Here is a 284,518-nt window from a genome sequence, read left to right on the forward strand (position 1 = left end):
TTTTTTTTTTTTTTTTTTTTTAAACACAGTATTTATTTAATATACAGACGTTATCTATATAATTCTATAAAACCGGGTCACCTAACGCATTGGTGACTTTTGCGATATTCTAATAGTAGGTAAAAGGCTTGAAGTAGATAAGATATTATATTCAAGCAAAAATCCTGTGGTAATGTGGTGATATATTGTTTGCATTGTCTTTGATTCAATAAAAGATATTCATACAATTGGTTGACTCGTGTTCAAATCTCTCTCAGATAATGACGACTGTTGTCGTCGTCGAGATTTGATCTTTTTGATGAGTCCGCCAATGTATGAGTTGAGTTTATAAATGTCGATTTTGGAAAGGTATTGGTTCCCAATTATAAATTGAATAGATCTTTCCCTTGTAAAATACTTATCCCATATAGGTTGTGTATCAGTACAGTGGAAAGCGTGATGTATGAGTGTATCGGAGTTGCTGTTTTGACAGAAGCGGCAATTTGAGGGATTAGTATTAGGATAAAACGGATGATGTGAGTAATATCCTAGTGTGAAAAGATGGAGATGTTGTAATGACCCGAGTGGTAATGATTGTGCATTCAGAAGTTTCTTCCAGAATATACGCCAATCCGTCTCTGTTAAGTGGCAAATTGGTTCTATTCTGCTCCAGCCTGTTGGGATGATTGGTGGTGTGTTTTCATGAAATTTTTTTGACCCATGATGAAATGTAGATATATTTAATGGTTTGTCACGCGCATCTACCAAGTCTTCTAGCGCTAGTGGATTTGCTTTTGTAGTCACTTGTAATAGTTCCAGTTCGGAGATTTTGATATCAATTTAAACGCGTACAGGTAAAGCCGCAACAATTACTCAATTAAGTATACACCTGTTCTACTATTCTACTAGTCAGATGTATTATCACGATGTGTTCAAACTGGTTGCCTAGTTATTGTTCATCTATATTGGCTCTCATTTATGAGATAGTGATACTTCACTAACGTTAGGTATGAAGACAGTTGAACTATTCAGATTAAAAGATTTTGATGTTATTGATACAATTTACCTTATTCTATTACCCCCTAAAAATAAGACGGAAAAATTGTAACATAATCTTTAGAACTCCATCTGTTATCATAAAATACTATAATATAATATAGCTGATACTTTACATCCTAGAGCAAGTCAATTCAGAAATTCATAACTATTATGAGAGATGGGAAATAGTCAATCAACTCAACAAAATCATGGTAGTACAATTGAAGAAGAAGAAAATACTCCTTTGTTAAATAATAATAATAATCATGAAGAGGCAAGTCATCCCACAGAATCAGAACCAAATGAATTGACATCAACTCAAACTCAAACTCAAACTCAATCGCAATCTCAATCTACTTCAGCTAACGACATAGAAGCACAAAATAACCAGGAGGAAAATGAATCTACACCATTGTTGAGTAGAACAGAAATACCCCATTATTCAATATTAAAGAAGATATTTAAACCAAATTGGATTCATTTGATTTTACTACTAGTCATTTTAACAGCATCTATTGCTTATTTGACACTAGATAACATCGAAAATGCAATTAATGACTCTATTGATATAAATATTCATAATACAACTTTAGAAAATTTAACATCACTGGGAGTTAATATAAATGTTCAAGGTTCAATAACATTAGATTATAACAAAATTCAAAATAATTATATACAAAAATCAGTTTTAAAACTAGGTTCATTCTTGGTTGGTGGAATCACAATAAAACTGTTAAAACCAATTCAAATACATGTTAAATTAATTGATGTTGATAGTCCATATTTATATTTATTGGATACTATTCCACCACCAATTTATGTAGATATTAAACAATTACATACAACAAATTTAAATATTTCAAGTAATTGTTCATTAGGTCAAACTCAATTTTTTGAGTTTTTAAAATACTACTATAAATTAAATTCAAATGAAATCAATATGGATTTAAAAATATTTGGTGATGAATTTGAAATTAATACTTTGAAATTTATCAGTTTTAATTTAAAAGATATTGAAATTAATGATCAAATAACTATAAAAAAGGAAGATTTAAAATTACCACCACTGATTTTAAAAATTGAAAAACTTGATATAACTTCATCTACTCCAAATGTTATAGATTTAAATATTAATTTATTAATTGCTAATGATTATGGTCTAACATTAGATTTAAATTTTATGTCATGGGATTTATTATTTAATGATTGTAATAATAAATTAATTAAAGTTGGAAATTGGACAACTTTACCAACAAATATAACTCCTGGTAAATTAATATCAATACAAGTTATTGGACAAATTACTGACGTCCCCAATTGTTTAATGGAAGATTGTTTTGATAGAGTAAGTCCAATAAATCAAATGGTTCAAAATTATTTAAATGAAAATCCAATAAATTTTGCAATTCATTTAAATAATTATCAACCTGATAATAAATTAAATTGGTTATTGGAAAATTTAAAAAAATTACCACCAATTGAATTATCTATAAAATTACCAAGGATTAAAATCCCATTAACTAAAATTGAATCAAATTCAACTGATATTTTAATGAATAATGAAAATAATAAAACTTTTGGTAATGAAATTATTTCAACTATTATAAGTAATAATTCAACTTTTCAATTTTTAAATTCTTTAAATTTACCAATTGATTTAAAAAAATTTAAAATAAATTTTAATATTGGGTTGAGTGATGATTTATTATTAAGTGCATCATCAAAAGATTTTGTTTATTCAACCGTAAATCAAGTAAAAGATTTGATTAATATAGGAATGAGTTTATCAGATTTGGATGTTGAAATTATTAACCCAAGCTATGTTGGTAAAGTAATCAATAAATTAATCAATGACCGTAACGACGATCTTTTAATTTGTGAAGATCTACATATGAATATAAGTTTAACAGATATTGAAATGCTGTTACCTTTAATGAAGAAAGCAAATATAAAACAATTAGATTTAACTCAACTTCAAATTCCTTCAAGATTTGATATTACATCAATTGATTCAAATTTGAATATAGACACAATACTTCAACAACTAAATATAACAATAGATCAAATCTATCTATATGAAGTTTCAAAAAATAGTATTGAATTTTTAATAGAATCATCCATATATAATCCATTAAATATAACATTAGATATTCCTCAAATTAATCAACAAATAATAAATTTAGGTTTATTAGTAAATCAAACAAAAATTGGTGTTATAAAATTTAAAGAAATTTATTTACCAAAACATGAAAAAATTGATTTAATATTAAATATAAAATTTCAATTTAATAAATTATCAGAAAAACAAATTTTACAAGATTTTATAAGTGAATATATAAGTTCAAATTCTTCATCATTAGGAGCTAATCAAATATTAAGTATTGGAAATAATTCAGTTTTAAATAATTATGGATTAGAATTATTTTTGAGAGAAATTTCAATAATTCAATTTTCTTTACCTAATATTACATTCACAATTCCAGAATATAAAGCGACTTATAATGAAATAACAGCTAGATCAACTAATAATGAAATAATACCTAAGTCAACTGATAACGAATTAGCAACACAAGATTTAAAAGTATTTGTACTAGATATAATAATTCATATATTAACATCAGAAATTGAAATAAAAATATATAATCCAATAAAAAATTCTGAAATTAAAATTCAAATATTAAGTTCAATAGCAAAATATGATAATATAATCCTTGGTTATTTAAATAAAATTGAATATCTTATAATACCACCAGGTTTTTATACATCACCTAAATTACCAATAAAAATTTATTATGGATCTTCTAGAGATTTATTAAGAAAGAATCTTAATCAAGATTTAGATATTGATATTTTTGTTGAATTTATTTTAAATTTTGATGATTTTAATTTAAGGTTGTTATATAAAGGTAAAAATTTATCTTCAAAAATTAGATTATAAGTTGTTTGAAAAAGGTATTGATTTAGCTTCAGAAATTAGGTATTATAAGTTGGAGAAATTAGGTGAAAGGTAAAATATTTGGGTTAAGGTTAATTAGTGTTTTTAGTTCGTTTGTTGTTTAGACAGTTAATTTTCATAAGAACTTGTGTATGATTATGGGGCGAATGCTTTGAACCATATAAAATTAATCTCCAACTAAGTATTCCAAATCAAATTTGCTGCTAGCTTAATCGGCAGTCATCATACAAAATTCTGGTATTCTTTTTTTCACTGCAGTGATTTTGGTCCTATAACACCAAGATACAGAAAAACAAAGTATATTCTGTTATTTTGCGGCTTTGGTGTTATAGAATCAAAATTATTGCAGTAAAAGGTTGTACTTACGTTGTTCTTTCTCAAACCTGGTTTGCAATATTTTCATGTTAAGTCATAAAATAATTAGCTTTTACATTAACTTCTTGTATTACCTAATATAGCTCCATAATTTTTAGCGAAGCTGATAAACAGTAGCAGATGAATTTTGAAGATAAATTGATTGAAACAGGAAACATCATATATAGTTATTGTATTGAAGTTGGTAAATAAAGACATATAATTCCTTTTAACCACTTAGCATCAAGAAAACCACCATTAGCTTTCCATAGAACTTCCTGATAAGATCAAAAGACTAATACATCATCCGGATCCCGATGAATAAGCTCATCGAAGATTGAAATAAAACAGCCATGGTGCTTCTTTTTCAATGGTAACAAATTTGATAAGATGCCATGGACTACAGCATCTTTAGAATTGAAGGAAAAATTCCCATCATCAATGTTTTCAGTTGATAGGAATTCAATTCTAAACCAAATCTTGGCTTCCCCTTCCTAATATTCTGATCTTCCTTAAGGTCCATTCACTATGATTATAACGATTACCACCACAAACCTTCAATTTCTTCCATAAACTCAATCAAAATCCCAAGATTTTCATTTCATCCTTAATTTTTGTTGGCAGCCTAATTTCAAGTGAGTAGAATCTATTTGAGGTAGTTGATGTAGCAAAAACCTGGAAGTAAGGGAGTAATTAAATCATGTTTCATGAATTTTTCCTTATCTGGTTGCTCTAATTTTTTTAAAGAAGTATCTCCCCCTGACATCAGTGATACAAGCGTATTCGCGTAAAATACTTAAACTTTGGGTCTAAGTATGTTATATGTCGTTTTATTCTTCTCATGTATTCTCATTGGTTCATAATAATGTCTTTATTTATAAACGAAAGAAAATCAAAGGAAAAAACTCAACAATCTCCTGTTCAATAAGGTTTTGAACACTTATGTTGCATGAATGTCCAAAACTTCATTGAACAGGAGAACTTTGATCTAGAATGTACACATATGGTCCCTAAATTGAAAAAAGTCTATTTTTGCTTGTTATATATTACTTTCATTGAGGAAATCTCTTTTATAATAACCTTGTTCTACTCCTTTGAAGTCTTGCCCTAGTATTTGATACTATTATAGAATGAAGGTTTCTTTTCAGGATATTGAACCTATGAAGTTCAAATAGTAAAAATGATAAAGCAATAATATATTTATCGAGGTTTTTTAACGTATTTCAATTCATCAATATTTAACTTATTATAAACTGATGAAATCCCGGAGCCTTCGTTTGGAGTTGACGTTGCTAATTATCATCAATAAAATCAGGTGGTGATATACCTCCCACTGATGAGCTACCGATTCCTGAAAAAGTCACTAACATTCTCTTCAAGATCTGGTTCACTATTCAAAATGTAGCATATTCCAGAAGTTTCATCAATGAACTCACAATTTTGAGTCATGTTTTTGGACAAGTTAGAATTAAATATTGATGGTTTTGTTGTGCTATCCAAAAATCATCTTTCACTTCATCGACAAAGATAATGAAGGGAAAGATGAAATAAAATACACTAAAAAACCTAGGAAAATATATGACTTAGCCAAGTATCAAGATGGAACTCATTTCTTATGGGAATAACAAGTGAATGAGTTTCTTGCCTGATTAATAATGAAACCTTTTTAATTTTTATTATTAATTGATGAAATTCTGAAATCTCATGTGTGGCGTGGTTGTAGTAATTTTTTAAAGTGCTTCCCCATTGATTTTGGTTATACAAATATTGTTTTAAATTATCAATTAATCTTCCATATAAGTTCCTATTTTGTAATTTTTGGTGAAGATTTTTCTCTGGTTTCAACAAAGTATCTCATTTGGTAGTTCTGTTCGTGAACTAAGTTTGTCAATATTGAACCCTTTTGACACAAAAGTCAATGATTAGTTCTAGACTCAAAAATTAAATAGTAAAGATCTTTGGTACTGCATATACTTTTGTTAATAACGTAGTGTACTTTTAGTAAACAATCTTTCAATTCAACAACATTCAAATTATGAAGTAACAAAAGAAGTATCAACTCATAATTTCAAGGGAGGAAAAGGGTGATTGAAAAGTCTGGATTGGTATAGAGACAAAGACCCGACACTGTTCCAGCTGTCTTATGAAGAGGTGCTAATGCTAAACTAATTACTTAGCCTTTAGCAAGCTATTTATAGTAATAGTAAATTCTCGCACTAATAAATACAATTCTAACACAAAACCCATAAATAATAATAAACAAAAAATTTATTACCAAATTTAGACTTTGACTTTATTCAATGAATTTTTTATTGTATGATTTTTGATACTTACTTCTCTTTCTTTCTTTCTTCTTCAACAAATAGTTAACAAACACTTCATTCAATTGAATTATCTTTATTTGTCAATACCATCATTCGTTTATACATATCTTGATACCCTTCAACTAAATAACTAATCTAAGATTTAAAATCTATTACAAATCTCGGCTATATTTAGAAAATTTTTATAATTTTAATTTATCAACAACAACAACAACAATAATATCAACAAACATAGAAATTTCTACACAACTACATAAAAATGGCTTCATTCACTAAATTTACATTCGTTACTTTAATTACTTCATTATTACAATTACAACAAACTTTAGCTACTCCACCTGCTTGTCTTTTAGCTTGTGTTGCTCAAGTTGAAAAAAATGATGATCAATCTTCAGGTTTAAATGATTTAAGTCATATTTGTTCAAATAAATCAAATGACATTAAACAATGTTTAGATGATATTTGTCCAAATGGTGATGCAGATCAAGCTAAAAAAGCATTTGATTCTTCATGTTCTGGATTTGCAAGTCAATCTTCATCATCTTCTTCTGCTTCTGCTTCTTCATCAGCTTCATCATCAAGTGCATCATCATCAGCTTCAAGTTCATCATCAGCTGCTGCTTCATCAAGTGCTGAAACCAGCTCTTCAGAGTCAGCCGCTGCTTCATCCTCTTCATCATCATCAGAAGAAGCATCAGAATCATCTGCTGCTCCATCTTCATCTGCATCAGCTCCAGTTGAATCTTCATCTTCATCATCAGTCATTGTTGAAGAATCAAGTTCAGCTTCAGCTTCAACCTCAGAAGAATCAGAATCATCATCAACTGTAGCTGCTGAATCATCAACTGCTTCGTCTACTTTAGAAACTTCATCAGTCGTTGAATCAAGTGCTGCTGTACCATCAATTTCACAAACTGTAGTTGAAGGTTCAGGTTCAAATAATAAAGTTGGTTTAGGTGCAATTATTGGTTTAGTTGGTGCTGCTTTATTATAAGTTCTTGTAGCTTATAATTAAAGGCAAGACGGTTAGAAGACGAAATTATACAAAATAACACTGATTAACACTTTGTTTACTAATTTTCTCTTCAACGGTTTTATTCGTTGGTTTCGTTTCATTTTATATAGGTCTATTTAAAAAAATTTAAAAATAAAAATTAATTGACTTTCGTTTAAAGACTTGTTCACTTTACTTTTATTGATCTCTTCAATTGCATTGGTCTTGTATAAACAACCTAAGATCTTCGAGATTTTGCTTGTTTTTTATTTTTTATGTGCAGGGCCGATGGAAGGGTATTGATCAACCCGCTCCGATCTTAAGTACTTTCCTCGATTTTGAAAAATCAAAGATTTAAGAAGAAGATTCACAAGATTATTCAGTAGTCAAATTCAATAAACAATTAAGAATTTGAGTAGGTTTTGAAAAATTCTTCTTGAGAATTACCTTGATATTAGGATTAGTATAAATTTGGATGCAAAAATTGAGAAACCTTATAATAATTTTGCATGGGTAAACATTCATCATTGAAATAAATGAATTCTACATACTTTATTGTAATAGAAGGTTGTTTGTATTTATTTCAATGTATAATATGAAGTAAGATTTTTTGACTTAAAATATATATTTCCAAATTTGATGAATAGAATAAATTCATGATTTTAAAGTATTGACATGAAATTTTTCATTATATGGCGAAAATGGTTATCGAGTTCACTTTCAAATCCAGTCTTGACATTCTTAGTGATGGCTTTGAATTACTTTGAAAGCCTGTAAGTATGGATTTTTATTACTTGAATGATACTAAAATTTTGGAAATTAACTAAGCGGAACAACTTATAACTAAATTCATTATAGATTTTGGATTCTTACACAGATTGATGATCGTCAAGTGAATAAAAAATTTACGAGATTTTGACACATCATTTTGTTTTGAGTAAAGTAAGATATTAAGATTCATATTTACTGTACTTCTTCATCAATTCCTAAAAGCAGCTGAATTCTTAAGATGTATTAGTTTCTGTTTATTCTTACTTTCGATTATGAGCCATCAAAAGTATTGGAGTCATGAAATTTAAATTTACCTGGCACGGCTTCAAATACTACCCCTTAACCACTCATAAAAGCGCAAATTAAATTGAGGAAAATAATTTGACATATTTATTGTTTTTAAAAAAATTGTTTTATATTCGTTGGATTGAAGAGCCAACGTATAAACTTTCATCTCAAAAATATAATGACAGATTATAAACCAATAAATCAAGAGGTACAAGATCAATTTGAAGAATTCAATAATAATCCGCAAGATTTCAACAAGAAAGTGGTTGAAAATACCACCAGCCCTTATTTTCAACAAACACCACCACCACCTTTCCCACCTTTTTCAATCCCAATGAATTACATAAATCAAACAGAAGAATCAGGATCATCACAAGCTGGACAAGACTTACAAAATCAAAATCAAAGACAACAACCACAAGAATGTACACCAAGAGGTTTAAAATTTATATTTTGTATGAGTATTGGTTCTTTATTATTTACTCTTTCATTATTTATGGTAACAATTGGAGAAACTAAAACTATAAGAGTATGGGGTTTATTTACTTTAATTATTGGTTTATATTTAATTTTAACTGCTGGGTCCATAGTATTTGAAGTTGATAAATTTATTGGAAATGAAAAATTTTTGAAATATTTTGGTTTAGGATTTCTTGGATCTATTTTATTGCTGTTGGGTGCTATGATATTAGGTTATTTTTTCTTTTAGAAAATATTATAAAAGGTTGGGATAGTTATTGAGGTTACTTCTTTTATAGAAAAAGTTGTTGATAGAATCTTGAAGTACTATTAAATTTTCCAAAAATTGATCTTACCTTTTATGAAACTCTACTTATAAGGTTTAAAGCTCTTAATAAATTCTTCCTAACATTATTTAACTCGATTATTTTTAAAGTCTTACTCCACTTTAAGTTCTGTAATGGCAAATCGCTACAATCTTCAACAATTTATGGCTACACTCTTCAACTAAATATGACGTATTGTTAACATAAGGGTCTCACAGTTTTTTATATCCAAGAAAAATGCCGTATAAAATTTACGAGATTTTGACAAATTTTTTACGACACAAAAAAAATATAAATATTTAGGCTAAGAGTCAAATGTAAATCTTTTATTATTAAAAACCTCACTCTATTCTTTTCAAAATGACCGAATATAAACCCATAAAACAATTTATCGATAACTTAGGAAGCAATCTCACAAATGATATAATTGAGCACACCAACAATGAGGATAACAAAAATAACACCAACAATCCAACTCCTTTTTATTCAAGTCCACCACCTCCATTCCCACCAACATCATCAACTTCATATGAAATGAACAATATGAATAATCAAGGTGCATCATCTTCTACCTCACAAGCAGAACAAGATTTACAGTCTCAAAAAATTCACCCACAACCTCAACCTTGTTCTCCAGAAGCAAGTAAAATTACATTTTGTTTTGGAGTAAGTTGTATATTATTTTTTTTTTCAACAATAATGTTAACAGCTGGAGAAAATAAATATGTTAGAGTATGGGGTTTATTAGGTATAATAATTGGTGTTTTTTTATTATTTATTGCTGGTTGTATTGTATTTGAAGTTCATGATATTTATGGTAATAAAAAATTTTTAAAATTTGTTGGGTTTGGATTTTTAGGAACTATTTTAATACTGATTGGTGTAATGTTGGCATTTTTAAAACTTGTATAATTTAGATTTTTATAGTTAGAGATTACATAAAGTTAATTTTACAAAGTTTAATTGCTTAGCTTACATTGTTAGCTCAGTATAATGTATTCAAACATTTTGTAGACTTGATATAACGTTTGTTTTCCCATCACTCTTAAAATACTTCACAAGCAACGTAATATATCTAAGAACTTTCATTCAACTGATGAGATTTAGGAAGAGCATATGACCAAAATCAATCAATTAAATTAATTAATCAATAAACAATAAGCTGCGGCAAGACATGATAGTCTTCAAAGCATGATAGTTTTCAATCTTTTTACCATGTGGCTCGAAAATCATAATTCACCACAAAGCCTCTTAAGAAATTTACAATAAAGGAGAAAAGCAAATAGATAAGAATTATATTAATTTACGAGAGAACAATTTTATAATATATAAAAGGCACAAAAGAAGCTAAGACTCAAATTAATTAATTCTTATTCTTCTTTTACCCCATACAAGAATGACTAATTATAAACCTTTAAATCAATCAATTGATGATGATAAAAATAAACATTCTACAGAAAATTTAATTGATACTACAACCGATAATACTAATATTAATAATCCAAGTTCTAATCCTTGGAAGTTCCCAATCTCAATTTCCTTCACTTCTGAACCGAGTGAATCAAATAAAGAAAGATCTGAGCTGAATGGAATAGAACAAGAGACATTTGGACTGGATAAATTGAACCAGGAATCATCGAAACAAGTTAAATCAAATCATGAAACATCAAAACTGAAGAAGTTCCCAATTTCAATTTCTTTTACATCTGAACCAAAAAAAAAAAATGAAGAAATATCTGAACCGGACGAAATCAAACAAGAATCAAACCAGGAATCAATGGAACAAGAGAAACCAAATCATGAAACATCCGAACTGGATATACCACACGAAGAAACATCTGAACTGGATAAATTAAATCAAGAAACATCAACAAAAAATTTGGATGATCTTGAAACACAAAGAGAACAACCACAATTACCATTAACAGGTTCAAAAGCTGGAAAAATTGTATTTTCTTTAGTATCAGGATCTATAATTTTTTTTTCTTCAATAATGATGATATCATTTGGAGAAAATAAATTAGTTAAATGTTTTGGAATATTTGGTTTTAATATTTCAATGTATTTATTATTTATTGCTGGTTGTATTATTTTTGAATTAAATAAAATTCATGGTGAACGTCAATTTTCAGATGTTTTGGGAGCTGCTTTAATTGCTACTATTTTATTTCTGATTGGTATTATTTGGTTAGTTCTTAAATATTTATAAGATTTATTGATATTACATTGCATTCTTTTTGAAATATTTAGAATTAAAAAAAAATTATTAAATTAAACTTAACTTTTATCTATAACTAATCTACCATTACACCATACTTTTGTAGTATTACGATCATCACCACTGAAAACCCATTTACCTAATAAATCTTTAATTTTTTTAAAATTTTCTTCTTCATTGTCTTTAAAATTTGGTATATGCCAATTAAAAATATCAATATTTGAATTTTTACTTGATAAATCAATTAATTGAGCATCAAATTTTTTACCAATATCAAAAGAACCAATTTTATCTTGTAAACCAACTGCTTTTGCTCCTCCCATTGTTGCCATATATAAAGCAGTTGATAATGACAACCTAACATCTTCTTCTTCATCGGTTGATTTATTTTTTTTCATTGATAAATGATGACTAACTAGAATTGAAAATTTAATCATTTGTAAAATACTTGAATCAAATCCTCCACTTACATCTGTTCCCAAAGAAACATTAATATTATATTTATTTAAATATTTATATATAGGAGCTTCACCACTTGATATGAATGTATTTGAAGTAGGACAATGAGATATTGAACATTGTTTTTCTGAAATTAAATTTGATTCTTTTTTAGTTAAATGAATTGCATGAGCTAATATTGTTCTATTATTTAATAATCCTGCTTCATTATACACTTCTGCATAACCTTCACTTTCAGGAAATAATTTTTTAACTAGTTTTATTTCTTCTAAATTTTCACTTATATGAGTTTGAATTGGTAAGTTATATTTTTTACTCATTGATCCCAAAGTATTTAATAAACTTGAAGAACAAACTGGTGCAAATCTTGGAGTTATAATTGGTTTTATTAAGTTTTCCAGTTTGGGATTTATTTCATTACAATAATTTATTAATTCATTCATTGATTGAATACAATCTGATTCACTTTCTTCATATTCTTCATATACATCATTATGATCCATACATACTTTTCCAACAAATCCTCTTTGTCCATATGTTAATAATAAATCAGCAAATAATTTAGTTGTATCTAAATCAATTGTAGTAAAATATGAAGCACAAGTTGTACCATTACTCAAGGTTCTGGCTATAACTTTTGAATAAATCAATTTTGCAAATTCAAATTTAGTAACGGGTGATGAAAATTCATTTTCGACTGGATATGTATATTCTTTTAACCAATCTAATAATGGAACTCCTAATCCAACACCTATATTGGGGTATTGTGATGCATGTATATGAGTATCAATAAATCCAGGAAAGAAAAATTTAGATAAATCTTTTGAGTAGTTGATAAATGTTATATCTTGAAGTTCAATTTTGTTATTGTTTGATTCATTTCTTTTTCGTATAAATGTTTTTTTCAATTCATCCTCGTTTGTTATTTGATTATTGTTTTTATAAATAAAATCAATAGTTCCATTTTGATCTATCCCAACTAATGTAAATAAATTAATTTCTAAATTTGATAAAGTTGGAGTATGAATAAAAGTTCCATAAAATATTGTATATTTTATTGGATCTATGGCTTTTGGCGTTATTGGTTCAGTTGATTCTGGCATTTCCATATATGAGTAAAAACTTAGTATCTATGTGGTATAGTGAATTGTTGTAATTATTAATTTAAAATCTGGGGAAATTTGATTGACTTTTTATAGATAGAAAATATTTGTTTGTTTAAAAGTTGTGTTTATTATATTTATCTTTTTCTTCCGTTGGAGATTCCGATTTCAAATTTTGATCTTCAAAAGCGTTTTTGTGTTTCATTAAGTTGAAGAGATGCTTTCTAATTTGCTCTAACATCTCATTACTCAAAGTGAAGTCAACGATCAGTCATCATCAATTGAGGTGCTAGAAACATTGTTATAACTCCATCATTGAAGTGGTTTCTCAAATTTTTTTTTTTAACTCGTCTTCATAATGGATTCGTTCACGGACTTATACCTTTTCGGTGATGGTGATGAACCATATAGTCCATATGATAAAAGAAAAATGATGCTACAATTTTTTAAACAATTGCAACAACCTAATCTTGAACCATTGTGGTTTGTTCATTATTGGGAAGAATTACAAGAATTTTTATCTGATTATCATAAATCAGAACAAGATGCGTTAATATTTATTGCAATGTTAGATTTAGCAAAATCACCAATACCTGATTTATTTTTTAAACAACCTTATTTTGAAATTGATATTGATCAAGTTAAAGAATTTACTGCAAAAAATGATCCAGAATATTGGGAGCAATGAATGTTTTTTCAAGATAACTCGATAATTAAACGATTTTTACATGATTTTTTTTGGTGTAAATTATTTTTACATGAATTTTTTTGGTGTAAATAAAGTCATTTCTAAGTACCCAGAAAGTCCAGTTATGACCTTTTGAAATCTATGAAATGTTAGGTAGCTTACCCGTCAGTTCATTGGGATTGGTATCTTGTCATTGTTTGAGAGCTATAGGTGCCCAATATATATGTTGAAAAAATCTCCAGTCTATAATCAATTATGCAACTATCTTTAATCAATTATGAAAGAATATGAATTCCCTAATCTTTTGTTGTATGTAGTTTAGCATTTCAATCTTTTAACCTCTCGAGTTTCAAACGATCAAGAAGTTATAAATGTACACGAATGGCTAGATGATAAAATAACATACAAATGACGACTTTGTACTTCCAAGGAAATTATAGAATTCATGCATTTTCGTATAAAAGATTTCATGCATGAGTCAAAATCACACAAAACGATTGCAACAGAATTATTTTCGTAAACTGAATGCTCGAATTACTATTCAAGGCAAATTATATTACTCTCCATGAAGACTCTTGTTTAAAATTTTATATAGGCAAGAAAACACTTTACAATGGCATACCTACGAAATATTTTTTTCAGGTTTTCCAACCTTTCACTCTCATTTCCACCATATTCTCATAGTTATCGAAGGTTTGAAAATAAATTTTACAGAACTTATTCCAAGATCTAGCTCTAATATGATTTAGGATTTAAAATTTATTAATTAAATTCTCAATCTATGATACCTGTAAATCTTCTATCCTACCCGTATTAATTCAATAGGATATAGAGTAATCGGTGAAAATTTTAACGGAAGAACGTTATTAAAAATGGGTAGTAATTATAGATCTTCACCTAAATCAGGTCATCAAACAAGTTAAACATAGAACGATTTTGAAGCGTCTCCTCATTATTTTATTTTGGTACTTTATCTTTCTCGGAATATGGAGCTCTACTTAAAATTTGAATATTGACTGTGGTTGATCAGAAAGAAGTAGTTGCAAATTTTAAATTGTCTTAATTGTCTGTCAATTAGATATATTAGTTTGTTTTATTCAACTCTAATTATTCTGGATTGATGAATTTAACAAGAGTTTTGATTGGTGTTCACATTGTTGAACCATAATCAGTTTTCGATTTCAAATTCAAAGAAATTTTGCTCAATAAACATTGAAAGAAACGGAAGCAACCTTAATTGTCGTTATGATACTTACAATTAATTGTGGTTAAAGTATTTAATAGAAATGGTGGCCTTTTGTTTTCTATGTCTCATGTCTCTATCTCATGTTAAAGTCTTACATTCTATGATTTTCTATTGAATTCATCCCCTATATATTTTTATTATGTGAGTTTGTGTCTTCTATTAATTTTCTGAGACAAAATTAAAATATGAAACACAATTCTCGTGTAAATGTTTATCCTTAAATTTGGGGAAACAAAATTACATATACAACACTACTCATAGAATCGCTTCAACTGCTTAAATCAAGACCGAGCCCGCCGTGGGCTATGACATGTTGAGTCGGAGCCTTAATTCATGTTTGTCTGATTTAAAAATAAATGATGTGGGACAGCGGGAACTATGAATTGGTTGAATTTAAATATCCACAAATCACAGTTGGAGACTCACTTTTTTAATTCGTAGTAACATGAAACATTGGTTTGTATCCACATATTTTCTAACCATTGACATAGCGAATAAACTTTCAAGACCAAATTTAATTGAATTGATAGTATGCTTATAATTTGATCTTATGATTACTAACCACAACTTACACAAATTTAATGCTTTAGAGTATTAATAATATTATTACTAAAATTGATTACATAACTAACTATTAGAGTATTATGTAAGCAACAAATATTTATAATCAAATTTAAACCAAAATACTGCATAATGCCACAGCTTAAATCATATCATTACATTTAAACACTTTTAAACAAATATTCAATTGAATTTAGGAGAATGAGTTCAAAAAATTATAAATACACCATTGAATTTCTCAATTTTTAACATCTTCAATTTCAAACATCAATCAATTCAAATTATAAACTAATTAACTCAATTCAATACAATATATAAATAAAATCAAGCTAATTAATAATGTCAAAAGTATCAATTGCCATATTCGGACTTCATGGATTTTTAGGTGAACCAGTATTAGAAGCAATAAATTCAGGAAAATTTGATTCAAAAATTTCATATCCAATAAAAGCAATAACAAGAAAATCAGATTTAAAAAATACTGAAAAAATTGAATATATTTCAATTCCTGAAATTAAATCAACTGAATCAAAATTAATCTCTGAACTTAAGGGAGTTGATGTTTTAATTGAATTAACAGGTCCAAATCCTCAAGTATTTTCAGAAATTGAAAAAATTGTTGAAGCAGTTAAACCAAAATTAGTTATTCCTTCACAATTTGGTACAGATATTGATCAAGTTGATACTTATGCTCCTGGGTTTTTAGCTTTAAAATCAGAACATTCTGCAAATTTAAGAAAAGTTAAAGGAGTTAAAGTTGTTGATATTATAACTTCATTATTTATTGTTCCTGGAAAATTTTTATATGATTGGGTTGGAGCAGTTGGTATAACTGATAATGGAATAAATGTAATTGGAGATTTAAATCAAAAAATTAATGTTTCAACATTGGCCGATATTGGAAATACTGTTTTAGCTGTATCAACTTTTAAACCAGTTGAAGATTTACCAGATGTATTAAGAATTTCATCAGATACTATTACAGTTCAAGATGTAATTAATCAATATTCAAAAAGACATAATAAAGATTTAAAAATTTTAACTACTATTAGTGCAGAAGAAGGTAAAAAACAATTTCAAGATAAATTAAAAGCTGGTTTTAATCCTGATGATTTTTTCTTTTATTTACAAGTTATTATTGCTCAAGGTTTAGATAAGGGGTTATTATTTAGTAAATTAGATAATGAATTAATTAATCCTGGTGAAAGTGTTTGGAAATGGGGTAAATATGAAAAATGACTAGACAGTAAGATTCAGAAATTCAAACTTGCATTTGAATTTTGAGAGGTAAGTCATATGCAAATTGAATAGTATATAAGTTTTATATATTCTTTAGTTATGAATTCAAACAGTGACATAAATTTAAGTGTAATAAATACTAAATAATTTCGAAATAATATGTAATTTTATCAATAAACTATATATATAAATCTACATACTTAGTAAGTTATATGACTTTTTATAAAATAAGCAAAATTGTAATATGTAAAGTAAAATTTATATTCATTAAAGTAAAGTACTTGTTTTTTCTAATTTTAAGAATCTATAATATCAACTAAACTTTTTAAAACTAATTTTTCATTTGAAAGATTCTTTGAATATGAAGATGAATTAAATGATGATGATGATAAATTTTGTTGTTCCTTTTTATTGTTTTCCTCAGTTAATTCTATAGGTGAATTGTTATCGTTATTCTCATTATTTTCTATATCTTGTTTTATTTCTTCTTCTTCTTTTGATTGTTCTTTATTTTGATGTTGTTTTGCTAATTGATGAACTTTTTCAATTTGTTTTTGTTTAGCTTGTTGATCTTGTTGACTTAATGTATTATGTGATTGTTGTTGTTGTTGAGTAGTTGTAGTTGTTTGTGGTGGTGGCTGTTGTTGTTGAGGTTGAAACAATTGTGGATTGAATGACTGTTGTTTGAATTGATTCGTATAAATTTCTGATGATAAAGAATGTTGTTGTTGATAATAATTTTGATTTAAATCGGGATATGGAGTTTGAAGTAATGAATTATTTTTATTTTCATCATTTATGGGAGCTAATGTATTTTGTAAATCTGCCATGTTTTGATTTTGAAATTCATAAGATTGTGGTTGTTGTAAATTTTGAGAATGAGTTGGAGTTAATTGATATTGAGGTCTATAAAATTGTTGTTGTTGATTTATTGAATTTTGTTCTTGTGGCCAAGTTTGATGATGTTGTAAATTTGAATTTATTTGATTTTGAGAAGTTGGTTGTGATTGTAAACTTAATCTTCTATTATTGATAGCACCACCATTGAAAAGTGTTTGTTGTTGTTGTTGATTTTGTTGAGAAATTCCGAATCCTGGTGGTTGTTGTTGTGAGTGTTGTTGTTGTTGTTGAATTAAATTAGGACTTAAATTTTGATTTTTAAAATTTTCAAAAGGTAATCCAATAACAGCACACATCCAAATTCTTGTTTTATAAATTCTAAATAATTCTCTAACTAAATCTCTAAAATCAATTCTTTTTGAAGTTGAATAATAAAAAATTAATTTTTTTCTATCAAATTGATATTCACTATCAATTAATTTCATTTGTAATAAATCTTGAGTTGTTGGTGATATTGGAGCTCCTGATAATAAACAACTACTTGTTGCATTTGCAATTTTTGCTAAACATAATCTACATGCTTTTTCTTCATCTTGTTTTTTATTTAAAATTTGAAAAATTTCATTTGGTTGAGCAATTGATAATACAGATTTTGGAAATTGTAAAGTTGGAGGAGATATTGATGAACTTTGTTGATGATGAGATAATACTGATGGTAAAAATGAATTTATGGAGTCAGTTGTTCCTGGTGATTGTTGTTGTTGTTGTTGTTGAGACATTGTTTTGACTGATAAATCATCTAAAAAATTATTATCAAAATGTTCATTTAATGCAGCTTGTTGTTCTTGAAATTGTAATAATTTTAATAATCTTGCTTCATCAATTGATACATTTAATTTAAAAACTTTACCTAAATCTCTACCTCTATCAGCTTCAACTATAACAAGATCCCCAAGTTTAATTTCTAAATTATTTATATATGATGATGAATTAGTAGTTCCAGGTGAAGTAGGTGATGAAGTAGATGTAAAAGAAGTTGAAGTTTGAGCACTTGAAGGTAAATAAAAAACATCAATTCTACCAGCTTTGAATCCGACCAACACCAACTGGTAATTTCTTAATGATGATTCAATTGGAAATTTTGGTAATTGATAAGCATCACTTAAATATTTTTCTTCATGAAAAAATCTATCATTTAAAATTTGCATTGTAACTTTAACTCTTTCATGAGGATCAGTTTCAAAATACTCATCAACCATCTTCATTATATTTGCATCATTGAGGTTTACTGTTGAATTGGTTTCTTGATATAATTGTTGTTGTTGAACTGGTGCTGTTGCAGTATCATTTGACAAATTATCAGTATATGACCGTCTTCTTATTATATCATACTTAGTTTGTGGTGATAAAGATCCACCATTAACATAATCACCATTAATTCCATTATTAATTTCATCTAATGTTGGAGCAATTTCAGTTATTGAAAAAGTTCTATTATTGGCATTTGTATTACTTGAAGTATAGTTATTATTAATTAATGAAGTATTTAAATTTAAATTGTAATTCGCATTCGCATTATTCAAATTGTTTTGTTGTTGATTATTATTTTGTTGCAAAAATTTTGGACTTGAAATTTTAGGTGGATTACAAGCTGAATTAGTTGAAGGTGGTGACCAAATATTAGTCGAAACTGGTTGCTCTGATATTGAATTCAGTTGTTTTTGAGACCATATATTACTTGAATCTATATATAAACCTCGTTGAGGATGTTGTTGATATTGATTTGAATTTAATGATAAATTATTTGAATTATTCCACATTGATTGATTGATTGAAGTTGGGATTTTTTGATTTAAACTATAATTTCGATTGTTATCTCTAGGACTATTTAAACTTAAATTTTGAAATTGAGATGAAGATAATTGATCTAAGTTTGAAAATTGATTCATTTGTAGTGGTATATCAAGATAATTTGATCTTATATCAGTATTTTCATCATTTGTTGAAATATTAAATTTAGATTTTAGGTCTGAATTTTTAAAATTAATATCTTTAATTTCAGTACTTTTATCTTGATCATTATTGATTTTGTTATTAAGCGATGATGCTAAATAATCAAAAGCCATCATTTGGTATGAAATTAATTAAATTATTTGAACTTCTATGATGATAAATTGATATATAACGCTGAGCTGATTGTAAATGAACTATGAAGTACTCTCTCTATTTTGTCTCTATCCCTCTTATAAACTGTTCAGCTGTTATGTGGTGAATCTTTTCAGTAATAAATTAGTTTGATTTTAAGAAATCTTTTGATATAAAAAAATGTAAATAAAAAAAATAATATGTTTATAATTAAACGTTTTTGTGTAATTATTGAAAACTCCAGTTAAAAAATCTTAAAGCTATTAACAAAATATAAATCTAATGATCAGAATTTTTGTATTAGTGACTGATTAATCAAGTATAAATTTTAATAAGGTGTAAATACTTAATCTTTAATTGCCAAATTGAATAAAATTTGAAAGGAACGTCAGCTTTTATTTGAGATTGGAATAAAATATGTTGAAAAAAAAAAGTGGTGTGGTTTATTTAATGTAGAATGTATTAAATTAGTTGGCTTTTTCCGGTACCTTTTATTGCAATGATTTGGACCAAATTGAAATCGTTGTAATTAGACTAGTTTTGATCAGTTTTGATCACTGTTATTAAGGCTTTGATTTGTGTAAAACTTTATTTTATGAAGTGAGACTTGCTGAGGTAATGAAAGTTTAAGGAAATTCCAATAATTTAAAGTTTCAACTCCAGTAAAAAATCAATTGTTTTTCCTTTTTTGATCAAGATTTTGTGGAGATGCCGAAGTAAAAACTCAAAGTAGATTGAAATCTAAGCTTAATTCTCAAGTATACGGGAACAGCTGAAATCAATGATTGATGAGATCTTAATTTGACTCAAAATAATTTATAATTTGTAATAGGTTTGTTCAATCTCTTTGATTCTCTAATTAGCTCCACTATGAGTGATGAAAAAAAAGTTACTGTCTATTTTATTTTGAAATTAAGGCTATTTAAATCTAATATTAAATTTATAACGGTTGAAGTTTGATTGTGATTTGCTTGACGTTTGATCTAGGACCGTATTAATTGTAAATCTAATTCTGATAATATGTATAAAGTGTTAAACTTAATTTATTGTTTGATTGCAAAAAAAAAAAAGAAAAATCTGAAACTTATATAAAATTGAAATTGAAATTATCAAATTTGATAAAAGATGAAATCAAAAAGTTGGATCTAAGTTGATTTAAATTTATACTTTGATTTTTATTTTTTTTGAAAAAAATTTCCAAAAAGTTCATAAATCAATTAAGTATGAAATCTTTTATTATGAATTTTATGTAAGTATATGCTTTGTTTTTAAAATAATAATATTAATCAATGAATTTAGATTCTTGACTTCAATTGAAATAATTTATTATCTTTTCACTAATATTATAACACTTAAACAAGGGACTTTTTTAAAAAATAAACATCAAGGTTTGAAAAATAAGTATAAGACCACTATATGTCATTAGTGAGACTGGGTTATAACAGTATATGTTTCTTGATTTAATGTACATTGGAAAATGGAATAAAAATGGGGTATCTCCAGTTGCTATTTTATAAACCTACATGGCTATACATTTACGGCCGGCCATCTTTCAAAATATTGAGATAATTCATAAAGAATCAAGATTTAAGACAATGATTTTGATATAAATTTTAACTTTACGATCAATCAATTTTACTATACTCAGCCATTGCCGGTTATTTCAAATATTATTTTAAATGATTTCTTTAAAGTTTTAAAAGTAATTTATTTATTTTTTGGAAATTTAGTTCATAATTTAGTTAATCTGTCAAAATTTATTATTTCATGAAATTGAACAAGAAAGGTTAAACAACCAAAGACATCTATTCATGTGTAGTTAAATTAAATTTCTCTCGAATCTTCAGAAAAATATATAGGCTTCAACCTACTTACTTTGTTTAATAACTTAGATTTACAAAATTGCGTGTAAATGACACACCATAAAAGAAAAGCAATCACGTACAATTATGTATCGACTAACTTTTCAACAATTCAGATATTTTTAATAAAGAAATTGTTTTTAATTTACATGAATAAGCATATTTAAATGTTGTAGAGTTTGACATCAGGTTTAACTTCGGATGCTCATAATTCTGTCAAAAGAATTCAGACGTCATAATTTATCCGAATTATTGATTGAATAAAATCACAAGATGTCTTATTCGAGATAATATTGAGCATTACCTTAGTAGTGCAGGGTTTTTATTACACAGTCCCGAGTTGGAGCTCCAGATTATAGTTGGTGCATACACTAAAGTTACTGTTTAGCAAGCTAGACTACTGATCTAATAAACAATTAATATTGAAAAAAAAAAAAATGTAGTTGTTTTTACTTTAAGTTTTTGCCAGTTTTGCAAAACATCACAAAGTAATTTAATGTTTTATTCTAGTTTTAGATCTTTGTTGGAGAAAGTAAATGTGCCGTAGATTAGAACAAATTTATGAAGGAGGAGAAGCAAACTTGCTAGAATCAGTCGAATTTGATTATATAGGTGGTAGAAGCTATTTTCAAAAAAACTGACAGTTCTAGACTATGAAATTTGCTTTTCAAATTTGCGCTTTCCAATTTGCAATTGAAAACAACAAATTACACCATCAAGTGGAGAACAATCATGAGGAAAGTATATTGATAAATTTTTTGACCTTATTATTTTGCTTTGTTTTTGATGTAATGCTTAATTTTGAGCTCAAAATTACAATGTAATTTTATTCCAATCGTTATTCTGAAAGTAGTAATTGATGATACTTAATTTGGATATTTTTATATCAGCCTCTTTTACAACTGAATAAGGTAAGTCGGTTGCAAAAAAAAAAAAATTACCCTAGACCTGAAACACGATTTGGATAAAAAGAATAAGAATCGACTAAACCCCATTAGCCTACAAAACTTTCAAAGAAATTTCTGCTGTAAAAATAGCGTAATTTATTAATTAACCTATACAAAAACATGAGCTAATCTAAAAATGCAAAACACATTTTTATTGGAACTGAAAATCAAAAATCAAATCACACAAGGCAAACAAATAAAGCAAGCAAAGTATACCAACAAGTCAGCAACTAAAAAACACATAACATTCAAAAATAACGCCTCAAACAAAATGTGCTCATCTTACAAAGCCCCTAAGATTATTGATATTGTTGTTGATTTGGTATATTATTATTTTGCATATTTGAAAAATAAGCATAATCACCATAAGGTACTTGTTGTTGACCACCAGCACCTTGTTGTTGATTATTTTGTTGTTGTTGTTGCTGTTGTGGTTGACCATAATGTGGTGGTAATACATGAGATTGTAATGGTTGTAGTTGAGGATGTTGAGATTGATTTTGATTTTGAGGAACTTGTTGATGTTGTTGTTGTTGTTGTTGTTGAGCATGTTGAGCTGCTGCTGCAACTGCATTTTGTTGATGTTGTAAATGAGCTTGCTGTTGTTGATGTTGTTGATGATGTTGAGGTTGTTGTTGTTGTTGTTGTTGAGGTTGAGATTGAGGTGGTTGTTGAACTGGTACTGGACTTTGTTCAGGAGATTCAGCTTGTTCTCCATCACTTTGATCACCTTGTTCATTATCTAATCCTTCTTCAGGAGCATTTAAACAAGCTTGAATTAAATTTTTACCTTCTGGTTTAGTAACTAATGGTTGTAATTTTGGAGTAGTAAAAGTATAAACTAACCCAGTTTCTGATACAACTAATAATAAAACTTGAGTACCAGTTAAAACACTTAATTCATAAGCTTTTTTCATTATACCAGCTTTTCTTTTACTAAAAGTAATATGTCTTCTACTTTTATCTTGTATAAATTTAATTTCAATTTTTCTTCTTTCTTTTTGAGTTTTTCCAGTTGATGGACCATCTTCATCATCATCATCATCTGGTGGATTAGATAATGATGCTGAATTTATTTGTGGTTCTCCATTTGAATTTTGATCAAATTCATTAACTTCTTCTGCTTTAGTGGACATCTAAAAAAAAATAAAGTTAGTACAACGAGATTTTTGTTAAAATAAAGCTAAAGCATAATCTTGTTGATAGAATGTTTATAATTCATTGTTTTCACTTCAAATAAGTCTGTATTGACCTTGGATCAACTTTAAAACAATGTTTCAAACTCAAAACACTAATGAAAAAAAAAAATTCTCTCCTATATTCTTCAAGAATCCATTGTCATTTTTTAAACATAATCATCCTAATCTTTTAAATACTTGTCAAATGATAATCAAAAAACATTCAATGCTAAAACAAGTTTTTAACTAGATATTTGTTACATACTTTTTAATTAATACACAAATATGTTTACGTTATTAAAGTGTCTTAATATGTTATTGATAAAAGGGTTTCCTAATTGGTAAAATTGTTTTTTTTTTGGTTTCAACATTTTGCCCAATTTGGATTTTTAAAAAAAGGTCGTGTCATGTGTGACGAAAAACATTCATTATATAAGGTCTACTTATATATACATTACATAAGGATACAATAAGAGGATGTAGATTTTATTAAGGAATGACTAGATTATTATGTCCTCAGTTACTCAGTCCCTCAGTTTTCAGCTCATTAGTTCTCATTCACGATTATTTCGTTTTTCAATGGTGATGTATGATCTTCATCTTTAACATCAGGAATAATGATTACTTCCGATTCAATTGATGATGATGATTCGGGATTTGGAGTAATTTCTGGTGTTGTTACTTCTGGAGTTGTTAATTTAGTACTTTCAACACTTTTTATTTCAAAATCTTCTTCAGTATTTTCTCTAACTACAATTTCCAATTTTTTTAGCACTTTTTCAACATTTTTATAAAATTGTATAGCATCTTTTTCTTCGAGTGGTGATTTTCTTTGATTAAGAATTAATAATCTTAATATTTTACTTTTAGTAATAATAGATTTTGGGATTTCATCAATCATTTTATCAAATTCTTTAAGGTCCTTTTGTAATGATTTATAATTTATTGATTCTGATTCTGATTCATCAATTAAATAATCACTTAAAAATTTAAATTCTAAAGTTTTATATCTCTCCAAAGCTTCATTATAAATTTCAATTAATTCCTGTGAATCAGGTATTTTTGAAAATAAATCTTGTTGTTTCTGTTTTGTTTCATATATATAATTTCCTTCCAATTTATCATATTTATTAAAATCGTCAATTCCCCAATCTGAATCATATTCTAACATTAATTTTCTTTCTTCTTCTTTTTCTCTAACTAATTGTTCCTTTTTAGGGTCCTTTTTTAAAATTATTTTTAATTTTGGATGTTTTTTTGTAGTTGTCGTTGTAGAAGTTTTTTGTTTCTTTTTAGGTGGAGCTTTAACTTCAATAGTATCTTCAAATATATCAAAATCTTCTTCAGAAGGTTCTCCATGAGATCCAAATTTAATAAAAGTTTCCATATCTAAAGGATTACTAGCCATTTCAAAAGCAGTTTCTAATACATTATCTTTTCTTCGTTTTTGAGAACTTTGAGCAAAATGTATTGCTATATCATCTTTACTTAAAGGTTTTAAATCATTAGTCTTCATCCAAAAATAAGTATCATCATTAAAGAATTTTATAGGTAGTACCGTCGGTTCAGATTCTGATGATTGAGATTTAAATTTTGGTTTTTTAGCAAAAATATGATCTGGCAATAATGATTCTTCTAATACCATAGCTGGCCAAGCTGGGTATCCTTTTACTTTGGCTAGTACTATACTACTTGCTGGATACTTCTCTGACATATTGTTCGTTCTATGTTGTTATTGTACTGAATTGGCTTGATCTGGTTGATTCTTGATGCAACTGAAAATATTGAAATATTTTGGTCGCGTTTGGAAAATTAAGCGACATCAAAAAACGATACTGATTTTTGGTACTTACTTATGAATTGGAATAAAATCCATGAACCTCTGCTTAGAGTGATTTGTTTACGCTTAGACTGACATGCCGAGTGAAATTATGTGGAGAAAAGATCTTTGACTGGCAAACAATTCCTAAACAATTATTTTTCTTCAGCGGTGTTGTCAATTGGCTTCTTTATTTGAAGTTTCATAGATATATCGGAAATAAGTAAATAAGTCTCTACTTATACCCGTGGAGTTATCTAATAGATTTAAAACTTTAAAGCTGAAAGTATTCAGTTACTTTTGCCACGTTTATATATTACATCATATGATACTCATATCTAATTTTCAAATAAGTTTATACAAACTGTGAGGAAACTCGCTCGTTATTTCAATGTAATTCGCCTCAAGTGCTAAAGATTCAATATCGATGAAAGTCTTGAATTTATCGAATGATTATTATATGTATATCGTCAAAAACAACATTTGAGCTTCTATTCTTTGTCGATTATCAACTTCTCATTAATTGATAAGACCATCTTTACATTATTTTATTTATTAGCATCGTTATCAGTGTTTTTGGTCCCAAATTTATTCCAATTCTTGGACCAAAGCAATCTACTTATAATTTCAAAGTTTACAACTCCGTAATATCCTTTAACCTTAATTTTAATTTTTAATTTTTGTCTACCCCCCCTTAAGTAATTTTGTGTATTGAAATTTTCTGGTTATCTAAATTATCATAATTTTTAAAAAACATGTTTTAATACGTATAAAACGGAAGGGAGATCTAAAATTATATTTTAAAGACCAGCTCATTCGTATTTTTGCAAGATCTATACTCAATTGCTTTGTTTATTTTAGTTTTGCCACGATCAATTCCTTTTTATACAGTCATTTGTTTGCATTTCAATTGATTTATAGAACTTGAGAATTGTACCACAGTCCAATTTACTAATCAAAGGTTGATTGCTCAATTTAGTCAAAAATATAGAATAACAACTCAAAGTTTGAAGCATTTATAAGTTAACTCAATTTTAATAATCAAAAATATTTCATTCAAAATGTCTATGGATTATCTTACACCTTCAACATTACCACAACCAAAATTAAAAAGAACCAATACTGGATTCACTCCTAATCAAATTATAGCATTAGATGCTGCAATTCCTGAAAGTTGTAAAAAAACATGGTTTAAATATTCTCAATTAGATATATTAGATTCCAATAAAAAACCAAATCCTGATGAAGATGTTAGAGCAATAGTTCATGAACCAGAAAAATTTGAAGAAGAATTTGTAAAACATGTTGAAACTAGTTTAGGAAGATCAATGTATAATTGTGATGATTTAGCTGCTTATCAAGCTGCTTCAAATACTGTTAGAGATGCTTTAATTTTAGATTGGTCAAATACTCAACAAAAACAAACAATTCAAGATGGTAAAAGAGTTTATTATTTAAGTTTAGAATTTTTAATGGGTAGAGCTATGGATAATGCTTTAATTAATTTAAAATGTGAAAATACTACAAGAGCTTCATTAAAAGGTTTAGGATTTAATTTAGAAGATGTATTAGATCAAGAACCTGATGCAGCATTAGGTAATGGTGGATTAGGTAGATTAGCTGCTTGTTTTGTTGATTCATTGTCTTCAAAAAATTATTCTGGTTGGGGTTATGGTTTAAATTATCAATATGGTATTTTTAAACAAAAAATTATTGATAGTTATCAAATTGAAACACCTGATTATTGGTTAAAATATACTAATCCATGGGCTTTAGATAGACATGAAATTCAAATTCCAGTTGATTTTTATGGTTATGTATATGAAGAAAATGATCCAAACACAGGTAAAACTAAAAAGATTTGGAATGGTGGTGAAAGAGTTTTAGCTGTAGCAGCAGATTATCCTATTCCTGGTTTTAATACTGAAAATACAAATAATTTAAGATTATGGAATGCAAAACCAACTAATGAATTTGATTTCACTAAATTTAATGCAGGAGATTATCAACAATCAGTAGCATCACAACAAAGAGCAGAAGCAATCACATCTGTTTTATATCCAAACGATAATTTTGAAAAAGGTAAAGAATTAAGATTAAAACAACAATATTTTTGGGTTGCTGCTTCATTACATGATATTGTTCGTAGATTTAAAAAAAATCATAAAACAAATTGGAAAAAATTTCCAGATCAAGTAGCTATTCAATTAAATGATACTCATCCAACTTTAGCTATTGTTGAATTACAAAGAATCTTGGTTGATTTAGAAGGTTTAGAATGGGATGAAGCTTGGTCTATTGTTGTTAAAGTCTTTGCTTATACTAATCATACAGTTATGACAGAAGCTTTAGAAAAATGGCCAGTTGATGTAGTTGGTAGATTATTACCAAGACATTTAGAAATCATTTATGATATTAATTATTTCTTCTTAAAAGATGTTGAACAAAAATTCCCAAATGATCGTGATTTATTAAGTAGAGTTTCAGCAATTGAAGAAGGTAATCCAAAATCTGTTAGAATGGCATATTTAGCAATTATTGGATCACATAAAGTTAATGGTGTAGCAGAATTACATTCAGAATTAATTAAAACTACAATTTTCAAAGATTTTGTAAAAGTATTTGGTCCAGATAAATTTACAAATGTTACTAATGGTATTACACCAAGACGTTGGTTAAGACAAGCAAATCCTAAATTATCTGCATTAATTGCTAAAAAATTAAATGATCCAAATTATGAATATTTAACTAATTTAGGTAGATTAAAAAAATTAGAACAATTTATTGATGATGATAAATTTTTAAAAGAATGGGATTCAATTAAATTTGATAATAAAAAAAGATTAGCTTTATTAATTAAAGATGAAACTGGAGTTGAAGTAGATCCAACAGTATTATTTGATGTTCAAGTTAAAAGAATTCATGAATATAAAAGACAACAAATGAATATTTTTGCTGTAATTTATAGATATTTAAGAATTAAAGAATTATTAGCTGAAGGAATAAGTATTGATGAAATTAAAGAAAAACATTATATTTCAAAATGTTCAATATTTGGTGGAAAGGCTGCTCCAGGTTATTATATGGCAAAAACTATTATTCATTTAATTTGTAAAGTTGGTGAAGTTGTTAATAATGATACAGAAATTGGTAATCTATTAAAAGTTGTTTTTATTCCTGATTATAATGTATCAAAAGCAGAAATTATATGTCCTGGTTCAGATTTATCTAATCATATTTCAACTGCAGGAACTGAAGCTAGTGGTACATCTAATATGAAATTTGCACTTAATGGTGGATTAATTATTGGAACAGTAGATGGAGCAAATGTTGAAATTACAAGAGAAATTGGAGAAGAAAATATCTTTTTATTTGGTAATTTAGCAGAATCAGTTGATGAAATTAGACATAGACATTTTGTTGATGGTGTTCATATTCCAGAAACTTTAGAAAAAGTATTTCAATCAATTTATGATGGGAAATTTGGTAATCCAGATGATTTTAAACCTTTGATAGATAGTATTAAATATCATGGTGATTATTATCTTGTAAGTGATGATTTTAATTTATTTTTAGATGCTCATAAAAAATTAGAAAATGTATTTGGTCATCATGGAGGAGATTCAGAAGATTCTGATCATTTACATAGATGGGTTAAAAAATGTGTTTGGAGTGTTGCTAATATGGGATTTTTTTCAAGTGATAGATGTATTGATGAATATGCTGAAAATATTTGGAATGTCGAACCTTCAAATTTCTAAGGTTTATAGAAGAAGGGATGAATTGAAAATCTTTTGATTGTCTATTTAATAAAACTAATTTAAGTGTATAGAAAAGTACATTAATTTTTGAGAGTCTATTAACGTAATTTTAAATTGATTACAAAATCTGAAACACACTCATTTTGAAACAAAAAAGTGAGTGTTGTGAAACTAGTCGAATATTGGAGATCCTGAACGACAAACCCTGCGAAATTCGATTCAATTCTAAATTAATTCAAAGGATGCGATCATTACTGGAATGGATTTAGCTGAACAAGGTGGATTCTCCAAATTCAAAATTTACCAAATACTAACTGATCATAGTAGTCATAAAAATTAGTAGTTTCAAAAAAATATGCAAAAAATTTGGAGTGCAAAAAGAATAGTAAGAGGATTAATCCAAAGTCAGTTGTTTCGTGATGGGATATATGAAATGAAGGAATATCTATTGGGAATAAACTAGATTAAATGCTTTATTGGTCTAAATACTCTTTCACGTACGCGTTAAAACACGAATTCAATATTTTTTTTCCTAGAATTTCTTAACAGATCTATTTTGAAACAAAGTTTGATTAAATATATTAAAGAATTGGCTATAAACTCATCTTATATATCAACACCTCAATATTCATATGCCTGATATACTTCAATTGATTATAAATCAATCTTCACCAGATAATAATGTTAGAAGAAGTTCAGAATTAGAATTTAATCAAGTAGTTAAATCAAATCCATCAGAATCTTTTTATTTAATATTAGAAGCTTCAATTAATAATTCACTTCCAATTGATTTACGTCAATCATGTCTTTTAAATTTAAAAAGGTTAGTTCCACAATTTTGGTCATTAGGATTTAATTCTTTTATTGGACCACCAATTACACAAGATCTCAAAAATCTAGTAAGATCTAAACTTTTACAATTAACTATTACAACTGATAATTCAAAATTAAGAAATAGTGCTGCATATGCTATTGTACAAATTGCATCAGTAGATTATCCTGATGAATGGCCAGAATTAATGAATGTATTATATCAATCAACAACAGATTTTAGTAATGTAAATTCAATGTTGGGAGGTTTACAAGTATTAACTGATTTATTTGATGATTTAATAACAGAAGAACAATTTTGGGAAGGAGGAGTTGGAATACAAGTTTGTAATCATTTAGATTTAATTTTTAAAAATGTTAATATTGAAATATCTGTGAAAAATCAAGCTTTAAAATTATATGAAAATGTTTTAGCGATTCTTCGAAGTCCTGAAGCATTTGAAAATTCCAAGAGGAAACAATTTACAATTTCACAAATAAATATTACATTAGAAGCATTTATTAATTTAATATCAATTACTGGAAACAATTTAATTGAATTACAATTTAAAAGTAATTTATTCAAAGTCATATCATTAATTATTGGACAGTTTCATCACCGTATACCTCGAGATGTCAAACTAAGCGTTTTAAAATTAACCCTAGAAACTTTACACTTGTTATCACCTATTTACAACGACATAGCATTAGATACTTATCAAGCACCATTATATTCAGAATTAGAAGCTCTTTCAGTTGTTGGAGAGTTGATTTATTACATATTCCATACAATTGCTAGCATACAATCTGATATTCCTATAGCAGAAATAATACCCATTCCACAATTCCTTAATGATTCTGTTATATGTACAGCATTAGCTAAAACAAAAGTTGAAGAATATGAAAATGATATTAATGTATATGTGAGTGAAATTACAGGTTTATCTGTTGATTTAAATCCAAGAGATGCCATTCTTGATTTATGGGGAGAATTAAATGAAGCAGATGTTAGAATGAGTTGTAATGCATTAATTGATCTGTTTGATGAAAATGATAAAAGAATATTGGAAGCTCAATTATTTACATTACAAGGAATTTTATCAAATGATTGTCAATTACCAGAAGTTCCTTTAAAAAAATTACTTTCATTTATTACATATGAATATAATTTAGTAACTTCAGATTGTTTTTTATTATTACCTAAATATTTTGAAAATTTTATGGAAAAAGAAGCAATTAATGTATTTAATGATATGTTAAAATTTGCAGAAAAAAGTAATGACGCAATTATAAAAATATCAACGTTAGTAAGTTGTACTTATTATCAACATGTTTTTGAATTTTCAAGTCTAAATAAAGAAGCTCAATTAATTTTAATAAAAATAGCGGAGTCTTTAATTGATGAATGTGAAGATGATGGGTTACCCACTTTATTAGAAGCAATAACTCAAGCCATTTCAATTAATCCTGCCAATGCAGCTACTCTCAAAATAAATCCAAATGTCAGTGTTATCGATCTAATCTTCATTATTGCATTCAAAGATCCAGCAAATGTTCAACTAATATCTGAAGCTTCAGAATCATTATCAACTTTATTAAAAAATATTAATATGTCTGAATATATGAAAGCTTGTGAAGATTCATTACCATTTATTTTTGAAAGAATGCAAGAAAGTAATGGAGAATATACTCCACAATTATATTTAAGTTTAGAACTATTAAGTATAATTATTCAATCAGCTCCTGGGGATGATTTACCTTCACAAGTATTTGAATATGCATTTCCAATTTTAAAAAATATATTATTAATTTCTAATGATAATCAAATTTTACAAAGTGGAGGAGAAGTTTTTAATGAATTAATTCAAAAAGGAAGTAAATTATTCTTGGAATATCAAAATCCAACAACAAAAGAATCAGGAATTGAATCAATGATGCAAATCGTTAATAAATTTTTATCACCTGAATTAAGTGATAGTGCAGCAAATAAATGTGGTATTATAGTTTTATCATTAATTAATAAATTTCAAGATTATTTATCACCTGAAATTTTAACAAGATTATTAGAAGCAACTGTAAATAGATTAATTATATCAAAAGAATCAACAACTATTGAAAATTTAATTATGGTATTTTGTCAATTAGTTTTAAAATCTCCAAAGGAAACAATAAATTTTTTAGCTCAAATTACAATTAATAATAAATCAGGTTTACAAACTATATTACCAATTTGGTTTGATTCATATGAAGTTACTCGTGGATTTGAACAAATTAAACAAAATTCATTAGCTTTAGGTCAAATTTTTTCTTTAGGTGATCCAAGAATTGAAAATTTAATAGTTAATGGAGAAATTATTCCATATGAAGGTGAAAAAATTATAACAAGATCAATGGCTAAAACCATGCCTGATAAATATACTCAAATATCTGCATCATTAAAAATTTTAAAATTATTAGTTGGTGAATTACAATTTCAATGTCAACAACCAAATGCAGGAGATTATTTACCAGAAGAAGAAGATGAAGATGAAGAAGATGAAACACATCCAAAAGCAATTCAAGAAAATGACAATTTGAACGAAGATGACGATGAAGGTTGGGAAGATATGGAAGATATTGGAGTCCCCAATTTTGCAAAATTAAAGTCATATGTTGAAGATAATGAAAAAGATTTAGGTGGAGATAATAGTTTAAAAAATTTATTAATTGAATTTTTTAAAGAATGTACTTCTAAAAATTTAGGAAATTTTGGTATTTATTATGAAGAATTAAATGAAAATGAAAAACGATTGATTAGTGAATGTTTAATTTTTTAGATTTGATTAATGACAAATTTGCATCATATTATGTTATAGATTTTTTTTGTTTCGTAAATATGCACAAAATCGATTATCATCTCTTCTCTAATAATGAATCATAGTCATAATTAATGAGATGTATTAGGAGAACAATGTCAACAACTACAACTACTACTACTCCAATAAATACCAGAATATTAAGAGTTAATCCTGAATCTATAGTGTTTAAAAAGGATCAAATACTACCGCATATCTTAGATAAAGAAACTGAAGATAATTTAAATATAGCTTCGGAACAACTAAAATCTTTAAATGTAATTGGTTTTCCAACTGAAACTGTATATGGGTTAGGAGGATCAGCTTTATCAGATAAAAGTGTTCAACCAATATATAGAGCGAAAAACAGACCTGCTGATAATCCATTAATTGTACATATATCATCAATTCAACAATTAAAATCAAAATTATTACCATCAAATACAGAAATACCAAATATATATAAACCATTAATTGATAAATTTTGGCCAGGTCCATTAACTATATTACTACGAAATGATCCTCAAAATTCACCAATATCATCTTTTGTTACAGGAAATCAAGATACTTTTGCAGTAAGAATGCCTCAACATCCCGTAGCAAGAGCTTTAATTGCAATTAGTGATTTACCATTAGCTGCACCATCAGCAAATTCATCAACTAAACCAAGTCCAACAATGGCAAAACATGTATATTTTGATTTAAATGGGAAAATTCCTTTAATATTAGATGGTGGTTCAAGTAATGTTGGAGTTGAATCTACGGTAGTTGATGGATTAAGTTCACCACCTATGTTATTAAGACCTGGAGGAATATCATTAGAAGAAATAAAGGAAGTTGGTGGAAAGCAATGGGAAAATATTCAAATTGCTAAAAATTTAAAAGATGATAGTAATGAAAAAGCTAAAACACCTGGAATGAAATATAAACATTATTCCCCCAATGCTAAAGTTATATTATTTATAAATTGTGGAGACGGTTTGAAAATAATGAAAGAATATATAGAGAAACATAATTTAGAAAAGTCCAAAATAGCGATTTTAAAAACTAGAAATTTTCAAAATTTAGAAGGAATTGAAATCATTAAAAGTTTGGGAGTTGTTGGTGAAGAAATATCAAGAAACTTATTTAAATTACTTCGAGAAGTTGATGAAGAAGCAAATATTGATTATATATTTGTTGAAGGAATTGATGAAACAAATGAAGGATTAGCAATAATGAATAGATTAAATAAAGCAGCTGTAGAAGTTATAAAATTGTAAATAGTCAAGGACATTTTTAATGAATATTTGTATTAGTACGATAGATACATACATTTGAAGTAGGCTATACTAACATAATTACTTAACAGTAATAACCTAACTTAGTAATTTCTCGCAGTCGGACTTTTTCAATCAATTTTTATGCGATCAATTAATTAGTAATAATCAATTTGATGCCATGTCTTTGAAGTGTTGTGAAATATACAGATTGACCGACTGAAGGAAGCAAATAATACAATATAGGTTCAGCTGTATTGCAACAGTCAAGTTATATAGGCTATTGTTAGTTGAGATTGAATCATTTCAACACGTAATTATTACTCTCTTCATCTATTTTCCCTTCAATCTTTGTGATATTTGTTATCAGATTTTGAAAAATGCAATTTTTTTCAATTTTCATCAACCATTATTCAAAGTAATATAGCATCAAAAGAAGCAATACAACAGCTTAATCCACGTCCCTAATCTCACATCCATATCAAGCTGAAACTAAATAGATCAGAAGAACAACTCAAATCAGTATTGTATCCATCATACGAGAGTAAGGACTATAGATTATTTCATCAAATCATAATATACCTTTTTACAACCAAAATATGAGTAGTAATCCATATGATATAAATACAGATCAATTAAAACTACCACATAGAGCAAATACACCATCACTAAAGTTTTGTTCAAAAACAATTGAAGAAACAGCATCAGAATTAAATACTGATATAAAATTAGGTTTAACAAATAATCAAGATGTTTTAAATCGAAAATCTATATATGGATCAAATGAATTAAATAATAAAGAAGAAGAAAGTTTAATATGGAAATTTATACAATCATTTTATCAAGATCCTTTAATTTTATTATTAATTGGTTCTGCAATAATAAGTTTTTGGATGGGTAATAAAGATGATGCAATAAGTATAACATTAGCAATTACAATAGTTGTTACAGTGGGGTTTGTACAAGAATATAGATCTGAAAAATCATTAGAAGCTTTGAATAAATTAGTACCAGCAGAAGCAAAATTAACAAGAAATGGAAATACTTCACATGTATTAGCTTCAACTTTAATACCTGGAGATTTAGTTCATTTTTCTCAAGGTGATAGAATTCCAGCAGATATAAGGTTAACTAATGCAGTATATTTAACAATTGATGAAAGTAATTTAACTGGAGAAAATAGACCTGTTAAAAAAACAACTGATATTGTTACAATGAAAGATCCTGGTGTAACTGATAGAACAGATATAGCATATATGGGTACATTAGTAAGAGATGGACATGGAAGTGGGATAGTTGTTGGAACAGGTGCACAAACTGTATTTGGTACAGTATTTGAAATGATGAGTGAAATTGAAAAACCAAAAACTCCATTACAACAAGCAATGGATAAATTAGGTAAAGATTTAAGTGTTTTCAGTTTTATAATTATTGGTATAATATGTTTAATTGGTATTTTCCAAGGTAGATCATGGTTAGATATGTTTCAAATTTCAGTATCTTTAGCAGTTGCTGCAATACCTGAGGGATTACCAATTATAGTTACAGTTACATTAGCTTTAGGGGTGCTAAGAATGGCAAAACAAAAAGCAATTGTAAAAAGATTGCCAAGTGTTGAAACTTTAGGAAGTGTTAATGTTATATGTTCAGATAAAACAGGAACTTTAACTCAAAATCATATGACAGTTACCAAGATATGGACAACTGATTTTAAAGGAAGTTTTAATACTCCATTTCTTATAGTTGAAAGATTAGATGATAATACTTTACATCATCAATTAACTGATAATATTAAAAAAGTATTAGAATGTGGGAATATATGTAATAATGCAAGATATTCAACTGAAAATGAAAAATATGTTGGAAATCCAAGTGATATAGCCCTTGTTGAATGTTTACCACATTTTGGTTTAGAAGATATTAGAGGTCAAACTGAAAGAATTTATGAATTACCTTTTTCATCAAATAGAAAATATATGGCAGTTTGTGTTCATAGTGGAGATATGAATAAATCAGAAACTTTTGCAAAAGGAGCAACTGAAAGAATTTTAAATCAATGTACTAAATATTTTGATGAACAGGGGAATATAAAACCATTAACTGAAGAAATAGAAAATCAAATTCATGAAAAATCAAAAACGTTAGCAAATGATGGGTTACGAGTATTAGCATTTGCTCAAAATAATAAAAAATTTATAAATGAAAAAGATGAAAATAGTCAACCACAAGAGCTTATATTTAGTGGATTAATTGGAATGAAAGATCCTCCAAGACCAAATGTAAATAAAGCAATTTCAATGTTAATGAATGGTGGAGTACATGTTATTATGATTACTGGTGATTCACCTTCTACAGCAATGAATATTGCAAAACAAATTGGAATGCCAATAACTGGAGATCATTCAGTAATGACAAGTGATCAATTAGAATCTTTAAAAGAAGGTAGTGATGCATTATCTGAAGCAATTCATAATGTTTCTGTTTTTGCAAGAACAACTCCAGAAGATAAAGTAACTATTGTAAAAGCTTTACAAAGAAGAGGTGATATAGTTGCAATGACAGGAGATGGAGTTAATGATGCACCAGCATTAAAATTAGCAGATATTGGAATAGCAATGGGAAAAAATGGTACTGATGTTGCAAAAGAAGCAGCAGATATGGTATTAACAGATGATGATTTTAGTACTATATTAAGTGCAATTGAAGAAGGTAAAGGAATTTTCCATAATATTCAAAATTTTATAACTTTTCAATTAAGTACTTCAATAGCTGCATTAACTTTAATTGCATTATCAACATTTTTTGGTTTACCAAATCCTTTAAATGCAATGCAAATTTTATGGATTAATATATTAATGGATGGTCCACCTGCACAATCTTTAGGAGTTGAACCTGTTGATCATGAAGTAATGAATAAACCACCTCGTAAAAGAAATGATAAAATTTTAACAAATTCATTAATTAAAAGAGTTTTACAATCAGCTTGCATTATTATATTGGGAACATTGTATATATTTATAAAAGAAATGAAAGATGGTGAAGTAACAGCAAGAGATACAACAATGACTTTTACATGTTTTGTATTTTTTGATATGTTTAATGCCTTATCATGTAGATCATATACAAAATCAATTTTTACAATGGGATTAAATAATCAAATGTTTAATTTTGCCGTGTTGGGTTCAATAATTGGACAATTTTGTGCTATATATATTCCTTTTTTTCAAAGTATATTTCAAACTGAATCATTATCATTTAATGATATTTTACATTTAATTATTTTAACTAGTACTGTTTTTATTGCTGATGAAATAAGGAAATTTTTATTAAGAAGAAAGACAATAACAACTAATAATTATAATTATGGTGTGTAAGGAGAGGGATTTAGTTATAATGATAATAACGATGACGATGATGATGGTATATTTATGATAAATAAATAAGTAATACATAATATAATAGAGGTATTCTACTTTTTTATTTTTTAATAATATTGTTAATGTAATTTTGAATATAATGTATTTTCTGTATCAATTCCATCAATTAATCTTGAAATAATATCATCATGATTCCAATTTTTTAATTCATATTGGTCTATTCTTTTTTTCAAATTTATTAACTTTTCATTTAATTCAGGATAATATTTACTTGAATCTTCTAATTTTGGAAATTTTGAATTATATAATAAATTATCAAATTCATCTTGATCATCATCTTCTGTTTGTTGTTCCTCTTCATCTTCATTTCCCCTCTCTTCATTTTGTAATTTAATTCTTGCAAAATTATTTACAATAATTGAAATTAAATTAAATAATGAATTAATTTTATCTTTATTTGATGTTGATAAATCCATTAAATTTATTGGATTTTCACATAATTGTTTTGCTTTTGAACGTAAATGATATTTTATAGGATCATGTTCAATATCATTACAAATTTCAAATAACCAAATTAAATTTTTTTGTATTTCTTCTGAGTTAATTTCAATTAATTTTGAATATTTAAAATTTTTTAATTTTAATATGGATTTTTTCAATAAGGAATATTTTGATGTACCACTTGGATATCTTGAATATACATTTTTTTGTAACTCTATTGATGGTTCGGGGAAATTTTCAAAATTTTTTGTTAATTCTGATGATATTTTAATATTTGGAACTTTTAATTTATATAATATTCCTTTTATATTAGCCCAATGAACAGAACTTTTTAAAGCAATTAAAATATCTATTGAATTTAATGCTTCTTCTCCAAAATATTCATTAATATAGTGAATCATATATTCACCTTCTAATTTTGTTCCAATATGATGATCAGTATGTAAAAAATTTAATTTTGAACAAATTAATAAATTTAAACCCCATTCAATATGTTTTGAACTAATTGGATTTTGCTTTATATATTCATCAGCTTCATCTTTTAAAATTCTTGGATCTTTAATACAATTTTTAAAATGAATAATTGAAGAATTTTCAATTTCAAACCAATTATTTTTTTCAATTTCTAAAGCTATAGCTAATATAGTACAACAAAATTCAGGTTGTGTATTTAATAAATCATTAATACTAAATAAAATTTGAAAAGCAGAATAAAATGAAATTTTTAGCTCTGGTTGTTCAGGGTATATTATTAAATGTTTATCTTCTTGTCTTATTCTTTGAAATGAATTATTTATAAATTTATATTTTCTACCTTTTTTATTATATTCTAATTTTGTTAATTCATCTATTTCTTCTTCTAAAATATATTGACAATATTGAATTAAAGCATCTGATGATGATAGTAGATTTGAGTTTGACTCGGTTGTTATAACGTTGTTGTCCGTTGTTGTTGTTACTGTATTATTTGTTGCAACTTCACTTGACATTTTATCGTTGGTTGTTGCAACTTCAATTTGATTAATTTGGTACCTTAAATCGAATGTGATTATGTTTTTGTTTGTCTGTTTACATTTTTTAACATTTGACGCGTAAAGTCTCAAATATATTTTTAGACACAAAAAAAGCGACAATAAAATTCTGAGTATAAATTTCAACCAAAATTAAAAGAAGAAAAAAGAACAACAATTGGAGGAAGAACATTTAACAAACGAGTAATAGTATTTCTATTCACTTGCTGTTATTTTCATGTTCATGTTATGAAGGTCACACTTCGATCACCTCATGGAATTGGAAATTTGATCATAAGCACCACCGGAACATCTATTTTAAATTCCGCTTATTATTCAACTGAAGCTGATAAACGCGTGAAAGAAGCACTTTTTCATGAAAAACTAGACAGTGGAGCCTTGATAGATGCACAATTAGGGAGTTGTTGGTTAGTCTCTCTGTGTTTGATGTTGGTATGAAAAGTATAAGCTAAGGGTGGTTGTGGACCTACGTAACTGCACTGATTTTACGCAAGTCAACAATTAGTCTTGGCTTTATATTTTTTGATACGTACAACAAATACAGAGGCTAACCAAACCGTGTACATATTAACAGGGGAAGCACCTAATACCAAATATACAATCCTCACGGCTGTTTTTAACTTTTGTTTTATAGTCAGCTTATCATCAAATCGCTCAGTAGGTCTACAATCATCAAAGAAGTTTGACATTACATATATGGGATCATTAATTTACTATTCTACCTTCCGGTGCATTAAAAAGTGTATGAGTTGTTACTAATATCTTTCTCAATTCCACATTTTATTAAGCAGAAAATATCAACAGTCACAAATGAACATAATTCACCATTAACAGATTTAATTTAGAATTCAAGAAAATAGTTAACATCAGGAAAGCAGGGTGATATGGAATGTATCACATTTGATTTACATTCGTGTCTTTAACTGTTGATTTTTTTGAAGAAAGTTTTAAACAAAACTAAGTTTTGTTTATAATGATTTCAAATTCATTAGCATTGTCAAAGAGGATCTTAATATTTTTGAAAGGTAATCTACTAAGTTATCATTGTTATACTGGACAAATGTTGATTAATAAGTCATTTGAATAATTGAGGGATTATACTAATATACTCGTTGTTACTACTTTTATGAGATAGAAATCAAATTATAATTGCTGGTGAATTATCAGTTAATGATACAATGTTTTTGATTGGAGGAGCTTGTGCATATTCATACCTAAAGATAAGATTTTAGATGAGAAAATAGCTAGTCTAACTGCTTGTGCAATTAATAGGTGTTGAACTGTTTTAGTCACTCCAAGTTTTCATGGCACACTTGTTTTTTTAATACTTCTAACTGAATGCTGTTGATGCTATTTCAAAAACATGAATGGTGTACCTGGTTTAATGATATTAGATATGCCATTCATAAGTAACTATTCCTCCACAGCTTTTGCTAGAAAAATAAAATGCATCAAACTATATGGCTGAGCTTATTATAAGATGGTCGAAACTCCAAAGTTTATGTGTCCTGCAACAATGTTGAAACAAATCTTTAATTCATATTGGGAACATCGATCATTACATTCCATTAATAGTGGGTTTGACTAGTGTCATTTGTATATTGTCGAGTATAAATCATATTGACAAGGTTTTGACATTTTTTACTTGTTTCAACTATTATTATAAAACCGGATCATTCCTCTATTAGATTCTCCCAACCTTCAACATCTAATAGAATTATAATGATAATTGATTCAAGTCAAAAATGTCTAAATCTTTTGCACCAGTAACGACGGCAGCTAAATTGGCAACTCCCATAACTGTAGCTTAATGATTATTTGATTTAGACTTCAACCAAAAGCAAGTGGTATAAGCTTATTGAAAAATACTTTTACTAAAATTTATATTAAAATTGGCGAATTTAGTTTAATTTTTGACTATTGCATTAGTCAGGTAAATTACCAACGTGAGATAAAAAATATTAGTAATTTTAAAATGACTTAATGTATTGATTTTCCATTAAACACTTAATGTAATATAAGAATATGAAAAACACAACAGGAATCTCTTAACGTAAATTCAGAATATTGATGTATTATAATAATAAATTTTGAGATATTAAGAAATAATCATTATTATTTAAAAAATGAGATCATTTATTTATGTAGTATTTATATTCTATTAGGAAACTTTTTTTGAAGCAAAGCAATAAATTGATATTTACTTGAGCTTCATAGATTAAAGTATCTCTCTACTATTGTTTCTATATCATTAGAGACTATAATCTATTGTTTGTATTGATAAGATGGTCCAAAACAAAGAGTATCTACTTATTAAATCCTGTATACTATTATAGACGTATTATTTATCCGAATAATAAAATTACGAGATACATAAACAAAATAAGGCAACATTAGTCTTTTTATATACAGAACTCAAGATTTTAGATGATATAATATGAATTAGATCTAGTAGTCAACCATTACTAAGTATTTCAAAAACAATAGCTCAGATCTCTTAATTCAGTAGTACCAAGATCTTATAGCTTTGTTTGTACTATAGTTTTAGAAGTAAACTTTATTTGCATTTACCACATTCTTTGTTTCGCCTAAATGGATAAAAAAATAAAAAAAAATAAAAAATTATTAGGAAGTAGTTGATTTTAAAATTCTGTTACATTTTTACTAAATATCTAATCTGTGATTTTCTTGTATGATTAGTTTGTAAATGTCGTCATTATAATTGAATTGGTATCAGGTTATTCTCTAAACTTTTCTTCTTCTTTAACTTACTTCTTCTTCAACTCTTTTAAACTTCATTTTCCTTCGGTTAATAATTTCTTTTTACTCCAGAAAATCTAAATTCATATTTGTGTAATTTCTATATTGAAATAAGAAATTAAGAGATTAAAAAATTTTTCTTTTTCATATTTCTATCATTTATTTACAATTGATTCTTCAACTCATATCTATTATTTCTTATTATTCAACAAATTAATTTTCAAATTTAAATATCATTCATTGAATCTTAGTATTTTATCGGATCTTACTACACTCCCGAATCTACAATCGAACTTTATTTAATCAATTCATTCCTTTCTTTTCAGCTACTACTACTGCCATTACTGAACATAGTCTACGTCAAACTAATCATTACTTTATAGAAATTCAAATAATCCATTCGTTATGTCGATAAATACAAACACAAGTCAAGAAGAAGTGAAATTAACGAATCTATCAGATTTAAATAATCATGATTCTAATAATCAACAAAATTCTCATAATTCTCAATTTCAAACTGAAAATGAAAAACAACAACAAGAACCTTATAACATAGAAAATGATAATTCAAGTTCAAATTCTAAAATTGAAGATCAAGAAATTCAAAAATTTTTAGAAGATGATACAACTTCTTCAGAAAATTTTGATATGATTGAATTAGAAGCAAATGATGAAATATTACATTTAAAAATGAAATTGATAAATGATACAATTGATGAAATTGGTTTTACTCCTTATCATTTAAAATTATTTTTTTTAAATGGTATGGGATATTGGACAGATACTCAATTAACTTATTTAGAAAGTACTGTTAGAACTTTTATAAATTATCAATTTAATTATAAATTCCCAGTTAGTGCTGAATGTTATGCTGGTGGAATGATTTTAGGAGCATTAGTTTGGGGATTTGGTGCTGATTTAATTGGTAGAAAATTAGCTTTTAATTTAAGTTTATTATTAAGTGCAATTTTCACTATAATGACAGGAATGATGGGTAATATGTCAAGTTATTGTTTATTTGTTTTATTATCTGCTTTTGCTGCTGGTGGAAATTTAGTATTAGATACTTGTGTATTTTTAGAATTTTTACCTCATAAAGATCAATGGTTATTAACATTTTTTGCATTTTTTTGGGGTATTGGTCAAACAGTTGCTGTTGCTTTAGGTTATGCTTTTTTACCAAATAATTCTTGTGATTCTTATGAAAATTGTCCTTCAAGTGAAAATCATGGCTGGAGATATGTTTGGTATACAAATGGTTGTATTGTTTTAGCAATGGCTATATTAAGAGTAACAGTAATAAGATTAAAAGAAACTCCAAAATTTTTAATTGCAAATAATAGAGATTCTGAAGCTGTTCAAGTATTACAAGAAATTGCAAAAAAATATAATAGACCATGTTCATTAACTTTAGATCAATTATTAGAATGTGGTACAATAAAATCAAATCATGATTATAGAAAAAATTTTAGTGTGATGGGTACATTCAAATTAATGTTTCAACATTTAAAAATTTTATTTGCAACTTCAAAAGCTATAAGATCAACTATTTTATTATTTATTTCTTGGGCATTTTTAGGGATAAGTTATCCATTATATTCATCATTTTTACCACAATATTTAGCAACGAGAGGTGCAAATATAAGTGCAGATACTATAGGAGGAGTCTATAGAGATAATTTAATTGCAAATGTTTGTTCTATAGGTGGACCAATTATTGCAGGATTAATGTTATATTTTTTACCATCATGGGTTGGAAGAAGAGGTGTATTATTTATTGGTGGTATATCAACAATGGCTTTATTATTTGGTTATACTCAAGTTAAAACAAGAGCTGAAAATGTTGGTTTTACTTCTTCTGTTTATTGTTGTCTTTATATTTATTATGCTGTTATTTTCGCTTATACTCCAGAAGTAATGCCAAGTGCAGCAAGAGCTACAGGAAATTGTTTATGTTTATTTGCAACAAGAATTTGTACTGCTATGGTTCCAATTATAGCTTATTTTTCAAATACTTCAAGTTCTATACCTATTTGGATTTGTGGTGCTTTTGTTGGAGTTATTGGAGTTATTGCTTTATTTTTACCTTTTGAACCAAGTAAACAAAGGGTTGTTTAAAAAAGAGAGGGAGAAAGAAGTTATTTCATTATAGACTAATATTTACTAGCTTGTTATTATTTATTCGTTTTTCATTTATTTATTTTTGCATATTTGATTATTTTGCATTGTAAAAGACGTTGATTTTGAAATGTCTTTATTTATTTTTTATACATGTATATTGTTTAATTCCAAATCAATCAATTTAAAATTAAGTTTAATGAGTTGGTTGATTTCTGATATAAAGTGTGAAGAATAACTGGCCCTATTGTGATAATACATGTGAAACAAAGTAGATAATTCGGAAATTTTAGAACGGCTATAACGAACGAGCACAAACGAGATAAAACGTCTTACACAAATTCTAACGAGAACGTCAGACAAAGAAACGGACTTATTATTGAAAGAACAATAATAGTGTAGGTCTCATTCCCAATACTAATTGAACTTCTTAGTTGATACAACTCCATGGGTATGATAGGCTTGCGCATTTTTCTCACTCTGTATGCTATCTGAAAATCTGTGATAATCTTGTCTAATAATTAATACATGATTTTATTCCTTCACATGACAAACAAATGACTACTAACCTGATATGAAGCTATCATCAAGTAATACACATGAAGAATAGATCCAAAAGAAAAGTAGCTAGACTACTTTCATAAAGTACTATAGAACTACAAATAACTATTCTCTTACTAAATATTCATTAATGAAATATAATTTAGTGGTCTTCTCCTCAGTTGTAGAATTTAGTACTTTATAGTGTGATAATTAAATATATCTCATCGAATATGATATTTGGTATTATCAGTTTATGGTTATGTATAAATATTGGGCTGAAAATTGATATGCATTTAATTTAACTTGAAATGAATCAAAACGTGGACCTTTTTTCATTTATTGTATACAATGTAAAGCGGCTTTATCTTATTTTATTTTTTTTTTTTTTTCCAAGTGAAGAAATCGTATCTCGGTAAGATTTCGAGATCAAGGAATTAAGATTCACGAGATCATAAGATTCAATTGATCAACTCTCTTGTAGAGGATAGATAGATTAATTAAATTGCCAAGATTGACTTATAGATATTGGTAAAAAAAGAAAAAGTATTCTCAGTTTAGAAATTCTCTAACTCAAAATAAGGGTTTAAGATTAATTTCAAATATGAAGAAACAAAATTAAAATGAAATGCAATTGTTAACCCAAATAAGTAATAATACGTTTTTCTATAATCGATCCAAGTCAAAAAATTTATAATTGTACTTAGAATCTAAAAAAGTGGAACAATAACAGTAACAAAATTAATACGGAATTATTTATAGTTTAACACATTTTTAAAATTGACATGTATTTAAAAATTTTCCTTCTTTTATATAAATAATATCCTGTTGAATCTATTTGAAAAATTTCTTATCAATTTATTTACTAAATTTAACCACTTAGTTTTCATTCATTTAACTCAATTTATACTTTACTTGGTATATCAATTATATCTTAATTAAATCAAGTAGTTGGAGATAAGAGAGCTTAAGTAATTAGCGAGATTTCAAAACTAAGCGATATTATTATTATTATTATCCGAGTTTCATAATTATTTATTTTTTTTTTTAATTCCTTTTGACGTGTTTATTTTCTACCTTTTTTATTATATTCTAATTTTGTTAATTCATCTATTTCTTCTTCTAAAATATATTGACAATATTGAATTAAAGCATCTGATGATGATAGTAGATTTGAGTTTGACTCGGTTGTTATAACGTTGTTGTCCGTTGTTGTTGTTACTGTATTATTTGTTGCAACTTCACTTGACATTTTATCGTTGGTTGTTGCAACTTCAATTTGATTAATTTGGTACCTTAAATCGAATGTGATTATGTTTTTGTTTGTCTGTTTACATTTTTTAACATTTGACGCGTAAAGTCTCAAATATATTTTTAGACACAAAAAAAGCGACAATAAAATTCTGAGTATAAATTTCAACCAAAATTAAAAGAAGAAAAAAGAACAACAATTGGAGGAAGAACATTTAACAAACGAGTAATAGTATTTCTATTCACTTGCTGTTATTTTCATGTTCATGTTATGAAGGTCACACTTCGATCACCTCATGGAATTGGAAATTTGATCATAAGCACCACCGGAACATCTATTTTAAATTCCGCTTATTATTCAACTGAAGCTGATAAACGCGTGAAAGAAGCACTTTTTCATGAAAAACTAGACAGTGGAGCCTTGATAGATGCACAATTAGGGAGTTGTTGGTTAGTCTCTCTGTGTTTGATGTTGGTATGAAAAGTATAAGCTAAGGGTGGTTGTGGACCTACGTAACTGCACTGATTTTACGCAAGTCAACAATTAGTCTTGGCTTTATATTTTTTGATACGTACAACAAATACAGAGGCTAACCAAACCGTGTACATATTAACAGGGGAAGCACCTAATACCAAATATACAATCCTCACGGCTGTTTTTAACTTTTGTTTTATAGTCAGCTTATCATCAAATCGCTCAGTAGGTCTACAATCATCAAAGAAGTTTGACATTACATATATGGGATCATTAATTTACTATTCTACCTTCCGGTGCATTAAAAAGTGTATGAGTTGTTACTAATATCTTTCTCAATTCCACATTTTATTAAGCAGAAAATATCAACAGTCACAAATGAACATAATTCACCATTAACAGATTTAATTTAGAATTCAAGAAAATAGTTAACATCAGGAAAGCAGGGTGATATGGAATGTATCACATTTGATTTACATTCGTGTCTTTAACTGTTGATTTTTTTGAAGAAAGTTTTAAACAAAACTAAGTTTTGTTTATAATGATTTCAAATTCATTAGCATTGTCAAAGAGGATCTTAATATTTTTGAAAGGTAATCTACTAAGTTATCATTGTTATACTGGACAAATGTTGATTAATAAGTCATTTGAATAATTGAGGGATTATACTAATATACTCGTTGTTACTACTTTTATGAGATAGAAATCAAATTATAATTGCTGGTGAATTATCAGTTAATGATACAATGTTTTTGATTGGAGGAGCTTGTGCATATTCATACCTAAAGATAAGATTTTAGATGAGAAAATAGCTAGTCTAACTGCTTGTGCAATTAATAGGTGTTGAACTGTTTTAGTCACTCCAAGTTTTCATGGCACACTTGTTTTTTTAATACTTCTAACTGAATGCTGTTGATGCTATTTCAAAAACATGAATGGTGTACCTGGTTTAATGATATTAGATATGCCATTCATAAGTAACTATTCCTCCACAGCTTTTGCTAGAAAAATAAAATGCATCAAACTATATGGCTGAGCTTATTATAAGATGGTCGAAACTCCAAAGTTTATGTGTCCTGCAACAATGTTGAAACAAATCTTTAATTCATATTGGGAACATCGATCATTACATTCCATTAATAGTGGGTTTGACTAGTGTCATTTGTATATTGTCGAGTATAAATCATATTGACAAGGTTTTGACATTTTTTACTTGTTTCAACTATTATTATAAAACCGGATCATTCCTCTATTAGATTCTCCCAACCTTCAACATCTAATAGAATTATAATGATAATTGATTCAAGTCAAAAATGTCTAAATCTTTTGCACCAGTAACGACGGCAGCTAAATTGGCAACTCCCATAACTGTAGCTTAATGATTATTTGATTTAGACTTCAACCAAAAGCAAGTGGTATAAGCTTATTGAAAAATACTTTTACTAAAATTTATATTAAAATTGGCGAATTTAGTTTAATTTTTGACTATTGCATTAGTCAGGTAAATTACCAACGTGAGATAAAAAATATTAGTAATTTTAAAATGACTTAATGTATTGATTTTCCATTAAACACTTAATGTAATATAAGAATATGAAAAACACAACAGGAATCTCTTAACGTAAATTCAGAATATTGATGTATTATAATAATAAATTTTGAGATATTAAGAAATAATCATTATTATTTAAAAAATGAGATCATTTATTTATGTAGTATTTATATTCTATTAGGAAACTTTTTTTGAAGCAAAGCAATAAATTGATATTTACTTGAGCTTCATAGATTAAAGTATCTCTCTACTATTGTTTCTATATCATTAGAGACTATAATCTATTGTTTGTATTGATAAGATGGTCCAAAACAAAGAGTATCTACTTATTAAATCCTGTATACTATTATAGACGTATTATTTATCCGAATAATAAAATTACGAGATACATAAACAAAATAAGGCAACATTAGTCTTTTTATATACAGAACTCAAGATTTTAGATGATATAATATGAATTAGATCTAGTAGTCAACCATTACTAAGTATTTCAAAAACAATAGCTCAGATCTCTTAATTCAGTAGTACCAAGATCTTATAGCTTTGTTTGTACTATAGTTTTAGAAGTAAACTTTATTTGCATTTACCACATTCTTTGTTTCGCCTAAATGGATAAAAAAATAAAAAAAAATAAAAAATTATTAGGAAGTAGTTGATTTTAAAATTCTGTTACATTTTTACTAAATATCTAATCTGTGATTTTCTTGTATGATTAGTTTGTAAATGTCGTCATTATAATTGAATTGGTATCAGGTTATTCTCTAAACTTTTCTTCTTCTTTAACTTACTTCTTCTTCAACTCTTTTAAACTTCATTTTCCTTCGGTTAATAATTTCTTTTTACTCCAGAAAATCTAAATTCATATTTGTGTAATTTCTATATTGAAATAAGAAATTAAGAGATTAAAAAATTTTTCTTTTTCATATTTCTATCATTTATTTACAATTGATTCTTCAACTCATATCTATTATTTCTTATTATTCAACAAATTAATTTTCAAATTTAAATATCATTCATTGAATCTTAGTATTTTATCGGATCTTACTACACTCCCGAATCTACAATCGAACTTTATTTAATCAATTCATTCCTTTCTTTTCAGCTACTACTACTGCCATTACTGAACATAGTCTACGTCAAACTAATCATTACTTTATAGAAATTCAAATAATCCATTCGTTATGTCGATAAATACAAACACAAGTCAAGAAGAAGTGAAATTAACGAATCTATCAGATTTAAATAATCATGATTCTAATAATCAACAAAATTCTCATAATTCTCAATTTCAAACTGAAAATGAAAAACAACAACAAGAACCTTATAACATAGAAAATGATAATTCAAGTTCAAATTCTAAAATTGAAGATCAAGAAATTCAAAAATTTTTAGAAGATGATACAACTTCTTCAGAAAATTTTGATATGATTGAATTAGAAGCAAATGATGAAATATTACATTTAAAAATGAAATTGATAAATGATACAATTGATGAAATTGGTTTTACTCCTTATCATTTAAAATTATTTTTTTTAAATGGTATGGGATATTGGACAGATACTCAATTAACTTATTTAGAAAGTTCAGTAAGAACTTTTATAAATTATCAATTTGGTTATAAATTCCCCATATCTAATGAAATGTTAGCTGCTGGATTATTAGTTGGTGCTATATTTTGGGGATTTTCTGCTGATTTAATTGGTAGAAAAATTGCATTTAATTTAAGTTTATTACTAAGTGGTTTATTTACAATTATAACTGGTACAATGTCATCAATGGCAAGTTATTGTATATTTGTATTTTTATCATGTTTTGCTGCTGGTGGGAATTTAGTATTAGATACTTGTATATTTTTAGAATATTTACCTCATAAAAATCAATGGTTATTAACATTTTTTGCATTTTTTTGGGGTATTGGACAAGTTATTGCAGTTGCTTTAGCTTATGCTTTTTTACCTGGTAATTCATGTGAAAGTGAATCAAATTGTCCAAGTCATGAAAATAGAGGTTGGAGATATGTTTATTATACAAATGGATCAATTGTTTTATTTATGTCAATTTTAAGATTAACTGTTGTTAATTTAAAAGAAACCCCCAAATTTTTAGTTTCAAATAATAGAGATTCTGAAGCTATTGAAATTTTACATAATATTGCAAAAAAATATAATAGACCATGTTCTTTAACTTTAGAAGATTTAGAAAATTTAGGTTCAATAAAAATTAATGATGATTATAGAAAACATGTTAATATATTGGGATTAATTAACTTGGTAAAACATCATATTTCAATATTATTTAGTAGCAAAAAAATGGCAAGATCAACTACTTTAGTATTTTTATCATGGTTATTATTAGGTATAAGTTATCCATTATTTAGGTATGTTTAACTCATTATAAAAACCACTTATCAAAACTTACTAACATTACTAGTTCTTTTTTACCTCAATATTTAGCAACAAGAGGTGCAAATATTTCAGCCCCAGATGTTAAAGGAGTATATAGAGATAGTTTAATTTCAAATACTGTATCAATGGGTGGACCAATAATAGCAGGAGGATTATTATATTTTTTCCCCATATTAGGTAGAAGAGGTGTATTATGTATTGGAGGAGTATCAGCAATGGCATTTTTATTTGGTTATACACAAATTAAAAATCGTGCTCAAAATGTTGCATTATCTTCATTATCATTTGCTGCAATTTATATATATTATGCTGTATTATATGCTTATACTCCTGAAGTTTTTCCAAGTCATGCAAGAGGTACTGGTAATGCATTAGCTATTGGTTGTACAAGAGTTGCAACTGTTATTGTACCTTTAATTGCTTATTATTCAAATACTGCTAGTTCTGTACCTATATGGATTTGTGGTGCATTTGTTGGAGTTATTGGATTTTTAGCATTATTATTTCCTTATGAACCAAGTAAACAAAGAGTTGTTTAATTTAGATGATTTCGTATTTATTAGTAATGATAAATTTTTAATTAAATTGTAATTTGTAGAATCATGCTGGTGCTACTTTTAAACAATACATTCTAACAGGATATAATTCTTTTGGTAAACCTTTTTGTAAATCACTTGCAATTAATTTAAAACCTGAATCAATAAATAATTGTCTAAATTTTGAATCAGTTCTTGTTACTGATGAATCAGTTTCATCAAATATATCATTAATTGGAGCAATATTTTCTTTAACAATCATTGTACCATTTTCAACTAGGGAATTTTTACATTTGATCCAAAATTTTATTAATTCATCATCTGGTAATTGTCCAACACACCATTGACACCAAATTAACCAATATTTTTTTGAAGGTATCCAATCTTGCATTCCAATTGGGTATATATCTCCCAATTTACCTTTTTCTTTAACTAATTTTAATTCTATTGGAATTTGATTTACAAATGGTTTAACAGGTTCTAATAAATCAACGGAATCACTAATTTTCCATAATAAATCTCTTGTAATTCTACCAATTCCAGCACCCATATCAATTGTTATCTTGGGCTGATCAGCGGTAGGTGGTTGCATTCTTGTTTGTAATTTTCTTAAAAAAGTTTGTGATCCTATAATATCCAGTTTAGGAACAGATGTTTGTTCTCCATAACCTCCTAATACTCCATTTATTGATGCTGGTACTGATGACCAATATTCTATTGCATCATTATAATTTATTTGTGAATCTGGTTGTTCTTGTTGTTCTTGTTGAGGATCTGAATCTAGTGTGTTTTCATCTTCTTTTTGGAAAGTTTTCACAGCCATTTGTTAATATATATGAAGTAGTTGATTTGAGGTTGGTTAAGATGGAGGATGTTGTCAGTGAGATTTTGTAATTATTGATTTTCCTCTATGAACGAGTGCGGTTGTACTGGTTATGTCTTGTTTAAAATAAATTGTTTCAGAAATGTATGAAAAAAAGATGAGATTAAAAACAGTTTTATTTTTTCAAAGTTTATATTTTTTTTTACTGCGAAAAAAAGTACCAAGTTACATGTTGCAAAATAATTGACTAGATCTACGGATCAAGTTATCATGAAGTTGCGGACTTAATGAGATGATATTACGATATAGTGAAGAGTCAGGTATAAGACAAAATAAAATATAAAAAATAAAAAATTGGTATATTAATTTTTATTAAGCTAAGCTATAAACATGATATTATAATTAATGATCAAATCTTTTTCTAAATAAAATACTTTCTTCATCTTCAACATCTTCAATAGTTGGAGAATTTGATTTTTTAATCTTATTTGCTGTATTTAAATTTGAATTTGAATTTAAATTTTTATTAGATTTATTAATAATAGCATTAGCTGATGTTTTTGATTTTGATGAATCTATTGAATTAGATGATTTTAAATTATTTGGTTTTTGAGGTTTTTGAGGTTGTGGTTGTTGATGTTGATTTTGCTTAGGTTGTGGTTTTTTAGTTTGTTGTTGTTGTTGTTGTTGTTGATGATGAACTTGTGGTTGATGAACTTGTGGTTGATGAACTTGTGGAATATTATTAAATAAAACTGGACCTAAATTATAACCAAATAATTTATTTAAATATTCTTGTTGTTGTAATTGTTGAGGAGTTAAACCATACCCATTATTTTGATGTTGTTGATGTGGTTGTTGTTGAGATTTTTGCTCTTTTAATTGTTCTTCATCTTGTTCATGTTGTTCCTCTTCATTTTCATCATCATCTTCATCTTCACGATCTAATTGATGTTGTTTAATTAATCTTTCTAAATCTAATTGAGCTTGTTTAATTTTTTCTTCTTCTTCTTTTTGTTTTAATTCAAATTGTTTTCTTTGATTTTCAATTTCTTGTTTTCTTTTTATTATTTCTAATTGTTTTTGTTTTTTAGCTTCTGCTTTGGCTTTAGCTTTTGCTTCTTTCTCAGCTTTAGCTTTAGCTGCAGCATCTGCCTCAGCTTTTGCTTTAGCCTCTTCTTCTTTACTTCTTCTCTCTTCTTCTTCAATTTGTTGTTTTCTTTTAGCCTCTGTTTCAGCGTCAATAGCAGCTAATTCTTTTTCTCTTTTTTCAGAATCTTGTTCTTCTAATTTTTTACCTTTTGAAGCAGCTTCTTTACCAACTTTTTCAGCTAATTTTTTAGCATTTGGATCCTCTGGTTCTAATTTATCAGGTAAATTACCATTTGATTTATTATTACCTTTGTTATTAGAATTACTTGAAATTAATGAAGTTATTGCATCTTTAATTAATTTATCATGATCATTAATTGAATTTTGTAAATTTTCATCTCTTTGATCTTCATTTTCATCAGCTTCATCTTCTTCTTCTGGATAATCTTCTTCAATTTCATGTTGGTAAGCATCAAAATTTTTAGATTCTTCTTCTTCATAATTTAAATATTCCTGAGAATTTTTAGGTAATGAATCAATTAAATGATTTAAAATTTCATCATAATGATTTATAAAATGTAATTTCTTGGGGATATTTAAAATTAAAATATTATTTTGTTTATACCATTTCCAATTTATATTACCAATATCAATATAATTTAAATTAAATTTAAATTCAATTTTAAAATTATCTTCTTTTGAATATATAATTAAATTTATAATTGGTTGATTTGGGTTTGATTGTTTTATTATAACTTCATAATTATTATAATTTCCAATTGGTTTATAAATTTGAATTTGAAATTCATCTTCTGTTTCTAATTTTTTGATAATTCTTGGTTTTATATTTTGATTTGATTTTTGAATTTGATTATTTAAATAATTTTCCAATTGATTTTTTTGAAGTTGTTGATATTGAGGGTGTTGTTGTTGAAGTTGTTGTTGATGTTGTTGATAATGTTGTTGATAGTGTTGTTGTTGTTGTTGTCTTTGATGATCTTCAATTGTTTGATTATTTAATAAATTTATTAAATCATTAAAATTAAAACCATTTGAATAATTTGGTGAAGTTGTATAATAATAAGACATAGTTGATTGAGTATTTCTTCTTTAATTGACTTTCAAGTAGCAGCTAGTAAGATAAATTGAAAATTAGTTGAAATAATAAAAGAAAGAATTGAGTTGTGTTGAATTATGAAAAAGAAAAAGAAATATCAAAGTATTAACATTGATTATTTAATCTTCTTTATATATTTAATGAAAAAACTAAAATGTAAAACGTTCCCACATGGTTATTAGTAATATTGGTATGGTTTTAGTTAATTGTGGTCATACTATAACTCCTTACTTAATAATGCAGAATATTAAAGAATTAATTAGATTAAAAATGGCTGCAAAAAAAAAGGCAATGATCAAAAACTAAGTAATAGATTTTACTAGACTATTCTAGAAGTGGATGCTACCATATTTTAATGTATTTACTCATTAAGTTAAAACAGACCAAGTTTCAAAGTTTCAGATTTTACTACGATAGTCAACATTAAAGATACGAGTTTACGATAATAGGGTATGCTAGATATCCAGTAATATGCAAGTTTTAAAAAAACTTTGATACTTCATTTTGCTGAACAATCTACATTTTTGGATATTATAGCTCGGCTTGTCGTAAAGACATTACTTTATTCCAAGACATTAAAAGTTTCCGACATTAAAAACTCTTGGTCGTGTTTACGTAGTATACGGACCAAAAAAAAAAGCATGATTTAATTAGAGATCAAACTTGTAACAACATACACTACCAACTATATTAATTATTATACGAACCCAAAAAAAATGTATAATAATAGATACAAATCTGAAACAATCGAAAGGGGAAAATTATATTGTAATTTGTACGTGAATTTTTAAGCGGTTTTTGAACTTCTGAATTGTCAAGTAATACATGTGATCTTGCTTCTATTATATTTCTCAAATCCTGAGTTTCCTAGATTACAGGAATCTTTCTATTTAAAAGCTTTGTAGATTAATTAAATCTTAAAATACGAAAGATTCGGTACCAATTTTTGTATTTATAGATATACAATTACAAAAGCCTTTTTTCATTTCGTTAACTATTACAAACTAATCTACAAGCGGTCGATTCAACATAGCAATAGTATTGAACTTTTAAAATTATGAATATGGGGTCAGCTTACTTTACGTTTGGTGTATCTCTTTACAATAGTATATCCATCAATTGGTGTTACTATTAATAAACTCTCTAGATCTAAACCACAATACTTAATAAAGTGGAATTTAAACGGTTAATAAATCAATGTAAACAGTTACACAAAATGCGTAATATTTTTATTAATTATAATAATATTTTTATAAGCTAATAATTTTGAAGTTATAATAATATATCGTTCACGTTTGAATGACTTGTTTATACAAAACTTTAACTACTAGATATACATTGGCTATTACTTTACTTCTTATCTTCTTCTTTCTCCTGTTCTCGTATATCTTCCGTTTGAAATCAAATTTTTATATTGTATTGATTGAAAAAAACTTTATTTGTAAAATAAATAAAAAATAAAAAAAAATAAAAAATAAAATCAAATTAAAAATTTTTTAATTCTCATTCAAAACCAAACTTCAAATCAATAAAATATTCAAATCAGCTATAGTATTGTTTGTTGAAACCTCATTTTTACTATTTCATTAACTTCATTATCATTCGTTTCATAAATCTAATCATCTAAATCAAAAAACCAGACCTAAACTACCTCACACTCACACATATTTAAAAGAAACTTTCAACATTCCATCTATTTCTTTTATTTTATCACAGCCCACACCAATTTTAGGAGATAGAAATTTTGAAATTTTAAACGAATTTTGATTGGTATTTGGATTTTAGTATAGAACTTTACAAGTATCAAACTTTTAAACAATCTACCCTATTGAAAACTTACTAGACAGTCAAGTAAAAGGGGATTCCAAATCCACAATTTATACGATTTTGACTCATACCTAAATATATACGAGCTTTGAACTTTGCCAGGAGGAATAAATTTACATAGATACATACATCATAACTATTCAAATATGGAGAAAGAAATACCCTATCATTCAATAAATGAAATACCAAACAACACAAATCGTTCCACTAAATCATATATTTTTAAAAGTATATTAAGTATAGGAATTTTCTTGTCTTTAATCTATCTTTATTTAAATAATTCAAATTGTCAATTTATAACAAATTCATCAACATACACATCAACAACAAATTCATTACAAAATATATCAAAATTAGAAAATAATACTTCAATAAGTAATTTTAGTTTTAATCTTAAAAATTTAAATTTCAATAAAATTATAATTGATCATGAAAAAAGAGCAGATAATACAACCACCACATCAGGTTCAGGTTCAAGTTCAACTGGATTTGGAGGTAATGGAGGTCAATCTTCATCAAATGGTATATCAAATAATGGATTTGATCAATCTTCATCATTTAATTCATTTTTATCATCATCTCAACAAAATCAACAATCTTCTTTTAATGGTGGTTCATCATCATTTATAGAAAGTTCAACTACTGAAAATGGATTTGAAAGTTCTTCTTTTGCAACTTCATCAAATGGATTTGCTTCTGAAACTGGTGAGACATCAGCTAGTAGTTCTAGTAGTTCATCATCATCAACTACAAGCTCTTCCAGCTCATCATCATCTTCTTCAAGTTCAAGTTCAAGTTCCACAGAAGCAGAAGAAACTTCAGAAACTACTTCATCTTCAAGTTCTTCCTCATCATCATCTTCATCATCTTCTTCAAGTTCATCAGAAAGAGAATCATCATCATCAGTATCAAGACAAGTAACAACATTAAGTTCAGTTCAAGGAGGTTCAACAATAGTTATAACACAAACATCAATAATTTCATCAAATCCAACATCAGATTCATCCCTGAATAATTCAACAAATAGAAATAATGATTCAAATGGAGGATTATCACAAACAAATAAAATTGTTGTTGGTGTTGTAGTTGGAGTTGGTGGATCAATTTTAATTGGATTAATTATAATATTATTTTATTTGAAAAAACGTAATAACAAGAATAATGAAAATGGTTGGACTTTTTGGAGAAAAAATGAAAAATTAGGTAGTGATGAATTTTTTAATGGTGAATTAGGTGTTAGAGATAGAAATATTAATCAAGGTTCTAATTTTTAAACTATATTTATTAAGTTAGATTAGAAAGATAGTATAAAGAGATGATGTTTAATACATTTTCAAATATATATTTTACACTAAATTTTGAATATTTTTTTTTGATTATAGAGAGGTTTATCTTTTGTAGAATTGATGAAGTTGTAGAGAAGTAGAAGTTTATAGTTTGATTTTTCTATTTAAATTCTAGTCAGTTGTAGCAGATATTTACCTTCCAAATAAGTTCTAAATTTTTAGGCCGAGCCCAGTTCATCAAGTAGACCAATTTATATTACGAAAATGTACTAATAAGTGTTAGACTAAAGTACAAATTCATCACATAACATTAAATACTTAAATCAGATATATTTCAAAATGATAGGATTTACAATTTTTTGGCCTATCTGTCTGATGAATACATCATTTTTGTGACAAATTCTGCGTGATTCGAAATTATAATCTTTTGTATGATTGGATTGTAATGTATTTAGTTAGATGAATCATGAAAAATCCATGCAAAACATTATAAATTCATATCATGCAAGAACTTTTACAACCCAGAGGTATGCATCAAACAAACAAGCCCAAAGTATCTTTAAAATTGAAGTAAATAAAAGTGTCCATTTACATTTATATTGCATCAATATAGTCATGTTGAAAGATATCAAAGACTTCAGCTGTGCCTAATTTCAAGATATCATATTGTCGTCATTTTGTTCCTTTAAATGAAATGAAAATGCCTTAAATGTTGATCACATATCACTAAAATTTAAATGTCATTAATACTTAAAACAAACATATTCAAATGATAATATAAACGATTTCCCTCAAATTTGTTAATGAATACATTTGTCAGACTTATAGGTGAAAATTGAAATTTGAAATTACAACCAGATCGTTCAAACATCATACATGACGACAGTACAATATATTGCTATTAGACTTAAAGAAAGCATTCGATAATATCCAACATAACTATATTAATATGATGCAATATTAATGTAAATATATTTGAATCTATTTGGCGATTTGCAATTAAATCTCATGACATATTTTGATCGATTTGTATGCATTATGTTAATTGTGATTAGGCCAATAATATATATGACTAGCTCTTGATATCAAGGGATTGAATAGATTCTTTTCAGAATGAATTGATTTCACAATTGACTAAAGACACTTGCTCCACCTGTTTGTATTTAGTGTTGTCCTTGATTGTTTGCATTCAAATGAGAGAAAACTCAAAAGCACTAACACATGAGTCTAGGGCCATGCCATTCAAATGATTATAATTATAGTATGAATTTGAAATTGTAATAATTGAAATATAATTTTATTTTGGAATTGAATCAGTTGGTTTTTTGAATGCAGCACTCTACTATTCCCATAATACTTAGATAATAACTATTGGTGTTAAATATCATTATTCGTTGTGCCCTTCTGTTTGCTTGATTGACTTGCTTATGCCTATTTTACCTCCCAATTTTCAAACTGCTCCTGTACAATTAATTTCCATAGCTTTGACTAGGTGATTACATTGTAAAGAAGAATGAAAGCAATTAGTTTTCCCCATGGGAATTCATCCATATAACTTATAAAACACTCTAAAACTAACAGTAATATAAAATTAAAATGTGGTTTAAAAAAATCAATCCCACATGGTAGAGTTGCTCTGTCTAAATTTATTAGTCTAACTCTTATCCTTAAATTTCCGGAGTTATCAAACAATCAAATAATATTTAGTTGAAAATGGATACGAAAGGTCAATCCAAGTTCATCCATAGTAATTAATATTCACTCAATTCCAAGTATTCAGACTGATATTGTTAAAATCCTTTACAGACTAGGTCGTGAAAATGACGCTTAAGTTTGGAAGAATTGATATTCTTTCAAAACAAGGAATCAATATAGGATTTATGGGATGGAATATCATGCTTACATTCATCATATTAATATTTACAACTATAATTTTACTTAAATCTAATCCAAAACAAAATATGACTCAAAAATTTAAATCAAGTTGGAATGAATTGAATGAAATTTATTCATCTAAAAAATCAAAATCAATTTGGAATTATATTGTGCCTCCTAGTCATATTTATGCAATTTTATTATTATTTATTGGAAATTTATTATTAATATTTTTTACATATATTATTCATTTACCTAAAATTGGAGCTATTATTGTAAGCATACTTATATTTATTGCTGTAATTTCATCATCAAGAGCTGCTCAATTAGAACGTTCAAGTGAATAAGTGGAAATAAATTTTTTTAAAAAAAGTTCAAATATCACGATGGATAACATAATAATTAATGATGATATTCTCATTGTATTTTGTTGATAAAAAGGTCCAATAAAATAAGATTCGTTACCATTAGGTTCATTATCATGACCTTCCAATATTGAGACCTTAACAAATAAATTTGTTCGAGAATGTCAAACCATCCCACTTTTCCTTTTATGTGTGACTTGTTATGGTTAGTGGAATGATTCAAGAATGTAAAAAATTTGTACGTTTCTGTTCAAATCACAAATCATTTACATCCTTTTGAATGACAAATGACGCTTACAACAATGTTCCATTAGCTATTTGCACTTCAATTAATTGCACAGGTATTTAGTGATTATTAAAGAGTAAGATGATGAAGCTGAGTTCAATAGCTTGATCCGTTATAAAACAAATTAACTATTTCCGGTAAATCAATGATTATACGGTACACCTTTTAATCGTTTTCTCCTTATTTAGTTAGGAAAGTATCCATCACATAACCAAGTTAAAAAATTTTCAGATCCTATCTTCTTATTTGTAGATTAAATCCAATCTTATTTTTGAAATGATAATCTTTCCTATAATGAATTGGTAGATGTTACACCGAACTAATATGTACCATCCGTACGAGAACTAAGGTGCCAAGTTGATGAATACTTTTTTAAGTAAATTCTTCTTGATGCAATATCATCCTTTTCAAATTTGACCTTGATTATTAAGAAATGAAAAACAAACCTCTCTCTTTCAACAAATTTGTCCCTAAGAATTTTGGACTGCCCCTTTTGATTTGAATCCAATTGTTGCGCCATAGTTGACGATGCTTCTCTTTAGGTTTTGTCCATTTTCGGTTGAGGTTGATTTGATTTCTTTGAAATTTTGATAACTTTTGAAGTCGTTTTGGTTGTTGATTGAATTAGCAACAAATTTGCTGAATGTATTTCAAGTTTCTCAATTATCAACGCCAAGTTCGAGAAGGATTATAATGTAACTGAAGAATTTGCACCAAAATAAGCAACATTGGAAGGACCATCAGTACCAATCGGAAGAATAAAGTGTTGTACTTTAGAACCAGATCAAAAAGAACTTAGTAAAGACAAGTCACATTAGAGAGAAAAAAAAAAAGTCACATCAAAAGTATTGAATTAAAAAAATCACACAAAATTAGACGCGTTATTTACTTTTTTTAAATCTTTAAAACTTCAAAATTCCCGTCTTAAATATTAGAATATATCATTCCTAATCCACATCATTCAACCAAATACTATCATCAACAAGATCATCGAAACAAAAGAATGTCAAAATTAGATGTATATCAACAACTACGACAAAATGATAATTACATATACAAATTAATTCAACTTCCACCACAACTTCAATCACATTTATCAAAATTAAAGAATAATTTACAATTAAAATCAACTAATAATGGAAATGTATTGTTAGTAACAGAAGATAAAACTTTTAAATTAAGACAAAATAATCAATCAAATACTATATTATTAATGCGTCATGAAAATGATAAATTAATAGGATATGATAAATGTTTTTATCAATATGAATTAAATGAAATATTGGGGAAAATTATTAATAGTAGTGATATAGATATACCAATTTATGAAAATGAAAAATCAATACAGAAAATTACGAAGAAACTAACTAAACAACAATTATTTAATTTAAGTCCTTGTTCAAAATTTGAATTTGAAAAATTATGGATAGAGATGAATTATATAAATATTGAAAATCAAGTATTTAAAATTTCAAATAATTTAATAACTGAAATTTTATATGATTTAATTACTTTTTTAATCAGTAAAAATAAATTAGAAGAATTTAGAAAAGAAGATATTGAAATATCATATGATTCAAATCTTGTAAATTCAATATTTTTAAATTTTACAATCACTACTAAAGATAATAAATATAAATTAAATGATGAAAAAATTATAAATTGGTTTGGTATAAATGAATTAAAAAAATTAAAAATTGAAGAAGAAAATCAAATAAAATTAAATGATTTTTATTTAAATTGGAAAAGTTCATTACCTTCATTTTATAATGTTTCATTATCAATAACTTCCCTTAGAGGTAATTATTTAACAAAGACAATTAATAAAATTGAATTTATTAAATATGTTCCCCTTGAAAATTTATCTCAAGATCCAATTATAAAATTTAAACAATTAATTTTAATTGAACCTATTTGGAAATATGATGAAATTTTATATTTCTTTAGTGATTTTATAAAGAGTGGTAAAAAAATTGATTCAATTATTTTAAAATATGGTAAAAAGAAAAAAATTGGTTCAAAATTTATTGTTTGTAGTAGATAATTTAAAGAAATATCACGTTCTTTCTTTAAAAGCTACAAAAGTTTTGTTTTATTCTCTAAATTATATATTATGAAGTAAAAGTAAATAAAATTAAAAACTCTCTAAATTATTTATTATCATTATCAATATCCATATTATCATCATTATCATTAATTTCAGTAATTTGATTCAGTTTATATTGTAATACAGTACTTTCAGTCATTGATCTATTATTCATTTGAGGTCTAATCATATTATTTAATAAAGGATTATTTATTAAAGATTCTAATGATGATGGTATTGAATTTGAATCTTTTAATTTACCATCTGATGTTAAATTTATTGATGATGATGATTTTGATTGTGTGAAATGTGGGGGAAGATTTGATTGTTGATGATGTTGTGAATGAGACAGTGAATTATATTGTTGTTGTTGAAATGAATTATATCCATTATTTATACTACTTGATGATGATGAAGGTCTTGATGGTGAACTATTTTGTGATCTATTATTTCCATTACTATTACCATTATGAGGACTTGATGAACCATTTGATTTTATTGATGAATTTTTTTTTAATTTTTTTGCAAAATCAGAAGTTCTATTATTATTATTTTGTTTTGATAATTCTTTTAATTGATTTATATTATGAATACATTTATTAATAGTTTGCATTAATAATTTTGGTTTTAAAGGTTTTGAAACATAATCATCCATTCCTTTCGCTAAAGATTTTTCACGATCTCCTAACATTGCATGAGCAGTTAATGCAATTATAGGAGTTCTAAAAGTTAATGAATCAATTGGATTTGATTTTTTTTCCCATTGTCTTATTTTTTCAACTGATTCAAATCCTCCCATTACTGGCATTTGAACATCCATTAAAACAACATCATATTTTGATTTTTGTATAGCTTCAAAAGCTTCTAAACCATTTTCAACTACTTCTACTTTATGACCTTGTTTTTCCAAAATTCTAACTGCTAATTTTTGATTAACTAAATTATCTTCAGCTAATAAAATATTATAACTTACAGATTCATCAAGATTTTGTGAAATAGATCTTGATTCTAATGCAGGTATTAAAGCACTTGCTAAATCTGTTATTGAACATGGTGTATTACCATATGATGATATACCTAAATCAATACAAACTCTCATATTTAATTCAGGTATTGAGTGATGAACTAATACTAATGGAATATATTTAACTTCTGATAATAATCTTAATTTTTTAGCTGTTTCAATTGAATCAATCATTATAATATCATATTTTATTGGTTCTTGTAAATTAGCATCTTCAATATTATGAACTATAATTGGATTTAAACCTAATTCAATTATACCATCTTTAATTTCTTGTAATTCTTCATTACTATGATCAGTTGATACAAATAATACATAATGACTACTAAATGGTAATAATTGTTCAGTTTGTCTTGTATATCTTATATTTGATGGTGAAACACAAACAGTAAAATAAAAATTTGAACCAGAACCATATTCTGATGTTACCCAAATTTCTCCTCCCATTAAATGAATTAATTGTTTTGATATAGATAATCCTAATCCTGTACCACCAAATTTTCTTGTTGTTGAACCATCAGCTTGACAAAATGTATCAAAAATTAAACCTAATTTATCTTTTTCAATACCAATTCCAGTATCACTAACACAAACTTCTAATAATAATTTATCATTATCATCATCTTCAACTTCAACTATTTTATCTGATTTTTTAACACTAACACTAACTTTTCCTTCTTTTGTAAATTTTATTGCATTTCCTGCTAAATTTAATATAACTTGTCTTAATCTAAATGAATCACCAATTAAATTATCTGGGAATGAAGAATCACATTGATAAGTTAAATCTAAATTTTTTTCAATTGCTTTTACTGCTAAAGTTTTTAATGCTCCAAATACTGTACCTCTTAATGAAAAATCAATTTGTTCAACAGTCATTCTATTTGCTTCAATTTTAGAAATATCTAATATATCATCAATAATAGTTAATAAACTATTAGCTAAATTATGAACAATTGATAACATTTCTCTTTGATATTGAGTTAATTCTGTATCTAAAGATAATTGAGTCATTCCTATAATACCATTTAAAGGAGTTCTAATTTCATGAGACATATTTGCTAAAAATTCTGATTTTGCACTATTAGCTAATTCAGCAGCTTCTCTTGCAGCTGTATTTCTTTGAATTGATTCTCTTAAATTAAGAACCATTTGATTAATTTTTGTTTTTAAAGCATCCATTTCTCCCGAAGCTTCAACTGTAATAAATCTTGTAAAATCACCATCAGTTGCAGCAGCAGTAATTTGAGCAAATGCTCTAACTTGTGAAGTTAAATTTGAAGCCATTGTATTTACATTTGAAGTAATTTCTTTCCATAAACCATCTACATCACTAACTTGAGCTTGAATACCTAATTTACCATTTATACCAACATCTCTTGCAACTTTTGAAACTTCTGAAGCAAATAATTGTAAAGAATCCACCATTTTATTTATAGTATTTTTTAATTGTAAAATTTCACCTTGTGCATGAACATCAATTTTTTGTGATAAATCACCATGAGCAACAGCTGTTGTAACTGTTGCAATAGATCTAACTTGATTTGTTAAATTTGTTGCCATTAAATTAACATTTTCAGTAACAGCTTTCCATGCTCCTTCAACATCTTGAACATTTGCTTGTCCACCTAATATACCTAATGTACCAACTTCTCTTGATAATGTTGTAACTTCAGAAGCAAATTTTAATAATCTATCAACCATTTGATTTATAGTTAATTTTAAATTTAAAATTTCTCCTTTACAATCTGCTGTAACTTTTTTTGATAAATCACCTTTTGCAACAGCAGTCGTAACATTTGCAATATTTCTAACTTGTGTTGTTAAATTTAAAGCCATTGCATTTACATTATCAGTTAATTCTTTCCATATACCTTCAACATTTTCAATTAAAGCTTGACCACCTAATATACCTAAAACACCAACATCTCTTGCAACTTTTGATACTTCAAAAGCAAAAGTTCTTAATTGATCAACCATAGTATTTATAGTCATTTGTAACTGTAAAATTTCTCCTTGAGCATGAACATTAATTTTTCTTGATAAATCACCTCTTGCAACAGCTCTTGTAACATCAGCAATTTCTCTAACTTGATTTGTTAAATTTAATGCCATAATATTTACATTATCAGTTAATGATCTCCATATACCAACACTACCTTCATTTTTAGCTTGACCACCTAATTCACCATTTGCAACTTCTGTTGCAACTTTTGTAACTTCATTAGCAAAAGTTTGTAATTGATCCATCATTGTATTTATTGTAATTTTAACTTTTAAAATTTCAGGATCACTTTCAACTGAATGAATTTCAACTTTTTTTGATAAATCTCCCATTGCAACTGATATAACAACTGTACCAATTTCTGATAAAGCTTGTTTAAAAGCTTTATTTGCAGTTTTACAAACTTCTAATTCATTTTTATTATCATTTATTATTAAATCTTGTTGATTAAAAAGTTTTATTAAATCATTTCTAATTTCCATATGTTTTTGTTGATATAATACTGGATCTTGTAAAATTTTTAATATTTCAATTTGAGAATAAGATGAATTTAACATTTTTGGAATTGAAGAAGAATCTTCTGTTGTTGAATCTGTTGATGATGAAGGTGAAGTTATTTTAAAAGATGGTGAAATTGGTGAATTTATATTTAAATTAAAATTATTAAAATTTGAATCTACAGGTGAGGAATAATTAGATTGATTTTGATGTGGTTGTGGTTGTTGTTGATTGAATGTGTTTGGAGATGGAGTGCTATTACTACTAACTTTTCTATTTGTAGTTTCCGATGTTGATGAAGAAGATGCTGTTGATATTGAAGATGAATCTGATGAAGATGTTGGAGGTGATGAAGTTGAAGTTGAAGTTGATGTTGATGAAGTTGAAGATAACTTCAATTTTTTAACTGGTGGAATAATTTTGAATAGATTTTATTTATATAAACTTCTCTTTTTAATAGTTGAATGATCTCAAAGAAGTTTATTTAAAAAGGGAAGTGGATCAATGAAATTATGGGAAGTAAATAAAGTTTTTAAAGGTTAAACAAAGAAACAAAAAATCCTTTAAACTTCTTGAAATCGATTGATTGTGTGAACAAAATAAGAAGTATATGACGATTCCTCCTTTTTGGTAATGTAAGATATAACAATCAATCCTTATGAGTTGTATGTATATTATGAATGATATATTAGTATTAAATTGGTTGTAAATAAATGTTGAGATAATTTAAAAAAATTATTATCATTAGAAAGGGGAAAAATTTATTTTTAGTTTCACTCTACTCTAATTAATTTAATACGAAACATATTCTAAAAACAATAGAGATATTTACAATTAAGAATGAACTAAGAAATTAAATTATTGAGATAGTATAGCTATTAGCGTAGTAATCATTCGTCAACATCATCATCATCATATTGTGAAAACTAGCATGTTATAGAAATAGACATATATATTAGTTGGTACCTGAAATTATTATCTAAATAAATTTATTTGTTTACAATATTGGCTACTAATAAATCAATGTTTCATTTTAATGTTAGTATGATGTCATACATTTAATATATTATTGTTTAGACAAACCACCATTAAAGATATACTAACAACACGCTTTCAAAAACTAAATGAAATTCTGACTGGATCGGATTACCAAAACAAAACTTATTGAAAAAAAAGTTAAACATACAATAGAATGAAAAAAATCATTGATGTTGTTTCAATAATTATTTGTATTTGGTCCCTTGTTAATCTTTATAAATTTACGAGTTGTACACGACTTTAATGGTAGTATCAACAGTTCAAATCTTGATATTGAAATAAGCAGATTCACGTATCATCAACAATAAAACCAAGTGGGAAAAAACTCTTAATTTCTTTTGATTCGAATCAACCATTCTGGACTAACCGTACTATGGTTGGTGGATTTAACTCATTGTTGAAGCAAAGTATGCCTATATTTGCTCCATCTGAAGTACAACTGATACAAATTTTGACGAGAATTTATTTTTTTCCAATTTGTCTACGAAATCATAGTTTTATTTACACAAATAGATAATGTTTTGAAACTTGACAATTCGACCCCTAGTTCAGAAAAGGATAAAAAACTATTTCATGGTTTTAGATGACTATTTTCAACTACATCACAAGGTTCTTCAAACAATTTTGAATGTTATTTGTATGGGAATATTGAAAATATTTCGTGAATCTGATGGATTTTTTTAGCTTCATAATCATTTTTTTCTTTTGAAACAAATCTTCAATTTCCCTTTTCGTAATTTTTTTCTACATAAAAAATGTGCTGGTGACGGACCATCCAACTTGGGGTAAAAATTTTGAATTATTCAAATTCAAAATTCTCTAAATTTCACTTTATAACTTAGAAGCTTTCAAACGTTATTTGTATGAGTGATTTAAATTGTTTTTGCTAAGTTTATGTATTGAAAGGATAGTCTATGAAAATATTTAGCCGTTCTCAATCCATAATAATACTGCAGGTAACAGAAATCACACACATTCAAAGTATAGCAGTTCCCCTAATGAATTCAAAGTCTTGACCTCACTCAGTGCAAACAATCTTTACAAATTGAATATACCGTCAAATTTTAATTAGTATCAACACCTAAATTAAGTATTCATTAATAGCTAATTTGATAGAACAAAAGTAAGATTCAGATCTACTCGTGCGGCTTTATTGCCTATTTGAAATTTTTGAAAAAATAGACTTGAATTCGAAATTGAAAAAAACTCCGAATTAGCATGACTTTTTACAAAAAAATTTTTTAAACCTTGTATCTAATTTCAAATTTATTTGAGATAAATAATTTATCCTATTTTGAATGTTATTCACTTTGGGAGATTTGTCAATGCTCAATTGATTGGAGCTTTAACGAAGAGATTGATCGACAAGAATTGTTGCGGCTTTATTTCCCAATGTGTACAGTCAAATCGGAAATTTTTCCTGATTAAATATTTTATTTTTGTGTTTTACGACACGATAAAAATACGACTCTTGAAAATAATTTATGAAGAAGATAAATTTAATTTATCAAGAAATTAACTAAAATAAAATCCTGATTTTGAATTAATAAAATCCTAAACCTTCATTCTAATTTTCTCGCTCTCCCAGAATAATTTTTCCTCCGGTAAGTATGCTCTTTGCGCCCCAACCTTGCGCATTATTTTTAGTCCATCAGCGAGAAAATTTAAATTAACATTTATGATTTTATTATTTCAAAATCTGGATTATTTGTTAGTTCAATTCTTGATAATTAATATAATTTTTCTATATAAATTTAATTCTAAAGTCGCATTATATTTATGTCGTAAAACATAAAAATAAAATTAATTATCAGGATAAATTTCCGATTTGACTGTATATTCAAATATCCGACGTCAACGATGTTATGAATTCGAGCACATTTTTCGAATTCTACGACTATGTCTTTCATTTATGTCAAACAGCATAAACTTTTAATGTGGAGTTATCACTTTTGTTTTAATTAAAATGTTATAGATATAGTCGAACGTTAAATACGATGAAACAACGTTTCAAATTTTTAGCGTATCCATTTTTTTTCTCTTAAATTTGATTTTATTTCTACCTCAAGAAGAATTAAATGAGTACAAGATCTCAGGAGCAATGAGAAAATTACATTTAGTATTTACGAAGCAAGTTGCATATTTCCAGTTTTTGAGCGACCTAAAAATCAAACTTAGTTTCAAGTTAATTTGTAAACTCATACTCAGATACAATTTCTATTGCAGTTGAGATGTTCCAAATTTTGCAGTACGGAGGTCTGCGGTACAGATGTTTGAGGTACGAATGTATTTTTGAAACCAGCTTCAACAAAACTAATCCTAACTATATCGACCGTTGCAAAAATGCAGAGGTATTTGCATAGCTTATTTTAGACTCTGATATTATGTTTTTACAGGTCGAGTTGGTTTAGAAAAATTAATGCAAGTTCCTCAAGATAAAGTTATATTACCTATTTACTGTAATTATATCATAAAATTAGCTGCAAAATTGGTCGATAAAGTCGAACAAGATCCGCATGTTTAGATTTTAACCATGAATTTAAACAACAAAATTGAAACAACGCGTCAGTACTCTCTTAAAGCGGGTTTTTACCACGCATGATTTATAAAACGACGTCAAAAGTAATGATACTACTAGATTTATTGTTTCGATACACCAATCTATTCTGGTCGTGGTAATTTTTCAATACATAGAATAAAAAAAAATTTATCAAAAGTTCAAAAGCAAATGATAGAGATCATTTAATTCAAGATCCACTTTAGTAAAATCATATCCCTTCAAAGTTCATATACACAAATAACAAGCAAAATAATGGTAGAATCAACATCGTCAAAAAGATATCAAATAACATTATCAGATGAATCAAAAGAAAGAATAATAAAAGTTTTAGATTATTCAAAAACAATTGCTCATTATGGTTTTATTCCTTTAGTATTATATTTAGGTTGGTCTGCTTCATCAAATAAACCATCTATATTAAATTTATTATCTCCTTTCCCATCAGCTTAAATTTGATCGAGATTTAAATTGTGCATTGGAACAAAAATAAGAAATTAAGGAGTTTATGATGACAGATTTTACGTTTTGGAAAATGAAATGATGAAAATGGAACAGTTCGATTAGATGAATCTTGTACATACATATTGTTGGCATACCTGTGATTTTTGTTTAAATAGAGGATAAATAAACGGAGTTTGCTAGTGAATATGACGAGTTCGAAGTCATACTATTATGTCAAGATTATGAATCAAGACATAATTCTTGAATTGTATTATCGTGTACATTGGGATTTCTTGATAAATGGGTTGATTAATGGAGCCTACGGTCAAATTTTCAATTTCTACCGGTGTCTACTTAGCTTCTTTGTTTTCCAAAAGGATATATCCCTAATGTCATAGTCTTTGACCCTACGATCGAAGCTGGGCCAGTCTTAACACCTCTCGATTTTTTGGCATATTTTCATCAAAATTTATGAAAATACTAAAATTACAAATTCGTAATTTTTTTTCAATTTGATAAAACCGTTACCTCTTCAAATCATCACAAACACTAAACAAAATGACAAGCCAACGTCTTCAATAACACAATTATATCATATCATTCAAGAAATATAAACAATAATGGGCGAGATACGGCATCATAGAAAACAAAAGTTCACATCTAGACAGATTGAAACTTTGTCTGGTTTAGCAGCAGGTTTTACTACTACTATAGTTACACATCCATTAGATGTTTTGAAAATTCGACTACAGTTAAACCATAACAAGTTAGAATTGAGATCAAAACCTTTCCAATCAGTGATTGAAATAATACGACAACTTAATAAAGATGCAAGATCATCAACGTATTTAAATTTAAAACATCAACGATGTAAAACACCATTTCCTATGAATTATTTAGCTCAATATTATCGAGGTTTGACACCAAATCTTATAGGAAATATATCAGCATGGGGATTATATTTTTCATTATATGCTGAATTTAAGAAGAATTTAAATTTAAGAAATCAATCAATCAATTATTTTTTAAGTTCAACTTTAGCAGGTATATCTACTTCAATTTTAACAAATCCTATTTGGGTTTTAAAAACACGTATATTATCAAGTTCCAAAACAACTGAAAATGCATACAAATCAACAATTGATGGAATAAAACAAATGCTTAATCAAGAAGGTATTTTAAGTTTTTGGAAAGGTTGTATACCAAGTATGTTTCAAGTATTTCAAGCAAGTTTACAAATTACCATATATGATAATTTAAAGAATTATATTGTTTCCAAAAAAGATAAAAATTTACATTCAAATCATCACGAGTTACATATGTTGACTACATGGCAATATTTATATACTTCAGCAGTTTCCAAAATTATAAGTACTTTAATTTTTTATCCAACTCAAGTTGTTAAAAGTAGATTACAAAATTATAGAAGTACAATAGAAATCTCAAAAAAAATTTCAATAAGTTCTGTAATAAAAGATTTATATTTTAAAGAAGGTGGAATATCAGCATTTTATAAAGGGTTAAGTGCAAATATTTTAAGAGTTCTTCCAGCTACTTGTATCACATTTGTAGTTTATGAAAATGTAAAAAAATGGTTAATAGAATTATAGACACGTCATAATATAGCTTTCTTTGTATATATTCATTCATTCACTTCTTTTGCATTCTAAATTAACAATTATTCTAATTATATTTACCAATTAATTCATTAACAAATTCAATATATTGTTTTTCAGCATCTTCTTTAGAAGTACCTTCTAAATCTTTCCAACTTTGCCATTTATATTTACCTTTAAAATCAAAAGTACCTGGTTTTTGAGTAGTATTATCACCAGCTGTAGCTTGTTTATATAAACCATATAATTTTAATAATTCATCATCATTTGGTCTTGTTTTTAAATTTGAAACTGTATTTGCCTTTATGTTTTGTTAATATTTATATTCTTTCTAAATTGTGAAATTTAAATTCAAGTTAATTGAGGAATTGATTGATACATACTTTTTCTTTAAATTCTGCTGAAACCATCTTGTATATATTAGTTCAATTTGAGTTTGTTATTTGAGTAAGAAAACTTGATTTTTTAAAATTAGTTTGTTGGCAATAATAATAAAAATATCAAACTTGAATTTATTTTAAAATTATTACACTAAATTGAGTGAGCTGTGTAACTCCTTAAATTTACAATCAAAGGATCTCCATACTTTTCCTTTAAATAAGGAACTTGAATTGCGATTAGGTTAGAATATACAAATTCGAATTCGAAAAAATAATGTGTTCAGGTTTGAGTTGTCTTGTAGGAGTTAAGTTGTTTTGAATGCAAAATATGGGGAAACTCAACCCCCTACATCACGCTTAATTTTTTACAAGATTTGAATTAATACGCCAAGCTATTAAACAGAGGTCGATCGATCCTAGGCATTACCGCAAGGAAAACTCTGTTCAACGCGGAAAGCGTTTCAAGTGACACATGAGAATTGCTCAGATACTTTATTCTAAAAGAATGTGTAGGATCTTTTGAAATGATTAAGAATACACAAAGTCTACGTAAGGAAGTTTATGATTCGAATTCTGGACTTCATTTGTTAGAACTGAAAACTAAAATTAATGTTGCATGCGTGTATTGAATTAAATATACTTGTTCTTTTATTAAAACATAGAAATAGTTGATATATGTATATGCCTAATTATTGATGTTCTCCATTTGAAACAATATTATAATGACTAGTAATCACAAAATACAGAATTTGAACTGAATGGTAATCGTTTTCCAAATCGATGTAGATTTTTGGGATTAGAAAGATATCCGACAATCTATCGTGCATTTAATTTCATTTCCAATGAGCATTGTATATGACAAAATTGACCGTACCTTGAACTTCATTTGCTGAATCTTAAATATTAGGTGATACGTGGTGGTGATAGAATTATAATAATGAGTCAAAATCATATAACACCTCCACCTAGGTCAGCCAATCCATCATCTTCATAAGTATCATCAAAATAATGACTAAAAGTGTAAATTGTTGCATAAATTAAAAGTCCCCCAATAATCGTCAATATACTTGCCATTCTAGTTAAAATTAATGAATGGTGTAATATAAAAGGTAAATAAAACCCAGTAACTAATAAAAATGAAGATAAAAATTGTCCAAATTCAACAATTATATTAGCATTTGTAGTAGATTGATCAAAATTAAAATCGTAATCTGATGAATTTGTTAAAGACTTCGTTATAACTATAGGTAAATGAGCAACAGCAAAAATTAAACCTATTATTATTGGAAACCAATTTCCATATATACCTGCTAGTATCACTAGTAAAAAACCCACTGATAGTACTACCGATAGACCTATTATTTTATTCAATGGATTGACTTTAAATGATGATGTAGAATTCATTATTTGAATTAAATAAGCAATTGAATGTATTTAAATTGTAGTGATGATATAAAACTCTCAGATTATGGTGAGATACCTATATGAATTGAATTTAATGGAGTATTCAGAATGCAGTAGTTGTAGCAATTGTGTGATATTATATGATTCTTTTATCAAGCTAAATGTGCCTTCAATTCTTATTTTTTGTTCGTAAAAAAAGATTCAGCAGCCAAAGTTTAATCGAAATCAAATTCAAGATCAAAACTGTTGACCAAAATTATATCATTGCAATTGTGAAATACACAAACTTACTAATCTAACCATTCTAACCCAGTTGATTAATATGACGAATCAAAGATATGACGAAATTTTAAAACCCGAATTATTTGCTTCACCTAATTCAGATTCTTTACCTTCACCTCCTGGATATATAACGAATTCAAATTCATCAGTAAGTAAAACAACATCAAATAAGATATCAAAAAAGGATTCGAATGAAATGAAAACACTAAAATCGAAGAAAATTTGGGAATTGGCAAGTGGTCCCGCAAAATCAGTGCCAATGAATGCATTCATGAGTTATATGACCGGTAATTCGTTACAAATGATACCAGTTACAATGACATTAATGTTACTTTGGAATCCAATTAAAAGTATCTTTAACGACACTAATCCATTATTTTCAAAATTAAAGAGTAATGATAACTTCAAAGAGATTCTAATTGCAAAATGTGTATTTATTTTATTGCAACTTTTAAATATGAGTATCGGAGTTTATAAATTATACAAAATGGGATTAATACCTCATACAGAAGCAGATTGGTTAGCTTGGATGGATTATAAACCAAGTCCACAAATTTTATATAATTAATAATATTTTCCAAAATCTTCATTATGATTTGATTGTTTTGTCATATATTTGTTGTAAATTAAATTTACTGTATTTCAAATAATCTTCGACAACACTCATTCCAACATTGGTTTTATAACATTCAACAATTATCAATTTATCATAGTTTTTTAAATCAACTGTATGATTATGATCTCGACCAATGGTTTCAGCCACAAGTTTTTTAATTTCATCTGAAGTTAAGATACTAAAATTCTTCCTAGATACTTGTATTGCAAATTTTATTGGTTTCTGATCTTTTTCGTTATGAAAATGAGGTTTTAAAATTCTTTGAGATAATAATTTTAATTGTTCTGTTGGATTTTCTCCAGTTGCAGAACATGAATCAGTAATTGGAGTTAATTTTTGAGTATATCTTGTATTTTTTACTCCAGAATTATAACAATCTTTTGAAATATCATACACTAATTTCACTGGATCTATGGGTTTTTTAGTTTTGATAAATACTACACATTCACAATCTAGTTTACTTGGTTGTAGTAAATTTGATTTTTTATTTTTTGTAGTTACTTCCAACTCTAGAAGTTCAGCTTTGATTTTCTCTTCAATTGACAACTCTTTCTTGGTTTCGTCATTGTCTTCATCGTCCAGTTTTTCAATCAAGTCTTCTACTTTCTCTGAAAGTATTGACATTAACTCTTCTATTGCCAATTTTTCTTTGTTTCTTGCACACGTTACATATATCCCTGACGTATTTGGATCCAATGTGGTTGATGAGTTGGGTTTCTGTTTCTTATATGACGAACTTTTCAGATTTTCTATATGTTTTCTTTTAGCCATTTTCAAAATTCAGATTTGTAGTAACCATCATGACTCTGCTTATTGAAAAAAAAAAGTTCCTATTTTAGTCTAATTTCGCGTTGATTATTAAGTTTGGAAATTGGCTGCAAAATATATTGCAATCTCTACAAACGAATTTCAATCTCTTGCTTGAATATTTAATTGCACGGAAGATATTAAGATAGACTGATGAATTTGAATTAGATTGTAAATGGTTGTAGAAAAAGCGACAGTCAAAGTTCTGATCCTGAACGTATAAAGTTTTGGGACCATTTTCATGGTATGAAATTTGGGAATTACAGAAAAGGCTATGACTGAGTACAACGTGTAATACAACCTCATCTACTAATAATCCCGGTCCTTATTGATTTTGAGACTGTCTTTCAACATAAGTTTTCACATAGCTTAATAGAGCTAGTTGATGTTGGTAACTAAGATTGAAGTAACGTAAATGACACATTCAAGAAAACCTAAAATGAGAGCATTGAAGCGTTAGGTAAATCAATGACGAGCAAAGCAAAATAGTTCAACGGCACTCCATTGGCATTAGATAGGAATACTGTATCAAGATGTTCCAAAATGTGATCCAAATTAGGTACGTATTGCATATATTTTTTGTGCATTATTTCTTACCACTTAATTCAGTTTTAATATTCACACACAAAAATGTGTAAGAATTTTCAATAGAAAACATAATAGTTTAATGATAATGCAAACACATGATCTCAACAATCATTTAACCATATGACTACCTATAATCAGAGATATAAATGCTGACGTTACCACTAGACTTAATTCTTCACATAATAGATGTAGGTGGTCTTGACTTAAAAGATGTCTTTGGTCTATATCAGGTAAATAAATTACTCAGACAGAAATTATATCACCCATATTTTTGGCATGTTGTTTATAACAAAACAATTAAACCACTTTTTGACCAGTTGGAGATAGAAAGGAAAGTTTCAAATTATTTCGACGAATGCAAGATTTTTTATCATTGTGAGTTAGAATTGCAACATAAGTTGAACAACTTGAGAGATACGGCTATGCCAGATCCTACAGGACTTATCACACTATTGATGAAATTACTTTGTAGTTCTTATTCAAGGATTGAAGAGTTCTGTAAAAACACATATTATTTACCAGCTTTGTTGAAAATTATGAGAACAGAAGAATTTCACGTGTGGAATTGCTTAATAGAGGCGGAGTATGACTTTACATTTAATCGAATTTGCCCCAAAAATTTGACTGACACTTCGGTGCAGAAGTCTATGCTTTTTGACATCTCAACTGAAAAGGCTAGTATTGTCCAATTTTTCATCCACAGTCAATTCTATGAGATAGCGACACAACATATGAAATCCTTCGACATTTCAAATCTATCTCCAATAGTTTATGAGAAAGTTTTGTTTTATGCAAGTCTACTGGAAGAGTCAAATTATAGAAGTCTTTTCTATCGCGGCCGCTTTATCAATGATTGGAAAATGATAATGAAGAATAAGATACTACCTAAAATACTACCGTACTATCATGAAATACCTATTGAAGAGTTGTTTTTGTTGTATTTGGATACTTGTATAAGGAGTATGCTATCAGTCTTGGCGGCTAAAACAGTGAATCATAATCAACCTTACGTTGAACATATGGACATTATGAAGTTGTATAATGGACATGGGAAAGTTTGTTCATGGGTAGTCTATGCTTTTGTTTTAAAAGTGATTTATGAGACTTGGGATTCCTTTAATTTTGGCGTCTCATCAACAAGTTTAACTCATGCAATTTGTACCACATCAGGCATAATAGCAGGAAGTTTTGCTTACGTTATAATAAACCAGAAACTATACTATGAAAGACTTGGGAATAGCGAAAACTTTAAAAGATCAAAACTAAACGTTGAATCACTTTGGATTTTTTATAAATGCCTCCAAGAAAATAGGTTTTTATCTTTAAGATCTGTAGAGATCGAAAATGGAATCAAAGATAATTTGGATTTCCGCTATTCGAATACAGATTTTATGACCACATCTGTTCAAATATTATTCAAGTTGAGTAATTCCACTGGTGATAAAAATTATCCTGAAGATATTATTAGCACATCCAATCCATTCAGAAGAATTTGCTATGCAATTGAAGAATTTGATTCTAAATCTCGTGGCGAGGTTGTGAAGACCAGAGCTAGCTATGGTATAGTTCTAAGACGAATTGGAGACCACCAAAAAGTTTATAATATCACTGGATGTATTGAGAATGTATCGAATGAGAATATAGTTCCTTGGAAATTTGAGGACTCAGATGATATCATATCTTTGATTGCATTGATAAGATTTAACAATTTATTTTTAAATTGCTTTAAAGCTTTAAGAATTGATTTTGACAATAGAACTCTCAAATTTATTTCATATAAATAGATATATAGTTGTATAAATATCTTGAGTGAGCATTTAGTTACGATTCATATTCTCAATTGGTAGTAAAATTTCTATCTTTTTCTGTTAGTAATCCTTAAATCTTTATGATGTCATTAATAGGATCTTTACAATTCAACTCATAGTAAATGTTACTAAATACCAGAAGACGAGGTACTAATTTGATTTTAAGAAGATTCAAGCATGTGTTGGGAATTGATTTAGGAACAACTAATTCAGCTGTTGCCACCGTTGGTTCAAGTAATGAGCCTTATATACTAGAAAATGAAGAAGGTAAAAGAACTACTCCATCAATTGTGGCATTCAAAGGTGACGAGACTTTAATTGGATTACCTGCTAAAAGACAAGCCTTACTCAATCCAAGAAATACATTTTTTGCAACAAAAAGATTAATTGGTAGAAAATTTGAAGATCAAGAGGTTCAACGAGATATAAGAAATGTACCATATAAAATAATACCTGATAAAACTGGAGATGCAATTTTACAAACTTCCGAGAACAAGAAAATAACTCCATCAGAAATTGGCGGGCTAATTTTGAATAAGATGAGAGATGTAGCTGAAAAGCAATTGGATTTGAAAAATATTAATCAAGCAGTCGTGACTGTTCCAGCATACTTCAATGACAGTCAAAGACAAGCAACGAAAAATTCAGGCAAATCAGTAGGGATTGATATATTACGAGTCATAAATGAACCCACAGCTGCTGCTTTAGCATACGGATGTGACAAATCAAGAAAAGAAGGTATAGTTGCAGTGTTCGATTTTGGAGGTGGAACATTTGACATCTCAATATTAGAAATTGAGGATGGAGTTTTTGAAGTGAGAGCTACTAATGGTAATACACATTTAGGGGGTGAAGATTTTGATATTGTTTTAATGAATTATATACTAAATGATTTTAAACAAAAATATGATATTGATTTATCCAATGATCATTTAGCTGTTCAAAGAATAAGAGAGGCCGCAGAAGAAGCGAAGATTGAGTTATCCAAGGTTCCCCAGACGGAGATCAAAATTCCTTTCATTCATGGAGACAAACACTTAGATATAACATTGACTGAAGACCAATTGGATGAGATGACCTTACCATTGATCGAGAAAGTAATAGAGCCAGTAAAGAAATGTGTGAGGGATGCTGATTTGAAATTTAAAGATATTGATGAGGTTTTGTTGGTTGGAGGGATGACAAGAATGCCTAAAATGAGAAAAGTTGTAGAAGAGTTGTTCGGAAAAAAGCCAAGTACTGCAGTGAACCCAGATGAAGCTGTTGCACTTGGAGCTGCAATACAAGGAGCAGTACTTGCAGGTCAAGTTAAAGATGTTGTGTTGCTAGATGTGACTCCTCTATCATTAGGAATTGAAACATACGGAGGTATCTTTAGTCCTTTGATACCTAGAAATTCAGCCGTACCTATCAAGAAAGAGCAAATGTTTTCAACAGCAGTTGATGGTCAAACAGGAGTGGAAATAAGAGTATATCAAGGGGAAAGAATGTTGATTAAAGACAATAAATTGATTGGTCATTTTAAATTATCAAATATACCGAAAGGTCCAAAGGGAACTCCACAAATTGCAGTGGAGTTTGAGATTGATGCTGATGGGATAATCAGTGTCAGTGCGTCTGATAAGACACCTTATCCCAAGGACTCACCTCATTATGGGAAACCTAATAAAGTCTCAATTCAAGTAACTGAGGTAGGATTGACAGATGCTGATGTTGAAAGAATGATTACTGAAAGTAATAGAAACAAAAAGCAGGATGAAGAAATGAGAAAATTATATGAGCATGCTTCAAGAGCAGAACTTTTATGTACAGATACTGAAATAGCATTAATACAGTTTGGTGAGCTAATGGAAGAGTCAGAAGTTAAATCAATCAAAAGATTGATGGAAAAATCTAAAGAAATGATTGACAACATTAGGAATCATAAATTGAAAGATCCCAAAGTACTTAATGATACACTTAATGAGATGCAAAAGGAGTGCATGGAAGCTATAAAAAAAGTCGCCATAAAACAGGAAAAGGAGAAGGTGAAAGAAAATGGGGAAAACAAATTGTAAATAGAGGCTATAGAATACAATCATGTAAGCTTTTGACATTTTTTCTTTTGTGTATTACTTTATTCGTCAGTTTCCATTCTATCACCACTTTCATCAGTGTTTTGTGGTGGTTGATCTTCCGAAGGTTGTTCATCATTATCACCCTGATTACTCGTCCTATTTCTTTCATTCGTAACAGAATCTAATTTATCTAGCCATTGCTGAACATTTTCCCCATCATATGTTACAAATTCCTGATCTTTTCCAACAATTGCCACGCTAGTATTTTTTGAAGTTAATTCTACATCTTGACTCAATGTATCTCTCAAAGCATATAATCCATGAGTTATTAATTGTTCAGTGGACTCACTTGATTTAATTTCATCCAAATTCCTTTCCAAATACGTTCTTGCTGCTTGAGATCTAGCTCCAATTGCAGCCCCATAGTATTCTAATACAGATCCAGAAGGTAAGAATTCTAATAAATGAGCACCGGTTTCATCATAACCTGCAATTAATAACCCCACACCATAAGGTCTTGATCCATAGCTTTGAGTATTTTCTTGAGCTTTATCAGCTATCGTTAAAGCTGCTTTGTATGTTTGTATAGGACGATTAAAAATCATTTTACATTGCATTGCTTGTTTTCTTAAATAATTAGATAAAACTCTTGCATCAGGTGCCAAACCAGCTAACGCCACTCCCATATGATTGTCAATTTTTATAATTTTCTTTTGATATGATCCTAACTCTTCTGCATTTCGTTTCAATGCAACCAATACGACATGATTTTTAGAAATCAATCCCACTGCAGCACTTCCTTGTTTAATGGCTTCTAATGCATATTCTACTTGAAACAATCTTCCAGTGGGTGAGTATGTCACTGAATCGTTGTCGTAATTATTTCTAAACATTACTTGGGTGATCAATTGATTGGGAAATGGTTCAAACTTGGATGAATTTTGCCACTACAGGGATTATATAATTCAAAATGTGAGTTTAACTTTTTTCGCATTGTTGAAAAGTAGACACAAAAGTTACCGCGAGTGCTACCATATTCTATGGTTGATCTATATCGACACATCCAAATTCTACAATTAACTTATACAGTATATATGAATAAAATATAATCATGCGATGGAAGTATACATATATCTAATCAAATAGAAAACTTTAAAAGGTAGCGTTATATAAGATTCAAAGCCCTCAAAACGTCACAATTGGGCATAGGCATGTTTTCAGCTTGTTTTAGTTTTTCCGTATCTGTAGAAAACCAACCAATTGCATCTTCTATTAATTGATCTTTTCGTATTTGTTCTCTTGAGCATTTCGCCCTTTTATCTTGTATAAATAAGTTCTCTACTTTTACATCATAATTTCTTAATTGCTTTCTTGATTTGTTTTCATATTTTTTAGTAAACTGATCATTCACAAAAAATGGTATATCATGACGTGGCGTTCTTCTTTCTATGTTGTACTCTCTACTAGGTGTGAATGAATAGTCTGGGGTTGAGTCGTCTGAAAATAAAGCTGATAATATAGGAACAATGAGGATAATGAGAATTGGGAATAAACCTTTTAATCCTTCCCAAAGTGATTGTGGTGGTTGTGGTGAATCTCCTGATTGTTGAGTTGGTCTTGGAGCCGTTCTTCTTGCTGTACGTCTATGCCTCATGAAAGGATCCTGTCCTCCCCCAAAAGATTGAAAAGTAAATCCATTTCCTCCAAATGTAAAAGTAGGTCCTTGTCCTCCTCCACCAAAGAACATGTTAAATATATCTTCTTCAAAAGCATTATGCCCGCCTCTACCAGCACTTGCAAATCCAGATCTACCAGATGCAAATGGACTAGAACTAGAATTAGAAACTCCAGAAAACCTCGAGGTCGGATCAGAACCGGTTTGATCAAATATAGTTTTCTTCTGAGGATCACTCAAGACTTCCCATGCTTTATTAACTACTTTGAAAGCCTCAGAAGACCTAGGATGTGGATTTTTATCAGGATGACACTTTATTGCTAGTTTTCTATAAGATCTTTTTATTTCACCTTCTTCAGAAGTTTTTTTAACTGATAATATTTCATAAAACTGATGACTTTTATACGAAAGAACTTTGAGTACAATTGCTTCTTGTTCTTTTGTATATGACATTTCCGTAATACACTTGTGATTTGAATTAATGAGTAGGGTATACAAGTTTTCGTATTGGTGGTTTGATTTCTTCGATTAATTATTTCATGAAATATTAAAGATTCAACTTAATTATTTTTAATAGAGTGGCATAATCTTATTTCTACAGACAAAAAAAATTAGATTTAAAACAAATTATTCAATACTGTTTTCATAAACTTTAGTGCGCACTAAATGAACCCTTCTTCCTGTTGTTATCATGCTGTTGTTTAAAGTACGTTATAGTGATAATCGAATCGATCTAATAAGTCTTTGCATTGATCGGTATGAATTTAAAAGCAAGGTTCCGATGTATCACCGCTCAACAAACACTTCTCATGTATTAACACTAAATGATACAAAAGTACTCTACCAAAACTGAAACAAATTTATTTACTTATCAGTTTAAATCATAGAATAAGATCCGCAGCAATTAGTCATTCAATAGTATTGCAACGACAACAACATCATTCCACTTATATCTCAATATGGCTAACTCAACGAACTACGTTGTGAATTCTTTGTTGGATACAGACTTATATAAGATATTTATGCATGCTGCGGTTCACAAAAATTTCCCAAACGTACCTGTTAAATATGGTTATACAAATAGAACTCCTCAAATGAAATTGAACACAGAAGCAGTTGATTGGTTAAAAAACCAAATCAATCATTTGGCTGATTTGAGGTTTTCTGATGAAGAATTGCAATATTTGGAGAAAACTTTACCCCAATTACCAAAAGCATACTTAGAATATTTGAAAGGTTTTAAATTTGATCCTAAAAGACAGATTAATTATATTGAGTCAGATGAAGAAAATTTTGGTTTGGAGATAGTTGGGAATTGGGATGAAACAATTTTGTATGAAATACCAATTTTGGCATTGATCTCAGAGGCATATTTTAAATTTGTAGATACTGATTGGGATTACAATAATCAATATGAAATCGCAAAATCGAAGGCAGAACAATTAATACAGAATGGATGTAATTTCAGTGAATTTGGAACTAGAAGAAGGCGTTCTTTTGAAGCTCAAGAAATTATCATCAAGGCAATTAAAGATGTTTCAGATGAGAAAGTAGCTGGTACCTCAAATGTATACTTTGCTATGAAATACAACCTACACCCTATTGGTACTGTTGCACATGAATGGTATATGGGTATAGCGTCAATTACTCAAGATTACTTACACGCAAATAAATTAGCCATGGATTACTGGATTGACACATTCACAGCAAAATATGCCGGATTAGCGTTAACTGATACTTTTGGTACTGACAACTATTTAAAATATTTTGTTGCACCTTATGTCAATGAGTATACTGGAGTGAGACAAGATTCTGGGGATCCGGAGTTGTATGCTGCAAAGATTGCAGTACATTATGAAAAATTAGGTATTCCTAAAAATTCAAAAACAATATGTTTTAGTGACTCCTTGAATATTGAGAAATGTATCAAATTTAAACACACTGCTGAAAACCTAGGGTTAAAAAGTACTTTTGGAATCGGAACTTACTTTACGAATGATTTCAAAAATTTAACAACGGGTGAAAAATCTCAGCCTTTGAATATTGTGATAAAGATAAAGGAAGCAAATGGTAATCCGTCTATAAAAATTAGTGATAATATCGGGAAAAACACAGGAGATGCGAAGACGGTCCAAAAAGTCAAAGAGGAGTTGGGGTATACCGAAAGAGTCTGGGAAGAAGGTGATGAGTCTCATCGGTGGTAGGTATATAGGCTTTTAGGTTCATAATTATTTATTAAGGATGCATACATAGTTGCAATATGTAGAATCGAAATTCGTTGGTAGCGTGAATTATTTTTCATGATCTTTACATACCGTTTTCTTGTTAATTTGTGCATCAATCATCTTGGAAAAAGACTATGGAACTCAACCATGACAACGTTACAAAAGTTTTATCTTTTGCATCCTCGTTTGATAATAAATCCCAGCAGCAAGAGGCGGAACGTCAATTGAAACAATGGGAGGTACAAGTTGGCTATCACTTATTGTTGCAAAACATCTACACAACTCAAACTGAAGACTTGCAAATTCGTTGGCTAGCCACAATATGTTTCAAAAATGGGATAGATAAATATTGGAGACTGTCGAGACAACATGCTCTTACGAAAGAAGAAAAGGGTCAAATTATTTTGAGAGCATTAGACTCAATATCAGAACCAAATGAACAGTTGATAATTCAATATGCTGATGCAATTGCTACAATTGCAAGATTTGAATATCCCAATGGGTGGAATATATTCGAAAATTTGATTCTGAAACTTCAAAAGGCAGTGGAAACTGAGGATGTCTTTACGCTCAAAAACACTTTGGTTGTAATGAATCTTGTAATTAAAATAATATCAAGCGTTAGAATCGGGAGTTCACGAAAGGAAATGCATACAAGAAGTCCAGAAATTGTTTCAATACTCAAGCAATTGTACGATCAATTTTTTTACATGTGGACTGAGTCAGCCAATGAGACATTGATGCGAATTTGTTACTTATGCTTAAAAAATTTGCGAAGAATTATGCCAGAAGGAATTGAACAGTATCATAAGAACCAAGTGGTCTCCGAATTTATTGAATCTACAATTGCTCACTTTCAATTGCTTTTATCAAATAAAGAGAAACACTCTCAAGGAGTTATTGACAAATTTGTGAATTCTTATAGTAAGCTTTACATTTCAATGCTTAATTATAATCCAACCAGCTTTATACTACTTAAAAGCTCTGACGAAGTTATAGCGTCAAATTTATTGATTATTAATTCCCAGGCACAAACCATTTATGAAGGTGATGAATTGTACGAAAAACTAGCTTTGAAAAGTTTTAGTATCATGAAGAGATTGACTTCGTTCTTGTTTAAAAAAGGTGCCTTATCATTGAAACAAAAAAGTGGAAAAGAAGATGTACATTTGGCAATTACAAAGTTGAATGATAGATTTTTCCAAACTGACGATATCATTAGACTCTGTGATACAATTACACTTTGGTACATGAGATTAAGAGAGCAGGATTTGGAAGCTTGGAAAGATGAACCGGAAGAGTGGTTTAATCAAGAACTTTCTAGTAGCTGGGAATTTGACATTAGAGCTAGTGCCGAAAATTACTTTCAAGATTTGATTAAGTATTTCCCAAATCAGTTGACCGAATATCTACTTCGCAAAATAAGCAAGGAATTAAAGTCCGATGATGTACTCACTCAAGATGCTTTATTATGTAGTTTGCAATTGTCTTCTTATTCGATTGCGAATAACATTGACTTTAACACCGTGTTACAAGAGTCTTTGATTCCAAATTGTCACAATTCCAACATTCTTCAACGAAGAATATGTTTGGTTATATCTGAATGGGTAGGTGTACAATGTTCAAAAGAACTGAGAAAACTAATTTATGAAATGTTGTCACGTTTTATTCATTTGGGTGACATGGTGGTAAAGCTTTCCGCAGTAAGTTGCTTGAAATCATTAGTGGATGATTGGGATTTTGATAAACTAGATTTTGCCCCGTTTATTGAAAGTTTTTTACTGTCGTTACTCCGTTTGTTTGAAGAACTGACTACCACTGAATCAAAATTATTCGTAATGAATACTTTATCCCTGATAATCGAGAAATGCAATCCGATGATTGAACATGGTGTTTTGTTGAAAATTTTGCAGTTAATTCCACTGTATTGGGAGTCTAAAGATGATGGGTTCATATTGAAATCAGCAATATTAAGAATGTTCAAAAATTTAATTGTTTCAATGAATGAGGATTCATACCACGCGGTTCCACTTGCAACAGAATTAATAAGACTTACTTGCACACCAGAGTCTTCTTTATACTCGACTACTTCAGAAGATGGATATGAAGTTTGGTTAATTCTATTACAACATTTGCCCACCGATGTCAAAGATTCAGAAGTGAAAAATTTGTTTAAATTGGTACCCTCAGCACTTTTAAATTCCACCGAAATACTACCTACTATTTTATCGATTATTAGAAGCTATACTTTATACATGCCTGAGCTTTTTGTTCAGGACGCACCATTCGAGATATTAGCAAAGTATTTGAATGACATGAGAGATGACTCCTATGATATTTTTGTAATTTTAATGGAAATTTTGATAATAAATCCTGATGATCTGATTATAAGAAAAATGCATTTAAGTGGTTTACTAGAAAGTATGTTCAGATATGGCGTGAATGATGAGAACAGTTTAATCTTAACTAGTCGAATGTTCATATTATTTAGTCGATTAACAATGCTGTCATATTTTCGAGAAATGATCGATGAAGGGGTAGACGTTGCATTCTTTACCAAATGGGTAAAAAATCTTGAATATCAAAATAATGCTCGAGATAAGAAGATAAATTTGATTGGATTACTCAATCGTATCAAAAATTTGCCTCAAAACTTAAAATTAGATGTGATTAGAAAAACCTTATACTTTTTAGAGGAACACAACGAAGATAATTATGGAAGTTGTGAGCATTATAAAGGACATTACCTATATTCCGATATTGATGAATATTCATTTTTGGATTCTAATATTAAAGCACCTTATGAAAAAATAAGATATCAAAAATTAATGGATGATTTTGATTACGTTTGTTCAATAAATTTATTCCAATATTTGGGGAACTCAATAGGAGTCTTGAGAGAGACAATGACAACTCAAGATTTGAAAGTTTTGTTTTCATCAATGGATGAATATATAGTTGAGCATTTGAGTAAAATAGATAAGTTAAATCTGCGTTAATCACGTGATCAATTTTTTTTTTGTCATAGAAAAACAAAAGTGTTGCAAAAATAAATGTTACTTGTTTCACAACAAACCACATCAACAATTCATATGCCAAAATAACAAAATGACAGGTTCTGTCAAAGTGTTAGTCGATAACTTTGAGCAATTGAACAACCATATTAAGGACAGGAATGGTGAATTATCACAAACTGCAATTGGTTTAAGCAAATTGGAATTTCATAAAGTCAATTCAAATATACAACAATTGAATCAAAATACAGTTGCCACCAATAAAGATGTTTTAGCATTGAAAAACTGCATAGAAAAATTTATATTATTAATATACCTGGAGACTATTTTTGACAGTAGAATTAGTTGGATCTTAATTACATTATACGTCAATCCATTTATGAGGACTCATTTACTAAAAGAGATTAAATTACTTTGGCCAATTTATTTGAAAATTAGAATTGAAACAGAAGATGTTATATCGTTAAATAATTTGATTCATGATGCCTTGATCAATTCTCCATCGTTGAGCTGGTTGAGCTCTAGAGTGTTATTAAATTTGAGCGATGACAATACTTTATTCACAACAATCAAAAAACAGATTAATACAAAAGAAAATCTTGCATTGTTTGACCACATGATTAATTTAAATCGAAGCTTTTCAACAATTATGAATTTGATTCAATTATTTACAAAACTCGGACTAGAAAATATTTTTCTTCCAAATTGGACTGGGCCACAGATCAATTATATTCGATCAAGAAATCCTAATTTCAAAAATTTATTGCAATGTAGCATCAAGTCTAATTTTGAATCATTTAATGGAAAATGTTTAATTCAACCAATTGATTATCATTTACTTAATTTATGGATTTCTTCAGAAAATTCAATGATATGTCACTATATAAATTTAAAAGCATTTGATTCCTATAAAACCTTACCTCAAAATACAATTAAATTAAAATTTGTAACTACAGGTGAAAGAAAAACTAGATCCATGACTCAGCTGGTGGAAAATTATTTAAAATCATTTGCTGCTAGAACGTGTAATGGTGTTGATGTGGAAAATTTGACAATTGATGTTACGATTAGTGAAACCTTACATTACAATTGGATGATTAACTATTTGAAAACTTTTAAAAAATTTAAACAGCTGAAAATTACAGAAATTATTGAATCACCCGAGATTTCAAAAGTTCCTTCAACTCATGAAAAATTGAAAGTTTTTGAAGCTAGATCACGTAAACTGACATATAAAACAAAGAGAAGTAAAAGAAAAAGATTGGCAAGTGAATGGGATTTAACATCAGATATTGATTCAGTTGATGCTATTGTTGATTCTAGCGCAAAATCTACAAACTTTGTTGAAAATAAAAAAGCAGAATCTATTTCAGAACGTAATAGTGCTGGAGCTAACTATAATTTGAATTATGATTTGGAAACTCAAGATGATGTGGGACCAGAAGATACCTTTTTGAAAAAAGTGATGAACGAATCAATGTCAAAACCTTCAATTGTTAAACCTAAACATGTCATGAGTAGAGCAAAAACTGCACCAACAAATACCCCAACTAACAAGGTAACTACTGCTGCCGATATTTATGCTACTCCATCAATTACAAATATCGAAAATTCAACAATTATAGATAGTCAAGGTCTGGAAATAGTAAAAGCTCCAACGAGAAAGAAGAAACGAAGAGTTGGAAGAGCTACAACGGCATATGCTAGAACTTCCACACCAGTATATACTGAACCAACTGAATATATTAATAATACCACAGAAATGGTTAAGTTTGATGATCCAATAAATGTCATGGATGAAAGCTTGCAATTATTCAGATCAAATTTAATAAATAAGATGAAGATGGTTGAATTTCATTTTTTCAAAAAGCAAAATGATTTACAAATGGAAATGGAAGAAGAATTTGAAAAATTGCACCTGAAACAAAGAGCTAAATTAAAGGAACTTCAAGAATATTGTTCAAATGAATTAAATAAAATTAATATCCCAAAAATTTAAATATGGCTCTAGCAAATTGAGGTGGGTTATCAAGGTATAAATGATGACCTGCATTTTTTATAATTTTAAATGATGCTAAATTTTTGAGATGTTTTTCTCTAGATATTTTGTTTATTTCATTTGTCATCTCAAGACCTGCTTCATCATTCATCCAATCCTTGTCACCATATAACCATAGCGTAGGTAAGTTCATATCCACAAACTTTTGAGGACATCTATCTATAAGTGGTAATTTGGCCAATGCACCAACCGATAATATTCTTGTTATTGCATATTCTCCTGATCCCTTACCGTTAAATACCCTATAAATATAATCATGCATATTCTGAAAATTTTTTTCATTTTGATAATAAACATGAGCAAATCTATGTGTGGTCCATCTTGAAATCATTTTAGATTTCACAGGACCAGAATTTCTAATGATTGCAAATGGTGAATAATTATGTTCCCACATATAATCAAAAACTTTTCTTCCTCTTGATTTAGGTGCTTCTTCTATTGGTTTGCCTTCGACTATGTCTTCTTGATCCGCCAACATTTCTTGTTCTATTGAGATTTTTGGTTCAGTTTTGGAATTGTCCAATAATGAAAACTTACTCGTTTCAACTCCAACTGGACTTATAAGCACCAATTTGTCTATAATGTTTGATGTGAAGCCTTTGTTAGTTTGTTGGTTGTACTTTAGAGCGTAAGCGCAACTTAAATATCCCCCAAAACTATGACCCATTAATACAAACCTTTTAATATTTCTTTTTAGTCTCCATGTCTCTAACGAATCAATAAACCAATCCTCGACCTTGTAAATATCTGATTTTGTTTTAGCTGGCAATTGTGGAAATTTTGGTCTTGAACTTAGTCCAAAACCTAGCAAATCAATAGCATGTATCTTACAACCAGGTATAGAACTTAGTTGATCAAAGTTGTCTATAAATAAACCCAATGAAGCAGCATATCCATGTATCAACACAAATTCTTTACATACACTGGGATTAGGATCCTTTTCTAAATTTTCAATATATAGCTCATGAATGTATTGATTATTTCCAATATCTGTATTTATAATTGATGCTCTTCTTTTCCCATCGCTCTCAGGAAAGAATGATAATTGTGATAACAACCTACTTTCTATTTTTGCATCGTCATAGTCTGAACTCCAACTTTGCTTAAACCAATCCTTCCAACTTTGAGTCCATGTATACACTGGCTTTTGTCTACCGTCTTGAAATTCATTTATTTTTTTGGGTTTCTGTTGAGATCCAGTTGATGATGTGGTGGCGGTTGTGTCTGAAGATATAGCTGATGCTGATGAAGTTTGTAAACCTGGATTATTTCGAGATTGGTCTTGAGTTGTTGACATTCCTGTAAGCTTTTCACCTAGTCTATATTTGTCTATTGAAGTTGAAGAAGAAATAAGTGTGCTTTTTCAAGCTTATCATCTAGACTATCTGAATAATTTTAAATTCGGTGGAGATAAAATTATACTTCACGTCAAGCGAAGGAGATAAGAGATCTCGGAAAAATGAAAAAAAATTACCGTTAACCGTTTGATAAAATTATCTTTCCGAATAAATACCAAATAAGTTAGTCATGTTAGCATTCAACAAGACTTAATAATATAAATGCTCATGTTCTGCCCTGTTGTTGAAGTCACCTAATGAAAACCATAACGGTAAATACAATATCGACTTCACTAGTTTGTTACACTTCACTAGATGTTTTTCTCCATTTTGATTGAGAATGTTTCAACCAACTCCTGATGATTTTGATTTGTATAAAGAACCCTTTGTATTTAGTTCGATCTAATTACAGAGCACATACCAACACGAATTTAAACGATTGGTTTAAGCCTGATATTAAATTGGGCCAGCAATGAAATTTTGGTCGAAAATAATTGAATACGATGATTCCGTAGAGTATTATTAAGAGTTGCATTCGTTTAGTCTAAATTTGGGATTAACATTAGCAGGTCTCTCATTTGAACTTTTGCCAAAGATAAATGGAACGACTTTAGGTAGAGTATCTGCTCACATTTCCAATAGGGTCCGCGTCATATTCTTCCCAAAATGAATTTCTTTGATGATTCCGATAGTTTTAGTTCTTTCATCATGAGGTAGGTAAAAACAGTTGTCTTCAACGGTTCTCATAAGCTAGAAACAATATTCTTCAACGGTTCCCATAAGTTCCCCACTATATCAATTTATTAAGTTTTCTGATTTAACATTGTAAACTTACAAAATAAATGTATCTAATTCGTCTGCATTTAAGCACGTTTTGAAATTCCTCGATGAAATGTTCAAAACCCCAAAGCTTGACTAGATAAATGATTACGAATATCTCTCAAGCTAATATATTGATGTGGTGATCAATGGTGAATAAAATGATGAATATATAACGATTCAGTATTTTGAACTTGATCACACGAACTTTTTTTTTTTCTCTTACGCACTCAAATTCTATACACTCATTGAAATTTTCAATCATAAAGAAAATGAAAAAAAAAATTTAATCTTTTCATTTAATCAATCAGAAGATCATACAATTAATCAAGATGGTATGTACCAAGGAAAATGACTAGTTGATGGATATAAGATGGAATACTAACTTACAACTTAAAGGACACTAAAACCCCAGTTACTTTAGCCAAAGTTATCAAAGTATTAGGTAGAACCGGTTCAAGAGGTGGTGTTACTCAAGTTAGAGTTGAATTTTTAGAAGATTCAACCAGAACCATCGTCAGAAACGTCAAAGGTCCAGTTAGAGAAAATGACATTTTATGTTTAATGGAATCAGAAAGAGAAGCCAGAAGATTACGTTAATTTCATTCGATTTTATCAAAGCAACAAATTTTTATCATCAGTCAAACAATCAAAAATATGATGAAATCATCCCATGCATTTACACAACCAACCAACAACTAAAGAGGGGGAAACGAGAGATGAAAGAGGAGAAGAGGTAGAGTTTTCAATCACAATTTTCATGATGTGGGTTAATATTAGATAATTATTAACATTTTAATACATATCAAGTTATTTTAAAATATCATTGGGGCAAGAGCAGCTCTACGTCAGAATTTTTAATCACACAGCAGATGTAAAGACTGTTGCTTGTAGTGATTCTGTTGTAGTATTAACTCTCCACTTAAATTAACTAATTGAGTGAAAAGTCACGTGTGTAGATATACGGTACGGGCTGAACCCTGAAAGCTTGTTTTTTGACGCAAACTTGCACAACGAGACATTAAAATCTAAGACAAAACTTCAATCTCGTTTCATTTATTAACGCGACACTCATAAAACGACAATGTTACCAAAATGGAAAGGCTAAACTTGGAAATAAGAAACTAAGCTCATTTAAGTACAGTTGATTAATTCAATCAACTTCATAAGAATCAAACATCAATCACTACAAGTCAATCACTTACATACGGCGACTTTATACATTTCATATTAGTACGAATAGCAATTTTAAACATGTCTGATTTAGAAGATGATTTATTAGCTTTAGCAGGTGGAGAAGATTATGAATCTGAAGAAGAAATATCACTGTCAAAACGTAAAATAACGAGAGATTATTCAGAAGATGAAAATGAAGATGATACGGTATTAGCCAAACGGAGAAAAGTTGAGACTGATGATTACGATGATGGATCAGACGATGATAATGATGAAGAGGAAGAAGAGGAGTTAGTCAATCCATATCCCTTAGAAGGTAAATATAAAGACGAGCAAGATCGAGATGATTTGGAAGATATGGATGAAGTTAAAAGGGAACAAATTCTATTCGAAAGAGAGCAAGAAATGGATAGATATAATGAAAAGAAATATTTACAACAACGTATGAAATCTCAAAATCAACAAACTAAAAAATCTAGTGAAAAATTAAGAAGCTCAAGTCGTGTTAAAGCCGGAACTGGTAAATCGAATAAAGAAAACAAACTTAGTGAATTGAAAAAGCAAAGAGAAAAAGCTTCAAGAAGAAGAACTAGAAGAGAAGAAGAATATGATGATGGATCTGAAGAAGAGGATGAAGACGAAGAAGATGAAGAATCATTAGGTTCAGAAAATGACTACTTAGATGATGAAAATCAAGAAATATGGGGAGGTGTATCAAAATCAAGACATAAAAAACTGACAACTTTAGGAAAATTGGAAGATATAAATCGTATTAGAGTTGGTAGAAGTTTATTGGCTCAATATTGTTATCACTCAGGATTTGAAGATGCTGTTGTAGATACATATACCAAAGTTAATGTTGGTATGGATAGAGCAACTAGACAACCAATGTATAGGATGGTTAAAATAATAGAATCAAAATCTAGACCAGAAAAACCTTATAAAATTGGAAATTCAAAATATGATTTATATTTTTTAGTAAGTCAAAATAAAAATCAAAAAAAACCATTTCCAATGAATATGTTTTCAGATTCACCAATAACGAAAGAAGAATTAAATAAATATTTAATAGAATTAGATAAAACTGGAGAATCAATAGATTTTCTTGAGGATATTAATGAAAAACATAAACAGTTACAACAATTATTCAATAAAGGTCTTACAGATAAAGATATAAATGAAATGATTGCTAAAAAACAACAAATACAACAAGAAAAAGGAAATTATACAACTTATGATGCAGTAAAACAAAAGGCTAAATTAATGGATGAATTAAAAATCAATAAACAACAAGGTAATTTAGAAAATACTAAACATATAATTGAAGAAATCAAAAACATAGAAAATATATTAGATAATAAACCTGATTTACCACAAAATCAATCAAAAAAGCAAAATATATCAAAAGTAAATGAAAGAAATCGAAAATATAATTTAGATAATATAAGAAAAGCAGAAATAAAATTTAAATCAGATTTAAATAATTCAAATTTTGATTCTGGTGATCCTTTTTCAAGATTAAAAACAACAACAAGAATGTTCTATCAAGATTTAATAAATCAAGAAAATGAAAAAGCTTTAAAAAATTTAAATATGCAAGAATTAATTAATGAAAAATCAAAACAAGAAGCTAAAATTGCTGATTCTACTTATAGAGATTTAGGAGTATTGGATAAATTAATTAATTCAATTGATTTAGAAATTGAATTGTTTATATAAAGAATTGAATAAATATTTTTATTTTTTTTTTTAAATTCTGTTGAAATAGGATTGTTTATGAGACGGAACTTGTTCGTTATCGGTTTTGGTATGGACTTATTAATCAATTTACATCATCAATGTGAGAGGCTATTGGTCGTATCTTCAACAATACAATGTTAATTTATTTCCAAAGTCATGATTGTTTGATTTGATCAAAATTCAGAATAAAATGTTACTTCACGATCAATTTCTTATAAGATCAGTAGTCTAGATTGCTAAACAGCAAAGGTATGAACTTTGAAAAGGTAATACTTCTAACTCAAATATTCTATACTTTCATCTCATAAAATAATCTTACTTTAGCGTTTTTCTTTTAGACCAAATAGAGAATCCAAACTTGATGTCGAGTTGAATAAATTTTACATCTATAAAACAAAGGTCTCATACTCAAAATACTTTGACTTCCAAAAATTAAAGTATTCTACATTTCTATTTGAAGGACTTTAGACTATAATATTTGGATAATAATTGACCCTACAATAAAATTATTTACCATTGCCAAATTTGAATGGTATTTGAATCACAATTTATGCAGCTATGAGTCTCAAAATCAAATGCAAGACTTATGTAATTACGAACAATGTAGAAATCGATCTGAAACTCTTTTGTGTTACATAATGATCAATAACGGATTATCCCGAATCGATTGAAACGAGAAGTCGTTCCAATTACTGACCAAAATTGTAATGTACGAGTCGGGACTTTTTCATAATTCCGGAAAAAAAGAAAATCTAAAGATCAACGGCCGTTTCAGCAATTATTTTTTAACTTATTTTAAAGAAATCAATCAATCTAAATTTTTGTTGAGCAAGAAAAGTTCAAGTAAAAAAACTAAACACTCAAGACCAAAGACTAAACGTGGTAACTATCTTTTGCCATTAATTTTACCTCTAGGTGAACCACTTGACAACCATTTTTGTTAATTGGACTCGAAATTTAATTCTTAATTTGTATTATAGATTCTACATAGAAACGAGCTAAAAATTTTAAACAGACTTCCCTCCACAAAATACAAATCTAACTCAATATTTTAAACAATACATATCAACCATTACTATTCTAGTTGTCTATACTACATGAATAGAATGAGTAAGCCCAAGTAAATTGTGGTTCTTCTAATCATACCTACTCTTTTGAACTCAAGTATCAACAGAGTTCTTGCTGTATTTTTCTATATTAACCCTTAATAAGGGAGTGCTTTAACAAGAAAATATAGTAGAACTAAATTTGATCAGCGGTTAATTATTACTTGATTGGTATTAGATAATAGGATTGTACTTGTGTTAAGACTAATTACTAATAGAAAAAAAAAATTTTCAGGTAAAGGAAAAAAAAAAAAACTTTTTCTATTGTTAAAAGACTCACACTCATACTCATACCTTATATATATATTATAAGTATCATAGCTATATATATTTAAACAAGTATCACATCTCATACTCATAGCCATACATATTAGATATTTTATCAACAACATACATCAATCTAAATACTACTGTTAAGGAATCAATACAATATTTCATGTATAATAGAAATTAATTTTACCTAAAGTCAACAACTATATTAAATTCAAAGAGATCAAATAAGGAAAAATGAGTTTTCATCCAAATAATTATATAAATGGTTTAAATTTAGAATTTGATCCAATATCTTTATCAAATCCTGAAGATAATAATGACATTGCATCAATAGATGATGGATTTTTCTATAATGATTCAGATTTAACAAAACAAGAAGAATTACAACAACATCTTGAATTATTTAGTGAAGCAGCAATAAATGATTTTTATTCATTAATTGTTATGAATGATAATGTTATAATACCTAATAAACCTCAATTACAACATCAAGAAATCAAACAAGAAGAAATAGTGGAAAATGACTTGATATCTCCAAAAATCAAACAAGAAGAGCAATCACAACAATCATTACAAGATTATCATAATTCTTTAAATAATCAACAACAATTACCTTCATTTGTAAATAGCAACAGTGTCAATAATAAATCTACTGCTTCTACACCTTATTCAATAGCGACAACTTCTTCAACTTCACCAATTTATCAAATTAATAGTAATACTACTAATTCAACTTCACAACATCAAACACCACAAAATTCATTATCATCATCAGCAACACAAGCAGCAAATGATGATAAAAAAAAGAGAAATACAGCAGCATCAGCTAGATTTAGAATTAAAAAAAAATTAAAAGAACAAGAAATGGAAAAAAAATCAAAAGAATTAGAAGAAAAAGTTGAAATTTTAGAAAAAAAATTAAAAACTATAGAAATGGAAAATAAATGTTTAAAAAATATAATATTTCAACAAAATGAAAAAAAAAATAATGATTTATTAGAAACTATAAAACAAAAATCAATAATTAATAAAAATTCTTCCTCTTTTGAATTTACTGTATGATAATTAATTAATTTGATTATACAAATATTGTGAAATTGTATTTTTTCATTTGTCTTCAACATGCAAATGAATAATACTAATTTTTACATTTTGTTCAAAAGAAACCTAGCTTAATTTTCAATAAAAAGCAAAAAATTTAACGAAAACCAATGACAACTTCAAATCAAAGGGTCATTTTACTAATATGATGATTATAATAATGATGATTATGATTTTTTTTTTATTCAATTCGAGATCCAACTCTCGTAATATGGTGTTGGTATATTATTATTAATATTGAAAAGTTTCTCTAACTTTGTTCAATACGATTTGTTTTTTTATTTCAGTATTTAATTCGACGATTTAGTTTAGAATATTATAAAGTTTAATAGTTGATACAATGGCTTTTTCCATTAGCTTTGTTTATTAATAGAAAAAGTTTATTATTAGTTCCATAATTTAATAATATAAATGGATTCTTTTATTGTTTCTCCAAAAAAGTATTTAATCTGATATCGATAAACTCTTCAGCAACAACTAACTAGTAGTTAAACAAAATCTAGTTTAGAGGATCTAGATTCGAACTTAGGTCCTAATTACACTTATTGACGAGTAGGAAAAATTTGGTGCGAAATATCAGCAGAAAAAAAATTTTTGTTACACAAAAACAACCTAAGCACCATGTTTTTTAAAAGATTTGAACCTAAGACCTGGAATTCAAAATTTCAAGTAGGAAAAAGTTGGCGAGAAGTTGCAGCAGAAAAAATGTATTTTATTACACAAAAACAACCTAGGGGCTTTTAAAAGATTTGAACCCAAGATATGTAAGTTGAAAATTCAAGTAGGAAATATTTGGTGCGAAAATGCAGCAGAAAAAAAGTAATTTATTACACAAACTCTGGAATCTATACCGACCAATTTTTTTTCACGAAAGAGAGTTAATGATGTGGACAAGATTGAGAATATGATCGAAGTTATGTCTGTAGATACTACTCATTAAAATTAGAAAAGCTATTATGATTTTGAATTGAAGCTATAATAGAAATATTCATCATTTCTATATTTGCAATGTCCATTACCCTGATTTGATAAATAAATGACCAATTTGAAAAGTGAAGAGTTTGCTCATTGTATCTTCATGTAAAATTTAAATTTGCTAGTTTCTTGTAAATTGAAATTTATAATGAAATACTTCGAATAGTTACTGTTATATCATTGACTCATAGCAAGCTTGAAACATTATTTACAAACTTATTAATAAATTCTCACAACTATAAAGTTTTATTTCTATGCTTTCCATTCATTAATTTGAGTTCTTATTGATAATCAATTAAGCCTACGATAAAAGAACTTTTCATAGTTATCTCGAAGTCGTAGGATTTCCATCTCAGTCTGTGAATTGGTGAAAACTCCGTAAACAAATGGAATAGTTCTATTAACAGGTCTATCAGTTGATAAAGATTGAAAAGATGTATTCCATTTGCTAACACAGATTCCGCCAATTCATAAACTTAAATTTCTTTCAGTAGGATTTGCGCCTAGTAAAACCCAGCTGTGTAATTTCTTCGTTGGAGGTGATAACAATGCACTTCACTTGCAAGTCCAAATAGGAGTAATCTATACTCATAAAGTGGTTCGTACTTGGAGATGATTCTTCAAATTTCTCAAAAGTTCAAAGAATGAAAACAAGACATTGGAATCTTCATATGAACAGTTGAAAAATTGTGAAGAAACTTGAAATTTTTAATTGCAATCCAAGATGTTATTTTTGTACGTACTAACTTTCTGTGATTCCTTCTAATTGAATAAAATAGTCTCATCTTTTAAGCCAAATTTTCATTCTTATATAGGAATATAAACACACAAGGCATTATCGTGTTCCATAAACAAGAATCCTGAAATATAGCGTTCGACATCAATTGGAGTGCCCATATTCTTGTTGATAAAATATAATCAAATTATGAATACTTGAAGTCAACAGTATAAGATGGCTGAAAAAATATCATCGATGCTTATGTATTACCAACTATCGATCTCCACTTTGTTGAACCCCCGATAAATATTTTAGAATCTTAAGTCTCCAGTCTTGGATGAATGGTTGTAGATATACAAAAACTTTCTTAACATAACCAAGTGTGCAACATGATCCTATTCAGATACAAATATTATTCCACCACCTAATGGCAGGTATTTAGGATAGATATTTCTTTACAAAGATGTCCGTATTTCTCTTGTTTCTCGGAAATAGTGTGAGCTCGAGTTCCAATCCTAGTTCTTTTGACCTCTTATTTAACCAAACATTCATATCAGACCATACCGGTTCAGGGGTAATGTTAACATGTTTAAAAAATTATACAAAGTTCCAATTCGGATGGTATAACTATTTATGTGAAATAAATTTACAATTTTTGTGCCAGAAAAGCTTATTACACAAAAACAACAAAAGCTAGTAATATTATTATTATAATAGATACATATTATAAGAAAAGAATACATACTAAAAGCCTATTAATGAACTATTGTATGATCAATAAACATTACAAAGATAATACATACTTATTTAAAGATTTTCACAATTCATTTCAAAAAACCTCGTTTCAGAAGATCCATAATTGATTCCGATGGATTCAAATAATGAGAGGAAAGGCGACAATCAAAAGTTCCCGTTTCATGAATCTGTATTTAAAGATCCCTCAAAACATCATTTTTATGAAAAAGAAAGATCGATTTCTCCACAACATCAACAATCTAATGATAATATCACTAAAGATGTAGTTTCAACACAACAATTGAGTCAAGAACGATTGGAAAATAACTTAGATCAAGGTCAAAATCAGGAGATAAGTCAAGATAATAATCAAGCTATAGATCGACCTAAACCTTTTACTTTACAAAAAGTACAAGATAATGAAGGACCAGGATATAATGATCAAACTTCATCATATAAAAGTCTCGAAGAACAAATAGATTTGAGATTAGCCTCACTGAATAATCCGACTATAATTATGGAACTAGATCTAGACGGAAACGTTCGATATCTTTCTCAAAACTGGGAACATATAGTAGGAACTTCAATTAGAAAAATAGTGAATAAACCAATATCGAAAATCATAATTGGAAGTAACGATGATGATTATCAAGTATTTAAGAAGGCGATTGATTCTATGATTGTTGATGATGCAAGTTATAAAGTTAAATTTATTACGGGGACAAATCGTACAAAACAAGACATCCATGGAGAGGAAATTAAAGGAGATCTTGAGGACATTTTGGGAAGTCATGAGAATGCAAATTCAGATGGACAAATTACGCCAAATAATTCCGCTGAAAACCTCGAAGATTTGAGCTTACCAATTGAAGATTATGTTCCTCTGCATCAAACTGAAAATAATACTGATGTATCAAATACATTGGAGATTTTATCAAGAGCTAGTTCTATGTCTTCAAAGCTATCAAACGATGGAGATTTTATTGAATTGGAAACTCAAGGTATTCTTATACATGATACTCAAACACAATTGCCTACACATTCGATGTGGACAATTCGACCTTTTGTTCATATAGATTTGGACTTATCAATTCCTTTGACATTAATCGATCTTTTAGGATTTGGTTCTGAAATATTTGAAGGGTATCTAATGAATTTGAAAAATTTGGGAATAGTGTATGAAGAAAGTGTACCACAGCCAAAAACTATATTGTGTAGAATTTGTGAAAACAATATCCCTGCATGGTTTATTGAGAAACATTCTGATTTATGCATTATTGAACATCGAGCTGATGAACATTTACAACAGTGTCAAGACGCAATACTTGAACAAAGAGATTTAATAAATAAAATTATTGAAAGTTTAGAAATACAAGCTCAAATTCCTACATATCAACAGACTCAACAATTTTCATCGAATCACCAATCATCCCCTAGATCACTGTCACTGTCTCCAAGACTGATACTGCCTATAGCTTCATCACATCTGTCTATGTCTCTGAGTTCATCTGATGACGAAAATAATGCATCTTCACAATTGGTATATGAATATAAAGGAATTCCATTACCACAAGTATCTACTACTGAAAATTCATCACCAAGATTAGCAAATAAAGTTTTATCCAAAAATTTTCATGCAAGAAATAAAAGTTTAATGTACTCAAAAAAATTTCCATTCGGTACTTTGCAAAAGATAAAAGATTTATGTGATGAAGCATTATCAATAAATCCCCCATCAACAACCGAAACCAACTCTGACAAAATGAATTTTATATCATTTTCCCCAGGTTCAGAAAAATCTTTAAATTTTGTCATTAATCCTACACCAATTGAAACATCAGATTTAGCTATAAGGCAAATTGCAGAAGATACGAAAGCTTTGATTGATGAAAAATTGGAAATATTAACAAGATTAGCATCTGTTTTGCAATATCTGTCCAAAATCAAGAGAGAAGTTGATTTGTTGGTTCTTGAAACTGTTAGAGAAACGGTAGAAAAAATAAAAAATCAAACAGTTGCAAAGTTATCTAGAAGTTGTACCCCAGTTTCCGGTTTACAAGATCAAGTTAACCCTTTAGTGGATTCAAAAAATCACCAGAAAAGTCAAGATGAAAGTCAGAATAGTCTTAGTCAAACATCTAAACAAGAGGACAGCTTAAAACTCGTAGCGCCAAAACCATCTAGAAGTAAAAGTCCGATGGATTTATTAGCAGATGGAACTGGTGAGAATGCTTTAACTCCAAAGGATTTTTTGAGGAAAGAACCTTCGAATCAATCTGAAAATTCAAGCTCGTCATCAATAAAGAGCCCAAGATCCAGTTTTAATATGCTCAATAATCATCAACAACTTCCCCAAGAGCCCAATCGATCTTCGTCGAAAGAATTACTTGAAATTTATGATCACTCGGGAAAATCTTCAGGTAATAACTCCAACTATTCATCTCCTAGAAGGTATTTATCACCTGGTCCATATGAAAAAAATAATTTGACATCAATACAAAGAAGTAGTACCATAAAATCTTCACCGATATCATCACCAATGGTAGATGCTACTCAAAGCAATAATTTGCAGCATTCAGATAAACGAATCACGAGATTGTCATTGGATACTACTCAACAACAAACGAACGAAACCAAATCTCCATCACAGTCTCAATATACTCCGAACAGTCAGAAGAGTTCAATTAATCGACCTCCCTTATCTCCTTTACTTGTTTCAACTCAACAACCTTCATCTAAGACTACTACAATTAAAGATTATGAGGTCATTAAGCCTATTAGCAAGGGTGCATTTGGATCAGTATTTTTAGCTAAAAGAAAATTGACTGGTGATTATGTAGCCATCAAATGTTTACGTAAACGAGATATGATTGCAAAAAATCAAGTTTTGAATGTAAAGTCAGAAAGGGCAGTAATGATGAGACAATCAGATTCTCCTTATGTTGCACAATTATATTCCAGTTTTCAATCAAAAAATTATTTATATTTAGTAATGGAATATTTGAATGGAGGAGATTGTGGAAATTTAATTAAGGCATTAGGTACATTGGGTCCTGAATGGGCTGCGAAATATACTGCAGAAATAATAATTGGAGTAAATGATTTACATTTAAGAGGTATAATTCATCGAGATTTAAAACCTGACAACATATTGATAGATAAAAATGGTCATTTGAAATTAACTGATTTTGGATTGTCTAGGTTGGGAATTGTTGGTAGACAAACTAATCATAGAAAAAGTAGCACTAATGAACAAAGTGTTGAGTTATTTAGAAGCATATTTGGTGGAGTAGGAAGTGGAAGTGCTGGAGGTAGTGCTGAACGTGGAAGTAATAGTGGATCTGCTTCCGCAGGAGTTGGTTTAGCTAATGATGATCCTTACCAAAGAAGAAGGAAAGATTCAATTTCCTCAATCTTGTTATCACCAACTTTGGAGAATTCAAAATTAAATCAACAAAACTCAACACCAACAAATTCTCAACATTCAAATTCTCAACATTCAAATTCTCCAACTTTAGCATTTTTAGAAAGTTTTGGAAGTGCACCTTCAAATAAATTTAAAAGTGGAGCAAGATCAAATTCAAACAATCTTGAATCACCCTTACTAAAACCAATTATTCCTAGAACAGCATCAGAATCATCTTTCGCAATTGTTGACGATGAAAGTCCTCAAACCCCAATAAGTAATTATGCATTATATCATCCTAGAATGTCAGGTTCGAAAAAGTCTGGAAAAGATGAAGCTGAGTCAAGTGCCGATGGAGCAGAATTTAAAAGGTTCGTGGGTACACCTGACTATTTGGCTCCCGAAACTATTGAGGGTATTGGTCAAAGTGAAGCATCTGATTGGTGGTCAATAGGTTGTATCTTATTTGAGTTTTTATATGGATACCCACCTTTCCATGCTGATACACCCGAACAAGTGTTTGATAATATTCTTCTGGGTATTATACAATGGCCAGATCTACCAGTTGAAGAAGATCTACAATTTTGTTCACCAGAAGGTAAAGATTTGATTGAAAAGTTATTAAATTTAAATCCTGAACAAAGATTAGGTTCAAATGGAACAATTGAAATAATGCAACATCCGTTTTTTAATCATGTAAAGTGGGATACTATATTTGATGAGCCAGCCCCTTTTGTGCCTAATCAAGAAGATCCTGAACTGACTGACTATTTTGAATTGAGAGGGGCCGCCATGGCACAATTTCCGAGAGAAGATTCTTCATCAGATGACGAAAAAGAAATGAAAACAGCGAAGATGGTTGAAAGACGTGAATCGTTAAATTCTTTACAATTACCCCCATCATCAGGTTCTGGACAAGATTTAGGTCGAAAAGAACGACGTCCAAGCAGGTTAAGTGAACCTGGTGAATTTGGTTCTTTCCATTTCAGAAATTTATCAGTTTTGGAAAAACAAAATAAAGATGTCATTAATAGACTAAAATCTGAGCATTTGGAACATAGAAATAGTTTTTCTTCTTCTTCACTGGAGAGCACACCAAAATTAAGGTCAAGGGGGTTTTCTTTTGGTAATACTAATTCTGCCGTTTGTGGAGGTTCTAATGCTAATTTAGCTACACCAGGAACTGGCTCTGGTTCAGGTTCAGGTTCAGCTACGGGTTCAATAACTGGGTCTAGTCCATTCAAAAGACCTATTTCACCTCCTAATGTTAATTTCGGGTCACCATTGAATACGAATTTGAGATCATCATCTCCACATAGATCATATGAAAGTCCTATAATGCCTATTTCAAAACACGAAAGAATACCTTCAACTGTAAGTAATTATTCGCTGGGTGATGATTATAATCAAGAATCACCAAATGCATCAACTAATTTCTATCATCAAAGATCAACAAGTTCACCACATATGCAATTATCGTCAAAATCATCAAAGGGTTCAAATGTAAATCTGGTTTCAAATTCAAATGTCTCAAATTCTTTAATTTCGCAACAGCATAATCTTAAGGATTTTTGTTCTGGAAACTCCTCAGATTCTGATGATACGTCTAGATCAAATGCCTTATTGAGAGTACAAAGGCGAAGGGAAGGTTCAAGAATGTCAGATCCGTTGATGGTTTCGAATGAGCTAGATGTTTTATATTGTGAGCCAATATCAGCTGTTCGTCATCAAGTTGTTAAACTTTTGGAAAAATGTGATTGTATTGTGGTTTCAGTATCGGATGGTGAAGAATTGATTAAAAGAGCAACAAGTCAAGTAAAGTTTGACTTTATTATGACGGGATTAAGATTATCTAAAATCGATGCATTAGATGCTGTGAAATTGATAAAGTATACAACTGGTAAAAATTCAAATACTCCAATAATTGCGATTACTGGATTAGGTGAAGAAGCTAGAAAAGCCGGGTGTTTTGATTATGTCATTGAGAAACCAGTGACATTAAATGAAGTTAAAGAGTGTTTGAAGAAATTTTCCAATGATGAAGCCATTATTGACTAAATAAAGTGGTTACATGATTGGTGTTTGTAACGAATTAATGAATGTAACGACATATAGTAAAGCCAAACTTTAATTCTTTTTTAAATTTTACTTCGAATATTAGATTCGTTTCCTTGCTACTATATTCGCCCTCCTAACTACGTGACAACGACATAATGAATCATATTCTTAAGTAAGGCTAGAGCGAAAATAAGTCTTAATAAAATAATACATAAAAATGCGCGTTCTATACAATAATAGGATGAAACAGCTTAAAAATGAAACACAAAATTTCTGAAACAACTATTCAACAATAATCATGCCATCAACAGTATCAACATCCAACGAATGGGCCAAATCAGAGAGAGAGTTGGCTTTGGAACAGCAACTTCAAGAAAAAATAATCAATGAAGAATTCAAAATTTGGAAAAAATCAGTTCCATTATTATATGATTTTATTCATACATTTGCATTAGATTATCCGTCGACTGTATTTCAATGGCTTCCGACGTATAACCAGGTTGACGATGAGAAAGTAGAAGTCAAGTTCGTTTACAGTATTAATTCAATCAACAAAATAGAAAACAGTTTGAATGTGGCTTCAATCACATTACCATCATCAATTATTCAACCAATAGATTTAACATTACCATCTATTGGGATAAATACTTCGAATTTTAAGGTAAGCAGTAAATGGAAGCAAAATTCGGAGTCAAATACTATAGAAATATCACCAGATGGGAAAACAATTCTTTCATTCAATAGGGACGGGATAATACATGGTTATAATTTAGACAATGATAACGTTTTAGATTATAAATACCACAAACAAGTTGGATATACATTAAATTGGATAGATGATGAAAAATTTTTATCTGGATCAAATGATTCTCAAATTGCTTTATGGCAGCGTAACAAACCATCTACCCCAATACAATTATTCAAAACTCATCATGGAGCTGTCAACGGTATTTCTTCAAGTGATAAAAACATTTTTGGATCTGTTAGCGATGACTCAACAACTCAACTATTTGATCTTAGATCTTCAACTGACACGAACCCTATTATAAATGTTGAGAATAACTTTATACAGAATGCTATCAAATTTCATCCAAATATCAAAAATCTTTACGCAACAGGTGGGAAAGACAGTGTTATTAACTTGTATGACCTAAGAAATTACAAAACGCCATTTCGTAAATTATTCGGTCATAACGATTCCATAAAGCAAATCGAATGGGATTGGAATAATCCATCCACAATTGTATCAAGTGGTCTAGATTCTAGAATAATATTTTGGAATTTGGAGAATTTAGACGAAGATTTTACATACCCTGACACATCTGCAAGCAACGCTACAACCTCAACAAATAATGTTACAGAGACTAGAAGAAGGTATCAACAAGCAAACAAAATTGATCCATGTTTAAAGTACATCCATGGTGGGCATGTTGGCAGAATTAACGACTTTGCTATTCATCCTAAAATAAAGAATTTATTTGCTAGTGTTGGTGACGACAAATTATTGGAAATCTGGAAGCCTAAAACATTAAGTGTTGAGGAAGAAGAAGAACATGATGACGACGACGATGAGCCTGAACAAATTGAAGAGGAAATTGCAAAAGAAACTGCAGCTGCTCAAGAAGACATCGAAGTGGATGAAGAGGAGGAGGATAAAGACGAAGTGGGCGAGGAGGAAATAAATGATAAGGAAGAAAATGCTGAGGATATTAAATTAAATCAGTACGAGGTAAAAGAAGATGATGAATCAAATGAAAATGCAAAAAGTGAAATAGCTAATGGAGCTGGTATAGCAAAGAAAGAAGATATTGGAAAGGACCAAGGTGACGAGATAATTGCGACGGATGACGGTGATGTTGAGGTAAAAGAATAGAGTATAATGATAATTATAAGAATGTTTTCAGGTGCAAGATTACATGTTACTATTCTATATTTCAATATATAGTATTCAATAGCGCAATGTAGATACGGCTACTGTTTCAAAACATCTCTCAAATTTCCAAAAGGTAAAACGTTATCAATTCTTTCAACTCCACTCATAAGCATAGCTAATCGGTCTATTCCAATACCCCAGCCGCCTGTAGGGGGTAAACCCAAATTCATAACTTTTATATATTCCCAATCTGGTATTATCAGTTCCTTATCGCCATAATTGGCTTTGCCTTCTTGCTGTAATTTGAATTTTTTGTATTGTTCTTGAGGATCGTTCTCTTCTTCGTAGGCATTAACAAATTCTTTGCCGTTTATGAACAATTCGAATCGGTATGAGATTTTTTGACCCTTGACCAAATTTGATTTAGCTAATGGTGATAGTGTTTCTGGTTGATTACATATAAAAACTGGAATGTTTGGATGTTTGGTTATGCTAAGTGATTCAAGGAACAATTCACTAAGATTGTTGAGCAAACTTGTTGGGCTAATAATGTCTGGAATTGAAATATTATTTCGTCTATAAAATTCCATGATGTTTTCACTTGTTAGATCTGTTGGTAATGTGTCACCAAGAATGTTCTCTAAAGTCGGTATAAATTCATACTTCGGATAAGAATCCAAGCTACTAGCGTCTCCAAAACTAAATGCTTGAAAAACTTCTTTAAATAAGTCTTCTGTCATTTTCATTAATTCCTCTAAGCTTGTATAAGTTTTATAGAATTCACAAGATGTAAATTCTGGATTGTGAGTATTATCAATCCCTTCATTCCTGAAATTACTACCAATCTCGAATATTTTATCAAATCCACCAATAATTAATTTTTTCAACCATAATTCTGGAGCTACTCTCAATTGGATTTTTTGATCCTTGAAATTCGTTACAAAAGGATTAGCTGTCGCACCTGTTCCTTCATGACTTAGTATTGGAGTTGTTACTTCTAAGAAACCTCTCTTGATTAAAAATTGTCGTATAATTTGGATGATTTGTGATTTTATTATTATCGGTCTTTTGGACGATGGGTTGACGAGGTAATTCATAACTCTATTACTATTCATTAAACCTTTATCTTTTAGCTTGTTGGGAATATTTGTGAGGCATGGTGTCAAAATTTCAAGCGGTCTGTCCAATTTCAACGTTAATTCATTAGATTTAGTTCTTGAAGCAAATCCATTTCCGCTTACATAATCTCCAACTTTAAACCAATTATGCTTTTCATTAAATTCATCAATATTTAAGTTCATAAGTTTATTCGTCGCCATGATTTGAACTTCAACGTTATCCTGGGTAACATCTATGAAATATAATCCTTTTCCTGCTTTCCTTATACTACTAATACGTCCTTCCAAAACGTAAGATGTTTCACTTCTGTTCTTCTCAGACTCACTAAAAGTTACATTTTCAAAGTTACATCTAAATTGTGGAATTGAAATTATGGAAGAAGATTTATATTTTTGTCGTACATCGCTTATTGAAGGGTAGTAAGCTTTGATTTTATCGCTTTGAATGTATATTTTTCTGTTCTCATAAGTGTGATCTAGTTCTGTTTGGCATAACTCTGATTGAGCATTGAATCTTCTGAATATTAACAGCAGCTTGCTCTTGAAACTAAATTGTCTGAGCCGTATCATTTTCAACGATAATTCATTTGTAAAGTCTTTTAAGTAGATCTATAAATTGTTGCAAAATTATTCATACTTTTCAGTGACTGTCAATTTTATATTTTGGATCAAAACTTTCGCGACAAAAAAAACATTTAACACAAAACTGGATCAGTTAACAGATCAAGAGATTTGAATTAATTCTTCACAAGAATTAATCTCTGAAACATCCAAATATTGAAGTCTTGACTACTCAGGTCACTCGCACTCACAAAATATTGAAAATTTCATGAACAATATAGACACAAGTAATGCAATTTGAGGAGAGAGAAGATAAAGATGGGATTAGACTTTCATGGTCTTCAATACCGAGATCGAAAATACAACATCAAAGAAACGTTGTTCCACTAGCGTCACTATACACACCCTTGAATGATAAAAGCAAGGTTGAGCTTTTTGATTCCTCGTGTCTTATCACTTGTCGTACTTGCAGGTCTATTTTGAATCCTTTCGTACATGTGAATAATCAAATATGGACTTGTCAGTTTTGTAGTTATTCAAACCAACTAACAACAATCACAAACGAAGAAGGAGAAACAATCTTGCCGGTTGCATTGAATCCTCAATTTACGACAATAGAATATGAAACAGGAAGAATAAGTCAATTGCCTCCAATTTTCTTTTTCGTTGTAGATGTTTGTTTTGAAGGAGAAGATGTTGAAGTAGCTTTTTCACAGCTAAAGGAAAATTTAATTATTTCATTGAGCTTGTTGCCAGAAGATGCTCTAGTTGGATTTGTTTCATTCGGTAAGCATGTAAAACTATATGATCTAACATCTCACGATAATTTAAGTTATACGTTCAATGGAAGTAAGACCTATACTTTGGAACAAATTCAAGAGGCATTGGGGTTGTTAGGTGGTGGGCTAAATACAGCAGGCCCTCAAAAAAACCAAGGACAGAACAATATACTTAGTCACTCTGCCAGACGTTTTTTGCAGCCCGTTAATATGGTTGAATATGAATTAATCAATATTATTGAGAACTTAGTACCTAACGCTTTTTTGCATGACAATTTCAAGGAAAGACTTGACAGAGCCACAGGAAGTGCAATCAATGTTGCAACTTTGCTTTTGAAATCAATTTTTGGTGAAGGACATATTACTGGAGGTCATTTAATGGTATTTTTGTCAGGAGTTTGTACAATCGGACCGGGTAAAATTGTCGATAAGTTATTGAAAACACCTTTGAGATCACATCATGAAATTGTTAAATCACAATCATACATCAAAGCACCAATCACTTCATCCGCTTCAAATACAAAATCTGACATTGCATTGTTCAAAAGTGCTAAAAAATTTTATGGTGAGTTGACCAAAACTTTAATTTCATTAGGTTTGAGTTGTGATATATTTATTGGAAGTTATGATCAGGTTGGGTTTTTTGAAATGGAGGATCTATGTAGTAAAACCGGAGGTGTTGTGATTATGAGTGATTCTTTCAGTACTTCTATCTTCAAGCAAAGTTTTACTAAATTTTTTAAAAAACAAGATATAGAAGAGGGAAGTGAGGAATATCTTGATATGGCTTTCAATGCCAGTCTTGAAGTTAAAACTTCTTCGGATCTTAAAGTTGAAGGCTTGATTGGTAATGCAACAGCTTTACCTCTCAATAAATCAATACCATCAAATGAGAGAATGATTAGTGCTACAAAAGAAATAGGAGAGTCCAAAACAAATTGTTGGAAACTTTGTAGCGTAGACCCTCAATCAACTTATGCCATTTATTTCGAGAAATTAGACAGTTCATTATCCTCAAATTCTGCCTTCATACAATATTTATTCCATTATCAACATCCTGATGGAAAAATGAGGCTACGAGTTACAACAGTACCGATAAATGTTATACCTGATTCTGACAACGTCCAATTAGAATCAGGGTTTGATCAAGAAGCAGCATTGGTTTTGATAGCTAGGGAAGCAATGCGAAAAGTACAGACTGACTCGCATTTGAAATTCATATCTAGTGAAGCGATCATCAAACAATTAGATCAAACTTTAATAGAATTTTGCACTAGATTCGCAGTGTACAATATTGGTGTCATGGAATCCTTCAGGTTATCAATCTCATATTCCTTGTTTCCGCAATTTTTATATCATTTAAGAAGATCACCATTTATTAATGTTTTCAATAGTTCACCAGATGAAACTAGTTATGTTAGACACATATTTATGCATGAAGACTTGGCAAACTCTTTATTAATGATTCAACCTACTTTATTATCATATGATATAAATACGTGGAATTCTGATTTAGATGAGTCTGATCCAGATGGAAACACGATAAATGAGCCTGAGCCGGTATTATTGGATTCAATGAGTTTAGGTAGAAGCAAAATATTATTACTTGATACTTTTTTTCAGATTTTGATTTATCATGGCTCTCAAATTGCCGAATGGAGAAAAGCTGAATACCACGAGCAAAAAGAATACGAATATTTCAAGACTTTTTTGGAAGCTCCAAAGGCAGAAGCAATTTCGTTACTCATGAATAGATTTCCTTTACCACGATTTATAGATTGTGATGAAGGTGGGTCTCAAGCAAGGTTTTTAATGGCAAAATTAAATCCTAGCACAAGCTATGCAACCAACGTAAATCATTTTTACGGGATTGGTGATAGATCCGATGTGTTCACAGATGACATTAGTCTACAGCTGTTTATGGACCATATTCAAAGAGTAGTTACTTCCAAAAAATAATTTCAAATATCTAGCATTAAGTCATTACATTTTGTATTTTCATAAATATATTAAAAATTTTGCATCATTAAACAGTACATTCCATTACTCTTTAGCATTGCTAACGGATTGTTTCCAAAACCGACTTCGAGTAATTCTGTGTTTTGTTGATGCGTCTCCTCTTAAGTCATCTTCGATATCGGATAATCCATCTATTTCAATATTATCAACAGCTCTTAATGCTTCTTTTTTTAAAGTATAGTTTACGCTATTGTCACAAGTTAAATGTTCTTTCACTTGGCCAATTAGTTCTCCGTATTCATCAAAAAGTAATTCTGAACCTATAAGTTCGTTCCACTCAGTCTCAAATATTTTTTCATTGAACAAAGCAGAATAATCTATCAATGAGTTTTTTTTGTTTCCATTTTCAAAGTCGCCATTAAAGCTAGGCTCATTAACACCTAAATTATTGGAAATTTTAATCAATGGATGCTCTTGAATTAAGTCTGTCATTTGTAATTTCGCAGATGGCTTTAATATGTTTGCTTTTGATCTTGGTGGTCTCTTATGTCTTGATTTAGCTGCACCTTCATCATCGTCTACTTTCTTTATCACATTAGGTAGATCAAGGGTAATGTAAAAAGTCTAAAAAACAAAGCGTATATTGTTAGTACAAAACAAAACATTCTATAAGAAAAAATTTCAGACTCAGTAGATATACCTCGTCACTCTATAGTTGTTCTATGAGTCGAAATACATTATGCATTACGTACCTCGTATTCATCATCTTTTACATCCGTAACATTTCCTGTTGCAAAATTTGTTATTGGTTTTTCATTATATGAGCTTGATTCCGAATTTTCAACATTTTCTGCTTCCTTTGCAACTTCTTCTTTCTTTCTTCTCGCTATATCCTCGGCTGATCCTGCTTCTACACCAATTGTAAAATCCCAATTCATTTCTTCTCCCTTTGTCAAAAATTCGCAATTACCATTCATTGTCAATTTCCAACTGATATTATCTTTCATACCAACACGAGCATATTTTGAAAGTGAACAAGCACCAGCTCTTAACATATCTTTATCCTCATTAACAGGTGTTGTTACCGATTCTAACTTTAATAAAGCGCTTCCTAAGGCAATTTTCGTAGCAGCATGAGTTATTAATAATATGTTTTCAATTTCAGGGTAGTGCTCTTCAAAAAAGGGGATAAATTTGTTCCAGAATAATTCCGCTCTTTGTAATATTTCTTCGTTTGTTTCACCTTCAACATTTGGAATCACCCCTAACCTATCTCTTGGCCATTGTTCTTCATTCACCAAAACGTCAGGAAAAAACCTTATCAAATCCACATAATTAGCAGGTTTTGGAACAATCTTTCTATCTTTTTTGAACCATTCTCCAATACCTCTTTCCAACCCAATCTTTAAATTCAATAATTGTGCAATCGGTTGAGCTGTTTCAACGCATCTATAAAATGGTGAAGTTAATATGAATTGAGGTTTATCATTCGTTGGTAATGAGGTTAAATACGCTGCTAATTGTTTCGCTTGTTCTACTCCATGTGGTGCTAATGGTGGATCTGAGTTTATACCAGTAGGATTTGGAGGATGCGGTGGAGGTAACCAATTTGATCTATAGCCATGTCTCGCTATGTATATCTCCTTGATTGTCATTGTAGCTGAATCTAAAGGACGTCAGTTTTGGATGATTCGGTGGTAATGAGTATGTATAATAAGGATATAAAATAATAAAACTGCATTATTTTTTTGTTTATTGTGTTACTTAGATTATTTTTAGATATTGTGGTAGAGATCTTAGATAGGTAGAGACAACAATCAGGGCCTGGATTTGAAAGTTTGAAAACGTAATGTAGCTGGGCATATCTCCTCTTCTTTGTGGTAGATTTAACCGCTAGGTGTATCATTCAGCAAATGGTGTAGTTTTTATATTGGTGTTAGCCCTACCTTTCAATTGCTGGAATGTTAATGTAAAGTATATACTGTATAGTTTTTCTTTTCAAATTGCGTACAAAAATCTGGACTAATTTGAAGTACTCAACTAGATACATTTTTACTCAATCATGTATCTACTCAATTCCAAATCGACCTTTCGCAGATAAACTACTTTCAAAGAAATGGTTAGCCTTTATTACTATACACTTTTAATTCTTCATTATTTTCTATGCATTAGATCATTAACTAAAATCGTAATATTTTCCAGCATAAGCTTCTCACTGCTCATTAATATTTGTCAATAACTGAGCAAGACATCTCTTAGTAGCTACATCATCCAGTAAAACCGCAGAAAAAGTACCATCTCGTAGTGTTTCGGGTAAGATATTTGATAAAGCTTTTCTTGCTTCTAAGTTATCACTCAATCTCATATAACATCTTACAACATGTTTTAATAATCTTCCAGAGCTATTTGATGAGGTTGGTTGTTGCTGTTGGGGTATTTGTTGTTGACTAGATTGCTTTATCCCTACATTTAATTGATCAATCATCTTTGATAAAACAGAGGCGACTGTATGAAACCTTTCAAAAGTTGTACATACATAATTCAATCCTTGATCATCAAGTAAGATTTTTTGCAATATAAATATAGCAACTGTCTTGGACAATTCTGAGGATATTTCCATGATATTGAGACATAATGGAACAATTTCTGTAGTTAAAAGAAAATTTATAACCTCAGGAGTGTCATTTTTTACCAATGCACCTATGACTCCTAGACTTGTGAGTCTAAGGTATTCGAATGATCTTTGTCTTGCATTTGTTGATAAAAATGGATATAAGTACAATGGTAAATTAGCATTCAAAAATAGACCTCTAGTTTGAACATTTGATGCAACACACTGTAATAAAGCTAATGCGTTACAGACTCTATTCGAAGTTGAAGCACTCAAATTGGGTGGTTCCAAGTATGGGTAAACACTTATGATTTCTTCTAGTAAAACTGTTATTACACCAAATGAATTCCAAAGTACCAATGCTAAATCGTCATACTGTTCTCTTTTTTTACCTAATTCTAATAAGGCTTTCTCCCTGTTCGTCCCTGAAACTAACTCTGTTATCCATTGGTATATTTGCTCATCGTTTAACGCTTTACTATCTGAGATTTTGAATTGGTCTTGATATAAATGTGGTTGTTGTAACATTTCTTGAGGTTGTTGTGGTTGCTGTGGTTGCTGAGGTTGCTGAGGTTGCTGAGGTTGTGTGGCGAACATTGTAGATGAAGGAATTGGGGCTATCTTATATTAATATCCATAAGCTCTAATAACTCGAGAAATTAAAATTCATAATATAATTATTCCTGACTTTTTCATTTACATCGCGATTTGCACTGGTATATTGATGGAATCAATAAGAATTAATAACACACTAATCAATGCTTCATCTAGTTAGTGAAATACGTAGTTATACTTTAAATCAATTAGACCTTCTAGAGAATGATAGTGTCTTTGAAGTTTTTAATACAGAGATAGCTTGGGAATTGGGTCAATATGGAAGAAAAAGATGTATTAAAGAATTTCCAAGAAGAAATATAGTAGTAGATATTGCATTGGTAGGAGGTCATACGCTATTCCATACGGCCATTGGAAATGATACAAATTATGACAATGATCAATGGATTAAAAGAAAATCAAACACCGTGTTCAGATTTGGTAGATCTAGTTTCTACATGGGTCAGAAATTAAGGATTAAAAACATGTCTATCGAAGAAGCTTTGTTTGTTTCCCCGAATGAATTTGCGACACATGGAGGAAGTATTCCAATAAAAGTTGCAAGTTGTTCGAGTCTCATTGGAGCTTTCACAATATCAGGTTTGGCCCAGGAAGAAGATCATTTGTTAGCGTTAGATATAGTGCAAACCTTTCTTAAGTCCAAAGTAATATGAAAATTCTGACTGTGTAAGTAAATTGTCTATTGAAATAATACGTTCTTATTCACCCGTCCTGTTTTCTCCTTCCCGTCAAATAGTAAGTATTAGCCTAATGAAAAGGTGCTGTCGGTGAAAAAAAATTTTAATATATCAAACTGTCGTGGTGATTTTTTCGATCAAAAATTTTTTTTAAGTTTAGAGTAACTATAGGATAACGTTTGAAAGATCATGTCGATGTTTCTAAGATCAGCTTGGCTTCTGGTCATACCGACTCCACTAAATGCCCTTATACAAATACGTACAGCCACCAAAAGAGTATCGGGCTCTAAAACGAGTAATAAGGATTCAGCAGGTAGAAGACTTGGTCCAAAAGTAAATGAAGGTCATTTTGTTAAGCCAGGTCAGATTATAATGAGACAAAGAGGTACTAGGATTCACCCTGGGGATAATGTCAAAATTGGTGTGGATCATACAATTTATGCGATTGAACCAGGATATATTAGATTTTACTATGATCCTTTCCATCCCACGAGAAAATATGTTGGAGTATCATTAAAGAAAGATATGAAACTACCAAAAGATCATTTTGAACCCCGATTGAGACGATTTGGGTATAAACAAATCTTAAATAAAAAGAAAGCAAGTGAAGAAGAAGAATCAATGTCACGAAAAGAATTACAATCACAGCCATTTTTGAAAAAACAAGAAAGAAGAAATTTGCTTCATCGTAGCCGAAGTATGAACACTTATAATGAAAAAATTGCTGATTTTAAATTGGAAACAGATCCAAATTTGACATCGGAAAGATTATTTGAAATATCACAGTTAGTCTCTAATTATGGTTTAACGAAAGCTAGAGAACAAGTTACATATAATAAACTTTACGATTTCAGACTTCAATATAGACTTGGCAAACTTTCTAAAGAGCAATTTGATTCAGCTAAATTAGAGTATAGGAAACTTGCTGACGAGGTTGATTCTAAGATCGGAGTGTGTCCTCAAGGTAAATTGTTCAATGTTGAAACATTACCATCAAAGATACAACTAACCGAACAATTAAAGGAATTGTTTCAATCACAAGCAATCACCAAAGAATACAGAATAAAAGCGAATGAAATTATACAGACTCCTGGAGTTTTTAATAGAGCAGAGCAGGAGAAATTAACGAAACAATATATTCCTAATATTTTACCATTGAACGTACCAGGATCAGTCGTGACGAACATTGATACGAAAAATGTACCCACAAATTTGAAGATTCAAAAAATATTTGATGAAGCAACTCGAAAAGTTTCAATAATCGGACGCCCTAATGCGGTTTTCAGTTGAAGACTATCTTACATTCCTATTTTATGTTAAATAGCTAAGAATACTGTAAATATATACTTTCTACCTTGACTCTTACATTTTAACTTGAATGAGAAACCTGTGTGTTTTTTTTCGAGCCCTCGTTGGATGCATTGACTGACATCAATACTCTTATTCCACAGAAGCTGGAACAACTTACTGTAAATAGCTATATCACAGAACAATAAATATATATGTCGTGTGGACTGCCAAGTAATCTAAACTACAGACTTTGTGATGAAGTTCTTTCAAGCTAAACTTGTTGTTCATTCAATTTTCACTTTATAAAAGTTAACTACATTTTCAACTAAATCTGGATCTTTACACAAATTCCATAGATGCAGATGTCTCAGATTCCTTAATAAGCTATATGAAGATATTTACTAACTTCCTCCGGTATTCTTCAATCGGATAGAAACTGTTCGCCACTTTTTATATTATGATAACTTTCCTGATTATTTGTTTCTTGGAAAATCTAACCATTCTGTGTCCAATCTCATTACCTTCAAAATCAATGATTCTCTTGATATTCTACATTACTTAATTAGTTTGTTAAGCTTCTTGTTTGGTATGCTTCTTTTTTGATATGCCTATTTTTGCTTCTTTTTTGATATGGCTATTTTTTGATATGGCTATTTTTTGATATGGCTATTTTTTGATATGCTTCTTGTTTGATATGCTATTTCTGCTTCTTTTTTGATATGCTTCATTTTTGATATGCTTCTTGTTTGATATGCCTATTTTTTGATATGCCTATTTTTTGATATGCCTATTTTTTGATATGGCTATTTTTTGATATGCTTCTTGTTTGATATGCTATTTCTGCTTCTTTTTTGATATGCTTCTTGTTTGTTATGCTTCTTTTTTGTTATGCCGATTGTTTGTTATGCTTCTTGTTTGTTATGCCTATTGTTTATGCTTTTTTTTGATTATGGTACTCATAGTTTTATGTTGTTAAAGTATGCTATTATTATGCTAAAGCTACGTTGAATTGATACGCAAAAACCAAGGAATTTTATATGCAAAAAATGCGTTGCTCATAATGCACAAGTTCAACCTTTACCCTCACACTCACTAAGAATCAGAGCCGATTTGCAGGTATACTGACAAAGCAATCACGTAGGCGCTTGTATCTATTATTGATAATTTTAGATGCTGCTGAAATTGCTCGTTATATATGAATTATTTCAAAAATCTTGACATGGTGTTACTTAAACAAGACTGATCTTCGAGTTAATTCTTCCACTAGGTTTGTTGATCCAAATGCTTAGGAATGCGTTAGGAATCTTACATTCAATTCTTCATATAATATAACCTGAACATATGTCGGTAAAAAGAAAAAACAGTCAATGAAAAAATATGAAACGAAAGATAGGACACGCAAATTTTTATAAAACAAAAACACTTTTCAACAAGTTAAAAGACAAATCAGTATTAGCTGACTTATTTTTAAAAGTATAGGCCTCAATTACATCAACGACTAAGTTATTCATTACATCCTACTCAATTTGAACTTTTAGATCATCATTCACGCTTTATTTTATCAGATCATCTACATTTACTTACATCAACTATGCCAATTGACTGGTCATTTGATAATATAGAATCTAACCCGATATATTTCAACTACAAAAGAATATCGAATACATATCAGAAGTTAATTGATGAACTGGTGCCGTATACAGCATACAGGTGGTATGGATTTGGTGCATTGATAGTAATATTTTTACTTCGAATTTTCTTATCGCAAGGCTGGTATATAATTTGCTACGCTTTAGGGATTTACTTGTTAAACTTATTTTTGGCCTTCCTTACTCCCAAATTTGATCCCTCGTTAGAACAAGAAATGAAAAATGAATCAATCGAAGAAGGTAATGTGCCTGAAGATATAAATACAAATGAAGCTTCAAGTAATGAAAACGATGAAGAATTTAGACCATTCATAAGACGATTACCCGAATTCAAATTTTGGTATAATGCGACAAGAGCCACTGCCTTGAGTACAGTTTTAACATTCTTCACAATCTTTGACATACCAGTGTTCTGGCCAATTTTATTAATGTACTTCATCATTTTATTCACGTTGACTATGAGGAAACAAATACAACACATGATAAAGTACAAGTATTTACCATTTGATTTAGGCAAGACTAAATATAGAAAATAAATTTGTATTTAGCTTCATGAAATTTAAAATTGATCCTAAATTTACCCACATTATCTACAATGTACGTGTTAATTTTTCATATCTTCTTACCTCTTAATAGCTCAAGGAATGCAGTCTTCTCAACTCTAAGATGCAGAACTAAAATCTAAAATTCAAAAACCACATCGAGCGACTCCAACCAAAATCTCACCAATTTTTAAACTTTCCGCCCGTGATCATACAATTTAAAATATTACCCCTAAAAAGATAATTATCGAGAGAATTACTCGAAAGAAAAAATCGGAATTCTCGCGTTGAATAATTGTTCAATTACTCAAGAATATCTTATCAGCCTATTTCATCATACACCCTCATCAATTAAGACAACAATAGGTCCAAAGAACTGACAAATTCAGATATGAGCCGTGCTGAGGTAGATTTACAAAGTAGTGTTAAAAAGGCTTGCAATAGTGATGAAGTTCCTCCAAAAAGAAAACATGTCAGGGCTTGTATAGTTTATACCTGGGATCATAAGAATTCTAGAGCATTTTGGAACGCCGTCAAAGTGCAACCACTTCAAAGTAATGAGATTCAATTGTTCAAGGCATTGATAATGATTCATAAAGTTTTACAAGAAGGTCACCCAAATACACTCAAAGATGCCTATAGAAACAGAGACTTTATTTCATCATTAGCGACTGTGTTTCCAACACATGGACTGGCTTATGGCAGACTAATCAATCAATATGATAGATATTTATTACAAAAATTAGACTTTCATCGCAATAACCCTGGTTTTAATGGTACTTTTGAATATGAAGAATATCTATCTTTAAGAGCAGTTAATGATCCTAATGAAGGCTACGAATCGTTATTACAGTTAATGGACTTACAAGACCTGATTAATGACTTGCAAAAGCTCATATTTGCCACTGTTCACAGAAGTCATAGCAATTTGTGTAAGGTCAGTGCATTAGTTCCTTTAATTTCAGAATCTTATGGAATTTACAAGTTTTGTATTTCAATGCTCAGGGCCATGTATCAACAATTAGGGGCTGATGACGCTTTACAAGGTTTATTTGATAGGTTTGAGTCGCAACATTTTATGTTAAGAGATTTTTATACTGATTGTCAATCCATCAAATTTTTAACAAGTTTAATCACTATTCCAAGGCTTCCAAATAATGCACCAGACTTACAGGTTACTGATGAGGGTGAAAGATTACCTCCAAGACCAAGAGAATCAAATGAAACTACCCCTCAACTATCTTCACAACCAACATCAAACATTGATACATCATCTGTGGCTCCATCTATTGAACAGATTAACACACAACAAACTGGCTACCTTTTTCAACAACAAAGAGAGCAGGAAAGGATACAAAATAAACTTGAGCTTCAACGTCAACAGCAATTGCAACAACAACAAGAACAGCAACTTAGGTTTGAACAACAACAAAAAGATCAAGAAAGAAAATTCCTTGAAGAGCAACAAGCACTTCAAATGCAACAAACTCAACATCAACAAGGTAGAGTTGCAGAGCTCGAGCACGACTTACTTTTATTCAAGAACCAGTACGACAATGATCAAAATTTATTACAACAATATGATTCAAGAGTCAAATCTTTGGAAAACGAAATGGCAGCATTCAACAACACTGCGTTACAACAAATTTCTTCAAAAGATGATCAAATTAAAAATTTGGAAGAGCAAATCGCAAATTGGACAAAAAAATACGAATCACTTGCAAAATTGTATTCACAATTACGCCAGGAACATTTGAATTTATTAGCTAAATTTAAAAAGATTCAACAAAAGATAAGTAGTGCTCAAGAGTCAATAATGAAGAAAGAAAAACTTGAGAAGGATTTGAAAGCCAAGAATGTTGAATTAGCTGACTTGATTAGGGAAAGAGATAGAGCCAGACTTGATTTAGACCGTGTGAAAGCTGGAAAAGATCAAGAAATAGAAAAATTAGAAATGGAAGTGAGAGAGTTGAATTTATCGGCCAAAGAATCAGGAAAACTTCAAAATTTAAATTTAAGCTCAATTATGTCCAAGCATGAAAAAGAATTGAATAATTTAAAAAATCAATTGGATGAAAGAAATGCTAAAGCAAATGCCTTAGGTGATGCAGAATCATTAAAGTTGAAGTTGAAAGATAAAGAAACCGAATTAGAAATTGCAAACCAATCACTTGACGCAGCTTATGATGAATTAAGTCGATTCAAACAAGATCAAGATGAGATTGTAAATGCTGAGATAGATCATATTATCATGACTCATCTAGCTAAATTCAAAAACTTGATAGATTTGTTTTTAGATAACAACATTCTCCGTATTAATGACTTTAAACATGAATTCACATTGACAAGCCAACTGGTTGTTTCCAATTCCTCCCCAGAGTATTTATTGTCAGTTATAGAACTTTGCTCAGACACTGCAACTGATTTTGCGTCAACGTTCAATGGATATATAGCGGAGGATAATAATCAAGAAGAAGCCACTTTTTCAGAAATTATATTAAATTGTTCTTCTTTAACATCATATATTAATGACTTGGCTATTAGTGCTAAAAGTATTGCTCAAAGTTCATCAAAAGTTCAAGAAGATTTAATCATAAAATTAGTAGCTGATGTTTTTAAGAACGTAGAAAGTTACTATGAAGGATTGAAATCTGAAAACTTGAATAAAATGGGAGACACGGATGATAAAATCGATCTGATTATTGACTTAAATCTTGAATTGCAAGGGTCCTTAAAGGACTTATCAACAGAAATTGACTCAATAAAAGGTTCAAATGGTATTAAATTTAGTGGAGATTTGGGAAGTTTTGTTGATAATGAAATGCAACAAACTGTGGATGCTGTTACTTCAGCCTCTAAATTTTTGAGTGACTTGTTAAAAAATCCAAATATATATGGAGGCAATATTGAAATACATGAAACTCTTTTATCATGTGCAAAATTAATCACGGATGCTGTTGGTCGTTTGATCCATGCTTCCGTCGAATCTCAACGTGAAATTGTTGAAAAAGGAAAAGGTTCACAATCCAAAACAGATTTTTATAAGAAAAACAGTCGTTGGACTGAAGGTCTTATTAGTGCCTCAAAAGCTGTTGCTGGATCCACCAATATACTTATTCAAACTTCCGATGGTGTATTAAAAGGTAAAAATTCACACGAAGAATTAATAGTAGCATCAAATGAAGTTGCTGCATCTACTGCTCAATTAGTTGCTGCATCAAGAGTGAAAGCGAATTTCATGTCAAAATCTCAAGATAACCTAGAAACCGCATCATCAGAAGTTACAAGAGCTTGTAAGAGTTTGGTTAATAAAGTGCAAAGCTTGTTGAGTAAGGATGAACAATACAATAATGATATTGATTTGAGTAAGTTGACACCCTATGAAGGTAAAACACTCGAAATGGAGCAACAAGTGGAAATTTTGAAACTTGAAAATAAATTAAATGTCGCTAGAAAAAGGTTGGGTGAGATTAGAAAACATGGATATATGGACGATCATAGTGATGCAGAATGAAATATTTTTTAGATGTATAGAATGATGAGTACTTAACTCAAAATCAAAGCTTATTTCAACATGAAATGAACTGACTCTCAGTCACGCTTCAACGTAATAGTAACTCTCACAGAGGATAATTTTGATCGAATTTATTCGAAATGAGTTCGACTTTCATGAGCCAGATATAACTTATTATTCTTTAATTTGTACCTTGTTTTTTCAATTTATTGGTGTATCACCATAAATTCTTTATCTAAATATTATGCTAAATACATTTTTAAATAGTGCACAAACTAAAAGGATGTTTAGATATTTGGAAAGTATAATAAATAGTCTATCCGATCTTATAGGTGGAAAAAAACTTGACGAGGTTATACTTTCAAGTTGTAAAGCATTTAAGTCTAAGTAGTAGGAGTGTTTGAAAATTAGCCGCACAAAAATATTCAAGATCGCTGCACTAGAACTAATTAATATTAGTAAAAACTGCCCTTAACTTGTTCAATAAATCCACATTACTCATACAAATATCATTTAAAAAATTGTGAGTAATAAGACACAACTATTTTCACAATGTTTTATGAGTTTAAGAAAATCTTGATTTGCTTAACTATGAGCGTACGCCAGCTGAAATTAAGTTGCACAAAAATATTCATGAGCGTACGCTAGCTGAAATGTAATGGTGGACCGTTTTAATTTATCCGGTACTACCAACAAAACAACTACTTCACTAGAGAAAAAAAGGCGTATACTGCTATACCGTTAGATTTTGTTATTTTACCATCAACTTAGTTTTGGGACTAGAAAAAATCAACTAAACTTGTTCAAACAAATTGTGTTCGATCTTTTCCTTAACTATGGTGATTCACTGGATGTTGCCCATAGTTAAGAGTACAAATTTTTAAGGTAGGGGTGTTTGCCACATTCACTAAGATTTGTAGAAAAATACAAGTGATTCAGGCCCTGCAAACTGAACTGACTGTGCATGAATAATGATACTTGTTGGTCATCCAAATGAGAACACAACTGGTTGTCGGCATATACCAACATAGATGATAGAAGATTTTTTTATTTTTTTTTTTTAATTAAAGCTAGGTTGGTGGCGGCTCAAGGTAACGAATTATTGGAACTGATATAGTAAAACTTTTTCATCGGTAATCAGATCCAAGATAAAATTGCCTAAGTTACTGGTAATATTTGTCAAATGGATGTATCAATATCTTAAGGTACTTTAAATCAAGAAAGATATATAGTAGCTGCACCAAGATTATATATTGAAGGCAAAATATATAAGTCAGTGATGAATGGATTTCAGCAAGTTTCAAATGATTGGATTTGGGCTAATAATCGACGGTTCATTGAAGATGGACAATTGGGTTAGTAGGAAAGCTAACGTTATTAGTAGAAGGTAGTACATATCATGGCTTACGTTTTGTTGATGATCTACTAATAACTGGCAATGACGAGCACGAGATAAATGAGGTGAACCTGATACTTAAAATAAATTTTGCTATGAGTTTTAGATATGAATACCAAGAAAAACTTTGAAAGAATTTCAATTGCACTGTCAAATTATATTAACAGAGTATTGGATGAGCATGTCAAATTCAAACTTTGCTTGCAATTTTTATAACGAGTTGGTTCGGAAAGGTGAACGAGATTCTTGATTACTGTTTCGGTGAAGTATACAGAAGTATAGTAGGAATTACTCTGGTTGAGTCTAGTATGAGTCGACCGGAAATTGAGTTTGAAGGTACTTTGTTATAAGAAATTTTCGTGAAAAGTGAGACATTAAAAGCTGAACAAATTCTCAGATATTTGGGGGAGCTAAGCATATGGATAAAACTATAATCAATGGAGTGTATTTGAATTTCTGCGCTGAATGGGGATTTACTTTAAGTGATAAAAATCAATCAGTGGTCACCTAGTGAAAAAGAATGGAACTATTAGCGGGTAAAATAAGAAACAAATTGTTGCTTCATTTTTAATTTGGCAATGGCTGAAGCTGTGAAATAAGAAACTTGTTTTCAATATCGCTTGGTCAAACGAAAATTGGTTTAAGACATTCTCGCATCATACATGCAAATAATCAATCAAACGTTACTTTTGTTAACAATCTAATGGCACATCAAGAACAAAACGATATACAAAACCATATCTTGAACGAAATGATAGTTCAAGGATAATCAGACCAAGTTGAAGTTAGCTGAAACACTCGACAAATGACATGATCTTGGGAACAATCAAAGTTTGGTGGGCTTGATTAGTTTATATAAAAAGTGGAACAGTTGGTATTGTATATATCATATAGAATATACTCTCACTCGGTAACACGTATTCAATAAAGCACTCGTAATTATCCATTCATCAACTAAATTTTGATACGAAATTGTCCTCTGGTTATAAATTCCCTAACTTTTGGAGCTGGAGAACCATCAATACCTAGATATATTTAAAGATACTTAAGCGGCAAACTTCTTTGCATATTAAGACCAAATTACATGCAGAATAATGAAGAATTTGCACAGACTAGAGCCATTGATTGTAACGGAGAAACAAATTGATAAATGAAGACATCGGCAATAGTATAGTAATGGAATCTTACGAGAATTCTCAACACCTTACTCGCAAATCCAAATGCAAACGTGAAAACACCAAATCCTTGACTGCAAAAAATAATATTGATGTCCAATCTGAAAACAGCGAAATTCTAATTAGAAAGACCCCAAAAGGTACCAACGGTAAATTGTACCTAAGGCAACTCGTTCCGCACAGTATGGAATATGCTAATCGATAAAAGTAATCAGTAGGAACCAGTGAGTGTGGCTTAAGATAATGGAAAACTAGATAAAACACTCAAGCAAAGACGTACAATCGGCTTCGTCAGCACATATGGCTTGCGATCTTAAAGATGAATCAAAAACAGATCAACGATGGGGAAAACCTGGATTTAAACCGATATTGGTCCAAAACAATAGAAGAAGTGGAAGATAGTTGGTTTCACGTAAAATAACCCAAAAAACAAAAGATAGCTATTCCAGATGCAATCGAAATTAACTGCCGCAATGAACCTACAAATTGATCCAACATAAGCATGGTAAATTTTTTGATACACCATGGCATTCAGAGAAAGAGATTTTCCAAACAAACATTATACATCCAAGTCCGTCGTATTATACCAACCAAATATTAAAAAATCTTTGCAGAATGTTTACTGAGCAAAATCCGACTTCTGAGGTATGCATAATCAGTTGAGAATTTAATTCCAATAAAGTTCGGTAAGGAATACGCAAAATTTTATCAAAATACAAGGGGACATTAAGCTTCATTTGGGCTTGCCTTCAAGTAATCGATTCATAATTCAAATAAATTCACCGAAACCACTCCATAACGAAATTTTTCCCACGGAACTGAAAAAATCGTGCATGTTTAAGCAAAGCTACAGTTACTAATACAAAAACGTACTTTCCTCGAATTATGTTAAGCCGTGCATTTGTATATTTAGTTTGCCTAAGTGGCGAATTATTTCAGTTGTTATTTTAAATTGCAAATGTAACCCCAATTGGCGAGAATAATATCACTCGGTACAGGGTTAATATGATTTATCTTGCCCAAAAGCACAGCATGACCAATTTAAATCCACTTTTACTCCAATGCCCAAAAGTTCCTGGTGTATAAGGTTCTGATTTGCAAGTTTACTCCCTGAGAATTAACAACAAATATTGATAATTAGATAGTATATTGGGAGTTATTTTGAAATTTAAATAGCAAGGGATATGGTAATTACACGTTACAAACATCAAGTAAAACTATGCACCGACATGGATTGAGCGCAGTCGAGAAGCACGGTTACGTCGGATTTAATTGACAGTTCATACGATAGTTAGATTTTTGTATATTTGTGTGTGTCTCCTTCACAGCGGGCCCTACCTTGATACCAAACGATAGAGCAGCGGGAGTTCCGACGATTGATATTCATAGTTGGAAAACGATATTCAACGTATGATTTCACTACAACGTATGTGATTCAAGTGTGCAACGAATTCTTAGGTGTTTGTGCCCTAAGTTTTACGTGAAGTAGTTATCTGGCCCAACATTTGATTCACTGATGTGCTTGACTACGTTCTTTGCAATTGTTTAGCGGAATTTAGCTTGAAATAATCGATGTAAATTTTTTCAGAGCAAGATCTATACTCGACATACTTCAAAATCCGTTGTCCGAGGTTTTTGGATATGTTTGACGCAAGTCTAGTTACTTTGGCCGTTATTGGTTTTCGATGTCGTAATATATACAAGCTACAGTCCAAGTGGTACATGATTAGTGAATTACTAGGCTAATATAACTAAGTAAACCCCTTTTAACCTTTTTCGACGTTTAAGGTTAATTTTCATGTGTTAAGACTTGTCTTTCAAAGTGCCGAGTCCTCAATTCAATACAACGTTCGATGTTCATTTGTACAGATTAATTTTTTAGCCAAAATGTCGAGTGATTCGGTTTTTCAGTTAGAATTGAATTTATTATCCTGGCACGTGGGCGTTTGTGATGCTTAGTGAGCCAGACTTCATTTTTTTGCTATTTCGGCATTTGTTCCTTAGACAAACATGATTTATTTGATGCTGGTTAAAATTCCCTTAGTTTCTTTGGTATGGTACATTGCATTTTTTTGTTACGCCTAAATTGTTTGATATGCTGGATTTTATTTCTTTGATATGCTGTAATTTACTATTTTGATATGCTGTAATTTTTTATTTTGATATGTTGGATTAGTTAGTTTGATATGCCAGATTTTGTTAGTTTGATATGCTGAGTTTTATTTTTTTGATACGCTGGTGTTCGTTATTTGATATGCTCGGTATACTATTTTGTTATGCTACATTTATGTTGAGCGTGAATTTGTTATGCTCTATCTTCGTTGTGTTTGATTTTCGAGCTTGTTACTCTGATTTGGAGAGTTTGTTGAGCGAGGTTTGGTTTAGCATAGTCCCTACTAGTTTATAAGCTTTGGACCATGCGTGGAGTAATCTTTCGAGGCGAGGCTGTGAAACTCCGTCGAGCTGGGGATAGAGCATTGTAATTATTGCTCTTCAACGAGGAATTCCTAGTAAGTGCAATAAAAGACTTACTGCAAGGTTTAGGCTCACTATAGAGTTACATGCTCGAGAAGTTAATTCCATGTAGGGACGGTTGTTTAAAGGTTTTCGTTATGTCCCAAAGGATTTCGTTATGCGATAGTTGGATTTTTTGTTATGCAAAAATTCGATTTTTTTGTTATGCAACACAGGATTTTTGTTATGCGAAACATGTAGCATATCAAATTATCTGACACATCCGTACCTCAGAAACATATAGCATATCAAATTAGTAGAAACATCCGTACCTATGAAATATGTAGTATCAAATTATCTGAAAGAGAACATTTGCTATGAGTTAACAGATGTTTAGATTTTAATGAGTATTTATTAAGAATTAGTGTGGAAGGTCCGAAACCAGTTATTTGGGTTTTTGCATGAAGCCAGATTTCAGAAAGATTAGTTGTTGATTTGATATGCTTTGATTAAAATTCGTAAGTAAACAAACTCAAATGTATGTAAATTTGAGTCTCTGAAGTGACATATTTAAGATACAGTGGCAGTAATGAAATCCAACCTTCTTACGTGATCAGATTCGGTGATACTGTGAAATGCAAACAAACCCTAGCAGTATTAGGTTTAGATTTGTAGTTTCTGACAAATGATTTTCTTATCCTACGATAAGGCAGCCCAATGGGGATTTATCGTATGTGGCTCAAATCCTCTGCATCCCTTGGCTCTATGATCCTATTGCCTCGATTCGAGTAAAATGATACGATTGATGGAATGTGCCAGTTGTGACCAAGAATATTCAAATTAAAATCTCCTCGGTATCAAGCTTGCTCACTCTTCTCTGTTTTCGAACAACAGTAATAGAGTACAATTACACCCAAAACTACAATGTCAGCACTTCGCTGTGAAAATTTGTTTCCCGTATCCTCCTATACTGGACTTCTGCTTGCCTCTGCTTCTATTAATTTCTCTCAAATAATCAAGTTTGTTACTAATAAGGGGCGAGGGTTCTATTTTAAAGTAAGGTAATTTTGCATAATTAACTTGAAAAACCTATACAAATATTTACATTTCCCAATTCGTCTTAAGTAAACCCTATACCGACCTTAAAATTCATATATTTGGGAGTCATTTTTCGCCAAGTTCCATCAATTCTGATATCAACATTTTCATAGTGTGCATATGATATTGAGTTTCATTCTCTGATTTCATCAACGCTGAATATTGCATGCTTCGAATTTTCCCAAAACATTCCATCATAACACATGTTATTTTGGGATTTTCCGTGAAAAACTTAATTTCCTCATTAACTAAGTGTCCCAAATTTGGACTTACATTTTTCGATTTCAAGCTATTGTAATTCCTTTCATTTAAAAAGGGATTGATGATATTAATATAAAACGAGTACAAAGATAACTCATCAAATTTTGGGAAACTAAAGTCTATTTGATTGTTATCATCAAAATGATGGCTCTGTAAATAAATCTCAAGTGGCGATAGAATTTGAAGTATTTGGAATCGAATTTTTGTGTCATAGTATATCCACAATCTTGCCAACAAAGTCCACCTTTGAGTTAGTTCTTGCCCAGACTTGTTTTCTAAATTTTTATGCAGTAATTCCAAATTCATCAACTTTGACATGTCATCCTTCATGTACCTCATTCCTTGATTTAACATTAATAATAACTCTTGCACCACGTCTTCAGTTTTATAAACCAGAAACTCACTAGGAGGATTGTCGGTTTCCTTAATTTGTTGACTCATTCTGTGGTGTTTCACACTGAACTTGTTACTCTTGCCTCGCACTTTGTTTATTTTTGGATTTTCATTTTTTTCAGGTTCTCCAGAATTGGTTAAGTTTTTGAAATGCTCTTTAATCCCTACACTGAAATCTTCCAATGCAAATCCAGTACTGGGATATTGTAATCCTTGATGAAACAATCCCTGTTTTGAGGGTAGAAACTGAACTTTCAATAACTGCATCAATTGCTTTTGAGCCTTTCCAATTTCCTTATCGGTCAATTTATTATCCATATCAGTAACTATACCCAATCCTAAGTCTGATGGAACATGTTTGTTGAGCTTATGCTGTATGTACAGGTCAGCTGGTGTTGACAATTTTTTGTGAATATCCAACAAAGATCTATGTTCCGCTACTCCATCATACTCTTCAGTAGTGTAGTTTGGGTTGGTAAATTTGAATAGCTTAGCTTGTTGAGAATTGCTAATGCTAGAGTTTGAGTTGTTTGAAGATAGGCATAAGCCAGTTTTCAGTTGATTCGTATGAAATTGATCGCCACTTTGTTTACGATCCAATTTATTAGAACTTGGGTTAACATATGATTTATGAAATAAATTCAGAAAGCTAGATACAGGTGAACTAATGGAGGTTTTTCTGGGTTTGATATTTTCTGGATTATGTAAGCTTGCATTCACAAATTCAGATTTTGGATTTATAGTAGGTGTATGCTTTTTTATAGAATGTTTCATTGAACGATGTTTTTTCCAATCTTGAGAGGACCCATTGACCATTGAATTCGAATCATGAGACTCTAGTTCAAATTCGTTCAGTTCCAAGTGATTAGTATCAGATATATTGGTCAGGGATTTTTTTCTGGAAAACAATTTGGATAGTGGTTTTGATTTTATTGTTGAAGAACTGTTATTTGATACTTGTGAACTTGTAGTATTAGTTTTATTCAATGCATTTATGTCAACATGATTAATTGGATTTGATTGGAAGACAACGGGATTTAATACGATGGAATTTTCCTCCATTTTTCTATCATTATCAGCTAATGATGAAGATGATGTTCGGTGCTTTTTATTGTGAGATTCGCTGTTGGCATTTTTATCATCATCTAATTCATTCATTCGAATGGAGAATTAAATAGAAAAATTTTGGAAGCATGTACCCAATTCACTTGATGACAGATCAGATGATATTGTTGTAATTGTCACTTAACGTTGATTTTGAAATAAACTATGGAGCTGAATTTACGAATTTCCGAAATTTTTTTTTTGAACTTCTAATCTGAATATGATTGAGAAAGAAAGAACAATTACTCTTGGTGAACCATGAGCCCAAGACCCAACAGAAATAATTTGCTAGTTACGGAAACCAATACTGAGCAAGATCAGTTCCTTAAAGACTGAGTTATGCGTTTGGTCAAATTGGATTTGATTGAAACGAAAAATGAATTATATGCCAACCCAGAAGCATTAGTCATGTATTAGATAAAATCAAGTTAACTATAAGGCGGGTTGAATGTTATAGCTTCTGAATTGAAGCCTATTTTTTTATTAATGTTGATTCTCATCATCTTGGAAGTTTTGCTTTAATTTGTGTCATACTAGTCATCGAATATATTCACCATTTAATACTGCTTTAAAAGAAACGTCATAAAATTTAATACAGATGGGGACCAAATATGGTTAATTTGAAACCCGAGAATGTCAATCTTGACAACGCGAAGTCATAGCACAACTTGATGGCAAATAAATTATACAGAGGGACATTTGCCCTTGATGTAGAGAATATTTCTGGCACAAAGCACTGTGAATATGTAATTGTAAATAAAATTACAATAAAATCTCATTTGTTACATATAGCTCAAACTATCTTAAATAGATGCAACGAAGTGTTGTTGAATAAATTCACTAGCACCTGAATTATAATCTTGTCACATAATCTTGAGCTTTCGGTACAATAAGCTACCTTAGTGTATTATAAATTGATTTGAAGGCCAAAAATTCTGCAAGTTTTTGAAACTAATTTCGATCGAGTTAAACTCTATTAGTAAAAACAGACTTTATACTTATACTTATATATTCCAGGCTTTCAACAAAATGCTGAAGAATTTTAGGTGCTAATTTGTGTATATTTTTTGGACATTCATATTGTAAGTGTTTCATCTTTTTAACTTTTGTGTAATATTTTAACTTTGTGTAATGTTTTGCTTTCAGCTAAATTTGTTTATTTTTAATTTTCATATTTATTTTCATTCATTTTTTATACTTTCAAAAGTTAAAATATGATTTTTATTACTTTCAATTAGCTAATCATCTATCAAAAAAGTCAATTCAAAATCAGAACATAGTCATTTATTGCAAATACAATCTTAATCTAGTTGTAAACTCATCAAAAAATCACTCGATCGACCTCCAACGAGAGCTACAATAAATCAAAAATATAAAAATGAATTATAATCCATTTGACGATGATGAAAATAATCAGGAGTCATACAAATCTAACTTTTCAATTCCTAAAGTTCCATTCTCAGCATATACTGACAATTATAAAAAATCATCCAAAAGATATATACCCTTAAATGATAGTGATGATGAAGACAATAACATAAGAATTTACAAGTCTGATAACGAAGCTAGACAAAATAATAATTACAACGGACAAACTCAGGATTTTATTGGGTTTCCTTCTTCAGAGGCTGGAGGCTCTTACGGTAATGAAGTTAAACTGTCACCTAATATATTTTCAAAAAGCACTTCTAAAACAAATGATTATTCGAAACATAAAAAATCACCATTCGTAGGAACAACTCCATTTTTGGGCTTCAATGAAATAGAAAATGATACTGACGACTCAAGGGCCACACCAAGAGCAAAATATGCGGCAAATGAATCACCAAAGAGACTTAAAAACACGGAAGTATTGATGAAGAATATTGATAATGATAATGATGAGTATGAACCAAATTCTATTTCTCCAATAAGAAAATCCATGCAAGAGAGTACGATCAGTAGTCAAAGGTATCTAGATCCACCAAAACCAATATTTTCTCCAGAAGCATTTGCAGAAGCTAAGTCTCACAACATTTATAATGAAGAAGATCAGAACACATTAAATGAAAATTCCAATGACAAATATGAGTACCATGAAAAATCCAATGAGCTTGGTGATACAAAATCTTTATATTCTGACTCAACTGCGTACAGCGGTAGCTCATATTTAAATCATCAAAATGATGAGTCTGAGTATTTTGGAAAATCCATTGATGGTAATATAATGCAAAATATTGAACAAAATATAGAAAATGGATATGTACCGAATAGAAACAAAACTTTGACAAGAAGAAAAGTTAGATTAGTTGGTGGCAAAACTGGTAATTTAGTGTTGGAAAATCCTATACCTAATGAATTGAAGAAAGTGTTAACTAAAACTGAATCACCATTTGGAGAATTTACCAATATGACTTACACTGCCTGTACATCTAGCCCGGATTCTTTTGTTGATGATGGTTTTACATTGAGAGCAGCAAAGTATGGTAGAGAAACTGAAGTAGTCATTTGTATAACCATGTATAATGAGGATGAATTTGCATTTGCTAGAACAATGCATGGTGTTATGAAAAATGTTGCACACTTATGTTCAAGACACAAATCAAAAGTGTGGGGAAAGGACAGTTGGAAAAAGATTCAAGTTATAATAGTGGCTGATGGTAGAAACAAAATTAGTGATTCTGTATTACAGCTATTAACAGCAACTGGTTGCTATCAAGATAATTTGACACGTCCATATGTGAATAACAATAAAGTGAATGCTCATCTTTTTGAATATACTACTCAAATATCAATAGATGAAAATTTGAAATTTAAAGGTGATGAAAAAAGTTTAGCTCCAGTTCAAGTTTTATTTTGTTTAAAGGAACAAAATCAAAAAAAAATAAATTCTCATAGATGGCTATTCAATGCATTTTGTCCAGTCTTAGATCCAAATGTTATAATCTTATTGGATGTTGGAACCAAACCAGATAATCACGCAATCTACAACTTATGGAAAGCTTTTGATAAAGATTCAAATGTTGCTGGTGCTGCAGGAGAAATTAAAGCTATCAAAGGAAAAGGATGGATCAATTTAACTAATCCTTTGGTTGCTTCACAAAATTTTGAATATAAGTTATCAAATATTTTGGATAAGCCATTAGAATCATTGTTTGGTTATATATCAGTGTTACCTGGAGCTTTATCAGCTTATCGTTATATTGCATTGAAAAATCATGAAGATGGTACTGGTCCCCTAGCATCATATTTTAAAGGTGAAGATTTATTGAAATCACATGAAAAGGATAAGGAAAACACCAAAACCAACTTTTTTGAAGCTAATATGTATCTAGCTGAAGATCGTATTTTATGTTGGGAATTAGTTTCCAAAAAGAATGATAATTGGGTATTAAAATTTGTAAAGCTGGCAACTGGTGAGACTGATGTACCTGAAACAATATCGGAATTTCTAGCCCAAAGAAGACGTTGGATCAATGGTGCCTTTTTTGCTGCATTATATTCTTTATATCATTCAAATAGAATATGGTACACTGACCATTCTTATGCTAGAAAATTTTGGTTACAAATTGAATTCATATATCAATTCGTTACATTGGTTTTCTCATTTTTTTCATTGAGTAATTTTTACTTGACATTTTATTTTTTAACTGGTTCCCTTGTTAAATACAAAAACATAGGTCATAACGGAGGATTTTGGATTTTTACTTTATTCAATTATTTGTGCATTTGCGTTTTAACATCTTTATTTATTGTTTCAATTGGCAACAGACCTCATGCTTCAAGAAATATATTCAAAGTCTTAATCATATTATTGACAATTTGTGCTTTGTATGCATTGATCGTTGGATTTGTTTTTGTTATTACTACTATAGACCAATTTGGTACAAACAACACATCGACTTATGTGCTAATAAGTATTGTGGTATCATTATTATCAACGTACGGGTTATATACGTTAATGTCTATCTTATATTTGGATCCATGGCATATGTTGACATGCCTGTTGCAATATTTTTTGATGATCCCATCTTACACTTGCACATTACAAATTTTTGCTTTCTGTAACACTCATGATGTATCCTGGGGAACAAAAGGTGACAATAACCCACAAGAAGACAAATCAAATCAGTATATTATTGAACAAAATGATGATGGTGAGTTTGAAGCTATAGTTATGGATGTTAATATTGACGAGGTTTACGTAGAATCACTTTACAATATTCGTGCAAAGAGATCTGGTAAAAAAATGAAACCAACAGCAAAGCCTAAAAATGTCTTGGACGGTGATGATTATGCCAAAGATGTACGTACCAGAGTTGTGCTATTTTGGTTGATTGCTAATTTGATTTTCATAATGACTATGGTTCAAGTTTATAAACCTGGAGATACTGCAAAAAATATATATCTTGCATTCATTTTATGGACAGTTGCAGTTTTATCATTGTTTAGAGCCATTGGTTCATTAGGTTATTTGATTCAAAACTATGCTAGGAATTTAGTGGAATTAAAAAGTAAGTGGGTTAGTAGAAAATCAGGATACACCATACCATCTCATAATGCCTTGAATTGAGCCTAAAATAAATTTAAACATAACGTGTAATTAAATTTTATTATAGATGTAATAAGTAGATTATATAACATATAGAATCATGATACCTAATTTATTAAATTTTAAATGTTTTACATTTATTTGTCTTGAAAACCTCTATTTGTCGTGAAACATTAACATGAGACACATTTGAATGTATTTTTCACTCAAAACAATAAAACAATTATAAATATACAAGTTGCGAAGAACCAACAAGGATTTCACTTTTCATTCTGGACTAAGTCATTCATAAAAACTTGTCTTTCTGTAAAATTCTATTTTTAAAATGGTTGCTCTCGAACGGAAAAGAAAGTCAGAAGAAAGTCTAACAAATGGTAAACACAAGAAGCATAAATCATCACTTGTAACATCATCATTCATATTACATTCATACTCAAAATTACCAGATATAAATGAAATACCCAAACCCAAAACGGAGGGACTTGACATATTTGTATGGGGATCGGGATCAATGTGTGAGTTGGGATTAGGTCCTGCAGCTAGCACGAAGGAAGTTAAAAGACCAAGGTTAAATCCATATTTGAGTGAAGAAAAGCTAGGAGGTACAAAAATAGTTGATTTTGCAGTTGGAGGTATGCATACATTAGCATTAGATGGTAAAAATAGAATATGGTCTTGGGGAACTAATGACAGCGCGGTATTAGGAAGAGACACGTCAGACTCAAAAGTTGCTTTAAAAGATATGGACGCCGATGATAGCGATGACGAAGATGGAGATTTAAATGAAGCTGAATCTACGCCAGGTTTAGTTGAAAACTTGAAACCAGATGAAAAGATTATACAATTAGCAGCTACAGATAATTTGAGTGCGGCCCTTTTATCAAATGGAGATGTATATGCATGGGGTTGTTTCCGTTGCAATGAAGGTTTGTTGGGATTTTTGAGAAGTGAAATTAAAATACAAAAAACTCCAATGAAAATACCTGAATTGAAAAATATAGTACAATTAGCCAGTGGAAAAGATCACTTATTGGCATTGGACTCAAAAGGAATCGTTTTCGCTTGGGGTAATGGACAGCAGTTTCAATTGGGTAGAAGAATACTAGAAAGACATCGTTATAGATCCTTAGAACCACAACAATTTGGTTTATATAATATTAAATACGTTGCTAGTGGAGATTTCCATTGTTTTGCCGTAGATCATAATGATAAAGTTTATGCTTGGGGTTTAAATCAATTTGGACAATGTGCGGTTACTGGAGCAAATGGGGAATTAGAAGATGGTTCCATTTTAACGAAGCCTACTTTAGTTCCAGAATTGAGTAATTTAGGAATACAAAAAATAGTAGCGGGAGAACATCATACATTAGCATTAACGGCATCAGGTGAAGTTTTAGCTTGGGGTAGATACGATATGAAAGAGGTAGGTATCCCACATGATCAACTACCGGCATCAACTTTCAAAGATCAACATGGCAAACCAAGATCAGTTCCTACTCCAACAAAATTAAAGTTTGGAAAGACTGGAAATGTGTTAATAAAAGATATTGGTACCGGGTCACATCATTCGTTCGCTGTGACGGATGATGGTTTTGTTTATGCTTGGGGTTTTTCAGAAACATATGCTCCCGGGTTAGGTAATTTAGAGGAAGATGTGGAAGTACCAACAAGAATTGTAAACACTGCTACGAAAAATGAAAATATTGAAATAATTGGTGCTGGTGGCCAATTTTCAGTAAGTGGAGGAATTAAAATTAAAGATGAATCAAAGGCAGAAGAGAGGTTAGAAAAGTATGAAGACATAGATGATGAATAAGGAGATAAGTGTACATTGATTAGTACATTAGAAAATTATAAAAGTTTTTACCTTCGTAATATTAATATAAATAATTCATTAAATTTGTATTCGTAAAATTATATAAATCATTATTAGCTCACCAATTAGTTTCATCCCATTTCACAAGTTCCAAAGCTTGTTGATGAACATCCTTTTGAACTTTCTTTCTCATGTAAAAAATTGGGCAATCTTTGTTAGAACAAAGAACTTCTTGATGTAAAGACCCTTGACATCTTTGACATTCTGTCCATAATCTTGAAAATTTATTTTCTAAATAGTTCATTTGGGAAAGGGCATTAGAATATAATTCTGGACCTTTATTTTCTTTTATACAATTTGGACACAATGCTCCTTTATTGCCATCTTTTAAGGGAGTCTTACAATTAACACATAACTCTGCCTTTTTCGCAAATCTCATAAGACCTCCCGTTTTTGGAGCAGACATCTTAATAGTTCTAGTATGAGCACCTTCAATTAATTCTTTGGTTTTTGATTCTCCCAAAATTGGCACGAAGATCCTTTCCAAGGGTTTTGACATTTGTTGATCCAAATAATATTTGACATCAATCGGTAATGAGTTTTCTAAAACGTATAAAGGATCTTCAGATTTTTCATAATTTTTATCACTACCTGATTTTATGATCACATATGCAACTCTATCACCTAAAGTTGGTGCTGAACCAGGGTCCCTTTTCTTCATTCTTTCAGCAAGTTCAACATGTGCTTGTTTTGCTGAATAATCATGTTTTGAGTATGCCTTTGTTATAACTAGTTGAGAAAGATCGACTCTATTCTGTAGCAAATCAGCAATAGTTTGTTTAACAAACCTTTGAGCCTTTTCAACATTTCTCTCTTCTAAAATAAACTCCAAGACTTTTGTAATAACGTTTTGAACTAAACGACAATTATCTCTTCTAACAGTTTCAATACCTTTGGTATCCATTTTGTCAAATTTGTCAGGATTGGTCCAGTACAATCCGGCATATCTTTTCTTGTTTATTAATAAATACGGAAAATAAACTTTTTCAAATTCTAATTTTATAGGATTTTTGAATTTTTTTGAAACATAATTTGCAGCTTCTTCTCCAAATTTCATACAGGTTTCTATATCTTGATAACCAAATTTAACCATCACAGAGTCAGTATCACCATAAATGACTTTTGCATCATAGGGATGACCATTTTTCTTGGAATAATGCTCTTGTACTTCATTTTTCGTTTTTTCAATCATTTCTCTACCAAAAGCAGTAACTGAGGAAGAAATAGCTAAACATGGTAATTTACCGATTGTTGCACCTGTGAAACCATACACTGAATTTGCTGAGATTTTCAAAGCCAATTGTCTACCATTAAGCACATCTTTTTTAAATGGATCTTTTTCATTCTTCAAATCAGTTTTAGCTTTCTTTCTAGCAGTAAGTAATTCATTTAAGATTGTAGGCAAAATTCCTTGTTTTTTATTTGCATTCACAAAATAGTCTCCATTAGGAGTTTTTGTATAATCTTCTTCTTTCAAATTAAATGCTTTGATGGAATTTCTATTTAATAAAGTTGTATAGCATAAATTATGAGCCATCATAATGGAAGGATACAACGAGCTAAAATCCAATGTTGCAATTGGTACATCGTAATAACCTCTTTCTGGTTCAATGACAGTAGCACCTTCATATTCTTCATTTGAACCTTCACTTTTCATGTTTGGAATAACAATATCTTCTTCCAAACATTTTCTAAACAATTGTGAAACAACTTTTATTTGTTGTCCTCTTGATAACAAATAAGAAAATGGTACTCCTGTTACTCTTGCCATTTCCGTGTAATTCACCAAACACATCAATTTGTCTAATAACCTTAAAGGTAAAAATGCATCTTTTAGACAATAAACAGCCAATCTTCTTCTTGTCTCCTTTGTTCCGTTTTGTAAGTCGGTAATAATCGAATGTTGAACATCTTCTTTTTGTTCACCTAAAAAATGAGCTGACACAGAATTTAATGTATAAGATCTTAATTTATATTCTCTTTGAATAAATTGAAGTAAATCTAATTGCATTCTTCCATCAATATTAACGACTTTATTTTCTCTTGTTCCATATGCTCTTGAGCTAAAGACAGCATCTTTTATTTCTTGTTTAACATACTTCAATCTACCAAAGTATGGGAATCTGGGTAATTTTAAAGCTTTAGCTCTATCGAGAACGTAAGGTATATCAAAATTTGTTGTATTATAACCAATGATAACGTCTGGATCGACTTCATTGATAAAATCCTTCCAATGCAATAACATATCTTCTTCCTTTTTATGTTCAAATATTTGTGAACCAATGATTGATGAGCAAGTATTGACCGTAAATACATTTCTTACAAATGGTTTAGTATCACCCAACTTCAGAACAACGTTTGCAATTTGAATTACAGGGTCTTGATCTGGTTCAGGAAATATACCTTTTCTACCAGCACATTCTATATCAAAAGATAAAATACGTAATGGAGCCATTTTCAACCAATCACCTTCTGATGGATGAGCTATTAAATCCTTGTAATTTATGTTACATTCAATTTGACAGGTTGAAATTTTATTCGAAACCATTTTATATTTTGTTTTAGGTAAAGTAAGCCATGACATACCAGTAACTTTACAATCAATCATCAATCTCAACAAGTAGTTTATATTGTCATATATGACACTTTGTTGTATTGGAAATAAATCATCAAATCGTATTTCTGCTTTTTCAAAAGCTGTTCTCAATCTAGTTATATTTTTATTACTATTGACGTAAATCTTAAAAAAAGGTGTCTTGATATTATTATTAAAACCCCAAATTGATTCCTTCAAAGTGATTTCAACGTCAACTACCCCATCATAATTGGATCGTAGATAATTTGTAAAATGAACTAAATGCTGATCTTTTATAAATCCTTTAGGCACAGGTGAATAAAAATAATGAACAAACCCAACGACGTTACACAACACTGAATAACCTTCCTGGGTAATCCCAAAAAATCGAGCATAAGTAGAATCGTGTTCGTTATATTCTTCAGCATCTAGTTGTTGAAATGATACATCCTGTGAATTTGGGTCAAAATCTTTTGGTAAATCAGGTCTGGCCCAATTTTGATCTTCTTCCGACCCTAAAGTTTGAGCTACTTGTGTCATATCTAATAATTCTCTCTCAAATTCCGAAGGTTCCTCTGATCCAGTTGGTCTTTTCACTTTTTTCAACAATTTTTCTTGAGAAGGAGTTAACTCAAACAGTGATGTTGCTGAAGCCATTTGAGATGCAACGGGCAATGAATGAGCCTGGTCTTGATGAATTTCTTCAAACTGCCTTTTTCCAGACATCTTTATTCTCTATATGTAATTTTTGATCTTTATTAAGTATGGTTCAGATTGTTAATGATACTTTGAATGCAAATAAATAAAAATGTAATAAATAATTGAATTTGATGTAAAAAATTGGGATACGTTGATTATTTGTCAAAACTTATTGTTGTTGGTTGATCAATGACTATTTGGTGACTACTTGTAGATGATTCAATGCAAAGTATTGTATGATTTGAAGTGTATTGATAAATTGAATTGTAAAGTATAATATGTATTAATATTAAGTGTTACAAATCTATCGCGTCTGTTAAGCTTAGATCGTTTTATAATTCCTGTATATTAGATTTCAATATTGAATATGATTTTGATTTACGAGAAAGACGTGTCATTCAAAGATTTCCAGGTGGTAGCGTACAAAATAGATTTTGCAACTTTCAACTTTTTTTGAAAGACTATCTACTCAATTGATTCATTTGCTTCGAAAGCCGTGAAGTTCACCATCGTTGCCTTATGCAGCCTTTTGTATCTACGGCATCTTCTTTTGGAATTGAGTGGATTTTTTTGTTTTCGTTTTTTTGTTTTATGTTTTTTTTGAAAAGTAGAATAATTTGATTAATTTCGCAACAAACATTTATGAATTTACATATAAGCGTTGTCTCAAAAATCAAACCAAATAATGAACCTTACTTATTGTTATTGGTTACAACGAAGGAATATGAAATCTTCTTTTACTAGTATTTGCTTACAACTTAATTTGTGGTCAATTATTCCAAATCACTCACAACTAATTTGTCGTGTGAGGAATGGATTTTTGATACAATAAAAAATCAAACAGACTGAAAACTTCGGACTTTGGATCGAGAATGAAAAATAAAACCGAATTAGTATTGAGAACCAATAACCACCTAAATGATATAACATATGTTCAAATGACAAATGATAATTCCAATATATTGAATCCATTAGTGGTATGTTCCAAATTTGGGCTCACGAACATCAAGTTTAACAAGATCTTGAAAATTGAAAATAGTTAAATCTCATATATATTCAATTCATACTAACAGACCAATTTTTGTCAAATAGAGTGGAGCATGTGCAGGTATAGCGACAGATTTAGCCTTTTTCCCCATTGACACGATTAAAACTAGATTACAAGCAAAAGGAGGATTTTTCCAAAATGGAGGTTATAAAGGAATATACAGAGGATTAGGTTCTTGTATTATAGCGTCAGCTCCATCAGCTTCGTTATTTTTCATAACTTATGATAACTTAAAGACTCAATTAGCACCATATGTTAATTCACCTGTATATAGACATATTATTGCTGCTTCATTTGGAGAAATTATGGCATGCACAGTTAGAGTTCCTGCTGAGGTCATAAAACAAAGAACTCAAGCAAAATTTGAAGGAATAAACACTAGTTTGGGGAATCTAAAATATATTTTGAATAATAAACATATATTGAAAAATCTTTATCGAGGTTGGAATAGTACAATAATCAGGGAAATTCCATTCACAATGATTCAATTCCCTCTTTATGAATGGTTAAAGTCACATACTTGGAAAGTAAGTGCTTCTGATACAAAAGGAGACAAATATGTAATATCAAGTGGTGTCAAAGGAGCATTGAGTGGAATGATAGCGGGTGGATTTGCAGCAGCTGTCACAACACCGTTGGATGTTATCAAGACTAGAATTATGTTAAGTTCAAATAAAGTAGGTTTTTTTCCATTACTCAGTCAATTAATCAAAGAGGAAGGTTGGAGAAGTCTATTTAAAGGCATTATACCTAGAACTTGCTGGATCAGTTGTGGGGGTGCCATATTTTTAGGATGTTATGAAATAGTTCACACGGAGATGATAAAAATCGGAATTTCTTGAGATTTTACAATTCAGATAGAGATTGAATCATACAATCAAATACCTTTAATTAGATTTAACGAGTATAATAGAGATGCATTAGAATAATGAATTTCAACTCTTCACCTCTCTACTCAATTTGGAATTAAGATTATTGTAGTTACGCGCTTTAGAAAAAAAAGTCAAATATTGAACCATATACTAACGAGACTTTCATGTATTGAATCGACTATCCAAAGTTAATACCTATTTCAGAAATGATGCAATGAATTTGAAGATGAACATAAAGTTAAAGTCATCACAAAAGTTAATTATTTGTATTTTCATCATGAGATTAATCAATTCGGTATCAATTCAAACTTTTTTTCAGGCAGATGAATTTTATCAATCGTTAGAACCTGCTCATTTCTTCAAATATGGATATGGATACTTAACTTGGGAATGGAATTATCAATTACGATCATCTATTCATCCGTTGATACATGTTTTGGGCTATATTATAGCTGGCGAAGATCGAAATCTTATTCAATTCATACCAAAACTTATCAATGCTATAATTGCGACTACTTTTGATTACTCGCTATATGGATTTATATTAAATTTTTCGAAAAGTAGAGAGTTAGCGTGGATTGGATTAGTCTTGTCATTAATAAACGCTTTTAATTGGTTTGTGTTGACTAGATCATTTTCAAATAATCTTGAAGCTTGTTTTACAGCACTAGCTCTTAAATATTGGCCATGGGATAAAAAAATTTCAGGAAATTGGTATATTTGTTTAAGTTTCATAGTTTTGAGCTGTATTGTTCGTCCCACAAATGCAATATTCTGGCTTCCATTAGGAACATGGCTTTTATTCAACATCAAAATACAAATGAACTGGATAAAAAATTCAATTATAGCAGTTGCTGCAATTCTAACACTAAATATGGGTTTAGATTACTACTTTTACAAAACAATAACATTTCCGTATCTTAATTTCATTCAATTCAATTTCATTAAAAATTTAGCATCGTTTTATGGAGTTGCACCATGGCACTTTTATCTCCTGCAAGCGTTGCCATTAATGTTATTGACTTCCATTCCTTTATTTATTTTTGGGCTTGAGAAAAATATATTGTTAGTTTCATCGATCTCATACGTTTTTGGATTTTCATTGATTAAACATAAAGAAATTAGATTTTTGATGCCGCTACAACCAATCATATTATATTTCTCAGCCAGAGGGTACATGAAAATTAATAGAAATTACATTATGATTACGGGATTTTTCATAAACATGTTTGTTGCAATCTTTTTGAGTAACGTCAATGAGAGAGGTGCAATTGATATCATTAATTTTTTGAAGAGGAAAGATAACACATCAATTTTATTCCTTACTCCATGCCACTCTTTTCCATGGCAAAGTGCATTCCATAATAGGGCATTAGACTTGAGATTCTTGACTTGCGAACCTCCGCTACAACTAGACAATCCAACTTCTGAAGAATTAAGAGAATATAGAGATCAATCAGATAATTTTTACGACAACCCCGAAAATTACATGAGTGACCTTGTCCAAGATTCTGAAAATGCAGCTGAGTACATAGTCGTATTTCAAGGACTTGAGAGCTTAATGGACGGACTAGATCCATTATATAAAAAGGAGAGACGTTTGTTCAATAGTTATTTTCATTGGGATGATAGAAGAAAAGGTGACATCATACTATATAAAAAAGTTGTAGGTTAGTTGTAATATCTTCTGACTAATGAAATTTTGCATATACAAAGATTTTTGCATTAAATTCGATAAAACTACTTTAGAGTCAATACCCAAACATTATAACTAACCATAATTAGCTCAAAAGTTCTACTTGTACTAGTGCTTCATTCATATACATTCCAACTCTAAATATCTCCCATAATGCTTAGCCTAATTCTGTATATGCAACATCTGATACGTAGATTCTCAAACAATAACCAGCAGCACATTTCTTACACTTAAAAGCTTACAAAAATATACCATGCAATCGTGAACTACAATATTTTGACGTCAATTCAAAACATTTAGGACCTAAAAAAATTACTGTACCGTATATGTCTTTCCTTTTTGTGCAATAAAATTAATTTTTCTGCTGTATTTTCGCACTAATTTTGGCTTACCTGAAAATTACCTGTTAAGTCTCTAAGTTCGAAACCTTTGGAGAATCAATGGTTTTAGTTATTTTTGTGTAATAAAAAGATTTTTTCTGCTGACTTTTCTCGCTTGCTTTGGCTTACTTAAAGAAACTAAGAATTTTTTTTTTTTGTTTGTAGGTTCAATTCCTGATTGAAGTAAAGTATGATAACTGCAAGTTACAGTTTTAACTTTGTGTTTTGTTTTTCTAAGCGATTGTTTTAGTTTATCACAAATACGCGTCTTATGTTATAACGATAAAGAGATCCAATTTCATTATCTAGCAGACCAACTCATATGTCACCTTCTGCTATATCGATCACAACACTCGAAACGTCAACGGCAAACACTGATGACGGGGCTATTGAAACTGCATTAAAACGACAGCGAGAAAAAATAGTCGATGATGAAGGATTGGAAGAGTATGATGAAAAATTATCAAAGATTACAAAAAGACAAAAACTATCTATCGATTGGTTTCCGCCATCTGTCACATCAATAGAAGATTATTGTGAATTCAAATCAACGACTTATTTTTCAGAAGTACCACAAGAGATTCTATTAAATCCGAACAAACCAATAGTTTTGGGTGTGGATGAAGCTGGAAGGGGTCCAGTTTTAGGACCAATGGTTTATGGGATATCATATTCATTAATGGACTATCAAGAACAATTGAAAAGTTTTGGATTTGCTGATTCAAAGCAATTGACCGATATTGTTAGAACCACATTATTCAAACAAATAGAAGATAAAGAGACTTTATTAAACAGGAATGTCGGATGGGCTACTACAACAATGACTGCAAAAGATATATCACTGGGGATGCTTAGGTCGGTAAATGGCCCAGGGGCTTATAATTTGAACGAACAAGCACATGACACTACAATTCAATTAATCAGACAAACGCTAAGTCGAGGGGTAAAGGTTAGTCATATATTTGTTGATACAGTTGGGCCACCAATTACTTATCAAAACAAATTGAAGCAACATTTCCCTGGAATTGAGATTGTAGTGTGTAAAAAGGCAGATAGTTTATATCCAATTGTTTCTACAGCTTCAGTTGTTGCCAAAGTTTCAAGAGATTTAAATATTCATCATCTTAATAAAAACATCGAAATTTTAAAAAATCAAAATTTAGGATCTGGTTATCCAAGCGATCCAAACACTAGTTTCTGGTTAAATCATAATGTTGATCAAATTTTTGGTTGGTGTTTTGGATTCATTAGGTTTTCATGGCAAACTGCAAAAGACAGTTTAATGAAAAATGGGGCAATTGAAGTCACATACCAAGATGATATAATGAAGAATAAGAGTTATGGAGATATAAATAAAATGTTTGATAATAAGAATGCAAATAGAAGTAAAATAAATAAAACATATTTCAATAGTGATAATATAGACTTATTGTAGACTTAGTTTAGAAATAATAGAACAAGACTATAAATTGAAATTTAATGACATTTCGAGTTTCTTGTAGATGAACATAGCTTGAGGCTGCAAATTCTGAAACATCAAATATGTTTTTCTTTCAGGAAGTACAAGTCCGATCAAAACTTTGAGACGGAAAACATCGATGCGCGTGGAAGTAGCTACCAAAACCAAAATTACAGCCGATATCCCAAAAGCTTTGTAAGTCACATTCCATGACTACATCGTATAAGAAATCAACACTTTGAGCACCAATCACTTATACCAGAAAACCGTCTTTCAATTTTGTGAATACCATTATTGGTAAAATATTATTTAATTAAACAGTTCATACACATTTTGTCCAAATATTCAGTGTTTTTTTTCGGAGTTGGTGCTACCAAAGTTTGAAATAGATTAAGAAGAGATTTTACCTATTAACATCAGAAATTATAATATTAATACAATAAAATAATATTGTAGTTGACTTCAATATCGTTATCATAAATTCACTATTCAATTCGTGTCAGTAAAAGTTCAGACAGCTCCTTGATATATCTTTTCATTACCTATTCAAATTTCATACATCAAATTTTGGAATACTAGAGATAATGTCTGCTTTATTTGCTGTTTCAAGATCAGCAATGGTTTTACGCACCATGACTTTAAGATCATCATCAAATATGGTTAATACTTCGTCCTTCTTAACATTGGCTAGGATGTATTCATCCGGGAAGTTTCCACCACATACTGTTATTCATATGCCAGCTTTGTCGCCAACGATGACTCAAGGTAATATCCAAGAATGGTCTAAAAAAGTTGGTGATGAATTACAACCAGGTGAGGCTATTGCAGAAATTGAGACCGATAAAGCTTCAATGGATTTTGAATTTCAAGAAGAAGGTTATTTAGCTAAAATTTTATTGGATTCAGGTTCAAAGGATGTACCAGTAGGTCAACCAATAGCCGTTTATGTCGAGGAAGAAAAAGATGTTCCCGCTTTTAAAGATTTTACTGCTGCTGACGCAGGGGAAGCACCAAAGCCTGCAGAACCTGAAGCCAAAGAAGAGGAAAAACCAAAAGAAGAAAAGAAAGAAGAAGTGAAAGAATCAAAGGATTCAAAATCTTCCTCATCATCTTCCACTCCATCCAAATCAGCTGCTCCAACAGATAGAATTTTTGCTTCACCGTTAGCCAAAACTATTGCCTTAGAAAAAGGTATTGCATTGAAAGGAGTAAAAGGATCTGGTCCACATGGTAGAATCGTTGCTAAAGATTTAGAAGGCCTTGAATCAAAACCAGCTTCTACACCTGCAGTATCCCCTTCAGCAGGTGCAGCTACATCTGCGACTGGTGCCAATTTTGAAGACATCCCAATCACGAGTATGAGAAAAACTATTGCTTCTAGATTATTACAATCAACTCAACAATCACCAACTTATATCATTCAATCACAAATATCAGTTTCTAAATTATTGAAATTACGTGCTTCATTAAATGCATCAGCTGATGAAAGGTATAGATTATCTGTGAATGATCTTTTAATTAAAGCCATTGCTATTGCATCAGTTAGAGTTCCACAAGTCAATTCTGCTTGGCTCGGTGAACAAGGTGTAATTAGACAATATAAAAATGTTGATGTTTCAGTTGCTGTCGCAACCCCAACAGGTTTGATTACTCCAATTGTAAAAGATGCTCAAAACAAAAGATTATCTGATATCTCAAATGAAGTAAAAGATTTAGGTAAGAGAGCTAAAATTGGAAAATTAAGTCCAGAAGAATTCCAAGGTGGAACTATATGTATTTCAAACTTAGGAATGAACCATGCAATTTCAGCCTTCACTTCGATCATAAATCCACCACAATCGGCTATAGTTGCTATTGGAACTACGGAAAAGAAAGCTGTTCCAAGTGAAGTTAACGAACAAGGATTTATCTTTGACGATGTTATTACTATCACTGGTACTTTTGATCATAGAGTAGTTGACGGTGCATTAGGCGGAGAATGGATTAAAGAATTAAAGAGAATAATTGAAAACCCATTGGAAATGTTGGTTTGAGGAAAATATAAGACATGTGACCCATGTAATACTTTTAGTAAATCATTAATGTAAAAAAATTAACTGTTCATATAGAATTTGTAGATCCATTTTAAAAAACATTGAATTTTTCATCTCCTGTATGCTCACCTTTTGTCATTTACTTAAATCCAACTTTGGAATTGTAGCGCTTAATTCATCGGTCTTATCAAGTCTATATCCTAACGGGAAACTATCATACCTTTTTAAATGATAGAATTGTAGTAAACCTCTTAACGCGATTTCTTGATCTAAACTTATATTGAAATCATTTTCTAAGTCTTTCCCACTAAGCCAATTATCTTTCAAAGATAGTCTACAATTCAAATAAATTAAACTGATTAAATCCATATTATTACTTTTCCATTTTCTGCCTTGGTAGGGGACTAATTTTTTAAGAATTTTTAATATAGGTTTAGTGAAATGTTCATTGTCATAATTGATTAGTATCATTTTAAATAATTCAGACGGTTTTAGGTCGTTTATGATAAATATTCTTTGAATTTGATTTTTTATTAGGATTTTGTTCGTAATAATTAATAAATTAGATAATATTGTTGCGAAATTCACATTATAATTCTTTATATAAACATTGTTTATGTTATTCGTGTCAAGTTTTTTTGGTAAACCTGATATAAATTCATTATTCGTGAATTTGTAAGTATGTTCTTTATCATCCTTTTCCAAACAACGATTGAAAAAATTTAATTTCGGTAGAATAATTTGAGGATTCATCAATTTATTTTGATTAATTAATATCTCATACTCAATTAACTCATCTCTCTTGTCTGAATCCAGTTGTGGAATTGATTGATTATTGACATTATTAAAGCTTGTGCTGATGAAATCCAATGCCACGATAAAAAATTGTTGATCAAATAAAATCGTGGATAAGTAGTAGTATTTCAAGACATGACTTATTTTAAACCATCTTAATAAGGATAAAATGATACCAGTTGTTGTTTTTGTGAGAATTTCCTTTATGTTCATTACTTCCAATTGCGCAAGTAAAACAGATTCAATTTTTGATTTTGCCTTCTCATTTTCTTGAGTCAATGGAGAGTTGACTATGAACGATGTTGAAGAATTTAGCTCCAATTCATAGAATGTTAAATTATTTTCAATTCTATTATTCTTCAAAACCTCCATAAATACTTCAATGATGGAAGAAAGTCTAAAATATGTTTTTGAGTAAAAACTTTCAACTCTTTTTAAAGATTCAATTTCTTTGGTTTTGCTCGGAAATTTCTCTATCAAAACTTCAAAATTATAATCAAATTCATCTTTGTCTGCATAAGATGTCTCGTATCCTCTTTCTTGTTTCATGAATTTGTCTCTTTCATTCCATAGTCTTTTCAATGAGTAGTTTTCATAAATCGAATTTTTCAAAATCTCATCCGCTTCAACTATCGCCAAAGGCACGCTTGAATTTTTTTCCTCATCATTAGGATAAATAAATGGCATAGATTGATTGACCTGGTATGACTTTCTTATTTTCTCGCCTCCTGACATATATTCTGATGACATTAATTTGGGAGATGGCAACGGTGTAGCTATATGAACATGCTGTGCAGGTAATTGACTCAAAACTGTATGTGATTTGTTAGTCTTTGGTGGCTCTATGATATTTGATAATGAACTTGAAAAGTTGTTGATGGCCATAAAATATTGATATTTTTTTTCAATTGATTCTGCATTGTTATTAGCTTGATTTGAATTATTATTTAATTGCTCTTTTGTATAGTCAAATAAAGGGTATTTATCTAACAAATCTTCTCTAAAAGAAAAGTAATCTAAAGGTGACAAAGTCAATTTTGTCTTCCCGTTCTCTCCTTCTAAATTATTCCTTACATTATGCAACTCATTAAGGAAATTATCACAATTCTTCAAATGATCAGAATCACCCATTTCCAAAATTATTAATTTATTTAATAGTGTTATCACATGTCTAATCCTATAGGAGCTATTTTTGTACCATTTCCAATGCTCAATAAATTGGATTATAATCTCTGTTAATTCAACTTTCAGTAAGTAACTTTTAAATAATAGCACATGAAGATTATCCTTGTTATATAATGAGACCAATGTCATGAAAAAGATTAAGGTCAAGATTCTAAAATAGGTTTCTTCAATCTTATTTGACACAACCAGCTCACTTGATGATGTTGTATCCACTCTTATGCGTTCCATCATGAAATCTTTTAGTATTCTCACCAAAGGTCTGTAAAGTTCAAGTTTGATCAACTTCAAATTATTATTCGTTATCGACCCCAATTGTTCATCAGGAGTTGATTTTGTAGCATACTCGCCAAAACTATAATATAAAACACTTTTTAAATTCACCAAGTTGTTATCAATTGTCATCTCATTTAGTTCCCTTGCAATATTTTTAATATCATTTCGTTTTTCATATATGTCTGTCAATCGATCCAATCCACCCAAAGTTTTCAAATCGTTATAAGAAAACCACTCTGATATTTCTTGTTGTAAATCATAGAATTCTTTCTTAACAAACTCCAAATGCAGCTTAGTCATCAAGAATTGATAGTTTAACGAGGATCCATTGGTGTTATTCGTATGATTCTCTTTCCCACTACCAAATTCATTTGCTTCAGTCAAATCTAAATCATTCAAGCTATTGATGAATTGCTTCTCATTATTCACATCAAATTGTTTAGCTTTTGCACTTAATTTTTGTTGAAAGGTTTCATCTAATGAGGTATCATGTAATTGTTGCCTAGTATCTTCATCTGGATGATCGATAATTTGATCCTCTAATTGATCTATTTGTATTGGTGGTAAGTCCTCTTCATTCTTGTCCATTATAATGAAGACGTTTCAACATTTGTTATTATGGTACGTGAACGTATAATTTTGAATAGATCAATTTACTCGAGTACCTTTTTTGCAATTAATTCACGATATATTTGTAATAAACTGACTCAAGTATAATAATTCCTATTCTGATCGATATGAAATGTATTTGATTTTTCAGAATCAGTGTCGTGACTTTTAAGAAGCAAAAACGTCACCTAAGTTTTTGAAACCTCGAAGAGACAGATTTGCAGTTGGTAGTTACAATAATTATATTTCATTAGAGATCAAATTTTCAAATTATAACAATAATATCATCATATTAAAATTGAAAAATTAGGTCCCTTATATTAAAATTGACTTTTCATCCACCATTACATTCTTATTAATAAAAAAAAGCATATTTTCACTCATTCAGTTCTATTTTAGCATATTTCATAATCAATACCCTTATAGTTCATTACATATATTTATTTAGTTTACAAATCTACAATTTATTAAAATGTCACTCCAATCTTTTGATCAATCGATAGCAATTAACATAAAGGTTGTTTCATTGATAGATCAAGTGATAAAAGGATCGATATATACGTATTCATCATCCAATGAAATTTTGGTTTTGAAGACGAGTACTGATAGTAAAGATCAACTGCATGAGAAAAATAGTAATATATCACAAACTTATAGAATTATAAATACTTCATTTATCAAAAGTATACAAGTTCTACCACCATTTCCAAGTAAAAGCGGTAATAACAAACGAAATAATAGTAGTATTCAACAAAACAAAAATCAAGATATAGAAAAAGTTAATATACAACCTATAAACATAGATGATTTAAAGCACTTTTTAAAAGAAGAAATTAGAAATTATGAACCTACACCAATCAACTTAGAGAGCACAACACCACTGCAAGTAACGAAATCATTCAAAAAAGTACCAGCGTTGCCACACAAACAACCACGACTTAATGATGATGGAAAAACCAATGACATAGCAACTAATAATCAACATGAAACAATCAAGTCTAATTCAAATCCTACGGACGGTACACTAAATCAAAATAAATCAATAGCATTAAAACTATATCATAAATTATCCGAAAAATTGGGTGTTAAAAATGTCAAAATTAATTCAAAACAAAATGAAATCATTGTTTATAAAGATATTAAGATAACAAAACCTTTTACGAATACTTCCAAAAATATTATCATCTTAAATAAGAACTCCAAATACTTGTTACAGTTTCAAAAAATATTGAAACAATTTTGGTTAGATATTGATAACGAAAAAAAAGGTGGTTAAATCTTGAATTAAAATATAATTTTATTATAGTAATACAAAAGATATAATCTGGTGTAATCACCTAGCAAATGTATAAGGCATTTCTAATATACGATTCTTTTGTCGCCTCTATTTTTCAAAATAAATCTCAATCGTTTTAAATACTTTAAGACCTTGCTGTTTCGTACCTTTGAAGCCATCAATATCTTCCCAATTAAAACTGATTACTCCAGCATCAATTTTCAATTCAGCATCTCGGTCGAACGGGGCAATTTTGACTTCACTTCTAGCATAATTATGTTGCGATTCAAAAAACATATTGAACCAAATGTAACAAAAATGCCCTATTCCAATCATTACATCTTCATTCACAGGAATTGGTTTAAAAAAATCATATACCAAGTTATTCTCATACTTACCTATATTGCAGTTTCTCAGATGTAACGAAGATAGTAATATTTTCACAATTGTGTTTGTCCTACCCTCTTGTTGTTGTACCAACTCATATTCAGACAAACTAATTAATACTTCATCTTTTGAACAATCAATTAACACAATTTTTGTAATTCTAACTAAATCTTTAGCCCGTACCCAATTCTCATAATTATATTTAACAACAGGATCTCTCAAATATATGTGCCAATACAATAAATACCGCCGTTGACTCAAAATACTAACCCCATCACCTCCAAAAGATCTCATTCTTTTCAAAGTATACCACAGAATAACCTCATCAACACTCAAATCTTTAGAATTGGCTAAAGAATCATAAATTAAAAATGCACAACAAATAGTTCCTGACCTACCTTTACCAGCTTTACAATGTAAAACAACGACATGCTCATCATTCGAATCTAGAAACTGACCAATAGCAAACACAGAATCCTTCAAAATTTTTATTGTCGGGGGATAATGGTCAGGAAATGGAAAATGCCGAACTCTATTATCAACTTGTTTATCTTCATATCCAGGTCCTTCACCTCTGAAATTAAAAAGCATCCAATTTTTCTCACCATGCTTGAAGTTTAAATACTTCACAAGATCTTCTAACGGGTACCTATACCATGATTCAATGTATGAAGTTGTCGGTGCTGAACTTACTATTACTCTAGAATTAATATACGATAAATCCAATTGTATATTTAAGTTTTGATCATAGTATATATTTTTTGGAGATGCAATAATAGATCTAATCAATGATTTTATCAACTTCATTTAAACTTTTTTGTTCTTTTCACTTTTCAATTTATGCCTACTTTATTCACATATATATTCCAGTCGTCATCATTCAATCTCTCTTTCATAACATCATTAGTTTGCTCAAAAGAAAAAGGGCGTGAAATAAGATTATGAAATTGTTAAGTGGTTGCCAAAATAACATTTTGCAGTTGATAATCAAAATATAGTAAATTACGCTACCAACTGTGATTTCATATGAATAAGGGCCATTGAAGGAAGTAAAACAATTGAGACTATATTCTATAAGCCAGAGTGTTTGACAAAGTATGAACTAACAGTAAGGTCAACTCTCTTATTACCGCGCTAAACTTTTTGATAAAAATGTTTGGATTCATTATAAAGATATTCTACAATTCATTTGGTTTATTTAAATCACTTATCTACAAAAGGTAGATACCTATAAATATGTACAATCTTTTACATCCTATAAACACTACCATAACTCTTTGTTCTTAATGTTTGCATTTACAACAAAGTCTAATCTTTCTTTCATCAACCATTTACCCTTTTTATTAAAAAGCACCACTTTGTCTCATTAACTCAGTAATCTTTTTTGTTAAGATAGGATCATTTTTAATTCTCTTTTGCATTTTAGTTGCTTCAGCAAAAGAAATGGCTTGTATTTTCTCTTCAATAGATCTTGCCAAATCACAACTTTCTTCAAATAATATTATAGCATCATCAACTTCATCTTTTTGTAATTTGATCTGAGCTAATGAAATTCTAGCTAATTCTGATTTTGGATCCAATTCACATGCTTTTACCAAAAGTGTTTCAGCTTCTCCTATTCTTTCTAAACTTTCTCTACTAATTACTGTTGCTTGGTTTATTAATGGTAAAGCTCCAACACTGAACCTATCTAATTTTTCTTGTAATCTAGACGAGATATCAAATTGTTTTAAAGCATTTTCTATTTCTCCTTTATCTGCCAAGATTTCACCATAATAGTTGGGGATTTCTGGAGATGTTGGGAATTTTAATTTTGCTTCTGTGAATTTTTCATAAGCTAGCTCTGGATTTCCATTCTTATATGTAATACAAGCCAATTGGATATAAGCATAAACGTTATTTGGATGTAATGATTTTGCTTTATTGAAATTAATTTCAGCATTTACTAAATCTCCAGTTAAATAATATAATTGACCCAAGTGATAGAAAGTATCTGGTGAAGTTGGATCTAATTCTTCAGCAGCTTTGAAGTCCCTGAGAGCTTCTTCATATGATGATTTATCAGCATTGATCAATGCTCTGAAAACGTAGGATCTTGGTCTTGGTTTCAAACTTATTGCTTGATTAATTGATTCCGCAGCAACGTTTGGATCATTTTTCAAGAATTGGAAAGCTGCTAAATATTCTAATGCAACTGCGTAGATTGCCTTTTTGGATTCATCATCTTTCAATGCATTAACAGCTTGGTTAATCAAAGTATCAGCTTCTTCATATCCATCTCTAGTGTTATTTTGAATTTTAATTAATGCATCATATAAGAATTTTTCACCACCCTCTTTAGCTTCACTCAAACTTGCTAATTCTTTTTCCTCATCAAATGCTCCAAAGAATGACCCAATTGTTGCAGCTGAAGGTAAAACTAGATTCTTCTCTTTTTGATCAACTATTTTGATGGAGTGTTTTCTCAAAACTCTTTCCAAAACTTGTTCGACTGATTTATTTGAAAATCCTCCATATATGGTTAATGCAGTTAAATCGAACATTGCATCTTCATATCTTTCCAATACTTCGTAAGATGTAGCTCTTCTTAATATACATTTAGTATAATCAGGTTTCAATTTGATGGCTTCAGTGGTATCTTTTATAACATTTTCATGATCGTCTAAAGCAGCATAACAAGCTGATCTATTTGAATAATAAATTGGATCTTTTTTCAAAGCTAAAGCAGCAGAATAAAAATCAATTGCTTTTTCATATTTCTTATTCTTGAACTCAGTGTTACCATCTTCCTTTAATTGAATAGCCCATTCTTCTTTTTCTTGATCGGATAAATTAGAAATGATTTCCGGAGTTAAAGCTGGGGATCCATTTGAGTTTATTGGATATTTGGTGTTTTTCAGGCTAACTTCCTTGGACTCGGCTGGTTCAGGACTTGATGATGACTTTGATTTCTTTTTCTTTTTGTTTTTCTTAGATGATGATGAGCTACTTCCAGCACCCCCAATTGATTTATCCTCGCTAGATGATTTTGAATCTTTAGGTCCAGGTGATGATGACGATGTTTCTTGTTGTTGACTGTAGTAATAGTAGGCACCAAAAGCGGATGTAACAGCTAATGCAGTCACTATGATTGCAGTCTTATTTTTGATGAAAAAATTATCTGACATGGTGTAGATGATATTGATATCTATCAGAAAGACTTTTAATTATAGTATTTATTATAGTAGAAATGGCAATTATTAAATTTTTCAATATGTAGAGTTTTTTTTTTCTACACAAATCCAGTTGGTAGTGTTTTGATATTCTATGTCTTTGGTTATTACATAATCCATATGTCATAATTCGCTAAGTAAAACAATTATCAAGCATAAGGTTGGCAGATGATGAAATATCCACTCAAAAACGAAGTTTTAAGAGAAATATAAAAAGGTGAGCTGATTTCTTATATGCATTTAATTTTGAGTCAGTACGGTCAAATTTCTCACGTTTTTGAATTTAAAAAAGTTGCGCTAAAGTTTGTATTGTAGTACGGATGTAGTTTTTAAATTCTGCAACACTACATTTAATGTAATCATATCATATGCCAATGACATTAAATGAAAAGGTTGTCAACGAGTTCAAACTGGCTCGGCCTTATATAATCTATACTTCTCTCGATTTGCATAATCTGCCTCTCAATTTGATTGAAATTTTAAAAATTTTGCAACAAATTTGTCCTGACATAGAATAGTAATCTAGCTTTTTTACACATAGAAATCAATTCAATTAAGGGGTATGCGAACTTCATGCAAACTATTCAAATATTACACAGGCGTATAAGAAGTTTCGTGATTCTATTCTAAATTATAATAATACTGTTCATGTTGTTGATACCTACGTCTAGCTCTCTGATGTTCACTATTGTCTTGATATGAACTTTCTAAAACAACATCTTCATAAGTTGGTAGCATTGCCGTTGGTTCATTCGTGGAATTTTCATTTGTCTCGTGATCTTGTATGTGTCCATTAGATTCATTATGAGATGAACCATTATTTTGGGGACTGCTGTGATTCATCGGACTTATTGATGAGTGAGAATACAGTCTTTCTGATGCTTTACTGGGAAGTGTAGGTGGTGGTGTATGTAATTGTGGTGTGTTATTGCTAGTTGAATTTTGTGATAAAGTAGGTATTGAACTTCTAGAAGCGTTGTTATGGAGCGTGCTTGTAATATTTAGTCCACTTAATACTTTGATATTGACACATTGTAAATCAACGTACTTAATTTTTTTGGAAAGTTCTGATTTATCCCTAAAGTCCTTAATTATTTCACAAGAAAATCCAGCTTTTATGTTAAGGTTATATTTTCTTGTAATATTACATGTTTTGAAACTGGGGGACAAATGATCAGGTAATATACAATTATCAAAATATTTACGAGGAATTTCAATTTCGTATATGGAATTTGTAGGTGAATTCAAATTATTTGATGAAACCGATGATGCGTTTCTATTCAATTGACTATGCATTAAATCAAATTTTAAATTTTGGTAGGTGTTATTACAAATATCAATTCTTTCTTCGTGTTGTCCCATGTGATACTCATTCGATGCTCCATCATTTTCTACTACTGAGACTAAAGTGGTCGATGTAAGGGTAATGGTAAGTTTTTGTAAGTATATAATCCCCAATCCATTTGATTCATCTGGTTTGCCATATTCTGCTAAACTATATCTTTGAGGATTCAAGCTTGAAATCAAAAATAACTTAAAAGATGGTGGTTTTGTAGGTATCAAAAACGCAGGATATCGAAATCTTATTTCAAATGAAAACGGTACATCCTTCGCATTAATCTCAGGTATAAATTTTCGAGGTTTTTCAGAACTTGAATGTGGAATTTGATGAGATGCTTGTGAATAAACATTTGACGTATTTAATGAAGACGAAACATTCGAGTCACTTCCAAACAATCTCAGAATTAATCCTTGTTTTTTCGGAGCTATATTAGGTACAGCAGGTAACGCTTTTTTCTCATTGGTTTTTCTTGTTGAATTTGTAGGAAATTTTACGCCAACAATCTCTGGTATTCTATTTCTGAAAATTAATTCTTTTCTAACAAATGCTTCTCTATAGTCTACCTCAAATTCTTGATTACCCAATAATGGTCTATTATTCATATCCAAATCCAAAGGTAGAAAAATAAAAGGATCATATGCTCTTAAATTAGTCTTCAAAAATGATGATCTTTTACAAGTAACTTTTAAAAAGTATTTTATTTTTGCAAAATCTCCTATACCTGATAATGAAGGAGGCAATTGGGATGTTATATGATAATGCTGTTGCTGATTTTGTGGAGGTTTTATCGATCCTTTTTGATTTGAACCATTTAAAGGTACTCCATATTCATTTATAAATTGATTTGCCTTATTTTTAACAAATGTAGAATTAAAATTACCATTATTTATCATGACATCAAATGTTTTAAGATTTAATGAAACTTTATTGGTGATTCCACCCATTTTAACACATGAATTATTCAATGGTATTTTAAATTCAAAACCATAAGAATAATTACCTGGGGCTAAAGTAAAATCTTTGGCTTGAGAAACTTGTCGTACATTATCCGGGGGAAATACAATTTGAGTATCGTACAATACTTTGTGATCATCTTTTATTAATTTTTCTTTCTTGTCTCTATCTTTTCTATTATTTAGTTGTTTTGGTATAGATAATTGTGTTGACGATATACCTTCTAATTTAACTTGTATCCAATTCAAAGTTATTGCTTTTGTAACAACTAATGTTACTGATCCTTTTATGATATCATGATTTGTAAAAGTTCCATCTGTGGTTGTACGATCAATCTCAATTTTAACATCTGACATATTTAAGTGATGTATAGAAGAATTGACAAGGACTTTTATTTGTAGTTTTTTAAAAATATGTTTTAATTTGAATCCTACACGGCTTTATTATTAAAATATTATATTGATCACCGGAGTTAATGGAATATTAAAATTGGTGGTTATAGATATATCTGAGTTTATTTATCAACGGTATTCACTAATGGTGTATATGATTGTATAATACAATGGATAAGAAGTTAAGATAAAACTCGATAATATTTCGATATAATATTTGATGGGAGTGTGATTTTTATGGGTATATAGATCTAGTGTAGTTTGAAAAATATAATAGCGTAATTATTAGAATTTCTATAAGTTCGGGTATAACACAATTTAATTTGATCCGTCAATTATACTTTGGTAATGAGGTAAGGTTGATCTATACTCTGTTGCAAGTAAATGATTTGTTATGTGTAAAGTGTTAGTGGACCCTTGAGCTATGTAGTTTTGTATCGAAAAGATAATTATTAATAGAAGTGCTTATTAGCCTAATTTGTAAATAAATATAAATTTATACAATTTCACTATCATTATATTATAGTTTTTGGTTATATAAGTATATTCCACAATCAACTAGCCAATTTTAAGATTTTAAGTTGATTCTAGGGTTAACCTAAGGCTGAAAGCTTGTTTACGAACTAAATACTACATTTAGATCTAGGCTAATACTAAGTTAAAAATAAAAAAATACACATCACTCTTGGAATTAATACAGCCCTCGCTAAATATTTTATAAATCTCATACCGCTAGCAACACTTGCGGATACAATACTTTACTGATTCATTTCAGTATTAAATTTTCTTAGAGTAGCTACATTTAAGAATTAATTTTATCTTTCGGAGTACGGCTTAGGCTAAGTAATATTTTAGTAGTCTATAGAAAAACCAAAGGACACATGGTAGTACGACATAGTGGCAGCTTATTTTGTTTTATAAGGAATCTTATTTCAACGCAATCTACCCTCATAAAAAAAAAGCATACAAAGCAATATACACATTTAATTCAACTCAATTGAATCAAGTCTTTTCTACACTAACTCAATTGGACTTTAATATACAATGTCAGAATCATTACCAAAAGTCGAAATCTTACAAGAAGGAGATGGTAAAACATTTGCTAAACCAGGAGATACAATAACAATTCATTACGATGGTACATTAACTAATGGGAAAGAATTTGATAGTTCTAAGAAAAGAGGTAAACCATTTACTTGTACCATTGGAGTGGGACAAGTAATTAAAGGTTGGGATATTTCATTGACTAATAATTATGGAAAAGGAGCAAGTTCCTTACCTGAAATTTCAAAGGGAACGAAAGCTTTATTGACAATTCCTCCGGAATTAGGTTATGGAAATAGAGGATTCCCTGGTTTAATTCCTGCTAATTCTACATTAGTTTTTGAAGTTGAATTGTTGAATGTTAATGGTAAATAAATAAATGATAGAAGATATCTTATATTTTCGAATAGAATACACAAATACTATTATATTTTTTGTTACACTTTTTAATTTTCTTTCAATCGTTGGAAGTTGTTTCAACCAAGAGTTTTTTCTAAGATAAAACGTAATATAGTGAACCATCCTTATATAATACATTGTTTTGAGTAACTGAAACTTGTAAATATATTCTATAATTAATATCAAAAAGATTCAATTTGGGTAATCTGACAACTTTTTTTTTATCATCATCATCCAGGTGCAACTTTAAATAAAATTGTATGATATATGAGCTGACAGGTTTGACGGTAAATGGAGCCAATTCATTAGCTGATTGATCTTCAAAACTTGGGTCAATTGACCAAGCTTTTAAGTCTACTAACTCACTGGTAAAATTTAATGATTGGGGAGTTGGATTTTCTAGAATATATTTGAGTTTAAATGTTGATTTGTGATAGACTTCTTCAACAACTAATAACACTCTAGGAGAGCATAAATGTAATAATGCTGACCATTCGGGTATGATGTATTCATTAATTGGTTCATCTTTCTCCCCTGATGATCGTTTCCATTTTATGGTTGTCGAAACTATTACTTCAACATTTCTATAACTGAATCCATTTTTGGTCTCTGTTATAAACAATTGACTTTTTGTATCAATACTGCCTTTACGATCATTTTCATAACCTCCCAACAATTGAATAGTTACATCTGGATTTCTGGATATGATATTAAACTCAACATTAGTAATTCTCGCATTAAGATTCAAATGATTCAAGTTAAAGCTACTCAATAAATCGGTAGTTTTTAAAATTAATTGCCATTCTCTTTTTAAGATTGGTGATTTCTCTCCTTCATTGTATTGAGGAAACTTCAAACTTTCGTCATATTTTGGTAAAGTAAAGTATTGACTATCGAAAGGTTTTTGCAATATTGGAACCTCAACAGTTTGAATCATATACGAATGAGATTCCGGTTCGATTCCTCCCTTCTGATCATTCCAAGAATCATCATCATCATCATATAATATTAACAGAAACTGCAAATTTAGTAGATCTAATCCGTATTGTCTACTGAAAATATTCAAATCAGCTAGTTTGTCTTCCGCGATAGACGACAACTTTAATGGTTCATCATCTTTTAAATCATTCCATGACAATGTTACCTCCTCTCCAGCATTATTTTTTCCCACAGAGTAACCTTTGTTCTTGACACCAACAGTTAAAGCTACCTTTTGGTTTGACTTAACATCATCGTTGTCAAAATTTATGCTGAAAGGTATTGTATATTTTTCACCCACTATGTAGCAATCAATATCATTGACGGGCACAATATTTATACTTGGTATTTTCGGGTGAACAACGATTGATCTATTTGATTCAGCCAATCTGATAAATTTAGGAATCTTCGAGTCACCTAGTTTTAAATATCCAAAGTTATTTATAGGATTACCAAAAGCATTGGAATTTGTTTTTTTAGATGCCAAGTTATGTAATTCAATTTTATTCGATCTAATAATTTTGGTTCTTTCTTTGTTTTTAATTTCAATTACTATTTGTAGTTTTACCACTTCAATTCCATAAGTTCCCGAGTGAGTTATATATTGCTCATGTTGTAAAGTCATTGGTATATGATCAAAAGTTAAATTTGCCGAACCAACAAATGTTTGCTCTAATTCCTGACCTTTTACATGGATAATGTTTGTATCTTGTTTTGTTTTGGTTGGATCATGACTTATTGATATATTCTTTATTCCTTTATTTTTGGACACTTTGTCTAATCTAGTGAATGGAATATCAATTTGCTTCAAGGAAGCATATACATCTGAGCCTGAAGGTAGTAAAGTTTTGAGTGTCAGTAGGTTTATTTTTGACTTGAGACTGACTTGAAATAATAATTCATCTCCAACTGTCGTTGTAGTAGTCTCATTAAGACTATCATTAACTTTTTTTTTGTCTATCAAAAGCACATCAACAACGAACAATTCGTGTAATTTAGAATCCAATAAATCAATTTCAACTTTATCACCATCAAACTCAAATATATTATCACATAAATTTGCAATTTTATCATCATCAAATACGAAGGAATGAGGAAAAGTACTTAATTTCAAAATTGTATTGAACTCCAATTTTTTACTGTCTAATATAGAATAACATTTTAATAATTTGACCAATATGACTTCACTTATGCTCAACCATTTCCCATCACCCAAAGAACTATAAGACATTTCTAAGAAGTCTGATGACTTTTTATAGTCTCCAATTTTAAAGTATTCTTCACCCAACAACCAATTAATATAAGAGATTACCAGGACTAAACTGTCACTACCCGAAATCAGCGATTCATTCATTGCTTCCAGTTGAATTGACTCTAATGACTCAATCGATTTCTGTAACAACTCTATTCTTTTACCCAGTTCTGAATTTAACTCAAATGCTTTCAAATAAATTAAACCAGGGTTACTAATCAAATCAAATTCTGGTGTATGAATTCCACCAAAAAAAATAGTCAGACTAATTCCATTATTATTGCTGCTTCTTGAAACAGCGGTAGTATTTAAATAGTTTAGCATGTTATATGGAATCATATCCATTAATTCTGCTAACCATTCATATTGTTTCGATATCCATTCATGATTCTCTTTTAGTATCTCAACTACATTTATAATATGAGTTTTATGTTTTCTTAACGATTTGACAGGTTCTTCAATTGCAAAGTACCCTCGTACAATATGGAATGCAATTATATCTAAAATTGTTCGTATTTGAGCTATTAGTTTATTATCATGATCCAGTAAATTTATTGCATACATGCTATCCAATAACCCAATTAAATCTTGATAAGCTACTTCCAATAATTTTATACTAGGTTCCAAATTACTAGGATTGATAAATTCGCCCATTATAGCTTGTTTAATCAAATTTCTAATTTCAAGAAATTTAGGAGTTAGTTCAATCGAAGTGTCAATTGCATCTGTGGATGGCATGGTATAGTATTTCTTATGTCTTTGTTTAATCCTGTATTCTATATTTGAATAAAAATCATGAGATATTTTCCATAAGTTTGATAGTATTGAATTAACGACTATTTCAACGTCCCTATCTATTGTATTCTCTGTATCGACCAATTGGTATAAATATCCCATTTTAGGGAAATTCAATTCAGATTTTATTTTATCAATTGTGCTCTCATCAATTGAATTATTTTGGAAAATTAATAGTACGACCAATTTACATTCAATCTCTTCTAATTCCGTTTTCAACTTTTTTAATCGAAGTATCAATGCATCAACCTTCTCTGCTGCCCCTTCTGTCAGTATTTCACAAACATATAATATTGCAAATGGAATCTCATTAATATATTTTTCAAACCACTGATGAGTTAAAATCCCATTCGGGAATATATCAGATTCCTGATTAAACGGTGACAATAAATCATGTTGATTTGGGATTTTATTTTTTGACGGTATTCTTAAATTCTCATCATAATCAATTTCAATCAAGTATTTCGGAGTTGATAATCTGTTTCGTATTAAGCAGTTATCCCACTGTTTATTTCTCACATTATTTACATTAAATTGTGATACTAATTTTATCGTAATTTCATTATTTTTTAAAGTTGGTGGTATATGGATTCGTAGAAATGGATTTAATTGTTGTAAAAATGCCGGGTTATAATTTTCCATTGAAATTGAATCAGTCGGAACCAGATAAATTTCGTTCCTACGATTTGTTTTTGGTGATAGTTTAGATTGATAAAATGTATGGTATTTTGATCTAGTAGTAATGTCGGAAAGATTAGTTTATTTGACGTCATTCAAAATTGGACTTCTGAATCTTATTTATCGCTTAGTAACATCATATTGAATTAACCTTTTCTTTATAATAACATCGATTATAACATTACATCGCAAATGAGTGATCCAATAAATGCAAATCCAACGATTATAGACGTAAATAGCTTACCCACAAGACTTGACTCAACAACAAATTATGAAAATCAAACAATATATGAAAAGAATAAGAAATTAATTTCACAAATTACATCATTATCATTATTTAACAATGACGAAGAAATATCATCGTTAGAAGAATCTTTGTCCGAACTATCTAACTCAGAAGATATAGAGGAAATAGACGAACAAGAGATATTCGATTTAATTTCAACGATATCTGATCCAGAGCATCCTTTAACATTGGCTCAACTAGCGGTAGTAAACCTTGAAGACATTCACATTGAAAAAAAACCACATGATCAAATATCACAAGTCACAATCAAAATCACACCAACTATAACGCATTGTTCCCTAGCTACTTTGATAGGTTTGGGAATTAGAGTAAGATTGGATAGGAGTTTACCTGCGAGATTCAGAATTAAGATATACATAAAAGAAGGATCTCATCAATCGGAAAATCAGGTTAATAAACAATTAAATGATAAAGAGCGAGTGGCTGCTGCGTGTGAAAATGATCAGTTGTTAAGTGTCATACTGCAGATGCTAAGTACATGTAAATAAGATTGGAAAATGTTTATTAATAAGTAATCTGAATTGAAAAGTGTCTAATTATATATTACAGCATTTAAAGTCATGGATGTTTGATGATTTATCAAAATTAAAATTCAACATAGTTGGTTATCATTGTATATAGATCAATGATGATGAATTTAAATAAATATTTTTTTATGAACTCTAAAAATTTGAATAATTTTCCGTTATTATTAGCCGGTCCATCATATATGTATTTTGAAATTGTCAAAATGATATTGTTAAGTTTTGAAACTTGTAAATAATAATCACTTTTGTCCTTCAATATGTCCTTCAATTTTTGCAATTCTTCATCATTACTAGTCTGTATCGGTGTCGGAATAATAGTACTAGCAGATACAAACGATGAAACACTAGAATTAGTACCCGAACTGTTTGAGTTATTTGATAATGAGAATTGAGCACCATTTAAATTATTTTGACTGTTTGCACCACCAGTATTCTTCAATCCCATGCTTCTTCGCCTTGAACCAATTGATGTTGTACCGGTATTTGTTGTGCTGATACTGCTTCTATTACTACCCCAACTATGATTCGATAAGTTGGAATTTACAGAGGATGTTGATTCTCTGTTTGTATTCTTTTTCATTCTGTTATAAAGTTTCAGTTTTGATAGTATTGAGTTTAAAGTTGAGGAAGATGATAACGAAGTTGAAGATTCATAGTTGTGGTTGTTATTATTGTTGCTTTCTTGACGAGGACTCTGAAGTTGCTCATTATGATGTGATGTAGGGCTTATATTGTCTTGATTTGAAGGAAATCTAGAACTTGATAGTTGAGGAGGGGTTATAGAATTCTTATTCATTTCATTATGTTCAGGTGATGAAATATGACTTTGCTTCCCAGTGTTATTATTACCACCCAAAAATGAAGAAAATCTTCTTTTGGATATTGAGCTTCCATTACTCATACGCCTATTTTTATTATTTGAATTATTCGATATATTTGATTTGTTGGAAATTGTACGATACATTGGTTTACCGACACTGTTGAACTCTTCATCCTCTTCATCATTTTCTTGTAATGTTGAACTGATCATGAACATATTATTCCCGATACTTTTAATGTTGTTGTTCAGTTTTTCCTTTAAAGGTGAATCGTAAAATTTATAAGCAATTAATAACTTTGAGTAGTAGTTTAAAGTAATTTCTTCAAAACTTGTATTGCTTAATAAATTTTGTAATTCTGTTTCCATCATCCCATTAATTTCGCTTAACATTGTTATTTTGACTTTAACGTCTTTGATAACTAAATCATTTTTTAACCATAAATCCCAAGGTATTATCACTTTTGAGAATAATTCTTGTGGTGTAGCACTATTATCCCTAATTTTCTTCAACAATTTCGAGTTTTTATCACATTCAAGTATCACTGAAGGATCTTTTAAATTTAGTATTTTGCTGAACATAGATATCATGGGTGTATATTGAGTTAAATTATCTTGACGTGCTAGTGGTGATACAGTTGTCGATTGGTCAGACAAACTTAAGGTTAAATTATCAAACGAATTTGTGAGTTTGTTTATCGAACCAATTCGTGAATCTCTGTATTCATTAGATTCCATATCTCTCGGTGATGATCTTGGTGACATATTGAAGGTATGTATTGTATTTGACGTGAATTTGGGCTGTTTCCCTTGATTGAACATCTGTCGTGATTGAGGGGGTTGATGATCTACCGCATACATTATACTTTTTTAGTGGCTAGCGGTACAATCAGTGGTGTTGAATGAATGAAATTGAATGTAATTTGTAAATTTAAGTCTTTGCTTGATAAATTGATAGAATGTTTTGAATTTTACAACTAATTTAAGACCTAACCTATATTCAAATTTGAAATGAAATTGTTGTCCAAATCAAACCTTTATTCCTGTTTAGTTCCAGTACTAATGTTTATACTGCAGTGGTTGTTTTATTTGACAATTATCTATGCCTAATCTTGTATAATCTATTTATTTGTTTTTAGTTATATTTAAAACAATATTTAAACAATTTTTCTTTAAAGTTATTTTTATTACAATAATATAAGGTCGTGTGATTATCGAATAAGTTACATAACGTATGGAATGTTTTAAGATTTAACTTTAAATAAATTATTTTTTAGATTGTTAAGACGTGTTTCATGTACCTTGCACGTAAAAGATCATATAGTAGAAGAGTCCACATACATTATGAGTGTATGAGCTGATAAACGCTAATTTGGTGGACGAAGATAATTTCGACTTTCAAAAGCAATTGATAATTTGAAAGTGTCCTAGCCAGCGAATTTAATACAATATGCATCAAAATAAACTACTATCGAAAAAAAAACCCTTATTCAAAAATTCGTAAATTGCAAATCTCGATTCAGATTTCACGACACGGCTAGAAATGAAAATAAAATAAACAAAACCTGAGTATATCAATTCGTTATATTATAGTTATTGACGATTTAAATTTAATACTGAAAGAAAATCTATTTATTTAAATTAATTTTTTCCATTATATTTGGTTCTACCAACCAAATCGTCAGCCATAACTCTAATACTAGACCAGAAAACATTTTTAGGCATTCTTGTACCTAATTCAGTTTCAAAATCATATAATCTCTTTACACTAGTAAATTTCAAATGTGAACTTTTAACACCTAAAACGGAAGCCGTCGATACAAGATTTTGGTCATCATGAGGATAATCTAAAACGTATCTGTATTTATCCATCTTATCTGTATTTTCCTCAATGAATTGTACTGCTTTAATAGCAAACCTATCTGCTCTTGTTCTGTCTATAGGAGAAGGTAGTCCACCTTGTTGTACATGACCTGGAATGGCTGTTTTAGTATCAAATTCTCCATTACACTCAGTGTTTATAATATCAGCTAACACTTTTGGTGTAAGAACCTTACTAGCATTAGAAGATTTAATTATTAATTTTCCAGCTTTAGTTAAATTTTTTTCAACAGCAAATGATTCACGTAAAGAATTTATATCCATTTCTAGTTGTTGTAAATGTATTCCTTCTTCTGGAACATATGATGCTTGAGCTCCACTTACCAAAGAAGCAAAAGTGGCAATATATCCAGAATTACCTCCTTGGACTTCTATAACAAATGCTCTACCTTTTGTTGCTGATGCTGATTGCTTTATTATATCACAATAATCCATTAATGAATTAAGACAAGTATCTGCTCCCAAAGAATATTCAGTACCTGGAACGTTATTTGAAATAGTAGCAGGAACTAATACCATAGGTATTCTAAAAGCAGGATACATTGATCTTGCATTTTCCAATTGATATAATGAAACAAATGCTTCAAATCCACCAACTATTACCAATCCATCGAATTGATATTTTTCAAAATAATGAGCTATCATACCTAAATCAGTTTCTTCTGGAGTTTGTCTATTTGTACCAATATTTGATCCACCAACACTATTCCATCCTTCTATATCTAACCATTCAATAGATTTTATTGATTCGTGTCTTGATAATCCAGAAAACCCATTATGTATAGCATACGGAGTATGACCTTTAGACATACAATACGTTGCAAATGCATAAACTGCAGAATTCATACCACCAGCTGGTGCACCAATATTTATAATAGCAAATTTTTTTCTTTTATCAACAGGTAAAATTGGTTCTTCATGATTAGCACTATTCATTGCAATAAAATTCGATAAATGCTCTTTGAATTCAGAATCTCTGAGGGACATAGCTTTATCAAAATCTTTTTCGGCTATAGCGTCAGCTACAGATTTAGTAATTTTCACCGCTTCTACCAAAGGTTTTCTAACGATTTTATTCTCATCAATTGCAATTAATGGTGATGATGTGGTTGGGTCTAATTCTAACACCGCCTTCACCGCCTCAATTCCTTGTAAAGTTGCTAGTATTCTATCAAATGCAACTGCGGTACCACCTCTTTGAACATGACCTAAAGTGGTTATTCTTGTGTCTAATTTTAATCTATTAGCCAAAACATCTTTAACATCTTCCGCACTTATTGATTTTAAATCTGATGTTATTGCTCCTTCAGCAATTATAACTATGGTTTTCCTCTTTCCTGCATCTCTATGTTTTTTAACAATTCTACTCATTTGATCTTGCCAATCTTGACTTGAACTAGGTTTTTCTGGTATGAATATATAATCAGCACTTGTTGCTATACCAGCCATTAAAGCTAACCAACCGCAATGTCTACCCATAACTTCCACAACAAATGCTCTACTATGAGAATTTGCAGTAGCGTCAATATAATCTATAGCTCGACAAATTCTTTCTAATGCAGAGTAACAACCGATAGTTGAATCAGTTGTTGCCATATCATTATCTATTGAACCAACAGTTCCACATATGTATAGATTTTTATGTCTCTCGTATTGCTCTTCCGTTATTTCTTTTTTCTCCCTTAACTCAGAGATTAATGAAGGCCACTCACTTCTAAATAAATCTGCACCAGTCAATGATCCATCTCCTCCACATACAATTAATCCATCTATTCCAGCATCAATTAAATTTTTACAACCTTTCAATCTACCCCATCTTTCTTTAAACTCCATACATCTAGCTGTTCCAATATTTGTACCACCATCAGTTAAATAACCACGAACGTCTTGCCATTTCATTTCTTTTATGTATTCCTTACCACCTTTGACTAAACCTGAATAACCTTCCATTATAGCGAATGCTCTTGAACCTCTAAAAATCGCTGCTCTGACTACTGCACGGACACATGCATTCATTCCCGGAGCATCTCCTCCTGAAGTCATAATCCCGATATTTCTTCTATTTTTAAAATGACTTAATAACCCTTCATTTTCGTTTATTTTTGAATGCAATTGAGTATCATTAGATCCACCATGTTTAGGGTGTGATTTTTGAATTGGAGGAACAACGGTAAGAGGTTCGTTACATGCAGTGAAACCCATTATATAGCCTAGTGGATCTATTATATATGCTTCATTTGGGTATAATTCATTAGGAGTGATCTGTAGTTTGAAGTTTGACTCATTTAATAATTCAATTAAATCAACTAAATTTGCAACTTTCATAACATATGTAGTATCTAATGATCTCCAATCCACTATGTTCAATTTTGATTCAATTTGATTTTTTCTTTCATTAATTTCTTGTTGATTAAGCCCTACATCGGGATCTAATTTTATTTCAATTATTATCTTGTTTTCATCATTTGTTAAATATGTGGTATTGTTATTTTGTGAATGTCCAATTAATCCTAGTATATATGTGTAGAATGATATTGCTTCATTGAGTAATGATTTTGAACCTGCAACTAAATAAATTGTTGAAGTACCGTTGACTAATGATGACATTTCTTTGACTAATTGCTCTAACAAGAAAACCACCGAGTTTTATAATGCAATTGGCGTTGTGTAGTTTGGTGATTTAAGTTAATTTAAATAATAGTGTCGGAGATCTTAATTTAGCAAAAGATTAAAATGATGTTTTATCTCACAAAAAAATATGGTCTTAATTTTATTTTTCGGTTGATTGAATTGCGAAAGAAGTTTACCTTCAATTCAAACTAGTATAACCACTTATTCTTTCATTCGATGTCCGTTTCCTTTCTAGACATCAATGTCTTGCAGATGAATGAATACACAGTATTTTTTAAACTCCACTTCTTGCTCTTGACTTTCGCATTACGTTGGGCTAATAGACCAGAGAGGTTTTATACATTACGTCATTGAGAAGAATCAGATACATCAATGTATTCAAAATTCCAGCAATTGATAAACTGAATTCTCAGAAATGATGAGTTATACTTTGAATTCTTTTTTAAAACAAAGTCTCATATTTCGATAATGTCAAGATGTAGAAGTAATTGTTGTGCAATATTGCACCTTGCGGTATCTTTAACACGTTGTCCATAATCAAAAATGGTGAGAGGTGCTAAATTGAAAAGGTTGAAATTCGTTCTGAGATTTGACTACGATGAACTATATCTTTGAATTTCTTCTTGAATTTATACTGGCTGCAAAATTTGGACATTTTATAACTTCAAACATCTGATCCATTTGGTAGTGTAGATCTACTCAAATCATAATACGATACTGTATTAAAATTTTTCAACAGTTAGTTAGTAAATACTGTATATTAATTTTACATTTTCATAATGAATTAACACTAAGTAAATTAAGTGAGAAAAAAAATCGAAACTTAAGCAAATCAAGAAGTTGAATATTAAATAGACATTTAGAACGATATATCCCATATAAGATCGCGAGTACAATGTCTGTTCAACAACCAGCAACAACACCAGTACCAATTCAGGATTTGTCCAAATTATCTGTCCCAACATTACCAAGTGTAACACCACAACCACCAAAACAAAATTCATTATGGTCATCTAATCCAGTATTTTCATATTTAAATGATGTATATTTAACTATAAGTGAGCATAGAAAAAATTTAGGTTTGACAAATCCAGGAACCATAGAAAATTTGAATAAGGAAGTTAGTAGAGATGTGTTTTTAAATCAATATTTCTTCACAGGGTTAAGAGCCGATTTAAACAAAGCATTTTCTATAAATCCTGCTTTTCAAACTTCCCATACTTTGAGTATGGGCTCACAAGTTTTACCTCCATATGCATTTAGCGCTTTATTTGCTGCCGAAGATTTTTTTTTACAAGGTAATATAGATAATGATTATAATTTTAGTGGTAGAATCAACTATGGTTGGGATAAATTTAATATTTCTAAAATCACTTTACAATTAGCTCAAACACAACCTTCAATGGTTCAATTGGAACAAGATTATCAAGGAAATGATTTTTCAATAAATTTAAAAACATTAAATCCAAATTTCATTTATGATGGATTTTCTGGAGTTGCAGTTGCTTCTTTGTTACAAAGTTTAACTCCTAAATTTGCTTTAGGGTTGGAGGCCATGTATTCAAAACAACCTTTAGCTCCACCAGATACCGCTGTTTCATATGTTGCGAGATATAATAATAATGGGAAATGGATCGCTTCTGCTCAAGTACAAGCTCAAGGAGCCCTAATTGCATCATTTTGGAGAAAAGTAAGCGACAAAGTTGAAGCAGGTTTAGAAACTCAAATCGCTGCTACTATGAAACAAGTTGCTGATCCTTTAATGGGAGTTGGATTTGAACCAGTTATTGAAGGAACTACAACCATTGGAGCAAAATATGAATATAGAACTGCTGTCTTTAGAGGTCAATTAGATTCCAAGGGAAAAGTTAGTGCATTTTTGGAAAAAAGAATTTTACCAACAGTATCGGTGTTATTTAGTGGAGAAATTGATCAATTTAAATCTACCTCAAGATTAGGTTTAGGTTTACAATTTGAAGCTGCTGGTAATGAACAATTAATGATGATGCAACAAGGTTTAGTCGATGCCAATGGTAATCCAGTCCAAGGCGTAACTGTTGTATAAAGAAAATGAAAAGGAAAAGTGATGATTAACCAAACTAAATAATGAACATCAAAAACGGATAATAAGTACTTGATCAGCCTATTTTCGATTTTTGTTACTAAATTATTATTGTATATAGAGATAATGATATATTAAAATACACGATAGGTTTGCTATTATTAAGTTGTACATTTATCAAACACCATCTACAAACTCATTGCAAAATTTAAGAACTTTCAAAACTCTTGATTAGTCTAGGTGGAAATCTGCTTTCATTTGTTAACGTTAAGAATGAGGAAGGACCTTAATTTGTCTCAAATTCAATGCGTGAAAATCAAAAAGCTATACGATGAATATTTTACAGGTTTAAACTCCTCCAATACCTCATTAAAATAAGTTCGAAGTTGTTCAGTGAATGACTAGTCCATTGAAATCAGAAACTCCTATGACAGGGGAATTGGCGACAACGCCATTTTTTCAACAACAAGCAGACAACTCAAATTTGAATATTGATAAGGAACATTTTAACTATCAATCAACTAATCCAACAGATAAAGATCATGTACAACAAGGTGGCACAAACAATGATATACTACCGCAAGACTTGTTAGACATAGATTCAAACTTACAATACCTAAATACACAATCGGATGCTTCAAACACAAATACCACTGAATTTCAAATGAATAATGATTTAATGGATATTGATCAATTACCAAGTGATTTAACGACTGACCAATCCACTTCGCCAAAGAAAACAGAGCTACAAGATGGGGCACAAGTAGACTCTCATTTATCCACTCAAGAACAACCAAAAGAAGAAGATGATCCAATTATCAAAATTAAACAAATTGAACTACTACCAGACCTATACAAAATTCTATACAATATCTCTCAAAATAAAGCATCATCGAAAGATTTCGTTAATTTGTCAAGTCTAACAAGATCCAAGATCAATAATTTGAAGAATATAATTAAAGAAATTGATGGAATTAATATTTCACCAAATATTATGATGGAAAAAATTCAATTGATTCATGAAAACAACCTCAAAAAACAAGAATTGATGAATTCTTTGATATTGAAAGTCAATGAGAAATTTTCGTAGCGTGAATAATTGATGAGAATATGACGATAATGTTTTTAGCGACTCTTTTTAACGTGCTCTTGTCACTCTTGTGCTAGATCTGTCTCGGTCCCAAAAAAAAATCAGTTTTGACGTTTATGGCTTCTCAAATCGATTAAAACCAACATAATCCGACACATTCCAGATAGTTCATGTCAATTCGCCAAACAATTCATTCTATCATTTAATTTCTACATAAAGCAATCAAAACAGGAGCATTGAACAACACATCGCAGGAGGAATCATCCCATTGTACAAATATCAAATAGCAACATCAACTAAAGCATCAAAACATTTTACACCAGCATGGATGGACTGAATACAACACCTATACGATTTCCGTCAACATCAGAAACATCACCATTCAATAAATTTCCACCATCTTATGAAACTCTTAAGCAGACTCCGGCGTTTACTGCTGGATTCACAATATTCACATTAATTTTATGTATTTTGAAAAATACATATAATGTGAATATGGATTCACTAATCTTATATCCTAGATCACCTTTGGACTTCAATTTGAACGCAATATCATTTTATTCCCTAATCCACGTTAGTTATTTACATTGGTTGCTTAATATCATGGCACTTTTTACACCGTTAGCAATGTTTGAAAAAAGACATGGTACAATATACACAGGTATAACATTGAATTTATTAACTGTTATTGCAGCCTTACAATACTGTATTGTGGGACTTTGGCTTTATCCAGAAACCGGAGTTTTAGGATTATCAGGAATTGTATTCTCATTCATGAGTTTCATGGCATATCATGAGTATCAATATAAACCTATATTAACAACAATTCAACTAGGTGGATACGACATTAAAATATATACATTATCAATCCCATTTCTTGCAGCTTTAATATTTTTCATCATTTTTCCATCAAGCTCATTACCTGGTCATATATTTGGAATAACAACAGGTTACTTATTAGCTTATGGTTTAATAAGCAAGTTATATCCTCCTTCTCATATTTTGTCAAAAATTGAGAAAACTTTGGAAAAAGGAATTTCTAAGTTGGAGCCATTAGTTACATACTTCAAGGAAGATGATGCAGTGACTATTAGAGGTGTTACATATATTCCATTGTTGAGCGAAGAAGATATCGAAGTGGGCAGTGGTCGTACTAGAGGTACAAGTACAAGTATAGCTGGAGGATTACAACCACCTCAAGCTACACGATCAGCATCATATGTGAGAGAGTCAAGGGTACTAGGAGAGGCTTAAGCAATTAATAGACACATAAGTTATTGTTTACAGGTCAATAACAATACATTTTATCATATGGGATCTGGCTTTGCGACCAATGCTGGATCTGATTTTGTAAATTACTATTTTAATTAAAACTAATGGCCTATTACTTTTCTAATATTATTACTGCAAAATGAAAAATTTGTAATAATTTTCATCGATCTCTGATTCCCCTGTATGAAATATATCATTTCAGAAGTATGCATGAAATTAGTAACTTTAAGTTTAGCAAATTCATCTGCTCCTTACTGGAGTACATTGTAATGCAGTGCTTGCATCGCTCAACGGACATCTTGTTCCCCAGATATATCAAAGTAGCGACACTTAAATTGTTTATCATTTACATCATGTATTTGACAAAAAAACATTATCAAGGTACATTATAAGATTAGGAACCAATTCAAATAATAAAGCCGAAATTTGATCAAAGAACGTAAATCTTGTTCTCAATGTTTTGACAACAAATTCGTGAAAGTATGGTATGTCAAAAGTTATTTGGTGACTTGAAAAAAAAAAATAGTCTAATATTGTAAGTTATACTAATAAAATAAATAAAGTTTTTAATTTTTCAATTTAGTAAATACAACTGTTTTTAAGTTTAAGAACGACAAAATACGTTGAATGAATTGATTGAAACTAAGTATATGTATAATTGGCAAAACTGATAAATAAAAGTGGAACTAGATAAATCAGCGAATAGTAAAAGTTGGTTGATATTTTCATATAATCTCATTTAGCTATGCTAAATTCTAATAAAACAAATGGGGAAATACACAATAATAACAACGGTTATCACAAAAAGTCATTTACCTATAACGACGAATCTAGTAAATCTATACAATCAGGCACAGTAACTGAAACAAGTAACGAAGAATTGAGGAATAAAAAGAAGAGGAATAGATTTAGGAATAAACAATACAAAAGATCTAGCCAATCAAATCAACAACCAGATCAACCCCAAAACAAGGCTAATGAGGCAAGGATACTGAAAAGAGAAGACGAAAAAGTGGAAGAACAACAACAAACTCAACAACCAAGCCCAATGTTTGAAACCTCAACTCAGACTAATCCCATCAGTACAATTAATTCCAACCCCACAATTCACACCAATAGCTTAATCAAATCATCTACACAAAAGGACTTGAAAGCAAATTCTCCCACGACTCCTCGATTACAACAACCTCCCATAATTAACGAAAGTCAAAATGAAGTGCTACCTCACCAAGCCTATAAATCCCCTAGAAAAGAAGCCATCCTAAGACATAAACAAAGTAACGGAAGTAAAGAATCAAAGAACAATCAATCAAATTATCGAGAAAATTTAAAATCGAATAAGGATATACCATCGCCCAAGTCGTTAGTCCATTATGGCAATCAACACCACGACACCGCTCAAGACCCATCAATGAATTTAAAGTTGGATGAAAAAGTTACATTATTCAAATATAGATCATCAAAAATATTGGAGTTGGTTCACAAGAATGATATAAATGGTTCCTTATTAGCACATGGAGAATTCGAAATTTTTCAATTACACAATGGCGATATAACTTATTTGTCATGTGGTGGTGGAAAACTGTTCATATATCCATTACTACCTAAGATTAAAATATCTAGAATTGAGTTTAACAAATTCATCATACATTTAATTAATCCCAAAAGATTCTGGAAGATTTTCATCAATAGTGACGAGAAAAATGTTATTGAGATTTTACAAGGAACTTTGGAGAGGAATGTCAAATATGAGAACGAGTACAAATTTGATTCTGAAGAAGACGAAAAGCAAAATCTGGTAAGTAACAAGATAGAGGAAAATAGGACTCCAGAAGAAGACGAAGAGCAACTGATTTACAAAAGATTGGATATGAAACCTAGAGAATTGATGGAGGATAGCCCTCAGAATCTTGATTTCAAAACTTCGTCTAACAATTTTATTGATAATATAATCCCTGACTCCCCACCATCTGCTCCGATATCTCCAACTCAGGATATCATCAAAACCTTTGACTTAGATCCAGTGAGAAAAGAACAACCACAGTATGTTCATCCATACTATTCACCAACGTCCTTCAATCAACCAAGCAAACTCAAAAAGCATTCATCATTACAATCAATGAATACCAATGTTGCATGTTTAGATGTGGGTCCAAAAACACCAAATCAACATATTATTAAGAGTTCAATACCTGTACATCAACAACTACAAAACCCCTACCAAGCAGGTATAAATAATCGTCCCAATCATAATCACAGTCACAATCACAATCACAATCACAATCACAATCACAGTCACATTCCACATCAGTTTAAAAACAACTTTATACCAATCGATGAAAAGTCTGAAAGTTCAATGGATTCATTACTAGATGAATTTGAAGAATCATTAACAAAATCAGTAAAACAAAATATAGTTGGAGGTGCTACATCAACCATTTACTCAAGACCACCTTCTATAATTCAACATTCAGTTACTTCTCAGCATAATCCAATACCATTGTATTCCCGAGGTAAATATTTTGATGGTAAGATTGAGAATGATGAAGAGTGCGATGAAAATTATAACCAGAAGAATAAAGATAAACAGGAAGAGATTACAAGTTTGAATGATGGATTTAATAAATCACACAGTTATAGATATCATCCGAATGAAGGGCTTCATTCAAGTCGAAGTAGACGATCTTCAAGAAGTGACTTGTACACGAATGAAAGTGGTTGGATGGAACCAAATATTAAGTCAAAATTAATTCCAACTAACGCCAATCACAATCACCAATCGATAAATGGAAGTGTTTATAGCAGGTCAAAATTACCAAAATCGAGGTCAAATCAATCCATAAGTAGCTCCGTCTCCCACAATCAATACAACAATTTAAGCAATATTTACAGGTCAGTCATTGGTCAAAAATTACACGATAATGGAAACATACAAAATGATTATACATCGGTATCATCAGTCAGATCAATGTCAAGATTACCTCCCCGAATAAATCCACAGCATCAAAATCAAATTGATTTAAATTTAAGGAGACAAAGTTCATATTTGAATTCAAAACCTAACATAAATCAATCAAATAATCCTAGTGAAAAGATACCCATTAAAACAAATGCGAATTCTAAAAATCTCAATTCAAAGGAAATATATCAAATTTTAAGCTCAACATCAGCTCAAGATTTGAAACGAAACAAAAACTCACTACCTCAAAATCAAAACAACCAAAAAAAACCAATTCCAAAATCTACAAGCTTTACATCAAGATTATTTGGATGGTAGAAATAAAAGTATCTTGGGTGTCTACTGGAAGTAGTTATGATTTATCACATGACTGCCAAAAGTTGTCAGTAACATATATTTATTTATTTATTCATTTTAAATATTAAAACTAACGTACATATAATACGTAGATTTTGAGGCTAAAACTGAACAAGTTGGCTTTTTGCTTCTTTTGTAAGGACGCTTGAGGTTCTTAAACTTGAAATTATAGTTTATTTATGACAATGAAACAAACAGGTTTAATACTGTTTCAATGATTGTTCTCTATGAAACTTTACTAATTTTCTTCATGTTTAATTTCCCATATGTTTTTGATCTACAATATAAGAATTAGACTAACTCCGAACAGACATCGGACTTAAGTTGTTGCTTGTATACAGTACCGTTTCTATAGTGAGAAAGATTTCATATGCGAACTTATTTATTACCCCACCAAAATGAAAAACTCAGTTTATTCTTTGAACGTTTAAATTCAATTTAAGTCATCCACATCATCATATAGTTACGTGAAACTTTATAAATTAGGACGAATTTTTTAATATAAGGTGTTAATTTTAAAGTTCAAATTCCAATTATCATATCAAAATTACTTTGCAATAGTTATCAAACAACCACCAGCTGAAGATTCCCTCCTAAGTCATAATCAAAATGAGTAAGCCAAGTAGTAATAACAAATCTAAGATCAATTCTGCTTCAGCAAAACCAATTCCAAAGAATGCTAAAACTTCAAACGGTAATGGTACAAAGAACTCAGAAAAGATTGCAACTCCTCAATTGGAACAAGTTGAGTCATCTTTAAGTTCACCAAGTGCTCCAAGTTCACCAGTTGAAGAGCCAAATTTAAGTCATAGAGTTTCAATTAAAAGAAGTTCAAATGCCTCCAGTTTAATTGATATTGCGGAAGGTAAGAATGAAAATTCATCTGAAAAGAAAAACTCAACTCCATCCAAAGTACCAACTGATGTAGCATCAGGTCGAGCAAATTCAGTCAAATCTGTACATTCTAATGGCGATACTGCATCAACTGAAACTTTAGTCAATAAAACTTCAGATGAAAACAGTAAATCAAAACCAACTTCGCAACCAAAACCTTCAAATACTAATACCGACTATAAATACACCGAATTAAAAGATATACCAATTGGTGTAGATAAGATTAGAGAAGGTTTTCATCTGGGTAAAACTCATTCAATACAATTTAGATTAAATCAAATTAGAAATTTATATTTTGCAATAAAAGATAATCAATTAAAAATTATACAAGCTTTATCTCAAGATTTTAATAGAGTTTCAAGTGAAACTAAGAATTATGAAATTTCAACTGGATTGAATGAAATGTTATTTACTATGTCTCAATTACATAAATGGTCAAAACCTGAACCTGTTAGTGATTTACCTTTAAATTTATTAACTAATCCAGTATATATTGAAAGAATCCCATTGGGAGTTGTATTAGTTATAGCTGCTTTTAATTATCCATTTTTTGTTTCAATTTCACCAATTGTTGGAGCCTTAGCAGCTGGAAATACAGTTGTTTTCAAACCAAGTGAATTAACTCCAAGGTTTTCAAAATTATTTGTTGATATCTTGACAAAGGCATTGGATCCCGATATTTTCTTTGCTGTCAATGGGGCTGTTCCAGAAACTACTGAATTATTGAATCAAAAAGTAGATAAAATAATTTATACAGGATCAGGTTTAGTTGGTAAAATTATTGCTAAAAAGGCTGCTGAAACTTTAACTCCAGTAATCTTAGAATTAGGTGGTAAATCACCAGCTTTTGTATTGGATGATGTAACAGATAAAGATTTAACCGTCATTGCAAGAAGAATAGCATGGGGTAGATTTGCAAACGCTGGTCAAACATGTATTGGAGTAGATTATGTATATGTTGCTGAATCAAAACATGAGAAATTTGTAACTGAATTGAGGAAAGTCATAACAGAAGAATTTTATCCAAATGTTAATAAGAATGATAAAAATTTCACTCATTTGATTCATGATCGTGCTTTTGAGAAAATGTCAAAAATTATCTCGAATACAAAAGGTAATATCATAGTTGGAGGAGAATCTGATGCAGAAACAAGATATTTTGCACCAACTGTTGTTGATAATGTTACATGGGAAGATTCAACTATGCAAGATGAAATTTTCGGACCTATATTACCAATATTAACTTACAAAAATTTGAACGAAGCATGCCACAAAATCATTCAAAATTTTGATACACCTTTAGCACTTTACATATTCACAAGTAAATCGACATCTCCATCAACTAACCCTCAAATAAAAACTATAACAACATCAATTAGATCAGGTGGATTAATAATTAATGATGTATTAATGCATATTGCATTACATAATGCACCATTTGGAGGTGTTGGAACATCAGGTTATGGATCATATCATGGTAAATATTCTTATAGAGCATTTACTCATGAAAGAACGGTTATTGAACAAAAATTCTGGAACGATTCTATTTTAGCTGCTAGATATCCACCATTTTCAAATTCAAAAGATAAATTAGTTAAATCAAGTCAAGAATTATATGGTGGTAGAGTTTGGTTTGGAAGAAAAGGTAATGTAAATGTTGATGGACCTTCTACTTTTTTCAGTGGATGGACTAATGCATTAGGTCTAGTTAATATTGTAAAAGATTTTGTTGGTGTTGCCTTGTCATAATCATCTTTGAAGAACACTTAATTTAACTAGTTAGATTGTATTTAATATAAATTCAAGCAAGATATTTTAATTGATTAGAGCAGCGCTTAAACTCTGTTAAATTTTACCTTCCAAGTCTTCGTTCTTCGCAACTGCTGTGGTTCTACAAGAAGTATGTGGATCAATTTCATCAATATTCTATAAGTATGAAGCAATGATCTACTGATGACGTTGTATCGTATAATAAGGCGGTGGATCTAGATCTTGATTCAAGGGGTTTGAAGAATTTCATTTGTAAGTTATGATAACAAAATTATCAAGCTTTATTTGCTAATTACAATAACAAATTTACAAATGTTTTAATTTTAATTTTTGCAATCAGTAACGGAATTTTTTTTTTAACTTTGTGTTCAGATCTGGTTCTACCCGAGACCCGAATTATTTTAGGAGCCACTAGAAAATTTTGCAATTCATATCCAAATTCAATATTAGTTTCAACCTCGATAAAACCAAAAAATTGATATATTTTGAATGAAACATCCTTTTGCAACATTCAGTACTTCAACTATGTTGAAGCTTAGAAATGAGGTCCAAATTAATATTCCAATCATTCTTATCTTCAGGATCGATACGAGAAGTTTATTTTTGTCACACAACACCTTAAAATAATATTTTTTTTTTTTTTGCAGCCACAAAATTATTACTGTGGTGGCATCTTTCATGTTTTAGAATATGCACCTGAAACAGAGTTAAAATTACAGAAAAAAGACGTTATTACGATATTACAGTAGATAATAATTAGATACAAAAGAATGCATCTAATTTAAGAGATAATTCTATTGTTCTACATAACCCTACTTTATTGTTAATTATAATCACCGGAACAGCCTTCGTGAAGATGAGACTCAATGGTAAAAAATTTATTTAAATAGATTCTATAAACCTGAAAAAGATCTCATTATGTTTTAAATTATTCATATTTTTCAGGTTCCAATTCCAAAGTCACAAGTCCAAGCCTATTTTTTAACCAAAACGTTTTCTTTTGGATCAACATAATTAAAACTACTAAAAAGTGTAAATAAAATAATGGTTCTTGGGTTCGGAAATAAGAATAAATCAAATAATAATAATAATTCAAGTGAAACTCATTCAATTAATGATTCATCTTCATTACCTTCATCAAATAATAGTACTACGCCATTAAATCAAAATGATATTAGGAAAGAAAATACAGTTTATAGAATAGATTCAGATTCATCACTAGAATCAAATGAATTAATTAAAAATCCATTTTTGGATCCAAAAGTAGAAGAATATTATCGTGATGTTTATACCAATTCAAAATATGAAAGTTATAAAGCATTTGATCCTCATTTTACATGGACAGAAGAAGAAGAAAAAAAAGTTATTAGAAAATTAAATTATAGAGTTGCATTAACTGCTTGTTTGATGTTTATAGGTTTACAAGTTGATCGTGGGAATTTAGCTCAAGCTGTTACTGATAATTTATTAGGTGATTTAGGTTTAACTACTAATGATTATAATGTTGGTAATACTATTTTTTTGGTTTGTTTTTTAGCTGCTGAAGTTCCTTCGCAATTAATTTCAAAAGCTTTAGGACCTGATATTTTTATTCCTATTCAAATATGTGCTTGGAGTATTGTTGCTATGTCACAAACAGCTTTAAGTGGTAAAGCATCATTTTATGTAACTAGAGCATTAATTGGAGCTTTAGAAGGTGGTTTTATTGCGGATCTAGTTCTTTGGTTATCTTATTTCTTTACATCAAAAGAATTACCTATTAGATTATCATGGTTTTGGACAACATTATCTTTAGTTCAAATTTTTACATCATTATTAGCTTTTGGTATTTTAAGAATCAATTCTTTTGGATGGGCAGGTTGGAGATTTTTATTTTTAATTGAAGGTGGATTTACTTTATTAATTGGAATTTTTTCATGGTTTCTTATGCGTCCTTCAGCAGTACAAACTAAAAGTAAATGGAATCCTAAAGGATGGTTTACTGATCGTGAAGAAAAAATTGTTGTCAATAGAGTGTTACGTGATGATCCTTCAAAGGGAACAATGCATAATAGACAAGCTATATCTCCGAGAATGTTATGGAATTGTTTAACTGATTATGATTTGTGGCCACTTTATGCAATTGGTATAATTGCTTATATTGGTCAAACTACTTTCACTGCTTATTTTGGTTTAATGAATAGACAATTAGGTTTTAGTGTTTTTGATACAAATTTATTAACTATTCCAACAGCTGTTATTCATATTATATTTCTTTTAGCAATCACTTGGTTTTCTGAAAAGATCAATCAAAGAGCATTAGTTTGTTTATTGGCTCCAATATATACAACACCAATAATCGGTGTAATTAGATGGTGGTCTGGTTCAGGAAAAGACGTATGGGCCACATGGGCATTAAATACATTATATTTGGGCCAACCATATATTCATGCAATTTGTGTGAGTTGGGTATCAAGAAATTCAAATAGTGTTAGAAGTAGATCAGTTTGTTCAGCCATATATAATATGACAGTTCAATTAGGTAATATAATTGGTAATTTCATATATAGAGCTGATGATAAACCTTTTTATAAAAGAGGTAATATGCAATTATTTTGGATTTCATTTGCTTTAATTCCTGTATTATTATTGGCTAGATTTTATTATGTTTGGAGAAATAAACAAAAAACTAGAAAATGGAATGAATTATCACCAGAACAACAAGAAGATTATAGAAAGAATACTACAGATGAAGGCTCAAAAAGATTGGACTTTAAATTTGATTATTAAGGTTTTTACAGTATAATTAGTTAAAACGTAATTTATTTATTGACAATTTATAGAAGTTTATAGATGTTATAGATTAACATTTAATACATTTGAAATTTATCGTTGCAAATGAACAATTGTATGAAGTTTACGCATTATTCTTGGATATTCATTATGAATGCATTAGGTTCAAAATCAAGAGACAAGCTCCTTATCACTTCATCAAATAAAAATCTGTGGCAATATATTTTAACCGAAATTACATTGAGTTTTAAAATTTTACACAAAGTTATTTGGTTATAATTTACGAAGGTTGTAACCAATATTATTTTTTTTCTTTTTTTTTTTCCTAAGAATATTAAACTTCTACCATGAAAAATTTCTTGATTAAATTGAATGAATATATAATATTGGCATTAACTGGATCAATATGATAGTCAGGTAGTTTAACTTTGAGTGAGCCACAATGATGTTTATCAAAAAATTCGTAATAACGGATCCTTATAATTGAAAAATTATTTCATGTTATCTTCATCTAAAATTTAGTGTTTCAGATTTGTATATAAATAGGATGTTTTGCATATTTGTTGCAATATTTAGTTCGTTTCAAAATCTAACAACCTTCAAACCACCAACCACATAATTTAATGGCTAAATCAATTGACTCAAAAAGTAATTATACTTTGTCAGTCACATCAACTGAAAAACAACAACCAATTTCAGAAAATGAAATAGAACCACAAATATCAAAACAAACATCAAAAGATAAATCATTATTAGAAAAATTATCATTAACTGATTTTGATTTAGAAAAAAGTCAAAATGCTAAAAATCCATTTTTAGATTCAAAAGTTGCTCAATATTATACTGAATTATATGATAGAACAAAATATGAATGTAGATCACATTTTGATCCTCATTTTACTTGGAGTGAACAAGAAGAGAAAAAAGTTATTAAAATTTTAAATGTTAGAGTTGCTTTAGCAGCATGTTTAATGTTTGTTGCGTTACAAATTGATCGTGGTAATATTCAACAAGCAGTTACTGATAATATGTTAGGTGATTTAGGTTTAAATACAAATGATTATAATTTAGGTAATACATTATTTTATGTATCATTTTTAGTTGCAGAAATTCCTTCACAAATGATTTCAAAAAGATTGGGTCCTGATATTTTTATTCCAATTCAAATTTGTGCTTGGAGTATTGTTGCAATGTCACAAGCTGCTATGCATAATAAAACTGGGTTTTATATTACAAGATGTTTAATTGGTGCAATAGAAGGTGGATTTATCGCCGATTTAGTCCTTTGGTTATCATATTTTTTTACAAGTGCAGAATTACCAATTAGATTATCATGGTTTTGGACTACTTTAACAGTAACTCAAATTTGTATTGCATTGTTAGCTTTTGGTATATTAAGACTAAGAGGAGTTTTTGGTTGGGCTGGTTGGCAACATTTATTTTTATGGGAAGGTTTAATTACTTTTTTAATTGGAGTTTTTGCATTTTATATGATGGTTCCTTCAGCTGTTCAAACAAAAAATTGGTTACATCCAAAAGGTTGGTTTACTGAAGGACAAGAAAAAATTGTTGTTAATAGAATATTAAGAGATGATCCAACTAAAGGTTCAATGCATAATAGACAAGCTATTTCTTTTAAATCATTATGGAGTTGTTTTTCTGATTATGATTTATGGCCATTATATGCAATTGGACTTATAGCTTATATTGGTCAAATGACATTTGGTTCATATTTCGCTTTATTAACTAGAGAATTAGGTTTTGGTACTTTTGATACAAATTTATTAACTATACCATCAGCAGTATTACATTGTTTGACACTTATAGGTATTACTTGGTTGTCGGAAAAGCTTAACGATAGAGCATATGTTGCATTAATTTCACCAATTTATTGTTCAATTTTATTAGCTGCTATCAGATTTTGGCCAGGTGCTGGAATTGAAGTTTGGCCATCATATATTTTAAATACTATTTATACAGGTCATCCATTTTTACATGCTATTGTTGTTAGTTGGGTATCAAGAAATTCAAATTCTGTTAGAACTAGATCCATTTGTTCTGCTTTGTATAATATGTTTGTTCAATTGGATGCAATTATTGCTCAAAATATTTTTAGAGAAGATGATAGACCATTATATAAAAGGGGTTTATTACAATTATTTTGTATTGCTTTAACTGTTATTCCAGTCTTATTACTTACTAAATTTTATTATAAATGGAGAAATGCTAGTAAAGCCAAAATTTGGGATGCTATGAGTGAAGAAGAACAAGATCAATATAGAAGAACAACAAAGGATAGAGGAAACAAAAGGTTAGACTTTAGATTTGCTCATTAATTTATATTACAGTAGTTCTTTAATTCTATGATTAGTTCGTATACAATTCCATTGCGCTTGTGGCCAATTCTTCGATTAACTCTAATACCCTTTGAGCTTGTTCTCTTGTAAACAAATCCGTGTCTGTGACTGAGATGTACCGCAATAAGGTGACAATCTTTTCTTTGTAAGTGTTGGGGATTATAACTTTATCAGTTTCAGAGGTCCCTAATATTAAATCTTGAATCAATGTTATTGCTGATCTCCTCATTATTGATTTTTCAGAACTTGTCTCTAAATTTAATATTCCAATTGCACAATCTAATGCATCGCCTAATGATCCAACTAGTCCTAATGGGTTCACTTTACAACACATACCAAGTAATGACATAGCTGACATTCTCATTCTATCATCATCACCCTCGTGTCTTCTTATTATTGTTAAACAGGATTCAACAATAAGCTGCGCAGATTCTCCATTAAATTTTTCATTAGATAATTGAATATATCTTAATATGACCTCTCCAATCCTTAGTCTTTCATCCAAATCATTATCTTTGTTTGTGTATATTTCTAATAAAATCTTTAAAACAGGCAATTCATCCCATTCAATTAAAGACTCTAATCCTTTAATTACATTCAAGTATACAAATGGTTCTGGATCTTTCAACTGTACCAAATGCAAATTAACCACAAAGTCTAATGAAATTACTTCACTTTTCATTCTTATCAATTGACGTAATAGGTATAGACCATGAGCTCTGATGGGAACTAGAGGATCATTTAAACTTGTTATTGCTCTTTGTAGCACCTGTTTTTGAGCGTCTAATTCATTAGCTGGCGGTGACACTCCTGTCAAAAAATTTGTTATTCTATGTTGTAAGGATTCTATGGATTTTTTCAAATTCGTATTTATATTTCGGCTTCTTAATTTGACCAAAGAGTTGTTGATGTTATTTAGCAATTCCCGACTTTGATCATCTATTACCACGTCTTGTTCGGATAAGATAGCAGAGAGCAATTCCAATAAAACAGGTAATATCTCCTCTTGATTTTCTTCATTATCTTCATCATCAGAATCATAATTTTCATTTCTCATTTCAACATCTTCATTACTATCATTATAGGTCAATTTTGAGTCCAAAAAACTTTGAGCAATTTCCAACATTTCAAATGGAGTTCTCGCTAGACTCTCTTTAAACTTTTCTCCAATATTTTCTAAAATTTTCAAATCAATAAGTTTTAGATAAGGACTTTCGTCTTCCTCTCCTAACATAATAGTATCACGATCTCCCAGTTTTAACCATGTTTTCAAAATTGAAATAAATAGAGCCTGGACAGTTACAAGATCAACATTTTCCAATAACTTCATGAAATTACTACAGCAAAAATCCAAATCTTCAATGAATTTATTGATTTTATAATTAGAACTTTCTGATTTGTAGATAGGTTTTTTCTTGACAATTTCCATTAAACCATTTGGTCCCAAAGTATATTCCCAATCATCACCACCTTCATAGATCAAGTTTTTAGCTATTAAATCTAGTCCCACAAATTTATTATCATCAAAATCTACCATTACAGTGAAGTAACTTGTCAATATATTTGTAATTACTTCCACTGATTTCCCATTTCTTTTTAAAGATAAATAGTATGCCCATAGAGATAATATTATTGGTTCCATCACAGCTTGATACAAATCCGGGATTAAACCTTTCCTGGATAAAGATATTAAAACATTTATTGCATTGTTTAATTCAGCTTCCGTCACGAGTATGTGCTTATCATTATTGTTGATAGTCGGATTAAAGTTATTCCATAATCTTTTCAACAAAAAATCTTTGACGATCAATTGATTTCTGTCCCATAATTTTTCAATCACATACGTCACACATGATGTAATAGCGGGTCTATTGATGTTAACTAATAGGGAGTAAAATTGATTTCCAATTGACGTAAAGTAAGCTTCAGTATTGATATCTTTGGGTTTCAGTAAAATAACACTTGTAACATGATCAAATTTAGCTATATCAATATCTTCTTGATCTCTTATACCTAGAACAAATTCAATTAGAGCTAAAACTCCATCCCCGTTTGGTGCATTGTAATGCAATACTTGCAAATGTTGAAATACAAATTGTTTATAATATGATGGTGACGGGGTGTTTATCAATAATGTATATATTTGAAATAATTCAAAAGTTTCCGGAATTTTTTGTATATCTTTGTACTGAATTGAGTAAGGCTCATGAGATATTCCAGGAATTGTGTTTAAAGCAATTGCAATAGTTATAAAGTCAGACACACCCGTACCTTTACTTAATAAGTCAGTTACATCTGATTTGATTTGAAATATTATAAAAAATTTTTCATAGATTAGATCCAATAAAGATATAGATTCATCCCGATTTGACAATTTCTCAACTTGAATCGGTTTTTTGCTGTTCAATTCTTTTAATCTACGTTTTTCGAATGGTACTCCTATATTAAAATGATTTAAAGCTGGATAAATTCCCAATATTATAATTACGTTGACTAATTTGCTAAATGTTTTGATGTCATGTAATGAAATAGAAATGATAGATTTATCTTTGAATTTTTTTTCCATTGAGCATTTTTGTATGTCAAGTAATTGATCTAATAGATAGTTTGTCACTTCGTATCTTGAACTACTGACTAAAGGTCTTTCAAATATACGCTGATTTAAAACACTGATGGATAATTCTTCCAAAGGTAAGTTTAACAATTGCTCTAATTTTTCAAACAATTTATCAATCGGTTCATCTCTACTAAATTCTGGTTTATTTAAGCCTTTACGTTTTGGATATACTTCACTTGGGTCTCTTTTAATGGTTGCTTTTTTTGTGGTGCTAGCAAATGGATTTGCTGCCGGTTTCTTAGATTTCTTTCGACTATTGGCTTCTGCACTTGAGTTTAATTCTTGGGTTACATCATAATCGTCAGGTAGTTCTTCTATCTTTGGACCCATGAATCGCTTTAGTCAATGAAAGAAGTCTATATTCTTTCTAAATCAATCTTGAATCAGTAATTGTGATACTGATGTAATAAATATGCAGGATTTTGTCTAATACTAAGTATTATGCAGGTATTTTTTTTTGTTTCAACTGGGAAGATCATTGCAAGAAAAATAGTTAGAAAGCAGATCACCACCTACGAGGCTTGAAGCTAGAAGAAACGAGTTGCTTATATCGTATCAGAAGTGATAATTTTTTTCAAGAAACCATATAAAAATTAGGACTTATAGCGCAATGTCAGCAAATCAAATTACCAAATTAACACAAGAAGAGATGGATGTTATCATATATGATGCAAGAATGGGGGATCTTGAAGAATTAAAAGAAATATTTGGATCTGTATCACCAGAATTGATACTAAGTATAAAAGATGACATCACTTTAAGCACCACTATTCATATGGCTTCAGCAAATGGTCATTTAGAAACATTGAAATATTTACTATCAATAATACGTAACAAGAAAGATGCTATCCAGTTGGTAAGTGCTAAAAATGAAACTGGAAACACTGCCTTACATTGGGCTTCGCTCAATGGTCATTTACCAGTAGTGCAATACTTGGTAGAGGAATATGAAGCAAATATTTTCGATAAAAATAATGCTGGACATGATTCATTATATGAAGCTGAGAATAATAATCAAACTGAAGTTGAAAATTGGTATTTGAAAAAGTTCGCACCTGAAGAAAACTTTGATATTGTAGAAAATGAAGATGGTTCCTCAACTAAAATCACTTATCAACCCGGTAAAGAAAGTAAATTGGCCGATGATAATGCAAAAGAGGCTGTTTTTAAATCAAGTTTGGAAAAAAAACTAGATAAAGAGGAAGTGAAAGAAGGTAAAACATTGGAGGAAGTAACCTCAACTTTATCAATATGAGATAAGACAAGTGAAGTCAGGAACTCAAAATTAGCCAAGAAACAGGCTCATCATCAATGCACGTCTAGTTTCTGGGGAGTTTAACGCATGAGGGTGGAAAAAATGAGATTGGTATGCGGTTTCCCAAGCATAATATCAGTCTTGGTTGTACAAACGAAAATTTGAGAACACTTGAGATCCAATTGAATCTAACATAAAGTAGTCCCACCAATACATTCATGTTCAGATGGATTGCATCGACTTAATCACCATAATTGTTTATTTAATTGTAAATCAATTTGGATATTATTTAAATCATTCTCGTTAAACATTTTGCTGATAGAATCTATATTGAAAAAGCAATCTTTAACATCATGAAAATTGTTGATTGAATAATTCAATTTTATTGAAATGTTTATGTTTAAAGCGGTATCTTTTCTATCATTGTAAAAGATCTCATTTATTAGGCTTTTGTAATGTTCTAATTTTACTAGTATATCTTCAAACTTTACTATATTAACGACTACTTTATAATTCTTAAAGCATTTTATATGTTTCAACATATTTTGTGAAGTCGTATCAAGTTCCTCAATTATGTTGTAACCGTCTTGATTTACACTATCTAGTATCGCATTACTATCGCTCGCGTTGTCCTGGTTTTTCAAATCAATAATACTATCATCATTTATTTGTAAGCAGTATTGACATTTATGATAAATATAATATTGAGTTAACAAATTCATTTTTGGATAAAGAAGTAGCTGTTTCGTCACATTTATCGGTAAGTAATTCAAAATTTGTATTAAGATTTCGTTGGGTAAATCAACTATTAGTCGTGGTTCATCCTCAGCAATTGCGGACTGTGATATTCTGTCTATATTATGTATATAATCCATCATGTCATCAATGACTGCTTGGAATTTATTGTATGAAGAATATCGATGGAATACAATTCCTTTATCGGATCTGATTAAACTTTCATGGAATGTCGTGAAACTCAAATAAAGACAAGACATGAAGATATTTTTTGGCTACCAAGTCTACACAAAAAAAACACATCAAAATAATATCACCAATTTTGAGCTAAGCACTTGAAGATATTGTTACAAACAAACAAAGGCGAAACTGAGTTAGAATGGTACGTTCGAACGTTTCATGGAAGAATTTTTTTCAATTTTGCGACATATAATACTAACTACTTTTTATTCAGCTTCCATTATATCTATTAACGGCAGCTAAAAACAAACCAATTTTAATAGAATTAAAAACAGGAGAAACATATAATGGAAACTTAACGAATTGTGATTCATGGATGAATTTAACATTACACGATGTGATACAAACTAATAGCTCTGGAGATAAATTCGAAAAGTTATCAACAATATATATAAAAGGAATGCATATAAAATATTTGAGAATACCTGATCAAGTAATGGATTTTGTGAAAGAACAGCAATTGCAATATCATCATAATCAACAACACGGAGATAGAGATAACAGAAGAACGAAAAGGGGTAATTATCAAAGTCTGGGTGGTGGTGCTGGAGGCAGAGGATATAACCGTGATGGTGGAAGGGATAATAGACGCGGTGGTAGATACAATAATCAGAACAGCAATAACAGTAATAATCATAATGGGAATAACGGGAATCGTCGAGGTCACCAATAGAGCTATCAGTGAGTATCTCGAGGGGATTATGAATTTTTTGCTTTTTTTTTTTTCTTTTTTTATACTAGGGCAGGATGTGTTGAACTTATGTGAAGAGGTGAATTAATCAAATTCAGATCAAGGGAATTCGTGTAGAATACTGTATACTATCATAGATTCTTGTACGATGTAAATAATGTATGTTAAAAATTTGATGAATCTTGAAAATAATTTGTGTTGCGTTTTGTACTACGAAATGAATTCTAAGATTTTATTATTTGATATGTTCATGATCAGTGGTTGTTCATTTTACTCTACTACAAATATCAGTTATTCATTCAATTTAATTTGAATTATAACGTCAAACATACAGACAAGTCTAAAAAAAATTCAATTATTGCCACATATCTACATCCTTTCAACCTAAATTTGATCTAACTGTTAAGCGGTTTTTATATGTTTCAAGATAAAATTGTCATGGATGAAACAAATAAAATTCGTATACAACAAAATCAGCAAAAGCTCAATTTAGGCCAAAGATTGGATTTTGTTGGTGAGAATGCAACAAAAATACTTTCATCAATCGACTCTTTAGTGTCATCATCCGTGGATTCAATTGATTATAGCAATAAAAATTCCAAACTCAAATTGGAAAAACGACCAAATGTGCAACAACCACAGCAAATCAAAAAGCCAAAAAATGAAGTCAATTGGAATCACAGCAAGTGCCCAAGTTATCCTAAGCATAAGATTTTACCAACTAGAATCATATCTTATGGAAATTTCAAAGGGTGTACCGATACAAGGAGATTCCAATGTTTTAACTCAAAATGTAATGTTAACTTTAATGAATTTACAAATTGTAAGTATTGCAAATATATGCCTTATTTCCCGTCACCATTGAAGAATAGTTTTCTGTGTGATACTGAAAATAAGGAAAACAATTATGAAAAGTTAATTCCGAATCATAACTTTCTTGATGGTAAATCATGGGGCAGTGATTATGACGAATATTATAACAAAGCTCGAAAAGGTCCAAAATTAAATAAACAATTTGCATCAATAAAAAATTCAAACTCACATCCTGTTACTCAAACATCAACAGAACAACTTAATAATCTAATCACAAATAATCAAAATCAAAACAATGAAGACTCCATAAAATTCTCACCAACTTATAAGTATTCAAGATCAAGGAAATTTAGATATACCAATCCAGAACCAGAAGTTAAATGTTTGGAATCCAAAACACAAGAAAATGGATCATCATCAGCTAAAGTGGAACAAATAAGTGAATCAAATGATGATGTTGAAAATATTTCAACAAGAAAAACCAGTTTTCACAATTCAAAATTTTACGAAAATTTAACTGATCATTTTAAAAAAAACACTTGGATTTCTTCTGCTTCAACTGAAGAGGCCCAAACCAAATTAAAATCTAATGAATATAACACTTTGAAAGCTTACAACAATGGTAAACAAAATGGTAAAAGAAGAGGCAAAAAGTTGAGTTTCTTATCCAAAATACAAACTTGAAAACTCCTGACCAAAAGAAAACACAACAATTTTGTAAAAGTATTAATGCAGGTACTTATGCTACCTTATTTTGTATAAATTTCTTCATTAATAGTCCAACTTTGTAAATTAGGTCTATACTTGACTTCGTTAATTAATCCATTCAATTCTCTATAACTATCATCATTAATATCTTCTTTATTATTCTCAGCTTTTTTATCAAGATAGAATTTTTTTAGTTTCAAATTACAACCAAGTGGATTTTGTTCATTATTGAATATATCATCAATACACTGATTAGGTGAATAATCCAATAAAGGGTATAACTCAGGATCCCAATTACTTTCTAATATTTTGCAATATAAGATACTCACTATTGGATCCATTAAAATATGTTTATTATCTTCCGAAGAGTTTTGATTGATCATCAGTGGTAAATTACCTACATTATTAGAATTGGAATCATTTGCAGGATGCTGATTTGAACTAAAACCAGAAGCGACATCTGATGATTGAGCTACTAGTTTTATCAAGTCTTGGTTGTTTAAATTTGCTATGTCAGTTAATGATTTGTTCTCTTGTGTTTTTTTATTGGATGATGTAGATGATGACGTGGAAGAAGAGTTCACTGAATTTGACGAATGTTTGCTAGTATTTAATAACTGTCTATGATTTCTTGGTGGAGATTTTGAGCCATTTTGATCATGCTGATGGTGATGATGGTGGTGGTGTTGATAATGATCCTTTGTCGCATCTTCTTGAATTGCATTATCTCCTAAAACATTGTTTATCCCAGTATAAACATTCTTTTTCTCAAATTGAGGTACGTTGAAATTAGTCTTCTTTTTATTGCTCATATTCAAATTGGAAGTTGAAGTTGATGATAAATTTGAGCTATTGTTATCTTGAATTTGTAATTGAGTATGAAAATCAAAATTGGATGGTAATTCATGTAATCCGATTGTTATGTTCAAAATAGAATTAACTTTCGAATCTTCTAATAAGTATTTGGTATTCACTGGATCACTAAAGTTCAAATATTCAGCAAGATTTATTTCCAATCTTCCTAAATCAATAATTGTGCCATTGTCAGAGTCAGATGAATGATGTTTATCTTCATGAATGTAATACACTCTAAAACATAAATACTTATTTGAAATCAAATTCCCTTTTTTCTTTAAACCAAATTTCAAATTACATGATAATTTATAATTGAAAACACATCTAAAATTATGTAATCTTTTACGAGAAGTTGTAGTAGACACATGACCAGACACAGATGTGTTTGAATTTGAAGATGATGAGTTCAAATTGAAAGAACTATTACTGTTGTTCTTATTTCCATCACTACTGCTCGATTTATCCTTTGAAAGACTAGTTGATTGTTTTAATTTTGATCCTAAATCATCAAACTTATTCAAGAATGACCGTGTGTTTGATCTCGAAGGAGACGAGGTACTTGAATTCGAAGTTTTCGTTTTTGATGGGTCTACGGGTGCTTTACCATTTTTATGACGACGTGATGAATTTCTCTTACTATCCTTAATTGATATCTCAATATAACATGAACCATTTATTTGTGGAACATTTGTTAATTCATTTATTGTTAAGTCGAATGCAAATTTCGGTTTTGATGATGACGAAGAAAACATTTGTATCTATCAATTGACCTTTGTTTGGATTTGATTGAAAAAAGATTGTTGAAAAAGAATTATAGAACCTGGCAATGAATTAAAATTGAATTTCATGCCTTTTATCAGCTTGCTATTTTTATGGATTGTTATTATGTCATAACATTTGGAAATGAGACAAGTAGTGTTTAGTCACAAAAATAATATATTTTATAATAATCCAAAGGGAACAAATAATTTATATAGTTTATGTATACTAATCAACTAATCTACTTAATAAATATACTTTGAATAGTGTTTGAATATTTTATATTTAACTCATTCTTAAGTTCATAATAATAGTCACAGGTTATCATTACAACCTTGTTATTTCGAACAACTACCTTTTTACATTACATATTATTGATCAATCAGTATTAGTACTTTCATCCTATATACAGGTTCACTAAACTATTGTTATATTAATATATTAATTTAAAACCCAGAAGTTCAGGATAAAATGGTTAGCTCTTCCTGGTAGCGAGCGATATTATTAGAAGAATTTAATATTAGATCTGCTATTATAGCATCAATTCCCAGCTAATTTTCAATTGATGCAAAGGATAGATGTAAACGGTATGTGTAAGATTTGTTAACATTGGTAAATAATACTAACTTTTAGTAGGTTTCAAAAATGAAATTTTAACTTGTGAATCAACATCACAATTAAATGATATACAATCAAAATTTCAAAGCTTAATAAACTCAATCTTTGATCAGCCCGAACAATTAACAAGTTTTAACAAAAAGTTAGAGAATGAGAAAATTCAATATATTCAAAACCTTTTGCGGTCAAAACTAAACTTCTTGACTCGTTCCACATTCAAATTCGTTGGTGATCCCATTCCTCCTAATTCCAATATAAATATTAAGAATGTGAGTCCTTTGGTCGATGAATCAACCACGTCTAAAATAGATAAAGACTCATTAATATTCATAAACGAAACAAAGGTCTTGAATGTTGATTACTGTCATATCTCAACACTCTCGAATAGTATAATCAAAGTAAATGGAAAGTCAATAAATTTGAATAATGCATACAACTCATTTGGTTTTATATTTTCATCAGGTCCATTGTTTTTACAAAATATGGAGAAATGCATTTTGATTGCTGGTTGCCATCAAGCACGATTACACAACATCACAGACTCAATCATAATCTTTGAAAACAACGAGAAAGACACTCAAAAGACTGTTATCATTGAAAATTGTCGTAATGTGAAATTTAATTCAGTCTATGTCGATGATTTTGATCATCCCACTAAATTCACAGAGAGTCCCAACTATCAAATATTGCAAGACGATGTAGTTTCTGAGATTGAAAACGAGATAGAAAAAGTCGAATTGAACGATTTAACAGGATTTTTGAAGAGGTTTTTGTCCACCCTGAATTGAATAAATCTTGCTTCAATTAGTACATTATTGAATGATGAAAATCACCACAACTACATGTAAGAGAAGACTTATCTTCATTTAGGAAACTCACAACATGATTCAACTAAGGGATTTCAATTTCGACAAATGTCTTGCATTAAACAGTTGAATTGCAGTATTGTTATTCAATCGATGAACAAGTATATTAACCTAATATGGTTTATACACAAAGAACATTATGCGTCATTGGATACAAAATCACGAATTCTGATTTTGGTTTGCCATGAAAGCTCTACTCCTTAAATAGTTTTGGTGTAAATAGTTGGCTTCATTCATGCTACCAAAATCCAAATAATTTTTGTAGGTTTATCTATTGATTAACTCAAAGTAGAGTCAGTCTTATCAAGAATGACCTCAATACTATCACTATTCTCCTCATGTTTGCCGTGCTTTCCATTTGTATCAGGATCGTACATAAAGATAAATGGAGTCACATATAGCATTATTCGACTATTAGGAGAAGGAGGATTTTCATACGTTTACTTAGTAAATCAAATAAATTCATCATCGTCGGGTCAACCATCACCATATGCATTAAAACAGATCAATTGCTTGTTTGGTACTGAGGATGAAAGTTTTCGAAATGCAACCAGGGAAATTAAAAATTATCATAGGTTCCTAAATTATAAGACTCCGTATATTATTCAATCGATCGAGGAACAAATAATTAGTAATCCTGATGGGTCAATTCGTATTAATATTTTGCTTCCTTACTTTACTACTTCGCTACAAGAAATTATTAATGAAAACGTTTTGAATAATACCAAGTTGGATGAGAAAGATATTTTGAAATATTTTATTGGGATTTGTAGGGGATTGAAAATAATGCATAATTACAAACAAACCACCAGAAATGTAGGAAATCTAGATAATGATGAGGATCTAGATGATGATATAGAGGAACAAGATACATTACTAAATCCACCAGATGATGAATTTGACGTTGAGTCGAATGCAAATACTGCGGGAGGCGCAAGATCAAACACTGAATTACAAGAACTAATTCCATTTGCTCATCATGATTTAAAGCCTGCGAATGTGATGTTATCAGCAGAGGGTTTACCTGTATTGGTAGATTTAGGCTCGTGTTCAAAAGCAAGATACAATATTCGTACAAGACAACAAGCATTGTCTCTTACAGATTTTGCACAAGAACATTGTACATTACCTTATAGAGCTCCTGAGTTATTGGATGTTGAAACTGGTTCTCAAATAACAGAAGCAACTGACATTTGGTCTTTGGGCTGTTTGTTATATTGTTGTTGTTTTGGATATTCTCCGTTTGAAAAATTAGAAATTGATCAAGGCGCTAATTTGAACTTAGCTATTGCTCAAGGCAAATATCAAATACCTGAAGATCAAAATGGTTATAGTGATGAGCTTGTGGGGCTTATAAGGAAGAGTTTACAAGTTAAAGCTAAGAATCGACCTAAAGTTGAAGAGCTTTTGGAAGAAGCTTTGAAGATTGGTAATTGATAGCAGCAATACTGATAATCGTAGCATAATAATGATATATAAATGACATTAAGACTCTAAGTTTGAACAAATTCCAGGACTAATGTAACGTTGCCTATTGTAGATTGATTGGTAGCATAATATCTAAACAAATAAACACGCATAGGTTGTAGATCTTGAAATTTATATCATAAGATCAAAACAGCGTTCAAAGTAAAGACAGAATTAGATCGATGACATTGACCAAGTATCAGAGGGGAGATCCAATGGAGGGATGGAACGACTGCCCCACACCAATGATGATAAGATCACAAAACTCCTCGCAAAGTTCAATACCAACCACCAAATCAACTACAAAGATACGACAAGATTGTGATAAAGAGGATGTATTAAAGAAACTAGAGAAAATTTTTAATTTAGAGATAAATTTACCTGAGAAAGAAAAATCTCATTATGAAACAAAATTGAAAAATACCGTTTCTGATATGAGTCAGAGAGATTTAGGCTTCATCAACAATGTTTGCGAAGAAATTTTGAGTTCACTGCCAAATTTGAAGAATTTAAAGTCTGAAGTGGTAGACCACATGATGAATAATGATGGAGTGAGTACTTGGTGCTCTCCGCTTAAGAAAATTGTCTCCAGTATAAAAATATGACAAAACTAATCTAATTCAATTCACCTAAAATGATTTAATTCAATTCACCTACATCACTTCGTAGCCAAATACTTTCGAATGAACAATATATATTTGTACAATCCTAATAAAATTTATATAATGAAACTACACCAAAAAATACAAAGCTTAACGTTCTTAAAATTTCTTCCTTTTCCCAATTTGGGCTTGGAAACCAGTTTTGATTGATGACACTGATCTGGTAGATCCACAAGCTTTACAACTCAAGAAATGTAATCTATTAGCACTTTCTCTTTTCAATTCTGTATTCATACTCTTACATGTTTTACATGTAACATACTCAATAATATATCTTCTTAAAACACTTTCCATTTGTTTAGGTTGGAATTTACCCTTTAAAACTAATCTTTTTTCACCATCGATAGATCCTGAAGTACCCAATTCAGCAAATAAAAATTGAATTAAATGTTCTGGATTTCTTTGTAATACAGTTGCAATTTCTTGAACATTTGCAAATAATGTCTTTTTAGAACCTTCTCTTTGACATACTGGTGGTGGGATTCTAAATTTTGGACCCGATCTATCCCCAGCTAATTCTGGATTATTTTGTTTTAAAATATCGAAAAATCTAGTTAATAAATCATCATAGGACATTCCCCCGATTAATTCTTGATCATTTGTCAAATCATCTTGTGAATTATTGTTTGATTCATGATTTATTATTGTTTCATCAACTCCTGCTTCTTCTAATTGTTGTTCGAATTCATTCAAATCTATATTTTTAGTACTACTTTTCTTTTTCTTCTTTTTCAATGATAAATCTCCTAATGATGAAGTTATATCTTCGTCATTTATTTCTGGGGTGGCTGAAGAGTCTAATGGTTTTGATGAGCTTGACTTTTTCTTTTTCTTTAATCCTGAAAATAAGTCATCTACTGAATCTGTAGGTTGTGGTGTTGATTCTTTACTGTCTGAGACAGATGAAATTCCATCTACTGGTTTCTTTGATTTCTTTTTCTTCTTCAAAGTTGGATCAAATCCCAAATCTGACATCTTTATTTAATGATTATTTATATGAAGATGGTTAATGGGATAGGTTATTAATATTTGTTAATTTTAAATGGTATGAATCTAATATTATAAATCATTTTTGTACTGAAAAATTTTTATGACTGAATTATTTATGGTGGCGTTGCTACCAAATCGTATACAAAATGAAGAAAGATGTCACACAATTAAAACGAAATTGTTACTGAAACGCAAGTACGAAGAGGAATTTAGAAAAACTACTTGAGAATGTATTGTAGGTCTTCAAAGGATGTATCAAATACTATGCAATAGTCAGTTAAAGGCTTCGAGTTGTAAATACTCGATTGTGTAATTCATCCATATTTCGATAAATTGCAATTACGTCATTATTTCAAGCTGGACTCTTTTATCATACAAAGTGGTTTATGAATTGCTAAGATATACCTGTTAGCGATTTAGTATGATGTATTTTTGACACTGTTTCTTTCCCAACGATGCCTAGATTTATAATTTTATATTCTTTACTCCTTCTATAGCGATATCTTTTCGACACCATCAACCAAATCATCTCCTTCAAGATTACCAGCTAATCCTTTTTCAAATATCTCTTTCCCACTCATTTTCCCATTATGCATATCCTGGAATTTTTTCAAATCTTGTTCTTCAAACTTCATTTCTTTTCGAAATTTGGCCCTCCATTCTGCAAAGTTCTCTGGAGTCACTTTCGTACCTTGAAATTTCAATTGTTCTTGTTTATATCTTTCTTGTCTTTTTTGTTCGTAATCTTTATTTGCTTGAGCTAGTTTATTCACAAACAAAGATTCTGCTTCATCTTTCAAATATGTGATTAGTGTAAATACAGAAGGTAAGCCTATGTTGATTTCTGATTCTTCGTTCAATTTTGAAAGTAGGGTATTTAAATCATCTTTTGAAAATTCTATTGTTTCTGCCATGTTTAATGCTAATTTAGTTTGCTTCGTATCTTCATCATCTTCGTCATCTTCGTCTTCATCGTTTTGATCAAAATCGTCATCATCTAATTCATTCTCCTTCACTTCGATATGTAGTTCAGGTATTACTTCGGGATAAGTTGGAGGATATTTCACAATTAACAACAAAGAATGTTTTTTCTCACTTGGTAAGTCTAAATTAACTATAATTTGGAAATGTGACTGAGATTCATTCAATATTTCTAACTCTTCTGGATATATTGATTGTAAAATCTCTAGTTCTTGGCTCTGTTCTTCTTTATGATCCATTATATGTTGTTAATGATTTACTAGAAAGTATGGCAAAATGAAGTCAATACCCTGATATTTTTTTTGGTCGAAAGGATGTGGTTGGATTGATATTCAAAGTAGACACTAGTTGTATATAATCGCTACTCATAATTTTTCATTATGTGATGTAGTTACCATAAAAAACAAATTTTGACGCTGATCAGATTTGCGACAAGTCTTAGGGGGTTTTTTGAACTTGGGTTAGCTGAATTTTAATAAATTCACTTTGCGTGTCCCAGGTAGAGAGCACGGCGTGCTGTTGGAATCCAAATACCATTTTGTATAATGGGGTTGAAGTGTAGGTTTGTAAAATTCTTGCGGAAATGATTTTTATTACAAAATTGTTAAGATTTTGATGCCAAATTCTAGGTAAAGTGGGAAATGTGAAAAAGAATCCAAGTTAAGCTGGACTCTTGTATCTCTAGTGGGCGTTGCTTTAACTTGACTAATTTTCTTTTTGTCGGGTCGAATAATACATTACAGTAATGTACTATGTCTTCTTTCAACATAGGCTAATGTGCTACAAGATTGTTAAACCAAGATTTTTCCGATTCAATAATCAAGTCATACAAGGTTTTACAAACTGTTCATCTTGAACTTTAGTTTTAACAATAATCGAATATAGAATTGAAAAAATGGTGCCTGACCCTGTATTTAGTACCTGAAGTATATATGGTTTAAATTTGATGATCTCAGATTATTAAGCTAATGTAGGTTCAATGTAACTCGATTTTATTGGAACCAGCTGCACTTTCAAGCAAATGAATTTTATCAACGATAATGTTTCTTTAGAAGTTTATCCTTAAATCCTTTAGGGATTAATTGCTTTTATCAAGAAGGAATTCTTATTCAATGTAACATAGTCCAAATGACTCGATATAATTTAATATGTTTCACATTGTTACGAGAGAGAGAAAAATTAGAAATTTCATATCAAATAAAAATACTTGATCTATTTTACAAATTGATAACAACAACAAAGAATATTAAATACTAGGATCGCAGAAGATTGGATTGAACATTAAAATACCTTCAACAGGCAAAAAAGACTCAAACATATCAACCCTATACCACTCGATTAAAAATTTAGCGACAATTATTAAAAACTGCGCCAAGGCGGGGAATCCATTTACTTAAATAATAGGAATCAATTGACATCAAACTAAATTGGATTTATACAAACAACATTGGATTCATACAACAGCATTTGATATTGATTAACGATTTTTTAATCCCAAAGTTGTCAAAAAAATAAATAAAAAAGATTGACTACGAAAGTAGACGTTCAAAATTCAACGTTGCGTAGTCATAAAAGGCATTCAATAATCTTACAAACTATATGCCAAATGAGTGCAAGATTTCCTTCGAACACGAAAATAAAAGATTTTGCATATCCTGAAACTGACCCTTTACATTTCGGAATATTGAACAAAAGCAAACGATCACGAAGACAAAATCAAGATAATAACTATGATAGTGATCTAACATCAAACGAAGATGAAGACTCACAGTCAGGCGACGACACATCAACAAACTCTTCATCTTCATGTTCATCATCAACCTCATCTACAGCATCGTTGAATCGTCGAACACGACATCACTATTTACACAACCACCATCATTATCACAATGGCAATAACGAAGAAATGAGAGGAGAGGAACGGCAACTAGGTGAAGACGGAGAGGAAGAAAACGAATACGAAACTTACGACCTAGATGATGTATCCAATCGAGATGGGAGTGAAGAATATCTAAATGATGAAATAAATTGTAAAGCTCGTGCAATATTTGAATTTAAACCGGAAAATGATAATGAAATTGAATTAATAGAAGGACAAATTATTTGGATTAGTTATAGACATGGTCAAGGTTGGTTGGTTGCTGAAGATCCTGAAACAGGTGAAAATGGATTGGTTCCGGAAGAGTATGTAGAATTTTTCACTGATGAGGAAGAAGAAGAAGAAGAAGAAGGGAATGATATATATGAAGAGGAAGAGGCAGAGGGTCATGACATAGGTGGGAAATCACCTCATGATAAAGTCTTGATGAATGGTAATGAATACGTAGAGAATGGTACGAGTAGTGCATCTCCTTTGCAGAAATGTAAATGAAAATGTATAGCTTATATTTATACTAATGCAATAAACGATGAATGAAAACTATATTTAAACTCATAGATGATTGAATTGGTATTTTTTATCACATATTAAATCGAAAGTCAAAAGTAGGTTGTGGAAAAAATATTAGATTTGGTAACTTTAAACAGACTACTCTCTTTTTCACTATATACCAAGACATTTCATGTCTTTCCAAGGAACTCGACATATATAATAGCAATAACATCCAAATGATCATATGACATTTGATAAAGTAACGCTTTCCAATCCAATCAACGAGGAAAAGAAGTTAAAACCAAATTCGGCATCTCTGAAACAACAGATATCCACTTCATCATCAGATAAATCAATAAATGAATCAGGCACAAATATATTAAATAGCAAGGCACTGAGAAAGAGGAAGGGAGAAGGATATGATAAGAATAATGCACATCAATCAAAACCGAATAAGAAGCAAAAGTTAAAACATGGTTTAGCTAAAGTAAAAACTAATAAAAGTAAACATGGGTCAAAACTTATTGTGAAATTAGATCATAATTCGGCAAGTCCTAAAAAACTGAAGTCATTGACTAAGTCTGATACATTGGGTTCAAGTCCTATCATCAAACAACATAGTGCAGAGACGTCACAAGAGACGATTGTCAAGTCATCGCAACCAGTTTCTTCGCAAAACAACAACTCCAATGACAATCATCAATCAACCGATACACAAAGTAATAATCAAAAAGAAAAGAATAAATTGAGAAGACTACGACGGAAAGAAAAATATAAAGAGAAGAAGAAGTTGGAGAGTCATCAAAATGAAAGAGGTTCACCCAATTTGAATCAAACATCACTACTACAATCAATCGTGATAAATTCACCTCAAAGCTCCCAAAAGTCACAAAACTATAATTCTGGTCAGGAAACAAGAGTTTCAAATGGCACGAAGAAAGACTTTAGTGTTAAAAGTTTAGATAAAACTCAGAAAGTACGAAATCGAATAAAGTCACCTCGAAATAATAAGTCAATTAACTCTCATGTCAGCTCAAAAAATGGGGAAATAAGTTTGTCGAAACATTCTGGAACGGATGAATCAAACGAATATCTGGAAAATGCATCTCACCCAGAATCTCCTATTTCCTCACCTAAGAAGAAACATAAAAAACTGAAAAAGCAGAATCTAGACTTAAAGGGCCATTCCACCAATAAACTGAAGATTATTTTACCCAAGTCAAATCAAAGCTTTCTGATTAGTTCATCAAACGAACAATCGGTATCGCAATCATCGAAAGATGCGTTAAAGTCAGTTTCAAAGGATGAACTGAGTGGTCCAAAATCTATTGATTTGGAATCACAAGTCACAGATCTACAGACAAATGGGCATAATTTGATAACAGATGATCAAAAAATACTTGATAACAGAGACAGTGCGTCAGTTATCGAGTTCAACCGACAAATACAAAAGCAGGGAAATGTCTTAACTAATTTGAAAATTGATAATACTAATAGTACGGACAACAATGAAAATAAGAGACCAGGATACGATTCGGATTTGGAGATGACGGAAATCAACGGTCCCGAGGACGATGTAGAAATTGAACAGTTAGATGTTGATGGATCTAAACCAGATGGAAGTATTGAACAAGAAGTCATACCTGAAGTTCAAGAAACGACAAAAGAACTGACCGAGTCATCAATATCCAAAAAGTTGGAAAAGCAATTAAAGAAAATTCAAACTTTGGAACTGAATTTAAAAGATTATAACTCAGAAATTGATATAAATAAATATGAACAAATTTTTGATGACTTATTTTTAATTAAATCAAAATTACAAAAAAAGCTAAATAAAAATCAAATTTACGCTGATGAATTTTCAAATTTAACAAATCAAAACTTACTGCTTTTACCAATTTATCATCCATTTATTTCTATGATTAATACAAAATTTGAAAATTTTGAAAACAGTGAAATTATTAAAGATATAACTCAACGTATTGAAAACATTAGAATCGAATTAAGTGAATCAAATTTTAAAATTAGTGATACAACAAATGCATTACAAAGTTTGTACGATTTAAATGTTCAATATCAACAAGAAGTAAATACCTTATTTAATTCGGTGGATAAACCATTTATCAACTTAACTATTCCGATTGAAAATACTTCAATCTTACCAATGATGAATCCGGTTGAAAATCAAGTTGACCAATATCAGGAAGTAAATCAAGACGAATTCAATGAAGAACAACATCCAAAATTAATTCAAGACGAATTTAATGAAGACAAATTAAATAACTCGCATCAAATTGACCAAAACAGATCAGAAACTGAAGACCATTTACTTGATAAAAGAGGAAGCGTCTTAAGAGAAGAAATTGTACAACAAATACAAAATCAAGAAAATACATTAAACTCTGAAAAGAATATCCATAAAGATCAAGATGAATTGAAAGAACTTGAATCCTCTTTCAAACCCAATCAAAATTATATTAATTTTTATAATAAAGAAATTAAAGAATTTTTTAATTTATCATCAAATAATTCATCAATATCATTAAATTCACTGAATATTACATGTGATGGATCATATCCTACATCGAAATCACAACCAGGTTCAACTTGGTCTTCAAAAGATAAAAATTTATTTTTTAACTTATTATCAAGATATTCAATTCATCAATTAGATCTAATAAGTGAAATTATGAAAAAATCTTCAATAGAAATTATGATATATTATAATTTATTAAAAAATCAATTAAAAATTTTAAAACAAGAAGATAAAAATTTTAAATTATTATCTATGAATGATATTCCTTTTGCTTTTGAAATTCTGGAAGAATTTACTGAATTTGAAGATGAACAAAGTAAATTTATTGAACGTGGGGAAAATTCCATTGAAAATAAAGATCAACAAACGGATATATCTGAAGAGATTGAGGTTGAAAATGTAACTAAAGAAACAGAATCAACAAACATTGATTCAATCGAAGAAGAAGAATTTATTAATGTGGATAGATTATTAATGATAACTCATTTTCAAAAAATTGATAAAGAAGCTAAGGGAGAATTCACAAAATTAATTAAATTAATAACAAAACAAATAATTTTAAATATTTTAAATTCAAACATAATTTCTAAATTAGATTTAGAAAAATCATCAAATAAAATATATCCAATTATAGAAATTTCTCATATTTATAGTGCAATAAGAGATATTTCAAAAAATCCAGATTATGAATTTAATTTTATAAATATTTTAAAAATTATAAAAAGAGATAATGGAATTTTTAATAATTTAAATGCTTGGTCTAAAAAAATTGGTGATTTATTTTTTGAAAGACCTTTATTTTATAATTCAAATTTAATTGGTAAATTAAAAATTGAAGAAGATAAAAATTTTTCAAAAAGAACTACAATTCATGAATTAAGGAAAAATCGAAATCAGACTAAAAGTTCCTCATCAAAATTACAAAAAGATATAGAATTAGAAGAACAATTATTTATTGAAGAAACTTTACGTTTAAATCAATCTGATATTAATGCACTGAAAGAATATGAACAGGAATTGATTCAAAAATTATTGGAAAATAATGAAGATGAACAACATGATGATTCAAATTTAGAAAAATTGAGACAAATTTTGGTGAAGAACAAAAATGGATCTAGAGCCGAAGAAGAAGATGGTGAAGAAGAGGAAGAACAATTTGATAATGATGAATATGAAGATGAAGAACTTTCAAAACTTTTATCCGATATTGGTGGTGATACATTGGAAGATTATTTGAGAAAATTTAATTATAAATTTGCATTGTACTCAGCAGATGAAGATGATTTAGTGATTAGTTTAAATGACTCAAATGATCACGATGAAGAAAATGAGGCAAGTGATAATGATGTTGAAATTGTTGATGATTCAATCGAGAGACAATCTAATGGAGATGATAGTAGTGCTAATGAGGAAAATGTCAAAAAAGAGGATGTCAATAAAAGTCAATCAAACAATGATAAATCGATTTCAAACAAATCGAATGAAGTTCAAGAAATATTGGATGATGATGTTGAAGCTGGTTCAGATTCATCAAATTCAATTGGTGAAGATTCAAATGATTATAATTCAAGTGATGACGATTCATCAAATTCAGTATTGAGAAAAGCAAAGAAAACTGAATCAAAATCAAAAATTAATAATCATAATAATACGAATGAGAATGATCATTTGGATTCAAATTATGAGGATACTTATATGTCAAACTTTGAAAGTGATGATGAAAAGTTCAACAAGAATAATGAATTTGAGGTTGAATTTGATATTGGAAATGAAAATTCAAATTCAAATTCAAATGAATTGGAATTTGAAATTGAACCAGATGAAATTGATGTAGATAGTTTTTTTATTAAAGAATATCCGGATTCTACATAAACAAAATCTCATTGAAATAAGAATTACTACAAAATCAATATTTTAGAATGATGCTAATTTATCTATTATAATATAAATTATAAAAATCTAAAAATAATATCATTATACAAGTTAAACTTAATATAAAATCTTTTAAATTTATGTTATTAAAATTAACAAAACGTTTCTCATTATTTTGATCTTTTTCTACTTTTCCAAATTTTTCAAAATCAGTATCTAACTTTTGATTTAATATATAATAATCATCATCAAAAGAATAATAATAATCATAATATTCATCATTAAATTTTTCAATTTGTTTTACTTCATGTTCATTATCATTATCATTGTATTGATTTAAATTTAATAAATCGATATAATAAATTTTAATTTCATCTAATATCATAATCCATAAACAAAAAAATTTAATGGAATATTGACTTAATAAATAAATGAAATTTGAATTTATATCATTAATATCAATAATTAAAATAAAATTAAAACTTATTATAATTTTTAAAAAATTATTATTTAAATTTTGACAAAATTTTAAAATTGTTGATGATTTATCTTTAAAAATTAAATCAATAAACAAGATTGAATAAATTATTAAATATTGTAGTAGAAATAATGATTTTAAATTTTTAATTTCTTCAAGTTTTGTTTGAAAAATTATAAATATTAGAAAAAAAATTGATAATCCAAATAATAAAATTTCTATAATTATTGAATTTATTCTTTTTGAAAATTTTGAATTAGTGGTGGTATTGGTATTTTGAAATTGATTGCTCAAAGTTTCTAAAGATTTTGGTAAATTTTTAAATCTAAATATGAATAATAATGTTATAAATTGAGATAATATATCTTTATATAATGAATCCATTGATAAATAATTTGGATATGGTAGATGAATTTGAAAAATTTCATTTAATTTAGGTATGGTTCGGAATAGTAATGATGATGAACTTGATGTTTCAAGTTCTTCAAAATATGAATCTTTGTCGATGATATATTTAAATTGACTAATTAGTATATAACATATTACAATACATGATGATAATATTGGATTATTTATAATTCCACATAAATAAAATTGTATAAAATTATAATATTTAATTAATTTTTTTTCATCTTTTGATGTTTGAGTTTGTACTGATTTCAATTTATTTTGAGGTCGTAGCGTATTATCGGTTTTAATAGGTAGTTTTTCTAGTATACTTGATAACATTTTTACTTTATGATGAATGGTTTGATCATGTATAGGGTCAATGGTATATGAATTATGCTATATGATATCGTAATATTACAGTTGGCAAATGAAAGAAAGGAAGGACTTGTAAAACCCAAGATATTGTCTAATTCTTGTACTGATGATATGATAATGATCTCTGAATAATGAGGAAAGTACAGTTTCAGATCTTCAGATCTCTCTTTAAGGTATTTTATAAATAGAAATATATTTTGAAAGATATTTTGTCAAAAGTCATATAGACCTACTTTCACTCATCTTATATATGACTTCTGATCAAAAAATTAATTATTGTAACCATCTTTTTAAACTTAACTATAATTTATAACAAAATGTTTAATAAAACTAAAATTATTTAATTGTGGGTGTTTTTTTTTTCAAATATTGAAACACACGTGTAGTACAAAATTAATTTATTTAAAACAAATAATTAAAAGTCGTGTGATCTAATTAAATTGATTTTTGTTAGAGAAGAAGAGACATATTTTAACAGGATCTAATTTTATACACCTCTCTACCTAGAAATATCCTAAATAAGTACTTTTACATCAACGGTTTCCTTTTATGTATTAGTGTTGAGTTATATTCCAATGGGAAATATTTCTAGTAATTTTTTTATATGATGATACGACTAAATCAATGTGTTTCGTAAAAATACCCATATAAAAAGCTTGAGGAGTAAATTAGCCCAATTCAAAAGCAATCCTTCATCAAATCAAAAGAAATTATATAAAGCTTTAATTGAAAAACAGTATTATATCCATTTTATCTGTTGAATGAATTCAGCCAGTAAGATGGAATCTTTGTTCTCCATAACTCTCTCAAATTCACTCAATCTATAAATAGAAATTATAAAAAAGTAGGCTTAATTTATTCAATTTGTGCTCACCAACATTTAGATGAAAAGTTTTTACATTTAATTCTTTTGATATTGGCTTAAAATAATCACAGCATAAATAGAAAAGTGAAAAAAAGTCGTTGGTTGATAAATTTCTATATTCAAAGTTGTCAGTCTCTTCCAACATTCCAAAATTTGACTCTTCGTTCAAACTCATTTTTTGCTTTTTGAATAAAAAAAAATTGTTACAAATTTATAGAACTTTAAAATTTCTGATTTTAAAACTTTCATAAATTTAATTAAAAGTCGAGTTCAGAACTTTAATTTAGTTTAGTTCTATATTCATAAGTTGTCACGATGTTACAATCATTTAAATAAGCGAATGGTTAGGTACGGCAAATTAAGGCGTTCTCAAGTTCTTATTCCCAATAAATGGATGGGAATGGATTGCAAACACGATGTCGGTAATGTAAATATGAACGTTATTTGTACTAACAATAGAAATTAAAAATATCTCTTATGTGTTTCATCTTTCTAGAAGGATTAGACGTACATGATAATATTATTAGTGTAGCATAATAACAGTTTCAAATTGTTTCAGGTCTTGTAGATATTGCTCAATTTATAGATCTACTCACATCATGATTATCATTCTTTATGAAATTTTCAAATCAATGATCTACTTTTACTTTGATTGAACCACAACTGTAATTTATTCAAAAATTGTGAATCATACATTGAACTCTCGTAAAATGAAAGTAAGTTCAAAGTGAAATTTGCTATATTAATATTTAAATTAAATAATACCACAGTCAGTTTATTAGCAAAAAATAAATACCGCCTTTTCCCCCTCAATAATATTTTTTTTTTTTCGATTCAACATCATCATCGCACAAGCATATAAATTACGAGATTAATATAAATTCTTTTTTTACTTTTAATAAGAATATAACATTGGTTCAAGTATTTTACATGGTCCACTGTTTTTACATACCATAGCTACATAGCAAATTATAAAGGTTTACTCGCAGCTAGATTTTTTGTTTGATTCTTCTTTGTGTTGGTGTGATTCTTTTTATTGAGTAACTAAATTAACTCAGGTTATAAAATTTAATAAAAAATTGCCTCGTAATTTTAAAGCGGTAACAAAAACGATAATAATCTTTTCTAATTTTAGGTTCATCAGCCTAAAGTATCATCATCAATAAATTTTCAATCCAGGTTTATACTCTCTGTACATACCCCAATGAAAACACGGATTAAGTAAATCATAAAATTATTTTTGCTAATTTAGCTTGTTTTTAAGCCTATAATCTCAAATTTTTCTATAAATAGAGATTGATCACACGATAACTAAAGAGACATTCACTAAGCCCTTTTCTTTTTTGTATTCTTTAATTCATGTATTAGATATTCTCAAATTATCTTCGTTTTGTACTATCCTTAGCCAAACGTCCAATTGGTTACTCTATTAATAGGTACAATGCTCCTTCACTCTATAATTAGATACAATGCTCAGTTGGAAGTAGTTATTTGCACAATCTATAAATAGTACTACTCGGAGAATTACTGTCATTTCATTAATGCTATCATTTATTAGGTATTATATTGGAGTCCAACATAATTAATCTATAGTTTATACATAAAAAATATTAAAACAATCATATAAAATCATAAAAATACATGTAACCAACATAAGATAGTTCTTCAAACTTATATAATTGAATTTGTTTGTTTTTGATGTGGTGGTTGTAGTTGATTCATAACATCCCTCATAACATTGATTATCACTCAATAATTTTTCATCTTTTAATCCTTCAATTGCTTGGTCTTCTTCTTCCTCTTCTTGTTCTTCTTCACAATTTTTAATTTGATTCAATTCATAAATAATAAATTGATAAATTAAATAAAATTTAAATGAATAATTAGCCAATTTAAAGATGAAATCAACATTTAAAAATTCATTATCTGTAGTGACCAATTTTGGAAATTCAACTTCATCAACTTCATTATTAACCAAATCTTTTAAATTTATAAATAAAAATGAATTACTTATAAAAAAAGGTAAAAAATTATTATTACATTCTTTTAAACATACTAACAACAGTTTATTATTAATAAAAGTTAATCCAAATATAAATATTGGTAAACTTATTTGTAATAATATAAATATTTTTATCTTTTGAGAATATATTATATTTATAAAATTTAAAATCAAATAAACACATGAAACAATTTGTATTAAAAAAAATGAAATTTCTAAAATTAATGTAATTAAATATTTAGATGATCTTGTTGTTGGTATGTTTTTTGATTTACTTATGAATTTACTAAAAAATTTAATTGGATTAAAATTAATTTGGAACCTTAATATAAATATAATATTTATAATAGTTGATAATATATCCCATATAAAATTATCTTTTTCAATCTCAAATTCAACTGGTTCATTAAGAATGGATGAATTGTTCTTCAATATGATTTTATTAATAAATTGAAAATATAAATATGATATTATTATAATTGATGAGATTATTGGATTATGAATTATATTACATAAATAAAATTGTATAAAATTTATAAATTTATCATAAATTGTATTTTTTGTAGAAGTTGATGTAACTTGTTTACTTGGCATTATGTTTTTGAAATTGTTGATGAAGGTAAAGAAAACTAGTATGAAAATGAATGAGTATATAGATTTAAGGAATTGGTTTATATTAGTTGATAAAATGAAAATGTAAAAGAATGTATAAAGTTGAGTTATATAATTGTACTGTTTTTTAGTATAAAATCTATTAAAACCCCGTGGCAATAAGATCTAATCTAATCTAATCCCAAATGATGAGTTGTAACTTATGGTTGTTGTTGTGGATAATGTTAATTGTAAAAAGAAGGAACTAGATGAAAATTAGCACACGAGATTTATCGATACATTTATATTTAAAACATCACCTTTAATTCATGTTTAAAACGTAGAACATGTGGGTAAGTTCTTTTTAATTTATTTTTAAATTAATTAAATTGCAAAATTAAATTTTAATTCATTATACATTTTGTGTAATATGTAGTACCCTAGTATTAATCTTTACACATGAAAAGAGAATAAATAAAGAAAGTATAAATAAATAACTCTGGAAGGATATTTTTTTGTTATTTTTACACCGAATGTAACAAAGTTTTAAATTTCAAATAGGCTATATCATCGCATAAAGAAATACAAAGAACCCTTTTTACTAAACAATCTACTTCAATTTCTTTTTTTCCTATTTACAAACAAACAGAAATCATGAAAAATACCTTTAGACTATTGAATTGTAACACGAATGCACAGATACACACGATATTAACAAGTGATACTCTCCTAAATGGTTCATGGTTCATAATCATTTTAAAGTTTAGTTTATTGAATCAACCTTTGTTTTATAAAATTTAATTTTAGCATTGGTAGCAGCATTTGGAAAAACGTGGGATCTTTTTTAATTGATCAAAAGTACACTACTTTATTGTATTAGACGAAAGAAAACGCAAATTAATTATTGTTTCAGATTGCGCTTATTGTCTTGTGCAACATTGTCGACATTTTTAAAAATATAAATATTCATGATGTAAGTAGAATGTAAAACATTACTTATAACAACAACTACACAATTGATCATATTTATATAAACGAAATTTAAAACAACAGTCATTAAAGTAATTTGGGCACCATATTTAAGCATCTCCATCCCGTAATCGTACTGTAACACTTACAAAATGGACAAATAATTACATTCCAGTTGGGTTCGATATGAATTTAATATTGAAGGATGCTAATTGAAAAGAAATATACAATGAATTCATTGGTGAAGTAATATATTTATGTATCAAAAAATTCAATTTTAGTTTACATGTTCACTTGCCAACATGCTGATATTATATTAAATAACAAATTTCAATTTCAATTTTCTTATCTCGAACCAATTAATTATTTTTGAAGGTGATAATCATTTAATTCAAATTATTTAAGAAAGGAGATTCATTATAAAAACCATCAAAAGAAAGTGGAAGCCGAAATGAAATACTTTTCATTTACCTTGAACTTTCATTTGATGGTTCGTTATAGTAAATTTCCTTTTTAAGATTGAATACTGAATGATTAAAAAAAAAATGTTACTTTGTTGTGATGAGATAATGAAATTAGAGGTTAAAAGTTTTAAATCAAGTTATTCAAATATTTAAACGTTTTTAAAAGATACATTTTGAAAAAACATAATCATTAGACATCAAATTTTTGAAAAATAGACAAACTTTCAACTATCTAAGTCCTAATTTAAAACTTTCTTCAAGGCTCAAACAACTGGGTATATTAAAATTGTAAATCAATTTATACTTCTGCTGGTGGGATTTTGGATGATTCACATTTATCAGATAGTACTAAAAGTTTTAATTAGTTCACCAGAGTTAGCACCTGATAAACAGAAAGTCATGATTGATACTTTATGTAAGTGTCAGGAAAAGGATGTTATAATAAGAAAGAGTCTGAATCACGCTTTATTGGGGATTGAATTGCCTAGGACCATTGAGCATTGTCCGTAGTAACTACTACCGCAGGCATTGAAGAGGGTAACGAGGGACAGGTGAAGAAAATTGCTTGACTGAAGTACATCACAAAGACACTTGTTATTATAATAATAAAGTATTGAGCAGGCTTTGGTTCTATCATTATTTAGGTAAATAAACTACCTATCTAATGTTCAGACTCTTGCATTTTATATCAATCCCGTCATATTCTTAAAAAAATAAAACTGATCAATTAAATATTTAGTAATAAAACAAAATCCTTCAATTGGTAAATCTTTTTCAAAAATCCAACTAGTTTGTTTAAGTTCAAGATAGTGTTTAATTCCAAAATAAAAAGCTCTTGTAAAAGCACCAATAATTGCAAATTTTAAAAATTTCCAAAGATTTGATCTATTATTAAAATCTAAACATAATAATATTAAATATTTAAATTTATATAATTCCATCGAATTATTTATTATTATTAATGAGTTTATAAGAAATATAGTTGATGTGATGGAAGCATTGGTTCTTGAAATTTGATAATCTGAATCTCTATTTGTTGATGAATTTAAATAAAATAAAATCAAGATTGATAAAATTGGAATTAATACATATCCAAAATATTTTAATCCAATTGTTCTAAGGTGTCTATAATTATCATGAAATAAATCATTACTTTTTAAGTATGTTGACGAAACGAAAATCAATATAGGTACAATGAAACAAATTATACTTGAAATTAATTCAACTTTACTTAATGATGTAGTATGAAGTAATAAACGTCTTTTAAAATTATTATAAAATAATTGAATTGAAATAGTTGGAACTAAACTTGAAATGAGTGTTCTTGAAAATTCTCCTAATGCTCCGTCCATGTGAATATTGTTATACTAGTCAAAAAATTGTTGTTATTATAAAAATTTTGAAAGATTTTCGTTGACTGAAAGTGATAATAAAAATTAGAGATACTCTATGGTAGATCCGGTTTTGACTAATTGGAAGTTTGATATTTGCAAAAGAAAGTAGGTATAATCACACAGAAATGAAATTTACAGATTTTTTTTTGCATTCATCCATGTATTTATACGTTTTGAATGGAAGGGTATTGTTAATAATTGAATTGTTGAGTAAAACTTTATTGGCTACTCAATATCTAACCATATTTAGTCATGTAAAAGTACTACCTAATTTTAACTTGATTCCCAATGAGCGAGTGGCCAATTTTATTGTTTTAAATGTTTGATTACTTTAGCTAACATAACAATAGTCAATGTTTAATCTAATATTTATTTTTCAATGTATCATGAGTTAAAAAAACTTTACCTAAAAAAGCTTCTCCAATGGCTAATACCATCCTCCCCTGATTCAGATGTCCAATCTCTCGTATTTTATATTCTCATTATTCTTGGCTCCTACTATTGTTTTTATTTCTTATTACACTTGATTTTGACTTTTGCTTGCTAAGCAGTAAAAGAATATGCACAGTCTTTAGAGGAAAGATTTTGAATTTGTAATGTCTATTTATTAATTTAGTAAATATCACCTAGAATTAGCTCTTCCAAGTCAATATCTAATATCTTCTGCATCTTTTTGTTTTTTATGTATCTTAAAATCTTGTTTTTGAGAGTGTTGAATTAGATGCAAAATAGCATTTTTCTGTTCATTAAGTGACTGATAGATGATAATTCGATCGCTTCTAAAATATGCTACAAGATCTGAAAGATTCATCTTTTAGGACAAAATTTACACAAAACCAAAGTAACAAATTTGAAAAAAAAGCCTCCTAACCATTTGACATGCATATAATTAAAAAATTTACAGCTTTTTGTTAGTTTAGACACGTTCACAAAAAAATCATATCCAAAATTTTAGTTCTTTTTATTGAATAGGAGACATCAAAAACCAACCTTATCGGTTACAGTTTTTATGTGTAAATCACAAACAATCAACAGGCAAAAATGATTAGTAATAAGTTTTTTGAGAAATTTGCAACATTATTTCATCAATTTTGTATGACTTCAAAAAGTCAAATAAATTGAGATATTGTATACTTTCTCAAATGTGGTATTTTAATAGATGAGTCTCACATGAGATATGAGCCACATGGATGGATTTCAAAAGCTGAAACTCCCATTGAGCAGGACACTACGATAAATTATGAATAAACTCATCATTATAATGTTTGATTTCTACTTTTTGTATTTTCACAATCTCGTATTCAACAACCATCAATTCAATTGGAATTTGAAAAAAAATTTTTCAATCACATACTGTTAAAGGTATCCCTCGACTCAAATATGACTAAGACACTTATTCTAGCTGTATTACCCGAAGAGGTGCTTTGTTTATTGCAGCCATCATTTGTGGTTCATACGTAATATTAGATTTAATCAATACTGCTCATAATTTAGGAAAAACATTTTGTGGTTCTTGTCTTCTGAAAGACATCAACCCATTGCTGTTAGAGCTGAATTTATTTTTTTTGCTTCTTTCCATGCTTTAAAAAATGGTGCTTGATTTATTACCACATTAACAACTCATACAACTTTTGCTGACAATACAACTATTCCAGCATTTTATGGTGGTTACCTACTGTTGTAATTGACATGTAGATTATCACAAAAACGGTACAAAAGAAATTGGAAGTGTTAATGGTAAAGAGATTACGAAGTCGATTGGGTTTCATTTTAATTTTGATGGTGTTATTGCTGACTTACAACATTGGACTGAAATGGACAAAACTTATATCGACTAATTTGAAAACATGAGTTACTCTTTGATATCGTCGACCGTTTATCAAATACCTCAAAAAGTATGTTCCGCTTGGGTAGTCCTGGGTCAGCCTAACCGAAATTCAATTTTGGATTATCCATTTGAGAGTACCATAGAGAAATTATACCCATTTAGCATCCAAAATGATAATAGCATTTGATGATCCCTTGATGACCAAACTTATGTATTTTTCTAATGATATCAACTTCTGATTGATCAACAACCACCGACTTAGCAGTTGATATTATTATGAATATACATAGTTTTGGACATCAAGGTATCATCAAAAGCAATTATCAGTTTTGGCCCAACCTCTTAAAAGTTCTTAAAGAAACATCTACATAATTTCAATTGCATAGTAGTACCCATAAATTTTTCATTTTATTACTCTCTTAAACTAATTAAATTTCAAATCAAATGATTACATTTATAAAGTACCTGATTTATCAATACTAATTTTTTTAGAAGTAGCACCTGAATTTGAACCAAATGATTCAATTTTTTTAACGACATCAAAACCATCAGTAACTTCTCCGAAAACAACATGTTTACCATCTAACCATGAACACGGAACAGTTGTGATAAAAAATTGAGAACCATTAGTGTTTGGACCAGCATTAGCCATTGATAATAAACCTGGTCTATCATGTTTTTTGGTGAAGTTTTCATCAGCAAATTTAGTACCGTAACTAAAATTATGTTAGTATATCTTAAGAATTGAAAAATGATCGAATATTAAACTTACATTGATTTACCACCAGTTCCGTTGAAGTTGGTGAAATCACCACCTTGTAACATAAAGTTTGGAATAACTCTATGGAAAATTGATCCTTGATAACCAAATCCTTTTTCTCCAGTAGCTAAAGCTTTAAAATTTTCAGCAGTTTTTGGGACTACGTCATCATATAATTTGAAAGTAATTTTACCTAATGGTTGACCATCGGCTGAAACATCGAAATAAACTTGTGACATGATTTCAATTGATTTTGTTAAATTTGATTCAATTGAGTTTTCAAATAGATGAAAAAATAGATGTAGAATGAACGTGGTTTTTATAATTTTTCAAACACCTAATTTTTATTATTTTTTTTGTTGAAAAAATATGAGATATTATGCTCAGACACTACTCTGCCTCGACTTCGGACATTCAATTTTTAATGTTCATTAACTTGCTTTACGAAACCATTTCAATTTCTTGAATAACAGCTATAACTGTTCAATACAAGATACACCCTCTCATTCTATCTCTCATCAAATTTGTTCAATGAATCGAGTTTATGAGGCCTAATGAAAGGTTGGTATGAGGAGTAAGTTTAAGACAAATGAGAAGTGTCTGTCTTAATACGCTGTCTGTTAGTTTAAGCCCAAAATTAAATGTCTAATTATGATGTAATCAATTAACGGATAGAAGTAAATAGAAGGATTCAATTCTAGAATAAAATCACGTGACAGCTCTCAAAACGGATACTTTGTTTTTATTAGTCTATAAAACTGGCCCTGGGAGTTTGAATCGATAGTGTTAACGAGCCAATGAATCTTTGAACTCGGAAACTGTTTACAAACGAGCTGATACAGCATCATAACCAGAAACACTAACTTTCCTCTCAGTTTCAACTCCCAAATAAACTATTTTTCTAGTTTTAGAATCAATTAAAGTAGCATATCTTGAATTTCTAACAAAACCTGACGTATCATTAGTTAAACCGTTCTTCGAACTTAAATTGATATCATTTGCAAAAATCAATTGAGGAATATCTTTTTTATCATGTAAATGTTCGTGTATTAATACCTTACCCCATGCGGAAACCACAAATGGATCATTACTTGTTATAACTATTACTGCACCAACATTTTTGGACTTGAGATGGCCCAAACCTTTTAAAAATTTTACATTATTAATTTAATCAATTCAATTCTTGTTGCCATTTAATAAATATAACTCAATCCAAAGTTTTGTTGCCATTTAGATATTGGTGATTACATATAGTTTTCATAATTTTTTTTATCATATATTTGCAAAAGCACCCATCAATTAAATTACCAACATCCCATCTGATTGGAAAATTGCATATTTCAATGAGTCAAACTGGGATGCGTTTTACGATATCAATCAATATGAAAATTTCAACACCCTTGGAAATGCTGAACCTCCTGAAATTGTCAGTCCAAACTTGATTTGAAGTCTTGTTGATTTTTGAAAAACTCGTAGATGTAACAAGAACAAGGTTAGCAAAATTATAAAGGTAATGAGCGTTTCAATTACTATTGTTAATTCAATAAGAAATTAAAAGGGCTTTAAATTTGAAACATGTAAACTTACAAGTACATAAGTTGCTATTTTTATATCCTACGATTCACACTTTTAATGTATGTATTTTAATACTATGAATAAATGGACAGATGAGAACTTACTAAATTATCAGATTAACTGTATTTCATTCAGTTTATTTCCTAGCAATTCATCATTTTCTTTTTCTTCTATCACTACTGTTGTATTCTCAAACTACTTAACTAATAGAAGCTAGACTAGTTACAGATTGTTTTTTTTTTTTCAAAGTACATGGTAGCAGGAATCTTACGCTGTAGCTATTTTGCAACCAAAAAAAATAATTTAGCTTGTCAATTGAAATTGAGCATATAACGTACACTAACTAGTAGAACTGGATACAACACAGCCTATAGAGAACTCAACACTAGAAATGTATTCTATAATAGCGTAATAACTTTTGATAAATTTTAACGACGAGATAAATTTTAAATCATCAAAATTTAAGTCTCTTTTTGAGCCCATAATCAAGCACTGTAGACCACTACATAATGTGGGCCAACTAGATAAATTAGTACTATTTTATAATCGGCATTTTGTTTTAAATAGCTAATTAGTATGCTAGTGGTAAGGTTTTGAAATACTATTGTCCCAGCTCCTTAATGAAAAATCTGGGATCAAATTTCATTCCTTTTAACGCGTACATAATTTTTTGCAACCACTTTTCTAAAAACCAATTTCACACATCAATATCAATTCCATCATCACAGAAAGAAGAATACTGTTCAAATAAATTTCATTGAATATTACCGTGTTAACATTATGTCTAATCGTACAAAATTTTATTGAAATATGACAGAGTATAGTAGTCAATCGTCTACATTGGAAAAGATTTCCGACCTTTTTATCAACATCACCAATACAAAAAGCGATAGAGAAAGCTTTATTCAAAAACTGGCTTTACCACTATACTTACTCATGGATAAGCAAAATTTATCACCAAATGCATTAATTTGTTCTAAAAATGTTGGTAAAGTGAGACGATTTGATTATGCATCACTCTTTGAAACAAATATGATCAATCTACTTCAGGAAATTGATCCAAATTTACAGGATTATTTGCAGTTGTTAGTTCAAGACAAAAAACATCTAAGATTGATCAACAGTGGTAAATCGAGTATTGTGATTAATCATAATTACTACCCTGGTGAAGTTTCAAAAGTAAATGAAATATCATGTCTTTTCACTGATGCTGAATCAAGATTAAGAAGTGCAGATTGTAATATTATAATAAATGACACAGAAATTAAACTACTTAGCTTATATTGTGAGGTTGGGTTGACAATACAAAAATTCATAATGCTTAAAGAATTGAGATCTTTTTTATCCAAAGTCCCCGAACAAATGGTGATTGCAGCTGATTTTAATTTGAATGCTTATTACTCGAAACCAGGAATGAAAGAATATTTTGATATCATTATTGAAATTATGGAAGAGCATGATCTAGTAGCAATAGATAATTTTTTCAAGATTCCAGTTTATACAAATATGGGGCATTTTGCTTCAGCCCCAGATAAGATCCTAGTATCTAAGAATTTGGCACAAAATATAAGTTTAATGGCTCTATTTTTTGACGGAAATTCAACCCATGCTTTGGGACTTTTTGGTTTGACTGATACTAAAATGATTAATTTGAAAAATTATACACAAAATCAAAATTCCATCAAAATTTTAGTGAAACTCAATGAATGTGTAACAAAATACATACAAAAACAATTTGATGTTAAGCAACTACAAAGTATCAGGTCATTTATCGAGGAAGAAAAACTACCTAGAGTTCAAAATGCTTTATCAACTACATTGAAACAAGTGGAAATTTTGAAGAAACAAAAAGAAAACATTAAAGATGAGTTGTCGAAAGAAGCCTATTCCAAACAAAATGGTGATTATGTTAGTCAAATACATTTGCTACCAGAGGCAGAAACTATAGATTTTAAATTGCTAAACTATTATCAAGTAAAGGAGAGTCAGAAGAACCATTTCAAGAAATTAAAATTGGATGAGCAGACTATAGAAGTCTCTACAGCCGAACTAACTGATGAACAATTTAATGTTATTACTAGTTTTAATGATGAGGAACCTGATGAAATAAGTGATGCTTCCGAAGTGGAAGACGATGTTGCAGGATTAATTGAAGAAAATAATAAGACTCTCCCTACCTTTGACGATCTATTCCAAAATAAAAATGAGGAAAATGTCACTTTTGAAAGAATTTTTGTACATAAAATTCCACTAGTAGCTGAAGCATTTATATTGAAAAGATATAATCTAGAAAAAAATTCATTTTTCAGACTCAGATACGATCCTATTTTTAAAGACTTCCAAAGATTCTTCCCAGATGTAGTTGAACAAAGAAATTGTACACTTGGGACATTAAAGGATAGAATCAGAAGCTTAAAAAAGTCGGAGTATACTATATTGGATGCTGAATCAAATTATCATTATACAGGCGCATTCATAGATCAACGTGTTGTGAAAAAGGAAGGAGAAGTAGATTTTGATCGAGTATTTCCAATATATGCAATGGTTGAATTAGTGATACAATTTAACAGGCTTGGAGCTAGAAATACATTGCTATCAAGAATTCTTAATGCCAAATTTAAAACGCAGAGATTTAACTTTCGTAAAGTTCAATATTTCATCCAAAGACTTTATGAGCTGGGATTGATCAAACTAATAAACAACAAATACAAATTTACGGAAAAATTTGTCAGAGATACAATTATTAATTTGGATGAACCAGATGAAAATAATTTGAAAATATCAGATGTTCTTGATTTAGACTCAATTAAATCAACAAATAGTATTTTGACATTGACTGAATTGAACAAGAATTTAGTATTAGAGTTTCATGGTTTGCCATTTTTCAAATCAGGACTGGGATCATGGTTACTACCTAAATCAATTATCAGAACGAGTAAAAGTTTAGACATATCATCATCGACTACCCTGAATTTGAATGCTAATTTTGATACCACAAGTAATATTTGGAGTAGAGAGGAAGATATAAAATTCCTTCAAGCATGTGGTGAAGTTTATAAAAATGAAGTCTTGGATTTGAGTTTAGTTCAAGCAAAACATTTCCCACATTTGACAATGGCACAGTTAATTCGCAAAATTTATAGTTTTACGGTGGATAAAACTCCATTGAGTTTTCAAGAAAAAAGTTTAATAGTGAAAACAATTTCAAACTATATCAACTCATCTCCCATCGAACCAAAGACTATACCACAAGTTATACATTCTGAAATCATTAATAATTTGGAGAAAAAGTTTCTGACCCATAGGAATCAGGATCAAACTCGATATTTTTGGAATTATTTTGGGGTTAAAATTTTCCAATATAATAAGGCTAAATAAAACGGAATTTTGAAGAGATTGGTTTAGTGTTTAAAATTGTACATGATGAAAGTTGTCTCTAAAAGCTCGTGATTACATTCTTCAATCTCTTTTCTCTGAGTCCAACAAACTTTTTAGTACGAAAATTAATCTGTTTTTCCATTAAATCATATTTTAATTATGCAGTTGTTAAAGCCAACATTGTTAGCATGTCTTCGGCTAATGTTACTTGCGGTTTTGGCAAACGCTGCGATCCCTTTTAATCTTGCGATGAATACTTCGAGGTATGAATTATATTACTATACGAGCTACCAAGTTTTGCGAAATCTTAATTCCTTCTCTTTCACTGATTATCATCTTGATGATGAATTACCGGTTTATATATAGTCTCTTCTATTTCAGGTCCTACCTTAGCCAGTATACACTTTAGTACATGACACGAAAGTCTTAAACCAAGACAGAAAATGGAGATTTTCAATCATCATAATAGTCTAAAGGTGTATGATGCTCATATTCTTGCATTTACAAAGCATTAATAATGGTCACACATCGATCCATTTCGAGAATTCGCTTCATTACTAAAATTACACTGCAAGTTGGTTGTTCTTTAACATCAATTCCTTGATCACGAATGACACAACCTCTACTTATGGCCAATTATCTAACAAGTGCATCCTTTCGTCTCAGGCAGCAATCGTGAAACTGAATCGACCTCATTTATTGATTAGAGATACAAAAATAACAATTAAAAAATCTAGAAGTTTATACAGCCAATTGACTAATACTGATTTATCTAACTATAGCTTGAAAATAGAAAAATTGAACATCAGCATAGCAGAATTAATGAACCCAAAAGTATTGATCACCTTTGTACCACCATGTAAGAGATCCCATTTGACTCTTCGACATACTCATTAGCAACAGGATCCACGATATTGCCCAGCGTTAGTCTCCGTCTAATTTTGAAAGATATAGTACCATCTGCTGACAAGATCCAATATTCTTTCATTTTTCGCTTATATATATTTTGCAAATACTTAAGGACGGAGTCCAGCTCAATCTTCAATTTTTGACGTAAAGCTTCCCATTTGGGAACACCGTTATGCATAAAATCTTTTTGTCTCACTAAAGAATATAAGACTTGTACCATCGGCTCCATTTGCATGTAACTGGGAATCTCAACTTGCAACTCAAGCAGCAAATCTTCATCAATATAATCCTCAACCTTAAAGTTACTTAAATATATCAATTTATCAGTATCAACACTGTAACGACCATCTTCAATGATTAAATCAAGATCAGATATGGCGTTCGAGAAATGGTCCTTTATATTTCTTTGTGCTTTTTGATCCAGCAAAATACCAAAAGCAACGAAAATTCTATACCAATCGGGATTATTTGAAGGATCTTTTAATACATTTTTAGGATTTTTCAATAATTTGAATAATTTTAGCTTAGTATTTGATGTAACATCTGATAATGCAGCGAATTCTTCATTTGTAAAAGTGAACTTAGATCTTTCATTTTCGATCTCGTTTTCAATAAACTTGATGTTTCTTTGACTCACATCCATACCATTATCAAACATGAAGGTAGACCGAATAATTCCATCGGAGTAAACTTTCCAATTCTTGTACTTGTGCAAATTATTTTTCAAGGCTTCTCGAAGCAAGTGTTGATCATGTTCTAGAAAAACATCCATTTCCTTAAATATCTTCAGAAAATCAACCTCTCCTCCTTGATAGTACTTGTGATCTTGTAGTAAAATATATAGATGTTGACCTCTTTCAGGAAACCTTCTAAAATTCGGTTCTTGTAGTTCTATTCCGTTTTTGATATGGCCTTCTATGAACTCTTTAATGCTGAAAACTTTTTCAGAAGCAGATAAGGTTACATTTGTATTCATACCAAGATTATTCCGCACCGGAGATTCCGCATTAGACTTTTGCAATCTTTGATTTAAAATACCAAGTTTATTTTGGGATAGGTTTGTTGCAAAAAATTGCCTCATTCTTTTTACAATATCAGCATCTTTCAAAATGCCCATGCAATAAAATATCTTGAAGAAGTCTGGATAATTGTTCTTTAAAATATAATCATCGCTTGTAAGAAATCTCAAAAAGTTAAGTTTCATTTCACCAATAATTGGAAAACCCAGCTTTTGGTCCTCAGTAAGTTTTAGTTTTTCTTTATTCATATTGTACTCGTTTAAAATAAAAGTCGTGTTTCTTTCATTCACATCAATTTGATTTTCCATCATGAAGGAAGATCTAATTATACCGTCTGTATATGTTGCCAAACTTTTTGTTTCTCTAAGCTGTTTATTAAAGGTGTTAATTAATTTTCTCAATTCTTTGCCTTCTAATTTTAAATATTTTGAGATCTTTGTAAAATCGGGATCACCTATTCCCTGATAAAAATACCTTTCTTGAAGCAAGATATATAAATTTCTCATTGTGGTAGATGATAGCATAATACCAGGGTGTTGAAGAAGAATATCATCACTAATGCTTAATTCAATTGGTTCATTTTCTTTATTTTTGTGTGTAAAAGTGGGCACTATATTCTCAAAATGAACAATATCACCAATCGCAGATTGTAAATTGCCGTATTTAGATGCTTTCCGTACAATTTTCATACAACGATCATTAACAATTATGTAACACTGTCTATCTGCATTATCCTTAGCTGTTGGTGAAAGACGTTGGTACATTTTCACAATACTGCCCTGAGTCTTATCATCTTCAAATAAATCCAATAAGAGGAAAATTTTTTGTAAATCCGGAGTGTTGTCCAATAAAAAGTTTCTTTTATCTTTAAGCAACGTCAAAAATTCTTTTTTTGGGCCCGATAAATTTTGGAAACAAGATGCTTCTTCCTTAGACAATTGAAATTTACCTCTGTCTCCATCATGTTGTTTTAAAATGAATTCTGAGTTTCTTTCTTGATAATTCATTCTATTCGCCATCATAAAATTTGATCTGATAATACCATCAGGGTAAAGGGACCACTTATTTGCATCAAACATCTTGAAAAAGTTGAACTCTAATAGCGACAATGCTTTTGATGTTAAACCGAGTATTTCACCAACTTTTGAAAAATTAGGTAAATTATCATCAGTGTATATATCCAGACAGGTCTGAAGGAGTACATATAATTGCTGCGTATGTTTAGCCAATCTTCCAAAGTCGGGGTATTGAAGTTTTAAATTATAATTATCTGAGTAATTACCCGAGGTAACGTCACCAATCGTTATTTGCTCTAAAGGCGCAGTCTTTGATTTTTTAACGGTATTTGATTTTTCAACAGTATTTACATCTCCACCACCATTTGAACTGATTGCGATTGCATCATTAATTTCTGTTGCTTTTGATTCAGAATTTTTATTTGATTTTTCGGGATTGGAGTTTTTGAAAAATTTTGAAACAGTACTTTGATTGCTAAATTGGATTTGTTTGCTTTGGTTTGGTCCAATTGAGTTACCACCAATTTTTCTCTTTTTTGATTCCCTTTCTGCTACTTTTTTTTCAAAATATTTATTTGTTCTATTAGTATTGGAGTTGAAAAATCTTGAAACAGTACCTTGATTGTTATCTTTACTTTGGTTCAAGCCAGTTGAATCACCACCAATTTTCCTCTTTTTTGATAATTCTAACACGGATGCCCACGAATTAATTGATTCATTAGTTTTAGACGCGTCATTTAAAGTTGTATCTTTTTCTTTAAAAGTATTACCATCTTTTGGATTAAACAACATGATATTCATATTTGGAGCTGCAGTATCTTTTAATTTTAAAGTTGAGCCAACTCTTTGTGTTCCGCTTGCAATTCTTTCTTTGTTAAAATTAGCTAATTGCTTTGACTGTTCTTCTAAAAATTCACTTGAGGTCATTTTTAATTCGGCTTTTGAATCTCTAATAATTTCATCTTGTTCGTTTTCAAATTGAAAGTTGTTTGGTTTATTTGATTGCATATTGTAGTTTACTCGAATTGGTTGTAAATGAATAATATAACGTTGACTGATTAAATAAAATGTAAAAACTTGTGGTAGTAAACAAAAATCAAAAATAAATCAAGACGTGACTTTATGAAAATAAATAAGGAAGAATTCTATGATCCAAAATTTTTGACGAAACAAATGATCTAGTCACAACCATTTGTCGAGTTCAATACACATGCAGTCTCCTTCGTCCAAATGAAGATAGAATGGATTTATTCCCAATATTTTATCTAATTGAATTTTGCGGAACTTGATTGAAATTATAACAGACTCATACAATTCGAAAACTCATGTTGATGAAGCTGAAACAAATCTTTGAATCAATTACACTAAATCATTTCATATGTTGGTTTCCTCGTTACATAACTTGCTGTCACCTATACCAACATCTAATCATTATTTGGCTTGTTCTGAAATTTTGGGTTTTGTTATGAAGATGAGAATGTTGTCATATCTCGATTTCGTTTGATGGTGATGATGTTTACATAAAAACATTAAAGAGTTTTGTGACTTTTCAATCAAGCTGCAGATCTGACTCCATACGGACTACTACATTGGGGTAATTGACTCGGCTTAATGTCACAATAAGCGATCTGAAACCAAATTTTACATCGGGGAAAAAACTCAAAAAATAACCTAATGCCGGGGTTGATGAATTTAATATTATTCAATGAATTTACCGTATCGAGAAGACAATCAATATTTGGAGTAAAAGTGCTTTGAAAATGGTGTAACAGCTGATTACAATTACTTGAAAATGCTGGATCAAACTTACTTAGCTCAAAATAACGTGTTAGACTTTATTATTTTCAAAAATTTGATTCAGATACAATCAGTATGTTAATTAATTATCCGTGATAAACTTACCAAATGGAAAGATTCCTTCGAAAAAGTAATGCCTATTCGACGACATACTTCATTCCCTTTAATCATCACTTATATGTTTCAATGAATGCGCTCTTGCATATGGAGAATCTATTGGCTACGAATTAAGGTCCTTACATTAATCATCTGATTAAGGTCAATCGGCATTCATCTTGCACGATTCAAAAATTTCAAAAAAGAAAGTTATTTGCAATACCAGAATGTACAACGTGTACAATCCTAAATTTAATATTACACAAGTGATAATAAATTATAAAGTACGATCTATTTGACATCTCAGAGTTTTGTTCTTTTACTTATTAACAAATTAACTTGTCGAGTTTCTTATACTATTCTATCAACTTCTCCAGCCACGAATTTAAATTTATATCCCATTTATTTCAATCATGTTATATTAAATCATCTGTGACTAAGAATCTTCATGGTTTTTTCTCATCTTCTTTTAAATTTTTAAATTCATCCAGTTTCTCTTGTCCTGAACCAATCCAGCAGCCTCGATCATTTGATTTATTTTTTTGATTACATGATGAATATTTTAAAATGAATCCCTCATAGTTTTTTCGTTTCCACCATGCTTCTACCTAATAAAGATGTGATTTGTTAAAAATGCTATTCAAATGTATAATTAAATCTCGAATTTTATTTCTCTTTTTTGAACTTGATTTCTTTCTTGATCATATTATTGTCTTACAATTTATTCAAATCAACATTTTCTTCATCAAAGTTCTAAAACCTCAATATGACGATTCATATTCATCTTAAATTTAATATTTTCTCAACCATTTTCAATAGTTTCATAAATTTCTGAAGTATTAGTATTCATCTCATTATTTTCAATTCCATTGTTTATTCCATTTTAAAATCATGAGTTTAAGTTGAGTCAACATTAACATCTAATTCTGGATCCTAAGTCAAGTCAATAGATTATGCAAAAAAACTCTTCAGTTGTATAATCAGTGTAGATCTCATACTTAATAATTCTAAATCCTTTTCTTGAACTTGATTGAATGGTTTGAGTCATAATTTGCCAAATCCATTATTGGTTTTGAGAGAACATACATCAGTTGTACCAAATGGTTTTATTCTGGTCACTCATAATAATGCCATGAATAAATTATTATCACAACTATAACCAAGGAAATAATCTAAAAATCACCTATGGCAGAAGCTTGCCATTAGTCTTATCGAATGACTTTTAATTCTGCTTCATCAGATGCTTTAACTATCACGTTTATACCAAATCGGTGATATTGTAATTTATAAAGTTTGACGTTATAAAGTAATTGGAATTGTGACGTTTTGTTAATTCATTTATAAGTGTATGATTCATTATACCCCTGACTTGATTAACTATAACTCAATAAAATCAAAAATAAATTATACTTATTTTGATAAGACAACACAACTTTCCGCATACAATTTAATAAAACCCTGTTAATTCTATCTGGAATCCTATAAATTTCATGTAGTTATAATCCTTCCCTTCTCTTTTCTGTCTCTATTTTATGAAGTTGATATGCATTTGGCAATTCCTTAGCATTATTTGATCTGAAAGAAAGTAATTTCTACTTACATCATTTCAGCTTCTCAATATATATTTAATACTCATGTGCAATAATTTCTTTCGTATATATATAAGCTAATTCAAAATAATGTGAACATTAATTTATTCCAAAAGTTAAGAATCCTTTATTCAACCTTATTTTTGTGGAGCCAGTTGTATCACAATGTATTCTTCTTGATGAATATTTTGCATGAAGTCATGTTTAATGATTATGCAGATGTTGAAAAACATTAACTTGAAAAGGAATCTTACAATTTTTTATCTTTGTATTATATTTGTCTGGTTTTGCTTTCATTAAAAACTTATTCGATATAGACTATTAATTAATTGAAGATTTTATGATTTGATTTTGAATGCCTATCTAATAAACTGTTTGATCCGATAATTTGCATCGATGTAGTATAATTTTTCCACGCTTTTATTCTTATGAAACTTTCATTTTAATGATTCCAATGTAAAAATGATCCAATTCGCAATAGGAATAACATATCCCATTTCATTAGCAAATTGAATAACGAATCACATATCATCACCAATAATTCTTGCCTGGTCAATTGTAATTTCGGTACAACTTTTGACTTCTGAAACATGATAAATATTTGGTACTATTAATAAATATTCATTTAATCATTACTTATTTTACTTGATATATGTAAAGTGAGTGCCATCTTACCAAAAATGATTGTTTTCTCCATTACCAAAAATGATTGTTTTCTCCAAATCTTTAATAACTTTGCTTAGTAACACCTTGATCGTGATCAATGAAATCTACCTTCCGAATCATAATTAATATAAGATATATATGAGTAAGTTGATAAAATTAAAATCTTATAAACATCATTTCATTGTATTTTATTCTCAACAACTTTATTCAATGATGAAACTGAATTAGTTTATTCTCTAATTTTATATTTGATGATCTTCCTTCTGTTTTCTTACTTGATTAATGACTCTTCTTTCATGATTCTTAATCCTTAATTTGTCTTTCTGAGGATTTCAAAATAGCTTCTGTTGAAATTTAACCTAAAACTCCTAAGTAACATTTGGTTTGAATGATTTGTCTTTGTAGTTTGATTTCAGATATCCGTCCTTATAATTTGAAGTTGTTGCTTTCATATAGTTAATACTCTCAAAAACATCCATTTTGTCTGGAACATAATCAACATCAATTTGATCTATTATGATAAGCTCGTCAGAATCAGGATGATTATACAATCTATTCTTTTCCCATTCTTTAAGTAATTTAAATGATTTTCACCGGAACATTTCATTACAGATTTATTTTGTTAATTTGAATCGATGAAATGACCACCAATTTTATCATGATTTATTTTCATATTAATTTCAACCAACTCACAAGTTTTCCCAGTTTTCTCAAAGTTTCTTTTTCTTTCAGTATAGTTTGCAAAATTTGTTGTTATTAATCTTATTGACATCACTTGAGCTAACCTATCATCTATCTCACTTAATAAATCTCGATCAATATATGATTTTAATAATCCCAGATAAGTTTCAGATTTAAATCTAGTACCTCCAATAGACTACTTTTTAATTGTAATAAAATGTCATCTTGTAAATGCAGCACGAAACTTTTCATCAAATCTTTGAATTATATATACATGATCCATTTATTCATCAATTAAATTTTTTTCAAATTAGCCATTGTCTGGATTAAGTTCACCTGAAGTTTTAATAGCTTTTCTCAAACACTTGTAATGATTAATAATTTTTTTATTTTCCATTATGCTTTTTTACTTCAATAAAATACCCCATTTATAACATTTTAGTAGAAGAAATTTTAATTAAATAATAAAGTTCATGTCTTGATATTCTTCAATCACTAATTCTCTTGTAATCATTATAAATCATATATTTCTCATTAAATTTGGAAATTCAGAAATTCATTTTTTTGTTGTTTTTGGTTGTACTTTTTTCAATAGCTTCGGAATTAACTAATTGAATCTCATATTCATTAGAATGATTATTTACTAATGAATTTGATTTAAATACTTTTTCCTGTTAATAAAATGATCATTTTCACGAAAACTTAATTTAAAGACATTTTCGTTTGAATTAATTCCAATATTAACATGTTCGTTTGATTCAATATTTGTGATACCTTGACATTTTAATGGTCTAGCTCTTAGTGATTTAAAATTATATGATATGAATATGTTTGACATTTAAATCACTTTCAACTGGTGGATTACTTGATAATTTATTCATTTCAAATTTTAGAATTCGTTTTAATTTTTAATATTATAATAATAAGTCAACTTTGATCATAGCTTAAAAATCATTATTATGAACCATATAAGTGACTTCTAAATTATTGAAAAACAAGATTAGGATGTCCATGGGTGCACAATGATTATAAATCAAATTATAAATAACACAGCTACAATGATGATAATGAATGTAATATAACAGCAGATGACACTTGTATTGAAATTGTTGATTCACTATATGTAATATAAATGATAAATGATATTTAACGATAAATATTGATTGATGGTAAAGATTGTTGATAATGAAACTTTATTGAACTTGATTTTTTTTCAAAAAAATTAATTTTTCATTTCAAATGATAAGCACTTTTAATTCATCTACTAAAATCATCATTACTCCAATATCATTTGAATTCTACCTTATGTTTGATATAGCGACACCTATATTGCTCAAATATCATGACACAAGTTTTTGCATTAAAATTAGTTGCGTTGATATAATTTTCTATACAGCTCGGTTCCTCGCAATTCTTTCCGGTCCAATGATATATGTCACCTATTTAAGATAAATTATTTCAGATTATATATACGATATGAACGACTGCTATTGCCATTTTATAATGAACTTAATAATATCTCATGAAACTAGTGACTTGTTGGTGTATTATCATGTTGACTTTCGAAAATCAAAATTGCAAAAATCGATTCCTGATATCGTTTTGTGTAAAATAATTGGAAACTTATCTCAAAATCTTTTAAATTTTATCACCAAATTTATCAAATTAGTTCATGGTTGACACCATACATATTATATGATCCACTTGATAAATTTACGAAACAATTTAAATGATACAAAAACGAGAAATGATAATAATTTCTTAAAGTTTTTTTAACAACCGATTCAAGAATTTTATAATAAAGTTAACAACTAGACTATAGTTAAAGAGTTTTAACATTCTTTATGAGAGAGAGAGAGAGTTTTCATTCTTTTCCAATTCATTTATTCGATCGATAAATAAAAAATCTTTTTTCTTCAAACTAATACGTCATAAATTAAAATTCTCATACGCCTAAAATTATTTACATGTACTTAAGTAATCTAAGTACAAAATCCTATTCGAGATCTATTCATAGTTAACACAATTCATGGTACATAATCATTTTTAATTTTGTAACCATTTTAAATTGCTAAATTTATTTAAATTTAAATTAATATAAAAACAAAAACATTTAATCAATTATTCATATTTTATAATACTTTTTCTTGAGAGAAGTCCTTTTTAAAGCTTATATTCAATCAATTGTTAGATAAAATTTGAACTTTAATCAAAAATTTTTATTTCTATTCGTGTTACGTTACAGTTGTTTTAATTATCCAATATATAATCTGTATAGCTTATCTCAAATAGATGACATCTTTATTGGAAGAGGATGAATTGTAAGGAACCGAGCTGTGTAGAGGGTAGCTACCAAATGAATTAACTTTTGTCACATAAAATGATTATCAAGAAAATCTAAATCTTGAACTTCTTAACCTGGGGTTGAAAATACCAATTTAACTCGTTATATATCGGTTTCACTGCTAAATTCATTGGAAAAATGGCATTATTAGAGGGCTCTAAGTTTCCCGAAGGCATAACATTTCAGTATATTCCAATCGACATATCAAATGTGTCAGAATTAAATCCACTTAAATGTGAAATTCCAATAAAATTAGACATGGATAAATTATTGGAATCATTATCCAATCAACCTGATAGATACATCCTTATAGTTTCAATAAGTGGCGCATACACACCCACTTGTGGTTCCGAACATGTGCCAAAATTTTTAAGAAGTCTCCATCAACTCAAGGCGAAGGAAGTTGGTGCTTTAATAGTCATATCCAATAACGATCCATTTGTAATTTCATCATGGGGCAAACTTTTATTAAAAGAACATTTACATGATACAAAAGACATTCCTCAATTGATTTTCGCATATGATGTGAACTTAAGCTCAAAAAACGGTTTAACAAATGATAGTTCGGGATTTGTAAGAAATTCAAGATATGCAACTTTAATTGATTCTAAAACTAGGAAAATAGTATATTTGGGAGTTGAAACTGAGAGGAAAGTTAGTGTTTCAGGTTATGAGGCTGTAGCAGCTCGATTATAAGCAATATTTCAAGGTACTTTGACTCGTTGATACTATCGAGTTAAAGCCTGGTTTATAGACTAATAGTAATCAGATTTTCCTTTGATCATTGTCACGTGATTTACTTCTTCCTTACTTATTATCCTACTCCAGAGAAACATGCATCTATTCAAGATAACTATTACAGATTATATATTATATATAAACTAGTATTAAAGACAATTGTAAAGTGATACGAGTAGAATTGAAAATTTTTAATCAAAGTTCAAATTTTATTAAATAAAATCACATTTAATATTTTGTATGAGCTGGTGGTGGACCCTCAGGTGGTGCATAGTCATCATTTCCATTAACATTATGTTCAGCTTCTCTACCATAATGAGTAGAACCTCCATAACCACCATATTGATCATTTCCATATTGATTGTAACCACCGGTTTGAGAAGTTTGTGGATTTTCAGGTGGAACATAGCCACTTCCATAAGTTTGTTGTTGGTTATTGTTGTTATAATATTGTTGATTTGACTGATCAGGATAATAAACTTGTGAAGATGATCTTCTTCTTCTAACACACCATAATATTAAGAATAAAAATATTGGTATTAAAACTAATAACCATAATAACCATCTCCATCTATACCATCCACTATTATAATTATTATAATAACCCCCGTAATATCTTTTAATTAATTCAAGTACTTCTTTAGAATCAGTTTCCTTTGGAACAAGCATTTTGGAATAATAATATCTGATTGATTGAAAATAAGCTCTAGAAAGGACTTCTTTCAAGAAAAATATTATTAAATAGGAATAATTGATTAAATGTTTTTGTTTTTATATAAATTTAAATTTAAATAAATTTAGCAATTTAAAATGGTTACAAAATTAAAAATGATTATTTTTGAATTGTGTCACTATCCATTTGGAATTTTGATCAGAACTCGAATAAAACTATGCAAATGTCGCTCGAGGATGTATTTGATATATTTATCGCGAGGGTAGTAGCTTGATGTAATAATCCAGCTTCTCTCAAGATCAATTTCTCAGTGAAATCCTTGCATTTTTGTCATTGCTTCTTTCAATTATGATGTCACGAAGGAGATATTCTTATAAAACATGGGTTGAATATGATGCATTAACCCTTAAATTAAATTTCAACTGAAATTTCAAACAACGTACTCAAACACAATTTGTAATGAAATGGTCTAATGATAATAATTTGAATATTGCTAAAATTCGATGAAAAAAATAAAATGTTTTAGTTAGGTACAGAAAAGTTCCGTACGGCTTTAAATGAAACTTACATTCAAATTTTACCCTTGTACATGACAACTGAATGTTTCTTAAAAACTTTAACTTAATTTCATCTTCATTTTGCTATTCTTTTGTGACTTCTGAAGTGGTGACTTTGACTTGAGCTTGGTGAACAAGTGTCGTGTATGTATTATGTCTCAAACATTATTTTCGCGACGGTGGCTAATAATAGGTCCAGTGTAAGTACTTAGTTTTAAACATACCAATACCTCTAATTGGTTTCAACGATGGATTAAACTTATTGTTTACTTTAAATACCCCCTGTATTGCAATTGAGGATCTTATGACCAGAGAATCATGCAATAAAGTTGAAAAACGCGTCTAAACGAATGTGGTGATAAATAATGGTAGTAGACTAAGAGACTAATAACCATAGGATCAAAGAAATTGCCTAAATGTTTGTAAGCCATGTATTGCGCTGCATCTTAGCATACTCCATAACCCTAAATTTCCATCAATAACGCATGATTCTAGTGACTCGTTGACTCCATACATATTGTTTGAATCCACCCATTTTCAATATAAATTTACGAAACGATTTAAATGATACAAAAACGAGAAATGATAATAATTTCTTAAAGTTTTTTTAACAACCGATTCAAGAATTTTATAATAAAGTTGGTCAAATAACCATACATAGCTAGAGGATAACGTTACTTTCACGGGAGACTTAATCTTCTACATATGATTTAATGAGTTCAAATAACCCTTGGAAGGAAGAATCAGAATTAACTCCAACTCAATCACCTCAAAAATCAACCATATCAAATACTTCAATAAATTCAAATTCATCAACTCCTCATACTAAAAAATCTTCTTCAACTACATCAAATGGAGAATTACGACCATTGAGATTATCAAAACAAAGATCATCAACATCTTCATCAAATTCAACACCTACAGTTTCATCATTTTCTAATAATCAAATATCACCAAGTAGGAAATCAAGTTTACCTAATAATAATAATCAATCAACAGATGATGGATTTCAATGTCGACCTATGAGATTAGGTTCAAATCGAAATAATTCAGATCCTTCAGAAACTTTTACTAGAAAAAATTCAGAATCCACACAATCTTCTAGTTTACAACGTAAAAAATCAATTCAAATTAAAAATTTACCAATAAATAAACGTAATAGTATAATAAGTAATCACTCATCAATAGACAGTAATAATAAATATGATGATATGATTTTTGCTATATGTTTAGTTGATTTTCATCATCAAAGAGGTCCAGAAATTCAATGGTGGAAATCAAATTATCATCAAGAATATTCACCAAATTTATTTAAAAATTTATCATTTCAAGCATTACCAGATGGTTCTCATTTATTTGAAGAAACATTTTCAAATTTTAATTTAATTTATGATTTTAATGAAAAAATTTCAATAGATGATTTGAATGAAATTAATGATTTTAAAGGAGATCCAAGAAATTTAAAAACTTTATTTGGTTGTTCATGTGTTCATCAATTAAAAACTAGTGAATTAGATAATGAAGAAAAACAGAGAAATAAAGATATAACAAGATCAATTGTACAAAAAGCTGTTGTTGTTATAGTTAGAAAACAACCAATTTTTACCAAAATTAAAGAAAAATTATCAATAATCACCAAAAGTTATTTTTTACAACAAAAATTTAATGATTATGAAATATTAGAACATTTATTTGATAATTTAAATAATCAATATAAATTAGTTGATAATGAATTACAAATTAATGAAATTGAAGAAGAAGAAAATTATATAAATTTAAATCTACGATCATCACTACTTAAATTTAAACTAGATTATATGATTATATTTAAAGCTTTACTACTTGAAAAAAAAATATTAATATATTCAAATAATAACTTAGAAACTTTAACACAATTTCAAAATAATTTAATATCATTAATTCCAAATTTAATAAATAATTTAGATGATTCAGGTTGTCCATTAATAGATTATATTGAAACAAATGGACCATTAGATAAACCACAATCCCTCAATACAAATAATAGATTATCAATGTTAAGATTTTATGGATTACCTTTACAAATTTTTAATACGAAAAATTCATTTTGGAATCCTTATTTACCATTACAACAATTAAATGAATTAAAAATTAATAGTTTTATGATTGGTTGTTCAAATTTATTATTTGTAAATCAAGCAACTACATATGGAATAGATTTATTAATAAATTTAGATTCAAATGAAATTTCATATCCAAAAACAATATCACAACCTGATTACCTTACCCTAAGTAATTTGGATAAAAAATTTATAAATAATTTAATTAATTCAACAAATTTAAAAGATGAATTTTTAGGAAATGATGATTATATAAGATATCAATTTGAAGAATATTTAAATCTGTTAATATCAACAATTAGATTTTGGCAATATAAAGAAAAATTTAATCAATCACCTCCTGGATTTACAAATTCATCATATGGTAATTTACAAGATTTTAATAAAATTTATATTGATAATTGGGTTAAAACTCAAAATTTTAAAATTTGGAATTTAATGTGTGATGATATGATTTTTAATTTTATTGAACCAAAACATATTGGTCATAGTTTAATAAATCAACCAATATCAATAAATAAAAATATTTCTAATTTTTTTAATAATTTTAAATTTCAAAAACAAAATTTGGAGGTTGATGATGAAAATATAAAATCTCATAAATTTATTGAAAAAGAAAATAATAATGATATTACTAATGATGTTAATGATAATGAATCAGTTGATGAATTAGTTGAAGGATTTGAAAAAGTAAATAGTTCTACTGATGATAATTCTTTCAAATCTAATCAAACTCAAAACAGTTGGTCAAATTGGGCTTTTAAAAAGAAGTAATTTAGTTGTTATAGTTTAATGTAAATGTTTAATGATTTATCTCTCTTTTTGCAACAAAAAAAAATTTACGAAATTTTAACCATCTCTCACATCAAACATGAAACATCCATTTCAACTACTAATATCAACTGATACTCACCTTTTTGGAGCACTTCAAAATGAAATATTGGTATATAATTTAGAAACAGGAAGTTTATTAGGTTCTTGGGCAGATACTCAAAAATCTCAACATATAAATGATCAACATATACGTAAAACAGGGAAAATTTTAACAGCTAAACAAAAAATCCTTAATCATATAAAATGTTTAGATATAACAAAAGATCAGAAATATCTTATTGCATCAACTGATTCAGATAAATCTATATTAGCTTTTCAATTAGATTTTGATAGTTTTGATTGTTTAGGTTTATATAAAAGACAACCAATGCCCAAAAGACCAAGTTCAATTACAACACTTGACAAAGATGTAATAGTTGCTGATAAATTTGGAGATGTATATATTGTTCCCATTGACCTTGAAGATCCTACACAAGAAAAAGATTTCCATCCTATAACTGGACATGTAAGTATGTTAACTGATATTTTAATAACTAATCATAATAATAAAAATTTTTTAATTACAAGTGACAGAGATGAACATATTAGAATTTCAAATTTTCCAAAATCTTATGTTATTAGGAATTTTTTATTAAATCATGAAAATTATATATCATGTTTAAATTTATTAGAAGATACTTCATATCTTATAAGTGGAGGAGGTGATGATTATATAATATTATGGGATTGGGTTAAAGGTGAAAAAATAACAAGCTTTGATTTGAAAGAAGTGATTGAACCACATCTCAATGATAATCATTTAGTACCTGAAAAATTTAGAAATAATGATACCGATAAAGAAATGAATATAAGTCAAATTCAAAGTATTAAAATTAATGGAAAATATTATATTTTGGTATTAGTTGAAAGAACATCATGTTTAATAGTCTTGGAATTTAATGGTCAAGATGAAATCAAACTAAAACAAATTCTAGAAACTTCATCACCAATAATAACATTTACAATCTCACAAAATTCTGTGATATTGTCATTAGAATCAGAAACTAATGTACTTGAAATATACAAATTCAATAATGAACAAAATTTAATTAAAGATGAATCAAAATCAGAAATTATTGAATATATTGAAAGTAGAATTCCAATTGAAGTTAATAATATTAAAGAATTTGCTGATTTATATCCTATATCTGCTTTAAGAAAAAGAAGTGAACATTGATTGAGTACGAATAAAGTTGAAATGAAGTCTATAAACGTTTTATTAGAGATTAAGTTTAATATTGAACTATTGTCATGTCAATTATAACTCATTGAAACTACTTATTGATCTTGATGTGTTATAAGTCCAATTTAAATCAATGTCATAACTTTTACTTGTCATGAAATATGTATTAGGTCATAAATTCTCCACATTATTGATTTGAAAAAGTACACGTCTTGAATTTGATGCTAATTTTAACATACGTAGTTCACTAAATAACAACGGAACATCAAAGCTGAAGGTTTCGATCAACAGTACTTTGAATTTAGTCATATCTTGGCTGATTAGTAAGGACATAGTGTGTAAATACGAATCTTACATACGTTCAATAGTTGTAGATCTAATGTACTTATACTTGCATAATCTTCATACATAATAAATAATAAATTTACGAGAGAGTAAAAAGAAAAACTTAATTTTCAATAATACATAGTAAACACTCTAAACAAAGAGGTAGAAAAGAACAACGACCAAAGTACTTGATAATTAGACTGATTATTCAACTGTGACGCTTACTTGAATAGAATTGAGTTACTGGATCCAGTTGGTTCATGATTATATAGAGAACAATTGGAGAGACAGCTAAGAACTACAATATGACATCTTCAAAAGACAAAGATTCACCACCACCACATAACAGTATAAAACAATCAAAATTATCTATAAATACAAATATAAATTCAAATGATGCAGCAAGTACTTCAAATAATCAATATAAACCTAATCACAAAGCTAAATCATCAAGTATATCAATATCAACAAATCCAAATCAATCATTACCATATCAATCAAATCAACATAATAAATGTAATATGAATTTAGGTGATTCATCTACATCATCTACATCATCTACATCATCTTCATCATCAAATACAGTTGTACCTACACCAATAAAATCATCCATAAATTCTCCAATTTCATCAACACATACACCAATAAATTCAATATTTACATCAAATTTAAAAGAACAACGACAACCACCACAAGAGGAAATAGATCAAGAACAACAAGATTATGATGATAATGAAAGTATAATATCATCACATTTAAAATCTCAAAATCACAACAACCTTTACAAGTTAACAATTATAAAATCAACTTTATATATCATTGGATGGTATTTTTTTTCATTAAGTATATCATTATATAATAAATGGATGTTTGGATCAGTTGGATTAAATTTTAAATTCCCCATATTAATAACAAGTTTTCATCAATTTTGTTTATTCTTGTTAAGTTTTGCGATATTATTTTTAAAACCTGGGTTAAGACCAAAACAAATAAATTATAAGGGAAATCATATGGGAAAATTTTTAATTAATATGTTTGGTGGATCGGATTTCAAGAGTGTGGTTTTCAAAAATATATTACCTTGTTCTATAACATCTGCAGGAGATATTGGATTAAGTAATTTTGCAATAAGTTTAATTTCTTTAAGTTTATATACAATGTTAAAAACAAGTTCTTTAATATTTGTTTTAATATTTGGTTTAATTTTTAAATTAGAAAAATTTAATTGGAGATTAATTATTATTGTTTTTATTATGTGTTGTTCTGTAATTATGATGGTTAATAAACCAGAGGATATAGAAGATGATGATTCAGTCGAGGATATTGAATCAAAAAATTCAAAATTTGGAATTATATTAGTTATATTTGCATCAATGTTATCAGGATTAAGATGGTCATTTACTCAAATTTTGTTAAAAAAAAATCCATATACTTCAAATTCAATAAGTACAATATTTTATATATCCCCCTTGATGTCATTAATTTTATTTATTTTAGGTTTAGTGATTGAAGGTTGGTATCCATTTATAAATTCAAATATATGGGAAAAATTTGGAATCTTTAAAACAATAGTGTTATTAATAATTCCTGGAATATTAGCATTTTTTATGACATTATGTGAATTTAAATTATTAAAAATTGCTCAAATTATAACTTTATCAATTGCTGGAATATTTAAAGAATTGTTAACTATTGTACTTAGTTTTTTAATTTTCAATGATAAATTAAATTTTATAAATATTTTGGGGCTCGTTATAACATTTAGTGATATTTTATGGTATAATTATTATAGATTTATTCAAAATGAAAATGAAAATCATCATCATAATTTTCAAAATCTCGATAATCAATTATTTGAAAAAAATGATCAAGATATAGAGAATAATAATGAATTTAATGATGGAATAGAATATGTTAAATTAAAAGATTTAGAAATTAATGAATTTAATAGAACTTAAAACTTATTAATAATATGTACAATTATGAACCAATGACAAGATGTAAAAGACTTTTCACGTAAAAAGCTTTTAAGTATTTTCCAATTTTTTACTCTATTTTCATTATTACTTTTCTATATTCATATTTATAATAAAATTAAACTAATCATTAATATTCCAAAACAAAATAAATATCGAAATAATACATTAACAATCTTATCTCCTCTGGTATTACCAAAATTCAACAGATAACCACTCCCTGAAGAAGTAGAAGATCCAACATTATTTGAAACTAACCCATTACTTGCAGTAATTGAACCATTACCATTATTTGTAATCATTTGATTACCACTTAAATATATTGACCCACTTCTTATTATAGCACCACTTAATCTTGCTGGTATATCTAATATAACTGAATTTGAACCATCTGATGGTTTGGAAATTGTTGAATAAGATAATGTTGCATTTTGACCATAATCATATGTCATTGGTGTTGCAAATGGTATTATTCCTGATTCAATATATCCTATTGAGGAGGAGTTAGTAGTTGAATTTGTAGAATTAGTTGAATTTGGATTGTAAATTGAAAGATTCCCCAACTCATCAGTACTATTTAAAATCTTTAATTTTTCATTAGCATATTCATTTAAATATTCTTCTTCATCAATTTCTAAATATTTATTACTTTCAGCAATTCCAATTTTTTTAAAATCATTATCAACAACAAGATAAATGTGTTTTAAAAATGGTAATCCCAAAGAATTAAACCCAGAATCATCAGTTGGTAAAACAGTTAAATAACAAGCTTTTGAGCCATCTTCAAAATGTAATAAATTTCCTTGATATATTGCATCAACTAATAAATCTCTAAATGGAATTTTTATTAACAAGTGAGAACTTATTTGAAAATCTAATGTTGAATTATTTCCATTTGTTAATAAATCACAATTAACTAACCATCTTGAAGCTTCTGATGAATAATAAGCATTTGTTTGAATTGCTAAATTTACAATAATTTCAATTGGTAAATAACTATAAATAATTCTTGAATCTAATAATACTGGTAATGATCCAGTTATAGATTTTATTGATAATGATTGTCCTGTATCAATTCTTTCAACTTTTATATCATCTATATTTATAATTGGTAATATTAATTCACTTAAATCTTGATTTATATTTTGATATGATGAATTATATCTAACCCCCTGGTGTGGTATCATATCAAAACTATATAAATTTCCAATATAATATTTTTTATTAACTATACCTGGAATTAATTGAGCTATGGAATCATTATTATTAGTTATGTTATTAAACCATAATGAATAACTTTGACTCTTGATAATTCCTTGATCAACTAATTTTTGTAAAAAACTGGACCCTTTTGAATTACCAGCTAATCCTAATCCTCCAACATACATATTTGTATCATTTACATTTAAAAATGTAAAATCATTAATTTCATAATTATATCCATTAGTTAAATTAAAATTAAAATCATCAGTTACAAATTCACCCATTGCTTTAATTTGATTCATATATGGAATTAAATAAGGTTCATTATTTTCAACTGAAACATCTGAAGAAGGTTCAACAATGTCTTCTGTTTTACTTTGATACATTCCTCTTTTAGCACAATTTTCAGTTAAAAAACTTGCGGTTGTAATTGATGCAGGTATAGAAGAATAAGTCAGATATTCACTTGCATAACTATTTAATTTTGAATATAATTCTGAACATGGTTCAAAATTTTTATAATTCATTACCCATATATTTGGTTGAATTAAATCTAATCTTAATCCAATATTTTGTGAAATATCTTCATCATTTGTATCATTATTTTGCAGATTTTTACCAAATTGAAATTTTCCATTATAATAAGAATCATCAGATCCAATTGTAAATATCATTTTAAAGATTTCTTTATCTTGTGAATTTTCACTAGACAAAGATGAAGGTATATTTGTTGAAATTGTATTTGATGATATTGTCCCATCATTTCCATTGTTGTTTGTTGTTGTTGGTCTTGTTAATGTTAATCTTTGTATTCCATTATCAGTTGATGATGTTTCTGTCTTTGTAGTTGATGTAGAAGGCTTTGAAGTAGGAGATATAAGTATTGAATTTGTTGGAATATTTGGATCATTTTCTAATGCATTTGTGAAATTGAGGTTTGTTATAAAAAGTAGAAATAGTAGGATAGATAGTACTGAATTATGTTTGGTGGGTGTTGTTATCATCAGTATACACTTGGAACTTTGATGTAGTATACTTTGCATCATGTTTTATAGAATCTTCTCCGATTAAAACACTTTGGTTTGAATGTTGTTTTTAATTCAACTTATTTGTAAGTTTATGACGAGTATAATGTATTTGTTTGTTCTACTTCCTATTTTTATCAATGTTTAGTATGTTGAGTGAGTGAGGTTTATATCATTTACTCAGATGTTAAAGCTGTTTTGAAAATGGGTTGTTTGATATATATTTGGTCCATACGATTGTAAGTTGAATTTGTTTTAGAATAAATTTTTTTTTTTTTTTTTTAAGTATGATTACATATAAATTTAATGTATACAGAAAATATTGAAGTATTCTATAAATAAACAACAGATAATATAGTCTGATATAATGAGCTAATATAAAAAGATACAATTATAATAATACTAAAACTATTTACTTGGTATAAACATTGTAATTAAACAAGGCTTTGTTAGTTCTAAATTATTATAATAAACTCTTTATAATAATAATCTTAATATTTTAACCGAAGAGAAAAATTCTACGAAGAAAATGATGTAAGAGATATATGAGATTGACGTTGAGCTAAAACATCAGATAACAAATACAATGCTTCTTCTAGTCTGTAGAACTTTTTATATTATGTTTTACTACTATTTTCCTTCATATACCAGATATTGATGAGTTTAGACTATAAGAAACTTGTCTTAACTCATTAATTTAAGTATTATATCTCCTGAAACATTGTCTATAAAAAGCTATTACGTCATTATAAAATTCCATAATACAAAATAAAAAATCTTATAACAAATAACTCTATATCAGAGCATATAAGTCTTGGAAATTAATTGACTATATCGTCTATTTATCTTGAGCCTAAAAAAGTGCTTACCACGGTTGGACATCATTATCGATACTCAAGATTATGGGCTAAAATATTCACATACTCACACAAATGCTAAAGAAAAAAATGACGTTTCTTTCGAACTGAATTTTATATATTACCATTTCAATGCAACAAATTGTTTTCTCAATATATAAACAAATCAAGAAAAAATTTTATTAATAAATTTGAAAAGAATCATTCAAAAATTTGTTAAGACCACAACTTTTATATATTGTAGCTGAAACGAATTTATTATGTATATAGAAACCAAGATAAAACTATATAGTTTCTGAAACCCCTCCATCAACCAATAATCAATGTCATAAAACTATTATATACTTCTAATAATTATCTATACTATTACGAATTTCTCGAGTTAATTAATCAAAATTTTCTCATTTGGTAATGACTGTAAAGATTGATAATATATGATACATTTTTTTACGCGTTGTTGATAATTGCGTTTTTTTTTCTGTATACTATTATTAGCAGCTCGTAAATTTACGGAAATGTATATTTACTTAAATTTAACGAACAAAGATACAAGATTTGGTCTTGCATCTAATAAACGTCAGTCCAAACTATGTAAATTTAAAATAGGTACATATTGTTTCAAATTACTCTAATACTACGTAGAATAACGTCTAATTTCAAAAATGGTGATTTGTAATAACTTCAATCTTCAGTTAATGATGGCCGCTTATCTAAATATATACAATTTGAACAGAAATAAGAGAATTTTTATGCACAATGATTCCAGAATCTATTCATGAATATCAATGGACTTACAGATACTACCTTTTTTTTTAAAGTACCATATCAAAGTTAATTTTATTTTACATTGGCTACTGATGTGAACCAGTATCAAAATTCTTACAAAAGGAAAAATGAAACACAGGACTAAAGCTTGCAACTAAAGAACAAAAATACTGAATTGAACCAGCCTATCAATCTTTAATTTGCTTCTTGAAACTCAAAATAATTGGTAATTTTATTAGGCTTCGGAGATATATCAAATAAGTGTAGGGGGAGCATTGTTGAATTGAATGTATTTTGTCCAAGATATTGTTTCTTAGAAGTGAGAAGTTCTAAAATTTTAGAAAGCACCAATGACATTATTGATTGACTAATTTTTATCGAATTACAAATGACGGAATTGATCCATTTGAAGTTTTCTCAATTCAAATTATTTTTTATTCAGTTTTACTGACTTGATTGGGAAAAATAAAATGTTCTATTGAAATCGTGCTTGTATAGATCTAGTAATATCTTTAATTTCTGTAAATTTATAAATTTCTTTTAAAAAAGTTGGAAAACCTCGCAAATACTAAAAGAAAGAAAGATTTGAAACTATTTATAGTCTCTAATCTATAACAATTTAATTCTTTAATTTGAGACTAGATCTGATCAAACCTCGTATCAATAACTATCATACGAGATCTAGAACAGATATTAGCAAAATAGGAATCGAATTTTATTTCCGTTCTAAAAATAGAACTATGAATGGTTTTTTTAAAACAATCATTTCAGATCTGTAATAAAACAATTGAAAAGTTTACGAACATCGATGTGGAAAAAACGGTTTATCCGTGTTTCCAAATTGTAACAAAGAAAAGGCTGAATTATAGTGATTGCTTCTACAAATTAGGTTCAATAAATTTTAGTATTACTAGTATCAGATATTTTTTATTACCGTAATTCTATTAAAGCACCTGAAATTAACTGCTTATATAACTAGATTTCCAAAAATTATCTCAACCTTGGTGATGTCAGAATAAAAATAATGCCGAAAATTTTTCAAAAAACTTTTGATTTGATTGCTATTGTTATTTAATAGCATGCTCGTAAAATATTTCGTAAAATAAAGTTAACCGAATTGCAGAACTGCTTAAATTTTGGTTAATCAATTAATCAGCAAATACTCATTCGATGATGAGGTAAATGGAATTGAATCTAAGTAGGTAAAAAAGCAAAGGTTACGAGTTTATGTTTCAAACTAATGTAATACGTCAACGCAAGCCCAAAAACATTGATTTACTTACTAAAATATTATTAAGCCCTTTTTAACGGCTTATTAAATTTTCTGTATATGTGATGTCATACTTTTGTTTGAAGTCATTTTAAGTGAAAAGTATCTAGATTTAATTCCATTACTAAAGAATGAGTTTTAAATTCAGCACTATATTTATATGTAGTTATGAAAACATTGGTAAGAGAAATTCCTAGGCTAGTAGAAAACAAATAATTGGATAGAATTTTCAAAAATTCGATGATAAAGCAATTGAATTATGTAAATTAAATTATTTTTCATAAACTAAATATTTGGTTATTTTCATCATTTAGTATTAATCTACATTTGAATAAGGCCAAAATCATAAAAGTGAATCTAGACTCATAAAATAAAAATAGACTTTTGATAAAATAAGATACGGATATTGTCTTGTCGCTTGTGGAAAGTAAGAATTCAAATTCATTAAACTTAATCATTATGCAAGTATAATTAATTCAAATAAAAAATTATCTCGCATATGTCCTCAAGATTTAACCAAGACATAGATCTACCTCTCAAATTTTAATTTTTTAATCGAAAAAGGTTTAAGAAAATTAAAGAATGAGCAACTAACTGATATTCAGCTCATCTTTTCTTTTAACTTATCACTGACTAATACTTTATGATAGCTTGATGAACCTTTAGCAATGACTAATACTTTATGATAGCTTGATGAACCTTTAGCAATTATCAATATTTATACAGAATTTTAAAGAAAAAAATAGGTAAAAATAATAAGATTTCGACAGAATAGTATGTATGAAGTTCAAGTCGTAATTAGGATAATCGTTCAACCAAAAAAAAAGTTCAACCCTCCTTTTTTAATTTTCTACTTTCAGTTTTATAAGAAATATCTATTGTAAATTTATGGGAAGTCCCAATTATGGTTATAATTTTCACACCCAAGGTGTATATTTGGACTTAGACTTGCTTCTTTGAATTTGATTGATATTTGCAAAGCAAAAGAAGGTAAATTACGAGGGTGGAATTATGTCAAGAAATAAAATAAATAGACTAAATTCGAAAACACAAAATCAAAGTAATATATCGATCTTAAATCTATAGTTCTTAAAATTGTTGGGATGAAAGTGGGTTATCAAGATGTTTGATAAACTGATTTTATTATTTTCAATGACATGATCTAGATTCGTTCTGTTGAAGAACGCTGAGCTTAAAAACTTGAAACTACAACCGCGATAAGAGAAGATAGTTAGAGAAGAAACAAAGAAAGAAAGGAAAAACAAGTTGCTTGAATTTCCTTCTATATTGTTCGAACAAATAGAAGTCTGGTTCTACGATAAGTTGCAATACATTTAGTTTGAATCCACGTAGAATTATCAAGATCGAGGTCTGAAACAACCAGAATTCAATTTAGAATATATTCCAAATTATCCATCTAATTCTAAAAAAAGGAAAAAACAATAAATCGAGTAAGAGACCAAAATGAATCGTACCAATTCGCAATCAATCAATCAATTAATGGAAATAATCTTTTTTTCCATAAGATATTGAAAGCAAAATTAAATTAAAAAAAAAAAGAGTTTCAAATGTGTGTATATAATTTTTATTTTCAAAAAGTAACGGATTTAAACACTTGAATAAAACCGATGAGCAATAAGACCGGAACTGAAATTTAATAAATCTATGGATACTTACCAATAAAATTATTTCTTTTCCTTTCTTTCTTCCTACGTTTTCAAATTAATTTTGAGACTACTACAATGATTTGAAGAATAATTCGAAACTTCTAGTGATAAAAAGTTAAATTTACTAGTTTATCGTAGTAGAATTCGGAGGTTAAAAAATGATATTTTCACAGATTTTTAAAAGTAGAGTAAGTTTAAATAAAAAGATTGAGACATAGAAATAAGAGGTGGCTAAAAACTGAGAGGTTTTATCATGAACTGATTTTAATCTTCAACGTTTTTTTTTTTGAAATAACCTTGGGATTAGTAGGCTTAAAAAACATTTCATTTCATTGTAATTGGCTTGAGTTGTTTCTCTAAAACTTTCTTGATTCTTGATTAATAATCCAATAATTTAAGTCTCTAGATTTGATACAATGTAGCATTGAAAGGTTCTTGTTCTCAAAAATAAAGGATATAAAAACTTTAATTTTGAAGGATAACGGATATTGTCAAGAAAATTAAGTACAACAAGTAAAGAAAATAGAAGAATATAAATTTTTATTCTTATTATCAAGAATTAATATACCAAGTAAAACTAATAATTAGTAATAAACTATAACATAGTTTAAACTTCATTTAAAAAACAAGGTCTTGGACTTTAAACTTATTATCTCTTGAGTTATTATTTATCAATTACAACCGTCCGTATATACATATGTGATCCGTTAGAGTCCTCCTGAGAAAACTAACTGGAATATATGGAAATAAATTGAAAAAAAGGTACATTTAAATGAATATAAATCAAACCCGTATGATAAATTGATAAAGCCATTCATTGGAAATAATTTATTATTCTATGTTAGGTCGGTTCAGTAGGTTTTACTTTGAATCGTATTTTAAAAAAATCATCTTATTCCGGATATTGAAAAGATTTCATTAAAACCGAATTTTTATTAATTTACATTGTTAATTTACTAAATCAGTATATATGTACATTGTTTTAAATGTAATATGTATTAAATTTCGAAATTTTCATTATAATAATAACTCGGGTCTACTATACTTCCTTAACCTTATTTATTCATGGAGAGAGAAATCATTTTTTCCCTCTTCTTTTTAGGTCTATTAGTCGTAGTCCGTACTATTCTTTGTTTAATTAATTTGTTCTATTTGTCTAATTTGTATTTGTAATACAAAAATTTGACTGACTCATGAACAAAAAACAAATATCCGTACTATCTATTATATTTAGTTTAGGAATCCATTCATTCATTATTTGTCTATACCCTAGGATAACTTATGACTAATTACAATTGATCCACATATCAACAACTCTTTCATTCAAATTAATAACTCAAATCTATTGTGAAGTAACTACAACTGAATTTGGATGAATCTAAAATCAAAAGGAAGTTATGGGTAAAATTAAAAGAAAAGTTATGACATCCGATTTGAGCACTGTTACTTTGGTAGTAGTTAGTGGTACTTATTGGTATAATTTCTTAAGTAATTTTATAATACCGAATTTAATCTAAAAGTTTTTCTTTCTTAATTTGCGATTCTAGAAAATTTTAATTTTTTTTTTATTTTTTATTTTATTTTTTATTTTTTTTATTTTTTTATTTTTCTTCGGTTATAATTTTATTATGTAGTCTATGTTCATTATGTCATTGACTAACTACTTATAAACTTTATATATAAATAATACAAGATTATCAAATTATCAAATTTATCAAAAATTAATTTACAACCAAATATTAAACCAAATATAAAACCAAATATAAAACCATTCAATCTTAACTTAAAGCAAAAGCTAAGTAAAATAACAAGAAGAATACAAGGAGTTGACATTCCTTTCCCAAAATTATACATTATCTTACATATTCAAAAAATAAATCCGAAAACGCGTTTAAGAGTATTAACTCCTTTTTTTACAACCAACCAATATAAGTTGATATATAGCCTTTCAACAACGATACTACCTTCATATCTATTCCTTTACCTCACTTTCATAAATTAAGCAGTTTAAAAAATGTCATCAACAACTTCACAAAAAATGTCATTTGCTCAAACTTATATATTAGCATCAAAAGTAAGAACAAAATTAACAAAAGAAGCATCATCACCAAAATCTCAATTAAGAAATTTAGTTGTTCAAGCTAATATGTTAGATAATTTAATGGATTATATAAGTGAAGAAACTGAAAAAAGAAATAGTCACAACCACCAAAATCAAAAGCAAAAACAAATAAAATTTAATGTACCTTTAAAACCAAGAAGAAATTCATCAAATTTATCAAATTCTTCTTTAAACAATACTTCAATTACAGAATATGAAATAGATTCAGATTCAGATTCAGATTCTGACTATTCAGATTCTGAAGATTCAGAAGAAGATGATGATGAAAACGATATGGATTTAAAATTTAATGATGAAATTAATGAAATTCATTTAAATGATGCTATATTTGATAATAATACCACCAACAACCAAAGAAATCAAAGTTTTATAAATTTACCACATGTTACAACTGAAGAAGTTATAAATTCAGATTCAGATGAAGAATCCGATGAAGAAGAACAACAAATTAAATCAAATTCTTCTTCAGTATATTCATCATCAGATTCATCAGTAGATTCAATAAATGATGAATCTGAAAATTCATCAGATTCAGATTCAGATTCAGATGATTATTATATATATTCAGATTCAGAGGAAATTGAAGAAGATTCTGCAAAAGTTATACCAAGATCAATGAATTTAAAACCAATATATAAACAATTACCATCATTAAATTTATCATCAATAGAAGAAGAAAATGAAGAAGAAGTTGTTGCAAATGATGAACAAGATGAAGATTTAACAGATATAGAAATTTCAGAAAATGAAGAAGAAGAAGATGATGAAATAAAAACAATAATATCATCAAATACTTCCTCAAACACTTCCTCACGAAATCAACATCAACAAGAAGATAATTTTGAATTTGAAATGCCAGAATTATCAAAAACAAATTCAATAAGTGATGATGATGAAAATGATTATTTAAATTTAGAATTTTTTAATAATAATCATTTAATAATGCCATTAAATTCAAATTATAATCAAATTAATCAATCAAAAAATCATAACCAACAACTACATCAACAACATAATGAGAATACAAATAAATTTAATCAACCTACTTTAAGTTTATTTAAACATGAAAATTTAACATTAGATCAATTAATCTAATTTTGATGACAACTACATTACTACATTTTAACGAAACTATTTTATGAACTTAACTTGTTTACTGTGTTTTAACGGGTTTTTCAACTATTCAAACGGTGTGCTTATAAACTTTTTAACTTAACGAACTACTTTTACTACTTATGATTATTTATGATTGCTTCAATTCATTATATATATTTTATAGATTACATACTTTTTTTTAATTCAAGATATCCATTTTATTAACCACATAACTTTTACCTTATTCTATTGTGGTTTTCTAGTTTAAAGCAAATTTAATGTGGTTTTCGCAACTTGGACCGTTTTAAAGCAACTTGATTGATTTAGAACAATAAAATTTTTTTTTTGGTCTAGTTACATCACCTTTTTTACTTTACTTTACTTTTTATTTTTATTTAGACAATCGGAAAATTGATTTATTTTTATTAAAGTTGCGTTTTATCTAATATTGAATGTAAAATTGCTTAAAAATTAAAATTTTTTTTTTGGTGCAAATTTGATTTTGATATATTTTTTTATTCTCTTGTTTCTCGGATATAAATTTAATCCGATGTTTCTTACTGTCAAAATTCTTAAAGCTTTTATGTCCGTACTTACATATCTGTCAAGTACCTCATCAGTTTGCTTCATAGCTTAGACTACACTGAAGATCATTTTGCTTTCTCAAATTAGTTGAAGTTAAACCAAGTGGATCCAAATATTAAGATAATTATCATGTCATTCGAACGGAGTTAAGGTAAAAATCATGACTTACCTTTTGTTCATTAAGTATATTAGAAAGTTTAAATTAATAAAGCCCTTTATTTGACATTTATGTGGGTCAATATAATAAAATTATAAAGAGTAAGAGTAAAAATTTATAGAGGAAAATTTTTGTATATATTAGTTGATGCAGTCAGTCATTAGCCTAACTTCATCATTTCAAGTTTTATTCACTATTGTATAACTCCGATTAGACTATCCATATGTATTTTGTTTCAAATTATAATTCCATTGACCAATTAATAAAGAGAAACATAATTTGATAAATTTGACTAGCCTATCTATTTTCATACAAGTTTCATTATCAAAACCTCTTCATGAATCTACAATCGCCGATTTATTAATAAATTCACTCACAACTCCCTAAATAATTAACCTCATCATCCATCATCACCACACAAGAAAATTGAATTTAAGAAGTTGTAAATACGAGAGATATCATAAAATTTCTTGGCAACGAATTTAGTAAAAAAAGTACGCAAAATTAAACTTTTTACGCAAGATCGGTTCCAAAAATATATATCTTTAATCTTCATGATCATACGAGTTAAGAACTCTTGTCTTTCGATCTTCTTTGGGTAAAATATTATATATTGTTTCACATCATTCATTTTTATTTCTTTTTACAATTACCCCAGATTTTTTCGAAACAATTAATTATATAAATTATTTGCATAAATATATATATATTTTTTTATTGCCGACGTAGACGTGTTTTTCAAATCTTGAGGGGATCTAAAATTTAGAATAATACATTTTAGATTCTTTTGAGATTTAGTTCCAAATTGAGTTAAATCATCTTAAAGATTACAAAATCGGTAAGTCGGTTAGCGTTTTAAGAGATAATATCAAGAGGACGAAAATTAATTCATAATGTAACATAATCAACAAACTAATAAGTACTACTGTTTTACTTTTCAAACACTACTTCTAGATTACTCCTTAATTGGACAGTTATCCTTTTCCCCATTTGGATTAAAAATATCACCAATTTCATTTTGAATAATTTTCCCAATTTCAATTAATTTTTCATCAGTATTTCTTAACCCAATAACACTAAGATTAACAGGAGCTTTTTCAAAACTCTTGGGGGAATCATAACATTTAAAATGAAATTCATCCATTTCATTTAATGGTTTATAATTTTTTTTAGGTAAATCTAAATTTTGATCAACTATTGTTATTGGTACAACTAAAACAGGATAATCTAATAAATTATAAGTACATGTATAATTCCAATATTGACCTTGACCATGTTTTGGAGCAACATTTGGGTATATTGGTGCAATTACTGCATCTAATATATGATTGCTTGAATCTTTATAACTTATCCAATGTTTAAGGTATTCTTTTCTAAATTTTTCTTTTTCTAAATTCCAATACCATTGATCATGCATTGATAATTCTGTTGCTCCTTCTATAGCCCATTTCGTTTGTTCTAAAATTGGTTCTCCTGTATCTTTTACAGTTGAATGAAAATCTTTTGCACCATCTTCAAAATATATTTTACTTAAAATTTCCATTACTTTTTCTTGTTTAAATGGGTGATACTCAACAACCTCTACATTTGGTAATTTTTTTAATTTATTTTCAATTATATCTAATGCTCTTAAAACTGGTGGACTTGGATTTACAATCCCATCACTTTTTAATATTCCAATTCTATATTTCTTTTGATTTTGTTCTGATTCTTTCCATGGTATTGATGTTAAACTTGGATCAATTAATTCGGGTTTTGAATCAATAATAGTCTTCATTACTAAATCAACCATTCCTAGAGACCTCGAAATAGGACCAGTAACAGATAATATAGTAGTCAGTCCTAAATTACATGAAAAATAATCAGCAGTTGGAATTCTACCTAAAGTTGTTCTTAATCCATAAATTCCATTAAAACCTGCTGGAGTTCTTATACTACCACCAATATCACTACCTAATCCAAAAGTTGAAGCATATAAACCATTTAATGCACCTTCACCACCTGATGATCCACCACTTGTTAATTCACTATTAAAAGGATTCACTGTTCTACCATGTTGTAAAGAAACACATTCTAACATCATTAATGATTGAGGATTAGTTGTTCTAACAAATGGATAAGCACCTCCTTGATTCATTAAAATATTTATAATATCTGCATTGTAATCAACTATTCTATCTAAATAACATAATGATCCATGTGTAACGGCTCTATTTTTGAAGGGGATCATTTCTTTTATTGAAAAAGGTAATCCATACATTGGTAAATCCTTTTTGGAATCATATTGTTTATCTAAATTTTCTGCAAATTCAAGGGCTTCCTTTGGTAAAAATTCAACAATACAATTAACTAATTTTGATGCAATTATAGCTGCAGTAAAATAAGCTTTTAATACTTCAACACATGTAATCTTTCGAGTTTTCAAATCTTTTAATAATTCAATTGGATCTTTTTCAGTTATTGCAAGAACCAGTGATGGTACAGTTTTTAAATATAATTCAAATGGAAATTTTGTTGGATTTCCAAATTCTTCTGTTGTTTTACCAATTGCTGATGGTAATGATTCATATTTTTTTGTTAATTCTTCATCAAATTTAACAATTTTTAAAGTTTCTGATAATGAATCTTGATATATTTTTTGAGCTTTTTTAGCTAAGTCTTTATAATTTTCTTTCAACATTGACAAGTTCTTTGATTAAATTGAAATTGAATAGGGCACTGATTGAAAATTTAATTATTTATCAATTGATCAGATAGGATCCAACAAGGATTAAATACTGATTAATAATCATATTTAGACGTTGAGATTATACATAAAGACTATTATCGTATAATTTACCAAATTAGGTAGGGAGCGTCCTTGAAAAATTTCAAGATTTTTTTTTATCTTATCTTTAACCCTTATCGCATTTCTTGATTAGACTCTGTTTGAAGAATTTTAGTTTGATTTTGATTGGGTTGGGGAATTTGGAATTTTCTTAGACTCAATTAAATTCTAGTCAAAGCGGAAATCAACTTCCATATCTGTTGATGTCAACTAGTTCTTGAAGTGGAGACTTTTGATAAAAGTGACCAAAAAGATCCGATCGATGATTTTTTCGTATCTTCAAACTATGTCCTTTTGATATCTCGGGCCTAAAATAATTTGGATTGATTATGTACAACTATATACTTTTCAAACATGTCTAATCACAAATCTATAATATAAAGTATAAATCATAATGTAAAGAACATTTAGAATTAAATATACTCTTACAATAAGGACATTTTGAATTACAATTAATATAATTTTCAATAGTCATAGTATTAAAACAGTTACCACAGATTATAACCTCCTCCGTCTTATCCTTAATATCGTATTTTTCAATTGAATGATTATTTAATTCTTCATGACATTTAAAACATGGATAATATAATTTAGGACAACATTTGAATTTTATAGCTATTAAATCTACTGGAGTATGATAATGAATACATCTTGTTTGATTATCTACTAATTGACCTTTAATTGTGATTTGATCATTTACTTTTTGAGTAGTGTTTATGACTTTAGTCATTCAATTGAAGTTGTTTTGAAGATGTGGTATACTGTCTGATTATCATTTTAAAACAAACGATGTCATTTTTCAAAACTTGAATTCCGAGATTTTGCGACAAACAATTTTTGCGTCATTAATTTTAAAACCAAGCCACTTTAAAGTTTGGTTAGTTTTGTGCAACATCTGATATTTTTATCTCTATGGAATTAATCTGATTTATATTTCTTCCTAACCAATTAATTATTCATTAATCAACCAAAGTCTTTATACATAAAACTCATTAAATCATCAAATTCAACTTATAAGTGAATCAATCTCCATATTTGATATTCCAAGAAAGACAAATCACCTTTGTTTTTTCTGTTTGTGCATTCATTAAACTTAAATTTTTAAGCCAATTCCGTATAAGTAATCATAAATTTCATCCAAAAATATGTCAATTTCCAGATCATCTTCCATATCACAATCAAATTTAAATGCTCCAAAGACATCATTAATTATATCCAATTTGCATAAAGATGATTTTATAAAAATCTCAAACAATGAAGAACCAAAATTAATAACTAAATCATTATCATTAGTTGATCAAATTAAATTAAGTGTATTAAATAGTAGTGATGATATAATTCAATATATAACTCATTGGTCAAATTTACCTTTTTTATATCGTATAATAATTATATTCAAAAATGAAACAAAAGCTAAAGAAATATTGACATTTCTTAAACAAGAATTATCAAATTTTCCATATATAAAATTATCATTACAAGAAAATTTATTACTGAGATCAAAATCTCAAGATTATCTTGTTGATTCAAATTCTTCAAATTCAAATTTAAATGTTACATTATCATTAGATAATTTTAGAAATTTTCATAATGATCCAAAAAATGAATTTAAAAATTTTGAATATATTGAACCAGAACCTGCTCAATTTAATGTATTATCAGATTTATCAAAATTAGGTATAAATGTAAGAGATTTTAATAGTGATGAACAAATTAATGAATTAAAAGAAGATGAAAAAGAAGATCAAGAAAGAATGATTCAAAATAGAAAAAATTCAATATCAAGAAGTAATTCATTATCAAGAAATAATTCATTTTCTCCAACTAGGCAACCTCCGGTAAGTCGACAACAATCACCAGCTGCTCCTTCATCTCCGAATAGTTTTAATTCATCAAATACAAATACTACTACAACTGGTGTTGAAAGACGTAGATCTACAAAGACTTTATTTAAACCTGAATTAAAATTAAAAACAAGTGGAAATGATATACCTCAACCACCAACACCTATTTCTAAGTTTTCACCACAAAAGGAAGATTATCCTTCTTCACCTACTATAACTTTAGATGAAACTTTTTAAAGACAGACAAATCAAGAGACATTGAATCAAGAAAAGGATATTTTTCAGAAACATATTCGGATACACAAGTTCATTGATTCTATAGGTCAAGTAGTCGCGCAGACAAACTATTTATCATAGCATTAAACAAACTTCTACTTAATAGCTAAATTTTGATTACTCTCTTACTGATTGTTGACGATTGTCTTCGTATGAAGAAGTTTACTCTTAATAATTAGCCTATGGTCGTGGGCATTTACCAAAATTATTGGTGAGATTAATTTCAATTTTCAAAATCTCAATCAAGTTAAGTTTATTGCTCTAACTACACAACGAGACACTTTAACTCAATTACAATAGGATGAAGTTCAACCAACTTTTAAGTTGGTCATTGCTATCAACATTGGTAGTTTCACAATCATCATCATCCACACCATCAGATGAAGAAGTTACCGTATATCACGTATCAAATCAATCACTTAATAATAATAAAGAATATTTTCCATCCATAAGTATAAAAGATTCACAAATATATTTCGATAATTTAGTAGGAAAAGATTTATCACATGTTGAATTATCATCATCTTTAATCGATTTAATAAATGAGCAAATTGATGACTTTATTTCCCAAGGAAAATCAAATTTATTTATAAATTTAAAAGGAAATGTTAAATTAAATGAAAGGTATTCAAATCCAATTTTTAAAACTTCAAAATCTATATCTAAATATTTTAAAAATTTTGAATTTGGCAAATCTCAAAAGTTATCAAACGAAATTATATCTTATGGAGAAGAAAGCAGTGAAGATTTACAATCACATTTCGAGTATTTTAAAGAGAAAACTTCAAATATTTGGCAAAATTTTAAATCAAATAGTCAAAAAATAATTAAATCATATAATCCTACAAATGATCAATTATATATTAATGAAATTTCTTCCTTAAATCATTTAAATGAATTTTATGATAATTTATCATCAGATTCCAAATCAAATACTTTTATTTTAAATTTTTATTCATTATTATCAATTGCAAATAAAATTGGTACTGATTCAGAAACCTACAAGCATCAATTAAAATCATTTGAAAATTTAATTATAAAAATGTCTAAGAATTTTAACATTTATATTATATCTTATCCATATGTTCAACAAGATATATCTCATTTACAAAAAAGATCATCAATTGAATCAACTTTTAAAACAAATCAATTAAAATATGGAACAAAACAAGCTTGTGAAGTAGGTACAAATAATTGTAATTCACATGGTGAATGTACTCAACTCAAAAATAAAGAAGAATGGAGTTGTTTATGTTCTTCAAGTTTTAATAAAACTACTTCAAAAACTACAAATTGGGTTGGATCAGATTGTAATAAAAAAGATGTTTCTGTACCTGCTAATTTATTTTTATGGACTACTATTGCCTTAGTGTTATTAATTGCTGGTGGTATTAATCTTTTAGCTAGTGTCGGAACTGATCCATTACCTGGTGTTTTAGATGCTGCTACTTTATCACCAAGTAAAAAGAACATTTAATTGATAAGTAAGATGTTTATAGAGTTTTTTAAAAATTCAAATCTATAATGATATTTTGAAAAATACGGTTCACTTGTATCTCTGATGTCGAACGGAATGATTGTGGGTAAAGCAATGAGAACAATTACTCAAAAACACGGATCAGAGTTAACCTTATCTATGTTGCAATTTTTCAATACTTTACTAGGGATGAAATATGGAGAAAAATAAAAATCGTAAATCTATCAAGATCAATTTCTAAACAAGGAGCTTAATCATTGCAACCAAATCATTTTACATACATCCTCAGATACAAATTCATATTTTCAATACAACTACACATCTTCAATACTTTTGTAAATCTTTTGTCCTTAAATATCCGGATCTACTCCGATTCAAATCTTACACACACAAATTGTCAGATCTCAACCAAATACGGAATGAATAAGAAATTAAAAATAAATCGTAAACCAATTTTCACAACAATTTCATTAATAATAATAATATGTATAATATATTTTATGTCAACAAATTCTTCAAAATTTGAAAATTCTTTAGGTTCTTCAAGATCTCCAATAAATTTGAATTCAAATACTCTACAATCAAATTTAGATAATTTAATAAATTCAAATAAATTCAAACAAGAACAACAAGAATTACATGAACAACAGGAGAAACAACAAGCTCATGAAGCTGAAGAAATAGAATCACAATATACAAAATCTTCAAATAATCAAAATTCTGAAAATAAAGATGCTTCAAAAGCCGATGCGTTTGTTGAAACTCCATTCATGCCCAAAATGGCAAATGAAACTTTAAAAGCAGAATTAGGTAGATCATCATGGAAATTATTTCATACAATATTAGCAAGGTATCCAGAAAATCCAACAATAAAAGAACGTACAACATTAGGAGAATTTATAAATTTATTTTCAAAAGTTTATCCATGTGGAGATTGTGCAAGACATTTCCAAACTTTACTTTCAAAATATCCTCCTCAAACTAAAAATAGAAAAATTGCTGCTATATGGGGTTGTGATATTCATAATAAAGTTAATTTAAGATTAAATAAACCTGAATATGATTGTACTACTATTTTAGAAGATTATGATTGTGGTTGTGGATTAGATGAATTAGAATCTGATGATACTTTAAGTAAAGGTTCAAGTATTGATTCGTCAAGGAAATCAAAAATTAACGAAGATTCTGACAATGGTTCATTGAAAGATTTAAAAAATATAAAATCGGCATCTACTAAAGATGAAGCAGATGATTTTTTGAAAGATCTTCAAAAACATAAAGGTAATGGTCCTTTTTTATCCAACTTAGAAGAAAATTCACCTAATTCAGAAAGTAATAAAAATTCAGACTTGACACAAATTATTAAAGAAAATGATGATCACTTAAAGAATTTAAAAATTGAAAAAGAAGATTTACAGAGAGGTGGATAGTTAATGAGATTAATGAAATATTTTATAGTTATATAGCGTTGAAATTTAAAGTCAAATTAAACATTTATTGTTAATTTAGTATGCAATTTATTACACCGACTACTTACTCCGTTTAGAATTTTTTTTCATTTCTACATTATAGTACAACATCCACCACCACTACCAGCCCTCTTGTTCGTATTTCCATGTAATGCTTTATAATTTTGATAATTTAAAAATTTATTTTGATCATTTGGTAATTTCCAATTATAAGGTATTAAATAATCAGGAGTTTCTTCAACATATTTTATTATTCTAGAACGTGTTAGTAAAATGTGATGAACAATTTGAAGAATGTTCTCTAGTAGTTACATACAAAGCAGAAGATTTAGATACTGGGATTCTTTCTCTTTTTAAAGTTTGAGTTAATCTATTATTTAATTCTTTTATCCTTTTTAATTTTATTACTTGTATTTGATTCTCTATTTCACTCATTTCTGAGGGGTTTTGATTGTTTTTTTGACTGAAGTATAACTAGGATTTTGTCTATTTGTGCTATTGTATGGTTATATAGCCTTTTAACGAAAGTTTGTGACCTAAATGTCGATTATCTTGAGTTAGTTGTAGATAAATGAATGAAATTTTCGTTTAATTAATTTGAGTCGTGGAGAAATCTTATCTATGTAAGTATCAATTGATTTTGTGTTACATATATACCAATTTACTAAATATGGAGAAATACCAAGTAAATATTCAACATTTTAATAGAAGTTCATAGCTTACAACGAGCAATTTGGTATAACTTTTTACTCCTGATATGTGTTCACTCCATTATTAGAGGATGTAAGGGTCACTCAGAAGTACAAATATACTAAATCAGTAATAGAAATCAAGTCTCCTGCAAAATGCCACGTAAAAGTTGATGTGTCGATGCATATTGATTGGTCTTTCATTAAACTCTACCACTATTATACAAAAAACAACAACAATATACAAACAGCAATAACAACAGCCAAAATTAAAGTATCTCTTTTTTTCCTTGAATTAATTTTTGATATTAAAACATTTAAACCAGGTATTGATTGTAAATTATTCATTATATTTAAATTTGAATTTGATAAAAGATTTCTTTGATTAATTAATTCATCTCTTGTTTGATAAGCACCTTGTAATAATCTATTTGCTATTGAATTTAAATTGTCTGATCTTTGACTTTCTTCTAATATATATGAATCTTGATTTATTTCTTCATTTTCGGTAGGGTTATTTCTTCTCTTGTGATTTGAGATATCTGATTGAACTGAAAATAACAAATTATTTCTATCTCTTTCTTCTTTTATTATTTGATCAATTTTATTAAAAGTTTTTTCATTATCTTTTAAATTTTGTAAATGACGTTGAATTTGTTGAATTTTTGATGTAGATAATTCTTGAGTTGATGATTCACTTATTCTATTTAATTTTTGTAAAAGTGTTTCTCTTTTTATTAGTATATCTTTTATTTGTTGTTTTATTGTATTTTCTTCTGGTGAAGGTTCTAATGATTGTGATAATTGTGATGATATTTGTGAATATTTAGATAGTAGTGCTTCTGTTTGTGTTTCCAGGTTTAAAGCTTGGGACCTGATCTGTGAAAACGACGAAGATGACATTGAGTTGTATGTATGGTTGTTGAATGTTTCTGAAGTGATATGATTGAATTAATATGAAGGAGTTAATCAGGCTGATTTTATTCGTATTGTAAATTTTTCTAATTAAAAATGGAGGTTCCGATCACAACCAAATTAAAAGCTTAACTTCACCAGCCCACACATCATTAATTTGCATATTAGGCGATTCTAGCTACAATCAAATCAACCAATGCATAATAGTTCATCTTCGATATCGTCTATAGATGATCTACATAGAGTCCAACCTAGTCCGATATACGTACTAGATGATGGTGAATCCAATAGCAACAATGATTCCTCCAAAAAATCAATTAACAAACCTAAGAAACCTACTTCAAAATGGTTGATTCCAATTTTATATAGAGTTCAAAAGTATAGTGCATATTCATTCTTATCATTTTTAGGTATACATTTAACATCCGTTATAGTTGTTCCAATACTACCCATAAATCCAGAAATTAAAAATGAAGTTTTTTCAATAACTAAAGCTATTTATCATGATATTCCATTTTTTGAATCATTTGTTATAATAGGATCATCTTTAACTCATATTTTATCTGGTATAGCATTAAGAATCATTAAAAATTATAAAAAAAATCAAATTAAAGAAAAACAACAACGTCATAAATTAAATTCTGAAAATATCATTAAAATCAATAATTCAAATATAAAATTAGAAGATAATGATGATGAAATTGGATTAGGTGGAATATCATCAATTTTTGGCTTGGGGTATAGAAAATCTTTTATTACTAAATATTTTAATTTAACTCCATTACAATTTTCAGGATATCTTTCAATACCATTTTTAATTTATCATTTTTACAAATTTAGATATATTCCATTATCAATAGAAGGTGATTCATCATTAATCAATCTAGATTACGTGAATTATGTTTTGAATTTGAAATTTCCATTATTTAATGAAATATGTTTAGGAACGTTAGTATGGGTAGTAAGTTATCATGTAACTAATGGTATATTAAAATTAAACTCTTTATATAGTTCTACTTGGAAGAAAATAGGACTTGGAGTAGTAAATACTATTGGAATTATGGGGATGATTAGTATTTGGTTTTTCAAAAATGATAAACAATTTCTTTTTAATGGAAATGATTTTGTTGGAAAAGCATTTAAGAAATATTTAAATTCTTATTTTTTATAGACTTGTGTATATATTTATTTATTTATTAATCAATTATTTATTTATTTATTCATACTTTATGTTATCAAAATTTGTTTAAAATAATTTATTCACTCGTTTGCACTGAAAAAGGTTCGACTATAGATTAGAATCATCACTTGTTCGTAGTGCAATGTCCAATTGTTTCTTCTAATTTTTTGAGATAAATGACTTGTAAAAGGAGATGGTTTGATTCTGCTTATACAGGTAATTCTTTTTCTTCAGTATTATGACTTGAAATTGTAGGACATTAACTCAAAAATATCTGAAACTGCGTTTGGTAGCCGTAATTCTTGGCTTTTCTTGTCGTTATCGTACACAAAAAATTCACCATTTTAGTGAATAAATGAAGAAGATACATTGTGCTGTGTCTAAAAGTGATTCTTTTTAAATTCTGACTATAATTGTTTTCAAGTTTGGAATAAAGAGCTGATTAAGATCCGAGAATTCCATTAAAAGAGTTCCTCCGAGATCAACGAATTGTGTTTCTGGAATGTGTGTGAAATCATAATTTTCACCATTTGGTCAAAAATTGGTTCTATTCTGTCACATGAGTGAGTCCTATGCTTTAAAATTTCATATATATCTTGCATCTAAAGGTTTTGATCTTGCGCGATCACGAGTTGGAGTTCATCTAATTCATATCTAGAACCCAGCAAAACAAAATTTCAAATATCATGGGTAGGACGGGTTCAATAAATAGTATATCTCGTAACATTATAAATATCATTGTGAATATGATTCAAGCAATGAATCAGAGTTATGAATACCTGACCAATTTATCTCGAATGAAGTTTTGCAAGTCGATGTGAAATAAAATTTATCTCCATTAAATCTGACTGAAAAAATCTGAACATTTTGTAAAACTAGTAGACAGATATAATATCGTATCCTACTTTCCATCATCCTTTGGGCAAGAAACTATTGAAGTAATTTTATCAAGACTTCACTGATCTAGTTGTTTTTTATCTATCTTGACAATCTTAAACTTGATAATAAGAAAATGATCCAATACGAATATTATTTCACACTTGGAGATCTTGAATAATATTACACAAAACACAAACACACACTAGTAGTAAACTGAATTAGGAAATAAGTAGATTTTTTTTTTTCGATTTCAATATTCCATTCATATTTACTTATTAGCATACCATATCATTCTAGATCATAGAACCAATAGAATAAGATACACATTCATATATATCCCTTGTACTACTATATTTATCACATTAGGATCAACCAAACTATCACTTCAACTTTAGGAAGACATTATCGACCAAACTACTCCATCTAGATCATTTTTTTCTTTTTTCAACTGTATCATTATAAACCTTGCTGTCGAACATACACTAATAGAATCATAGATCACTGATCCATTACATATCAACAAACTCACATAAAGCTTTATACAAATGGTGTCTAAGAACAAAGATCCAAATTCATTATTCAATATTCAACATGATTACATATACAAGAAAATAAAAGAAGTTCAACAACCAAAAGAAATATATAATTTAATTATAGATAAAAATATAGAATCCTTGCTATATAAAGTTTTCACAAAAGATCAATTACTACGAATAGTTGCATCAGTAGAAATAATAGATTCAGAAAGAAGAAAAAATACATATATGACAGGTATATATTTATGTGAAATAAATATTTATAATTTAAAATGTATATTAGCAGATATTCAAACAAAAAGATATAAAAATGGTATTGCATTATTTAGTTATTTACATGATGATATATCACCCAAGATAAGTGAATTTTTTTATGGAAAATTTTTAAAAAATCCTAAAACTGATGAATATTTTACAAAAATAAATTTTTTAAATTTTCAATACAACCCCATTGAAACAAGAGTGTTTTTAACAGATGATAAAACACCCAATTCAATGCCAATATATTATAATTCAAATGTAATGGAATTTATAATGCCTCAAATTAATTTAGTTGCAAAATCGTTATTAAATTTAATGATTTCAATGGAAGAATATCCTTTTATTAGATTTTATCAACCTCAAGATGGATCATATTTAGCTAAAAGATTACCTGAATTAATTGCTGATCTGTTTCAAACTCAAATGGATGAATATTGTAGAAAAAATCAAAATTATCCAACTCCAGAAGTTTCAGCTAAAACAAGATCTGTCTTGTTGATAACTGATAGAACTATTGATTTATATTCTCCATTATTACATGAATTTACTTATCAAGCTATGGCAATGGATATAGTTGAAAGTTTAGAAAGAGAAGGGAAATTTAAATATCAAAGTGAAAATGAAAAAGGTGATATAACAGATGTTGAAATAACATTAGAAAATGAAAATGATGAAGATTGGATAAATTTAAGACATTTACATATTATTGAAAGTTCAGAATTAATTGTAAATAAAATTACTGATTTAATTAAAAATAATCCTTTGTTGATAGATAGATCAAAAGCAAATACATCATCAGATTTAATGTATATTGTTGCTCATTTAAAAGGTTTTGATGAAGAAAGAAAACAATTAACATTACACAAAACTCTTATAGATAAATGTTTAGATATAAATGCTTCAAGAAAATTAGCTGAATTTGCAGCAGATTTTGAACAAACTTGTTGTGCTGAAGGTGTTAGTTTTGAAGGTGAAAGAAATAAACATTTACATGATGATTTAATAATATTATTAGCAAGAGGTGATTTACATATTAATGATAAAATTAGATTAATTTTAATATATGCTTATTATAGAGGTGGATTAATTAGATCAGATTTTGAAAAATTAGTTAAATTTATTGGAGTTAATGATAGACATATAACAGGATTAATGGAAAAATGTTTTAATAATGTTGATAAATTAGGTTTTGAAATTTTTAAAAAAAATGTAAAAGATAAACCATTTATAAAACAACAATTTCATACAATTAATAATGAAGGTACTTATAATACAAGTAGATTTACTCCTGGAATAAAGACAATAATGCAAAATGTTGCAAAATATTCATTAGATAGAGAATGGTTCCCATATTTTAGAGATATACCTTTAGATGATGAAGTTCAAACACAAGATTTATTAAATGGTCCTATAAAAAGCAAAGATCAAAAACAACAACAATCATTAAATCCAAGTGGATCTTTAAGAAATCCAAGAATAAAAGCAAGTTGGGCATCATCAACAAATACTCCATCAAGTTATAATGGTACAGGATCATCATCACAAAAACAAAAACAAAGAATTTTTTGTTTTGTTGCGGGAGGAATAACATATAATGAAATTAGATCTATATATGAATTAACAAATTCTTTAAATAAAGAATTTTATATTGGTTCAGAATCTATATTAAAACCAAGAGATTTTTTAATTGGTTTACAAAATTTAGGTGATAATAAAACTTTAGAAGCATTAGATTTAAATATTGTAAAAGAATCTCAAAAAAGTGATGATATACCAACTTATTTATATAATGATGGTACAGGAATACCTAAACCATTTGTACGACAACAATCTTCACTACAACAACCATATCAACAACAACAACCACAAACATCCGTACCGCAACCACAATTTGGTCAATCTTCATCTTTTCAACAACAAGTTCATGAACAACAACAAATGTATGCAAAAGCTCATGGTTTAGATAATAATGGTAATGGTAATTCAAATGGTCCTTCTCATTATCAAAAAAGAAACAACTCTACAAAAAATTCACCATCCGGTATACAACAACATCTTGATAATGATTCTGTTTTAAGTGGTTCGAATAATTCAAAATCTTCTAGTACAAGTAAACGTTCAAAATTGAAGAAATTTTTTAAATAAAATTTTCGAGCCGTCTGAGTATATTAAGCTAGTTTTAGAATGAATTAAAGAAACATTATCGCATTTAGCTTTACATTATCTCTCGCTAACTCTCGTTAACTCTCATGAAATTTCATTCTGATTAGTAATGGAATTGCTTATGTGATTAGACACGGAATTAAAGACGAAAATGATATGGTAGCATTTATTACCGAGAGAAACAAAACTTTAAAAATTTAAAACTTTCTGCATAGAAATTTTCAGGTTGCCATAAATTGTATATAAAGAAAATCATCTTGATAGACTTCATAAGAATTGATAAATAACTAGGTTTATAAGTTATAGATTACCATACTTGTATATATTCAAATCAATACCACACATCAATTGGTGCAGATTCTATATACTCAGCGTTTGAAATGGAGAAACAAATTGATTATTCATCAAATGGTATTAATCCATTTCTAACGAATGGGTTGCATCTTATCAACCATTTCAATGTTTTCACTGCAAATCATAATACTACTGATGATCCAACTAATTTTAACAAAAGTAACAATTTCTTCACTAATTTAAGTTGGTTAAGTTGTAATACTCCAAATGAATCATGGGGACCATTATCATATGAATTTAAAGATTTTACACCATGTTTTTTACAAGGTATATTATTTGGTATAACATCACTATTAATGATTTTTATTGGAAGTTATCAAATAAAATATTTGAGAGATAAAAAAATCACCGTGGCTAATAGAATTAATTGGACATTTTATATAAAACTTTTATTAGTTTTTATACAATTAATATTTCAAATTTTAATAGTTATTACTTTCCCTTATAAGAATGGTGGAATTATACAAACTTCAAATTATTTAAATATTATGTCTACCGTCATAGCATTTGGTATTCATTATTTAGAACAATTTAAATCAAATATATCAAATGGTGTATTATTATTTTATTGGTTATTTCAAATAATTTTAAATTTAGGTAGAATATTAAATTTACAATTAAGAAATAAATTAAATACTGTATTTTCAAATATAGTTATTTTGATAACTGTTAATTCATTTTTAATATTAATTATGGAAGTTTATTTTCCAATGAAACCTTTAAATTATTTTCAAAGATTAAAAACTATAAGTCCTTATGATAGAGCAAATGTTTTTTCAAGAATTACATTTGATTGGATTGGTGGATTAATGAAAAAGGGTTATTCAACTTTTTTAACTGAAAAAGATTTACCACCTTTACCAAAAGATTTAAAAGCTAAAAATACAACAAATGAATTTAATCATTATTGGAATAGACAACCTTCAACTAAAAAATCATTATTTTGGGCTATATCACAAGCATTTGGTGGTGAATTTTTATTAGGTGGTGTTTTTAAAGCTGCTCAAGATTCTTTAGCTTTTATTCAACCTCAATTATTAAGATTATTAATTAAATTTGTAAATGATTATTCAAAATCTGTTAAACAAGGTAAACCCTTACCATTAACTAGAGGTTTAATGATTGCTGTTTCAATGTTTTTAGTTTCAATTATTCAAACTGCTTGTTTACATCAATATTTCCAAAGAGCGTTTGATTTAGGTATGAAAATAAAAAGTTCATTAACTGCTACTGTATATAATAAATCATTAGTTTTATCAAATGAATCAAAACAAGAAAGTTCAACTGGTGATATTGTAAATTTAATGTCTGTTGATGTACAAAGATTACAAGATTTAGTTCAAAATTTACAAGTTATATGGTCAGGTCCTTTTCAAATTATTATATGTCTTTATTCATTACATGATTTAATTGGAAATTCAATGTGGGCAGGAGTTGCAATAATGTTAATTATGATTCCATTGAATGCCATTATAGCAAGAACTCAAAAAAAATTACAAAAGACACAAATGAAATATAAAGATAAAAGATCAAGATTAATTAATGAAATCTTAAATAATATTAAATCTTTAAAACTTTATGGATGGGAACAACCTTATTTACAAAGATTAAATTATGTTAGAAATGATTTAGAATTAAATAATTTAAAAAAAATGGGAATATTTATGGCTGTATCAAATTTTACTTGGAATTTAGCTCCATTTTTAGTAAGTTGTTCAACATTTGGAGTATTTGTTTTAACTCAAAAAAGAAGTTTATCAACAGATTTAGTATTTCCTGCTTTATCATTATTTAATCTATTAAGTTTTCCATTAGCTGTTGTTCCAATGGTTATTACAAATATTGTTGAAGCTCAAGTTGCTGTAAATAGATTAACTAAATATTTAACAAGTTCAGAATTACAAAATAATGCAGTTTTGAAACAAAAACCAGTTGATCAAATTGGTGATGTTGCAGTATCAATAAAAAATGGTACATTTTTATGGTCAAAATCTAAAAAGGAACAAAATTATAAAGTTGCTTTATCAAATATTAACCTATCAGCAAAAAAGGGTAAATTAGATTGTATAGTTGGTAAAGTTGGATCAGGAAAATCTTCTATAATTCAAGCAATATTAGGTGATTTATATAAATTAGATGGTGAAGTTATATTACATGGTAAAGTTGCATATGTTGCACAAATTCCTTGGATAATGAATGGATCAGTTAGAGAAAATATTTTATTTGGTCATAAATATGATCCAGAATTTTATAATCATGTTTTAAAAGCTTGTGCATTAACTGTTGATTTAGCTATATTAACTAAGGGAGATCAAACTGAAGTTGGTGAAAAAGGTATATCATTAAGTGGTGGTCAAAAAGCTCGTTTATCTTTAGCAAGAGCTGTATATGCAAGAGCAGATGTTTATTTATTAGATGATCCTCTTAGTGCAGTTGATGAACATGTTGGAAAACATTTAGTTGATCATGTTTTAGGTCCCAATGGTATATTAAAAAGTAAATGTAAAATTTTAGCAACAAATAATATTAAAGTTTTAAGTATTGCAGATAATTTAAGTATGGTAAGTGATGGTAGATTAATTGAACAAGGAACATATGATGAAATAATGAAATTAGAAAATTCAAAATTAAAATTATTAATTGAAGAATTTGGTAAAAAAAGAGAAGAATCTCCAAAACCAATAACTAATGGAAATAGTGAGGAGGCTAAAGATAAAGATGATTATGAAGTTAAAGATGATATAAATTTACAAGATTTAGACTCAGATTGTGATTTAGAAATTACAAGTTTAAGAAGAGCAAGTGAAGTATCATTAATACCAGATGATGAAAGAGATCCTGAATTATATGATGAAGAACAATTAGAATTAGAAGAAGGAGAAGTTGAAAGTGATGATAAAATTGCAAGAAAAGAACATATTGAACAAGGTAAAGTTAAATGGGAAGTTTATAAAGAATATGCAAAAGCTTGTGGATCATTTCATGTATTTATTTTCTTGAGTTGTGCAATATTATCATATTTAGTTAATGTTAGTTCTACTTTTTGGTTAGAACATTGGTCAGAAATAAATACAAAATATGGTTATAATCCAAATGTTTTAAAATATTTAGGTATATATTTTTTACTAGGAATTGGTTATTCATTAAGTTCATTAATTCAAAATATAACATTATGGATATTATGTACAATACAAGGTTCAAAAAAATTACATAATTCAATGGCTGTATCAGTTATAAGAGCTCCAATGTCATTTTTTGAAACTACACCAATTGGAAGAATTTTAAATAGATTTTCAAATGATATTTATAAAATTGATGAAGTTATTGGAAGAGTATTTAATATGTTTTTCAGTAATTTAATTAAAGTTACTTTAACAATAGTTGTTATTTGTTTTTCAACTTGGCAATTTATATTTTTAATTTTACCTTTAGGATTTTTATATATTTATTATCAACAATATTATCTTAGAACATCAAGAGAATTAAGAAGATTAGATTCAGTTTCAAGATCACCCATATTTGCCAATTTTCAAGAATCATTAGTTGGTATATCAACAATTCGTGCGTATGGTAAAGAAGATAGATTTAAATTTTTAAATCAATCAAGAGTTGATGAAAATATGAAAGCTTATCATCCTGCAATAAATGCAAATAGATGGTTAGCTGTTAGATTAGAATTTTTAGGTTCGATTATAATCTTGGGATCTGCAGGTTTATCAATTTTAACTTTATCCAATGGTCATTTAACTGCTGGTTTAGTTGGTTTATCAGTTTCTTATGCTTTACAAATTACTCAATCATTAAATTGGATAGTTAGAATGACTGTTGAAGTAGAAACAAATATAGTTGCAGTTGAAAGATGTTTAGAATATTCAAATTTAAAAAGTGAAGCTCCTGAAATTATTCCAAATCATAGACCTCCTACATCATGGCCACAACAAGGTGAAATTAAATTTCAAAATTATTCAACTAAATATAGACCTGAATTAGATTTAGTTTTAAAAGATATAAATATTGATATAAAGCCAAAACAAAAAATCGGTATTGTTGGTAGAACAGGAGCAGGAAAATCATCAATAACATTGGCTCTTTTTAGAATTATTGAAGCATTTGATGGTGATATTATAATAGATAAAATTCAAACAAATACAATTGGATTATATGATTTAAGAAGCCGATTATCTATTATACCACAAGATTCTCAAGTATTTGAAGGTACAATCAGATCAAATTTAGATCCAACTGATGAATATACAGATGAACAAATTTGGAAAGCTTTGAGTTTATCTCATTTAAAAGATCATGTTGAAAAAATGTTTAATGAAAGAGAAACTGAAGATGATAATCGAGGACAAGGTCAACAACAACAGACAGTTGAAGAAAAAGATGAAATAAATTCACCATTAGATGTTAAAATTACAGAAGGTGGTTCAAATTTATCTGTGGGACAAAGACAATTAATGTGTTTAGCTAGAGTTTTATTAAAAATGAATGATTCAACCATATTAGTATTAGATGAAGCAACATCAAGTATTGATCAATCAACAGATAGAATTATTCAACAAACAATAAGAACAGAATTTAAAAATAAAACTATTATAACTATTGCTCATAGAATTGATACAATTTTAGATAGTGATAAAATCTTAGTATTAGATAAAGGAAAAGTAGCAGAATTTGATACTCCTGAAAATTTATTAAAAAATAAAAATTCATTATTTTATGCTTTATGTAAAGAAGGTGGATTTGTTAATGATGATGATTGAAAAAAATTGAAAAAGTTGAGAAAAGTATAATTTATAGATTTATTTTGTAGTGTATATTATTATTAATGTTATAGTCAATTTTCACTAACTATTACATCTTAATTAAAGAAATCATTGCTCTTTCAACCTATCATGTAGAAAAGTAATGATAATCATGTTTTGTAGTATTAAGTCTTCAAGAATGGAGCTCAAAATTTGTACTCCAAGGTACATACCCAAAGCTCTAACGATTCGAACTAACGATTATAAATTTAATCGGTCTTAGATCTCGATTTGACGACTATGCCACGTAATTTTGCAAGTTTTTGTGGCATAGCGGTTAGAAATTTTGTTAAAAGATTTTGAAAATCGACCCTTGGTTCGAATCAATGGTCCCGTGTTTAGCTGTAACATTTTACTCACTAAACGAGTTGAACTTGAGTTTAGTCACTTTTGCAAGATCTGCGATCGAAATGACCACTACGCCACGTCAAAAACTCAAATTTGGCGTGGCGTACTTGTTTTTGATTGGTAGCAAAGCGTCAAAACTTTTTCATTGATCTTTTGTTCGAATCTTTACATATGGTGACTCAATGTCTCAATTTAAGGCTCCCTGAGTAGTCTGAGATCAATTAAGTTAGAGCAGTCTATAATTTGAGGCAAAATCAATCTATCCATTATCTCTTTGAGCCAAGAAACGACGTTTTCATGTCAGAAACTCAAAATTTGATTTTTTGACCTTACATTAAGTCCTAAAAAAACACACTAAATTTGTTTCCCAAATGTTGAGCAATAGAAATATAAGAATTTTGTAGTTGTTTGACCTTACTTAATTGGTAGATAACCATTTTTAATTTCCTGGCTTTAGAGATTTGTATTTGAAGGATGATATTTGCAAGAAATTATTTAAGTCTTTTACCGTATTTCAAAACTCGGTCCGATAATTGAATAAAACTCTTGTAGTATTCAATGCCTTCAAAATTGTTCTATCAATATCGCCAAATTTAAAGAGTAGTAATGTAAAATATAATATGAAAGTTCATTCACTATACACGTATAAACTCAAACTCCTCATATAATTTTTAAAAAAAAAAAAAGAATGGGAACTAACATATAATGAAAATCTAAGCAGTAGTAGCAGTAGTAGCACTGTTTTCAGTAGCAACAGCATCTGGACCTAATGTTGGTTTTTTATTAAATCTTTTTGATCTATAATCTTTTACAGCAGATTTTATAGCATCTTCAGCTAACATAGAACAATGTAATTTAACAGGTGGTAAACTTAATTCTTGAGCAATAAAAGTATTTTTTATAGCTAAAGCTTCATCTAAAGTTTTTCCTTTAACTAATTCAGTAGCATAAGAAGAACTTGCTATTGCTGATCCACAACCAAAAGTTTTAAATCTTACATCTTCTATTTTACCAGTTTTTTCATCAACTTTAATTTGTAATCTCATTACATCACCACATGCAGGTGCACCAACTAAACCTGTACCAACACTTTCATCATTTTTATTTAATGTTCCAACGTTTCTTGGATTTTCATAATGATCGATAACTTTTTCATGATATGATCTTTTAGAGATTATTGAATTTGTTGTGGGTATAATTGATTGTTGTTGTGGATGTGAGAATGTAATTGTTGATGGCACTATGGTTGATGACCTTATTAAATTATTTGATTGTAATTTTAGTAATTGCCTTGAATTTCTTATTATTGATCTTGATAACATTTTATGAATATGTAATTAGTTTTGATTAGTAACGTAAAATAATATAATAATATAATGAATTGTATAAATATATGAGTAATTGCTTTGATCTGATTCGATTAATTTGATTGATTGATTGAACTTTAAGATTATATCAATACAAGAATGCACAAATATATGATTTTGTAATTCAAAAGAAGGGTGTAAGTAATAAGTTTATAATCTTCTTTCCTTTCTTCTCCTCAATCTCTTTCTTTTATATTTTTTTTATTTAAATATTTTTCAGTGTGTAAATGTAAATTGATGTCATTTATTGTAAGAATTTACACTACTCTGTACTATATACACACTATAGATCCTTTATCAATTTAATCTATGCTTGATGCTACCATTTAAAATTTATTTAACGGAGCCGAGGTAAAGAACTTTTATATAAAACTATAGAATCAATTGGATTAATAATACAACGAAGAGTAGTCGAAAGACCAATTCCAAAATTCTTTAGGCTAATTACATTAAATTTGTACTTCTTTTTTTTGTCTCACAATTGGGTTGAACACAACGGTTAGGCTTAATATTTGAAATGCAACTAGACCGAAAACAACACCAGGCAACAAGCGATCGAATGAAAAATCCATTTTTTTGTATCGATTAGCTTAAACTTTTAGTAAGAAGTCAAATCTAAAGCTTAATGATTTTGTTATCTATAAAACGTAACAAATTGATTCAAAGGTTCATGGACGAAAATTTGAGCACGTGCATAAATTTAAATACACTTAAATATATTGTATTCTCTACTCATTCCTTTTAACGAGATCTACAGTAGCAAGAAAATACAACTGAAGTATTGTCTTTTCAACAATAACGATTTAGTTCAAAACTTGATTGTTCAATTTAGATACAGACTATATATCATCGATTGTTCTTTAAAATGTTTGTTTACTATTTTGAATTAAGGGACAAAAAAAAATAATTAGGTCGAGGAAAGTCGGAGTTTTATTCGTTTTGAAATCCCTTCGATGAAAATTTCAATTTATAATAATTTATTATTTCACCAAGATTCAAATTTATGTGAGATGTGAGATCTTCAACGTGTTTAAATAATATACTAAATACCAATGGGCTCAGCCATATACTTTTTACGAAAGCATTTAGAAAAATTGTAATGTAAAAATGGTTCATTACTTTACATTATCTGGGGAAAAATGTTTGAAACAAACAACGTATGATTCTGAGACATACTATAGATTTACAAAATATAATACCAATTCCTACAAGTGAAGATAGATCTTCAATTTCAGAAAGAAATTACTTACATTACTAATACATAACTTAATTCCTTAGCTGGTTCTTTTAATATTCCCGTACCCCTAACTATTATTCTTGTTATTTGTCTTATCTATAATCCCCTCGTATTATTACTATATTATATTTACTAAATTGTTATAACAGTTAACGCATTTTCTATTTCGTATAACAATATAAGTTGTAAAATTTATAAATTATACCAATTCATCTTTTTCTCCTCATTCTTTCATTTCAAGGAAGTTGCACATAATTGGTCTTCATCATCAATAGATTAGAGTTATTGTGTAATAATCACCTAATATTATTAATTAAATTAGTTTTCAAAAATCGGTTGTAAAATTATATCATTCAAATAGTTGGGGATCATTTACAACCAAAAATTATATCGATCAATCACATTCATTAAATATTCATATCTTTATTTATCAAATATCGTTTGAATTAGCCAGATTATAAAGGTTATTCCCCTCGAAAACCATTCCATAGAGACAAATAACCATCTGATACCAGCTCAATATTTTAAAATCAAATCAAACTTGATTTAATCAGCCTGAAATTTAGTTATGTCCATGGCAAATCCTCCTTTGTCAACTCAAGATAAACCAATAACAAATTACAATGAAGCATTGAATAGCCAGATTAACAATACGAACCAACAAAATATCCAGCACCCACAACAACTACAACCGCCTCCATCACTGATTCTTAATCAAAATCCACCAAATGAAAGCAACAACACAGGAGTATCTAATGGTGATGTTGATTGGTTATTTCGAGGAAAAAGTAAGAAATTGGCTAAAAAACAAACTAGTAATGTACCAACTACGAATAACAACGGTAATAATCAACTGAGTAATACGAAACCAAATGGCAATATAAATGAACAATCAGAAGACAGATCAAAAGATGTAGCAAAAAAGCAAGAACATTCCGAGAATCTTCAACAAAAACAAAGTCAACAAACTCCACCGCAAGAACCAATTCAACAACAACTGAAACATATCAAACACAATAATGAAGAATCGTCCACATCTACAAAGCAACCCGAAAAGACATCAAAACTAGATAAATTAATCGGTCGTTCTAGATCATCATCGGCTTCAAATGTTACACAACAGCAACAACAACAACAGCAACAACAACAACCAGCTAAACGAAGAACAAGTAGTTTCAATATCGCACCTTCGTTAACAAGTGATTTAGTATACAATGATCATGATGAAGCACTATTAGCACAGAGAAAAAATGTATCAACTCCCAACTCATCCACCACTTCATCACCAAGCATTTCAAGATCAAATAGTAAAAAAGGTTTATTTAGTTCGATAACGTCTAAATTTAAATCTCCACAACATTCTCAACCTCAACAACTGCAGCAACAACATCATCAGCAACAAAAACAACAACAATCACAATCAATACCGTCTTCACCAAAATTAAATCCAAATTTAATAGGTTCAGCTTCAAACCCCAAAAGAGATGAAGATTTAGTTTCTCAAACTGATAAACCACCAGCAGGAATACCTACACGACGTCGAAGTTTAAACAATCAAAAACCTAATAATAATGGTGGGTTATTCAAAGAATCATATCAAGATGAAAATCCAGTAAGTGCGTCACCTAATGATAGTTTAAATTTCTTTAGAAGAAGATCATCAGCTGCTAAGATCAATCATAACAACACAATGACTTTACCGCCAAGAGTTATACTAAATAAAAACAATAAAAGAGTTAAATTACCATTAAAAGATTTAAAAGATGTTAAAATTCAAAGAGTTACCTTTGCGATAAATCAATTAGAATATGATCCTCAACAACAAATCCCATCAAGAAGACCTAAAAAGGGTAATGTATTAATTCCTCAAGATTTAAATGCACCTCCACCAAGAGTATGTTTAGGAATTGCAGTTAGTTCAGAAAAAGATGGGAATGATAAAACTAATACCACTACTTCATCATCACAATATAGTGAAAAAGAAATATCAATGGCATATGAAGCTCAAAAGAGAGCATTAGCAGAAACTGAAAAACATCAATGTGAAGCTCATTTACGAGCTAAAAGAATAGCAATGGAAGTTGCTAATTTCAAGAATATAAAATCAAAACAACTTTCAAAAGAAAATGAAATAATTATTGAACAAAAAGAAGAAGAAGAAGAAGAAGCTGATATTGATTCAAAAGTACTGAAAAAATTTATAAATGATGCAAGAGTTGATCAACCTTTACATTTTCATGAACAACATTTTGAAAATGAAAATGAACCCGAAAGGAATTCTTCTTCAGAAAAAGGATCATCACCATCATTAGAAACTATTTATACAAGATGTTGTCATTTACGTGAAATTTTACCAATTCCAGCTACATTAAAACAATTAAAAAATAAAACAGCACCATTAGAAGTTTTAAAAATGTTAAATCCCAAACCAACATTAATTGATATTTTATCATTTTCAGATTTTATTGCAATAATACCAATAAATACAGTAATATTTGATAATGTAACATTAACAACAGAAATGTTAAAAATAATTTTGGGATCTCTTATAAAAAGTAATACTTTAGAAAAATTATCTTTGAGAAATGTTGCAATTGATCATTTTGGTTGGAAATTATTATGTACATTTTTAGCTGTAAACAAGACTGTTAAAAAATTAGATATTTCTCAACAACGTATAAAATCAGAAACAAGTTCTGATTGTATTAGAGGTAATTTAAATTGGGATTTAATTATTGAATCATTATGTTATAGAAATGGAATTGAAGAATTAGTTATAAATGGATGTAAATTAAGTGATGAAGTATTTCATAAATTAATTAATAAAGCAGTTAAAATAGGTACAAGAAGATTGGGAGTTGCAAATATAGAAATGAATATTAACAAAGCTCAAATGGTTGCTGATTATGTTATTGATCCTGAATCTAATTGTGTTGGAATTGATATTGCTTTTAATGATTTAAGTCAAGGTCAATTAAAACCTTTTATTAATGCTTTTAATAATGGTCATGCAAGATTAATGTTTTTATCTATTAATTCAACAAATTTATGTGATGTTGAAGAAGCTTCTGAATTTTTAAAAAGTTTAATTAATGTAAGAACATTAAGATTCTTGGATTTAAGTTCTATCCCCAAAATATTTCCTGAAATTATTTCTTCATTAGATGAATATTTACCACAATATGGAAATTTAAGAAGATTACATTTAGATTTAAATGAATTAACTGCAAAAGGGATAGGATCAATTGCACTGTTTTTATCAAAAGTTCCTCATTTAGTTCATTTATCATTATTAGGTAACAAGAACTTAACTCATTCAGTTGCTGCAACATTATATTCAGCAGTAAAACAATCAACAACTTTATTTGCATTAGATTTAGATTATGATTTAATTGGAGATGAAATATCTCAACGTATTGCATTTTATTTAATGAGAAATATGGATCAATCATTAAATTCTCAATATCCTTCAGAATTTAATGATAATGCAAAAGAAGAAGATTTAATGTTTGATGGTTCATTATTAATGGAATCTGCAGAAAAATTATTAAGTGAAGTTGATCAACATGATAAATTAATTGATTTAAAAATTCAACAAATTATTTCAAATGCAATGTTGGAAAAAACAAAAAGTATTAGAAAAGAAATTCATACTACAATTGATGGATTATTTGCTAAGAGATCTCAAAATAATTTATCTTTTGAAGGTAAAGAAAATTTAGTTAGATTTTGTTTATTAGATTCAACTTTAGAGAAACTAGTTCAAATGTTAGAATCTGTTCAAAATCATCAACATCCTGAAAAACCAAATGAAAAAACTACTACTGAAAACGGTAATCATTATTATGATGATACAATTCATCAAAGTTCACATGAATTAATTACAGCAGGACCAATTTTATCACCAAGATCATCATCTACTTTCCCACAATTAACATCATATTTCCCAGGTAATGAAAATAATAATAATTTATTAACACCACATCAAGTTGTTGTTGAACCAAATTCAGAAGGTAAAGATATAATAATTGATAAATTTACAGGTAGACCAGTTTTAATGAGATCAAATAGTCAAGCAAGTTTACATGCAAAAGAACAAGAAATTGAAGAAGGTGAATTTCATAAATTTGGATTATTTATGCAACTGAGAAATGATGAAGAATTAAATAAAAAAGATTTTCCCTTGTTAAATACTTTACCTTCTGGGTCTGAATTAAGAGATGCAATAATTAAAGCAAAAGGAATTGAAAATGTTAATGATTTAATTGATAGGATTAATAAGAAAAATACAAATAATAATCCGATTGTATCAAGATCAAATCTGACAGAAAATGTACAAGAACAACAGCGATTACAACAACTGCAACAAGAATTACAAAATCAATACCAACACCAACAACAAAGTACAAAACATTCCATTCCAACAAGTCCAACTTTTCAAGCTAAACGTAATAACAGTAATGATGATACAATTAGTGAGACTGGATCAATTGAATCAGAAATTCATCAACCTAATGCTATGGTTGATGAAGTTTATGAAAAATTATTAAATCATGCTGAAAAAACAAGATCAAATAAATTAGAATAATTAATGAAACGAAACATTTAAATTTAGTTTATATTTTTTAATTCTCTTTACAATTAGTATGAATAATGTTAATATCAGGTATATTAAATAAATTTAAGAATGAGACGGTTCAAACTTAGCTCTTCCACTCTTGTTCATAATTTTGTGGATAGCCTACTTTATGTTTTAAGGTCGTATGCTAACTAAGTACTTGTCTGCATATAACACTGTGTTTTACAATTCTCACAAAAAAAAGTAGTGTAATTCACAAACTGAAAAATTTTGAAAATTTTTTTTTTTACAAACATACAGTCAAAAGTTTTAATTTAATATATTTACATTTTACAGTTTTTCAAACTATCTCATCAAATCCCACATCAATTCAAGATGCCTTTCCAAAAAACTTTAAAAACTTCAGCTTATCATTCAAGATTCCAAACTCCTTTCCGTAGAAGACAAGAAGGTAAAACTGATTATTATCAAAGAAAAAGATTAGTTACTCAACATAAAGCTAAATATAATACTCCAAAATATAGATTAGTTGTTAGATTCACTAATAAAGATATTATTGCTCAAATTGTTAGTGCTCAAATTACTGGTGATGTTGTTTTAACTGCTGCTTATGCTCATGAATTACCAAGATATGGAATTAAACATGGTTTAACTAATTGGTCAGCTGCTTATGCTGTTGGTTTATTAGTTGCAAGAAGAGCTTTACAAAAATTAGGTTTAGATGAAACTTATCAAGGTGTTGAAGAAGTTGAAGGTGAATTTGAATTAACTGAAGCTGTTGAAGATGCACCAAGACCATTTAAAGTCTTTTTAGATATTGGTTTACAAAGAACTACTACTGGTGCTAGAGTTTTTGGTGTTTTAAAAGGTGCTTCAGATGGTGGATTATATATTCCACATTCACCAAATAGATTCCCAGGTTGGGATATTGAAGCTGAAGAATTAGATGCTGAATTATTAAGAAAATATATTTTTGGAGGTCATGTTTCAGAATATATGGAAGAATTAATGGATGATGATGAAGAAAAATATAGAACTTTATTTAAAAATTATATTGCTGATGAAATTGAAGCTGAAGATGTTGAAGAAGTTTATGCTAATGCTCATGAAAAAATTAGAGAAGATCCTTCATTTAAACCAACTGAAAAGAAATTTACAAAAGAACAATATGCTGCTGAATCTAAAAAATATAGACAAACTAAATTATCTAAAGCTGAAAGAGATGAAAAAATTGCTAAAAAGATTGCTGCTTTCCAAGCTGATCAAGAATAAATTAATTAGTATATTTTTATAGTTCTTAATGATTATATCCTAATTCTTTTAATTTCAAACATTTGATTTGTAGAGATTTACTACAGACTTATTCTTCAATTACATCAATTGATTATTCATTCATCATTAAGATTAAGTGTTTATTCATTTACTTCTCTTCTAATTCCATATACATGTTCTAAATAATCTTGAACAAATAATGAACTTCTTCTAAATCTTCTTTCCAGATATTTTTCAAATATAGCTTTATGATTTTTTTCAGGATATTTACAATTATCTAATAATTGTTCAGCTAATGGTGCTACTTGTCTTTCACAATATCCACTAAAATAAACATGAGCATCTGTCCATTCTCCTTTATTTAATAAAAATCTTGATAAATAATGAGCTCCAGCTGCAAGCCAACTTGTTGGTGATGAAACAAATCTTGAATCCATTATTGTTATTTCTAAAAAATATTTTGCTAATGTTCTTGTTTCATAATCATATTCATCTGCTTTTGAAATTCTTCTTAAAAAACTCATTGGACCTGGCCAACCTAAATCAAATTCTAAACTATCAATCATATAACATTCAGCTTTAGTAAATTCATCTACTGTAAAACAATTATCGGTCATATGAATTACTTCTTTTATTGTTGGAATATTAATTTCTTCATATTTTGCAGCAATTAATAGTGCAACTGCTCCAACTAATTGTAATTTAGTCATTGAAACTTTTCTTTTTGATAAAAATCTATCAATTATATTTATTGATAAAAATAATGTTTCAGGTAATAAATTAAATTTATTATGAATTTGAACAATCCAATCATTTAATACACTTCTCATATCCCATTTTAATTCTTCTTGACATCTTTCCATATAAAAAGGATCAGGATTATATTTAATTTCTAAATAACCCATATATTCAAATATTTCTTTTGAATATTCACAAACCATTGTTGGATCATTCCAATCTTCTCCATTTACTAAATCCCAAGTTTTAAATCTAGGATCTGAGTTTATTAAATCTAGTTCTTTTTGAATAGATTCTGTCCAGGGAGGAATCATAATGGATCTTTTATATTTATAGATAATTCCCGTTGGATTTGAGATTCTTCTTGTATATAATCGATCATGAATTGTTTGTTGTTGTGAACGATAATGATGATGATGGTGTTGTTGGTGATGCTGTTGTTGATGGTGTTGTTGTTGGGACTGCTGATTTTGCACTAGTTGATCTTGACGTTGTTGATTATAAGTTTGATTGAGTTTATTTTGCAATTGACGGCGCTGTTGTAGTAGTATTTGCTTACGAACATCTTCGTCTATTCTTTCAACTTGTTCCGGTTGTTCTTCTTTAACTTCTTCTTCAATATCACTTTCAATTTCTTCACGTATTTCATATCTTGGTTCACGATTTTCAAAATCTTCCTCCTCCTCTTTGAACTTAGATTCGTAGATCTCATTTTCATTATGTATCTGAACAGAAGATCTACTCTGTTGTGAATCTTTGGGGTATTCAAATAGTTCATCTGATGAAGATATACGCGGTTTTTTATATGAATTGCTTTGATCATTCTGAGTATCTGATGGATCATGATTATATTGTGTTTGAGTTTTTACTTCATTTTGTTGATGCTGATTATGTTGTTTTTGAATATTTTGATGATGATAATCAAGACTACTTGAATGAATATGCAGTGGTTGATATTGTTGAGATTGTTTATTTTTTAATTCATTAACGCTAAGTTCTTTTAAGACTTCCCTTTTATATTTAGATATTATATCCCTTGTAGAAGATGTGCTTGGTTTGGTTTGTTGTGAAGTTGGTTGAGTCGCAGTTTTATTCGGTATGTTATGTGAAGTTGTTGCTGTTGAGGATGATATGTTTTCATTAGAATTCAAATTCAAATTTGATGAAGTTGATTTTGTTGTAGACGACGACAATAAATGCTTTTGTTTCAATTGTTGAGTTATAGCGTTTTCATCATTTATTATTGAAGACCTCATTTTCTATAACGTGTTGTCAAATAATGATGTTTTGGCTCGATGCCAATGAAGGTTTTAGGTTACAAACTTCTGATGAATTTGTAATGTGTCAAATACTAAATGTTGAAATGTCTTGTAACTGACTTGAATAATGAGTGAGTCAATTGACTATCGGATGACTATGTATGTATATCAATAATCTTTAAACTGATTATGTTTTACTTGAATCTTTGTTTATGTTTTAACCAAATATTTTTTTTTTTGGTTGCCAATTTTTTTTGTGAATATTAAAATGAAAAAGATATTACCAACAATGATAATTTACAACAATTGATAATTTGTAAAATAATGATTGTAATTTGTTTGTAGAAATGAATAATGCTGATGAATTGAGCGAATGACGTGAGTTGGACTTTATTTGTGTATTGATCTAAATCAATTACTCTTAAACGAATGAATGAGTGAGTTTGTTTATTGAAGTGGGTGACTATTTGGCAAAGCTTTGATAATAACGAAGTTTAAAGACTGGAAGTAAAAATCTTGATAAGAAGTTGGTAAGTTTAAAAGAAAAGAAAGTATAGTGATTTGGTTATAATTTGAATACAGAATCAAAACAACACCAAAATTTTCAAATATGAAATTAAGATCAACTACGCCCTAACTACCACGAACAACAGCAGCGTAAAACTGAATAGACTCGTACTAAAAAATTTAATCTACGTCGAGAAGTCACGTCCCTATTTGTTTGTTTACATTGCCAAAAATTTTGGTTGCAATTACGAACACAAAAACACGCAATAGTAACTAAATCATAATAACATAATAATACAAGCAAAAACATCTATAATGTACGAAGAGACATCAGTTGAATTGTGGGTAAGTAGAGTGTAATACTGGATTGTAGTATTACATATGGTCGAGACTAAGTGATATGATAGCCCTCTTTCAAAAATGGATTTTCTGATATTGAAATGGTTAAACCTATATTAATAGCTAAAAATATGAATTTAAACGCGCTTTGAATTAACATTCTTCATTCTTATCACATTCTATCCATAATACTAAGTAATAGGTTTATGTAGATTTGATTTAGAGACATGTCATGACTGGTTAGAAAGTGAAAGTTTTGTTCAAAGAAAAATCACAACTGTTTGATCTCGAAATCAATATTATATTAAGCATAGATATTATCAAATCACATAAATTTTGCGTCAGAATACTTTTCATTTTTTTGCAAAATACAAAATTCCAAATATTTCTGAATAACCATTCTATTAAAACGTTGAATAGAGACAAGGTTCCTATCTTAATTGAACCAACTGTTTCTAATTCGGAATGTTGGTTTTCAAGTGATTTTTTTCTTGGATAGAGAAATGATGGAGCACCATTCGAAATGGAATTCAATCAATTAAAGTTCGGTATTGTTCGAATATTAATTGTGGAAATGGCATTCATTAGTAAGCTTTGGATCCACATGGTTAGCAGATAAGTAAATCCTTCCCTTGATCTTTTGAAATTGATTTGTCTACTCAACGAAAATGTTTTAATTAATAGCACTTTTATCATTGAAGTTGAGAGAAATACACCTACTAGTTATGACAACCAAAATTGGTAGTCTCAAAAGAAAGAAACGAGATCAATAAAACCAATTCCAATTTATACCAGAAATTAAGGCCAACTAGATCTAGTAAAAAAAATAAATCATTTCTTTGTTGCTTTCGATCTTGTTGAACTATTGTTTTTTTGATTCCGTATAATGCAACAAGATCAACTTTTAGTTTTTTTATTTTTGTTTATCTTACTTTTATAAACTGTTCCTTAAATATGCATAAAATTACAATATAGGTTAATCTAAATGACGTAAATACGTCAATCTTTCAAATCTTTTGGTTAATTCGTAAAGTATAAGCGGAATTTAGGAAATATATTTTAATTATAACATTACTTATTTTCCTGAAAGCTCGAACAATTGCAAAAGTGCAGTATAATCAATCAAATTGATTAGTTGAATGCTTGTATGTTCTACCCCAAGAAAAAAAAAACCATCAAACGAGTTTGATGAAGTAATATTAGTATCAATAAAACTACATTAACGAATATGGTATTCCGATTCGTATTTTAATTTTATAATTTTACTTAAAAATCTCAAACAATATTTTTGAACACAATTTTTGAACCCCCTAAAGTTATAAATTAGAATTTATCAATACAATATCGACAATCTTTATATTTGTAAAAAAGATAATCGATCCAAGTCCGTAAAGTAACTTATGGCTACATAACCTTCGAGTATGTATCTAATTAAGAATTTTATCCCTAAATATTACCAAATTTTGAAAAAAATGTTATTAAGTTTTTCTTGATATCTCTTGTCCTGTTTTCAAAAATTTGAATAGTTCGTAAAAGGTCTCAAATGAGTTAACCAGCATTACCTACCATTCTTTATTGATGTATCAAGAAATTGAGGATAAATTTGATTACCGTTCTTATTTGATTTCAATTTCTCGTTGTACTTCAGATAGGACTTCAAAAACTTTCAAATAAAACCGATCAAAGATCTACAAATTCTGGATCAATTCAATTTAATCTCAATCAAAATTTAGTTCATTCATGAAGATAAATATTAACTTTATACATTATAAAGCTTCTCGATGTACAGATTCTAATTCTCTTGCAATTTATCTATCTAATAATCTATAACAATAAATTCGATATATTTAAACTTACGAGGATTTCCGTTAATTTTTTCGAGTCCGTGCTATACATTAATGCAATTGTATCAAATCTAACCCCCTAGAATGGACTTCAACTTTGACTATCCTTATCTCAAGTTTGTTTTCAACTTTTGTAAATATAAGAAAGTCTTGAGCTTATCTTTTCTTAGTACTCACTTGCTTTCAAATACCTGGTTCTTACAAAGTTCGTTTTGAACAAAAATTCCCTTAAACCTTTTACTCTTTTTTTTGCTGTAAGTAATTTAACTTAAATTAACATATTTAAGTTTTATTCCCTATTCTTCCGATATTTTAAACTTGAACTAATCTAATCTGAGTTTTTTGACTTGTAAGTTGATATAAACTAAATTTGCCACTGGTATTTCACCCCTTTAATAATGAAGAAATAGAAGAAAGCACATGTAATTTGATTTAAATCGCTCAATCATATTAAATTGATTGAGGAAAAATTAATTTGTGTTTTTGGTTTCCAGTTTTATACGTTAATGTTTTATTGTGGTATTGATGGAGTTACAAGATCAAATGGACTTCAGATTCTGTGTACTCTCTTGTAGTCGTTAATGTAAACTACTTAAATATATTTAGCAAACATGTCAAAAAATCTTTAATCAAAAAATAAGGGTATTTTCAAATTCCACAAAAAAAATGCAAAAAAAAAAAATGAAGGGAGAAAATTACCACTTAAATTTTTAAAGTAATAATACAAAACAAAAACGATAAATTTAGATCTCGTATCTTTAACTTTAATTTTCGATTAATGAGATCTCGAACTCGAATTTACTGTTCAACAGAAGAATCATCAAAAGCGTTGTATAGATGAAATCAGTATATGAGAGTCGAAATGTAGTAAACGTTTTGATACTTAAAAGTATATATTATTAAAATGTACTAAAAATTATACAATTCAAGAATTAAATTTAAAAACACCAAGTAACAATCCAACTAATAACTAAATATTTTGTAAAAAAAACCAATTAACCAAGTAAAAGCAAATTTAAAAGTAAAACCAAAATAAAATGACTCAATAATGTAATATGACCTTGAATTTTTCGTAACAGCATAAACAACATAAAATAGCGATAGTTCAAAAACATTAAAAAACTAGTAAAGTCTATTCAATTTCTAACAAAATTCATCATTTAAAAAATCTAATTGACATGAAATTAAATTAAAATCAATATTTGAATAATTCTCATTATTATTATTTATTAGTGAATTAAAATCTTGTTTTGGAGCTAATGGAGGTGAATAAGTTTCAAATTCATTTGATAAAATTTGATTTTTTGGAGTTTCTAAAATATAATTATTTTTTGAACCTTGTAAAATTTGATCATTTGTTAATTTTGGTAATAAATCTTGAATTAATGAAGAAGAAGGTGATGAAGATGGTATTGATTGTGATATATTATTTTCTTTAAGTTGTTCTTGTTGTTGATTTATTTCTAGTAAAGTTGAATCTAATAATGTTGATATATCTGATTTTATACTTGTATTATTATCAATATTTGATAATTTTGATTGTATTAGTTTTAATTTTAACTCAATTGAAGACATCATTGGAGGTGATAATGGTAAAACTATATTATTTTTATTTTCATTTTCTAATTGTAACTGTTTTTGTTTCTGCTTTCGAGTTGTACTTCTTGTTTTTGTTGGGGTTTTCGTCACTCTTGTTGTTGATTTTTGTCTTTTATTTGTACTATTTCTTCTTGATGTAGTTGATGGTGGCGTATTTAACATATTTATTGTAGTTGATTTAGGTTCGGGAGTTGAGGGAATATCAAAAGATATATTTTTATTTATTGTATTACATGATGATTGTGAAGGTAATAATACAGAAGGTATTGTTTTTGTTATTGGATTTGAATTGCATCTATCTTTCCTTGGAGTGAAAGAAAATGGAGATTGTAACATTGTTTTAATGAGTTATTTAATGGGTATATTGTATAATTCAACTGTTTTTTAATTAATTTATTTCTTTGTGTATATAATGTATTATTAGTTATGGGGTAAGGATTAAAAAATATAATTTTGAAACAAATTTAAACAAATGTTTGAGTTTGAATACGAATTGAAGTAATGAATGAGTGAATTAATGAATAAAAGTAAATGAATGAATGAATGAATATGATTGTTAAAAGTGGTATAGTTTAAAAATTTAAATTAAGAATTTGAGAAATTGTTATTGACTTATATATTGATTAAATATTTTTAGCAATTGTAATGTAGCTTTATATATTTTTAAAAACAAAAACAAAAATAAAGAATTAAAAAAAATAAAATAAATTTTAAATTTAATTTTTTACTTTTTGGGGGGGAGGAGTTAGTCTGTTAGAAAATAAAAAAAACGAGGAGGGGGTGTAAATCTTTTTACTTACTAAAAATAAAGTTTGTGTTACTTTCAAAAAATTTGTTAGTAAATCTTAAGTTTTGTGGAACTTGTGGAACATGCATACTTAGTTTAGCTATGTACTGCATATATGATTTTTTTTTTTAGTTTATTACTTGCATTAATTTCGTACTCATTTAAAATACTGCATATTATGCTGTGTTATTATTTTAATTACGGAATATTTTGATGATAATACAAATATCATCACCGAAGAAAAAAAAAAATGTTTATATATATATACATATACTAAAAAAAACTGAGATCCGTCCTTAATATAACTAATCTTTTACTAATATAGACAATCGTTAGATCTATTGTTTGGTTTATTTAAAAAATGCGGTTAGTATACAAACAACTATAGCTTTGATTCAAGAAATACTTTAAAGGATGGACTTCCTACTATCAGAGTTTTAATCATTACAAATTTCGTATACAATACATGTATGACATTCATTTAAGAGTAAATGGATTTCCAAAATTTCATGTTTACTGAATAATATTTCTGCAAATCATTATTATGAAACCAAGTAATGCCTAGATCCTGGCATTTCATCTTATGAATATTGTTCATAGTTACATGGTACAAATACACTCATTATTGTATTATCATACTAGATAATAATAAGTGACAGGCTGTATCATAATAAAATAATAATAATTTTAATTTTCATTTTTCATTCTCTATCAAAAAAATTATACTTTCTATTGTTAAAAATAATGTTTCATGTAACGAACA

At 28.8% G+C, this 284,518-nt stretch overlaps 111 protein-coding genes across 111 annotated transcripts; 68 read left to right on the forward strand and 43 right to left on the reverse strand. All coding sequences in view use genetic code 12, as the record gives it.

The window, feature by feature from the left end:
- Positions 1-1,195: 1,195 nt before the first annotated feature.
- Positions 1,196-3,955, forward strand: KGF55_004940 (uncharacterized protein; the record flags this gene model as incomplete). The annotated part of the gene is made up of 1 exon (XM_051759898.1): positions 1,196-3,955. One exon carries the CDS (start codon positions 1,196-1,198, stop codon positions 3,953-3,955), a length of 2,760 nt encoding a protein of 919 aa, XP_051612103.1.
- A 2,955-nt stretch (positions 3,956-6,910) lies between these two features.
- SSR1 (Ssr1p) lies at positions 6,911-7,645 on the forward strand (the record flags this gene model as incomplete). Its single annotated transcript, XM_051759899.1, has 1 exon — positions 6,911-7,645. One exon carries the CDS (start codon positions 6,911-6,913, stop codon positions 7,643-7,645), a length of 735 nt encoding a protein of 244 aa, XP_051612104.1.
- A 1,237-nt stretch (positions 7,646-8,882) lies between these two features.
- KGF55_004942 (uncharacterized protein) lies at positions 8,883-9,413 on the forward strand (the record flags this gene model as incomplete). The annotated part of the gene is made up of 1 exon (XM_051759900.1): positions 8,883-9,413. One exon carries the CDS (start codon positions 8,883-8,885, stop codon positions 9,411-9,413), a length of 531 nt encoding a protein of 176 aa, XP_051612105.1.
- A 436-nt stretch (positions 9,414-9,849) lies between these two features.
- On the forward strand, positions 9,850-10,401 carry KGF55_004943 (uncharacterized protein; the record flags this gene model as incomplete). The annotated part of the gene is made up of 1 exon (XM_051759901.1): positions 9,850-10,401. One exon carries the CDS (start codon positions 9,850-9,852, stop codon positions 10,399-10,401), a length of 552 nt encoding a protein of 183 aa, XP_051612106.1.
- A 484-nt stretch (positions 10,402-10,885) lies between these two features.
- On the forward strand, positions 10,886-11,698 carry KGF55_004944 (uncharacterized protein; the record flags this gene model as incomplete). The annotated part of the gene is made up of 1 exon (XM_051759902.1): positions 10,886-11,698. One exon carries the CDS (start codon positions 10,886-10,888, stop codon positions 11,696-11,698), a length of 813 nt encoding a protein of 270 aa, XP_051612107.1.
- Positions 11,699-11,766: 68 nt separating this feature from the next.
- On the reverse strand, positions 11,767-13,269 carry KGF55_004945 (guanine deaminase; the record flags this gene model as incomplete). Its single annotated transcript, XM_051759903.1, has 1 exon — positions 11,767-13,269. The coding sequence occupies one exon, from the start codon at positions 13,267-13,269 to the stop codon at positions 11,767-11,769; it is 1,503 nt and encodes a 500-aa protein (XP_051612108.1).
- Positions 13,270-13,627: 358 nt separating this feature from the next.
- On the forward strand, positions 13,628-13,957 carry KGF55_004946 (uncharacterized protein; the record flags this gene model as incomplete). The annotated part of the gene is made up of 1 exon (XM_051759904.1): positions 13,628-13,957. The coding sequence occupies one exon, from the start codon at positions 13,628-13,630 to the stop codon at positions 13,955-13,957; it is 330 nt and encodes a 109-aa protein (XP_051612109.1).
- A 2,146-nt stretch (positions 13,958-16,103) lies between these two features.
- CIP1 (Cip1p) lies at positions 16,104-17,003 on the forward strand (the record flags this gene model as incomplete). Its single annotated transcript, XM_051759906.1, has 1 exon — positions 16,104-17,003. The coding sequence occupies one exon, from the start codon at positions 16,104-16,106 to the stop codon at positions 17,001-17,003; it is 900 nt and encodes a 299-aa protein (XP_051612110.1).
- A 296-nt stretch (positions 17,004-17,299) lies between these two features.
- Positions 17,300-19,972, reverse strand: KGF55_004948 (uncharacterized protein; the record flags this gene model as incomplete). Its single annotated transcript, XM_051759907.1, has 1 exon — positions 17,300-19,972. The coding sequence occupies one exon, from the start codon at positions 19,970-19,972 to the stop codon at positions 17,300-17,302; it is 2,673 nt and encodes an 890-aa protein (XP_051612111.1).
- A 3,124-nt stretch (positions 19,973-23,096) lies between these two features.
- Positions 23,097-25,689, reverse strand: KGF55_004949 (uncharacterized protein; the record flags this gene model as incomplete). The annotated part of the gene is made up of 2 exons (XM_051759908.1): positions 23,097-23,933; positions 24,538-25,689. The coding sequence occupies 2 exons, from the start codon at positions 25,687-25,689 to the stop codon at positions 23,097-23,099; spliced, it is 1,989 nt and encodes a 662-aa protein (XP_051612112.1).
- Positions 25,690-26,855: 1,166 nt separating this feature from the next.
- GPH1 (glycogen phosphorylase) lies at positions 26,856-29,555 on the forward strand (the record flags this gene model as incomplete). The annotated part of the gene is made up of 1 exon (XM_051759909.1): positions 26,856-29,555. The coding sequence occupies one exon, from the start codon at positions 26,856-26,858 to the stop codon at positions 29,553-29,555; it is 2,700 nt and encodes an 899-aa protein (XP_051612113.1).
- Positions 29,556-30,187: 632 nt separating this feature from the next.
- On the forward strand, positions 30,188-33,181 carry KGF55_004951 (uncharacterized protein; the record flags this gene model as incomplete). The annotated part of the gene is made up of 1 exon (XM_051759910.1): positions 30,188-33,181. One exon carries the CDS (start codon positions 30,188-30,190, stop codon positions 33,179-33,181), a length of 2,994 nt encoding a protein of 997 aa, XP_051612114.1.
- A 113-nt stretch (positions 33,182-33,294) lies between these two features.
- Positions 33,295-34,461, forward strand: KGF55_004952 (threonylcarbamoyladenylate synthase; the record flags this gene model as incomplete). Its single annotated transcript, XM_051759911.1, has 1 exon — positions 33,295-34,461. One exon carries the CDS (start codon positions 33,295-33,297, stop codon positions 34,459-34,461), a length of 1,167 nt encoding a protein of 388 aa, XP_051612115.1.
- A 596-nt stretch (positions 34,462-35,057) lies between these two features.
- On the forward strand, positions 35,058-37,832 carry PMR1 (Ca(2+)/Mn(2+)-transporting P-type ATPase; the record flags this gene model as incomplete). Its single annotated transcript, XM_051759912.1, has 1 exon — positions 35,058-37,832. One exon carries the CDS (start codon positions 35,058-35,060, stop codon positions 37,830-37,832), a length of 2,775 nt encoding a protein of 924 aa, XP_051612116.1.
- Positions 37,833-37,954: 122 nt separating this feature from the next.
- KGF55_004954 (uncharacterized protein) lies at positions 37,955-39,325 on the reverse strand (the record flags this gene model as incomplete). The annotated part of the gene is made up of 1 exon (XM_051759913.1): positions 37,955-39,325. The coding sequence occupies one exon, from the start codon at positions 39,323-39,325 to the stop codon at positions 37,955-37,957; it is 1,371 nt and encodes a 456-aa protein (XP_051612117.1).
- A 3,207-nt stretch (positions 39,326-42,532) lies between these two features.
- Positions 42,533-44,245, forward strand: KGF55_004955 (uncharacterized protein; the record flags this gene model as incomplete). The annotated part of the gene is made up of 1 exon (XM_051759914.1): positions 42,533-44,245. One exon carries the CDS (start codon positions 42,533-42,535, stop codon positions 44,243-44,245), a length of 1,713 nt encoding a protein of 570 aa, XP_051612118.1.
- A 4,999-nt stretch (positions 44,246-49,244) lies between these two features.
- KGF55_004956 (MFS transporter) lies at positions 49,245-51,007 on the forward strand (the record flags this gene model as incomplete). Its single annotated transcript, XM_051759915.1, has 2 exons — positions 49,245-50,440; positions 50,494-51,007. 2 exons carry the CDS (start codon positions 49,245-49,247, stop codon positions 51,005-51,007), a joined length of 1,710 nt encoding a protein of 569 aa, XP_051612119.1.
- Positions 51,008-51,068: 61 nt separating this feature from the next.
- Positions 51,069-51,827, reverse strand: KGF55_004957 (N-terminal protein methyltransferase; the record flags this gene model as incomplete). Its single annotated transcript, XM_051759917.1, has 1 exon — positions 51,069-51,827. The coding sequence occupies one exon, from the start codon at positions 51,825-51,827 to the stop codon at positions 51,069-51,071; it is 759 nt and encodes a 252-aa protein (XP_051612120.1).
- A 402-nt stretch (positions 51,828-52,229) lies between these two features.
- Positions 52,230-54,008, reverse strand: KGF55_004958 (uncharacterized protein; the record flags this gene model as incomplete). Its single annotated transcript, XM_051759918.1, has 1 exon — positions 52,230-54,008. One exon carries the CDS (start codon positions 54,006-54,008, stop codon positions 52,230-52,232), a length of 1,779 nt encoding a protein of 592 aa, XP_051612121.1.
- A 2,001-nt stretch (positions 54,009-56,009) lies between these two features.
- On the forward strand, positions 56,010-57,137 carry DFI1 (Dfi1p; the record flags this gene model as incomplete). Its single annotated transcript, XM_051759919.1, has 1 exon — positions 56,010-57,137. The coding sequence occupies one exon, from the start codon at positions 56,010-56,012 to the stop codon at positions 57,135-57,137; it is 1,128 nt and encodes a 375-aa protein (XP_051612122.1).
- Positions 57,138-58,969: 1,832 nt separating this feature from the next.
- On the forward strand, positions 58,970-59,371 carry KGF55_004960 (uncharacterized protein; the record flags this gene model as incomplete). Its single annotated transcript, XM_051759920.1, has 1 exon — positions 58,970-59,371. The coding sequence occupies one exon, from the start codon at positions 58,970-58,972 to the stop codon at positions 59,369-59,371; it is 402 nt and encodes a 133-aa protein (XP_051612123.1).
- Positions 59,372-60,678: 1,307 nt separating this feature from the next.
- Positions 60,679-61,719, forward strand: DCC1 (Dcc1p; the record flags this gene model as incomplete). Its single annotated transcript, XM_051759921.1, has 1 exon — positions 60,679-61,719. The coding sequence occupies one exon, from the start codon at positions 60,679-60,681 to the stop codon at positions 61,717-61,719; it is 1,041 nt and encodes a 346-aa protein (XP_051612124.1).
- A 106-nt stretch (positions 61,720-61,825) lies between these two features.
- Positions 61,826-66,682, reverse strand: NIK1 (Nik1p; the record flags this gene model as incomplete). Its single annotated transcript, XM_051759922.1, has 2 exons — positions 61,826-65,680; positions 66,680-66,682. 2 exons carry the CDS (start codon positions 66,680-66,682, stop codon positions 61,826-61,828), a joined length of 3,858 nt encoding a protein of 1,285 aa, XP_051612125.1.
- A 3,265-nt stretch (positions 66,683-69,947) lies between these two features.
- KGF55_004963 (flavin adenine dinucleotide transporter) lies at positions 69,948-70,937 on the forward strand (the record flags this gene model as incomplete). The annotated part of the gene is made up of 1 exon (XM_051759923.1): positions 69,948-70,937. One exon carries the CDS (start codon positions 69,948-69,950, stop codon positions 70,935-70,937), a length of 990 nt encoding a protein of 329 aa, XP_051612126.1.
- A 73-nt stretch (positions 70,938-71,010) lies between these two features.
- On the reverse strand, positions 71,011-71,353 carry ACB1 (long-chain fatty acid transporter; the record flags this gene model as incomplete). Its single annotated transcript, XM_051759924.1, has 2 exons — positions 71,011-71,234; positions 71,323-71,353. The coding sequence occupies 2 exons, from the start codon at positions 71,351-71,353 to the stop codon at positions 71,011-71,013; spliced, it is 255 nt and encodes an 84-aa protein (XP_051612127.1).
- A 918-nt stretch (positions 71,354-72,271) lies between these two features.
- Positions 72,272-72,727, reverse strand: KGF55_004965 (uncharacterized protein; the record flags this gene model as incomplete). The annotated part of the gene is made up of 1 exon (XM_051759925.1): positions 72,272-72,727. The coding sequence occupies one exon, from the start codon at positions 72,725-72,727 to the stop codon at positions 72,272-72,274; it is 456 nt and encodes a 151-aa protein (XP_051612128.1).
- A 322-nt stretch (positions 72,728-73,049) lies between these two features.
- On the forward strand, positions 73,050-73,577 carry KGF55_004966 (chaperone; the record flags this gene model as incomplete). The annotated part of the gene is made up of 1 exon (XM_051759926.1): positions 73,050-73,577. One exon carries the CDS (start codon positions 73,050-73,052, stop codon positions 73,575-73,577), a length of 528 nt encoding a protein of 175 aa, XP_051612129.1.
- A 21-nt stretch (positions 73,578-73,598) lies between these two features.
- KGF55_004967 (putative tRNA acetyltransferase) lies at positions 73,599-74,396 on the reverse strand (the record flags this gene model as incomplete). Its single annotated transcript, XM_051759928.1, has 1 exon — positions 73,599-74,396. One exon carries the CDS (start codon positions 74,394-74,396, stop codon positions 73,599-73,601), a length of 798 nt encoding a protein of 265 aa, XP_051612130.1.
- A 1,079-nt stretch (positions 74,397-75,475) lies between these two features.
- Positions 75,476-76,804, forward strand: KGF55_004968 (uncharacterized protein; the record flags this gene model as incomplete). Its single annotated transcript, XM_051759929.1, has 1 exon — positions 75,476-76,804. One exon carries the CDS (start codon positions 75,476-75,478, stop codon positions 76,802-76,804), a length of 1,329 nt encoding a protein of 442 aa, XP_051612131.1.
- Positions 76,805-76,950: 146 nt separating this feature from the next.
- On the forward strand, positions 76,951-78,885 carry KGF55_004969 (Hsp70 family ATPase; the record flags this gene model as incomplete). The annotated part of the gene is made up of 1 exon (XM_051759930.1): positions 76,951-78,885. The coding sequence occupies one exon, from the start codon at positions 76,951-76,953 to the stop codon at positions 78,883-78,885; it is 1,935 nt and encodes a 644-aa protein (XP_051612132.1).
- Positions 78,886-78,944: 59 nt separating this feature from the next.
- On the reverse strand, positions 78,945-79,778 carry PRE5 (proteasome core particle subunit alpha 6; the record flags this gene model as incomplete). The annotated part of the gene is made up of 1 exon (XM_051759931.1): positions 78,945-79,778. The coding sequence occupies one exon, from the start codon at positions 79,776-79,778 to the stop codon at positions 78,945-78,947; it is 834 nt and encodes a 277-aa protein (XP_051612133.1).
- A 272-nt stretch (positions 79,779-80,050) lies between these two features.
- On the reverse strand, positions 80,051-81,013 carry HLJ1 (type I HSP40 co-chaperone; the record flags this gene model as incomplete). Its single annotated transcript, XM_051759932.1, has 1 exon — positions 80,051-81,013. One exon carries the CDS (start codon positions 81,011-81,013, stop codon positions 80,051-80,053), a length of 963 nt encoding a protein of 320 aa, XP_051612134.1.
- A 506-nt stretch (positions 81,014-81,519) lies between these two features.
- NPT1 (nicotinate phosphoribosyltransferase) lies at positions 81,520-82,764 on the forward strand (the record flags this gene model as incomplete). The annotated part of the gene is made up of 1 exon (XM_051759933.1): positions 81,520-82,764. The coding sequence occupies one exon, from the start codon at positions 81,520-81,522 to the stop codon at positions 82,762-82,764; it is 1,245 nt and encodes a 414-aa protein (XP_051612135.1).
- A 155-nt stretch (positions 82,765-82,919) lies between these two features.
- KAP120 (Kap120p) lies at positions 82,920-87,772 on the forward strand (the record flags this gene model as incomplete). The annotated part of the gene is made up of 3 exons (XM_051759934.1): positions 82,920-85,635; positions 85,919-87,645; positions 87,752-87,772. The coding sequence occupies 3 exons, from the start codon at positions 82,920-82,922 to the stop codon at positions 87,770-87,772; spliced, it is 4,464 nt and encodes a 1,487-aa protein (XP_051612136.1).
- A 6-nt stretch (positions 87,773-87,778) lies between these two features.
- On the reverse strand, positions 87,779-89,155 carry KGF55_004974 (uncharacterized protein; the record flags this gene model as incomplete). The annotated part of the gene is made up of 1 exon (XM_051759935.1): positions 87,779-89,155. The coding sequence occupies one exon, from the start codon at positions 89,153-89,155 to the stop codon at positions 87,779-87,781; it is 1,377 nt and encodes a 458-aa protein (XP_051612137.1).
- Positions 89,156-90,346: 1,191 nt separating this feature from the next.
- On the forward strand, positions 90,347-90,614 carry RPS28B (40S ribosomal protein eS28; the record flags this gene model as incomplete). Its single annotated transcript, XM_051759936.1, has 2 exons — positions 90,347-90,349; positions 90,414-90,614. 2 exons carry the CDS (start codon positions 90,347-90,349, stop codon positions 90,612-90,614), a joined length of 204 nt encoding a protein of 67 aa, XP_051612138.1.
- Positions 90,615-91,268: 654 nt separating this feature from the next.
- RTF1 (Rtf1p) lies at positions 91,269-92,909 on the forward strand (the record flags this gene model as incomplete). The annotated part of the gene is made up of 1 exon (XM_051759937.1): positions 91,269-92,909. The coding sequence occupies one exon, from the start codon at positions 91,269-91,271 to the stop codon at positions 92,907-92,909; it is 1,641 nt and encodes a 546-aa protein (XP_051612139.1).
- A 1,634-nt stretch (positions 92,910-94,543) lies between these two features.
- MET28 (Met28p) lies at positions 94,544-95,371 on the forward strand (the record flags this gene model as incomplete). Its single annotated transcript, XM_051759939.1, has 1 exon — positions 94,544-95,371. The coding sequence occupies one exon, from the start codon at positions 94,544-94,546 to the stop codon at positions 95,369-95,371; it is 828 nt and encodes a 275-aa protein (XP_051612140.1).
- Positions 95,372-97,971: 2,600 nt separating this feature from the next.
- Positions 97,972-103,302, forward strand: RIM15 (protein kinase; the record flags this gene model as incomplete). Its single annotated transcript, XM_051759940.1, has 1 exon — positions 97,972-103,302. The coding sequence occupies one exon, from the start codon at positions 97,972-97,974 to the stop codon at positions 103,300-103,302; it is 5,331 nt and encodes a 1,776-aa protein (XP_051612141.1).
- A 298-nt stretch (positions 103,303-103,600) lies between these two features.
- Positions 103,601-105,175, forward strand: UME1 (Ume1p; the record flags this gene model as incomplete). Its single annotated transcript, XM_051759941.1, has 1 exon — positions 103,601-105,175. The coding sequence occupies one exon, from the start codon at positions 103,601-103,603 to the stop codon at positions 105,173-105,175; it is 1,575 nt and encodes a 524-aa protein (XP_051612142.1).
- Positions 105,176-105,273: 98 nt separating this feature from the next.
- MSK1 (lysine--tRNA ligase) lies at positions 105,274-106,863 on the reverse strand (the record flags this gene model as incomplete). Its single annotated transcript, XM_051759942.1, has 1 exon — positions 105,274-106,863. The coding sequence occupies one exon, from the start codon at positions 106,861-106,863 to the stop codon at positions 105,274-105,276; it is 1,590 nt and encodes a 529-aa protein (XP_051612143.1).
- Positions 106,864-107,144: 281 nt separating this feature from the next.
- KGF55_004981 (uncharacterized protein) lies at positions 107,145-109,592 on the forward strand (the record flags this gene model as incomplete). The annotated part of the gene is made up of 1 exon (XM_051759943.1): positions 107,145-109,592. One exon carries the CDS (start codon positions 107,145-107,147, stop codon positions 109,590-109,592), a length of 2,448 nt encoding a protein of 815 aa, XP_051612144.1.
- An 84-nt stretch (positions 109,593-109,676) lies between these two features.
- KGF55_004982 (TFC7) lies at positions 109,677-112,800 on the reverse strand (the record flags this gene model as incomplete). Its single annotated transcript, XM_051759944.1, has 3 exons — positions 109,677-110,216; positions 110,345-111,258; positions 111,843-112,800. 3 exons carry the CDS (start codon positions 112,798-112,800, stop codon positions 109,677-109,679), a joined length of 2,412 nt encoding a protein of 803 aa, XP_051612145.1.
- Positions 112,801-112,961: 161 nt separating this feature from the next.
- Positions 112,962-113,471, forward strand: KGF55_004983 (uncharacterized protein; the record flags this gene model as incomplete). The annotated part of the gene is made up of 1 exon (XM_051759945.1): positions 112,962-113,471. The coding sequence occupies one exon, from the start codon at positions 112,962-112,964 to the stop codon at positions 113,469-113,471; it is 510 nt and encodes a 169-aa protein (XP_051612146.1).
- A 213-nt stretch (positions 113,472-113,684) lies between these two features.
- Positions 113,685-114,785, forward strand: MRP7 (mitochondrial 54S ribosomal protein bL27m; the record flags this gene model as incomplete). The annotated part of the gene is made up of 1 exon (XM_051759946.1): positions 113,685-114,785. The coding sequence occupies one exon, from the start codon at positions 113,685-113,687 to the stop codon at positions 114,783-114,785; it is 1,101 nt and encodes a 366-aa protein (XP_051612147.1).
- Positions 114,786-116,376: 1,591 nt separating this feature from the next.
- KGF55_004985 (protein retreival receptor) lies at positions 116,377-116,970 on the forward strand (the record flags this gene model as incomplete). Its single annotated transcript, XM_051759947.1, has 1 exon — positions 116,377-116,970. One exon carries the CDS (start codon positions 116,377-116,379, stop codon positions 116,968-116,970), a length of 594 nt encoding a protein of 197 aa, XP_051612148.1.
- A 397-nt stretch (positions 116,971-117,367) lies between these two features.
- SLA2 (Sla2p) lies at positions 117,368-120,490 on the forward strand (the record flags this gene model as incomplete). Its single annotated transcript, XM_051759948.1, has 1 exon — positions 117,368-120,490. One exon carries the CDS (start codon positions 117,368-117,370, stop codon positions 120,488-120,490), a length of 3,123 nt encoding a protein of 1,040 aa, XP_051612149.1.
- Positions 120,491-126,679: 6,189 nt separating this feature from the next.
- Positions 126,680-128,425, reverse strand: KGF55_004987 (uncharacterized protein; the record flags this gene model as incomplete). The annotated part of the gene is made up of 1 exon (XM_051759950.1): positions 126,680-128,425. One exon carries the CDS (start codon positions 128,423-128,425, stop codon positions 126,680-126,682), a length of 1,746 nt encoding a protein of 581 aa, XP_051612150.1.
- A 1,324-nt stretch (positions 128,426-129,749) lies between these two features.
- Positions 129,750-132,923, forward strand: CHS1 (chitin synthase; the record flags this gene model as incomplete). The annotated part of the gene is made up of 1 exon (XM_051759951.1): positions 129,750-132,923. One exon carries the CDS (start codon positions 129,750-129,752, stop codon positions 132,921-132,923), a length of 3,174 nt encoding a protein of 1,057 aa, XP_051612151.1.
- Positions 132,924-133,227: 304 nt separating this feature from the next.
- KGF55_004989 (Ran guanyl-nucleotide exchange factor) lies at positions 133,228-134,718 on the forward strand (the record flags this gene model as incomplete). Its single annotated transcript, XM_051759952.1, has 1 exon — positions 133,228-134,718. The coding sequence occupies one exon, from the start codon at positions 133,228-133,230 to the stop codon at positions 134,716-134,718; it is 1,491 nt and encodes a 496-aa protein (XP_051612152.1).
- Positions 134,719-134,836: 118 nt separating this feature from the next.
- On the reverse strand, positions 134,837-138,079 carry POL3 (DNA-directed DNA polymerase delta; the record flags this gene model as incomplete). The annotated part of the gene is made up of 1 exon (XM_051759953.1): positions 134,837-138,079. The coding sequence occupies one exon, from the start codon at positions 138,077-138,079 to the stop codon at positions 134,837-134,839; it is 3,243 nt and encodes a 1,080-aa protein (XP_051612153.1).
- An 845-nt stretch (positions 138,080-138,924) lies between these two features.
- Positions 138,925-143,483, forward strand: KGF55_004991 (GPI10; the record flags this gene model as incomplete). The annotated part of the gene is made up of 4 exons (XM_051759954.1): positions 138,925-139,029; positions 139,145-139,871; positions 140,161-141,574; positions 142,337-143,483. The coding sequence occupies 4 exons, from the start codon at positions 138,925-138,927 to the stop codon at positions 143,481-143,483; spliced, it is 3,393 nt and encodes a 1,130-aa protein (XP_051612154.1).
- Positions 143,484-144,091: 608 nt separating this feature from the next.
- On the forward strand, positions 144,092-145,540 carry LAT1 (dihydrolipoyllysine-residue acetyltransferase; the record flags this gene model as incomplete). The annotated part of the gene is made up of 1 exon (XM_051759955.1): positions 144,092-145,540. The coding sequence occupies one exon, from the start codon at positions 144,092-144,094 to the stop codon at positions 145,538-145,540; it is 1,449 nt and encodes a 482-aa protein (XP_051612155.1).
- Positions 145,541-145,675: 135 nt separating this feature from the next.
- KGF55_004993 (uncharacterized protein) lies at positions 145,676-148,381 on the reverse strand (the record flags this gene model as incomplete). Its single annotated transcript, XM_051759956.1, has 1 exon — positions 145,676-148,381. The coding sequence occupies one exon, from the start codon at positions 148,379-148,381 to the stop codon at positions 145,676-145,678; it is 2,706 nt and encodes a 901-aa protein (XP_051612156.1).
- A 493-nt stretch (positions 148,382-148,874) lies between these two features.
- Positions 148,875-149,678, forward strand: KGF55_004994 (uncharacterized protein; the record flags this gene model as incomplete). The annotated part of the gene is made up of 1 exon (XM_051759957.1): positions 148,875-149,678. The coding sequence occupies one exon, from the start codon at positions 148,875-148,877 to the stop codon at positions 149,676-149,678; it is 804 nt and encodes a 267-aa protein (XP_051612157.1).
- A 108-nt stretch (positions 149,679-149,786) lies between these two features.
- Positions 149,787-150,872, reverse strand: TEP1 (putative phosphatidylinositol-3,4,5-trisphosphate 3-phosphatase; the record flags this gene model as incomplete). The annotated part of the gene is made up of 1 exon (XM_051759958.1): positions 149,787-150,872. The coding sequence occupies one exon, from the start codon at positions 150,870-150,872 to the stop codon at positions 149,787-149,789; it is 1,086 nt and encodes a 361-aa protein (XP_051612158.1).
- A 536-nt stretch (positions 150,873-151,408) lies between these two features.
- TOM70 (protein channel) lies at positions 151,409-153,232 on the reverse strand (the record flags this gene model as incomplete). The annotated part of the gene is made up of 1 exon (XM_051759959.1): positions 151,409-153,232. The coding sequence occupies one exon, from the start codon at positions 153,230-153,232 to the stop codon at positions 151,409-151,411; it is 1,824 nt and encodes a 607-aa protein (XP_051612159.1).
- A 666-nt stretch (positions 153,233-153,898) lies between these two features.
- On the reverse strand, positions 153,899-155,929 carry KGF55_004997 (uncharacterized protein; the record flags this gene model as incomplete). The annotated part of the gene is made up of 1 exon (XM_051759963.1): positions 153,899-155,929. The coding sequence occupies one exon, from the start codon at positions 155,927-155,929 to the stop codon at positions 153,899-153,901; it is 2,031 nt and encodes a 676-aa protein (XP_051612160.1).
- Positions 155,930-157,009: 1,080 nt separating this feature from the next.
- RBP1 (peptidylprolyl isomerase) lies at positions 157,010-157,384 on the forward strand (the record flags this gene model as incomplete). Its single annotated transcript, XM_051759964.1, has 1 exon — positions 157,010-157,384. The coding sequence occupies one exon, from the start codon at positions 157,010-157,012 to the stop codon at positions 157,382-157,384; it is 375 nt and encodes a 124-aa protein (XP_051612161.1).
- Positions 157,385-157,502: 118 nt separating this feature from the next.
- Positions 157,503-161,075, reverse strand: KGF55_004999 (uncharacterized protein; the record flags this gene model as incomplete). The annotated part of the gene is made up of 1 exon (XM_051759965.1): positions 157,503-161,075. The coding sequence occupies one exon, from the start codon at positions 161,073-161,075 to the stop codon at positions 157,503-157,505; it is 3,573 nt and encodes a 1,190-aa protein (XP_051612162.1).
- A 228-nt stretch (positions 161,076-161,303) lies between these two features.
- On the forward strand, positions 161,304-161,906 carry KGF55_005000 (iron-sulfur cluster assembly protein; the record flags this gene model as incomplete). Its single annotated transcript, XM_051759966.1, has 1 exon — positions 161,304-161,906. One exon carries the CDS (start codon positions 161,304-161,306, stop codon positions 161,904-161,906), a length of 603 nt encoding a protein of 200 aa, XP_051612163.1.
- A 97-nt stretch (positions 161,907-162,003) lies between these two features.
- On the reverse strand, positions 162,004-163,527 carry KGF55_005001 (uncharacterized protein; the record flags this gene model as incomplete). Its single annotated transcript, XM_051759967.1, has 1 exon — positions 162,004-163,527. The coding sequence occupies one exon, from the start codon at positions 163,525-163,527 to the stop codon at positions 162,004-162,006; it is 1,524 nt and encodes a 507-aa protein (XP_051612164.1).
- An 876-nt stretch (positions 163,528-164,403) lies between these two features.
- On the reverse strand, positions 164,404-167,250 carry PFK2 (6-phosphofructokinase subunit beta; the record flags this gene model as incomplete). The annotated part of the gene is made up of 1 exon (XM_051759968.1): positions 164,404-167,250. One exon carries the CDS (start codon positions 167,248-167,250, stop codon positions 164,404-164,406), a length of 2,847 nt encoding a protein of 948 aa, XP_051612165.1.
- A 919-nt stretch (positions 167,251-168,169) lies between these two features.
- TOM40 (Tom40p) lies at positions 168,170-169,339 on the forward strand (the record flags this gene model as incomplete). The annotated part of the gene is made up of 1 exon (XM_051759969.1): positions 168,170-169,339. One exon carries the CDS (start codon positions 168,170-168,172, stop codon positions 169,337-169,339), a length of 1,170 nt encoding a protein of 389 aa, XP_051612166.1.
- Positions 169,340-169,733: 394 nt separating this feature from the next.
- On the forward strand, positions 169,734-170,426 carry MED9 (Med9p; the record flags this gene model as incomplete). The annotated part of the gene is made up of 1 exon (XM_051759970.1): positions 169,734-170,426. One exon carries the CDS (start codon positions 169,734-169,736, stop codon positions 170,424-170,426), a length of 693 nt encoding a protein of 230 aa, XP_051612167.1.
- Positions 170,427-170,750: 324 nt separating this feature from the next.
- Positions 170,751-171,680, forward strand: KGF55_005005 (putative rhomboid protease; the record flags this gene model as incomplete). The annotated part of the gene is made up of 1 exon (XM_051759971.1): positions 170,751-171,680. The coding sequence occupies one exon, from the start codon at positions 170,751-170,753 to the stop codon at positions 171,678-171,680; it is 930 nt and encodes a 309-aa protein (XP_051612168.1).
- Positions 171,681-172,443: 763 nt separating this feature from the next.
- Positions 172,444-174,975, forward strand: KGF55_005006 (uncharacterized protein; the record flags this gene model as incomplete). Its single annotated transcript, XM_051759972.1, has 1 exon — positions 172,444-174,975. One exon carries the CDS (start codon positions 172,444-172,446, stop codon positions 174,973-174,975), a length of 2,532 nt encoding a protein of 843 aa, XP_051612169.1.
- Positions 174,976-175,623: 648 nt separating this feature from the next.
- On the forward strand, positions 175,624-177,657 carry KGF55_005007 (uncharacterized protein; the record flags this gene model as incomplete). Its single annotated transcript, XM_051759974.1, has 1 exon — positions 175,624-177,657. The coding sequence occupies one exon, from the start codon at positions 175,624-175,626 to the stop codon at positions 177,655-177,657; it is 2,034 nt and encodes a 677-aa protein (XP_051612170.1).
- Positions 177,658-178,722: 1,065 nt separating this feature from the next.
- KGF55_005008 (uncharacterized protein) lies at positions 178,723-180,447 on the forward strand (the record flags this gene model as incomplete). The annotated part of the gene is made up of 1 exon (XM_051759975.1): positions 178,723-180,447. The coding sequence occupies one exon, from the start codon at positions 178,723-178,725 to the stop codon at positions 180,445-180,447; it is 1,725 nt and encodes a 574-aa protein (XP_051612171.1).
- A 626-nt stretch (positions 180,448-181,073) lies between these two features.
- On the forward strand, positions 181,074-182,786 carry KGF55_005009 (uncharacterized protein; the record flags this gene model as incomplete). The annotated part of the gene is made up of 1 exon (XM_051759976.1): positions 181,074-182,786. The coding sequence occupies one exon, from the start codon at positions 181,074-181,076 to the stop codon at positions 182,784-182,786; it is 1,713 nt and encodes a 570-aa protein (XP_051612172.1).
- A 31-nt stretch (positions 182,787-182,817) lies between these two features.
- KGF55_005010 (uncharacterized protein) lies at positions 182,818-185,754 on the reverse strand (the record flags this gene model as incomplete). The annotated part of the gene is made up of 1 exon (XM_051759977.1): positions 182,818-185,754. The coding sequence occupies one exon, from the start codon at positions 185,752-185,754 to the stop codon at positions 182,818-182,820; it is 2,937 nt and encodes a 978-aa protein (XP_051612173.1).
- Positions 185,755-186,034: 280 nt separating this feature from the next.
- KGF55_005011 (uncharacterized protein) lies at positions 186,035-186,679 on the forward strand (the record flags this gene model as incomplete). Its single annotated transcript, XM_051759978.1, has 1 exon — positions 186,035-186,679. The coding sequence occupies one exon, from the start codon at positions 186,035-186,037 to the stop codon at positions 186,677-186,679; it is 645 nt and encodes a 214-aa protein (XP_051612174.1).
- A 245-nt stretch (positions 186,680-186,924) lies between these two features.
- KGF55_005012 (uncharacterized protein) lies at positions 186,925-187,674 on the reverse strand (the record flags this gene model as incomplete). The annotated part of the gene is made up of 1 exon (XM_051759979.1): positions 186,925-187,674. One exon carries the CDS (start codon positions 187,672-187,674, stop codon positions 186,925-186,927), a length of 750 nt encoding a protein of 249 aa, XP_051612175.1.
- A 119-nt stretch (positions 187,675-187,793) lies between these two features.
- On the forward strand, positions 187,794-188,327 carry KGF55_005013 (U6 snRNA complex subunit; the record flags this gene model as incomplete). The annotated part of the gene is made up of 2 exons (XM_051759980.1): positions 187,794-187,796; positions 187,869-188,327. The coding sequence occupies 2 exons, from the start codon at positions 187,794-187,796 to the stop codon at positions 188,325-188,327; spliced, it is 462 nt and encodes a 153-aa protein (XP_051612176.1).
- Positions 188,328-188,783: 456 nt separating this feature from the next.
- Positions 188,784-189,842, forward strand: KGF55_005014 (uncharacterized protein; the record flags this gene model as incomplete). Its single annotated transcript, XM_051759981.1, has 1 exon — positions 188,784-189,842. The coding sequence occupies one exon, from the start codon at positions 188,784-188,786 to the stop codon at positions 189,840-189,842; it is 1,059 nt and encodes a 352-aa protein (XP_051612177.1).
- A 65-nt stretch (positions 189,843-189,907) lies between these two features.
- Positions 189,908-191,473, reverse strand: KGF55_005015 (uncharacterized protein; the record flags this gene model as incomplete). The annotated part of the gene is made up of 1 exon (XM_051759982.1): positions 189,908-191,473. One exon carries the CDS (start codon positions 191,471-191,473, stop codon positions 189,908-189,910), a length of 1,566 nt encoding a protein of 521 aa, XP_051612178.1.
- A 572-nt stretch (positions 191,474-192,045) lies between these two features.
- KGF55_005016 (uncharacterized protein) lies at positions 192,046-192,886 on the forward strand (the record flags this gene model as incomplete). Its single annotated transcript, XM_051759983.1, has 2 exons — positions 192,046-192,067; positions 192,246-192,886. The coding sequence occupies 2 exons, from the start codon at positions 192,046-192,048 to the stop codon at positions 192,884-192,886; spliced, it is 663 nt and encodes a 220-aa protein (XP_051612179.1).
- A 387-nt stretch (positions 192,887-193,273) lies between these two features.
- Positions 193,274-194,401, forward strand: KGF55_005017 (putative serine/threonine protein kinase; the record flags this gene model as incomplete). The annotated part of the gene is made up of 1 exon (XM_051759985.1): positions 193,274-194,401. The coding sequence occupies one exon, from the start codon at positions 193,274-193,276 to the stop codon at positions 194,399-194,401; it is 1,128 nt and encodes a 375-aa protein (XP_051612180.1).
- Positions 194,402-194,613: 212 nt separating this feature from the next.
- KGF55_005018 (uncharacterized protein) lies at positions 194,614-195,036 on the forward strand (the record flags this gene model as incomplete). Its single annotated transcript, XM_051759986.1, has 1 exon — positions 194,614-195,036. The coding sequence occupies one exon, from the start codon at positions 194,614-194,616 to the stop codon at positions 195,034-195,036; it is 423 nt and encodes a 140-aa protein (XP_051612181.1).
- A 156-nt stretch (positions 195,037-195,192) lies between these two features.
- Positions 195,193-196,068, reverse strand: SUI3 (translation initiation factor eIF2 subunit beta; the record flags this gene model as incomplete). The annotated part of the gene is made up of 1 exon (XM_051759987.1): positions 195,193-196,068. The coding sequence occupies one exon, from the start codon at positions 196,066-196,068 to the stop codon at positions 195,193-195,195; it is 876 nt and encodes a 291-aa protein (XP_051612182.1).
- A 506-nt stretch (positions 196,069-196,574) lies between these two features.
- GIR2 (Gir2p) lies at positions 196,575-197,303 on the reverse strand (the record flags this gene model as incomplete). Its single annotated transcript, XM_051759988.1, has 1 exon — positions 196,575-197,303. One exon carries the CDS (start codon positions 197,301-197,303, stop codon positions 196,575-196,577), a length of 729 nt encoding a protein of 242 aa, XP_051612183.1.
- Positions 197,304-198,670: 1,367 nt separating this feature from the next.
- On the forward strand, positions 198,671-199,435 carry NBP2 (Nbp2p; the record flags this gene model as incomplete). Its single annotated transcript, XM_051759989.1, has 1 exon — positions 198,671-199,435. One exon carries the CDS (start codon positions 198,671-198,673, stop codon positions 199,433-199,435), a length of 765 nt encoding a protein of 254 aa, XP_051612184.1.
- Positions 199,436-199,679: 244 nt separating this feature from the next.
- On the forward strand, positions 199,680-203,843 carry KGF55_005022 (uncharacterized protein; the record flags this gene model as incomplete). The annotated part of the gene is made up of 1 exon (XM_051759990.1): positions 199,680-203,843. One exon carries the CDS (start codon positions 199,680-199,682, stop codon positions 203,841-203,843), a length of 4,164 nt encoding a protein of 1,387 aa, XP_051612185.1.
- A 58-nt stretch (positions 203,844-203,901) lies between these two features.
- On the reverse strand, positions 203,902-205,050 carry KGF55_005023 (uncharacterized protein; the record flags this gene model as incomplete). The annotated part of the gene is made up of 1 exon (XM_051759991.1): positions 203,902-205,050. One exon carries the CDS (start codon positions 205,048-205,050, stop codon positions 203,902-203,904), a length of 1,149 nt encoding a protein of 382 aa, XP_051612186.1.
- A 2,495-nt stretch (positions 205,051-207,545) lies between these two features.
- On the reverse strand, positions 207,546-208,547 carry KGF55_005024 (uncharacterized protein; the record flags this gene model as incomplete). The annotated part of the gene is made up of 1 exon (XM_051759992.1): positions 207,546-208,547. One exon carries the CDS (start codon positions 208,545-208,547, stop codon positions 207,546-207,548), a length of 1,002 nt encoding a protein of 333 aa, XP_051612187.1.
- A 2,113-nt stretch (positions 208,548-210,660) lies between these two features.
- Positions 210,661-211,329, reverse strand: KGF55_005025 (uncharacterized protein; the record flags this gene model as incomplete). Its single annotated transcript, XM_051759993.1, has 1 exon — positions 210,661-211,329. The coding sequence occupies one exon, from the start codon at positions 211,327-211,329 to the stop codon at positions 210,661-210,663; it is 669 nt and encodes a 222-aa protein (XP_051612188.1).
- A 2,324-nt stretch (positions 211,330-213,653) lies between these two features.
- On the reverse strand, positions 213,654-214,198 carry CYP1 (peptidylprolyl isomerase; the record flags this gene model as incomplete). The annotated part of the gene is made up of 2 exons (XM_051759994.1): positions 213,654-213,915; positions 213,972-214,198. The coding sequence occupies 2 exons, from the start codon at positions 214,196-214,198 to the stop codon at positions 213,654-213,656; spliced, it is 489 nt and encodes a 162-aa protein (XP_051612189.1).
- Positions 214,199-216,344: 2,146 nt separating this feature from the next.
- Positions 216,345-218,912, forward strand: KGF55_005027 (uncharacterized protein; the record flags this gene model as incomplete). Its single annotated transcript, XM_051759996.1, has 1 exon — positions 216,345-218,912. One exon carries the CDS (start codon positions 216,345-216,347, stop codon positions 218,910-218,912), a length of 2,568 nt encoding a protein of 855 aa, XP_051612190.1.
- An 841-nt stretch (positions 218,913-219,753) lies between these two features.
- On the reverse strand, positions 219,754-222,864 carry KGF55_005028 (uncharacterized protein; the record flags this gene model as incomplete). Its single annotated transcript, XM_051759997.1, has 1 exon — positions 219,754-222,864. The coding sequence occupies one exon, from the start codon at positions 222,862-222,864 to the stop codon at positions 219,754-219,756; it is 3,111 nt and encodes a 1,036-aa protein (XP_051612191.1).
- A 6,303-nt stretch (positions 222,865-229,167) lies between these two features.
- On the forward strand, positions 229,168-229,725 carry AHP2 (Ahp2p; the record flags this gene model as incomplete). Its single annotated transcript, XM_051759998.1, has 1 exon — positions 229,168-229,725. The coding sequence occupies one exon, from the start codon at positions 229,168-229,170 to the stop codon at positions 229,723-229,725; it is 558 nt and encodes a 185-aa protein (XP_051612192.1).
- Positions 229,726-229,995: 270 nt separating this feature from the next.
- On the reverse strand, positions 229,996-230,436 carry KGF55_005030 (resistance to Congo red protein; the record flags this gene model as incomplete). Its single annotated transcript, XM_051759999.1, has 1 exon — positions 229,996-230,436. One exon carries the CDS (start codon positions 230,434-230,436, stop codon positions 229,996-229,998), a length of 441 nt encoding a protein of 146 aa, XP_051612193.1.
- A 1,274-nt stretch (positions 230,437-231,710) lies between these two features.
- Positions 231,711-233,870, forward strand: KGF55_005031 (uncharacterized protein; the record flags this gene model as incomplete). Its single annotated transcript, XM_051760000.1, has 1 exon — positions 231,711-233,870. One exon carries the CDS (start codon positions 231,711-231,713, stop codon positions 233,868-233,870), a length of 2,160 nt encoding a protein of 719 aa, XP_051612194.1.
- A 97-nt stretch (positions 233,871-233,967) lies between these two features.
- On the forward strand, positions 233,968-235,146 carry KGF55_005032 (uncharacterized protein; the record flags this gene model as incomplete). The annotated part of the gene is made up of 1 exon (XM_051760001.1): positions 233,968-235,146. The coding sequence occupies one exon, from the start codon at positions 233,968-233,970 to the stop codon at positions 235,144-235,146; it is 1,179 nt and encodes a 392-aa protein (XP_051612195.1).
- Positions 235,147-235,784: 638 nt separating this feature from the next.
- Positions 235,785-237,437, forward strand: KGF55_005033 (uncharacterized protein; the record flags this gene model as incomplete). Its single annotated transcript, XM_051760002.1, has 1 exon — positions 235,785-237,437. The coding sequence occupies one exon, from the start codon at positions 235,785-235,787 to the stop codon at positions 237,435-237,437; it is 1,653 nt and encodes a 550-aa protein (XP_051612196.1).
- A 125-nt stretch (positions 237,438-237,562) lies between these two features.
- Positions 237,563-239,704, reverse strand: YPS7 (putative aspartic endopeptidase; the record flags this gene model as incomplete). The annotated part of the gene is made up of 1 exon (XM_051760003.1): positions 237,563-239,704. One exon carries the CDS (start codon positions 239,702-239,704, stop codon positions 237,563-237,565), a length of 2,142 nt encoding a protein of 713 aa, XP_051612197.1.
- A 6,552-nt stretch (positions 239,705-246,256) lies between these two features.
- KGF55_005035 (uncharacterized protein) lies at positions 246,257-247,459 on the forward strand (the record flags this gene model as incomplete). The annotated part of the gene is made up of 1 exon (XM_051760004.1): positions 246,257-247,459. The coding sequence occupies one exon, from the start codon at positions 246,257-246,259 to the stop codon at positions 247,457-247,459; it is 1,203 nt and encodes a 400-aa protein (XP_051612198.1).
- Positions 247,460-249,156: 1,697 nt separating this feature from the next.
- KGF55_005036 (uncharacterized protein) lies at positions 249,157-250,881 on the reverse strand (the record flags this gene model as incomplete). Its single annotated transcript, XM_051760005.1, has 1 exon — positions 249,157-250,881. The coding sequence occupies one exon, from the start codon at positions 250,879-250,881 to the stop codon at positions 249,157-249,159; it is 1,725 nt and encodes a 574-aa protein (XP_051612199.1).
- Positions 250,882-251,398: 517 nt separating this feature from the next.
- KGF55_005037 (uncharacterized protein) lies at positions 251,399-251,758 on the reverse strand (the record flags this gene model as incomplete). Its single annotated transcript, XM_051760007.1, has 1 exon — positions 251,399-251,758. The coding sequence occupies one exon, from the start codon at positions 251,756-251,758 to the stop codon at positions 251,399-251,401; it is 360 nt and encodes a 119-aa protein (XP_051612200.1).
- Positions 251,759-252,173: 415 nt separating this feature from the next.
- KGF55_005038 (uncharacterized protein) lies at positions 252,174-253,109 on the forward strand (the record flags this gene model as incomplete). Its single annotated transcript, XM_051760008.1, has 1 exon — positions 252,174-253,109. The coding sequence occupies one exon, from the start codon at positions 252,174-252,176 to the stop codon at positions 253,107-253,109; it is 936 nt and encodes a 311-aa protein (XP_051612201.1).
- A 340-nt stretch (positions 253,110-253,449) lies between these two features.
- On the forward strand, positions 253,450-254,625 carry KGF55_005039 (uncharacterized protein; the record flags this gene model as incomplete). Its single annotated transcript, XM_051760009.1, has 1 exon — positions 253,450-254,625. The coding sequence occupies one exon, from the start codon at positions 253,450-253,452 to the stop codon at positions 254,623-254,625; it is 1,176 nt and encodes a 391-aa protein (XP_051612202.1).
- A 500-nt stretch (positions 254,626-255,125) lies between these two features.
- On the forward strand, positions 255,126-256,055 carry KGF55_005040 (flavin-linked sulfhydryl oxidase; the record flags this gene model as incomplete). The annotated part of the gene is made up of 1 exon (XM_051760010.1): positions 255,126-256,055. One exon carries the CDS (start codon positions 255,126-255,128, stop codon positions 256,053-256,055), a length of 930 nt encoding a protein of 309 aa, XP_051612203.1.
- A 131-nt stretch (positions 256,056-256,186) lies between these two features.
- On the reverse strand, positions 256,187-256,529 carry STE18 (Ste18p; the record flags this gene model as incomplete). Its single annotated transcript, XM_051760011.1, has 2 exons — positions 256,187-256,349; positions 256,411-256,529. The coding sequence occupies 2 exons, from the start codon at positions 256,527-256,529 to the stop codon at positions 256,187-256,189; spliced, it is 282 nt and encodes a 93-aa protein (XP_051612204.1).
- A 473-nt stretch (positions 256,530-257,002) lies between these two features.
- On the reverse strand, positions 257,003-257,686 carry KGF55_005042 (uncharacterized protein; the record flags this gene model as incomplete). The annotated part of the gene is made up of 1 exon (XM_051760012.1): positions 257,003-257,686. The coding sequence occupies one exon, from the start codon at positions 257,684-257,686 to the stop codon at positions 257,003-257,005; it is 684 nt and encodes a 227-aa protein (XP_051612205.1).
- A 208-nt stretch (positions 257,687-257,894) lies between these two features.
- On the forward strand, positions 257,895-258,869 carry KGF55_005043 (uncharacterized protein; the record flags this gene model as incomplete). The annotated part of the gene is made up of 1 exon (XM_051760013.1): positions 257,895-258,869. The coding sequence occupies one exon, from the start codon at positions 257,895-257,897 to the stop codon at positions 258,867-258,869; it is 975 nt and encodes a 324-aa protein (XP_051612206.1).
- A 1,433-nt stretch (positions 258,870-260,302) lies between these two features.
- On the forward strand, positions 260,303-262,699 carry SEC1 (Sec1p; the record flags this gene model as incomplete). Its single annotated transcript, XM_051760014.1, has 1 exon — positions 260,303-262,699. The coding sequence occupies one exon, from the start codon at positions 260,303-260,305 to the stop codon at positions 262,697-262,699; it is 2,397 nt and encodes a 798-aa protein (XP_051612207.1).
- A 398-nt stretch (positions 262,700-263,097) lies between these two features.
- On the forward strand, positions 263,098-267,837 carry YCF1 (ATP-binding cassette glutathione S-conjugate transporter; the record flags this gene model as incomplete). Its single annotated transcript, XM_051760015.1, has 1 exon — positions 263,098-267,837. The coding sequence occupies one exon, from the start codon at positions 263,098-263,100 to the stop codon at positions 267,835-267,837; it is 4,740 nt and encodes a 1,579-aa protein (XP_051612208.1).
- A 1,103-nt stretch (positions 267,838-268,940) lies between these two features.
- On the reverse strand, positions 268,941-269,549 carry ISU1 (iron-binding protein; the record flags this gene model as incomplete). Its single annotated transcript, XM_051760016.1, has 1 exon — positions 268,941-269,549. The coding sequence occupies one exon, from the start codon at positions 269,547-269,549 to the stop codon at positions 268,941-268,943; it is 609 nt and encodes a 202-aa protein (XP_051612209.1).
- A 1,856-nt stretch (positions 269,550-271,405) lies between these two features.
- LPI9 (protein phosphatase regulator) lies at positions 271,406-275,419 on the forward strand (the record flags this gene model as incomplete). The annotated part of the gene is made up of 1 exon (XM_051760018.1): positions 271,406-275,419. One exon carries the CDS (start codon positions 271,406-271,408, stop codon positions 275,417-275,419), a length of 4,014 nt encoding a protein of 1,337 aa, XP_051612210.1.
- Positions 275,420-275,785: 366 nt separating this feature from the next.
- On the forward strand, positions 275,786-276,682 carry RPL5 (60S ribosomal protein uL18; the record flags this gene model as incomplete). Its single annotated transcript, XM_051760019.1, has 1 exon — positions 275,786-276,682. The coding sequence occupies one exon, from the start codon at positions 275,786-275,788 to the stop codon at positions 276,680-276,682; it is 897 nt and encodes a 298-aa protein (XP_051612211.1).
- Positions 276,683-276,822: 140 nt separating this feature from the next.
- CLB4 (B-type cyclin) lies at positions 276,823-278,676 on the reverse strand (the record flags this gene model as incomplete). Its single annotated transcript, XM_051760020.1, has 1 exon — positions 276,823-278,676. The coding sequence occupies one exon, from the start codon at positions 278,674-278,676 to the stop codon at positions 276,823-276,825; it is 1,854 nt and encodes a 617-aa protein (XP_051612212.1).
- A 3,836-nt stretch (positions 278,677-282,512) lies between these two features.
- On the reverse strand, positions 282,513-283,304 carry KGF55_005050 (uncharacterized protein; the record flags this gene model as incomplete). Its single annotated transcript, XM_051760021.1, has 1 exon — positions 282,513-283,304. The coding sequence occupies one exon, from the start codon at positions 283,302-283,304 to the stop codon at positions 282,513-282,515; it is 792 nt and encodes a 263-aa protein (XP_051612213.1).
- Between the last annotated feature and the right edge of the window lie 1,214 nt (positions 283,305-284,518).

The sequence above is a fragment of the Candida pseudojiufengensis genome, assembly GCF_024610245.1.
Source record: "Candida pseudojiufengensis strain CBS 10847 chromosome Unknown scaffold10, whole genome shotgun sequence".
Lineage (NCBI taxonomy): Eukaryota > Fungi > Ascomycota > Pichiomycetes > Serinales > Debaryomycetaceae > Lodderomyces > Lodderomyces pseudojiufengensis.